The 246,834-nt window shown below is 43.5% G+C and overlaps 2 protein-coding genes across 2 annotated transcripts; one reads left to right on the top strand and one right to left on the bottom strand.

The window, feature by feature from the left end:
* The first annotated feature begins 81,425 nt into the window (after window positions 1-81,425).
* LOC126293214 (anionic trypsin-like) lies at window positions 81,426-103,314 on the top strand. The gene is made up of 3 exons (XM_049986337.1): window positions 81,426-81,452; window positions 89,560-89,676; window positions 103,123-103,314. The coding sequence occupies exons 1-3, from the start codon at window positions 81,426-81,428 to the stop codon at window positions 103,312-103,314; spliced, it is 336 nt and encodes a 111-aa protein (XP_049842294.1).
* A 21-nt stretch (window positions 103,315-103,335) lies between these two features.
* Window positions 103,336-224,009, bottom strand: LOC126293215 (uncharacterized). Its single transcript, XM_049986338.1, has 3 exons — window positions 223,994-224,009; window positions 190,488-190,862; window positions 103,336-103,349 (listed from the first exon to the last, which is right to left on the bottom strand). The coding sequence occupies exons 1-3, from the start codon at window positions 224,007-224,009 to the stop codon at window positions 103,336-103,338; spliced, it is 405 nt and encodes a 134-aa protein (XP_049842295.1).
* Window positions 224,010-246,834: the final 22,825 nt, after the last annotated feature.

Genomic DNA, 246,834 nt, shown 5'->3' on the forward strand with positions numbered 1-246,834 from the left:
AGACAATTTCAACGATATTCCAGGCCGAAGACTAAGACATACAACTCTGTCAACCAATGCCAAACCGAATTACTGCTTGGATAATGGACAGAAATTGACCAATACGTTATTAACTTGTTGAATTTGTCAAATTCTTCCCCTTGCACAAATAATGCACTTATTCTGAAGCTGTAATCATTTGTTTGCCGGTATATGTATATCGCAGCTACCGATTACCATCCAATTCAGGTAATTCATTGGTGGTGTGTCTCTTTTTTTTTCTCTCTTCAAATGTATTATAATGCTATGGTCGGTAGTAAAATCCGTAATTCGTTTTAGCAAACGAGGTAATTCTATTTATTTAAAGACATAATTTCTTCACTAACAGCGTCTTAAGAAATCTGTTTCATAAAATCTTCTTTCCTCTGTCGTGTCAGCAACCTATGTCCTTCCTGCCATTATCACGGAGCCCTACGTTCGATTCCCGGTCAGATCGGGGACATTCTGGTCTCGAAATGGTGTGTGTATGTAAAAAATGTTTCAAATGGCTCTGAGCACTATGGCGCTTTACATCTGAGGTCATCAGTCACCTAGAACATAGAACTAGTAAACCTAACTAACCTAAGGACACCACACACATCCATGCCCGAGTCAGGACTCGAACCTGCGACCGTAGCTGTCGCGCGGTTCCGGACTGAAGCGCCTAAAACCGCTCGGCCACACCGGCCGTATATATATGAGTTATCGTTGACACGCAGGCCACCAAAGTGACATCAAATGAAAAGAGATTGTGAAGAAAGCGATATCTAAAGGTGAAATGGAAGTTCATTACACAGATATTCAGTTAGTACAGATATACATGGATGCATATGCACACAAGAAAAAAAAATTAAGTAAGAAACTAAATTTAAACATTTAAAGGAAGGATGTGATGGATTTTGGTAAAAAAAATAGATTTTTCAAAAGTATTAATTTTCTGATGTACACAGTAGAATCTATATTGAATGTGAATTTTTTTGCAATAGCAAATTTAGAAATGGCTTTAAATTTCTAAACTGATTAACTCTGCACTCGCGGCCACTCTTTTCCGACATTTGGGAAACTGCTTGCTGCAGCGGAATTTTTGTCAGTGTGAAGGTCATTTTCTTTCGATATCTTTGGCTCACATCTATATACCTGAAAACTTTCTTCAATGTGATTTATTTACATTTTGACAGTACTAACACATGTTAGTAGGTGGAAGGTTGAGTTCGCAAACATTTACATGGACTACGGTAGCAGGTTAGAATCGTGCCTCGGGCATGGATGTATGTGACGTCCTTAGGTTAGTTAGGATTAAGTAGTTCTAAGTTCTAGGGGACTTATGACCTGAGAAGTTGGAGTCCCATAGTGCTCAGAGCCATTTGAGCCATTTACATGCAAGTCACAATTTATGCGTAATGGTTTGTGGAAAACTGTGATTAGGAAACGGAGGTTTCATGGAAGGTGCAAGCAGCTCGAAATGAAGAACATAAGATCTCAGCTTCAGCATCGAAACGTGGGGAAGGAGAATTATACGGGTACGTGAATGAAGTTGATATGGATTCCACTGGATTTAGACATTGATTTAGGGCTTCTCTGTCAGGTTATACATTTTTCCTGTTCATGTATTAGCTGTAAAAATACGGAATACATTATTGTTGTTGAAGAAAGGGTGGTGGGAATAACTTATGGTTTTAACTTAATTTGTAATTCGTGTGGCCATGAATTTTTATTCTCCTCCTAAAAAAAAAAATACTGACACTGCTACCTATGATGGCAATTTTAGGTTAGCATATGCTCTGAGGTGTCTTGGACAGGGCAGGGAAGTACGTAATTTAGTTTTTGGTTTTCTGAACATGCCTCCACCTTGCGCAATGTTTGAAAAAATGAATAAAGAAATGTCTGATGCTGTATGCGATACGGCCAAAGTTTCTATGAAGAAAGCAGTGGAGGAATTGGTGGGAATAAACCAAAAAGAAATAGATCCTGGGGTAGATATTCATGACAGTGAATCTCCTACAAATGTTATTGACCTGTGCATGTCTGTAGGTTGGACCTGGATGAAAAGGGTCACAGGTCTCTATGTGGAGTTGCATCTATTATTGGTATTGACACAGGTAAAGTTTTAGTTGTAGAAATTATGTCTAAATACTGCCACCAGTGTGCAAAAAGGAAAATGTCCAACAATGAAGACAGTGAGAAATTGTGGGAAGAAAAGCATGCAGTATCATGATCTAAAAATTATAGGGGCTTAAGTGGGGGCAGGGAAGCTGCTGCAGTTGTGAGGACGAGTATCTGACGACTCCTGTTCGTTCAAAGATCAAACAGATAAAAGTCAGTACAATACAGCAACAGAAAAGTTGGAATGTGTTGGTCACATCCAAACGAGGCTTGCTGAATGAGAAGAAAGGTAAACTACTTGAGGATGGAAAACCACTAGGAGAAAAAGGCAGATTTACTCTGAAAGAGATTGATTCTCTTCGGTTATTTTATGGGAGAGCTATCAGGAAAAAACACACATAATTCAGAGCGAATGGGGCGTGCTGTGGGGGCTATTTTTTTTTCCACTGACCAAACACCAACGCACAATCTGTGTCCGGAAGACGATTGGTGAAAGTTCAACAATAGAAATGAGACATATTGACACAAACACTTCATTACCAGAATCTGTTTTAAATGCAAGTAAACCCACATTCAGGTTTCATGCAAACCGTGATTTATTGAGGATGCGTCTTCACGGGAAAGACACAAAATAATTTAATTTGGGTTAGATGCTCAACAAGGACATTCTGTGGACTTGAAGTACACAAAATAGGTGTGTATGATGCAGTTTTGTGTTACAATGACGGAAATAATGGCAGAATTGAAGTACTGAAGAGAGTTGCTACAGATCCTGGTGTGTTTACAACAAAAGTATTTTCCACCATCGACGAGAGCAGGGCCAAGAAAGCTAACAGATCAGTGTCTTACCTGTAAATACAGGCCAGCCAGATTCGAGGAGAAATCTGGAGGATGTGGAGTATCAGTATAGGGGATTTTAAAACTGAGGTAAGAGTATTACATGTAGAAGTACGAGAAGAAAATCTTTAAACCTCATTTTCTTTCTTTTACATTTTTTACTTTGTCAGAAACCTTTTCTCAAAAGGTATATGCCCTAATGCTATGAAGTTATCAGGAACTGATCGCAACGGGTTGCTGTCTCCCTGTAACTAAAAAAAAAAATACGAGATCCTGCAATTACATTCTGATTTTTAGGTGATTGTATGTGGAAAAAAGTTAATTTTGGATGAGTAAAATTAAAAACTCAATTAATGATACAATTTGTAACATAAATTAATAATTGTAGTTCAGTGGTCTTAGAGCCTTTTCAGGACATACAATAAAATTTTTAGATTAATTTCATGACTAGAATGTGAGTTATGGCTATTTATAAATTAGACAATAAAAAAATTAAAAATTCAACTTTCTGTCGAAATATTAATCCGTAATTCCCGTTAAAATACAGCTCTTTTGCTGTCCACATGAAAAATTTTAGATTTGTACATGTATGAATATGGGAGTAATGATCTTTTTAAATAAATTTTTACATTTTCCGTTACATGTCCCCTTAACCTTAGCACGTGGATGGGTGACCGGTCTGCCGAGTGCTGTTGCGGGCCAACTGAGGAGCTAGTTGACTAAGAAGTAGCGGTTCCGGTCACAGTGACAACGGCGGGGTGAGCGGTGTGCTGACCACATGCCCCTCCGTACCCACATCCAGTGACGCTCCTGGGCTGAGAGGGTGGCACGGCGACCGGTCGGTACCGTTGGGCCTTCTATGGCCTGTTCGGGTGGAGAGAGAGAGAGAGAGAGAGAGAGAGAGAGTGAGAGAGTGAGAGAGTGAGAGAGTGAGAGAGTGAGAGAGTGAGAGAGTGAGAGAGTGAGAGAGAGAGAGAGAGAGAGAGAGAGAGAGAGAGAGAGTGAGTGAGAGAGAGAGAGTGAGTGAGAGAGAGAGAGTGAGAGAGAGAGAGTGAGAGAGAGAGAGTGAGAGAGAGAGAGTGAGAGAGAGAGAGAGAGAGAGAGAGAGTGAGAGAGAGAGAGTGAGAGTGAGAGAGAGTGAGAGAGAATAATAAAAGTAGCAGGGGTTTCCTCCATTATATATTACCGGAGAAACGACTTGGTTTGGTATCCACAGATATATGCCGGACATTACCTCGAGCGCGAGGAGGATGTAGATACACTTCTTGAATGTATTTAAAAATCATATGAAGTTATATCCAATGAAAACAGCAACGACTAAAACCATCTTATGGAAATTATTGCTGGAATATATACCGCAAGTAGGGAAACCATAAGCTATTATATCCGATAATCGCAGTAATTTTACCTTATGGAGGAACGCATTGGAGCAAAATGGAATTAAATCATTACTAAAATCAAGATGCAACCCACAAGCGAGCCAGATTGAGAGGATTTTTCGTGAGCTACATCGATTTATAAGGATATATTGTCCGAATAGTCAAACACGGTGGATAGGATATGTGCAAGAGTTCGAAGACATTGTAAATAATTTACCACATACCTCAGCGGGTTTCACTCGAAAGATTTGATGTTTCAGATGGAAGAAAGGAATGAGTGAGTGAACAGTCTACCAAAGGCGCCATATGATGAGCCCACTTGCCGCCCGCTGTGGCCGTGCGGTTCTAGGCGTTTCAGTCTGGAACCGCGCTGCTTCTATGGTCGCAGGTTAGAATCCAGCCTCGGGCATGGGTGTGTGTGATGCCCTTAGGTTAGTTAGGTTTAATTAGTTCTAAGTTCTAAGCGACTGATGACCACAGATGTTAAGTCCCATAGTGCTCAGAGCCATTTGAACCACTTTTCTTTTTTTTTTTTTTTTTTTTTGATAAGCCCACTTGGGAAGAAAAGATTAAGTTGGCTTTAGTGAACATGGCCGAATGCCCAGAAAAAGAAAGGTAAAATATGTCAATAAGTTAAAGAAAGTACAAGCTTTTGCTGTAGGGGACAGAGTGTTATTCCGCACTCATCCAAAGGCATCTTTATTGAAGAGGAACAAAAAGTAGCTATTGTTGTCTGTTGGACCGTTTGAAATAATGATTCCACATCCTGGGGCATCTATATTGGCCTACCCAGTGACAGGACTCCATCCTCACCATGATATTAAAAACTACTATGCGAAGCGAAAATTAGAATTAGTTCAGTCTCTAGTAAAGATTGTATATATTAAGGAGATTTTATTTAATTTAACTTTTATGTGCAGGTAGGTATGTTTAGTTAGATAAGTAAGTGTATTAATGCTTGTTTTCAGAAGAACAAAGGAAGTAGAGGTGATACTGGTTGTATACTTTTGTGTGTATATGAATAACTTTTGTGTTTATTTCCAGAATGAATTTTAATTTTGTATGTGTTCATATTATCGATTAAGTATAGACAGTAGAGTGATACTGTCGGTACTTACTGGAAGCAAATATTTTGACAGGAAATGAGTCCAAGTAGATTTGAACTTCACGCACTTTTCTGGGAAGTATGATAAAGCAGAATAGTTTTGCTGGGGATTCTAGACAACAAAAAGCAGGGGTGTGCATGTCATCCTGCGGTGGCTTTACTACAATTAGATAGACCGTTGCTATATAACCAAATTTACAGTGTCATGTATAAGGTACATTAACGGTGGCTGATCTGCGTTATGTTACATTCGGATGCTAGCGAGAAATGACCTGGTGGATGACATCGGAAGTTCACTGAGGCTTTTTGCAGATGATGCTGTGGTGTATCGAGAGGTTGCAACAATGCAAAATTGTACTGAAATGAAATGCAGGAGGATCTGCAGCGAATTGACGCATGGTGCACGGAATGGCAATTGAATCTCAATGTAGACAAGTTTAATGTGATGCGAATACATAGAAAGATAGGTCCCTTATCATTTAGCTACAAAATAGGTCAGCAACTGGAAGCAGTTAATTCCATAAATTATCTGGGAGTACACATTAGGAGTGATTTAAATGGAATGGTCATATAAAGTTGATCGTCGGTAAAGCCAGACTGAGATTCATTGGAAGAATCCTAAGGAAATGCAATCCGACAACAAAGGAAGTAGGTTACAGTACGCTTGTTCGCCGACTGCTTGAATACTGCTCAGCAGTGTGGGATCCGCACCAGATAGGGTTGATAGAAGAGATAGAGAAGATCCAACGGAGAGCAGCGCGCTTCGTTACAGGATCATTTAGTAATCGCGAAAGCGTTACGGAGATGACAGATAAACTCCAGCGGAAGACTCTGCAGGAGAGACGCTCAGTAGCTCGGTACGGGCTTTTGTTAAAGTTTCGAGAACATACCTTCACCGAAGAGTCAAGCAGTATATTGCTCCCTCCTACGTATATCTCGCGAAGAGACCATGAGGATAAAATCAGAGAGATTAGAGCCCACACAGAAACATACCGACAATCCTTCTTTCCACGTACAATACGAGACTGGAATAGAAGGGAGAACAGATAGAGGTACTCAGGGTACCCTCCGCCACACACCGTCAGGTGGCTTGCGGAGTATGCATGTAGATGTAGATATTAATGGTTGAATGTTTGTATTACTTGAGCAAAATGGACTTTCAGTGAAGCATGCCAAGTAATATGACATTGAAATGAAAAAAATGATATGAGCGTATGGCATTGTTGGCCGGGAGGCCCCATTCGGGGGAGTTCGCCCGCCGTATTGTAAGTCCTTGAAAGGTGACGCCACGTTGGCGACTTGCTAGTCAATGATGAGGAAAAAGAGGATGAAGGACACACAACACCCAGTTCCCTGCCTGGAATCGAACCCGGGCCCTCTGTGTCGTAGGCGGTAAAGCTACATCTACGCTACTTTTCTTTTTTTTTTAAGAAAAAAACTTTCTTGGTCATAACATTCCACAGTAGTTCATAATTTTCAACTGACATTCAAAAATAATTAAACAAACTAAAATTAATTACAGGTTCCTTGACATTTTAGAAGAAAACCAGACAGTGATGTTCATCACTTGATCGTATTTGTTTTTCAAAGATCAAAATTGTCTCTCGTTTCTTCATGTTCTGAATCGCATCATCGAAAATGGAGTTCACGTGACGGGTCTTCTAAGGAAGATGGCGTATCTATCATATTAATTATTCATGCGGAGTAGCTTGCGATGCTGGTCGGAGATGTACGTCCAACAATCTCCTTCGCTCCTCTCTTTACTGGACAGTAGGTAAATACCGCGTGTCCATTCAAACCAGTTGACGGCGTTTCTCTTCGAGGTGGGGTATAATTCTTCTTCCGGGTATAAAAGGCACGTTGGTGTTATCGAATACGGCGGTTTTCTCTGCATAGTTACTAATTTTTTTCTGATTGACAACCATATATTATTTGCATTTCCACAGACAAATTGATGTTCATCTGTGTCAATCAGGTTACAAGTGGTACACAAAGGGGAATCAGCCAGATGAATGGAATGTAGTCTGGAGTTTGTTGGAAATTTCCTATTCACAAAATAATATCACAACGGAGGCGGACAATATGGAATTGTAAATAAGGTAATATGAGATTAAATTACGTATGAAATTTCGATAAGTGCAGTGTAATTGTGCATGGCCACGGACAGCCTGCGACTGTTGATGGGGCACAACCAATGCACCATAATTAAGAATATTAAGAGAATTAATATCGTGTTGAGGCATCCGCTGTGTAATTCGATGAAAATGGAATGTAAAACCAGTGACTTTTAACAGAAGTGTTATAAATGTGAAAGGATGCTGAAAAATTAACAAATAAAAACTCGATCAGAATCTATCATGCCAGTGCAGAATCATGTTAGCATGCCAATCTACTAACAATTTCAGGGCCAAAACGATATTCAGAGTAAGGGGCCAGAAGGGTCAGACTTTTCATTCTGTTTCATGTCCACACCATCCCGATGCGAGCCCGTACCGCCTGGTCCACCACAAGCCAGAACCCGATCCATCGACTACACATCCCAGTAGTAGTTGAGCGGAAGAGAGGCATCATTGGAGGCCAGCCCACCCTTCAGCGCTCAGGTTCCATGTGAGATGGACCGACGTCACCCAGCTTCTCTGCGATAACTAACTGTGAAAAAACTGAACCAGAAGATTGTGTGACTTCTGAAATTTTCCCGGCGTATTTGCCCTTCTAATAATATACATTCACAGCGGAATAGGCAGCGTCATTCGATACTCAATGACTAGATGATCTTTTACTTTCACCACCGAGGGCAGCACGTGCAACTCGGCTATGCCGCGCATGTCAACACGTGACGCATGCGCTGTAGGATGCCAGTATATTTCGCAGGCGCGAGATTCGGCATAAATACCGCGTCTGGGCTCTTGAGTAGTTGTGTACTCACCTGATGATGGCCGGACGTCTCTGGGCTGAAATATCGTGGCAGAATGTCGACGGGATCCGGCTGCATACCAGCAAATTATTATCAGAAGAATGTGGTTTAAATTTATAGAGCTCAGTAAAAGGTACCAAAATGCAAAACGGGACGTCGAAATCAGGTTGGCTGACCTCAGTCCCGGTTTTCCATTGTTTGACATGCAGGCTTTGTCCAGATGGGGGGGGGGGGGGGGGGGGCTCCGAAATTTATAAAGGCCATGGTTCTACCAATCGCACATTGTATTTGGTGAGGGTAGTTTAACCTGGAGTAGCGTTAGTTGCATACAACTAGTGCAACGTAGGCTCGCAGTAAGTTGTAAATAAAATTTTGTTCCCACAAGTAGGTTTGTATATTATGTCTTTGCACGTGCTAACGGGTAGAAATCGCGGGTCGATCAGCTGCTCGGTTCAACAACATATCTATTGTTATCGATTTAAAGTTAGTATATAGGTTGGTCAATTGACAGTGACCGGGCTAAATATGTCACAAAATAAGCATCAAACGAAAAAACTACAAAGAACGAAACTCGTCTAGCTTGAAGGGGGAAACCAGGTGGCGCTATGGTTGGCCCGCTAGATGTCGCTTCCATAGGTCAAACGGATATCAACTGCCTTGTTTAAATAGGAACCCCCATTTTCTTATATATTCGTGTAGTACGTTAAGAAATATGAATGTTTTAGTTGGACCACATCTTTCGCTTTGTGATAGATGGCGCTGTAACAGTCATAGACGTATAAGTACGTGGTATCACGTAACATTCCGCCAGTGCGGACGGTATTTGCTTCGTGATACATTGCCCGTGTTGAAATGGGCCGTTTACCAATTGCGGAAAAGGTCGATATCGTGTTGATGTATGGCTATTGTGATCAAAATGCCCAACGGGCGTGTGCTATGTATGCTGCTCGGTATCCTGGACGACATCATCCAAGTGTCCGGACCGTTCGCCGGATAGTTAAGTTATTTAAGGAAACAGGAAGTGTTCAGCCACATGTGAAACGTCACCACGACCTGCAACAAATGATGATGTCCAAGTAGCTGCTGTGTTTTAGCTGCTGTCGCGGCTAATCCGCACATCAGTAGCAGACAAATTGCGCGAGAATCGGGAATCTCAGAAACGTCGGTGTTGAGAATGCTACATCAACATCGATTTCATCCGTGCCATATTTCTATGCGCCAGGAATTGCATGGCGACGACTTTGAACGTCGTGTACAGTTCTGCTACTGGGCACAACACAAATTACGGGACGATGACGGATTTTTTGCATGCGTTCTATTTAGAGACGAAGCGGTAACTTAAACCAGCATAATATGCATGCACTATTGGGCAACGGAAAATCCACGATGGCTGCGACAAGTGGAACATCAGCGACCTTGGCGGGTTACTGTATGGTGCGGCATTATGGGAGGAGGGATTTGCCCCCATTTTATCGATGGCAATCTAAATGGTACAGTGTATGCTGATTTCCTATGTAATGTTCTACCGAGGTTACTACAAGATGTTTCACTGCATGACAGAATGGCGATGTACTTCCAACATGATGGGTGCCGGGTACATAGCTCACGTGTGTTTGAAGCGGTATTGAATAGCATATTTCATGACAGGTGGATTGGTCGTCGAAGCACCATACCATGGCCCGCACGTTCACCGGATCTGACGTCCCCGGATTTCTTTCTGTGAGGAAGTCAATGAAGAAGCTTGCACAGGATAGAGTAGCATGGAGAGCTGCATCAAACCAGTCTCAGGACTGAAAACCACAACAACAACAACAACGAGGAAAGTTAAAGGATATTTGCTATCGTGATCCATCGACAATGTCTGACAACATCCGTCACCGCATTGTCAATGCATGTGGGAACATTTCGGAAGGCGAACTACTCGCTGTTGAGAGGAATGTCGTTACACGTATTGTCAAATGCACTGAGGTTGACGGACATCGTTTTGAGCATTTATTGCATTAATGTGGTATTTACAGGTAATCACGCTGTAACAGCATGCGCTCTCAGAAATGATAAGTTCAAAAGGTACATTTATCACATTGGAACAACCGAAAAAAAAAGTTCAAACGTACCTACGTTCTGTATTTTAATATAAAAAAACCTATCTGTTACCAACACTTCGTGTAGAATTGTGAGCCATATGTTTGTGACTATTACAGCGCCATCTATCAGAAAGCGAAAAAAGTGGTCCAACTAATACATTCATATTTCTTTACGTACTACACGAATATGTAATAAAAATGGGGGCACATACTTAAAAAAAAACCTAGTTGATATCCGTTTAAGCGGGCCAACAATAGCAAGAAGGTGTCACCCTTCAAGCTAGACCGGTTTCGTTCTTTGTAGTTTCTTAGTTTGATGCTTATTTCGTGAGATATTTGGCCCGGTTACCACTAATGTACAGTAAAACATTGTTACCCTCCGTATTGTATGAATTGTGTTTTTTGAGATTCACAAGCGATATGTAATACTAATTTGCTTAGCAACAGCCAGAATGCAGTCTGTTGCATTTCAAAGGTAATGGCTCGAATTTTAATTTGGATCAAAGGATTCTGTGATGAACAGTTAAGTACTACAAGCTTGTATAGGACTTCGAACATTTGGTGGTCAATGTTTGCTGTAGAACGTGCTTCAGTAACACGGTCAAAAGCATAGAGAAAGTTTTCTCTGCCAGAACGAACTCATTTCACTCGCAGACAATCATCGCATGACCAAATGCGAATGGCATTATCGCAGTTCGAGAAGATCCTATAGAAATTTTCTGTGTCTTACATTTCAAGAATTTTACAGGTAACCGTCGGACTCGGCAACTGCTTTTACACAACATGAGTGACTTGTCTACGGGTACGAAATTACGTACGTTGTGTGCGAGTAGTCGATGCCGTTCTGGAAATTGATATTGTCCTTCAGACATGTAAACAGACACTACACACACTACTCCAGTAACAACGAGTTTAATATTACCAGTTTAAAACATTAATTTCTTCTTTCAAGCAGTAAAATATTATAATCTGTATATCGGTGTTCCATGACTTTTTGCACATCAGTGTACAATGCATTCGAACTTACAATATTCTCAGGAACTCAGCACCAAAATTTGTGAGTTTGTTCTTTTTGTATACAGGAGTCATCCGCATTTTTTATTTTTTTTTATTTTTTAGCTATCGTTTATAGATTAGCGTGGGACAAGACGTTTGCTACCAAAGCAAGCAGTCATTTTGGAAAACTAAGTTGCTTTCTGTAAAGCTGAATTGGGATTCCACTGGATCTGCCAACTTATTTGTGTTCAAAACATGAGTGCTTCTCTGTTCCAGCGATTACTGTTTCTGTGCCCTCCATACGGCATTTACTGTGTGTGTGTGTGTGTGTGTGTGGGAGGGGGGGGGGGGGGGGGTCGAACGATTCTATGTTTATACTATCCTCCTGTGTGAATGGTATTTAAAACTTCAGTTTACCGTTTGCTGTTCTCTATAGCACACCAGACCCGTCGACAAGTGACTGAGAAGCAGCCTGCGACCTGATTTTTGATTTTGCATACGTTCGGAATTATCTAGGATTCTGGGCAAGATCTTTCCATTGTGAACGATGGTCAAATTTCTACATAATCTTCGTGCATCGATCGCTTTGTAGGCGGACGAATGTCTACCAACTTTTCTTTGAGGACAGTTCTCTGTTGTTGTCTTTGTTTTACGATCTCTTATTTTCTTCTGCAGCAGTAGCAGTATGGCATGCCCTATCTTTTGTGCCTGTCGTTAAATACAGTATAACCTACGTAACACGTAATTCCTGTGTTATTTTTTTAAGTGAGCGTGCAACAGTCCGCGTTATGTCAGCATTTTCCGATCGTATTTTGTTATTAAACGACGGTTGGCCCTTTCCGTATTTAATGCGCGTAACTCGGAACGTAGTTTGGCCATAATAAAAGCATTGAGGCTGATTACAAGATCGCAGAAGCAGACTGTTGCAACAAGGGCCACGAGATGGCAGCAGCTGCTGAACACAGCGCGAAGCCACGCTGCAGCAGGCACAGCAACTTGATTCGTAGTTTCGCTACGAGATGGTGCGCATAGCTCGAGCGGAAACAGCCGGCAGCATCTCAATGGCTCTGTGCCATCTGTGTTTGGTGAAGTGTCAACGCATAGGAAACGGCCGTGATGTTGTTGCATCGTCAACTTGCCAAAAAGCCTTATGACGTCACCTGTCATCTACATCTAAGTAGATACTCCGCAAGCCACCGTAAGCGCGTGGCGGAGGGTACCATGTACCACTAATTGTCATTTCCTTTCCCGTTACATTCGCAAATAAAACGAGGGAAAAACGACTATGTATACGCGTCCGTACAATTCCTCGCTTTTCTGTCCTTTCTTTTTGACATTGTTACTGCTGGGCAATTGTAAACCATGTAGTCAAATGTCATACATGCCGAAAAATGTTTCAATCTACTTTCTCTTGGTTTTTGAGTAGATTTGACCATATTTATAATAAATACACAAGTTTCTGCAGAATATCCTCGCTGTTTTCTGGCAGAACTATATGGTGAGCATAACAAATGATTTTTATTTCTTCGTTCCCCGTTCACTTTCCTCTGCCAGCCAATACCTTCTTTATCACCTCTTTTAAGACTATATTAAAAAGTTGCGGGCTCAAAAACTTACCTTGTCCAATACCACTAGTAACTCCTTTGCAGACAGTTACACTACAACCAATTTTCGCCTGGATCTAGCTGTTAGAATAAGTGTCTTGATTTGTTTGTATTAAGTTGGAAGAAATACTCGGATTATACGGCAGGTTTGAAACATATCAACTGAATCATATCGAAAGCCTTCTGTAAATTAAATCATCAAAGATATGCTGGTGTTTTGGGTTCCGCGGATTTCTGTACACTCTACCTAAGAATTAAAACTGCATCTTTCATGACCTACCCGATGTAAAACCACACTGTTCCTCTACAAAGCTTGTAATGTTTCTGATTTTATTTCCTATTATTTTTGTTGTCAGCTTAAGAACTGAACTCACTAAATTTGTCCCTCTGTAACTGGATGGGTCTCTATTATCTCCTTTCTTGTACATGAGAATCTCAGCAGTTGTTCTCCAATCATTTGGAATTTTATTAGCAGTTACAGCATCGCTTAACCTCATGACTGTTCTGTCAGCAATTCGCTTGAAATTCTATTCTTTCCTGAAGACTTCCTATTTTCAACCGACTTAGGCCTATATCCTCTACTACTTCTTCATATGGAACAGTTACACCGTTGGTTATATGCATTCTGATATCTATTAGTTTTCTGCTGATTTTATTTTATCTTTATACAACTATGTTAAATATTTAACCTGCGAGTCTCTATTTATGTGAGTTACCTTCAAAATTTCATTCAATTCTTTCCTCTAGGTTCACATCACTTTCCAAATTTATTTATGCAACGGATAGAAGTCGTGCATTAAATTTTTAGGAAAGGTTTCCCTGTTTTTGTGTATAAAAACAAACATTAGTGATTTTTTTGTCTCATTACAAGTTCTTTCCTAATCTTCATTAGATATTTTCGTTTTGAGTGTTTTACATTTCACGTAAGCACACATCTTAAAAAAAAGATTTCTTTAATCTTTTTGCGAAATCATGTCATTCTGTTTGTTCACTAGTTTGATTTTCTCCTAAGCCTGATCTACATTATCCTATGCATTAAGGGGTTTCTCTGCCAATAGTTTCTAATATATTATACCTGCAGATTCATTCCATAACGACTCTCTATTAAATTTCGTATTTAATATTAATTTTATGAATGTCTACAATCAGGGATTGAAAAGTTCTGTTAACTACATGGCATGTATCAGTGTTTGTTTAAAGGTGTGTGACAAATAGTCACGTGGTTTCAACATCATTCATTCACGCGATCAGACCCAGGGGATCGCGCGCAACCGCAGTTAGAGCTCTCCATCTGTGTCTCTCTGTCTTCAGCTCTCTGTTCCGTGACTGCAAGCTGCAACAAGTTTTCTCTCGCTCCGTTGATCCACCTCTTTCTAGGTCCTACACTGGTCTGCTGCATGACGAGATCCAGTCCACTGTATTTATTTTATGTAGTGTATGGCTCATAACATCAAAGTAAAAATTACAGAAACAACACGATTAAAAAGAAAGAATCACATATGTATAAACAGAGCAATAAATAAGTTTGTATATAAGGACACCACCAGTTGTAAATTTGCACTCACAGAAGAGCAATCACAAACAAACGTCCAGCTTGGATAATATATAGTCGATTGCCTCTTGGGTCGCCATTAGGAAATCCTGTGCGTCTCCCTCATATGCCCTTAGTGGGCATTCCTGCACGATGTGAAACTTCCTGGCAGATTAAAACTTTGTGCCCGACCGAGACTCGAACTCGGCACCTTTGCCTTTCGCGGGAAAGTGCTCTACAATCTGAACTACCCAAGCACAACTCAAGCCCCGTCCTCACAGCTTTACTTCTGCCAGTATCTCGTCTCCTACCTTCCAAACTTTACAGAAGCTCTCCTGCGAACTAGCACTCCTGAATAAAAGGAGAGCTTCTGTAAAGTTTGTAAGGTAGGAGACGAGATACTGGCAGAAGTAAAGCTGTGAGGACCGGGCGTGTGTTTTGCTTTGGTAGCTTAGATGGTAGAGCACTTGCCCGCGAAAGGCAAAGGTCCCGAGTTCGAGTCTCAGTCGGGCACACAGTTTTAATCTGCCAGGAAGTTTCATATCAGCGCACACTCCGCTGCAGAGTGAAAATGTCATTCTGGAAACATCCCCCAGGCTGTGGCTAAGCCATGTCTCCGCAATATCCTTTCTTTCAGGAGTGCTAGTTGTGCAAGGTTCGCAGGAGAGCTTCTGTAAAGTTTGGAAGGTAGGAGACGAGATACTGGCAGAAGTACAGCTGTGAAGACCGGCCGTGAGTCGTGCTTCGATAGCTCAGATGGTAGAGCACTTGCCCGCGAAAGGCAAAGGTCCCGAGTTCGAGTCTCGGTCGGACACACAGTTTTAATCTGCCAGGAAGTTTCATATCAGCGCACACTCCGCTGAAGAGTGAAAATCTCATCCTGCACGATGTGTTTGACTGTCTGTCTCTCAGCGCCATAGTCGCAAGCGGCCGAAGGAAGTTTACCCTGTCTGTGTAAGGAGTCGGCGCATCTCCCACAGTTGGTTCTGATGCGATTAAGAGTTGACCAAACTTTGCGAGGGCAATCAAATCCTTTTGGTTTACTTAAGATGCATGGCATACTGTGGCATTTTACTGCTGTTCTGCTCTCCCATTCCTCTTTCCATCGGTCATTTATTTTAGAGTTGGTTTGGTGCAGCGCCTGTGCGGTCTTTAGTGGAGGATGCCTAGACCGGACTCGGTTTCCTTGGATGTAGTGAGTATCTTCACGGATCACGGATTTGTAATTGAGGGTTGGTCAAGATTTTTTGAAATTCTCTAACCAGAGCGTGTTGTCGGCGCAGGTTAGGAGGCGCTATGTTACTGAGAACGGGCAGCCACACTGTAGGAGTTGGCCTGATTGTGCCTGATATAATACGCATTGATGTATTAAGTTGGCTGTGTGTGTTTGCTGTTGAGCCACACTGGGGCACAGTTTTCTGCCACTGGATACACCAAGCCAAGTGCGGATGTTCTTAAGGTAGATGCTGTGGAGTCCCCAAGTGGTGCCTCAGAGCTTCTGCAATATGTTGTTGCGTGTTTTAAGTTTCCCTGCAGTTTTCGTCAGGTGTTCTTTGAATGTTAGTCTCCTATCTAGGGCAACACCAAGGTACTTTGGGTGTTTGTTGTGATTTAGTATTTTCCCGTCAAGATATACATGTAGTTCTCTGTTGGCCATTTTGTTGTTCAAATGGAAGGCAGATACTTCCGTTTTTGTAGCACTAGGTTGTGGCCTCCATTTTCTAAAGTACTCGCAGAGAATTCCTAGGTCACTCGTAAGGATATCTTCGGCTGTTTCTATATTTCTGTGGGTTGTTGCCAGAGTCCAGTCGTCAACATAACGAAATTTGCGCGATCTGGTTGCGGGCATATCAGTTATGTAAAGGCTGAAAAGAAGGGGCGCAAGAACAGAGCCTTGTGGGAGTCCATTACTGAATTTCATCTGATTACGTCTCTCATTCCCCATTATTGCTTGGAAGGTTCTATTTGACAACATATCGTCAGTGAGGTTGGTTATCTTCTTGCAGGGGACAGCGCAGATTAATTTGTACATGAGTCCCTGTTTCCAAACTGTATCATAGGCTGCTGTTAGGTCTATGAATGCCGCACCTACTTTGTTTCTTCTGCAACCGCGCCTCTATACATGTTGTCAGATATGAGACTTGATCTGTATAGCAGCGATAGGGACGGAATCCTGCTTGTTCCATAGGGATTTTTTTGAGTATACTTTGGCCTGTTCTGTTGAGGAGCAGTCTTTCTAGTAATTTATAGACCATACTGAGAAGGGCAATGGGGCGGTAACTCTCTGGTCTATCGCCTGGTTTACCAGGTTTCAGGACTGCGATGATCTTTTCTCGTTTAAGTGAGGGAGGAATGTTACCCACTTGGAGAATGTCCGTAAAGAACTGAGCCAGCCATTGTTTTGTGTAGGCTCCAACATGTATGAGGAACTCAACGTGGATACCATCGAAACCCGGAGTCCATTGCAATTTTGGGCCAACTTGTTGCCTCCATTCTAACAACATGTCCAGCCCATTGCAGTCTTTTGCTTCTGATCACTCCCAAGATGTTAGGCTCCTTGTACAGCTCTTCTAATTCTGCGTTATGGCGTCTTATCTATTCTCCACCAGTGTCATCTCGGACTGGTCCAAATATTTTGCTGAAGACCTTCCTTTCAAATGTCAGCAGTCGGTTAAGGTATTGTTTTTGAGTGCTCCAGGTTTGAGAACCATAAAGTACTACTGGCATTATTAATGTCTTACAAACCATAGCTTTAGTTGTTGAGAGACACTTCTATATTTTAATGTAGGGTCCAGAGAGTGACAGCATCTATTTCCCCCCTTGCAGTCGTGCTGTTATCTCTGTCTCAGTTGATGTTACTTCAGTAAAAATTGATACAAGATATTTGAACTCTTTCACATGTTTATACCTGGTGTGGCTCACAATTAAATCGATAGTTTTGGATCTTTCTTCCTATGGTCATGTACTTAGTCTTTTCAGAGCTAATTTGTAGACTGAAGCTAGCTGCCAATAATTCCAAGGTCTGGATACTTCTTTAGATCTTCTTGTGCGCACCCTAATAGGACAATAAATACTAGGGTAATAATAGCAATATACAGTAGCTCTATAGTATAAGTGAGGAGATAATAGCTTTCTTTCTAATATCTGATTTACCTATCATAAATGTGAATAGAGCTGAGTTGTATAGTAGTAGCTGATCGTTAGTAAACCACGTTTCTACGATTTTCTTGATTTTCACACACACACACACACACACACACACACACACACACACACACACACACACACACACACACACACATACATACATACATACATACATACATACTTTGACTCCACATCCCTAAGAACACGACGAAAGAGTGAATTCCTCCAAGAGAAGTATGTCGTGTAATGCTGTGAGTTTCATTTAGAAGGTTCATCATGCCAGTACAAATCGATGCGAGAAAGATATCTAGGAAACCCACAAAAATACAGCAGATTTTTGAGCAGAATTACCCGAAATGTGCACACGTTTACATCGCATAGTAATGAAGTGTTTTGTGTTGTTGTTAAAGATTTTCTGTGTAGTAATGTGTGAACCCGCGTTGTTTTTCGCTGTGAAATGTGACATCGTAAACAAAGAAGGGGTGATCAAGAAGCATCAGCTGTGATTCTTAAGAGTGCGCCAGAAAATTAACCTGGGCAAACCGAGCTGCGACGAAGAGAGGCTTTATATGACGGAGTTAAAGACGAATGCGAATATTTCGACTGGATATCCGAATTACGAAACGATGATGGTCTAAATAGCACTTGTGAGGCAGAAACATACATGGTAGTAAAGTTGTATTACAACGCATTTAACAAAACTAGCTTCTATAGTTAAGTGCTACAGGCACTAATTATTTACAGAAAAGTAGAAAAACTTGTATAATCCGACCTCAGCGAAGATCAGCATGGGTTTTAAGGAAATGCAGGAATATGGGTGGCAATACTGACCACACGACTTTTCTAGAAGAAACGATGAAAAAAGGCAAACCTACTTCTATAGCAAGGATGTCTAATCCGCTGCACACGGGTCGAATGAGGCCGAAATCAACTATCAGTTCGGCCCAAGAAGTGAGCAACCATCGTACGGTCGAAAAAAAAATTCCACAAAATTCCGTTTACGTTATCATAAATTGAGTATTTTCAATCTGAAACTCTTGCCATGCGATGCTGTTCTCTTAATGATCCGTTCCATTCTTAATGTAGCCGCCCACGCTACACTTAAAGCCTCAGAATCTGGTTCTCATAATCGGCCAATCCGTCAGACGCGCTTGTCTGTTATCTGAAGGCTGCTTCTGTTGCAACTGCGAAACTGGACATCTAGAGATATAACCTTAAAGGTGGGATGAAATACGCAACCATACTTTTCCATTTGGTAATTGACTTCAGAATTTTCGAAAAAATAATGAGAAGTTTTGTACCTACTCGCGTTTACAAAGAATGCAGGGGAAGTTGTCAAAAGATTTGCAGATGGAATGCACATAGTTGCAGCCTGGCATCCAACTAAAGAAAAATTCGATGATGTATCTTTGCACAGAGGCTAAATCCTTTGCTGCACAGTAATGAGTTATGTATGTCTCATTTGTTTGAAGGCGCCCACGTTTGTGAACAGGTATTTTCAAGGCGTAAGGCATACGGAGAGTAAAATAGGACAAAAATATCAGACAATCACCCCGAGAGTAATTTGAGAATTGCAACCACTTCGATCATATCTGATAATGACATGCGGATGCTTTAGTAGCCGAAATAAAAATGTCATTAATTCTATGAATTGTAATGACTTACGTATATATTTTTTAATGGAATCCCTTCTTGCTCTCTCTCTCTCTCTCTCTCTCTCTCTCTCTCTCTCTCTCTCTCTCTCTCTCTCTCTCACTCACTTTTTTCTGGCGTGTATTGTTATTATTAACCATACAATGTGCAGCCCAAAAATACTCGTCTTCTACCAATGTGGTCCAGGTCAGCTAAAACGTTCGACACCGCATCTACATAGCATTTAAATATTTAGAGAAAATATTTAGTGACTGAAACACACTCTTTGAAATTCAGAAGGTGATTCAAAAATGGCTCTAAGCACTATTGGAGCTAACATCTGAGGTCTTCAGTCCCCTAGAATTAGAACTCCTTAAACCTAACTAACCTAAGCACATCACATACATCCATGCCCGAGGCATGATTCGAACCTGCGACCGTAGCAGCAGCGCGGTTCCGTACTGAAGCGGCTAGGACCGCTCCGTCACAGCGGCCAGCTCAGAAGGTGGCACTGATAAAATACAGAGAGCGCAAAGTTATTTACAACTTCTACAGGCTGAAGTTAATAAGAATCTAAGTATGAAAGCAACGGTTGACGAGGGAGTGAGAGAAGGTTGTAGGCCATACCTGAAACTATTCAATCTGTGAAGTAAACAAAGGTGGTAATTAAATTTCACGGAGAAAAAAAAATAAGCAGTGGGGTTTATGGACGTCGTCATAATTCCGTCAGGAATAGCATAGGACTCGGAAGAGCACTTGCCAAAAATGTACAGTGCAGCGGTCGTCACCAGCTGCCCGTGGTTCTCAGCCATGTTTTATAATAATATGCATCTAGTAACTAACAGCGGAATCAAAATAATCTCACTTAACACCTAGAGCTTTTAAAGAGAGTAGTCTTCCTGCTCAACAACAACAACAAAAAAATAAAATAAAAAAATATGAAGACAATATTTTAAGATGTGTTGAGGTTAAGTTTGGTGTCGAGTTAAGAAATTTGTTTCGACATGTTTGCACATTCTCAATGCGCTGACGCATGTTGTCAGGGATTGTCGGTGGAACACGATAGCAAATATCCTTCAACTTTCCCCACAGAAAGAAATCCGGCGACGTCAGATCCGGTGAACGTGTGGGCCATGGTGTGGTGCTTCGACGGCCGAGCCACCTGTCATGAAATATGCTATTCAATACCACTTCAATCGCACGCGAGCTATGTGCCGGACATTGGAAGTACATCGCCATTCTGTCATGCAGTGAAACCTTGTAGCAACATCGTTAGAACATCACGTAGGAAATCAGCATACATTGCACCATTTAGATTGCCATCGATAAAACGGAGGCCAATTATCCTTCCTCCCATAATGCCGCAACATACATTAACCCGCCAAGGTCGCTGGATTTTCCATTGCCCAATAGTTCATATTATGCCGGTTTATGTTACCGCTGTTGGTGAATGACACTTCGTTGCTAAATAGAACGCCTGCAAAAAATCTGTCATTGTCCCCTAATTTCTCTTGTGCCCAGTGGCAGAACTGTGCACGATGTTCAAAGTTGTCGTCGTGCAATACCTTATGCATAGAAATATAGTGCGGGTGGAATTGATGTTGATGTAGCATTGTCAACACCGACGTTTTGAGATTCCCGATTCTACATCTACATCTACATGACTACTCTGCAATTCACATTTAAGTGCTTGGCAGAGGGTTCATCGAACCACAATCATACTGTCTCTCTACCATTCCACTCCCGAACAGCGCGCGGGAAAAACGAACACCTAAACCTTTCTGTTCGAGCTCTGATTTCTCTTATTTTATTTTGATGCTCATTCCTACCTATGTAGGTTGCGCTCAACAAAATATTTTCGCATTCGGAAGAGAAAGTTGGTGACTGAAATTTCGTAAATAGATCTCGCCGCGACGAAAAACGTCTTTGCTGTAATGACTTCCATCCCAACTCGCGTATCATTGTAAGGTGTCAGGCAAATCCAACACCTTCCATGAAAACCCTGACATAATAAGCAAATCTACTAGTATGTCACATAGCTCCGAATAAATTGTGACATTAAATTAACCAATGTAATACGAGTAACGAGTGAGCAAATGGAATACCACAGACTAACACAAGAATGCCGAAATGCATGTCGTACCTTCCCACGGTGAGGCAGACGCAGTACCGAGGGGAAAAACGAGGACAGAAGCCGAGAGTAAAACCGTGTTAAGCTAGAAGGCCCTACGATAAGGGAGGGGCTGGGCACCCACGCCGCCAGACTACCTGTACGACTATACAACCCGCACGTTTTAGCGTGAGGCTTTTTCGCGTCTCAGGTACGTCAAGGACAACCCCCAGCCCATGTTAAAAGCTAGAGCCCTCCAGAAAAGCAGTATAGATCTTACGATAACACAAAAAGGGCCATTACCACCCGTAAGTTTTAGCGTGAGACTTTTTCGCGTGTCTGTTACATTAGGACAATCCTCCAGCCCATGTTAAAAGATAGAGCCCTCCAGAAGAACAGTATAGATCTCACGATAATGCTAAAAGGACCACACCAGCTGCAGGTTTTAGCGTGAGACTTTTTCGCGTCTCTGTTACGTTGCAAACTTTAAAAACATTGCCCCACCGCGAAAAGTATAACGTTTCTCATTGGATAGACAGAATTTTTGTAGGCGGAGCTTAAGGGTAACATTGAGACCCTGATTGGTCAGATTAAAACACAGCCAGATAGTTTTTTAAACCAACTTCGGTAAATTGTAGTAAGGAGAAGTTAGGCGAGAGTAGGTTCCGAGACGGCGAGCTGGATGGCTGCTGCGCCGGCCGCTGCCGCCCTGACGCTGCCTAAACACCGACAATGTAATGAACGCACGCGATGCCGCATTTTTGAGCGCATAAGGCTTCACTCAGAACTGCAGAAGACTCATCTGTTACACCCCTTCTTTTTGAGTAATACTAGTGTCGATCGTCAATTAAAACTCATTGTGTTCACGTTTGACACTTGAAGTAAAGATCTGAAACGCGATGATTTTTCTGTTTTATAGTTATTGAGAAGCTACATCAGTCAATGTAATTTACGACAAGTTAGATAAGTAATTAAAGATAACTGAGTGTCACTGTAGACCGTTTTGATAGTTTTCTCTTTTGTGAAACTTAATTTAAACCTAGATTATAGATGTGATACGGCATAGGTCATCCTTCGATCGATTGTAGAACTTGGAAACCCATTTAGGGAATATTCGTTCACTTTTTTGTTGAACGCAGTTGGTTTTTACTTTTATCAATAGTGCAATTTATAAACGATGTTTTGTGAGTAGAATAAAATTTCCAATGGTAAACTTAACTGCTTTTTCGACGTTATTTTACCAGCTAACTAAAAATAGGAAAGCCTTGAACCCTTTCCACTAAATTTAGTTAGTATTAAGATTCTTTTACAGGGAGTGCAGTGGAGCTGACGCTGAGATCATTTAGTATTTGGTTATATCATCGCTAGCCTCAATGAACTCTTCTGAATTCTACATGTCATGTGTGGTCTGGCGTCTCCTTACCAGCAACAGGTCCCAGGTTCAAACTAGTTAATTCCCTAAAAAACACGCTCAGAGCGTCGTTGCGCGAAAGTGGTAGGGAGACACGATATAGAACAAACAGACACCACCATGAATGTTTAGATCATATCTGCCACACTCTCTCCCCTATTACGTGATAATACAAAACGAGCCGCCCTTTTTCGCACCCTTTCGATGTCCTCCGTCAATCCCACCTGCGCAGCAATATTCTAACAGAGGACGAACGAGTGTAGTGTAAGCTGTCTATTTAGTGGACTTGTTGCATCTTGTAAGTGCCCTGCCAATGAAACGCCACCTTTGGCTCGCCTTCCCCACAATATCATCTATGTGGTCTTTCCAACTGTAGTTGTTCGTAATTTTAACACCCAGGTACTTAGTTGAATTGACAGCCTTGAGAATTGTACTATTTATCGAGTAATCGAATTCCAACGGATTTCTTTTGGAGCTCATGTGGATCATCTCACACTTTCCGTTATTTAGCGTCAACTGCCACCTGCCACACCATACAGCAATCTTTTCTAAATCCCTTTGAAACTGATGCTGGTGTTCGGATGACCTTACTGGACGCTAAATTACCGCATTATCTGCGAACAACCTAAGAGAACTGCTCAGATTGCCACCCAGGTCAGTTATATAGATCAGGAACGGCAGAGGTCCTAGGACGCTTGCTTGGGGAACACCTGATATCATTTCAGTTTTACTCGATGATTTGCCGTCTATTACTACGAACTGCGACCTTCCAGACAGGAAATCACGAATCCAGTCGCACAACTGAGACGATACCCCGTAGGCCCGCAGCTTGATTAGAAGTCGCTTGTGAGGAACGGTGTCAAAAGCTTTCCGGAAATCTAGAAATACGGAATCAACTTGAGATCCCCTGTCGATAGCGGGCATTACTTCGTGCGAATAAAGAGCTAGCTGCGTTGCACAAGAAAGATGTTTTCCGAAACCATGCTTATCACGTATCAATAGATCGTTTGCTTCGAGGTGATTCATAATGTTTGAATACAGTATATGCTCCAAAACCCTTGTGCAAACCGACGTCAATGATATAGGTCTGTAGTTCGATGGATTACTCCTACTACCCTTCATAAACACTGGTGCGACCAGCGCAATTTTCCAATCTGTAGGTACAGATCTATCGGTGAGCGAGCGGTTGTATATTATTGCTAAGTAGGGAGCTATTGTATCAGCGTAATCTGAAAGGAATCTAATCGGTATACAATCTTGACCTGAAGACTTGCCCGTATCAAGCGATTTGAGTTGCTTCGAAACCCCTAAGGTATCTACTTCTAAGAAAGTCATGCTAGCAGATGTTCGTGTTTCAAATTCTGGAATATTCCATTCGTCTTCGCTGATGAAGGAATTTCGGAAAACTGCGTTCAATAACTCCGCTTTAGCGGCACAGTCGTCGGTAACAGTACCATCGGCATTGCGCAGCGACGGTATTGACTGCGTCTTGCCGCTTGTCTACATACGACCAGAATTTCTTCGGGTTTTCTACCAAATTTCGAGACAATGTTTCGTTGTGGAACCTATTAAAGGCATCTCGCATTGAAGTCCGTGCCAAATATCGCGCGTCTGTAAATTTTAGCCAATCTTCGGGACTTCGCGTTCTTCTGAACTTCGCATGCTTTTTCCGTTGCCTCTGCAACAGCATTCGGACCTTTTTTGTGTACCACGGGGGATCCGTTCCATCTCTTACCAATTTATGAGGTATGAATCTCTCAATTGCTGTTGCTACTATATTTTTGAATTTGACCCACATCTCGTCTACATTTGCATAGTTAGTTCGGAAGGAATGGAGATTGTCTCTTAGGGAGGCTTCTAGTGACACATTATCTGCTTTTTTAAATAAAATTATTTTGCGTTTGTTTCTGGTGGATGTGGAAGAAACGGCATTGAGCCTAGCTACAACGACCTTGTGATCACTAATCCCTGTATCAGTCATGATGCTCTCTATTAGCTCTGGATTGTTTGTGGCTAAGAGGTCAAGTGTGTTTTCGCAACCATTTACAATTCGCGTGGGTTCGTGGACTAACGGCTGGAAATAATTTTCGGAGAAAGCATTTAGGACAATCTCGGAAGATGTTTTCTGCCTATCACCGGTTTAGAACAAGTATTTTTGCCAACATACCGTGGGAAGGTTGAAGTCCCCACCGTATGAGAGGGGTATTTATTTGTTACGAGACTCAAATTTTCTTTGAACTGTTCAGCAACTATATCATCGGAATCTGGGGGTCGGTAGAAGGAGCCAATTATTAACTTAGTTCTGCTGTTAACTATAACCTCCACCCATACCAATTCGCACGGAGTGTCTACTTCGACTTCACTACAAGATAAACCACTACTGACAGACACAAACACTCCACCACCAATTCTGCCTAATCTATCTTTCCTGAACACCGTCTGAGACTTCGTAAAAATTTCTGCAGAACGCATTTCAGGCTTTAGCCAGCTTTCTGTACCTATAACGATTTCAGCTTCTGTGCTTTTTATTAGCGCTTGAAGCTCAGGGACTTTCCCAGCACAACTACAACAATTTACAACTACAATTCCGACTGTTCCTTGATCCAGGCACGTCCTGTATTTACCATGCACCCTTTGAGATTGGAGCCCACCACGTACTTTCAAATGGTTCAAATGGCTCTGAGCACTATGGGACTCAACATCTTAGGTCATAAGTCCCCTAGAATTTAGAACTACTTAAACCTAACTAACCTAAGGACATCACACACACCCATTCCCGAGGAAGGATTCGAACCTGCGACCGTAGCAGCCCTGCGGTTCCGGCCACCCCGTATTTAGCGAGGCCTTCTTACCTAGAAAACCGCCCAGTCCACGCCACACGGCCTCCGCTACCCTGCAGCCGCCAGCTGAGTGTAGTGAACTCCTGACATATTCAGCGGAACCCGAAACACCACCACCCTATGGCGCAAGTCAAGGAATCTGCAGTCAATACGGTCGCAAAACCGTCTGAGCCTCTGATTCAGACCCTCCACCCAGCTCTGCACCAAAGGTCCGCAGTCGGTTCTGTCAACGATGCTGCAGATGGTGAGCTCTGCCTTCATCTCGTAATCAAGACCGGCAGCCTTCACCAAATCAGATAGCCGCTGGAATCCAGAGAGAATTTCCTCAGATCCAAAGCGACACACGTCATTAGTGCCGACATGTGCCACCACCTGCAGCTGGCTGCACCCTGTGCTCTTCATGGCATCCGGAAGGACCCTTTCCACATCAGGAATGACTCCTCCCGGAATGCACACGGAGTGCACACTGGATTTCTTCCCCCCTGTAGCCGCCATATCCCTAAGGGGCCCCATTACGCGCCTAAAGTTGGAACTCCCAACTACCAATAAGCCCACTCTCTGCAATTCCCCGGACCTTGAAGGCTGAGAATCATCCTCTGAAACAGGGCAGGCAGCTGCATCTGGCTGAGCCAGAGACAGTGCCTGAAACCTGTTTGTCAGACGCACCGGGGAGGCTTTCTGATCAGCCTCCGGGGACGCCTTTCGCTGCCTGCCACGCCTTGGAACGACCTCCCAATCAACCACAGGCGAGGGCTCAGCCCCACTGCGGGCAGCAACCGGGGCAACCACAGCGGCAGGCCGATCTGGGGACAGACGGGACGAGGTTGACATCCCCGTGATACCCGAGTCCGGCTCCCCACAGTGGTGCCCATTGGCAACAGCCTCAAGCTGCGCGACCGAAGTCAGCGCCGATTGCAGCTGTGAGCGAAGGGATGCCAAGTCAGCCCTCATCCGAACACAGCAATCGCGGTCCCTGTCCATTCTAATCGATGTTGAACAACAGTTACTGAAACACGTGTCCGTGCCTAGATAACGCAAGCGAAACACGCAAAGAATGTATCAACTAACCTGTACAAATACCTAACGACTGCGCTACAATCTGCTGAATTTACGATTACAGTAACTAAAACTCGAATTTACACCTCCTATACGAAACTCACACGCAATTTAAGTAAGAATCTACGAAGTAAACACTAAAGCGCGATGCTACAACTCTCAAATACTATAATACGCCCGAAATTTATGAATTAAACAATGGAAGTACCCAAAAACACACAAAGAAATTAAGAATTTAACTATGTGACAAATAAGTGAGCTAGAGGTACACGACTTGGTGCTTCATCCCTTATCCAACGGCGGCAGGGAGCACACTCAATTTGTCTGCTACTGATGGGCGGATTAGCCCAGACAGCAGCTAAAACACCTACTTGAGCATCATCGTTTGTTGCAGGTCGTGGTCGACGTTTCACATGTGGCTGAACACTTCCTGTTTCCTTCAGTTACGTAACTATCCGGCGAACGGTCCGGCCAATTTGACGATGTCCAGGATACCGAGCAGCGTACATAGAACACGCCCGTTGATCGTTTTGATCACAATAGCCATACATCAACAAGATATCGACCTTTCCCGCAATTGGTAAACGGTCCATTTTAACACGGGTAAGGTATCACGAAGCAAACACCGTCCGCACTGGCGGTATGTTACGTGATACCATGTACTTATACAATTGTGACTATTACAGCGCCATCTATCACAAAGCTATTTCTTTATGTAATACACGAACATGTAATAAAAAATGGGTGTTCCTGTTTTAAAAAACGCAGTTGATATCCGTTTGACCTATGGCAGCGACATCTAGCGGGCCAACCATAGCGCCATCTGCTTTCCCCCTTCAAGATAGACTAGTTTCGTTGTTTGTAGTTTTTCAGTTTGATGCTTGTTTCGTGAGATATTTGGCCCGGTCACTATGAATGGACCAATATATATATATATATATATATATATATATATATATATATATATATATATATTTTGTGTGTGTGTGTGTGTGTGTGTGAGTGTACAGAAGCTTGTTACATCGGAAGAAGACAATACACATAGCACATTTGTTTATATAAAATGGACATATTCTAAACATTCAAAATCCACTTTAAACGGCGTATAAGGTACACCATGGCTGAAGTCTGTAAGCTCATTATTTTGACCCAACGCTAACTTTCCACATACATGAACAGACGGTTTTACATCCGTGTAGTCCAACAGAGCAGATCGGATCACCTGTCGATAGTTGTTTTATCTTGTAACAGTTGGTGGGGGAGTGAAGTCTTGCAAGAAAGTAGAATGCCTTTTAACTTCCATAATTTACGCGTAAGTTGGCTTGAAAGTGTGTAAGTAGGATCCTTCGACATTAAGTTGACTTACGGGAGCTGTGATAGGTGTAGCGCGCTGCACATGTGCGAAATTCATGTCTGTCGAAATGTCGCTTTAGATTTTGACAGTGTAACTGGACTGTGTAATACAGGCGTAAAAATTGCACAATACTGGCCCACAAATTGATCCTTGCGGAGCGCCCTGGACTGCAGCGGTCAGCGAGCGCGCTATCTTATCTCCACAGCGAGTGACAGCGAGTGCTGAGGTGCGTTTGTTCCAGCGCCAGCGCTGTCCAGTGTCAGCCATGGTTTCGCACAGCTGCCTCCTCCAGCACTCTCCCAGGGCGGCCTCAGTGTGCATCTCTGCGCTGCTGCTGACGGTATCTGCTGGCGGTGAGTACTGCGCTGGCTGCTGACATCAGCTCTCCTCTCACAACAGGCGCTCCTCAGACTACCTCCAGAAAACGTCCGTAGCTCGTAGGCTACTGCCTAGCGTTGCCCTCTCTGGATCACCGGGTTTGATTCTCACAAGGGAACCTCCCCATCGCACCCCCCTCAGATTTAGTTATAAGATGGCACAGTGGATACGCCTTGAAAAACTGAACACCGGTCAATCGAGAAAACAGGAAGAAGCTGTGTGGAACTATGAAAAAAAATAAGCAAAATCTAGAAACTGAGTAGTCCATGCGCAAGATAGGCAACATCAAGGATATCTTGAACTCAGGAGCGCCGTAGTCCCATGGTTAGCGTGAGCAGCTTCCGAACAAGAGATCCTTGGTTCAAGTCTGCCCTCGAGTGAAAACTTTACTTTCTTTATTTTCGCAAAGTTACGATGTGTCCGTTCGTTAATTGACGTCTCTGTTCACTGTAATAAGTTTAGTGTCTGTGTTTTGCGACCGCATCGCAAAACCGTGCGATTAGTAGACGGAAGGACGTGCCTCTCCAATGGGAACGCCGGCCGGTGTGGCCGTGCGGTTCTAGGCGCTTCAGTCTGGAACCGCGCGACCGCTACGGTCCCATGTTCGAATCCTGCCTCGGGCATGGTTGTGTGTGATGTCCTTAGGTTAGTTAGGTTTAAGTAGTTCTACGTTCTAAGGGACTGATGACCACAGTCCCATAGTGCTCAGAGCCATTTGAACCATTTTTTCCAATGGGAACCGTAAACATTTCATAGCAAAGACATACTTCAATCGTTTCCTCCACAGTGAAACACGTCTGATATATTCTATACGACACTTGTGACGGCATGTGCGTCACATGACAGGAATGTGTTGTCGACGCATCTAACTTGTACACTTGGCTAATGGGTAAATTGATTCTTCTACCTTGCCCGATTTAGGTTTTTTTGTAGATGTCATAATCACCCCCAAAAAAAGTGATGAAAAAGTAATAGTTTCTGACATAAACTGCAACAAATGAATGCACAGTTTCACAGTCGAACAGTTTTCCCTGTGCTCTGTCGAAACATATGTTTTTACCTCGCATCGGACGGACGGTCGGACAGATAATAATTGTCTGAAAATGAAAAATTAAAATTTTCAATCGAGGGACGACTTTAACCAAGGACCTCTCGTTCGGCAGCTGCTCACGTTAACCAAAGGACCACGGCGCTCCTGAGCTCAAGATATCCTTGATGTTGACTATCTTGCGCATGGACTACTCAGTTTGTATATTTTGCTTATTTTTTTCATAGTTCCACACAACTTCTTCCTGTTTTCTCGATTGACCTTGTAACATTACAGGACATACTGGGACGTGTTGAAGTATTCGATACTGTAGACTTTTGGGAGATGTCGATACAGATATGTGGGGTGTAAGGGGAGACTTTGGTGATGGTTGGATGTTGTACTGTGTCAGTATTGGGACGTTTTGCACGGAAGGAGCAAAAGTAGAATTGATGTAGATACGTATTGGTGTTGGTAGCCTGTTTTCATTCAATTTTGTAGTTGTGTTTCATTTTGTAAAGGAGGGACTCGCTGTTTGCTGTGGCTCTGATTAATTGTGTAGATTATCAGTTTTGAGCTGGGTTGTTTCGTATAATATGGACAAGATACTTTTAAAAACTCACCAGCTAAAGAGAAAGTCTGAAAATGAACGTTTAATGCACACTTCTGGAACTTTCTATGGAGAAATTCTATATTATGATCGCAAAAATACGAAAACTTGTGAAAACTGTTTCATAACCTAATTTCGAAAGACGATTTGTATCAAGAAATATTGCTAAAAAAGATTTATTTACGTTTTGAAACACGATTTAAATCATTTTACATATAAATAGTTGTTCTAAATCACTCAAGAAATATCCAGAGTCAAATGTCAAGATATTTCTAGAAACATCGGTACAAATCTGGTGAAGGTTATCCAGAAGCTGGTAGAAAAATGTTATAAAATCTATTTGGAAATTATGCTTGTAAGAATTTATATGTACTGATCCTTTTAGTTAATTTAATCTGTACTAAAATTCTGTAATGTCTGATTTGGTTTCAAGTCGTGAATTGCTATCGTATTGTGAACAAAGCATTGTCAAAGACTCTCATTGTTTGGAAAGATATTAATACACCTAGGAGTTGTCAGTTGCCAGTTCAGTTCAGTTCGGATATGCAGTGCGGTTAGCTCGGAGAGTCAGTTGTTGAGTCTGTGAAGTCTGTCAGTTCTGTTTGTAAATAAACGTCTGTAATGAAGAATTACTTGTTGTCGTCAATATGAACTCAAGACCTTTTGCACGAAGCAGACACCTCCTCATGCAACGTTTTAATTTTGTGTTGAGGAGCTGAAATGTTATAATTTGGTGCAGAAAGTCCTGGGACGTTATAATTTGGTTGAGGAAGCTGGGATGTTATAACCTGTGTTCAGTTTTTCAAGGCCTATCCACTGTGCCAACTTATAACTAAATGTGAGGGGGGTGTGATAGGGAGGTTCTGTTGTCAGCCGGATCGGGGATTTTCTCTGCCCAGGTACTGTGTGATCGTGTTGTCCTCAGCGTCATATCGGTAGTAGCGATACTGGAAACTGGAACACTAGAACTCGAACACGCGCTGATGACCACGACATTGAGAGCCATACAAGCCAACATCAACATCATCATCATCATCACCTCCAAGAAAAAAGGGCTGTTTCTACGTCAGAAGTTACAGCCACATTTCCACAGGCACTCATTTCTTACTCGATCACCCCCCTCTGCCCACTAATACTCCCGTAAGTCGACTTTGCATGTGGAGACGCGCTGCGTGTGAATTATGATAGCTGAAAGGCATTCCACCTTCTTGCACGATGTCGCGTCCTCCAGCAACTGCTATAAGATAAAACAACTATCGACAGATGAATCCGATCTGCCTTGTTCGACTGCGGCTGCACCGATCTAGAAACGTCTATTTAACTATCTGGAAAGCTAACGTCTTGCCAAAATAGTGACCTTAGAGACTTCAACAATGTTATCTCTTACGCCCGATTCAAAGTGGATTTTGAATGATTAGAATGTGTCCAACCTAAAGAGATGTGCTACTGTATACTGTCTTTACTTGATGTGAGAAGCTTCTGCGAATGATTTACGTATATGGACAGGCCATTTTTACAAGGCGCTTTATGCTTTTATGTATATTAGTTATAAAAACCCTTCACAATGTAGTGTCTTTAGCAAGTAAAAAGGGTCGCTTCTTCGGTTTTCTCAAAATAAGAAAATTTTATCGAATCTGCTGCCATTTGCGGTCTGGTTCGTCAAACAGACTTATCGTATTGCCCAAATAATGAGCTTAGTCTACAACAAAGTAAATAACTACTTTCCAAACTGGCGAAATATTCTACACTACTGGTCATTAAAACTGCTACACCAAGGAGAAATGCAGATGATAAACGGGTATTCATTGTTCAAATATATTATACTAGAACTGACATTTGATTACATTTTCACGCAGTTTTGGTGCATAGATCCTCAGAAAACAGTACCTAGAACAACCACCTTCGGCCATAACAACGCCTTTGATTCCCCTGGCCATTGATTCAAACAGACCTTAGATGGCGTGTACAGGTACAGCGGCCCATGCAGCTTCAACATGATACCACAGTTCAACAAGAGTAGCGACTGACGTATTGTGACGAGCCAGTTGCTCTGCCTCCATTGACCAGACATTTTTAATTCGTGAGAGATATGGAGAATGTGCTGGCCAGAGAAGCAGTCGAACATATTGCTGTAACCAGAAAAGCCCGTACAGGACCTGCAACATGCGGTCATACATTATCCTGCTTAAATGTAGGGTTTCGCAGGGATCGATAGAAGGGTAGAGCCACGAGCCGTAACACATCTGAAATGTAACGTTCGCTGTTCAGAGTGCCGTCAATTCGAACAAGAGGTGACCGAGACTTGTAACCAGTGGCACCCCATACCATCACGCCGGGTGATACGCCAGTATAGCGATGACGAATACACGCTTCCAATGTGCGTTCACCGCGATGTCGCCAAACACGGGTGCGACATAATGGTGCTGTAAACAGAACCTAGAGGCATCCGTATAAATGACGTTTTGCTATTCGTGCACCCATGTTCGTCGTAGAGTACACCATCGCAAGCGCTCCTGTCTGTGATGCAGCATCAAGGGTAACCGCAGCCATGGTCTCCGAGCTGATAGTCCATGCTGCTGCAAACGTCGTCGAACTGTTCGTGCAGATGGTTGTTGCCTTGCAAACGACCCCATCTGTTGACTCAGGGATCGAGACGTGGCTGCACGATCCGTTACAGCCATGCGGATAAGATGCCTGTCATCTCGACTGATAGTGATACGAGGCCGTTTGGATCCAGCACGGCGTTACGTATTACCCTCCTGAACCCACCGATTCCATATTCTGCTAACAGTCATTGGATCTAGACCAACGCGAGCAGCAATGTCGCGATACGATAAACCGCAATCGCGATAGGCTACAATCCTACCTTTATCAATGTCGAATACGCATTTCTCCTCCTTACACGAGGCATGACAACAACGTTTCACCAGGCAACGCCGGTCAACTGCTATTTGTGTGTGAGAAATCGGTTGGAAACTTTCCACATGTCAGCCCGTCGTAGGTGACGCACCGGCGCCAACCTGGTGTGAATGCTCTGAATCATTTGCATATCACAGCATCTTCTTCCTGGCGGTTAAATTTCACATCTGTAGCACGTCATCTTCGTGGTGTAGCAATTTTAATGGCCAGTGGTGTATTTGCCGCATGTCAGGTGCTTCCATTCACCATGTGTTCGGGTATTCCGACTGCCCCTGATTTACTATCGTACAATTTTGTGCTCCAAACGTATATGATCATAAATTTCTTCCTCAAATTATGGCTGTTCATTACATTCAAAACATGTAGTACTTCTGCTTCACTTCCACTGGAGCCAGCAATGTCATCAGACAATCGCGTCATCGATATTTTTTCCAGCTTGAAGTTTAACTCCATTCTTGAAACTTTCATTTTCACCATTGCGTCTTCGATGTATGGATTTGACAGTAGGAGTGAAAGACGCCATACCTGTCTTAAACCTTTTTTAATCCGAGCACTTCGTTCTTAGTCTTCCAGTGTTAATGTTCGTTCTTGGTTCCTGTACATGTGCCCCTCCTTTTTCATACTTAAGTGATATTTTGCTCACAATTTTTTTACATTGTCAGGCGCTTTTTCTATGTCGATATCCAATGAACGTGTCTTGATTTTTCTTTAGTCCTCCTTCCATTAACAACTGTAACGTCAGAACTGCCTCTCTGGTGCCTTTATCTTTCCTAAAGCCCAACTGATTGTCTTTAACATATCCTCTGTTTTCTTTTTAGGTCTTCGGTGTACTATCCTTGTCAGCAGCTTGGATGCACGAGATGTTACGCCGATTTTGCGATAGTTCTCGCACCTATCTGCCTTTGCTATCTTGTGTCCCCTATACAGAACAAAATATGATACGCTGCAAGATAATAGGCCAATTAGCGTTATCGTCTCTACAGAAACCAGTAACTCTCAATTCTTTAAACAGACGAAGTGCCAGATTCTACAGCTTTCATTATTTTGAAGGGCTGAAAGTGAGAAAAAGTTTCCGAGATTAAAATTATTTCTACTGTACAAGTGCCCTCACTAAGTGGCCTCATTGTCAAATACTGCATGAATGTATTCTGTGTAATTTTCGCGAGGTGAGTTACGCTCTCTCAACACAGTTACTTACTTTCTAACTTCAATAGTTGACACATTGTGTTAATCGTACTTTAAAGGTTTATCTCTCTCTCAATGATCAGATTATGACACCAAATAAAATTTTTAAATGTGATCAGTAATTATACAGAGTGTAGCACGAAATGTATCCTCACTTTCTTTTTGAATAAACAGTATACCCTAAAGAGAATCTTAAAGGAACTATATAATCATGGAAATCACTCTGGGGAAAATTGTTCTAACTAATCACATGCTCAATACGTCAACCATTTTGACTCCTAACTTCCTTCAGACAATCACTGGTGTTAGAGATAAGCTGCGGCACATGTCTACTGTACTCAAAATGAGGTGAGACGCAACACTAGGAGGTATTTCATGACTTTTTCCACCTCACTGTAAATTATGTAAGAAACAAATAGTGACTCGTTTCGTGCGCCACCCCTCATGAGAGATACTATCGAATTTTTGTAGTCTCTGGACGCTTTTAGACAGGCAATTTGGAACTGGAAATGGGTGTTTGAAGCAGTTAAGTAATAAAGCAAAAGAGCTTCCGGAGGTAACGACAGTTTCGTTCACAGTCCGTGCAGCCACTAATGAAGCGTTCTAGAAAACCACCTACAGAGTTATTAGCCTCTTGTGGGTGCGATATATCAGGCCGGTATGGCCCTAGATGCAACAGGCAGGACACTTGAGGTTTATGGGCCCCGACGAGCGCCGTTCGACGGGTTTATTGCGGGGCTCGCCGTTATCAGAGGCGCTGAACGTATGTCCCTGTTTGTAGCTGGTGGGGCGCGCATGTTGCAGACGACTCCACCCAAGTCCATCCCCTTTTCCCCAACGAAGTACTGTATGGGTATATTAATTACTGCTAAACATTAAAATGGTGATTCGTTTAAAATTCCCCACAGTTTACAATATACACTACTAGCCATTAATATTGCTACACCAAGAAGAAATGCAGATGATAAACGGGTACTCATTGGACAAATATACTATACTAGAACTGACATGTTATTACATTTTCACGAAATTTGGGTGCATAGATCCTGAGAAAGCAGTACCCAGAACAACCCCCTCTGGCCGTAATAACGGTCCTGATACGCCTGGGCATTGAGTCAAACAGAGCTTGGGCGGTGAATACAAGTACAGCTGCCCATGCAGCTTCAACACGATGCCACAGTTCATCAAGAGTAGTGACCGGCGTATTGTGACGAGCTAGTTCTTCGGGCACCATTGATCAGACGTTTTCACCTTGGTGAGTGATCTGGAGAATGTGCTGGCCAATGCAGCAGTCGAACATTTTCTGTTTCCAGAAAGGCCCGTAGAGGAACCGCAATATGGGGTCGTGCATTATCCTGCTGAAATGTAGGGTTTCGCAGGGATCGAATGAAGGGTAGAGGGACTGGTCGTTACACATCTGAAATGTAACATCCATTGTTCAAAGTACCGTCAATGCGAACAAGAGGTGACCATCACGCCGAGTGATACGCCAGTATGACGATGACGAATACACGCTTCCAATGTGCACTCACTCCCATGTCGCCAAACACGGATGCGACCATCACGATGCTGTAAACAGAACCTGGATTCATCCGAATAAATGACGTTTTGGTATTCGTGCACCCAGGATCGTCGAAGAGTACACCATCGCAGGCGCTCATGTCTGTGATGCAGCGTCTAGGGTGACCGCAGCCATGGTCTCCGAGCTGATACTCCATGCTGCTGCTAACGTCATCGAACTATTCGTGCAATGGTTGTTGTCTTGTAAACGTCCCCATCTGATGACTCAGGAATCGAGACGTGGCTGCACGATCCGTTACAGCAATGCGGATAAGATGCCTGTCATCTCGACTGCTAGTGATATGAGGCCGTTGGGATCCAGCACGGTGTTCCATATTACCCTCCTGAACCCACCGATTCCATATTCTGCTAACAGTCATTGGATCGCGACCAACGTGAGCAGCAATGTCGCGATATGATAAACCGCAATCGCGATAGGCTGCAATCTGACCTTTATCAAAGTCGGAAACGTGATGGAACGCTTTTCTCCTCCTTACACGAGGCATCACAACAACGTTTCACCAGTAAACGCCGGTCAGCTGCTGTTTGTGTATGAGAAATCGGTTGCAAACTTTCCTCATGTGAGCACGTTGTAGGTGTCGCCATCGGCGCCAACCTTGTGTGAATGCTCTGAAAAGCTAATCATTTGCATATCACAGCATCTTCTTCCCGTCAGTTAAATTTCGCGTCATCTTCGTGGTTCAGCAATTTTAATGTCCAGTAGTGTATTTTATAAGGTTTAGAGCTTGTTTTTGGTACTCAATGAAAGTGAGGTGAGCTCTTTTTAATCGATGTGTCATGCTTCCCATTTATTTTTCAAACGTAAGTCCTTAATAGTCGATTCTTTACGCCACAGTGGTTTTGAGTACAAAGAAAGTGATATACAACGTTATGACAAATGCCTCAATATTGACGGAAATTATGTAGAAACGTAGATTAACGTACAGGCGTTCATGAAAAAATAAAATTATTGAGATATCTTAGCACGGTTTTTTTAAATACCAAAACGCTAATTACTTAAAAACACGCCTCGTAGTTCCAAAGAGGGCAGACTTCTTTGACCCGTTTAGCTGGATCATCAGCAACCAAGACAGCCAGCTTATTGAATGTTTCAAGAGCAGCTCTTTCAACAGTCATGACAGCCTCCCAAAAGCATGGAAAGACTTCATCTTGTAAACGTAATAGTCGGGACAAATCAAAACTAAATGATGGAGATCGTAGAAAGGTAAGACGAATTGTGCCAAAACAACCCAAAAGTACGGCGGCTAAAGTGGCTGCAGAGCTCAATATCCATCTTCTAGACCCCGTATATATCGACACTGTCCCTCGAGTACTTCATACAGCAAATATTAATGGACTAGCTGGTACACCGAAACCATCAGTGACGACAACCATCGCGAAGAAGCGTAAAACATGGTGTCACGAACATAAATCCTGGATCGCTGATCTTCGGAAACACGTCATATTGTCCCACGAGTCAACGGTTTCGTTATTTCCAACATCGGGCCCGGTTAACATCTGGAGAAGGCCAAAAGAAGCCTGCAATCGTGATTGCTTGATTCCAACGGTTAAGCATGGAGGTGGAAATGTGATGGTGTGGGCAGCCATATCGTGGTATTCTGCCGGTCCCATCATTATTTCCAAAGGCCGTGTTAAAGGCAACAGTAATGTGAACATTTTAGGTGATCAGGTGCACTCCATGGTTCAAATGTTGTTCCCCGACAGTGATGCCATATTTCAGGATGATAATGCACTCATTGACACAGCCAGGACAGTACAATCGTGGTATGAGGAGCGCGCAGCTGAACTGCAGCGTCTTTCTTGGCCAGCACATTCCCCGAACTTGAACATTAGCGAACAGTTGTGGGCGGTATTGGAGGTCAGACTCCGGAACAGATTCTCGTCTCCCTCGTCTCTTCAGGAACGTAATTCTCGAAAACTACATGTTCTGGTACCGACATATCCCTTGTCCACTATCCTTGCCATCTGTGCGGTGAAATTGCGCTGCAGCGTCACACATTCGACCACTGCCCGCCAAAGTTCACAATTTAGCATTTCCCTTCGATACCTGAATGTCAATTTGTGATCAATTTGTTTACGTAACTCTTTTTTGTCGTAGAGTATGTACGTCGTGTTAACCAAGGACTACTACTGGAAACTACTTCTGCGAAACCTGCAATACCGTGAAGCAACGAAGCAGCCTTCGAACTGAAGATCACAACAACATTAAATTATTGAAGGCTTGACCAGTGGCTACACGTATGTTCTTACTCTGTAGTGGGCTCCAGTTGGCAGTGTTAATTAACTTCGTTTGGCGATGGCGATAACTTTTGAGTGGTCCTAGACTCATTCTCTGAGTGCACCTGAACTTCAAACCTTTACCGTGTTCCGCCGATGGGTACGCTAATGCGGTCACCTCTGTGCTGAGTAGCCTTTAGACCTTTCCCGTTTCCACTCGTGTGGGATAACGAGGCGGAACGTTCTGCAACGCTGAATGACACGTGCGTACAGTCAGTCAGCGAAAGGTCAGGGTGCACATGTGTCGTGGTAACACACACACACACACACACACACACACACACACAAACCTATAGTACCCGCTTTTCACACACACACACACACACACACACACACACACACACACACACACACAAACCTATAGTACCCGCTTTTGGCGTTCAGCGATCAGTAGTAAACAGTGAAGCAATATGCAGCCATTTAGATTACATTGGATATAATTTTTTTTTTGCATAGATCCACAGTGACGACATTCGCAAGGATGTTCAAAATATGGTAAAACATGAATACATAAAACATATTGAAACGTTGGACTTAGCGAAAGCAGGAAAAGTTGTGGACGTGGCCTTACCGTTGGTTGCACAGTAAACACATACACTTTATTTAAGGATATAACTTTTTTCAAATACAATCATTTTTTTTAAAAAAATGACTGTAACACAAACTACACTGACGACTGAAGGCCTTACTAAGAAATAATTCAAAATTATTTGGCAACTGAAGGCCACAAGCAATACTTCAAAGCAATTAACGGCCGAAGGCCTGAATTAGAAATAAAGAATACAATTACACGTTAAAAAATACCAAAATAATTTTTAAAACAATCATTAAATATTGACTGTAACACAAGCTACACAGGCGGCTGAAGGACTTATTAAGAAGAATTCAAAGGGCGTTGGAATTTTGCCGAAACGTCGGTTTTATTTATTATTGTTGTTAGTTTTTAGCAATGACGTGGCATAATACTCAGAAGAATTTTAATCACTAAGAATTCAAATCATTTGTCAGCTGAAGGCCACAAGCAATAGGAATAATTTAAACAAAATGTTATATTTAAGCAATTGACACAATGAGACCAAATAAGAAGGGACTCATCCACAGACAGTGTTTCAAGGGTCGACCTGAGGAATGTCCCCTACAGCTGCGTGAGCGGTGAGACAGACAGCCAAGAGTAATGCTGGCGTAACAGGATGGCAACTCAAACTAAGGACAGTTTAAACGCCGATCAATCCTTTTACCAAATCCACTGAACGTGTAATAACCAGTGCAACGATGGATTAATTTAAGTGAGACCGAAGTGACAGACAGCACTGCGTCTTCAGAATCCGGTGTTCGAAACATAGAAAGGCAGAAGGAACGACTACAACCAAGGCAGACAAAAGAAATCATAAAAGACACCACAATCAAGGAGGCTGCCGAACTACACATCATGCCGGGCAGCTTCGGCAAGATGAGGAAAAGTACAGTGCCGCAAAGATACGTTAACCCCCAGGGCAGGTAACTGGGGCGTTGGGAGCCACTTGGCAATAAAATACTGCTAGTTGCATTTAACCAATAGAATCTGCCAACCCGACACGCTCCAGTTGTTGCTGTTTGGCTCACAGCGACCCTACGGGCAGCAATGCACAAACAAACGGCGTGGTCACCAAATAGTGGAGGTTTCGCTACTGGATTAATGTTCACTCAGCTCAACGTCCTGGGTCCGGTGAACAATGAGGCTGTGGTCCTCGGAATTACAGGCCGTCGATCCAGCGGTTCCGGCATGTCCTCGCTCTGCCGGACCTCTCTGCTGCTCCGTCCCGAACTACACCCCGCCTGGAAAAACATCTCACGTCATTCTGAAGATAGTACCGGTAGTAGATATCGATAAACGCTGCTGCTGCCACTCGCGGACAGACAACGCTAGCAAATGTGGCGCCAGTAAACAGAAGAAGAAAACGAGACGCAACTATCCCCATTACACAGTGCCAACCTACCAACGGCACCAACGCGAGCAGCCCACGACTCGCATTTGTACAACAGTTCTGTGGAGTGCTCCATCCAACTGACATCATTATCAATCTGCGATCCAAAGAATTTGCACTCTAGGTAGACAAAAGAGCCTATCATCCACACCACAATGAAGGAGGCTGGCGAACAACACATCATGCTAGACAGCATCAGAAAGATGAGGAAAAGTACGCTGCTGCAAAGATATGTTAACGTCCAGGGCAGGTAACTGGAGTGTTAGGAGCCACTTGGCAGTAAAATACTGCTGGTTGCATTTCACCAATTGTTGTTTTTGTTGTTGTTGTTGTTGTCGTCCTCAGTCCTGAGACTGGTTTGATGCAGCTCTCCATGCTACTCTATCCTGTGCAAGCTTCTTCATCTCCCAGTACCTACTGCATCTTACATCCTTAGTGTACTCATCTCTCGGTCTCCCTCTACGATTTTTACCCTCCACGCTGCCCTCCAATGCTAAATTTGTGATCCCTTGATGCCTCAGAACACGTCCTACCAACCAATCCCTTCTTCTAGTCAAGTTTTGCCACAAACTCCTCTTCTCCCCAATCCTATTCAATACCTCCTCATTAGTTAGGTAATCTATCCACCTTATCTTCAGTATTCTTCTGCAGCACCACATTTCGAAAGCTTCTATTCTCTTCTTGTCCAAACTAGTTATCGTCCATGTTTCACTTCCATACATGGCTACACCCCATACAAATACTTTCAGAAACGACTTCCTGATACATAAATCTATATTTGATGTTAACAAATTTCTCTTCTTCAGAAACGCTTTCCATGCCATTGCCAGTCTACATTTTATATCCTATCTACTTCGACCATCATCAGTTACTTTACTTCCTAAATAGCAAAACTCCTTTACTACTTTAAGTGTCTCATTTCCTAATCTAATTCCCTCAGCATCACCCGATTTAATTTGACTACATTCCATTATCCTCGTTTTGCTTTTGTTGATGTTCATCTTATATCCTTCTTTCAAGACACTGTCCATTCCGTTCAACTGCTCTTCCAAGTCCTTTGCCGTCTCTGACAGAATTACAATGTCATCGGCGAACCTCAAAGTTTTTATTTCTTCTCCATGAATTTTAATACCTACTCCAAATTTTTCTTTTGTTTCCTTTACTGCTTGCTCAATATACAGATTGAATAACATCGGGGAGAGGCTACAACCCTGTCTCACTCCTTTCCCAACCACTGCTTCCCTTTCATGCCCCTCGACTCTTATTACTGCCATCTGGTTTCTGTACAAATTATAAATAGCCTTTCGCTCCCTGTATTTTACCCCTGCCACCTTTAGAATTTGAAAAAGAGTATTCCAGTCAACATTGTCAAAAGCTTTCTGTAAGTCTACAAATGCTAGAAACCTAGGTTTGCCTTTTCTTAATCTTTCTTCTAAGATAAGTCGTAAGGTCAGTATTGCCTCACGTGTTCCAACATTTCTACGGAATCCAAACTGATCCTCCCCGAGGTCCGCATCTACCAGTTTTTCCATTCGTCCGTAAAGAATTTGCGTTATTATTTTGCAGCTGTGACTTATTAAACTGATATTTCGGTAATTTTCACATCTGTCAGCACCTGCTTTCTTTGGGATTGGAAATATTATATTCTTCTTGAAGTCTGAGGGTATTTCGCCTGTCTCATACATCTTGCTCACCAGCTGGTAGAGTTTTGTCATGACTGGCTCTCCCAAGTCCGTCAGTAGTTCCAATGGAATGTTGTCTACTCCGGGGGCCTTGTTTCGACTCAGGTCTTTCAGTGCTCTGTCAAACTCTTCACACAGTATCTTATCTCCCATTTCCCATTTCGTCCTCATCTACATCCTCTTCCATTTCCATAATATTGTCCTCAAGTACATCACCCCTGTATAGACCTTCTATATACTCCTTCCACCTTTCTGCTTTCCCTTCTTTGGTTAGAACTGGGTTTCCATCTGAGCTCTTGATATTCATACACGTGGTTCCCTTCTCTCCAAAGGTCTCTTTAATTTTCCTGTAGGCAGTATCTATCTTACCCCTAGTGAGATAAGCCTCTACATCCTTACATTTGTCTTCTAACCATCCCTGCTTTGCACTTCCTGTCGATCTCATTTTTGAGACGTTTGTATTCCTTTTTGCCTGCTTCATTTACTGCATTTTTATATTTTCTCCTTTCATCAATTAAATTCAATATTTCTTCTGTTACCCAAGGATTTATAGCAGCCCTCGTCTTTTTCACCAATAACAACACAAAATTCAAAAACTAATAACAGGCAATAGACGACAGCTGATAGATTCTGCCAAACCGACACGCTCCAATTGTTGCTGTTTGGCTCACGGCAACACTACGGGCAGCAACGCACAGACAAATGGCGTGATCACGAAATAGTGGAGGTTTCACTACTGGATTAATGTTCACTCAATTCAACGTGCTGGGTCTGGTGGAGAACGAGGTTGTGGTCCTCGCAACTACAGCCCCTCGATCCTGGAATGCCTGCGTGCTACCAGGGGTCCCGGCATGTCCTCGCTCTGCCGGACCTCTCTGCTGCTCCGTACCAACCGAACTACCGACACACCCCGCCTGGAAAAACATCTCACGTCATTCTGAAGATAGTACCGGTAGTAGATATCGATAAACGCTGCTGCTGCCACTCGCGGACAGACAACGTTAGCAAATGTGGCGCCAGTAAACAGAAGAAGAAAACGAGACGCAACTATCCCTATTACACAGTGCCAACCCACCAACGGCACCTACACGAGCTGCACACAGCTCACATATGTACTACAGTTCTGTGGAGTGCTCCTCCAAATTGACATCATCATCGTCACCATCACACTGTGATCCCAAGACTTTGACATTCCTGAACGCTACTTACTGCAGTCATAAATTTTACACAAATAGGATGTAGTGGATATAAGTAGCGAGTGTGTTATTTGCAGACTGTTAATTACAGCTCTAACAAGTCGTATATTTTTAGGTTGGTTAGTACACCCAAGTACATGTAGCAAGAGCAAGCCATTAACCATTACTGGGTAGCAGGTCATGTGTTAAAGTGTGGATGCGTGACCGTGAAAGGTTTAGTCTATACTGAAAGGTGCAGTCTATTTAGTGGTGCAGTTATGACTGTGTAGAAAACATAAGGTAGCAAATTATGTGAAGTGTCCGTGGTAAGACTGTTCTGTGCAGAGTTAAAAAAAAAACCAACACATACTTTTGTGCACATATAAAGATATGGTGTATAAAAATATCCGCACTTATACTCTTTACAACGTGTATATCACGAGAAAATATCATACAGCTACTGAACTGCATATGGCCTGTCTTCTAATATTTTAGTGACAAACAAAGTTTCATTAACTGCTCTTACTAAAAGTACACTACATTTGTAATGTATTGCAACGCTGTATCATTTGCAAACAAAACAATCTGCGCATTTGGTTGTCGGTGTCATTGTTGTGACGCTATTTCCCTCTGAAGAACTACTGCAACCAAAGTGCTTCTGAATCTGCTTAATGTATTCATCTCTTGGTCTCCTTTCACGATTTCTAGCCCCCAACACTTCGCTTCAGTAGCAAATTGGTGATCTCGTGATGTCTCAGAATGTTTCCCATCAACTGGTCCCTTCTTTTAGTCAAGTTGTCCAAAAATTTCTTGTCTCTCCCATTCTGTTCAGTACCTCCTCATTAGATACGGAATCTACTTGTCTAATCTTCAGCATTATTCTGTAGCACCACATTTAAGAGCCTATATTCTCTCCTTGTGTGAACTGTTTATAATCTGTGTTTCACTACTAAACATTCCTACACTCCAGACAAACACCTTCAGAAAAAAGTATGTTTGATGTTAACAAATTTCTCTGCTTCGGAAATGTATTTATTACCGTTGGCAGTCTACATTTCATATCCTCCATCATCAGTTATTTTGCTACGGAAACAGTGAAACTCGTCTACTACTTTAAGTCTGTAGTTTTCTAACCTATTTCCCCCAGCATCACCTGATCTACTTCGACTGCATTCCATTATCCTCACTTTGAATTTGTTAATGTTCATGACCTCCTTTCAAGAAGCTGTCCATTACATTCAACTGCTCTTCCAAGTCCTCTGCTGTCTCTGATAGACTGTCGATGGCATCGGCAGACCTCAATATTTTTATTTCTTCTCCCTAAGCAGTTACACGAACGTGGAGGATAGACGGAACTCATCTAGCAGGGTCCATCCACCGCTCTGGAGTCTGAAGATGACTCTTTCATAGAGTCGAAACCGGTGACTCACTCCAATAAAAAAATATTTTAACAAGATCGCGATCAAGACTGTTTTAAATTTTAATTTTAACTGATTTTAACATCGCTGACTATGTTTCCAAAAAAATTCAAAAATTTGAAGTGATGGTTTTGAGGAATGTGATACAGAAGTCACATTCATGTCTTATCTGAAAGATACACCCGATCTGATTGCAATAGAACACGTCCGGGACGGTACTGTGTCCTAGCACCACACCTACGAACCACTGGCCCATGTTTTACAGGAATTATGTTGCCTGAGCGTAGACATCTGTTTCCTCGTGACACTGGAAATCTAGCAAGGACTTGTCGAATACTTGCCCAAAGGTGGAACAAAGCGCTGTTCAGCAGGTGATACTGGCTCATCAGTGTATTCATTGTAGCAGTCGCCCACTCCTGGACTGGAAACGTATACCATTTGTCACGATAAATGTCGAGGAACCTGTGTAGCATCACCGAACGCAATACAGCAGGATTATGTATTACTTTCTTTATTTCTCTGAATACATTCCCTCATTGTATTTTCGGCGGCGGCTGGAGGCTTGGTGAGCCGGAGAGTGCTCTAAGCCTGCTGGACTTCGCTGCATCGGTCCAGAGAGTTCAAGCCGGTGACTCCTAGCACGCAGAAGGCTCACCCCATCGGAAGCTCTCCTCGGAGATGGAGGCGACCATGGCACGTGTGCGCTATGCCTCGCACGCCATTCTGCGAGTTTCCCTTCCAGGTCACTGGCCGTGTTGTCTCATGAGATTGATTCCGATGCCGGATGCTGTGAGGTCAGGTCGAATGCCGATTCTTGCCCGCCAGTTTGGAAGGTCGACAGACCCGAGCAGTGCTGGAGTGTAGAGCAGTTTGTGCCCCAGGATGGAACGGTGTTGGAAGGCCTCTGGTTTACCCATTTTCGTGGCTGGAACTGGAGGTTGGCTTGCATCGACCGTTGCTATGGATCAGTGGCCATCCCACGAAAGGCGAGAGTATGACCAGTACTGGAACAATCTCGTACACAACATGCTACAGTACAGTACAGTAATCAGAGAATCTAGTGCGAACGATATGAATGCCAACAGCCTAGTGATGGACTGACTAGTCTAGCGAGGTGGGATAAGTACGGCATCGAGGAGGGGCTTAACTTTTTGAAGTCAGTCATTGTGGACAGTTCTGCTCTTTACCAGTTGTCAGTGGTTTTCTGTTCTGCTATATTTGCTAATCGAATTGCTTCAGCCTCTTAGCTCCTTTTTCAAACTCCTGATGGGTGTTGTCGCGTCTTACGTGGATTATGATGATGTTTAGGTTGCGGGGCACTCAACTGCGCGGCCATCAGCGCCTATACGAAGTTCCACTTTTCGCACAGTCAAATTTTTCACTCAGTCCAATCTAGCAACTGTGACCAGGTGGTCAAGGAAGGCAGGACTCGGTTACGTTTGTGGACGGGGCCGTAATCAGTTACTATTGGGTGGCTTTTCCTTTAATCACACACGATTTATTTAAAATCAACAGCAAATTAAAATAGTGGCAATAATTTAAGAAGTGTTTTACGGCTGACGGCCTTAATGGCAATAAATTAAGAATTGATTAAACTTGCAGCAACTGACAATTACAGTTATTAAAATATAAAAGACAAGTGACCGAGGTCTTAAAGCTCGGTGCAAATATACAATTTCCAAAGTAACGACATTCATGGCTAAAGGCGTTAATGGCAATAAATTAAAAATAGTTTTACGGCTGAAGGCCTTAATGGCAATAAATTAAGAGTTTTTTTAACTTGTTGCAATTTACAAACCACAGTTATTAAAATATTGGAAACAAATCACCAAGTTCTTAAAGATTAACTGCTAAAATACAATTTTAAGACAAGTAGGGCTGAACGCCTTTAACGCCAAGAGTGGCAATTATTAAAAAAAATTAATAAACATAACTGTCAGACAGCAAGGCAATAGAAATAGTTAATTTCAAATGGTTCAAATGGCTCTGAGCACTATGGGACAACTGCTGTGGTCATTAGTCCCCTAGAACTTAGAACTACTTAAACCTAACTAACCTAAGGACATCACACACATCCATGCCCGAGGCAGGATTCGAACCTGCGACCGTAGCAGTCGCACGGTTCCGGACTGCGCGCCTAGAACCGCGAGACCACCGCGGCCGGCAGTTAATTTAAAAGACAGGCAATTGGTCACCAAACAGGTGAGACAAAATGATAGTAAACTTGGTAGCACACTCTTTTAAATTTGCTGTAACGCCAAGAATGGAAATTGTACACTCCTGGAAATGGAAAAAAATAACACATTGACACCGGTGTGTCAGACCCACCATGCTTGCTCCGGACACTGCGAGAAGGCTGTACAAGCAGTGATCACACGCACGGCACAGCGCACACACCAGGAACCGCGGTGTTGGCCGTCGAATGGCGCTAGCTGCGCAGCATTTGTGCACCGCCGCCGTCAGTGTCAGCCAGTTTGCCGTGGCATAGGGAGCTCCATCGCAGTCTTTAACACTGGTAGTATGCCGCGAAAGCGTGGACGTGAACCGTATGTGCAGTTGACGGACTTTGAGCGAGGGCGTATAGTGGGCATGCGGGAGGCCGGGTGGACATACCGCCGAATTGCTCAACACGTGGGGCGTGAGGTCTCCACAGTACATCGATGTTGTCGCCAGTGGTCGGCGGAAGGTGCACGTGCCCGTCGACCTGGGACCGGACCGCAGCGTCGCGCGGATGCACGCCAAGACCGTAGGATCCTACGCAGTGCCGTAGGGGACCGCACCGCCACTTCCCAGCAAATTAGGGACGCTGTTGCTCCTGGGGTATCGGCGAGGACCATTCGCAACCGTCTCCATGAAGCTGGGCTACGGTCCCGCACACCGTTAGGCCGTCTTCCGCTCACGCCCCAACATCGTGCAGCCCGCCTCCAGTGGTGTCGCGACAGGCGTGAATGGAGGGACGAATGGAGACGTGTCGTCTTCAGCGATGAGAGTCGCTTCTGCCTTGGTGCCAATGATGGTCGTATGCGTGTTTGGCGCCGTGCAGGTGAGCGCCACAATCAGGACTGCATACGACCGAGGCACACAAGGCCAACACCCGGCATCATGGTGTGGGGAGCGATCTAATACACTGGCCGTACACCTCTGGTGATCGTCGAGGGGACACTGAATAGTGCACGGTACATCCAAACCTTCATGGAAGCCATCGTTCTACCATTCCTAGACCGGCAAGGGAAATTGCTGTTCCAACAGGACAATGCACGTCCGCATGTATCCCGTGCCAGCCAACGTGCTCTAGAAGGTGTAAGTCAACTACCCTGGCCAGCAAGATCTCCGGATCTGTCCCCCATTGAGCACGTTTGGGACTGGATGAAGCGTCGTCTCACGCGGTCTGCACGTCCAGCACAAACGCTGGTCCAACTGAGGCGCCAGGTGGAAATGGCATGGCAAGCCGTTCCACAGGACTACATCCAGCATCTCTACGATCGTCTCCATGGGAGAATAGCAGCCTGCATTGCTGCGAGAGGTGGATATACACTGTACTAGTGCCGACATTGTGCATGCTCTGTTGCCTGTGGTTCTGTCAGTGTGATCATGTGATGTATCTGGCCCCAGGAATGTGTGAATAAAGTTTCCCCTTCCTGGGACAATGAATTCACGGTGTTCTTATTTCAATTTCCAGGAGTGTATTAAAACATTTAGGAACATACAATAAAACAGGAAATATAATAACAAGGTTAATTCAAAAGGACAAGCAACTGATCACCAAACAGGTGTGACAAATGATACTAACTTGGTAATACAATAATAAAATTATAACACAATAATAATACTAAAGGCCTAGTCAGTGACGGTGGTCCAGGAATTGACCTCTGAGAAGGTCAGGCCAAAAACACTTTCGCGAGCGATGAGAAAGGCAGCCAAGAGCTGCATTCACTTCGTAAGATGGTAACTCAGGCTAGTGGCAGTCTAACGAATGACTAATGATAATCTGAAGCTACCTGACGTCCTACCACGCCACAGCCGGAACTGACCGTCAGCACTATGTCCTCAGAATGCTATATTTAGAGCCGAAATGAGAAAGTAACCACTACCAGAGTAGAAAAAACACCAACCGCCCTAAAAGTCAAGGAAATTGTCAGAACTACACGCCGTACCGTACATCAGCGGCAAGGCGAAGAAACGTACACTGCCGTTACTTACACTAACATCCAGGGCAGCTCACTGGGGCGTTAGCGGCCACCAGGCATGGAAAATACCGCTGCTTGTGCTTAACACATAGTAACAGATAGAACGCAGCAATTAGTAAGAAGAAGTCGAGGAAAGCTGGTTAGATCGGCCTCCCCCAAGCACTACATTCGGTGCTCTTCGTGTCGGCGACACTGTGTGCAGCGACACGAAACCAAGTCACTGGAGAATCGCCAGATCTCACAATGGTGGAGGTTTCACTGCTAGGATTAAAATCCACTCAACTTAAAGTTTGTTGCATCCGGTTCACGACTAGCTCGTGTACGCTCACGACCACAGCCCTTCCATCCAGCAGTGTATGCGTGCCGCCAGCGGTCCCGGCACGTTTTCGCACTGCCTTTTGGCTCCTCCAAACGACTGAATTGCCCACTCGCACGACCCGGAAGAACAACGAAGTCACCCCAAAGATAGGGCCACAGTTACTACATATCGATAAAGTCGCTGCTGCCACTAGCGGACAGGCAACACTTGCGAAACCGAGTGACGCCAGTCAACACAACAGGAATACAAACAACCGCAACCATGTAAAATAAACGATACAGTTTGGCAGCCAATAGAGGACGGAAACCTACAACAGCCCCAACTCGAGTCGCAGTGTGGCTCAGCAACTGTCTCGAATGATGCTGATGAAATGATGAGGACAACACAAACACCCAGTCCCTAGGCAGAGAAAATCCCCAACCTGGCTGCGAATCTAACCGTGAACTACAGCAAGCAACGCTGGCCACTAGATCTGCAGTGGATACGCAGTTGGTGCAGGGAATGGCAACTGACCCTTAACATAGACAAATGTAGCCTATTGCGAATACATAGAAAGTAGGATCCTTTATTGTATGATTATATGATAGCGAAACAAACACTGGTAGCAGTTACTTCTGTAAAATATCTGGGTGTATGATTACGGAATGATTTGAAGTGGAATGATCATGTAAAATTAATTGTTGGTAAGGCGGGTGCCAGGTTGAGGTTCATCGGGAGAGTCCTTAGAAAATGTAGCCCATCAACAAAGGAGGTGGCTTACAAAACACTCGTTCGACCTATATTTGAGTATTGCTCATCAGTGTGGGATCCGTACCAGATCGGGTTGACAGAGGATATAGAGAAGATCCAAAGAAGAGCGGCGCGTTTCGTCACAGGGTTAATTGGTAAGCGTGATAGCGTTACGGAGATGTTTAGCAAACTCAAGTGGCAGGCGCTCTGCATAGCGGTGTAGCTTGCTGTCATGGTTTCGAGAGGGTGCGTTTCTCGATGAGGTATCTAATATATTACTTCCCCCTACTTACACCTCCAGAGGACATCACGAACGTAAAATTACAGAGATTCGAGCTCGCGCGGAGGCTTTCCGGCAGTCTTTTTTCCCGCGAACCGTACGCGACTGGAACTGGAAAGGGAGGTAATGACAGTGGCACGTAAAGTATCCTCCGCCACACACCGTTGGGTGGCTTGCGGAGTATAAATGTAGATGTAGACCACGAGCTGCGGACGTCAACTTTGGAGCTTCTTGTATAACATTATGGAAATAGCGATGACAGGGTGGTCTAAAGTCACGCGCATTTGCGTACAGAACTGTTGATGTCACACTCTTGGTGATCAACTAACTAACGAACTGTATTATAAAGTTTACACCTAGCAGCTGGCTCTTCTGATACTTCCGTGTGCTTGTGTAATGCCATTCTGTTCAGATTTAGAAAATTTTACTCTCCTGTTTCCTCACTTTCTTGATATCTAACAGCGAGTTTACATATGTATGCACATCTCAGTGCTAGAAGTGAAACACTCTGGTGTGAACGGAAATACCGTGCTCACATTGAAAACACACTGTATCGAATCTTTCTTAATCAAGTGCCTGGTGTAATATGTACCCATCGTATCTAAACTGCAAGTCGGAAGTTTGCTTTCAGAATTACCACGTGCATCGTGTCTGCCGTTTCTTCGCAGGTGCTGCCTTGGCCTCGCAGGAATTCCGCACGCTAGAAAACGACAGCTACTCGAATTCCTCGACAAATATTTTTGGACCAGCTCCGCGAATCGTAGGTGGTGTCAAGGCTCAGAGTGGAGAGTTTTTATACCAGGTAATCTAATCCGATTTTACGTTTCTTAAGTAACGATAACAGTATAGTAGTAATAATAATATTTTAACAAATTAGATGACATGTAAAAAATTTGAAATGAAGAATTTAGTGAATATAAAATATCAAGTTTTACCAGTAAAGCTGGGAAAAAAGAAATACTGTACTGAAGTAAAGAGCTTAGCATTTGCAGACAGTTTTGCTGTAGTAGCAAATGCTCTAATGCAAGTCGTTCTCTTGGAACAAGTAACCAGTAGAACAGGTTTCGTTTGTCACTAACATAGAAAATACTCCAAACTGTTTATAGGTACACGTTGGTAAAACAGCAACGTAAAAATGCTCTAAGAATCTCGTTGATAATCTGAAGAAAAAGAGTACGAAAAATCTTTCATCAGTGAAAGAATACGCTAAATGGAACGGGCATGGGCATAAGGCCGACAATTGTAGACGTGCGGTTCTAGGCGCTTGAGTCCGGAACCGAGCGATTGCTACGGTCGCAGGTTCGAGTCCTGTCTAGGGCATGGATGTGTGTGCTGTCCTTAGGTTAGTTAGGTTTAAGTAGTTCTAAGTTCTAGCGGACTGATGACCTCAGATAGACCATAGTGTTCAGAGCCATTTGAACCAAAGGCATAACAAAAAAGATTCATCATAAAAATGGAGGGCAGAAATTCTAAATACGAAAGCGCAGTCACTATGTATATTTAAATGATATATAAACATTCCAGTTATGGATTCTGAACATAACGAATGCTTCATTATGTTCCGAATGTATAACTGTAATTGTTACGTATCATGACGAAGCTGTTAATGGATTAGTTACTCTGAAGAAGGGAATCAGCTGCCAAAACTGGTAATGTGAACATTATAATTATTAAGCGACCATGACTTAATAAACCATTGCAAACTAATATGGCGCCTCTCCCTCGTCAAAACATACACTGATTTTTAAATACATTATCAAATTTTATAAATGAATATGCAGTAAGTGAATGTGGCTCTGTCTCGAACAAACCCAGGTTTTCTTGTTTCAGTACCCAGACACGTTTCAGACAAGTTTCTTTACCTTCAATGGGTTTGTTTATTACCTGTCAGAAGACATATAAAGAATTTATGTCTTATAATACGTAGCACTTTTTGAGGTTTTAGTAGTTACCTTAGTAAAAGTACTGACAGAAATAATAACACCCGCGCGGGGTAGCCGAGCGGTCTCAGGCACCTTGTCACGGTCCGCTCGGCTTCCCCCGTCGGAGGTTGGAGTCCTCCCTCAGGCATGGTGTGTGTGTTGTCCTTAGCTTAAGTTAGTTTAAGCTATATTAAGTAGTGCGATGACCTCAGCAGTTCGGTCCTATGAGACCGAAAATAATAATAATAATAATAATAATAATGTTAATAATAATAATAATAAGAGAAAATAAAAATAGACCTTAGTATTACAACATATCAGTACTCATATGGCTATTCTGTATTTGCAGCACAGCTGTAATTATTGCCTTCCAGTTCGTGATTTGCAATTAAATAAGCGTTCATCAATTTTTACGCTATATTTTATATAAATTTTATAACTAAATACTGTGACGTCACACGGAAACCCTAAAACACTGTGATGTGGCTGTACAGGGATAATCATAAACTTTAAGTTATAGCCTCGGAAAAAGTCAATCTGGGACCATGAAACTTTGTTACTCCTTCTCTGTGTATTCATCCTACTGCGCGACACATTTTTACAAACTATGGGTGACTTGGGCGGAGACCTTGTTTGTAAAAGTGTGCATGCTCTCCATTCCAGGAAGCCCTCTTCCACAAAACGCACCTCTTTGTCAGTCTAGATGTGCTTGCGCACAGTCTGTGCTTCATCCGAGGTCTGAGGAAGAAACCATTGCGTGTCATGTCACGAGATTATTGGAGAGCAGAAGCATGTATGACTGCACATTGTGCTGAATGAGCTGGAACACAGTCGTGGGGTGAAAACAACCCCTCTGACATCTTCGGATGACACTTGCTTGTAGACAGCCGCCCGTAGCCTCATCAGGAGATTTCCGCAGTAAACTCCTGTGACGCTTTGTCTTTTACGAGCGTAATCTTTCACCACCATACCACGACAGACACCCCCCCCCCCAATCTATTAATAAAAAAGGTCCTTCTCCCTACAAAAACAAAAAACAAAGAACCGCCATCACCTTGGCTAATGATGGGTGCGTAATCGCCGCATTCTGTGGTGACCAGCCACATGTTTACGTGTTTTCACTTTTTGATATGTTCCTTCATTTTATAAGTTGCGTGTGTGTTAGTAAACAGTGAACCACTCTCATAAATAGAAAGCCATGAAGTTTCAAGCTATGCTTTCAGTGTTATACCCCAGACAACAATTTAGAAACGCCGTTTGACCTGTATGTTGAATGAACTACACACACACACACACACACACACACACACACACTCAGTCACTTAACATAGGACGACTGGCAATGGGCTTAGCATAGTTATCCTTTGATTACTAAGCGGTAAGTAATGATAGATCGGGACAGCGATACAAAATAGAACAAGTGTTACCTAGAATGAGATTTTCACTCTGTAGCGGATTGTGCGCTGATATGAAACATCCTGGCTGATTAAAACTGTGTGGGCAAGTGCTCTACCAACTGAACTACCCTAGCACGACTCACGCCCCGTCCTCACAGCTTTAATTCCGCCAGTACCTCGTCTCCTACTTTCCAAACTACGCAGATGATCTTCTGCAAACCTCGCAGAACACTCCGCTGCAGAGTGAAAATCTTATTCTTGATACATTCCCCAGGCTGTGTTTAAGCCATGTCTCCGCAATATCTTTTCTTCGAGGAGTGATAGTTCTGCAAGGTTCGCAGAAGAGCTTCTGTGGAGTTTGGAAAGTAGGAAAGGAGGTACGGGCGGAATCAAAGCTGTGAGGACGGGGCGTGTGTCGTGCTTGGGTAGCTCAGTTGGTAGAGCACTTGCCCGCGAAAGCCAAAGGTCACCGAGTTCGAGTCTCGGTACGCCACACAGTTTTAATCTGCCAGGAAGTTTCAAGCGTTACCTTTCTGCATATAGATTCTAGCTGTGTCAATGAGGATATATCGTCAGTTTTATAACCATTGACCTTAAATACAGTGAGCAAATAATCTGTGATAATCAACACGCAATCCACGTATGTTATTTGCACGTAATCCCAGTAATGTGCGATATCATTTCGTATTGTATTTAATAAGCAGCAGTTGTCAGCCTGCCTTGTCTGTATCTGTAACAGGTAGAAGCCGCTTTCTGCTAATTTTTCGTGACTGCAAGTCCAGCAACTCAGCATGTCGTTTTCGATCCAGAACATTTATGCAGTGAGATTCTGTGATTACTTTGCAGACTTTTAGGGCTGATGGAGAAGGGTGAAGTATCAATCTGAGGTAAGGGTCCCTGTACCGGGAACGAACAAGTCGAAAGTTATAAGCGAGAGTGTTTCTGATATCTGTGGAAATGGAAATACATGTACCAGTACTGTTGTTGTTACGATTGTAGGGCAGGCAGCTTCTAGACGTGTCAGTATGGACCAAAACAAGAAAAAAACTCAAGTAAACATGAGATCATAGGTACATTCCTTACACTCTATCAGCACTCGATCATCTTCTGTGAAACACATATCTTCTATTGAGGCCGTGTTTACTAGACATTTTCATTTTTTTCGTCCACACTATCACCTCTAAAGGTCGCCTACCCTACAATCTTACCAACAACAGTACTGGTACACGTGTTCAACTGTCAGAGGTATCTGATTCTCGCTTATAATTTCGACTTGTTTGTTTCCGGATCTGGAACCCTTACCTCATGTTGATGTATTTATCCTCCTCCACCATCCCAGAAAATTTGTACCATCATCACGGAATCACCCTGTATATTGTCACCAAATTGATTTACAAGCCCAAACGGGTCCTCGGACCAGCAGATATCAAACACAATTCCACAACGTCTGGTCAGAATACTACGTTCCCACATTCAGGTATGATGGAGGTGGATAAATGTATAAATTTGAGGTAAGCTTCCCTGTTTGGGGAAGAGGCGAAAGTTAGAAGCGAAAATGATTCTGATACCTGTGACAGTGGAATATATGAACCGGTAGTGTTGTTACTAAGACTATAGGGTAGGCAACTTTCACAGGTGGTAGTACGGAAAAAAAAGCCTAGAAAACATGAGTTCTAAAATGAGGAACTATGGGCACTTGTTGATCATCACTAGTTTAAACACATCCTCCCTATTGAACAAGTGCCCATAGCTCCTTACGTATGCATTTTAGAGCCCAAGTTCACCAGACTTGTTTCTTGTTTTTGTCCATACTACCACCTCTGAGAATTGCCCACCCTACAGTCTTAGCAACAACAATAGTGGTGCATGTACCCCACTGACAGAGGTAACAGAAGGGTCTTCGCTTATAACTTTCGACTCCTTTGTTTCCATTACAGGGACTCTCAACTCAAGTTGAGGCATTGTATCATCACCACGGAACCACACTGTCTATACATACATTTACAGGCGCCGGCGCCTATAGCTTCAACGCTCTGTAGCGTCATTGGATGATGTTTTCGGACATGGTTTCCTATTCCAAATACACTCCTGGAAATTGAAATAAGAACATTGTGAATTCATTGTCCCAGGAAGGGGAAACTTTATTGACACATTCCTGGGGTCAGATACATCACATGATCACACTGACAGAACCACAGGCACATAGACACAGGCAACAGAGCATGCACAACGTCGGCACTAGTACAGTGTATATCCACCATTCGCAGCAATGCAGGCTGCTATTGTCCCATGGAGACGTTCGTAGAGATGCTGGATGTGGTCCTGTGGAACGGCTTACCATGCCATTTCCACCTGGCGCCTCAGTTGGACCAGCGTTCGTGCTGGACGTGCAGACCGCGTGAGACGACGCTTCATCCAGTCCCAAACATGCTCAATGGGGGACAGATCCGGAGATCTTGCTGGCCAGGCTAGTTGACTTACACCTTCTAGAGCACGTTGGGTGGAACGGGATACATGCGGACGTGCATTGTCCTGTTGGAACAGCAAGTTCCCTTGCCGGTCTAGGAATGGTAGAACGATGGGTTCGATGACGGTTTGGATGTACCCTGCACTATTGAGTGTCCCCTCGACGATCACCAGAGGTGTACGGCCAGTGTAGGACATCGCTCCCCACACCATGATGCCGGGTGTTGGCCATGTGTGCCTCGGTCGTATGCAGTCCTGATTGTGGCGCTCACCTGCACGGCGCCAAACACGCATACGACCATCATTGGCACCAAGGCAGAAGCGACTCTCATCGCTGAAGACGACACGTCTCCATTCGTCCCTCCATTCACGCCTGTCGCGACACCACTGGAGGCGGGCTGCACGATGTTGGGGCGTGAGCGGAAGACGGCCTAACGGTGTGCGGGACCGTAGCCCAGCTTCGTGGAGACGGTTGCGAATGGTCCTCGCCGATACCCCAGGAGCAACAGTGTCCCTAATTTGCTGGCAAGTGGCGATGCGGTCCCCTACGGCACTGCGTAGGATCCTACGGTCTTGGCGTGCATCCGTGCGTCGCTGCGGTCCGGTCCCAGGTCGACGGGCACGTGCACCTTCCGCCGACCACTGGCGACAACATCGATGTACTGTGGAGACCTCACGCCCCACGTGTTGAGCAATTCGGCGGTACGTCCACCCGGCCTCCCGCATGCCCACTATACGCCCTCGCTCAAAGTCCGTCAACTGCACGTACGGTTCACGTCCACGCTGTCGCGGCATGCTACCAGTGTTAAAGACTGCGATGGAGCTCCGTATGCCACGGCAAACTGGCTGACACTGACGGCGGCGGTGCACAAATGCTGCGCAGCTAGCGCCATTCGACGGCCAACACCGCGGTTCCTGGTGTGTCCGCTGTGCCGTCCGTGTGATCATTGCTTGTACAGCCCTCTCGCAGTGTCCGAAGCAAGTATGGTGGGTCTGACACACCGGTGTCAGTGTGTTCTTTTTTCCATTTCCAGGAGTGTATTATGTACTCACACCCCTCTACAAGTCCTAGAAGTTTGTAATGAGAATTTCTGAAGGCCCTGTATAATTAATGAATGACACTTACTGTGAAACCTACTTACGATTTCACAATTATAACGCCTCGTATCCCCTAACTTGATAAGAAACATTCGTGCAATAACTTTCTATGGACATGGGTAGAGAAATGAAAAAGAAAAAATAATAAAATCAAATAAAAAGCAAAAACAGGGTTTCGAACACGAGATACAAAACGAAGTCCACGACGCTAGCAACTGAGCTACCAATTAGGCTGGGTTTATTGCACTCTAGAAGGCATCTACGTTGCGCAAAATGATGTGCAAACTTTGATAGTCGTTTCCTCAGAAACAGTCGAGTGTTTACGGATAAGCTGAGAAGCGTATTTTGTCTCCTCTTACATAGAGCGAAATTTCTGGGAAGTCAAAGTTATGATACTATACGTGTTCTCCTCATTAGTAAATTTGTTGCACCTTATAAGTGTTCTGCCAATAAAATACAGTCTCCGCTTCGAAGTGTAAGCTTTGTACATAAAAAAAGCTGTATGTGAGAAAACTGAACACACTTATTTCAAATACTTTCTCGTCATCTAAGGTGAGCTTTAGGAATCGTATTCAACTGCTTAGCAAAACTGACAGTTGGTTGTCCCTGCGTGTAGTGAAATGAAGCTTTAAGCCACACGAAAAGGAATCTAATTAATTACCAAAAGAAACTAATTTAAAGCTCAGTGTAAACTAACTAAAACTCAGTACCGAGGCACATAATGAACGTTGCGCGAAATGAAATGCAATGTTTGACTTGGAATATCCACTAAAGTAAATTACTGGTCTACTCGGAAGAAATTAGCTGTTTGAAATTCGCGAAATTGTTCACTGAAAATTAATCTGCTTGCTAGCACCACATCTCTCAATTCTGACTACAAAGTGCTTGCTCAAGTACGCAGGGCGAGGTCTGCCCTGGAATAAAAGTGGCTTCCCTCTCACTCAGCATGCTGTGTTTGTGACTGGTGTACTGTAGTTCTCGAAACAAAAATGGTTCAAATGGCACTGAGGTCATCAGTCCCCTAGAACTTAGGACTACTTAAACCTAACTAACCTAAGGACATCACATACATCCATGCCCGAGGCAGAATTCGGTTCGTCCACCGTAGCGGTCGCGCGGTTCCAGACTGAAGCGCCTAGAACCGCTAGGCCACATCGGCTGGCAGTTCTCTAAATCAAATAGAAATCACCACATCCACCAGCTAAAGGAAAACAAAACTAATTACTACTAATTTGTTTCCTTTTGCTTCACAGAAAGAACCTGTTACTGCCTATGGCGTAAGGTACAACACACACACACGACAAAATAGTCAATACTTTATTATAAATCGTGGAGGTGGGTTCCGCTTTTAAGAAATAGTTCTTGAAAAATTAATGTATGATTACTGATGAAAAGGACTACAACATAAGTAGACTCTCACTGCGAAATTCTCTAAATACAGGCATCTCAACAAACTTCACAATTTGTGAGATAATGAAAACAAACAGATGAAAGAAAAGCGTGTGAAACCTTATGGGACTTCTAAGGTCATCAGTCCCTAAGCTTACACACTACTTAACCTAAACTATCCTAAGGACGAACACACACACAACAATTCCCGAGGGAGGACTCGAACCTCCGCCGGGACCAGCCGCACAGGCTATGACTGCAGTGCCTTAGACCGCTCGTCTAATCCCACTCGGCAAAGTGATGAAATTAACACTGATTATAAAAGTTGTTGCCGGCCGCTGTGTCAGAGAGGTTCTAGGCGCTTCAGTCCGGGACCGCGCTGCAGCTACGGTCGCAGGTTCGAATCCTGCCTCGGGCTTGGATGTGTGTGATGTCGTTAGGTTAGTTAGGTTTAAGTAGTTCTAAGTTAGGGGCTGATGACGTCCGATGATAAGTCCCATAGAGCTTAGAGCCATTTGAGCCAAAAAAGTTATCAATTACCTGAGAGACATAGCTTGCCTTCAATAAATAGTCCAGACAAACACACATTTCGTACTTGCGCATGCTTTCTTTACCTTTAAAATTCCTTAAAAATCTCCAACAACATAAAGCGCGAGAAAGTATTATAAATGAGTTTTCATTCCCATAACAAAGCATCCGAGATAGATTCTCCCAGACTTACACAGAAACATATCTCAGAACTGCAGGTTACAGTTTTCTCAAATAAGAATGCTCCAGCGGTGCACAACCGACTGACTCGCAGGTCAGCCGCAGATAAAACCAAACGCAGAGTTAAGGATCTTTTTCACTACTCATGCAGTGCGCTCAGTCATCTTCGTCCCAGTATAGTTAAGGTCAATTATTTGCAATAGCAAAAAAGTACTGAATGGGGGATTCCATATGGTTCCCAAGCTGTGCAGAAACCGTAAACCATAAAATTACCAAATAAGTAGCAACCAGTCGCAAGATCATGTTGTCTTTATTTAATTTTGCAAATCGATTAACAGCCATCATCGGTGCTTTCAACGTGTATGTTCCCTGAGTAATAACACTATCTTAAACAGACGTCTGTTTAATACAGTGTTATTACTCAGGGAACATACACGTTGAAAGCACCGATGATGGCTGTTAAATCAGTTAAAACCGATAAGCAAAATTAAATAAACAAAACATGATCTTCCGACTGGTTGCTGCTTATACAGTCATTTGAAGCAAAAAAATAGTTCAAATGGCTCTAAGCACTTTGGGAGTTAAGATCTGAGGTCATCAGTCCCCTAGAACTTACAACTACCGAAAACTAACTAACCTAAGGACGTCATACATATCCATGTCCGAGGCAGGATTCGAACCTGCGTCCGTAGCAGCCGCGTGGTTTCAGACTGAAGCGCCTAGAACCGCTCGGCCACAGGTGCCGGCTTTACAATATCAGAAATCTCGTGAGAAACTTACAGGAAACATAAAAATTCCAAAGAAATTGCGCTACTGAGCGTCACACTTTCGGCTGTTCTAGTTCGCAGGTACAGCAGTACACCGCTGTAGGAGACTGGTGACGGGATGTTTCGCAAGCGACAGCCGCGGATAACATCGAGCCGGCGTTCTTACGTGGGGCCGCGCGCCACGCGAAATACCTCAGAGCGAGCGGAAGTGCCTGCTGTTACACAATGAAGGACCTCGTGGAGGGGCGGGAGGCTGATACGGCCGTGTCAGGCACAACCGGCGCTGTTCCAGAGCGTATGGGACACATGTTACGCCACGTAGCGTAGTGAGCTCCACTAGCACCCGGAAGATAATTGCATCAGATGACAATTTCATGCTACGGGCGCAGGTTCGATTCCTGCCTCGGGCATGGATGTGTGTGATGTCCTTAGGCTAGTTAGATGTTGCGTACATAGTTCCGCGTAGTCAGCGCGTACACAACTTTCCCAATAGAGCGCGGCCCGCTAAGCACAACAGCGCAGGCGCAGCGCTCGTCCGTCTCCGCACTACGAGATGGCGCTGCCATAGAGACGGACCAAATTCTGCTTCCGCCGATCCGCGTATTAATATGTAACGCAGCCAATGAGATTGCTGCTAACGTAGAACCTTTTCTCGTCGCGGATTGCACTCGCGCAGTGATACCTGAACGCGCGAGGTATTATAACAAGTGTACAGACTTCTATTAGTCAGTCTGCATTGCTCTGCACCAGTCTGCATTAGTGTGTACCAGTCTGTAGTAATAAAATTATCATATACCTGTACATAGCGATGAAGATAAATATATAGACACTTTGTCACGTATCAGAGATATGTGAGAATAATATTAACGTGCCAAGACCAAAGGAACTTCAGATGGTCAATTGTAAATGGCATCCATAATCACGTTAAGTAAGGTTTATAATTGTTATTATTTTAATAAGTGTGTGTGAAAATTAATCACATTCTATTTACAGTTGGTCACCCTCAATCTGCTACTCTAAGCGTGCAAGTGGCGTTTCTATCGTCTGACTTAACGGCAGAAGATAAACACGCCACGATAAAACCACGAGACATATTGCTGACACTCGCCTACTTCGCTACAGCGACAAGTCAAATAATATGATGGTGTGTGTATCGAAGGTCTTACAGTACGCACACCACATTAGGTTTAAGTAGTCCTAAGTTCTAGGGGACTGATGACCTCAGATGTTGAGTCCCATAGTGCTCAGAGCCATTTTTGACAATTTCAAAAACCCCACCCACCTAGGGCCATTGTATGGAAAATCAGACTGCCCTTGTCACAAGTTATAACAAAGGTGTTTGATAGAGGAGTAACACCTCTAATATATATAGAGTCTCTGTCTCACTGATTGTACCTTGTGAGGACACGTAGTAAGGGCGACAGCGAAAAACCCAACGGTAGTCAGGGCGAAAGTGGAGACCTATGGAACGATTCAACTGGTGGAAGAGTCAGCTCCCAAGCAATCTCGAAACACTGCTGCCTTACAGAAACAGGCGTTGACTCGTAAATGGCTAGAGGAAGGAAAGATCTGCCTCTGCTGGATGGTAGTTTTGCTATCTGTTTGTTATCTGTACGTGTAGAAAGATACACAATCTTAAGTCTCACACCAAACCTCGGAACAAGGCCAGATATGGAAAGGGCCCAGCTGTGAGTAAGGACATGAAAAAACGATTAACAGACGCATTAAATGTAGGCAGATGCAACGTACAGGGACGAACATTAAAGAAACCGAACTGAACAGAATTCTCAAGGAATGCATAAGAGCTATTGCCATGATCACTGAAACGAAGAAAATGCTTAAAGGCACGAAAGTGCTGGAGGAGTAGGTCACGTTTTATAGACGAGTGACAAAAATACCAACATCACGTTGTGGTGTAGGGAAATTTAATATGCAGGGTGGTCGGAAATTCCCATTACAGACTTCTAGGGCTTGTAGAGTGGAGTGAGTACATCGCATTTTGAGTAGGAACCCATGTCCGGAAACGTTATTCAACGAGCGTACAGAGAGTGAAAGTTTTAGGCGCGTGTGTCTGTAAATGTACGTATACACAGGGTGATTCCGTGATGATGTTACAGACTTTCTAAGATGATGGAAAACGATAAATGTATTAATTTGAAGTAAGGATCCGTCTACCGGAAACGAACGAGTCCAACATTATAAGTAAAAACCTTTCTGATACCTCTGACAGTTGAATACGTGTACCGGTTCTTGCGTTGTGAAGAGTTGGTAACTTTCAGTGGTAGTGTGGACAAAAACCAGAAAAATGTCCAATAAACCTGGGCTCTGAAGTGCGTACCTCTACAGCTATGAACACGAAGATGTGTTTCACATTAGCGAAGATGAACGAATGGTCGTTGCTCCTCAGGTACGCAATTTAGAGCCCACGTTTATTGGGCATTTTTCTCGTTTTTGTCCACACTACCACCACTGAAAGTTACCAACCCTACACTCTACGCAACACAAGAACCGGTGCACGTATTCAACTGTCAGAGGTATCAGAACGGTTTTTGCTTATAACTTTCGACTCGTTCGTTTCCGGTACAGGGATCCTTACTTCAAATTAATACACTTATCGTTCTGCATCAGCCCAGGAAGTCTGTAACATCATCTCGGAATCACCCAGTGTATACGTACATTTACAGACACCCGCGCCTATAACTTTGACGCTCTGTACTCTCGTTGGATGACGTTTCCGGACATGGGTTCCTATTGAAAATACGATGTACTCACCCGCCTGTACAAGTCCTAGAAGTCTGTAACGTGAATTTCCGACCACCCTGTACATCCACTACGTGTAACCCTGGACTGTCAACAGGAAAAGGATGATGATGGTGATGAGGAGGAGGAGGAGGACGAGGACGAGGAGGAGAATAAAGCAATTCAGAGCAGACTTTTACGAAGTAGAAGCTTTCCTGAACTTCAAATAAGCAGACTTTTATAACTATGGTGACTGTCAAGTGATTTATAGCTGGGAATAATATGTCTCAATGAAGGATCAATATGCAGAGAAAGACCATTGTAGTGGAGGAAAACAGTGAGATGAACGTTCACATGTGATTTAACTTGTCCATTTTGATCAGTCTTGGATCTTCAAGCAGTTTCCATTGGGCAGTTTTGCTTTCAGAAAGAAATTTTCACTCTGTAGCGGAGTATGCGCTGATATCAAACTTCCTGGCAGATTAAAACTGCGTGCCGGAGCAAGACTCGAACTCTGGACCTTTGCCTTTCGCGGGCAAGTGCTCTACCAGCTGAGCCACCCAAGCACGACTCACGCCGCGTCCTCAAAGCTTTACCTCTGCCAGTACCTCGTCTCCTACCTTCCAAACTTCACAAAACCTCTCCTGCGAACCTTGCAGAACTGGCACTCCTGGAAGAAATGATATTGCAGAGAAATGGCTTTGCAACAGCCTGGCAGATGTTTGCCCGCGAAAGGCAAAGGTCCCATGTTCGAGTCTCTGCCCGGCGCACAGTTTTAGTCTGCCAGGAAGTTTCAGTTTCGGCGTGAGTTTTAGACGTCATAATCCTCATACACATATTTCAAATGGTTCAAATGGTTCTGAGCACAATGGGACTTAACTTGTGAGGTCATCAGTCCCCTAGAACTTAGAACTACTTAAACCTAACTAACCTAAGGACATCACTCACATCCATGCCCGAGGCAGGATTCGAACTTGCGACCGTAGTGGCCGCGCGGTTCCACACTATAGCGTCTAGAACCGCTCGACTACTCCGGCCGGCAAACATGTTTATCACCTGTTATAACCTTAAGAAAAAAGACATTACATACATTGGCTGCGAACAGACATTGACCTGAATGAAGGGGGAAGTTGAACAATTGTGTAGGACCGGGATTCGAATCTGGATCACCTGCTTGCTAGGCAGATGGTCTGACGACTTAGTCATCCGGACACAGGATCATCGCAACTGTATAGACTACCATAGCACGGATCTCGTCGGACCCAATTTCTGAAGCTATTCGCACACTGAAAATGTAATGCCCCCTGTCCATTACCCTCATTACTCGAGGCATTTCGCCGATTACCGTAAGAGTTCCAACCTGGTGCACATCCTCACTGAGGAGATCGTTGGTCCTCTTAATCGCCTTAATTACCTTAATTTACCTATATACGAGGGCTATTCAGAAAGTAGGGAATGTTTCCGTCTGACGCCGCTAGGCGCGCGGCGATCGCGTATATTTCGGTATGTGCGTGCTCGGCAGCTCAGTCGGCATCCATCCATGACAGCGGGAACGTTTCTACGCGTCTGGTTTTTTCGATATTCGAATTTGAAATGTGCGCTGCGATCGATAATTGCGCCAGTTGTGGGATGCGGTCTGTGATACGGGTTTTGTTGGCAAAAAAAAAAAAAAAAAAAAAAAAAAAAACTAAAACCTATAGAAATTTATCGTGAACTCTGCGAAGTGTACGGAAACAACGTAAGGAGTGAATGTTCCGTCCGAAAATAGTGCATTCGGTTTCAAATTGGCCGAACTAGCGTTCATGATGAAGAGTGGACATCCGATCATTGTGACTGACGATCTTGTTGCTAAAGTTGATGAAACAATCCGTGAAAACCGTCGCCTCACTCTAACGGAGCTTTCGCTTTCTTATCCCCTAAGTTTCACGGACTTTGTTGTTGGAACTTGTCACTCAAAAGCTAGGCTACCACAAATTTTGTGCACGATGGATGCGCAAAATGCTTACAGAGCACCATAAAGAACAGCAAATTGGGGCAAAATTGACATTTCTAGAGGCCTACCACGAACATGGTGATTCATTACTGGATAGAATCGTAGCCGGTGACGAGACTTGGGTGAACAGGTCAACTGCGAGACCAAAATTCAGACGATGGAGTGGGGGCTCACAAGGTCCTCCCCAAAAATCGCGCCAAAGAACTTAATTCATTCAATTGGTAAATTTTCCCTCATTCGCCCTACAGCCCCGATCTTGCACCAAGCGACTTCCACTTGTTTCCCAAGATGAGGAACTGGCTTGCAACGCAGCGCTTCGATGACGACGCGGAACTCCAGGCGGGCGTGACTCACTGGCTGAAGTCTCAGGCGGCAGAATTTTACGACGAAGGTACTTCAAATCTTGTCCACCGCTATGATAAGTGCCTCAATGAGTTTGGTGACTATGTGGGAAAGTAGTATGTGAGTCGCTCTTTCAGATGTATATAATAAAATGTATTTCTTGTACTTAGTTATTTAATGATAAAACGTTCCTTACTTCCTGAATAGCCCTCGTATGTTGTGTCTCTTCTTTTGGGATCTTACGATAATCAGCGAATTGCCACGAGCATAATAGGCAACTGGCACTACATTCGTGTGAGGATGAAATGAGAATTTAATTCATAGTGGCTGCTGGATACAAATTTACATGAACTGTAATTGTTGAGGCTTTCGAGGCGACTAATTCGTGTATTTCAGTCTTTTGTGTCTCGGGATCTGCGGCCGACATTTGTTTAATGTTCTTCGTAACGTGGCTGTCATTGTCAGAGGTTTGCTCTTCATTAGTGTGAACGTAGTGTGCGGTGGGGGTACGTTCAAAGGACCGGCGCAGCGACATCCTAAGATATGTGAACGGTCGCCATCATAAAATTTACGATGAATTTAGAAATGGACTATTAGCTATACTTCCTAAATTCGCTGGATCCCAAAAATGGTGTGGACATGAGCCACAGCGCGTATCGGAAAACGACAGACGGGAACCGATAACTGCACAGTGTTTAAATGGTTCAAATGGCTCCAAGCGTCGAAAAATCAAACATCCAGCGAAGAAACACGTGGGAAGAAGAAATGTCGGGTGCGGTCTTATCTGCCGTATATCCCTACGGTGACCGACAGAATCGGACTTTTATTGTGCAAATGCGGCGTAAAGACTAACTACGAACCGATCAAGAATCAAGAGTGTTTCTACCATCGGCAAAGGGCACACAAAGTCGGGAATATACCGCACCCCGTAGGCATGACAAAAAAATCTGTTTTTGTAATAAAATACAGGCCTTCACGGCCGGTACTGATGTCACTTAAGACTTCCGGGCTGATAGGTCGCGGTCAGTGCATAAAACTTTGCCCTAACGTTTCATCTCCGACTGCAGGAGACTTCTTCAGATGTAAAGCGGAGAATTGCAACCAGATCTCGAGGGAGCGCTGGCTATATAGGTAGTGTAGAGGGAACCAGGGACACGAGATTATCTCTGGTAATGCCAACATTCTCGATTGAAGATAATCGATCGTCGTTTTACGTTGACATCTAAAGTTTATCTAATTTATCACTTTCGTAAAGATATGTTGAACAACCGGGCAATCTATCAATACCAAAATAGTCGAACGCATAAGCTACACTCATCCTCATAACTTAAGGGTAATTGGAGAATGTGGTGCCACACAACGTGGCACTACACAAAACTGGCGCTAATAGCATAGGCACATAGGGAACACACACGACACAGATCTGTAAGTCCACAGTATTGGTGATAAATTGAGAAAACCGTCCCAAAACACATGTGCTACAAAACGCCACTGTTTCCTGCTCATGTACCCCGACATAAATATGGGATATAATCACTACGCACACGTACACAGGCCGCGAAACGGGTTGACATACTCTGGATCAGGTGGTCGAGCAGCTGCTGGGGTATAGCCTCCCATTCTTGCACCAGTGCCTGCCCGAGATCCTGAAGTGTCGTAGGGGTTTGAAGACGAGCAGCGATACGTCGGCAGAGAGCATCCCAGACGTGCTCGATGAGGTTTAGGTCTGGAGTACAGGCAGGCCACTCCATTCACCTGATATCTTCCGTTTAAATGTACTCCTTCACGGTAACAGCTGGGTGGGGCCGTGCTTTATTATCCATCAGGAGGAAGGTGGGACCCACTGCACCCCTGAAAAGGTGGACATACTGGTGCAAAATGACGTCCCGATACACCTGACCTATTTCAGTTCCTCTGTCGAAGACATGCAGGGGTGTAAGTGCACCAATCATAATCCCATCCCACATCACCAAACCACAACCTCCATACAGGTCCTTTTCAAGGACATTAAGTTGTTGGTATCTGGTTCCTGGTTCAAGCCAGCTGAAAACCCGGTGAGAATCACTGTTCAGACTATACGTGGACTTGTCCGTGAACATAAGCTGGGACCGCTGTTCCAATGACCATGTACTGTGTTCTTCACACCAGGCTTTACGGGTTCTCCTGTGACCAGGGTTCAGTGGAATGCACCTTGCAGGTCTCTTGGTGAATAAACTGTGTTCAGTCGTCTGTAGACTGTGTGTCTGGAGACAACTGTTCCAGTGGTTGCGATATGGTCTCGAGCAAGGCTACCAGCAGTATCCCGTCGCCGTCTGTGGGGACTAATGGTGAAAGATGTTCAAATGCGACTTAATTGCTAAGGTCATCAGTCCGTAAGCTTACACACTAGTTAACGTAAATTATCCTAAGGGCTAATACACACACCCATGACGAGGGAGGACACGGACCTCTACCGGGACCAGCCGCACAGTCCATGACTGCAGCGCCCTAGACCGCTCGGCTAATCCCGCGCGGACACTGATGGTGAGGTATCGGTCTTCTTGTGGTGCTGTACACTGTGGACGTCCCGTACCGTAGCACCGGGACACGTTTCCTGTCAGCTGGAATCGTTGCCATAATCTTGAGTTCACACTTTGGGGCACACGGACGGCCCGTGCTACGACCTGCTGTGTTTGACCAGCCTCCAGTCACCCTAGCACTGTAACCCTCATAACGTCGTCAATATGTGTTCTTTGAGTCGTTTTCAACACACACTGACCATTAGCACGTCTGAAAACGTCTGCACACTTACTCGCTGCACCGCACTCTGACATGCACCAACACATCTCTGCGTATGTGAACTGCTGCCAGCGCCACCGTGCGACGACCGCAGGTCAAATGCACCGCACGGTCCTACCCCGAGGTGATTTAAGCCCGCAAACCGCCCACCAGGGAGTTGTTTCACCATTTATCTGCATTATCCTTCATTTATGAGTATGTGTGTATTTCCGATCGGGATTGGTAGAGCCCTATTTGAAACCGAACACGTAATGAAATTAGCCGACGCGGGGGTTCTCGCTGCAGAAAAGAGCTACCACAACCAGTTGTTTTGCGAAGATGTTGAAATGCACAAACATGAGAACAGGGGGAGACCACTGTTAATGAACATCGAAAAAAAATGGTTCAAATGGCCCTAAGCACTAGGTGACTTAACATCGGGGGTCATCAGCCGCCTAGACTTAGAACTACTTAAACCTAACTAACTTAAGGACAGCACACACTTCCAATCCTGGGTCAGGAATCGAACCTGCGACCTTAGTAGCAGCGTGGTTCGGGACTGAAGCGCCTAGAACCGCAAGGCCACCACGGCCGGCGAATGAACATCGAAAAGGCCTCAGAAACTGGGTAGACAGGTACATGTAACACCCGGCCGCAAGCACGATTACAGTGCACCACCACCAGTGAACGATGAAGCTTTGACAACGCCAGCCGCTCGCACTGACGAAATGAATGGAAAATCGCCAAACAGACGTCGGCAGAAGAACGCGAGGCAGAAGTCAACAGGAAATATGTCGCTACAAGTAACAGCAAGTTTCATAGTCGAAGTATTGTATGTTCCTAGTGATAAGTTGAACCTGATGACTAGCGGTCATTTGTGATCCACTGCTGTGACCTGCCCGCAGGCTGGCCTCTGGAGGAGCGGCTACCCGCACCCCTACTGCGGGGCGACCGTGGTCGGACCCCGGCACGTCGTAACGGCCGCCCATTGCGTCTGCGTCGCCGACAGACCTCCGTCCCTGTGAGTCTGACAACGCAACTACTTTCACTGGGCTTTTTTGGTTTTTATTTTGTCTTCAGTCTTCTGTATGGTTTCATGCGACCCACCACGATTTACTCTCCTGTGCTAACCCTTCCGTCTCACAATTGCAATTACAGCCTACGTCCTCACTTACACTACTGGCCATTAAAATTGTTGCAGCACGAAGATGACGTGCTACAGACACGAAATTTAACCGACAGGAAGGAGAGGCTGTGATTTGCAAATGATTAGCTTTTCAGAGCATTCACACAAGGTTGTCGCCGGTTGCAACACCAAGAACGTGCTGACGTGAGGAAAGTTTCCAACAGATTTCTCATACACAAACAGCAGTTGACCGGCGTTGCCTGGTGAAACGTTGTTGTGATGCCTTGTGTAAGGAGGAGAAATGCGTAACATCACCTTTCCGACTTTGATACAGGTCGGATTGTAGCCTATCGCGATTGCGGTTTATCGTATCGCGACATTGCTGCTCGCGTTGGTCGAGATCCAATGACTGTTAACAGAATATGGAATCGGTGGGTTCAGGAGGGTAATACGGAACGCCGAGCTGCATCCTAACGGCCTCGTATCACTAGCAGTCGAGATGACAGGCATCTTATCCGCATGGCTATAACGGATCGTGCAGCCACGTCTCGATCCCCGAGTCAACAGATGGGGACGTTTGCAAGACAACAACCATCTGCATGGGCAGTTCGACGACCTTTGCAGCAGGATGGACTATCAGCTCGGAGACCTTGCCTGCGGCTACCCTTGACGCTGCATCACAGACAGGAGCGCCTGCGATGGTGTACTCAACGACGAACCTGGGTGCACCAATGGCAAAACGTCATACTTTCGGATTAACCCAGGTTCTGTTTACTGCATCATGATGGTCGCATCCGTGTTTGGCGACATCGCGGTGAACGCACGTTGGATGCGTGTATTCGTCATCGCTATACTGGCGTATCACTCACCGTGATGGTATGGGGCGCCATTGGTTACTTGTCTCGGTCACCTCTTGTTCGCATTGACGGCACTTTGATCAGTGGACGTTACGTTTCAGATGTGTTACGACCCGTGGCTCTACTCATGGCTCGAACACTACGAAACACTACATTTCAGCAGGATAATGCACGACCGCATCTTACAGGTCCTGAACGGGCCTTTCTGGAAACAGAAAATGTTCGACTGCTGCCTTGGCCACCACATTCTCCAGATCTCTAACCAACTGAAAATGTCTGGTCAATGGTGGCCGAGAAACTGGCTCGTCACAATACGCCAGTCACTACTCTTGATGAACTGTGGTATCGTGTTGAAGCTGCATGGGCAGCTGTACCTGTACACGCGATTCAAGCTCTGTTTGTCTGAATGCCCAGGCGTATCAAGGCCGTTATTACTGCCGGAGGTGGTTGTTCTGGGTACTAACTTCTCAGGATCTATGCACCCAAATTGCGTGATAATGTTATCAAATGTCAGTTCTAGTATAATATATTTGTCCAGTGAATACTCGTCTATCATCTGCATTTCTTTTTGGTGTAGCAATTTTAATGGCCAGTAGTGTAGTTACTGGATGTATTCCAATGTCCACCTTCCTCTACTGCTATTAACCTACATAGCTACCTTTAGTACCATGGAAGTTATTCCGTCATGTCCTAAAATTCAGTCCCTTTTTCTTGTCAGTGTTTCCATATATTCGTTTACTCGCCGATTCCGCAGAAAACCTCATCCCTTCCCTTAACAGTCCACCTCCTTCTTAATATTTTTCTGTAACACCACATCTCAAATTCTTCGATTCTCCTCTGTTCCGGTTTTCCCATGGTCCTTGTTTTATTACCAAAAGTACATGACCGGAAATGTGTTCCTCTAATAGTAACAGATTTCTCTTGACAAGGGATGCGTTTTTTTGTCAGTGCCAGTCTCCTTTTGAGCCGGCCGCTGTGGCAGAGTGGTTCTAGGCACTACAGTCTGGAACCGGGCGACCGCTACGGTCGCAGGTTCGAATCCTGCCTCGGGCACGGATGTGTGTGATGTCCTTAGGTTAGTTAGGTTTAAGTAGTTCTAAGTTCTAGGGGAGTGATGACCTCATATGTTAAGTCACATAGTGCTCAGAGGCATTTGAACCATTTTCTCCTTTTGATGCCCTCCTTGCTCCGTCACCCATGGATTGTTTTGTTGCCTGAGTAGCAGAATTCCATAACTACCCGTTCGTTATTATCAACCCCGATGATAAATTTCTCATTCATCTCATTTCTGCTACTACACACTACTTTCATCTTTTGATTTATTCTGGATCCACATTCCGTTCCCAGTACACTGTTCATTCCATCCCACAGATCCTGTAATACTTCCTCACTTTCAATGAGGACAGCAATGTTATCAACGAATATTATCGTTGATATCCTTTCACTATGAATTTTAACTCCACTCTTGAAACTTCCTCTTATTTCCATCATCGCTTCTTTTATGTACAGATTGAACAGTAGCGACGAAAGACTACATCTGTGCATGAAAACCCTTTTGATTCGAAGACTTCGTTCTTTGTCATTCGTATTGTTCCCTCTGCGCCCTTCTACATATTATACATTACCAATGTTCCCCTCTAGCATACCCCTGTTTTTGTCAGGATTTTTAAGATCTTGCACCAATTGACATTGTCGAACGCTTTTTCCAGGTCGACACATCCTATGAACGTGTCTTGATTATTCCTTAGTCTTGCTTCTATTGTCAACAGCAACCCGAGAACTGCATGTCTGGCCCCTTTACCTTTTGCTTATTTTCAATTTTTACGTTACTTACACTGCAGGTAAACAGTATATTGTATTAAAATTATTTTTGTAAAAGACGCTAGGACGAAAGGAAAAGGATAATTTGGGATTGCAAAATAATTCCCAGCAAAGGATTGTAAGGCGTATACAAGAACTTTGTATATGAAAGTGTTGTTTTATTAATTTGCTTGATGTTTTTCCCATGCTGCGGCGATATTCACCATGAAAAGGAAGGGACAGTATTTGTCTCGACGTCTTACACACATTATAAACGCCATATTCTTATAATTACGTGACTGTCTTTAAATTTTATATAAACAATTTTAACCGACAGCTGCCGGCCGCGGTGGTCTCGCGGTTCTAGGCGCGCAGTCCGGAACCGTGCGACTGCTACGGTCGCAGGTTCGAATCCTGCCTCGGGCATGGATGTGTGTGATGTCCTTAGGTTAGTTAGGTTTAAGTAGTTCTAAGTTCTAGGGGACTAATGACCACAGCAGTTGAGTCCCATAGTGCTCAGAGCCATATGAACCATTTGAACCGACAGTCAGTTGGAAACCGACTTACTAATTGCAAAATTTAGTAAGGGGGGGGGGGGGGGGGTGCTTTGATCTTATTAGTTGAAAGTTCCGTGGTAATCCAAGGTGTAGCCGCTCTGTCTCGATTTCGGATTCTAGCCAGTGACAACTTTGACATGATCTGTGCGTATGTACAATGGCAAGTGCCACAAACATCGCTGGCTGTAGACGTGACGTGTATTGGTGTCCTGTCAAGAAAAAGCTTCGCAGGAACTACACTCATGCTCATAAATTAAGGATAATGCTGATACATGGTGAAACAACGCTCTGGTGGGCGGTTGGAGGGTTTAAATAACCTCGGTGTATGACCATGCGGTGCATTTGACCTGCGGTCTTCGCACAGTGGCGCTGGCAGCAGTCTACATACGCAGAGGTGTGCTGGTGCATTTTAGAGTACGGTGCAGCGAGTAAGTGTGCAGAAGTTTTCAGACTTCCTAATGGTGACTGTCTGTTGAAAATGGTTCACATAACGCATATTGATGACGTTATGAGGGGTAGAATACTAGGGCGACTGGAGGCTGGTCAAACACAGCAGGTCGTAGAATGGGCCCTCCGTGTGCCACAAAGTGTGATATCAAGATTATGACAACGATTCCAGCAAACAGGACACGTGTCCAGGCGCTACAGTACGGAACGTCCACAGTGTACGACACCACAAGAAGACCGATATCTCACCATCAGTTCCGGCAGACGGCCACGGAGTACTGCAGGCAGCCTTGCTAGGGGCCTTACCGCAGCCACAGGTGCAGTTGTCTCCAGACATACAGTCTACAGATGACTGAACAGACACGGTTTATTCACCAGGAGACCTGCAAGGTGCATCCCAATGACCCCTGGTCACAGGAGAGCCCGTAAAGCCTGGTGTCAAGAACACAGTACATGGTCATTGGAACAGTGGTCCCAAGCTATGTTCACGGACGAGTCCAGGTATAGTCTGAACAGAGATTCTCGCCGGGTTTTCAGCTGGCGTGAACCAGGAACCAGATACCAACACCTTTAATGTCCTTGAAAGGGACCTGTATGGAGGTCTTCGTTTGATGGAGTGGGGTGGGATTATGATTGGTGCACGTACACCCCTGCATGTCTTCGACAGAGGAACTGAAACAGGTCAGGTGTATCGGGACTTCATTTTGCACCGGTATGTCCGCCTTTTCAGGGGTGCACTGAGTCCCACCTTCCTCCTAATGGATGGTAACGCACGGCCCCGCCAAGCTGCCATCGTGGAGGAGTACCTTGAAACAGGAGATATCAGGCGAATGGAGTGGCCTGCCTGTTCTCCAGACCTAAACCTCATCGAGTACAACTGGAATGCTCTCGGTCGACGTATCGCTGCACGTCTTCAAACCCCTACGACACTTCGGGAGCTCCGACAGGCACTGGTGCTAAATGAGAGGCTATACCCTAGCAGCTGCTCGACCGGTGGCGCAGTGGTTAGCACACTGGACTCGCATTCGGCAGGACGACGGTTCAATCCCGCGCCCGGCCATCCTGATTTAGGTTTTCCGTCATTTCCCTAAATCACTCCAGGCAAGTGCCGGGATGGTTTCTTTGAAAGGGCACGGCCGACCTCCTTCCCCGTCCTTCCCTAATCCGATGAGACCGATGGCCTCGCTGTCTGGTCTCCAAAAACAACAAAGAACAAGAAGTTGCTCGACCACCTCATCCAGAGTATGCCAACCCGTTGTGCGACCTGCATACGTGTGCATGGTGATCATATCCCACACTGATGTCGGGGTACACGCGCAGGAAACAGTGGTGTTTTGTAGCACATGCGTTTAGGGACGGTTTTCTCAACATATCAGCAATAGCGTGGACTTACAGATCTGTGTCGTGTGTGTTCCCTATATGCCTATGCTATTAGCGCCAGTTTTGTGTAGTGCCACGTTGTGTGGCACCACATTCTGCAATTATCCTTAATTTATCAGCACGGGTGTGGATGTACGAATCGAGATATCATGCGGATACGTATGACTCCGATAAAGTCCCTGCCTATATTCCTGAATGGAAATGCACATCAAAAGGTGTTGCCAATAAGGCGAAGTTGCATGTTTCGTTAAGCGAGAAGACAGTGTTAAGTCGCATAGCTTACGACTGTACGTCAATTTATGTGATAATGCGATGTCGGTCATGTTAGGTGCCGTCCCTAACATTGTTGCTGTGTTGTTCGCTTCTAACTAATCATTATCTTTTCTGTTGTTTTGGTTCACGCTACCACCCCTGTAAGTTGCCTACCCTTAAAACTTAACAACAGTACCAGTGCATGTATTGCACATCCTCAGGTATCAGAACGATTTTCGTTTACATATTTCGACTGGTACGGCTGCGGTACATAGATCCTTACCTCTAATTGATACATTTATCAATCATCCGTGAAATTTTGTATCATCAACACGAATCAGCCTCTATATGCGTACATTTACAGGCACCGGCGTCTATAACTTTAGCGCTCTGTAGCGTCTTCAAGTGATGTTTTCAGGCACGGGTTCCTGTGTAAAACTTGATCTACTAAGTTCCCTCTGCAACATCTACAAGTGAACTGTGAACCTCTCTGCAAATTCTGTTAAGCGTGTCTTGCCCATATATTTAAATTTGGCGCATGCAGGGTGTAAATCTTAAGCTGACAAACCAGAATAACTCGAAAAATAAGCTTCACACGAAAAAGTGTGTAGAATGCAAGTTGATTATTTTCTAGGGGGACATCTACTGGTGCAAAAATTAGCCAGCCTCCCCAGCCCCTGGGGGTGGGTTGGGAGGTAACTTTAAAATTGCAAATGGGAACCCCCATTTTTTATTGCAGGATCAGATTCTACATACGCTTTAATTACAATCCGTTGTTCGAAAGTTGTTTTCTGAGTCCTCATGGACGTCGTAGGTAGAATCCGTACTTGAAAATTTAGTTGCAATCCGAATTTTTCCACTGTCTTTTCTTGTCATACATTATATGAAAATACTAGCCAGAAATGCTAGGGTACTGATTCTGCCTATTATCTATTGGAAACAAAAGGAGCTATTTTTCTAGTGAAGTATGAAAAAAAAAACATATCAGTTCAATCTATTCGCGAAAACAACGTTGAAATTATGAAATTAGGTAACTTTTGCACAAAGAAATAAGCATAATGTAGAAATGTGTAAGTACAGTATCCAGATTAACAAATCTATTCCCAGATTATTTCTGCACGCTGGGGGCAGCTGTTTTGAGTGTCTGCCACGCGATTTTATGAACGTCTCCATGGTAACGCCTCTTCAAAGCTCTATAGACGGCAATCGTTTTCGCCTAAAGCCGTTGGCGCATCGCAGTTGAAAAAAAATGGTTCAAATGGCTCTGAGCACTATGGGACAACTTCTGAAGTCTTCAGTGCCCTAGAAGTTAGAACTACTTAAACTTAACTAACCTAAGGACACCACACACATCCATGCCCGAGGCAGAATTCGAACCTGCGACCGTAGTGGTCGCGCGGTTCCAGACTGAAGCGCCTAGAACCACTCGGCCACAGAGGCCGGCCGATTCGCCTGTTCCAAGTGTGTCCATAGTAAAGAGCAAATGTATAAACGATGCGGCATTTTTTCACACATCTCAGTGATTATGACGTCATACCTCCTGAGCTAAGAGTGGTACCATGACATAATTTTATCGGTGCATTTAGCGTCAAATACGGATCCTGTCTGAGAAATTTGTTACGAATACAATTAGTAGCACAGAAATGATACATTTGAACGTCATGCCTGATGTGGCAGTTTTCCACTCATCTCATTGCTATCTTATGTTCTGAACTATAATAGGTAGGTGGTACTTACCCTCACAGCGACCGTTGGCGGACAGTAAGTGACCTGTGTAGCAAGTGTGGATGGAATCGATCAATTGGTTTAGGACCAGGTGGGGAACATACGTACACACACACACACACACACACACACACACACACACACACACACACACACACGCACGCACGCACGCACACACACACACACACACATACACACACACACACACACACCATTATAACATCTGTGGGTTAGTATATTACTGGCCATTAAAATTGCTACACAACGAAGATGACGTGCTAAAGACGCGAAATTTAACCGACAGGAAGAAGATGCTGTGATATGCAAAAGCTTAGCTTTTCAGAGCATTCACACAAGATTGCACCGGTGGCGACACCTACAACATGCTGACATGAAGAAAGTTTCCAGCCGATGTCTCATACAAAAACAGCAGTTGATCGGCGTTGCCTGGTGAAACTTTGTTGTGATGCCTTGTGTAAGGAGGAGAAATGCGTACCATCACATTTCCGACTTTGATAAAGGTCGGATTGGAGCCTATCGCGATTGCGGTTTATCGTATCGCGACATTGCTGCTCGCCTTGGTCGAGATCAAATGACTGTTAGCAGGATATGGAATGATGGGTTAAGGAGGGTAATACGGAACGCCGTGCTGGATCCCAACGGCCTCGTATCACTATCAGTCGAGATGACAGGCATCTTATCCGCGTGGCTGTAACGGATCGTGCAGCCACGGTTCGATCCCCGAGTCAACAGATGGGGTCGTTTGCAAGACGACAACCATCTGCACGAACAATTCGACGACGTTTGCAGCAGCAGCACGGACTATCAGCTCGGAGACCAAGGCTGCGGTTACCCTTGACGCTGCATCACAGACAGGAGCGCCTGCGATGGTGTACTGAACGACGAACCTTGGTGCACGAATGGCAAAACGTCATGTTGTCGGATGAATCCAGGTTCTGTTTACAGCATCACGATGGTCGCATCCGTGTTAGGTGACATCGCAGCGAACGCACATTGGAAGCTTGTATTTGTCACCGCCATACTGGCGTATCACCCTGTGTGTTGGTATGGAGCGCCATTGGTTACACATCTCGGTCACCTCTTGGTCGCATTGACGGCACTTTGAACTGTGGACCTTACATTTCATATGTGTTACTACCCGTGACCCTACCATTCATTAGATCCCAGCGAAACCCTACATTTCAGCAGGATAATGCACGACCGCATGTTGCCCGTCCTGTACGGGTCTTTCTGGATACAGAAAATGTTCGACTGCTGCCCTGGCCAGCACATTCTCCAGGTCTCTCACAAACTGAAAGCGTCAGGTGAATGGTGGCTGAGCAACTGGCTCTTCACAATAGGCCAGTCACTACTCTCGATGAACTGTGGTATCGTGTTGAAGCTGCATGGGCAGCTTTACCTGTACACACCACTCAAACTCTGTTTGACTCTATGCCCAGGCGTATCAAGGCCGTTATTACGGACAGAGGTAGTTGTTTTGGGTACTGATTTCTCAGGATCTATGCACCCAAACTGCGTGAAAATGTTATCACATGTCAGTTGTAGTATAATATATTTGTCCAATGAATACCCGTTTATCATCTGGATTTTTTCTTTGTGTAGCAATTTTAGTGGCCAGTAGTGTATATGCATTATATTGATAATTAAATGTGCCCTGACAAATTTAAGTCTCTTTATTATCTACGATAATGATCTAAGCAGAAGTAGGAATTGAAAGTTGTGCTGCGGCCGGGACTCGAACCAGGGTCTTCTTGCTTACTAGGCAGAAATGCTAAACATTACACTACCACAACACGATGGTCAACATTGCTAAACTCAGCTTAGGTAGTTCGTGCAACAATATTGACCATCGTGCCCTGGTAGTGTAGTGGTTAGCATTTCTACCAAGCAAGTAAGAAGACCCGGGTTCGAGTCCCGGCCGCAGCCCAACTTTTAATTCATTTCGTCTCCTTCGTTCATTATCGTAGGCAATATACTGAGTAACCCCTCTTATAGAACGCTGGGTCCATCTGGCTCCGGGTGGTAGCACCCTGTGAGGGCCGATGCCTGGGGTTACAGGTGAAGCTCTAAAATCTAGGCACTTCTGTGTGGTAGCCACCGATACTTTGGTTAGCGTCTGTTGACTCTGTGAGATCGGCTGTTTTTGAATCTTTTGGAACTCAAAACTCCAGTCGAAATTATCTGAGATCCTTTGTGGTTTCATCACCAAAACGTCAACACAAACCGGTAATCATGGCAGAACAATGGGAAAGAATCCACTGCCTGGGCCCCAGTCAGTAAGACTGGGTAATAGACCTGATCATCGGATTCCAGGGGATCATGCATGTTATGAAGTGAAGAATCGGAGCTTCTCAAAAACCCTCAAGACAAAGAGTATAATTTACATGGGAATACTCAACACAAATACACTACTGAAGCCAGGTGAATTGAAACAATTAACAAACGCCATGGATAAATTCTACATCAAAATTATGGCAATACAGGAAACGCAATTCGCAGATGAGAACCACTTTTATCTGGAAAATTACAGAATATATTAGACGAAACCAGCCATAAACATTCCAGAAAGTAGCCTCAAACTCTTCTGAACTGGGTTTGTAGTACGTAAATCGGTACTGGACTCTGTAACAGATTTCACCTCAAAATCAGAAACAATTGCAACAGGCACGGTACGATCAGGAAACAAAGCCTATACACTAATTAGTGCACATGCCCCCACAAATTATTATAAGAAGAAGAACTCAGAGATGATAGTGCAATTCTGGGAATATCTGGAAGAAACTACCAGCAAAATTCCGAAGAATCACGTAAAAGTGTTACTAGGGGATTTCAATGCCCAGTTAGCCAAGTAAAGGAAATTCCGAGGCACGGCAGGGAAATACACGGCCCACAAGAGAACAAACAAAAATGGAGAGAACTTGATAAATTTATGCAGGAATTTTGAGCTGAAAATCATGTCAACGCAATTCCAGAAACCACACAGAAAACTAGTAACTTAGAATTGCCCCACCAATGCTCTAGGAGCATTCCGGATAGACCACGTAGCAATATCCATGAAAAACGCTGGTGAAACAGTGAACGTAAGAACTGAAAAAGGAGTTTTTCAGTCTGATCATCATCGTCTCCAAATCAAAGCAAAATGTATACCCAACAGACAAATCAAGAAAATTACTCAGGCTGTCCCATTTTTGGCGTTTCTCGAAGACATTTCGACCTACCATCTCTTTTCCACTATTCGTTGCGTTTTGACTTCGGTGTTTACTGTATGTAATGTTGCCAACGGTCAATCTGTGTTTTCCATTCTACTTTTGTTTGTTTCTTTCTTCGTTGTGTGTGTGGTATTTAATTAATACACTCCTGGAAATGGAAAAAAGAACACATTGACACCGGTGTGTCAGACCCACCATACTTGCTCCGGACACTGCGAGAGGGCTGTACAAGCAATGATCACACGCACGGCACAGCGGACACACCAGGAACCGCGGTGTTGGCCGTCGAATGGCGCTAGCTGCGCAGCATTTGTGCACCACCGCCGTCAGTGTCAGCCAGTTTGCCGTGGCATACGGAGCTCTTTAACACTGGTAGCATGCCGCGACAGCGTGGACGTGAACCGTATGTGCAGTTGACGGACTTTGAGCGAGGGCGTATAGTGGGCTTGCGGGAGGCCGGGTGGACGTACCGCCGAATTGCTCAACACGTGGGGTGTGAGGTCTCCACAGTACATCGATGTTGTCGCCAGTGGTCGGCGGAAGGTGCACGTGCCCATCGACCTGGGAGCGGACCGCAGCGACGCACGGATGCACGCCAAGACCGTAGGATCGTACGCAGTGCCGTAGGGGACCGCACCGCCACTTCCCAGCAAATTAGGGACACTGTTGCTCCTGGGGTATCGGCGAGGACCATTCGCAACCGTCTCCATGAAGCTGGGCTACGGTCCCGCACACCGTTAGGCCGTCTTCCGCTCACGCCCCAACATCGTGCAGCCCGCCTCCAGTGGTGTCACGACAGGCGTGAATGGAGGGACGAATGGAGACGTGTCGTCTTCAGCGATGAGAGTCGCTTCTGCCTTGGTGCCAATGATGGTCGTATGCGTGTTTGGCACCGTGCAGGTGAGCGCCACAATCAGGACTGCATACGACCGAGGCACACAGGGCCAACACCCGGCATCATGCTGTGGGGAGCAATCTCCTACACTGGCCGTACACCTCTGGTGATAGTCGAGGGGACACTGAATAGTGCACGGTACATCCAAACCGTCATCGAACCCATCGTTCTACCATTCCTAGACCGGCAAGGGAACTTTCTGTTCCAACAGGACAATGCACGTCGGCGTGTATCCCATGCCACCCAACGTGCTCTAGAAGGTGTAAGTCAACTAACCTGGCCAACAAGATCTCCGGATCTGTCCCCCATTGAGCATGTTTGGGACTGGATGAAGCGTCGTCTCACGCGGTCTGCACGTCCAGCACGAACGCTGGTCCAAATGAGGCGCCAGGTGGAAATGGCATGGCAAGCCGTTCCACAGGACTACATCCAGCATCTCTACCATCGTCTCCATGGGACAATAGCAGCATGCATTGCTGCGAAAGGTGGATATACACTGTACTAGTACCGACATTGTGCATGCTCTGTTGCCTGTGTCTATGTGCCTGTGGTTATGTCAGTGTGATCATGTGATGTATCTGACCCCAGGAATGTGTCAATAAAGTTTCCCCTTCCTGGGACAATGAATTCACGGTGTTCTTATTTCAATTTCCAGGAGTGTATTTCATTATTTACTGGTTATGTGCAATATATTCACCAGTTACATAGAAAATGCAGTCTTTGATAAAGTAATCACAAATATATGATGCAAAATCCTTTATTGGTAAAGATTTCTGGATGATATAATCTGTATGGTAGGTGAACCAATAGAGGCAATAAATGAACTTCGTCCAGACATAAATAGACATAAATATTATACATAAAAATATCCAACTCAACGCAGAAAAAGAAATGCAAATACGAACAGACTTCTTGGACATAACAATACAGAGAGATGACTATAACCACAGACTTGTTATTTACCGAAAGCAAACAGCAATAGACACGTTATACATGCCACATCAAATAACCCAGGAAACTATGAACTAGGAGAGAGTGCTGGAAGGAAACGCCTCCGAATTTTCTGTGTGCAAAGACTTAAGGCTTTGTAAATACTGCCAAACGTTGTTAGCATTCTATATCTTTATCCTCCATGTCTACTTATTTCTTTCTCGACATTGTCATCTTGGCGCCTAACTCATTCCTCCGAATGACAGACCAGTTTGTTGATATCGTCACTGTAGAATGTTAGACTTTGTTGACGGAACCACTGCCTCAAATCTGGTTGCACCGCTTCATCACTATCGTGAAGTCTTCGTAGGTGTTCTGCCATTTTAATTGTATACTGTACAATTTTCTACTGGAGAGAACGGTTTCTCTAATAAGTTACATTCAAACCATCTCTATTCGTACAGGTAATGTAGTGTGCTCTCTTTTATACAAACAAAATCACTTGAAAATGCCTTAAAAAGGAGAAACTAGTCATGTGATGATAAAATAAATACGAAAAAATGGAAAATGTCGCCTTATGCTAATTTTGTCTGGTGCAATGAGATTGCTGAAGAATTTGGGAATTATGATACTGAACTCTATCTAGTAGTGGTGTAGTGTTTGCAACAGAGACGTTATATATTTTAGACTATCGCCGAAGTTGCTGAAGGTGTCCGTTGGGAGTGTCAAGTACACAGACGCTAAGAAGATCCAAGCGGCGGCCATTTCCGTGCACCCTCTGTTCAACGCGGCCACGATGGAAAACGACATAGCAGTCATCAAGGTGAGTCACACTTTCTGTAGGCGGAATGTTATCAGGCTGTGACGTACTTCACGAAAAACGAGACGGGTAAAATATTGTTCTCGTTAGTCATGATTTCACTGCATAAACTTTCCAATTTTTGACACTTTTATTGAGATTTGTGTCATTTTATTTGGGATGATACCGATAGCAAATACATATGAGACACGGTATCGTAAGACCACTATCTGGTTTGAGTACAATCTCAAGAATACCATGTGTATAAAAATTTCCTCGTTGTTCAGACAGCGTGAAATCGGCGTTAGGACTCAAGCTTTGTAAAGTTATGACCACCTTATTCGTCAGGAGATGATTGTCCGCTGGGAGTGAAGTTTGCTTCAATTGTAGTGACTGATTGGTTGGATGAAGTGTTGGAAGCGACGTCACCGACCCGTTCACAAGCTTGAAGGCCACTATAAAGGGAACACAGGCTTCATTCACGGCAGAGTGTCATCTCCTGACGTAGGAGATGGAGGTAATCTTCTAAAGTTCGAGTGTTAATGCCGGTATGACGTTGTCTAAATACCGATGACATTTTGTATAAGAATGGCACATTTATATCAGCACTTCACTTGCACTTGCCACTGTGGTAGTTCCACCTAGCGGTTCCATCCTGTACACCAGAGCAGAAACTGCGGTCGCATTGCACTCCAAAGGGGTCCGATCGTTTTCACTGAGGTTAGTGGCCCACAATGTCTTTAGAGTAGGGTTGAAGAGTACAGGAGGTGTCAACAGTGTGAAGATTGTCATGAACGTTGTCCTGTCGCTTACCGCATAGTGAAATGTTGTTTTCGATTGTCAAATTTGTGGACATCAACCCCCCAAGGAAAAGAGTAGTAAGCCGTAGTCGGCTCGCGCCATTGCAATTTTCCCATTTGGACATTTTGTCACCATCGAATGGCATATTGTTCAGTTACTATTTGAAGGAGTTGCCCACTTGCCTCCGTCAGTGGCTGCAGCAGCAGCTTTTTTCGATACTAGTGCTGCCGTAACTTCTTTGGTGTGGCAGTTATACACTCCTGGAAATGGAAAAAAGAACACATTGACACCGGTGTGTCAGACCCACCATACTTGCTCCGGACACTGCGAGAGGGCTGTACAAGCAATGATCACACGCACGGCACAGCGGACACACCAGGAACCGCGGTGTTGGCCGTCGAATGGCGCTAGCTGCGCAGCATTTGTGCACCGCCGCCGTCAGTGTCAGCCAGTTTGCCGTGGCATACGGAGCTACATCGCAGTCTTTAACACTGGTAGCATGCCGCGACAGCGTGGACGTGAACCGTATGTGCAGTTGACGGACTTTGAGCAAGGGCGTATAGTGGGCATGCGGGAGGCCGGGTGGACGTTCCGCCGAATTGCTCAACACGTGGGGCGTGAGGTCTCCACAGTACATCCATGTTGTCGCCAGTGGTCGGCGGAAGGCGCACGTGCCCGTCGACCTGGGACCGGACCGCAGCGACGCACGGATGCACGCCAAGACCGTAGGATCGTACGCAGTGCCGTAGGGGACCGCACCGCCACTTCCCAGCAAATTAGGGACACTGTTGCTCCTGGGGTATCGGCGAGGACCATTCGCAACCGTCTCCATGAAGCTGGGCTACGGTCCCGCACACCGTTAGGCCGTCTTCCGCTCACGCCCCAACATCGTGCAGCCCGCCTCCAGTGGTGTCGCGACAGGCGTGAATGGAGGGACGAATGGAGACGTGTCGTCTTCAGCGATGAGAGTCGCTTCTGCCTTGGTGCCAATGATGGTCGTATGCGTGTTTGGCGCCGTGCAGGTGAGCGCCACAATCAGGACTGCATACGACCGAGGCACACAGGGCCAACACGCGGCATCATGGTGTGGGGAGCGATCTCCTACACTGGCCGTACACCTCTGGTGATCGTCGAGGGGACACTGAATAGTGCACGGTACATCCAAACCGTCATCGAACCCATCGTTCTACCATTCCTAGACCGGCAAGGGAACTTGCTGTTCCAACAGGATAATGCACGTCGGCATGTATCCCGTGCCACCCAAAGTGCTCTAGAAGGTGTAAGTCAACTAACCTGGCCAACAAGATCTCCGGATCTGTCCCCCATTGAGCATGTTTGGGACTGGATGAAGCGTCGTCTCACGCGGTCTGCACGTCCAGCACGAACGCTGGTCTAACTGAGGCGCCAGGTGGAAGTGGCATGGCAAGCCGTTCCACAGGACTACATCCAGCATCTCTAAGATCGTCTCCATGGGAGAATAGTAGCCTGCATTGCTGCGAAAGGTGGATATACACTGTACTAGTGCCGACATTGTGCATGCTCTGTTGCCTGTGTCTATGTGCCTGTGGTTCTGTCAGTGTGATCGTGTGATGTATCTGACCCCAGGAATGTGTCAATAAAGTTACCCCTTCCTGGGACAATGAATTCACGGTGTTCTTATTTCAATTTCCAGGAGTGTATTTCCGTGTGATGGTGTGAGTGATGTGTGGGCGGAGCAGCGAGGAAGTCTCTGCAGTATGTAATCAGGCCGGGACCGCTGGCGGCGTGCACTCGCGGTAGTAGCTATGTGGCACTAGCTGCAAGAACTGCTAAGTTCGTCGCCCACCGCACATGCATACTGGAGTTGAGTAATCAATGGACCTGTCATGAAAGCTCAACCGTTGTGACATTTCGCCGTTGATTGCCAGTTGTTGCATCGTGGGCTGTGCCTACAAGCAGCAACGTGATAGTTTGTTGGAGTCGGCAAAATTTTGCAGCCATTTCCTTTTATAGTGTTTAACTTCTGAAATGATTGTCATTTGTTAGTGAAGTGCACCAGCGGTATCTTCTGCCTTGTGGCCGTTAACGTTCCGGTTACCTGCCCTGGTCGCTAGCGTAATTTTTCGGCAGTGTGTTTTCCTCATTGCTGTCTGGCACGGCGTGTACAGGGTGGTCCAAAAGTCCGCAAACACCCTCATAAAATTCAAATGGAGTGGGAAGCAAGGAAACAGAGTCCATACACAAGAGGAACGGGAAGGGGGAAACTTTTGGGCTATGCCACCAACATGGCGGCCATCTTGAAAGCCGCCATCTTGGATTCAACTCCAAAATTTCAAATGGGAATGTGGTCATGTGACACATCAAACAGATAGAGAATTTCACCAGAAAAACAATGCCGTTGTTCTTTTAAACATAGCTTTATGCATTCTCGGGCTATAGCAGCAGTCGGACGCTCGGCAGCGTGAGTATTACGTAATGAGAAGTCATAAAATGGAGTCTGAAACGGTGCAAAGTGACTATCCTATGCCTGATATGTTACATGTGTTTAAATGTTAGGTATCATTTACTCATGCTAACGTTTTAATCATTGTTTCCTTATTTATAGGTTACAAAATGTCCTTAACACATGAGGAACGCATTGAAATGATCTTGACATCAGGAGAAAATATCACACGGGTCGTTGCTTTCAACAGTCGTCACCCAACCAGACAGCCCATCACTCGAAGGGCAGTTGCCAAGCTTTTGGCCAAATTCCGTGAAACAGGTTCCGTCGCAGATAAGCCTAAGGCTGGAAGACCAAAATCCACCACTGATGAAGCAACAACAGTGAGCGTGTTGGCATCACTTAGCAAGAGTCCGCAACGGAGTACTCGTCGCCTGTCAGAAGAATGTGGGGTTAGCCGTACCTCCATACTGCGAATTTTATCGCAGCACAAATGGCACTCGTACGAAATTCAGCTGCTCCAACACCTGTACGAGAATGACCCAGACCGTCGGGTACAGTTCGCAGAATGGGTGACACAACTGCTGCAGATAAACCCACGTTTCCCCTATCAGGTGCTGTTCAGTGATGAAGCCAATTACTTTATCAATGGTGAGGTGAACAAGCAGAATCACAGATACTGGTCCGACACAAATCCGCACTAGATTGATGCTTCCAAAAACTGTCGACTCACAAAAAGTGATGGTCTGGTGTGGTGTGTGGGGTGCCAAAGTCGTTGGACTTCTTTTTATTGATGGTACGTTAACAGCCAACGGTTATCTGAGGTTATTGGATGAAGAAGTGTTTCCCTGGTTGTTAACGGAGGACGAGACATTTCCGGAATTCTTCCAACATGATTGAGCCGCACCACATTACGGGCACAATATGCGAGCATACTTAGATGTGCATTTCCCTCAAAAGTGGATTGGTCGTAGGGGTGCTGTGGTGTGGCCACCACGTTCCCCAGATTTGACTCCTTTGGATTTTTATCTTTGGGGTCATGTGAAAGCACTGGTTTATTCTGTGAAAATACGGGATTTGCATCATCTAAAGCAGCGCATTGTTGATGCGTGGGGTCAAATCAGCCAGATGTGTTGGTCAAAGTTCATCAGAACTGGGTTCTGAGGATAGCATTAACAATCCAACATAATGGACAACACATCGAGCCATTCCTATGACTGTTGGTGGTCTCTCGGGACTGTGTAACATCGGCGTAATGTCTCTTCGGCACATAACACACATGTTGCCGAGCGTCCCACCGCTGCCACATGTAACTGGTTATAACCCGAGAATGAATAAAGCTATGCTTAAAATAACAACGGAATTGTTTTTCTGGTGAAATTCTCTATCTGTTTGATATGTTACATGACCACATTCCCATTTGAATTTTTGGTGTTGAATCCAAGATGGCGGCTTTCAAGATGGCCGTCATGTTGGTGGCATAGCCCATAAAGTTTCCCCCTTCCCGTTCCTCGTGTGTAGGGACTCTGTTTCCTTATTTGCTACTCCATTTGAAGTTTATGAGGGTGTTTCCGGACTTTTGGACCACCCTGTAGTTCGACAGCTTGGTATTCTCTTTTTCTCTTTTGTATGTTTATTCTGCCTTGACTGTGTTTGTACGCCAATTATTAAGACATAGTGCTGCTGCGATACTCGTCTTCACTAACACTTTTGGTTGTCGTGCTGTTGGTCAGGTGGAAGGAAACTGATTAGGCAGTTGGTTTGTTCATCAGCCGTCCATACATCGTGTTGTAACCCACTTGTTTACTTTGGCTGCCTGCCTTACCTAAACTGTGGTTAGAGTTTCCTACCCAGGCTGACTCTTGGAGCCCTTCTGAGCGCCACCGTTTGTTGTTCGTCATTGTAATTTTATTTGGTCGCAGGTAGTGTGTTAGGCCTTTAGCTGTGTATCAATATTGTCTGTTTTATGTTTAGTATATGGCCTTCAGCCGGACTTCATAACAACTTTAAGATTAGTCCTTTAGCTGTGTTTCATTTAAAATTCTTGTTGCTCTGTATTTAGGCCTTCAGCCGTGTTTGTTTGAGAATCTGTGGCTTTAATATGTAAATCCTTAATCTCTTTAATTATCTTGAATGCCTGAAATGTCTTCAGCTGTGCTCTGTAAATGTTTATCTTGAGGTTGTCTTTAATTATTCTTGATTAATTGCTTGGGCCTTCAGCCGACAAGATACTTCAAGTTTTCTTAAGGTCTTTTTCTGTTGTACTGTGTAAAGGCTTATCTGTAAAGTCTGTCTGTCATTATGTAAAGAAAATTTTGCAAATTGGCCTTTCAGCCTAAGAATTAACCTGAATTTTCCTTAAGATGGCCTTTAGCCGGAATTTGTAAATGCTTGGCTTTTAACGAATTTTCTTAGTAGATTTGAAATATTGTTTCGTCCTTTAGCCCAGAAGATAATGTAAGTTCACTTATGTAAGGCCTTCAACCTATACTCTAAATCCTGGTGATTTACAAGCAATCACTTGAACTTAATCCTGGGAAGTTACTTGGGCCGTCACCCGTGAATTGATCTTTGTTGTTTTAAAAAGTAAACTGAGCATTGGTTTGAGGAATAAAGTTGTGTGTGTTCTCGTATAACTAACAGTAATTGACCTTGGCCGGTTTCCACAACCTGATCCACTCTGTCCTGCGAAATCAGCTTTCAGGTAGTTGCACTGATTCACCTTATCGCACCCTCTAACGCCTTTTGCTGTAGATTCTTAGTAGTGGTGCACCTGAATTTTCCTCGGCCATTTATAAGGAAACCGCGTGATTTAACCGCTGGGTGTGATGGTCCATCACAGAGAAGGGGAGAAATGCGGATAAGAGAGTGGTGTGGGGGGGGGGGGGGGGGGGAGGGGGTTATGGGAGTCCAACGACCTTCCCATTGTATGACAAGTCTCAGAGCACCACGCTTTTGTACCATTACAGAGGACGTTTGTAGGGAACTTTGCGTCAAATTTCAAATTTATGCATCGCAATGGAAGATAGTTATGGTGTTTCGAAAAAGTGTCCCATTAATTCATCACAAAATAGAGACAAAATCCTTATTGCAGAATCAGGATAGACGAACTGACCTAGTCCCACTAGGTTGTCACATGCGAAGGTGATCTTCACAAATCGCGTAACCTACACTCAATAGCACAGATGTACAACAGGGAGATGTCCCTCAATAGAACGAGAATTACGGCTTTAATCGGGAACGATCACAACGGAACCTAAATCTTAATAGATAACACAGTCCTCGATAAAGTACCAATATTAAAATGTCTTGAGTTCTGTGCAACACAGAATCACAAACTTCTTCACGAAGTTCGTAGGACTAAGAAGTAGGATCTTCAAACCATCTCTTATTCAGCGGCACAACAAAATGAAACCATACAACATACCTTTTGAATTGCAGCAGAACTTGGACACTACTGAGAGATGACGAGCGGAGATTAATTAGCAGCGAGATGCAGTTTTTGGTAAGTACAGCTGGCTACACACTATGGGACAGGGAAAGGCCAGGTGACATACTTAAGGATCTGAAGGCAAAATCAGTACTGGAGCCCACAATGCAGACGTAAAAGAACACAGTACAAAGTTACTGAACATCTTGGAAAGACCATGTACTGGGTGGTTCTAATTAAAGGTTGAGTGTGGACTGCAATTATCGTATGACAGCGAAACTTGGTAGATATCCCAATGCGTTAATGCAGAACCGGTCAAAGCTAGAAAACTTTAGTTCATGTTTTGGCCACCAACGGCAAATTTGGCACTGTACAGCTTCTCGTCGACTCTCCACTGCTCATAACGAACAAATTGTGTAAGGGGAAGTTAACAATAAACTCAACATAATAACCGTCTCATTTGTTTGACCTTTCCTGCCCACGTCCCAGAAATGGTTCAAATGGTTCTGAGCACTATGGGACTTAACTTCTAAGGTCATCCGTCCCCTATAACTTAGAACTACTTAAACCTAACTAACCTAAGGACATCACACACATTCATGCCTGGGATCCATGCGGGATTCGAACCTGCGACCGTAGCGGTCGCGTGGTTCCAGACTGTAGCGCCTAGAACCGCTAGGCCAACGCGGAAGCGGGTCCACGTCCCGTTCCAAATCCATTAATACGGAAAAATTTCTATACATCTTTCTTACATTCACTGCGCCAGATTTGCACCTGGTAGCCTAACCTCGAACTAATTTTTTTTTTCCAGTGTAAATTAGTTACACATTGACGCCTTTGAATATCTATCAACTTTCGCTGCTATACGATAGTTTCAGCGCACAGTGGACCTCTTTGAGTAGCAGCACTTTAATTGAAACCACCCAGTACTTGGATGGAGACTGGCCAATTCCCCAGTAACACTTGAAACACCAACCCTGAGCCCGAAGAAACTAGGGAGACAGTCTGAGGTCTAACAGCAGATACGATCAAGGAACAGTTTCTGTGGGTGGTCAAGATGAGTTTCCTCCAACTGCCTTGCCCCAGTGGTAACAGCGGGCCCTGTCAGATGGCCGAAGTTAAGCGCCGTCGAGCTTGGCTAGCACTTGGGTCGGTGACCGTCCGGTCTGCCGAGCGCTGTTGGCAAGCACGGTGGAGTCAGCCCTTGTGTGGCTAATTGAGGAGCTACTTGACTGAGAAGTATCGGCTCCGGTCTCGATAAGGTACAACGTCCGAGAGAGCGCAGTATCCGCATACGGCGATGCCTAAGGGCTGAGGATGACACGGCGGTCGGTCGGTACCTTTGTGTCTTCAAGGCCCATTCGCACGGCGTTCGCTTTTCTTTTTTATCTAAAATCATCAACAGTAGTTGAGAAATAAAAAGAGAAACTGGGTGAGGGATTTGATGTTTTATCCCCCTGCAAATTCCCTTGTTGCAGTTGAAGCAGCTCATCCCAGTGGGGGAGGAGGTGATGGTGCATCCGCTGCCGCTGGCACACAGGAGTCCCGCCCCCGGCACGTCGTGCAACGTCAGCGGCTGGGGCGTCACCACCTTCGTAAGTGACCACTGCTGACACTTGTCAGCCTAACGTCTAGAACAGCCCCAGGGAAGTGTGGTAGGTCCGCTGTTGTTTTCTATCTACATAAATGACCTTTTGGATGGGGTGGATAGCAATGTGCGGCTGTTTGCTGATGATGCTGTGGTGTACGGGAAGGTGTCGTCGTTGAGTCACTGTAGGAGGATACAAGATGACTTGGACAGGATTTGTGATTGGTGTACATCTAGGAGGATACAAGATGACTTGCACAGGATTTGTGATTGGTGTACATCTACATCTACTTGACTACTCTGCAATTCACACTGAAGTGCTTGGCAGATGGTTCATCGAACCACAATCATACTATCTCTCTACCATTCCACTCCTGAACAGCGCGCGAGAAAAACGAACACCTAAACCTTTCTGTTCGAGCTCTTATTTCTCTTATTTTATTTTGATAATCATTCCTACCTATGTAGGTTGGGCTCAACAAAAAATTTTCGCATTCGGAAGAGAAAGTTGGTGAATGAAATTTCGTAAATAGATCTTTGCTTTAATGACTTCCATCCCAACTCGCGTATCATATCTGCCACACTCTCTCCCCTATTGCGTGATAATAAAAAACGAGCTGCCCTTTTTTTGCTCCCTTTCGATGTCCTCGTCAATCCCACCTGGTAAGGATCCCACACCGCGCAGCAATATTCTAACAGAGGACGAACGAGTGTAGCGTAAGCTGTCTCTTTAGTGGACTTGTTGCATCTTCTAAGTGTCCTGCCAATGAAACGCAACCTTTGGCTCGCCTTCCCCACAATAGTATCTATGTGGTCTTTCCAGCTGAAGTTGTTCGTAATTTTAACACCCAGGTACTTAGTTGAATTGACAGCCTTGAGAATTGTACTATTTATCGAGTAATCGAATTCCAACAGATTTCTTTTGGAACTCATGTGAATCACCTCACACTTTTCGTTATTTAGAGTCAACTGCCACCTGCCACACCACACAGCAATCTTTTCTAAATCGCTTTGCAACTGATACTGGTCTTTGGATGACTTTACTAGACGGTAAATTACAGCATCATGTGCGAACAACCTAAGAGAACTGCTCAGATTGCCACCCAGGTCATTTATATAGATCAGGAACAGCACAGGTCCCAGGACGCTTCCCTGGGGAACACCTGATATCACTTCAGTTTTACTCGATGATTTGCCGTCTATTACTAAAGAATGGCAGCTAACTCTAAATACAGATAAATGTAAATTAATGCAGATGAATAGGAAAAAGAATCCTGTTATGTTTGAATACTCCATTGGTAGTGTAGCGCTTGACACAGTCACGTCGATTAAATATTTGGGCGTAACATTGCAGAGCGATATGAAGTGGGACAAGCATGTAATGGCAGTTGTGGGGTAGGTGGATAGTCGTCTTCGGTTCATTGGTCGAATTTTGGGAAGATGTGGTTCATCTGTAAAGGAGATCGCTTATAAAACACTAATACGACCTATTCTTGAGTACTGTTCGAGCGTTTGAGATCGCTATCAGGTCGGATTGAGGGAGGACACAGAAGTAATTCAGAGGCGGGCTGCTAGATTTGTTACTGGTAGGTTTGATCACCACGCGATCGTTACGGAAATGCTTCAGGAACACGGGTGGGAGTCTCTAGAGGAAAGGAGGCTTTCTTTTCGTGAATCGCTACTGAGGAAATTTAGAGAACCAGCATTTGAGGCTGACTGCAGTACAATTTTACTGCTGTTTCTCGCTGAAAGACCACAAAGATAAGATAACAGAGATTAGGGCTGGTACAGAGGCATATAGGCAGTCATTTTTCCCTCGTTCTGTTTCGGAGTGGACTAGTTTTGGTACGAGGTACCCTCCGCCACGCACCGTATGGTGGATTGCGGAGTATGTATGTAGATGCAGATGTAGATTTAGACCTGTGAGCTACCCTTTCTGCAGTAAAGGAACTCAATTGGCTAAAAATGGTTCAAATGGCTCTGAGGACTATCGGACTTAACATATGTGGTCATCAGTCCCCTAGAACGTAGAACTACTTAAACCTAACTAACCTAAGGACATCCCACACATCAATGCCCGAGGCGAGATTCGAACCTGCGACCTTAGCGGTCGCGCGGTTCCAGACTGAAGTGCCTATAACCACACGGCCACACCGGCCGGTGGAGCCACAGTCATTGTAAACTTTTTGAATGATGCTGTCGCCCTTGTAGGTGGGGGTACACATGTTTTATTAGAACTTCAATAAGTTTTATAACATGCGCTCTACAAAGGTTGTATGTAGGAGGGTTGTTTCAAAAGTAAGGTTCCCAACTCTGTACCATTGCCGCGCATGGTGCAATGCGAAACTCGGCAACACCATCGTGTTCGCCGGATCCCCCACCACAACCAGCGTGGCTCTGCAACGGTGAGAATTGCCCTGACAGCCATAAGCGATGGAGCTCGTCGTCGCTGTCACCACCAGGTGTGAAATTGGTGCGATCATCCGATTTTTGCACGCAAGGAAGTTACCACTTGTAGAAATTCATGGGCAATTGAGTGAAGTGTATGGTGAAACGTGTGTAAGAATTCAACACGTCCGTGTAGGGAGTTTGCCAACGGCTGTACGGACGTCCACGACGAACAACAAAGCGGGAGGACGTCGATCTCCGACGAAGTTGTGCCGAAAGTTGAGCAAATCTTGCTCTAAGAATCACCATCCGGCAAGTGGCTGGTCAAATTCCTGCGGCTTCTGAAGCTTCAATTGACAGGATATTGAATGAAGCCCTAGGCTACTGTACTTTTCCGTGACTGGCAGTACCCAAGGTCGATTGACAACAAGGGATCGTACTGTACCAACGTCTCTATGCCGGTACTGCAGAGTATCCTGTTGCGCAAAGTACTTTGGCCATCAGTCGACCACCACACCTTTAATTAGATAGCAGAACGCTATCTAATTGCAGAAGATTCCAGTTGGAGAGGAACCTCTGATGACCGCAAAAATCTAGCCCGCGCCGCAATCACACTGGCAATGAACTAATCAGACCCGAAATCAGCCTTAGTGCAATTAATATTGCAGCCAACTCAAATTCTGACCATGCAAACACCCTGCCTACACACGACGCCGAAATCGTACCAAGCCACGATAGATCTACGGATAATCACTTAACAATATCCACACACCAATGACTACTGAAGCTAAGCAGTAGCGATTACATGAGCCTATTTAATGAACCACTCTCGGTGTCTAAGATACTGATCTCGTCAAAGCAACAAATTACTTAATTTCAGTACCTGATCATCTTGCGTGATGATAAATGCGACATCCAACTAGCAATTGTTATCTTCCACAACGCAGTAAGTACTCTCTGACATAAACTCGGATCTATTTTATTACCTGTATCTTGAACTGACTATTCTACACTCCTGGAAATTGAAATACGAACACCGTGAATTCATTGTCCCAGGAAGGGGAAACTTTATTGACACATTCCTGGGGTCAGATACATCACATGATCACACTGACAGAACCACAGGCACATAGACACAGGCAACACAGCATGCACAATGTCGGCACTAGTACAGTGTATATCCACCTTTCGCAGCAATGCAGGCTGCTATTCTCCCATGGAGACGATCGTAGAGATGCTAGATGTAGTCCTGTGGAACGGCTTTCCATGCCATTTCCACCTGGCGCCTCAGTTGGACCAGCGTTCGTGCTGGACGTGCAGACCGCGTGAGACGACGCTTCATCCAGTCCCAAACATGCTCAATGGGGGACAGATCCGGAGATCTTGCTGGCCAGGGTAGTTGACTTACACCTTCTAGAGCACGTTGGGTGGCACGGGAAACATGCGGACGTGCATTGTCCTGTTGGAACAGCAAGTTCCCTTGCCGGTCTAGGAATGGTAGAACGATGGCTTCGATGAAGGTTTGGATGTACCGTGCACTATTCAGTGTCCCCTCGACGATCACCAGAGGTGTACGGCCAGTGTAGGAGATCGCTCCCCACACCATGATGCCGGGTGTTGGCCCTGTGTGCCTCGGTCGTATGCAGTCCTGATTGTGGCGCTCACGTGCACGGCGCCAAACACGCATACGACCATCATTGGCACCAAGGCAGAAGCGACTCTCATCGCTGAAGACGACACGTCTCCATTCGTCCCTCCATTCACGCCTGTCGCGACACCACTGGAGGCGGACTGCACGATGTTGGGGCGTGAGCGGAAGACGGCCTAACGGTGTGCGGAACCGTAGCCCAGCTTCATGGAGACGGTTGCGAATGGTCCTCGCCGATACCCCAGGAGCAACAGTGTCCCTAATTTGCTGGGAAGCGGCGGTGCGGTCCCCTACGGCACTGCTTAGGATCCTACGGTCTTGGCGTGCATCCGTGCGTCGCTGCGGTCCGGTCCCAGGTCGACGGGCACGTGCACCTTCCGCCGACCACTGGCGACAACATGGATGTACTGTGGAGACCTCACGCCCCACGTGTTGAGAAATTCGGCGGTACGTCCACCCGGCCTCCCGCATGCCCACTATACGCCCTCGCTCAAAGTCCGTCAACTGCACATACGGTTCACGTCCACGCTGTCGCGGCATGCTACCAGTGTTAAAGACTGCCATGGATCTCCGTATGCCACGGCAAACTCGCTGACACTGACGGCGGCGGTGCACAAATGCTGCACAGCTAGCGCCATTCGATGGCCAACACCGCGGTTCCTGGTGTGTCCGCTGTGCCGTGCGTGTGATCATTGCCTGTACAGCCCTCTCGCAGTGTCTGGAGCAAGTATGGTGGGTCTGACACACCGGTGTCAATGTGTTCCTTTTTCCATTTCCAGGAGTGTATTTTTCCAACTCGACGCTGCGATAATATATGTGATGAGGCTTCGCAAGCGTCACAGAATAACCAACCTTTGTAGGAAGCAAAATCTTTGTCCTTTCCGTAAATAATTCAGTTATTTCAATTATTCATTATTTAGGAAGCTTTTTCCCTTAATTGAAATCTTTTCTTTAATATTGAGAAGATCTACTTTCAGTAGATTATTTATAACTTCATTCTTTCAAGAACCTTTTACCAAGCATATTTAAAAACACCACATTATACGTGATATCGACTCCACTGTATCACTATCTCTGAATTACACTCTTTAATACTTCCGAAAATGTTATAGATATATTCACACTAGATACCAATTAAATAGACTAGAAGGTTTCCTTTAACCCCAATAAAATTGGATTTTTTCCCTTCTAGATATCTCAATACTCGTTGGTTAGCACCAGTGAACGAGTGCCAGCAAATATATTCATTCCCCACAATAAGGAAACAAGTAATAAAAAAATCAAACAAAAATCCTAAATGTCACCGCCACTTTTCAACTAACCTTTTGTTACAATTTAAAAGCAAATTTTGACCTCTTCGTCCGAAGCTCGTGGTCGTGCGGTAGCGTTCTCGCTTCCCGCGCCCGGGTTCCCGGGTTCGATTCTCGGAGGTGTCAGGGATTTTCTCTGCCTCGTGATGACTGGGTGTTGTGTGATGTCCTTAGGTTTGTTAAGTTTAAGTAGTTCTACGTTCTAGGTGACTGATGACCATAGATGTTATGTCCCATAGTGCTGAGAGCCATTTGAACCATTTTTTTTACCTTTTCAGGCGTTGACCACACGCGATCCGCTAAGTTCCCTAACATTTAAATCGGCCACTTGTCACATTGATCAATCAAGTTTTGGTTTAGCTACGAGTAGCTCGTTAAATGGTTCCTTCAATTTACTATCACTTGTCTACTCAGTGATACCTGCACACCATCACCGTAAAGTGAAACAGTTCGTCGTTCTATGGGTCAATTCGCTGTCTGCCTCAAGGTAGTGTTCTTGAAAATACAACTACCAACACGTGTTCGAGGCTTTCCCTTCTCGATACACACACGCACAATACCCAAACCACCTCAATAAAAACGACAAGCAACCCAATTACCTCTGGGCGCGTCGCGACCACTCAACATACAATGCAGACGAGATGTCGGTCACACCGATTCCACAAAACTCAGCACCTAATAAATCAATTTCTCAATTAAATCAGGCTCGCGCGGGAGGCACCCCAGCAAATATTACGAACGAAACTGTTCCCACAACTATAATCGACAAAATTCCGTGCACTCTCCCAAGACTTAGGTGTCAACTGAGTAGCCTCACTACACAACGCAGTGAAACGCTGTAAGACCAGACCTGATATACACCACTACCATCACTCGGTCGGTGAGAGGTCTATCCGGGAACTAACTGGCCCTTTTCGTTGTACAATAGGAACCATTTGAAACGAACAAACACGCAACGCCACGCCTACTTTTAACAATTAATGTAATAATGATCGATGCTGTCGATTCTTCGCAATACATCTACATCTACATTTATACTCCGCAAGCCACCCAACGGTGTGTGGCGGAGGGCACTTTAGGTGCCACTGTCATTACCTCTCTTTCCTGTTCCAGTCTCCTTCGCGGGAAGAACGACTGTCTGAAAGCCTCCGTGCGCGCTCTAATCTCTCTAATTTTACATTCGTTAGCGACCGGTTGCTGCGCGTTTCTCAGGCGGCATCTCTGGACGCAGCGGGGGCGATACGGTGTATTGCTGCAGTCGCGCATGCTCACCATCTGCTATTCCGCAGACGCTCTCGTATCATCTAGAACACAATTTGATTTTGGTTTTACCACATCATACACGTATATTATGGTGACCACCGGGTGTTATCATTGATTTATCACGCAGGACGCTCAGCAGCAGTAAGGGCGAACGCACCCCGTGCGTTTTGACACAGCACAATATACCACAAGGTGTGCGAGCGCTGGGTGCCCACGTGCTTTCAGAAGTCCAGAAACAGCAGCGCGTCAACTGTGCTCGGAAGTTCTGAAGTGAATGCGACGAGAATAAGGGACTCTTCCGTGATTCCATTGTTAAGGGGGTTGAATCGTGGTGCCGTTACGTTACTCATCAAACAAAACAACAATCGCGCCAATGGAAACGCACCGCGTCGCCACTACCAAAGAAGTTTAAGCGTGGCATCGGTGTTTTGGGACCGGCGTGGTGTACTGCTTGAGCTGTGGCGCTAATTACTGGCGCGTCCGTATCTTGGATGTCCATTATCGATCCTTCGATGTTTCTTATCTTTGCTTGCCTTGTTCTCCGCAGTCGCGCGGCGAGTGGCAGCAGACGTTTGCTCGGGCTACCTGCTGAGACGCTGCGAGGTACGAAGTGGGAAGCAACCACGTATACAGGGTGCTACAAAGAGGTACGGTCAAACTTTCAGGAAACATTCCTCACACACAAATAAAGTAAATGTGTTATGTGAACATGTGTCCGGAAACGCTTACATTCCATGTTAGAGCTCATTTTGTTACTTCTCTTCAAATCACATTAATCATGGAATGGAAACAAACAGCAACAGGACGTACCAGCGTGACTTCAGACACTTTGTTACAGGAAATGTTCACAATGTGCTCCGTTAGAGAGGATACATGCATCCACCCTCCGTCGCAAGGAATCCCTGATGCGCTAATGCTGCCCTGGAGAATGGCGTATTGTATCACAGCCGTCCACAATACGAGCACGAACAGTCTCTACATTTGGCACCGGCGTTGCGTAGACAAGAGCTTTCAAATGCCCCCATAAATGAAAGTCAAGAGGGTTGAGATCAGGAGAGCGTGGAGGCCATGGAATTGGTCCGCCTCTACCAATCCAGCGGTCACCGAATCTGTAGTTGAGAAGCGTACGAACACTTCGACTGAAATGTACAGGAGCCCCATCTTGCATGAACCACATGTTGTGTCGTAGTTGTAAAGGCATATGTTCTAGCAGCACAGGTAGAGTATCCCCTATGAAATTATGATAACGTGCTCCATTGAGCGTGGGTGAAAGAAACTAAAATGAGCTCTAACATGGAAATTAAGCGTTTCCGGACACATGTCCACATAACATCTTTTCTTTATTTGTGTGTGAGGAATGTTTCCTGAAAGTTTGGCCGTACCGTTTTGTAACACCCTGTATGTGGAGTTGGTTGTACGCGGTCTGCCGGTCAGGATGGAGGATATGTGTTGGCTGCCTGCCTGCCTGTCTGTTCTCAGCTTGGGTTGCTGCCTGCTGTATCGTACACGAGCCATACCGGACGTCCAGCCGAAGCAGCCTTGTGTTTCTTTTAAAGAGAAGGTGCAAATCTATAAGCCTTTTGGTAATCAATTTTGGAGGCCTCTTAAATGTGGCCTTAGCGTTTACACTGCCTTTGGAGAGAGCTAATTCTTTTAAACTTAAATAGTTGGGGTTCCCTGTCCTTTATAATCTTTTGGGGGTTTCATTTGAATTTTCTCTTTGGGGTGCCTTCCTTGTGCTTGGTTAAATGTTTGCTTGTATAGCGGGAAGTGACTCCTGGTTAAAACTCGGAGAAGGCTTTTGATGTTACTTCCGCCTCGAGCATTCGTCTTTTCAATTAAGTGTTGTCATCCCTTCGAGCGACCGGGTGTCACTCCTCGTTAATTAATGCTGGTTTATGTGTACTTAATTTTGAATTGGCCATTTGAATTAACATTTTGGAGCGCAGTATAGCACTAAGTCAACCTCATTGTATACCACCTTGTGCCCCTGTCTAGTACCTTAACTTTCAGTGGTACGAGTTAGCTCCACTACCGGTTTTACTGATGTGCTCCTTTCAAGATCATGTCTTTTATAAGTTTTCCCCATGTGTGTCTGGGAACACAGATATGAGCTTTGGCGTGACTTCAGTGCTAGTCAAAATCTTCATTTTGGCTTGGCTTCCACTGAAGAGTTTGAGTGGAGCGTAGTGTGTTCGATTTGTTATTCATTTAATTACTGTAAGTTTGTTAATTTGATGGGGAGCAAGACATTTAAAGATTGCTGGTATTAACTCCCCTAGTTGCTGGGTGTTGCTAATTCGTTCCAAATGGCCTACTACTTATTTAATGGCAAGGCTGTTGATTAGTTGGTTACTGTGAGTACAAACTCACGCTCTTTATTTGTTGCCGAACTCGTTAAAGTGTCTGTGTCGTGATTCAATCACTACCTACGTGTTTGAGCTAAATTGATATAGACCTTACACTGCTTCCTCAAAATTTGTTGCCACCAGAAACCCTCAAGAGAACTAAGTTTTGTCACTGCTTATGTTAACCTTTACTGGGAGCAATGTTTCATGTAGTTAAATTTTGTCTTAAAATGTGTATTTCTCTGATGTAATCAGAGTGATAAAAGAAAAAAAGCAAAGGGGCCTGGTCTTTCCTATTGTGCCCGGTTTGTAACACGTATCACTACTCGTTGATTTTACGCATAGAGGGACCAGTATAAACCCGACAGTTTATTGCGAGACCTTGAAAAAGCTCAGACGGGCAATCCAAAACCGTCGTAGGGGAAAACTCAGCAAAGGCGAAAGGCTGCACCACGACAGTGGCCGCCCACATGTGTCGCAACAAACGAAGGAGTTAATCGACAAATTTGGCTGGGATGTCATTGACCACCCCCCTTAAAGGCCCGATTTGGCACCCAGCGATTTCCATCTGTTCCCGAAATTGAAGGAGCACCTAGGTGGTCTATGGTGCCTGACGGACGAGAAGTTGCATGAAGTAGTTTCCAAATTTCTCAACGGGTTGGCAGTGGACGTCTTTGAGGTGGGAATGCATGAGAATGCAAAAGTGGATTACTCGACAGAAAAAATGCATAGAAAAAAATGAAGACTATGTGTAAAAAATAGCTTAAAGATCAATGTTTCCAATGGTGTACTCATTTTTCGAATCAAAAATTCCTTGTGTCTAAAAAAATATGTGAACATTATTTTTGAAACAACCCTCGTATATTCGTCATATAGTATTCATCTCAGTACAATAACCATATGATTTTTAGTTTACACCAAGCCACCTTTCGGTACCCAATTTTTCAGACCACCCCCACCCCCTGAATCCCCTCTTCTTCTTTGCCACCCGTCCTACTGCCACCCCAATCCAGACTGAATAATGCCTCATGTTCTGTTAGCTCCACATCTCCATCCATGTTCCTCCCCCATTCCACCATTTCGTTGGGTTGTGCTTCTCTTGATTGACTGTACTGGTGTGAGGGACTTCTGGGATCATTTGCGTACTGTTGTTGCAACTTTTAAAGATACATATTACCACTCGCCTGTATAGTGCACCCTGGTTTACGTAATTAACTGTATTACAAGGTAGAAAGTCCATGGTTTGTTTGTTTTTTTGTTTATCACATGCTCTGTTATACAAATTCCATGTTTGTTAGCCGGCCGCTGTGGCCGAGCGATTCTGGGCGACTCAGTCTGGAACGGCGCTGCTGCTACGGTCACAGGTTCGAATCCTGCCTCGGACATGGATATGTGTGATGTCCTTAGGCTTGTTAGATTTACGTCGTTCTAAGTCTAGGGTACTGATGACCTCAGATGTTAAGACCCATAGAGCTTAGAGCCATTTGAACCATCTTGTACGTATTGTATATTACTTGTATCTCCCTATAGCTTACCCCTAATTTTTCTCAGAATTCCGGGGAAATGTTGCGCCACTTTACATTGTCGAAAGCTTTCCGGGTCGACAAATCATATGAACGTGTCTTGATTTTTCTTTACTCTTGCGTACATTATCACACGCAACGTCGGAATTGTCTCGCTCGTGCCTTTACTTTTTCTACAGCCAAACTGATCCTCATCTAGCATCTTTGAATATGCATCTCAATTATACCTCTTAATCAGTAGATTACAGAAGCGATTTGAACCAGTAATAACATGAAAAACAGAAAATGAAATTTTTGTTGCCTCTGGAAATTATTAGACAGTGTGCTACTGGGACCGGGTGTATAAATAGTGTGTACGTACAATAAGTCGTAGTTTGCTATCGTTGCTGATGATGCAATTTTTAATGGCGTCCAGTGCAATCTGGCGCTCAAATTGGCGCTACAAAAGGAGGCAGTAACTCGCTCATTGTCTAGCACCAGAGAAGGTGAAAAGCGAAATTGGAAATTTGTAGTCGTATGGGACCAACCTAGCACGCCCGATTGGCCGTGCGGTCCAATGCAACGGCGGATTTATGTTGAGGTCCGGTGAACCGGCCAGTCTGTGGATGGCTTTTAGGCGGTTTCCCATCTGCCTCGGCGAATGCAGGCTGGTTCCCCTTATTCCGCCTCAGCTAGACCATTATGGCGATTGCTGCGCAAATAAGTTCTCCACGTACGGGTACAGCACCATTACTCTCTCACGCAAACATAGTGGTTACACTCGTCTGGTGGGAGACGTTCCCTGGGGGGTCTACCGGGGGCCGAACCGCACAATATACCTGGGTTCGGTGTGGGGCGGCGGAGGGGTGAAGTGGACTGCGGTAGTCGTCGTGGGGTTGTGGACCACTGCGGCTGCGGCGGGGACGGAGCCTCTCCGTCGTTTCTAGGTCCCCGGTTAACATAACATAACATAACATAACATGGCACCAAACTGCTGAGGTCATCGGTCCCTAACCTTACGCACTACTTTTTTTAAATCTCATTTTGTTCGCTTTTGTTCGTTGCATCTGTTCGAGGCGGACGTCGTAAAACAACCGTTTTTTTTAAGTTCGTTAGTGATCGATTAACTCAGTTTTTTTTATTACCGAGAGCACGTAGCCCTCTGACCGAACACGCTGAGCTACCGTGCCGGCAACTTAAGGAGGGGGGGGGGGGGGGGGGGGTAGGACTTCAAACGGGCCGACATGGAGCACTAGAGGCACCACAGGACATTTTATTTTCCACTGTCTATACTTTTACAAATAAATTCATAAAACTTTGTCAGGATGACCAGGAAGGATTCAGGATTCACACTCGTTGCAGCGGAAGTTAAGAAACATAACCAAATAATGTGAAATTTCATCATTCTTTCACTTACTATTGGCTATATTTGTTGCTATAGGTACACTTTTCTCCAGAAATAAGAGAGACTGTTCGATGAATTTTGCACAGCATACAAACCATACTTACTATTTAATTTATGAAAAAAATGAATGAGCTGTTGCGTTTGAATGGGGAAGACAGAATGACTGAGCTGAACATCTTGAAACAACTAGCCAGAGCTAACGGATATCACCAAAACGTTGTCAATAAACTAATACGACAGGAACAGCGCGCGAGTCCAAGGGAGAATACCGAAAATAATATTACGAGAGTCACAATACCATATTTCGGTGATATTTCGCAAAAAGTGGCTAACATTTCCAAACCTTTTAAAGTTGATACCGCTTTTCAGACCAATAATACGCTGCGGTTTAAACTAAGAAATAATTTACAGCAGGAAACCGATAAATATGAGAGAGCTGGGGTCTATAAACTTCAGTGTAACACGTGCAAGGCAAGCTATGTAGGCCAAACTGGTAGGTCCTTTAAAGTACGTTACAAAAAACATAATGATGCTTTCCGGCTTAATAATTTCGAAAAGTCAGCTGTAGCCACGCATATTTGGGAAACGGGACACCCCATGTTGGGAATAGATCAGGATCTCGTTATTCTACATGGACAGAATAAAGGCAAAAAGCTGGATCTACTAGAACAGCTGGAAATTACGACACATGGCGTGGATAATCAGAACACACTGAATGAACAGCTAACTGGTGATACAAATAACTTTTTCAAACATTTCACTGGTTTCTTTTAGTACCTAACATTTTTAGCAATTGGCATGATACTATCATTTCATGAGGTCCTTGGAACATGTATACGTTATATGTTTGTATAGAGTCCGCAGCTCGTGGTCGTGCGGTCGCGTTATCGCTTCCCGCGCCCGCGTTCCCGGGTTCGATTCCCGGCGGGGTCAGGGATTTTCTCTGCCTCGTGATGACTGGGCGTTGTGTGATGTCCTTAGGTTAGTTAGGTTTGAGTAGTGCTAAGTTCTAGGGGACTGATGACCATAGATGGTAAGTCCCATAGTGCTCAAAGCCATTTGAACGATTTGATTTTGTTTGTATAGACATCTCTGTTACTTCCTTGTTTACTTGCGCGTGAGCTCACTCGCGTTTCAGTGTCCTGTTTTGACTACGTGGTGTGTGGTATCAACGAAGACGCACGGCGCGGTTCACAGCGATAGAATAGAGAGAGCCATGTGGTTAGATGTTGAACACCATACGCGACACCACTTTAGAGTTTTTTTGTATTTTGACGACTTTGCGGAGATGCACCTTGGAAGACACGGCCGCAATAAGGGAAGTAGCCACGATGTTTTAATTTTATCATCAATTGCCTGGTCCATGTTCCATTTTAGCGAGTATTAACAACTTAATTTACTTTTCATTATTCTGATGATGGAAGCTTGACTTCCGAAACGCGCCAATCTTAGTGTTTTACACAAGTGGTTGAGCCGATATATTTTTTAGCACTGACATTCACAACTACGACCTCTCATCCAGTAGGAATAACTTCGAGGCGACCAGAGCGGCGTCGTTTATAAGGTTTTTTTTTCTCTCTTGTTGACAGAAGGGTGTGAAGCCAAAGGAGACGCTGCGCTACGTGGAGGTGCCCGTGGTGGGGGCGGTAGACTGCCGGCGCCAGCTGCCGGGACTGCTGGGAGAAGGCATGCTGTGTGCCGGAGGCCAGGGCGGCCGGGACGCGTGCAGCGTGAGTACAGCCCTCTCAACTCCAGACACAGCCTGCGGCCTGCCGCCGTAATTAGCCCTCTACGAGCGCCAGTCATGAACTTGTAACTATAATCAAGAAAAAAATGCGTCATTAACTTTTCATGTTTATTCGATATACAAGCTGAACCCCTGTTGCTTCCCCGGAAGATATTCATCCTACACTACTGGCCATTAAAATTGCTACACCACGAAGATGACGTACTACAGACGCGAAATTTAACGTACAGGAAGAAGATGCTGTGATATGCAAATGATTATCTTTTTAGAGCATTCACACAAGGCTGGCGCCGGTGACGGCATCTACAACGTGCTGACATGAAGAAAGTTTCCAATCGATTTCTCATACGCAAACAGCAGTTGACCGGCGTGGCCTGGTGAAACGTTGTTGTGATGCCTCGTGTAAGGAGAAGAAATGCGTACCATCACGTTTCCGACTGATAAACGTCGGATTGTAGCCTATCGCGACTGCGGTTTATCGTATCGCTACACTGCTACTTGCGTAGGTCGAGGTCCAATGACTGTTAGCACAATATGGAATCGGTGGGTTCAGGAGGCTAATAAGGAACGGTAATACGGAACGCCGTGCTGGTTCCCAACGGCCTCGTATCACTATCACTCGAGATGACAGGCGTCTTATCTGACTGGCTGTAGCGGATCGTGCAACCACGTCTCGATCCCCGAGTCAACAGTTCTACGACGTTTGCAGCAACATGGACTATCAGTTCGGAGACCGTGGCTGCGGTTACCCTCGACGCTGCATCACAGACAGGGGCGCCTGCGATGGCCTACTCGACGACGAACCTGGGTGCACGAATGGCAGAACGTCAATTTTTCGGATGAATCCAGGTTCTGTTTACAGCAACATGGTGGTCGCATCCGTATTTGGTGACATCGCGGTGAACGCACATTGGTAGCGTGCATTCGTCATCGCCATACTGGCGTATCACCCGGTGTGATAGTATGGGGTGCCACTGGTTACACGTCTCTGTCACCTCTTGTTCGCACTGACGGCACTTTGAACAGTGGACGTTAGATTTGAGATGTTTTACGACCCGTGGCTCTACCCTTCATTCGATCCCTGCTAAACCCTACATTTCATAAGGATAGTGCACAACCGCATGTTGCAGGTCCTGTACGGGCCTTTGTGGAAACAGAAAATGTTCGACTGCTGCCCTGGCCAGCACATTCTCCAGATCTCTCACTAATTGAAAACGTCTGGTCAATTGTGGCCGAGCAATTGGCTCGTCACAATACGCCAGTCACTACTCTTGATGAACTGCGGTTTCGTGTTGGAGCTGCATGGGCAGCTGTACCTGATCACGACATCCAATCTCTGTTTGACTCAATGCCCAGGCGTATCAAGACCGTTATTACGGCCAGAGGTGGTTGTTCTGGGTACTGATTTCTCAGGATCTATGCACCCAAATTGCCTGAAAATGTGATCACATGTCAGTTCTAGTATAATATATTTGCCCAATGAATACCCGTACATCATCTGCAATTCTTCTTGGTGTAGCAATTTTAATGGCCAGTAGTGTATATATCTTCGCTGTACTGGAACATTAATACAGGATTGTCTCTCACTCTGAGTCGTATTCATGATAACTGATCTTGGGACTGTGCTGTAAGTAGTTAAACTTTTTTTCCAGCGTACTGTTTTGTGTGATACTAGTTAGTAACATTTTAGAACAGTACCCGCTTTCGTTGGAGATGCATTCTGCTTTCGATCGTATTCGTGTTAATTCTATTTGATCACAGGTCTTCAGCCACCGTCACCATTTCGTGATTAACTTCCGTTTAGAACTGTTCGTCTGCTTACAATTATTAGTCACTTTCCCTCAAGTACTGTTTTCCATTCGAATCAAAAGGATTTACTTCATTTCTGACTTTATCAAGACTTGCGCCCTCTTATGTCAAATAAACTTAATACTCACTGAGCCATGGCTGGCTCATACTATGAGTTGGATTAAACCTCCATTGCTATAGTGTGTTTAGTCTCCCTCGGTTATCGCGATTACGCTGTTACCCTCTCCTTCTGTGGCTGGCAGCAGCGGCGTATATCGATATTGGCACCTTGGACTATCCTTGACCTGGCGCTTATAGTTTCCGGGTTGGCGGTGTGCGAGGAGTCGTTCGGTTGGAGTGGAACAGTGAGGAATTCTCGGCGGGGTGTGGTTTGGCCGGGCCCGCTGGCTGTCTCTACGCGGTGTCGGAGTGTGTGGCGCTGTTCCCATTGCTGCGAGGTACGTGGTTCAAAAATGGCTCTGAGCACTATGGGACTCAACATCTTAGCTCATAAGTCCCCTAGAACTTAGAACGACGTAAACCTAACTAACCTAACGACATCACACACACCCATGCCTGAGGCAGGATTCGAACCTGGGACCGTAGCAGCCTCGTGGTTCCGGACTGCAGCGCCAGAACCGCACGGCTTCCGCGGCCGGCTGAGGTCCGTGGCTCACCGATCCTGGAAAAGAAAGTTGAGTTTTGATTCAACCTACCAGCAAGTCAAGACTATTCGGATTGTGTCATTTGGAGTTCGTTGTCGGCTGTTGAGATATTCCGTCAAGCAACAACGTGGTTTTCAAGTTGGAAAATTCTAGCCACATTCCGGTGGAGTTCCACTGTATTTGGTTATTTGAATTGAAGTGCACCAGCGGGATCTTCTGCCTTGCGGACGTTATCGTTCCGGTTACCTGCCCTGGCCATTTATGTGAATTTCAGGCAGTGTAGTTTCCCCATCGTGTTGTTGCTGTCCAGCGCGGTGTGTGTTTTGACATCGCAATATATGTTTGACTGTGGGCGCCAATATCGCCTACGTTGTTCCGTTGAACTCCCTGTTGTGCCCTGGTCGCGTGAAGTGGAAGTTACCTTGTCAGAGGGTCCGTTGACTGTCTGTCGGTTGGGTTGTCGTCGGATCATGAATACTTGTACCGACTACCTGTCTCACCTAAGCGATCGTTAGTGTTTGAATTCCAGGCTCACCCTCGAAGATCTGAGCGCCCTTGTGTGTACTGCCTTTTTTAAATTTGTTCTTGTTGTTTGTACTTGTATGGCTTCTAGCCGATTTTTTTAAACATTAAGGTTGTTTTCCCCTTAAGGCCTAAGATTCTTTAGGCCTTCAGCCTAATTTAAAGAACTGTTTCTTGTAAGACCTTTGGCATTTTAAAGGTTTTAATGTTGAATTGTAGGTGTTGGGCCTTCAGTCAATTTTGAGTTTGAGTTGTTTTGCTCTTACCGCCTGCAGCCTAAGTTAAAGAACTGTTTCACATAAGGCCTTTGGTATTTAAAAAATTAATGCTATGGAGTTTAAATGTTAGACCTTCAGCTGATTTGAATTTAACTTGTTTGCTCCTGAAGTGTCTGATTCTTTGGGCCTTCAGCCTAACTGTTTTAATATAAGGCTTTGCCTTTTAAACTTCTGTTTTGGTTGAGTTTTCCCTAATTAAGAATAGTTTTACGTTGACCATGTTTTTTTTTTAAATCAATGTTGTTTATCCTTGAGTGTTTGGCTTTCAGCCGATTTTGAATTCAAAATATTTGTTCTGAAAATTTCAGATTCTCTGGGCCGTCAGCCTAAATAAAGAACTGTTTCAGGATAAGGCTTGCATTTTAAATTTCTGATTCTGCTTGCATTTCAAGTTATTAGCCTTTAGCCGTTTTGAAATTAAAGTGGCTTTCAGCGGATAATTAAGTCCCAAAGATTAAAGCTTTGTGTTTAATTTTTTTTTTTTTTTGCTGTTGTAATGTTTTACCAAATAATCTACATGTACAGCTACATCTACATCCATACTCCGCAAGCCACCTGACGGTGTGTGGCAGAGGGTACCTTGAGTACCTCTATCGGTTCTCCCTTCTATAATAATAAAATTGTATCTTCGAGTGTAACTGACAGCCCCTTATTTTGGCCCCTTTCCACATTTTAAACTACCTGTCCGGCCCTGCAGGTTAAGTTGGGCGTCTCACTCACTGTATACCTGGGCCTTCACTTTGTAACCACCAACGGCGGGTACTTCATTTGCATCCTTAATGTTGTCACCCTTGCTTGTCATTTCACGGAAGGTTGCTTTTACTTTTCTACACTCGGACTCAGTCATTCCTACGATCATTCGTTTTCCGAATTATTCACGGTTTTCCTGGAGCCTTTTCGCCTTGGCTTCACTGAATTTCCTATCTATTTCATTTCTGAGTGATTTATATTGCTGAATTTGTCTCTTTCCTTGAATATTTTTGTATTTGCTTCTTTCGTCGACCGTGTCCTGATTTTGCTATTGCCGCTATTCAATCGTACTGCCTGCTGGGTTTCTGTTATCACAGTATTTATAGCCTTAGATAACTTAAAACACGACTTATCATTCCCCAGTACTTCAGTGTCCCACTTCTTTCAACACTAATTGTACCGGCATTCTTTTAAATTTCTATATACTTTTCGTTAATACTGAATTGTGATCTGACTCTTGCATATCTGCTTCTGAGTTCGCTTTGCAATCCAGTATCTGATACCGAAATATCTGTATGACCGCGATGCAATACAGCAGAAATCCTCAAGTGTATCCAGTTCTTTTAAAAGTATGCCTCTCCTCTTGTAGTTTTTGAAAAGAATATTTTCTATTACTAGCTGAAATTTAATGCAGAGCTGAATATTCTCTCTCACTCTTATTACATCTTCTATTCGTTCCCCTTCTGCCTTTTTCAACGCGAATTATGTGCCTGATTGGAATTTATTAACGTCGACTGCAGACGAAGTATTTTCAAATTTATTCAAGAATTATTCCGACCTTTCCTTCTACAGCTCCTCTTTTGCTCACAACTACTTTTGTGAATTATTTCATATTTGTGGTACACAAAATGCAAAAAAATAAATCAACAAAAACCCATAATGAGATTTTCATTCATCAGCGGAGTGTGCACAGATATGAAACTTCCTGGAAGATTAAAACTGTGTGTCGGACCGAGACTCGAACTCGGGACTTTTGCCTTTCGCGGGGAAGTGCTCTACCAACTGAGCTACCCAAGCACGACTCACGACTAATTAATGAAAAGTGCCAGGTCAGCCACGTGAGTGGTAAAAGGAGTCTGTTAAACTTCGGTTACACGATAAATCAGTGAAATGTAAAGGTCGTATGTTAAATTAAATACCTAAAAATTAGAATTACGAACAAGTTAAATTGGAAAGAACACGCAGAAGATGAGGGGAAGCTCAATCAAAGACTGCGTTTTATTGGCAAAACGCTTAGAAGGTGCAACAGATCTACTAAAGAGACTGTTACCAGATAGGATTAACGGAGTACTCGAGAAACTTCAAGGCAGAGCAGCACGTTTTGTATTATCGAGAATTAAGAGTGTCACCGACATGACACAGGAATTGGGGGTGGATATAATTAAAACGAAGGCGTTTTTCCTTGCGGCAGAATCTTCTCTTGAAATTTAAATTACTAACTTTCCCGAATACGAAAATATTTTGTTGACGCCGACCTACCGAGTGAGAAACGATCATCACAATAAAATAAAGAAAATTAGAGCTTGCACGGAAACATATAGGTGTTTGTTTTTTCGCGCGCGCTGTTGGGGACTTTAATAATAGAGGTTGAACCATCTGCCAGGCACTTAACTGTGATTTGCAGAGTATCCGTGTAGATGTAGATACACGACGAATGGTCACAATGTTTCTCGAAGGGGTCGCCCGCAAACCTTCGCGCACATGCGGCTCTGGCTGCGCGATAAAAAGATGCTGAATGTTGCGGCTGTACAAAATCATCACAAACCATAAGTGGACTGTGACTAACGGTAAATAATTTGTAAGCACCGTCGTTTTAAGTGAGTGTATAAAAAGGGCTTCGTGAGACGGCTTTGGGAGGACTCTGCAGAATTGTCGGTTACTCGCAGTTGAATAACTAATCAACGGGATTAAGAGGAATGCCTTGTGAATCGATTACGTTGCTTACAATAATATATAATGGAAACACATAGGTGATTGTTTTTTCGCGCGCGCTGTTGGGGACTTACATAATTGAGGTTGAACCATCTGCCAGTCACTTAACTGCGATTTGCAGAGTATCCGTGTAGATGTAGATACACGAGGAATGGTCACAATGTTTCTCGAAGGGGTCGCCCGCAAACCTTCGCGCACATGCGGCTCTGGCTGCACGATAAAAAGATGCTGAATGTTGCGGCTGTACAAAATCATCACAAACCATAAGTGGACTGTGACTAACGGTAAATAATTTGTAAGCACCGTCGTTTTAAGTTAGTGTATAAAAAGGGCTTCGTGAGACGGCTTTGGGAGGACTCTGCAGAATTGTCGGTTACTCGCAGTTGAATAACTAATCAACGGGATTAAGACGAATGCCTTGTGAATCGATTGCTTGCTCATAATAATGTTAAAATAATTCGCAATTCACTAAACACGATCAGCGTATAAGGGTGAATTTGTTATGTTAAATTGTCGATAATAAAACGAAGAGGTGAGGGTCGAAAAGGGATCTTACACAGCTGGACCTAATGTCCAGAGAAGCTCTCGGACGTCGTAGTCGAGAGATAAAGCTCATATGTGCAAAGCGGAATGGAAACCTCGACTTGGTCTCTGACTTTTAGGCCTGCCTTTTAATGTAATGTTCACGTCTCAGTGATGTCGAGGTTCGTCAGAAGAGACGCCTCTTTGTCATTCCACGTTAAAACTTGACGTCCCTTTCGTCCGGTTGGATAAATGTTCAAATGTGTGTGAATTCCTAAGGGAGAAAAGCTGCTTAGGCCATCGGTCCCTTTACTTACACACTACTGAAACTAGCCTATAGTAAGAAAAACACACACACACCCATGTCCGAGGTAGGACTCGGACCTTCGGTGGGAGAGGCCACGTAGTCCGTGACAGGGCGCCTCAAATCGCGCGTCCCGGTCGGATAACGTGTGATAGGCACAGGCAAGCCGCAAAAGTGGCGTCCAACTGAAAGCCGTAGAACCACACGAAAAAAAGAAAAGAAATCTTAAAATTTGAGATAAACGGATGCCAACATTAGGAAGTTTTTTCCTGAAGGTATTTCTCTCAGTGTGAAACGTCGACGCCAAAAATGTCAGACGGTAGAGGTTCAAAATGGCTCTGAGCACGATGGGACTTAACATCTGAGGTCGTCAGTTCCCTAGAACTTCGAACTACTTAAACCTAACTAACTTAAGGACATCACACACATGCAAGCCCGAGGCAGGATTCGACCGTAGCTGTCGCGCGGTTCCAGACTGAAGCGCATAGAACCGCTCGGCCAATCCGGCCGGCTTTCGTTAACACATTCCCAGTTTCGGTCTATAATGACCATCATCAGATCTGTTTTATAAAACCAAAGTCCTAATGTACTGCAGCCATAGTGGCTTTTCGTCCCAAAAAAGAGTCAGCATAACCGTCCCTGCTGACTATTCTGTTCGAAACTTCTTTGGTTTTGGTGATGAGGAATGGCGCCATTCCTTGCTCTCTCTTAGTTTCTGGTTGGTGGAAGGGAACCCCGTTCCCAGTAACGATTCTTGCAAGGAAGCCATCACCTCCTCGTTCAAAGGGCCGAAGAAGTTCTTCACAAGCATCAACACGTCGTTCTCTCATTTCAGGAGTCAGCTGCCGTGGCACCCATCTTGCAGACACTTATTGAAACTGGAGCACATCATGCATAACGTGGTGTGCTGACCCATGACTAATCTGTAAACAAGCTGCAATGCCATCAGTCACTCGGCACACACATCCATGCCCGAGGTTCCAGACTGAAGTGCCTACAACCGCACGGCCACATCGGCCGGCGACGGTAGAGAAATATAATCTTTTGACACATTTTACACTGAAAGATTGAACATTAGATCGGTAAACAGCATAACTAATGAGGTGCTGAATCGAATTTACGGGAACATGTGGCACAAGTTGACAGAAAGAAGGGGTCGTTTGATACGACACTTACGGAGGCATCAAGCAATAGTCAATTTCATAACGAAGTGAGGGGAAGACGGAAATCAAGGTTTGGACACAGTAGGAAACTTCTAGTGGGTGTCCGTTGCAGTAAACTTATGCCAAAACGAAGAGCCTCGCACAGGTTAGACTGGTTTGAACCAGTCTTCGAACTGCAAGACGACAATGACACAGGAATATATTTTTCATATCTTGCGGTCTTCACCTATACGCGTTAGGATCCCTGTTACATAGGTGATATTTTTCAGATTTTGACATTTTCTCTTAACACTTTACCGTCCACACGTCTCGTATAAATAGATTCGCTTTGCGCCGGCAGCGCTAATTCGGATTACTTGGCTTGTCGCCGGCCGTTCTTGACGTTATAATCTCCCGATAAACTGTTGTTACTAATCTCTTCGATAGTTCTCGTAAGTGCTCAACCTTGTTCCCCTACTTTCATGAAATTTCGTACATATAAATACGTAAATAAGTGCAAAATTTCCAGAATGCCAATAAAACGCAGTCTTTGATTGAGCTTCCCCTCATCTTCTGCGTGTTCTTTCCAATTTAACTTGTTCGTAATTCAAATTTTTTAGGTATTTAATTTAACATACGACCTTTACATTTCACTGATTTATCGTGTAACCGAAGTTTAACAGACTCCTTTTACCACTCACGTGGCTGACCTGGCACTTTCCATTAATTAGGCTCAATTGTCAATTTTCGCACAAATCTCTTTTCTAAATCCTTTTGCAATTCTTTTGATCTTATAATGGCCTTACTAGACGATAAACGACAGCTTCATCTGCAAGCAACCTAAGACGGCTGCTCAGATCGTTTATATAGATAAGGAACAGCAGAGGGCCTACAACACTACCTTGGGGAACGCCAGAAGTCACTTCTGCTTCACTCGATGAATTTCCGTCAATTCTGATCTACGAGCTATGACCTCTGTGATACGAAATCACGAATCAAGTGGCAAAACTGAGACGATATTTAATAAGCGCGCAATTTTGTTACAAGCCGCTTGTGTGGTACAGTATCAGAAGTCTCATGGAAATCTAGAAGGTACAATGTTTTCTAAATCCGTGTGACAACAGACCGTTCTCTTCGAGGAAATTTATAGAGTTCCAACACAATATATGCTCCAAAATCCTTATGCATATCGACCTTAACGACATGGGCCTGTAATTCAGTAGATTACTCCTACTGCTGTGACCTGTGCAACTTTCCAGTCTTCAGGTACGGATCTTTCGCCGAGCGAACGGTTGTTTATGATTAATGATGGAGGTATTGTATCAGCATATTCTGAAAGAAACCTAACCGGTATAGAGTCTGGACCGTAAGACTTGCTTTTGTTAAGTGATTTAAATTGCTTCGCAACTCCGAGGGTATCTACATTTAAGTTTTGTTGGCAGCTGAGGTCGAATTCTGGAATATTTACTTCGTCTTCTTTGATTAAAGATTTACGGAAGGATGTGTTTAATAACTTTGCTTTGGGAGCACTGCCTTCGATAGTAATTTCTATTGCTATCGCTCAGAGAATGCATCGATTTTGTCTTGGCGCTCTATACATTACATACGACCACAATCTCTTTGGAGTTTCTGCCGGGTTTCGAGACAAAGTTTGATTGTGCAAAGTATTATAAGCATCTCGAATTGACGTCCCTGCTAAATTTCGAGAGTCTGTAAAAGATCGCCGATCTTGGATATTTTGCATACGTTTAAATTTCACGTGCTGTTTAGTTGTTCTGACCCGTTTTGTGTACCAAGGGGGAACAGCTCGGTTGTTTGTTAATTAATATGGTACAAATCTCTCAATTGCTGCCGATACTATTTCTTTGATTTCGACCCACATCTGGCCTATACTTACGTTGTTAATTTTGACGGAGTGGAGATTGTCTCTCAGGAAGGCGCCCAGCGAAGTTTTATCTGCTTTTTTGAATAGTTATATTTTTCGCTTATATTTGGAGTATTTAGGGGTTACAATATTCAGTCTCGCCACGACAACCTGTTTTCAGTAATCCCTGTATCCATTTTAGTTCAGGATTATTTGTTGCTAAGAGGAAATGTGTTTTCACAACCCTGAAAGCAAATCTTTCTAACTGCCTTACCAGTTATGTCTTTTTCAGTTACTTTACTAGTTTAATAGAATAGAAACATGCAATAGAAGACAAGAAGCACAGTGCACGAATTTCGCAACTCCTGCGACATCGGAAACAGACACACAGCGACACACCTCAGAACCTTGAGTACATCCGTGATTTGAATACGAAGTAATTAGATTAAATAAAACTGATATAGTGATCAAAGACTGGAATAAAAAAACATTTGACAGTGTTGGATCACTGTTCATATACGCGACTACGTCGCAGCCGGTGAGAATGTCGTGTGACGAGGGCCTCCCGTCTGGTAGACAGTTCGCCGGGTGCAAGTCTTTCGATTTGACGCCACTTCGGCGACTTGTTCGCTGATGAGGATGAAATGATGCTGATTAGAACAACACAACACCCAGTTCCTAAGCGGAGAAAATCTCCGACCCAGCCGGGAATCGAACCCCGGCCCATAGGATTGGCATTGTGTCACGCTGACCACTCAGCTACCGGGAGCGGACATCTTAAATAAAATATATCCTCAACATATATATGAAATACCCAAACGCGCAATTAATATTTTTTATTTGGCAGTATGATAACTTCACGTTACTGCCAAACGAATTAAAATTCTGATATAACGTATTGTCTTATTGCTAAGGAAACACGCTATCGCAGTTGAATTTTAACGTTGTGTTGAATAACGTATAAAGAAACAGGTTCAAATCTCCTTTGAAAATAGCTTTCTATCTCCTAGTACGATCTTGTATTTAAAACTATGACTAATTCGAAGCCAAATCCTAAATTCTTCACAAATGAAAGCATCCCAAGTCTTCAATTCAGTCTAAAATTTTATTAGAGTGTATTTTATTTCATTAAGATTCTTGCATTTTCTAAAGCGATCAAGGACCTTTTAAAATTTTTTCACTTATTCTAGAGCATAATTACTTTAGCTTCAACAACAAACTGTACCAACAACATGATGGTTTGGCAATGGGAAGTAGCTTACCCGGATATTGGCTGACATTTACATCAACCATATAGAACAAAAATTATTCTCAACCAACCAGCACATCTCAAACCAAATAATCTACTACAGAAGATATGTTGATTATACAATCTTGCTTTTTGATGGTACAAGCAATGAAATAGGTACACTAGCAGCAGATCTAAGCAAAATGCACAAAAATATTAAATTCACAGTTGAACATGAAGCTAATAAAAGCATTAACTTTCTTGACCTGAAAATTTGCAATAGTCAAAATAAACATCAGTATAGTATTTACATAAAACATACCGCACAGATGTCAGTATTGAAAACTCATCTTACCACCACCGTCAACAAAAAATGGCATATTTCAGAACGATGCTACACCGAACTTAAAAAAGTACCAATGAGTGACACAGACCAACAAAATGAAATCAATATAATTAAAACAGTTGCTCATAATAATAGACATAAACCCACAATAATAGAAAAACTCCACAACAAAATGCAGACAAAAACCACAGATACACTTCACAGCAGTCACTTCAAGCCAAATCAGTGTGCCACTGAAGCCAAAACTAAATGTGGTGCTCTCCCATACAAAGGCCCACTATCATACCAAATAGCAAACATATTTAAAAAGAAAAATATCGCAATCAGCTTTTCCACAAATAATAAATTACAACAAAAAGTAATGCATGATGTAAATACCTCCAAGAGCCCCTACCCTAAAACAGGAGTATACAAACTCAAATGCGATACATGCCCAAAATTCTACATTGGACAGACAGGCAGAAGTTTTGAAATTAGATACAAAGAACACATTGATGCTTTAAGACTTGGTAACTTGAATAAATCTGCATATACAGCTCATATTGCTGAAGAAAACCATTCAGTGGTAAACATTGAGGACAACATAAAAATTTTACATCTAGCAGAAAAAGGAGCCATTATGAATATATTAGAAGAAATATAAATACACACACCCAAAAACAGCACCTCAGACTATATCCTTAATGAACAAACAGAGTTAGCTAACACCCTTTAACTGAAAAATTTCCAAGAATTATTTTCCAGTCTCCAAAGCAAATAATATTAGTACACGTATCTGCAGATCAAATAGCAAATTTATTTGTTACTATAATTCTCATGATGCTAAATGTAATTAAATAATGTACTATCAACTCAAAAAAATCAATGTCTTTGTATTAGTGTAAAAGGCTTTATAGTTGCGTAAATGAATATTTGATCCTTTCCAAACCTAGGACGTCATCGTCAAATGTTACGATATATCATAGCATCTTTGATATATGTTTGTAAGCTCTTTGTATGTATCAAAACATGTGCGTGGCTGAAATCTTCTCAGTGACAAATCTTAAGTGTTCAGTGAAAAAAAAAAATGCGTGTGCTACAATAAGAATGCAGTGGAAATGTATTCACATCTGTTGGACGAATGTTATGAAAACAAACACTCCAAACGGACATTTCACGTAAGTCACATGCAACAAAGATCTGTAACGCAACCATCTATGTGTGGCGTGTTTATAATTATGTATTATTTATATTTTAGGACAATTGATCTGTAAAAAACATGCCACATGTCATAAAGAAAGCGTGTAAACCGTCAGAGGATGAATCACAACGATTCGAAAAAGGTAACGGTAGCCTTTGAATAAAGGAACTGAAAGTAAATTTGTGGCTGGTTGCTGTCCTAAAATCATCAACATTTGTCTTCAAACAACAGCCACGGTCTCCATCATGTCATCATACAACAAAATTGCATAAATAAAATTATCCTAGCAGCTCACCTAATTCTCGGCATTATCCCACAGCGAAACATTTGAGATACTTTTCATTTCTAGTCTGAACAGTTCATCGTACACATTTCCCAAGTATGGCTACATCCGTAAAAACACTTTCAGAAGATACTTACAACATCCAAATTTGTATTACATGTTAACAAATTTATGTTTTTCAGAAACGCTTTTCTAGCTATCGTCAGTCTTTATTTTATCTCCCCTCTACTTACTTTGCTACCCGAACAGCAAATCTACTTTACTGTCTCATTTCCTAACATAAATTACCTTTGTTAACCGTCTTACAACTTGTTTGTAATACACACTCTATTCCGAGCCATTACTATCCAAAGTCCTTTGCATTTCTTCAAAGAATTACAGTGTCATGGACAAATCACAAAGCCATTACCTCTTCTACGTGATCTTCAGTTTCCTTACTACCGCTTGCCTTTCATAGCCTCCTACCCTTAAAATGCAGTCTGGTTTCTGGTGTAGAAGGAGCTCTGTTGCCTGTATTTTATTCGTTGTATCTTCAGAATTTCAAAGAGTGCAGTCTAGTCAATGAAGCTCTCTCTTAATCTACAAATGAATCGGTGAGTTGGAAAAGAGGTCATATCCACTTTTTTAACAAAAAAGGAAAAACTACGTTAACTAGAGATAACTGATCTTTGTATCTGCAAGCATCTTTTCGTATAACAAGGAGTCGTATCGCATCAACAGGAGCGCTCGTCTGTTGGGTACTGAATTAGGAAATGGCATGTCCATTTAGTCAAGGGGATAGTGGACTTCTTACAATAAAAAGAAGAAGGTAGACGAGGTGAAGAAAATTTTACAATACATACCCGACGAGCAGGAACCATTTTATAACGGTATGTCTCAGTAGCCAGCGAAGGATGGACAAAATGAACTGTACCGACCGTTGTCTGCGCGCTTTCTTTCTTTCTCTCTCTCTCTCTCTCTAGTTTTTTCTTGGCTCTATTTGTAGTTTGGGTAAATTCTAAATAAGTATGCTCCTGCAACACTGTTCTCTTGCTATAAAGAATATGAATAATATAAACTTGAGTAAGACAATCCTTTGGCTGCAAAGAGACCACCTCACTCGCATCATCAGGTTCGAGAAGAGCCATCTCCAGTACGCGCAAATTCTTCAATCTCTATTACTGACCACAGTCGACGGCAAAAGTATGCTGTAATAGAGTACACTGTTCAGCCCTAGGGCCAGTTGCTACAAGGTAACTCCACAACACCACGCTTAAAAGCCGGCCTCTGTGGCCGCGCAGTTCTAGGCGCTTCAGTCCGGATCCGCGCTGCTGCTACGGTCGGAGGTTCAAATCCTGCCTCGGGCATGCTAGGGGACTGATGACCTCAGATGTTAAGTCCCATAGTGCTTAGAGCCATTTGAACATTTGAACCACAATTAAATCCGTTGTGTACTAAAGCAGGCTTTTGTGTTTCCAGAAAAATTTACTTTCTGTGACATAACTTAGATTCCAACCAGCCGATTCACATACTATAAATGAAGCTTTGCCCTTTTTTTCTCAATGTATCTTCCTAGCCGCATTCTCAATATTTCCTCTCGTGTTCCTGCCTTTTTCTGGAAACCAGAAATGATATGTGGCTATGTCATCTTCTTCCAGTCTACAGCATGAAAAATGTCTAATCAACATGATGATAATGATCAGATGAGTTTTTATTTGGATAATACAAAGCACACAGAAGAAACATTGCGTTGACGGCTGATTGCGATAGTTTCGCCCACAATATTCATTTTTTAGAGACCATCACAACGAGGAAGTCGGTCTTCCAATGGAGGATCCCTCAGCTTGATTTTCTATCCAGCAAATACTCTCGGGCTCAAACATATGAATCTGGCCGGAAGAGAATCCCCTACCACCAAAACACGACTGTTCTTCGGAAAGTAAGGAACGATCGGTCGCCAAATAAAAACCACAGGTCGGCTGGGCAGTGTCTCTAGTATGCCCGTCGATCGAGTTACGTCGTTCGTTTTTGTTCTGAACACACAGGGAGCACATAAAAATACCTAGAACCATAGTGTCTCCCGCCAAGTACGAGGGCCTGGTGAGAAATTTCGCCTGAAGCTATGCAGCCAACATTACATAACTGTCGTGCGTTTTCTTCTTAAAGACAATCCTCAGTCGCATTCTGCAGGGGCAATGAAGATGCTCCTGAATCGTTTTCAATTGGAAATGTTTGGTTACCCACAATACAGGCCGTAATTGTCTCCCTCTGAGTTTCATCTGTGCTCACATGAACAAGTGACTATGAAGACAACATTTTGGCACAGACAATGAGCTGTAGGCCAGCGTAGAGAATTGGCCGAAAGCACTGGCAGTTATCTTCTATCACGAGGAAGTTGGAAAGTTGGTACAACGCCATGACAAACGTCTAAGTCGGATCGGCGGCTATGAAGATAAGGAACTGGAAGTTGTAGCTAATTGTTGTAAATAAAACTTCTGATTTTCACTGCGGTTTCCATTTCGCGACCTATCGTTCCTTACTTTCTGAATAGCCCTTGTAATTGCTGTATGGGGCGTCTTGTTTGCAGACACTAATTTTAGAGGCTTGTCACAGGGCCAGAAAGAGTTGGGCAACATTATAGCAAAAATTTTGCCAACAATGTTTAGCATATATTTACAATAACTTATTATTTGGAACTCTACATTAGTTGCCTTTGAAGATGATTTGTGACAACAGTTCAGTTTGAACAGGATAAACAATAACTACTAGCAACTGAAGACTATCTAGTTTGGCTCTAATTGCTGATGACTGTAGGCATGGTGCGGATGGTGTCTTGAAGTGTTATTGGTATTGTCAAATAGTGTATTGATGCAAACTGCTGAGTAGAGTTGTGTGTCAGGTTGTATCCACATATGCTGGATGGGTATTCACTTGGGAACTGCTCGAGTGATTTAATGTGGACGCATGAAACATACCACGCTTCGCCTCCTTGCTCCCTCTGTTGGAGGCCGCCCATAACTCACATGCTCCTGAGAACTAGGCAACTCGGCGCCTCGGCAGAGAATACCTAAGGCGTGCGACGTCGCACAGAGACAGAACACACACTGGCAATACCAAATGGTGACGGATGTTCTCTGTTTCTCTCTGTGCTGAACGGATCACTAAGCTGCCCTCTAGTTTGCAGACCAATCTAACACAGCACAAGTTTCCCTAAACAACACATAACTGTTATCAGAAAACATATGCAATATTACGTAAAAACTACACTGAACTGCACAGTAGTGGGTGCCTCATATTAGAGTTTATTTCCATTCCATTCGCTCTGCACTCTAAAACAGAAAAAAAAACGACGCACCAGTGAGGAATTATCGGAATGGGACTGAAATCTGTAGATGTGATGTACATGTAAAGACAAACCACATGTTGTATGATTTATTTAATAGAGCGAGCTTCACAAATTGACCATGTCAGTAACGCATTCGTGTACTTCTGACCCCAATACAGCAGTTATTCGCCTTGCCACTCACTGATAACGTTATTAAATGTCCTCCTGGGGGATATCGTGCCAAATTCTATCCAACTGATGGGTTAGACTGTCAAAATACTAAGCTGATTATAGGGCCCTGCCGATAATGCTCAAAAAGTTCTCAACTGGGGAGAGATCCGCCGACCTTTCTGGCTAAGGTAGGGTTTGGCATGCACGAAGACAAGCAGTAGAAACTGTCTGCCGATCGGGATTAGCCGAGCGCTCTCAGGCGCTGCAGCCATGGACTGTGTGGCTGGTCCCGGCGGAGGTTCGAGTCCTCCCTCGGGCATGGGTGTGTGTGTTTGTCCTTAGGATAATTTAGGTTAAGTAGTATGTAAGATTAGGGACTGATGACCATAGCAGTTAAGTCCCATAAGATTTCACACACATTTGAACGTTTTTGAAGAAACTGTCACCTTATGTGAGCGGGCAGTATCTTGCTGAAATGTAAGCCCAGGATAGCTTGCCATGAAGGAAAACAGAACGAGACGTAGAATATCGTTGATGTATATCTGCGCTGTAATGTCTTCGGCGTCGAATCTCATTGACTGGAGTGGTATTGTGTTAACTGAAGAGATGCCCTTCGATCTGTGTCCTAATGACCAACGGTGTGTCTGAAGACGTCCCAGATTGCAGTAAGATGTCAGCTTGACTGCCACCTGTCATACGGCCGGACAGCCAAGAGTGATGGTCTGGAGTGTCGTTTCATTTCATAGCAGCACACCTCTGGCTGTCATCCGCGGCAGCCTTACAGAACGGTGGTGCGTCAGCTATGTTATATGCCCCGTTTTGCTGCCCTTCATGGCGAGCCATCCTGTGCTTATATTTCAGCAAGATAATGCCCGCCCGCAAGCGCCGAGACTTTCTACTGCTTGTCCACGTATTTGCGACGTCCTCCCTTGGCCAGCAAGGTCGCCAGAACTCTCCTCAATTGAGAACGTACGGAGCATCGGGAGAAGGCTCGGGATTTTGACACTAACAAAACAGGTGGACAGAATTCTGAAGGTTTCAAGGGGTAAAATATAGGGAGCGAAAGGATATTTACAATTTGTACAGAAACCAGATGGCAGTTGTAAGAATCGAGGGACATGAAAGGGAAGCAGTGGTTGGGAAGGGAGTGAGACAGGGTTGTAGCCTATTCCCGATGTTATTCAATCTGTATGTTGAGCAAGCAGTAGAGGAAAGAAAAAAAAGTTCGGAGTAGGTATTAAAATCCATGGAGAAGAAATAAATGGGATAGACAGTGTATTAAAAGGAGGATATAACATGAACAACGACAAAAGCAAAACGAGGATAATGGAATTTAGTCGAATTAAGTCGGCTGATGCTGCAGGAATTAGATTACAAAATGAGACACTTGAAGTAGTAAAGCAGTTTTGCTATTTGGGAAGCAAAATAACTGATGATGGTCGAAGTAGAGGGGATATAAAATGTAGACTGCCAATGGCAAGGAAAACGTTTCTGAAGAAAGGAAATTTGTTAACATCGAGTATAGATTTAAGTGTCAGGAAGTCGTTTGTGAAACTATTTGTATGGAGTGTAGCCATGTATGGAAGTGAAACATGGTCGATTAATAGTTTGGACAAGAAGAGAATAGAAGCTTTCGAAATGTGGTGCTACAGAAGAATGCTGAAGATTGGATGAGTAGATCACATAACTAATGAGGAAGTATTGAATAGGGTTGGGGAGAAGAGAAGCTTGTGGCACAACATGACTAGAAGAAGGGATCAGTTGGTAGGATATGTTCTGAGGCATCAAGGGATCACCGGTTTATTATTGGAGGGCAGCGTGGAGGGTAAAAATCATAGAGAGAGACCAAGAAATGAATACACTAAGCAGATTCAGAAGGATGTAGGTTGCAGTGGGTACTGGGAGATAAAGAAGCTTCCACAAGATAGAGTAGCATGGAGAGCTGCATCAAACCAGTCGCTGCACTGAAGACCACAACAGAAACATTCCGCAGGAGGACATTCAACTACTCTATCAACCAATTCCAAACGGAGTAATAAGTTGCATAAGGGCCAGAGATGGACCAACGCGGTTATTGATGTGCACAATATGTTAAGCTTATAAAATATATATGTAGAACTGTAAACATATCCTGGCGAAGGTTCGACATACGATATGTACCAAGAATAATGCAGATGTAACCCTTGTGTTCAATTTCTGGGTAACCCACCTCACACGGACAATTATAAACAATAGAATTACAAGGCCGCCACCAGCCCAAGCCCTTCCGAACAGTTAAGAAAAGACCGAACTGGAAATAACCAGTTTAATTAAGTTAAGAATTTAAATATAAGACTGCAATTTTTTCAAAGAAACTAACAAGATGAACCGCACTGTATGTCTTACATAAATGACCTTGTTTAATTAAATGTGAATTCCTTAAATTTGTGACAGTACAGCATTTACTTTGATTTCTCCTCCCATTTTTGTTCATCACAAGCAAGCAGATTAACTTAAAAAAGATCAGGGAGTAGAATATTAATTTGAAAAGTGGCATCAATGAGAAAGGCAAGGGACGCTGAATGTATCTTTTACGTAGCACATTTATTTCATGGCTGAATTTGATGCACATATGAGTTTAACTAAATAATTCGCAAAAATGGTAGAACAGCGCAATGAAAAAAGGAAAAACACAAGAGGAACACAATAATTCAATCATTCCATCTACGTACCCACGACAGAAATACCTATCGCAGTTCTGCTCATGCTCTAACTTGGAAAGCGGTTTATGTGATTCGCAAGATTTTGTAGAGTACATATACGACATAGAAACCGCCCCTGCTGCTTAGGAACGGCCGAACTTCAGCACGGGGTAAACTTGATTACGAAGTAACTGTTCAGAAATTAGACATAAAACCAGGCACAAATGTAAAGGAATTTTAATGGCGCAATACCAGAATGATTTTGCCACCTTAACTCGTCAAGGCAGAACCACCACCTCCCCCCCCCCCCCCCCCCCCCCCCCCACCGAGTCAAGTTACACTTGGTCCGCTCAGAAACAAATGGTTACAAACATTTTCTCTATGCGCACCAAAAACAGATATTTTACTGAAATTATAACACACGAAACAATTAAACCTATTGCAGTTCAGTAGTAGACCAGAAGGGTAATCGGTTACCAAACACGAGGTACGAGACGAACACAGAGAAACAATAGTATCTTCCACGAAAACATAGAAAATAAGAACAATAAATATCACACTCTCTCGAAAACACTATCATTCTGACGTTCACCCTAAGTTATACTGACCAGCTTTTCCTAAACATATCCACTGCTATAAATTCCACACCATTATGTCCGTAACGAACAAAGTACCTTTCGCATGTTCAATTTCAAAAACCATCTTCGCCGATTTTTTTAACAAAATAATTATGCCAGATTCGGAAAATACATAAATACACATGCTTCAGTTAAGCTGAAATACTTAAATATTCCAGGAGTTTAACGTACTGAAGTTCTAATTCGACCACTTCGTGTCAGCAGAAACCTTCCCTAGGAACTACGAACTGTACTCACCAACCGCTAGCTGCAGAGTGTCCTTTCCTCACCGAGCTTTGCCTAACTACCGGTGCAACGGAAGCTACCGGAGGGGCAGGCTTCCGCCACCAACCCGACAGTCAAACCAACCTCAGACTAAAAGGGGTTAACATCTCTGTCCAGGTACTGGGATCCTAATTTGGTCATCCTGTGCTACCCTCCAAACGAGAAGCAAACATCACCTGCTCCTAGCAGACGACAACGATCTCAGCGTCCCCCACAAAAGAAACCCGAAACTACAAGTAAAAAACATTCATTCAGTCACATTTACGCACACTTACCGTAAGATGAAGGGAAAATGCAACAAATACTGGTCATAAAAAAACAAACTAAAAAGTGGGATACGGAAGTTCTAAAGAATGACGAGATACGTTTGAAGTTCAGCTATAGATACAGCAATAAGGAATAGCGCAGTAGGCAACACAGTTGAAGAGGAATGGACGTCTCTAAAAAGGGCCATCACAGAATTTCGGAAGGAAAACATAGGTACAAAGAAGGTAGCTGCGAAGAAACCATGGGTAACAAAAGAAATACTTCAGTTGATTGACGAAAGGAGGAAGTACAAACATGTTCCGGGAAAATCAGGAATACAGAAATACAAGTCGCTGAGGAATGAAATAAATAGGAAGTGCAGGGAAGCTAAGACGAAATGGCTGCAGTAAAAATGTGAAGACATCGAAAAAGATATAATTGTCGGAAGGACAGACTCTGCATACAGGAAAGTCAAAACAACCTTTGGTGACATTAAAAGCAATGGTGGCAACATTAAGAGTGCAACGGGAATTCCACTGTTAAATGCAGAGGAGAGAGCAGAGAGGTGGAAAGAATACATTGAAAGCCTCTATGAGGGTGAAGATTTGTCTGATGTGATAGAAGAAGAAACAGGAGTCGATTTAGAAGAGATAGGGGATCCAGTATTAGAATCGGAATTTAAAAGAGCTTTGGAGGACTTACGGTCAAATAAGGCAGAAGGGATAGATAACATTCCATCAGAATTTCTAAAATCATTAGGGGAAGTGGCAACAAAACGACTATTCACGTTGGTGTGTAGAATATAGGAGTCTGGTGACATACCATCTGACTTTCGGAAAAGCATCATCCACCCAATTCCGAAGACGGCAAGAGATGACAAGTGCGAGAATTATCGCACAGTCAGCTTAACAGCTCATGCATCGAAGCTGCTTACAAGAATAATATACAGAAGAATGGAAAAGAAAATTGAGAATGCGCTAGGTGACGATCAGTTTGGCTTTAGGAAAAGTAAAGGCACGAGAGAGGCAGTTCTGACGTTACGGCTAATAATGGAAGCAAGGCTAAAGAAAAATCAAGACGCATTCATAGGATTTGTCGACCTGGAAAAAGCGTTCGGCAATATAAAATGGTGCAAGCTGTTCGAGATTCTGAAAAAATTTGGGGTAAGCTTTAGGGAGAGACGGGTCATATACAATATGTACAACAACGAAGAGGGAGTAATAAGAGTGGACGATCAAGAACGAAGTGCTCGTATTAAGAAGGGAGTAAGACAAGGCTGTAGCCTTTCGCCCCTACTCTCAATCTGTACATCGAGGAAGCAATGATGGAAATAAAAGAAAGGTTCAGGAGTGGAATTAAAATACAAGGTGAAAGGATATCAGTGATACGATTCGCTGATGACATCGCTATCCTGAGTGAAAGTGAAGAAGAATTAAATGATCTGCTGAACGGAATGAACAGTCTAATGAGTACACAGTATGGTTTGAGAGTAAAACGGAGAAAGACGAAGGTCATGATCATGAGAAGTAGTAGAAATGAGAACAGCGAGAAACTTAACATCAGGATTGATGGTCACGAAGTCAATGAAGTTAAGGAATTCTGCTACCTAGGCAGTAAAATAACCAATGACGGAGCAAAGAGGACATCAAAAGCAGACTCACTATGGCAAGGCAAAAAAGGCATTTCTGGCCAAGAGAAGTCTACTAATATCAAATACCGGCCTTAATTTGAGGAAGAAATTTCTGAGGATGTACGTCTGGAGTACAGCATTGTATGGTAGTGAAACATGGACTGTGGGAAAACCGGAACAGAAGAGAAGCGAAGCAATTGAGATGTGGTGCTATAGACGAATGTTGAAAATTAGGTGGACTGATAAGGTAAGGAATGAGGAGGTTCTACGCAGAATCGGAGAGGAAAGGAATATGTGGAAAACACTGATAAGGAGAAGGGACAAGATGATAGGACATCTGCTAAGACATGAGGGAATGACTTCCATGGTACTAGAGGGAGCTGTAGAGGGCAAAAACTGTAGAGGAAGACAGAGATTGGAATACGTGAAACAAATAATTGAGGACGTAGGTTGCAAGTGCTACTCTGAGATGAAGAGGTTAGCACAGGAGAGGAATTCGTGGCGGGCCGCATCAAACCGGTCGGTAGACTGATGACAAAAAAAAATTATATCATTTAATAAGCTTTAGTTTGACTGCTCAGTCTTTCTGGGAGAGTTAATACATCAAACCGCAATCAGGCGGTGGACAGAATACGATGCACAGAATCCAGGGTTGACAAACGTCTTATAAAGCCACTCCCCAGAGACGTTTCAAGTTTTTAAAAAAATAAATTATTCAATTTTTTCAAATTTACTTATTTGTTTGTCTGTACATGTACATCACGTTTACCCATTTCCGTCCCGTCGTGGTGCCTCGATTCTATCTTGAAGTGCAGATTCTTGCTCTGCACGACGAAGTGTACCTTTTAACACTGCTAGTCATTTCGTTTCCTGTTCCACTTGCAAGTGCAGCGAGGGAAAAAGACTATATACACAGCTCCTGATTTCTCTAATCTTGGCTTCACGGTCCATACGTCAGTATGTGATGATATATGTAGGTGGAGCAGCAAAATCTCTCTTTAGTCAGTCGCAAAATAACGGTAGTTTAAATATTCTAAATAGTGTTTAGCGTAATGAACTTCGGATTTCCCATTTCAGTTGATGATGCGTTTCTATGACGGATGCGTGTTGATCTGACCTACTGGTAAGAAATGGAGCAGCAAAGTTCTAAACTGCCTCGATGCCTTCTCCTAATCCGAGCTGGTGTGTATACCAAACAATCGAGCATTTCTCAAAAATATGTCACACTAGTATTCCGAACGCGGTCTGATTTATAGATTAATTACATGTCCACTATCTCCAAATAAATTTAAATTCGCCTTTCCTACAACCGGCCATATGCTTTACTCCGCCGTCGCTTTGCAACGTTACTCCTGAATATTTAGACCGACGAGACTGTGCCCACGATCAAAGACTAATACCGCATTCAAACGTTCGAGATTACTTCTCGTACAGATATGTGTACAAGCCGCCAAAAATAAGCTCAATGAGTTCCTTCCAGTCGGAATTACATTCACTTCAGTGTCAATACGAACATGTCATCGTAATGGGTGACTTGAACATAGACCTGCTAAGAGACACTCCCTCCGCAATAAACCTAAGAAGATTGTTTAGTTGCAATAGCATGAACATTCTTCCATTACAACCTACACACCATACGGCGCACAGTCATACTCTTATAGACGTGATCGCAACGAAACAGACTGACAAAGTAAGAGATGTTGGTCAATCATCGGCCCCTGGCCTCTCAGCACATGATGTAATATTCCTGGCCTACTCTGTGCAGCCCCCAAGGATCAAATCGCGTTACATAACTTGTAGGAACATGAAACGTATTGACCTTGACGCTCTAACAGCCGATTGCTCAGAAATCTCATGGCATCAAATAATCAGAGAACCTACAATCGACGGCAAAATTAATGAACTTGGTGATAAACTCACTGCCCTCTATGACAAACATGCACCTGTGCGCACAGTCCGTGTAAGAAAATCTCCTGCTCCATGGCTGACAGCTGAATTACGTCAAATGATGACTAATAGGGATGCTGCCCACAGGCGTTTCAAGGCAGATCCGAAACCCGAACGTTTTGAAGAATATAGAAAGCTACGGAACAGAGTGAAACAATGCATTCGCAATGCCAAAATCAGGCACGCTCGCTCCCTCGTATGCAGCGATCTGACACCCACGACTCTATGGAAGAATCTCCGTAGCTTGGGGGTCGGAAAGGCAAAATCGGAAACTACTTTTCATGTGTCAGCTAACGAATTAAATGAATTCTTCTCTGCACCTCTGAATACCAGCACGGCTGATGATTTCCGTCCACAAGAATCCCCAAACAGGATAACTAACAACGATACCTTTCATCTAAAACATGTAACAACAAATACGGCAAGAAAAGCAATAATGAGAATCTCTTCTGATGCAATAGGCAACGACAGTATCGGTATAACCATGATTAAGAATGTTGCCGATATCTTAGTACCTGTCTTAACTGACATATTTAATTTTTCCCTCGTGAACGGAATATACCCCACTGCATGGAAAAGAAGCATAATTCGACCCATCCCTAAGGTCGAAAACCCGCAACTGCCTAGTGATTACCGACCAATTAGCATACTGCCTGCTGTTTCCAAAGCACTGGAATATATTGTTCATGACCAAATCACTGAACACTTGCATGAATTCAGTCTATATGACAAATTTCAATCCGGTTTCCGTAAACATCACAGCACAAACACTGCTCTAATTAAAGTAACTGATGACCTGAAATATGCCATCGACAATCGAAAGGCAACAATATTGACGCTACTGGACTTCAGCAAAGCTTTTGACACTGTTAACTTTGACATATTACTCAGAAAAATGCAACAGCTTAATTTCTCTGATAGTGCAATGAGATGGTTTGAAAGCTACTTAAAAGACAGACAGCAATGTGTTGTCTGCGCAAATGAAAAATCTTCCTGGAAACATGTTTCTTCGGGAGTGCCACAAGGATCAGTCTTAGGACCACTTTTGTTTTCTTTATATGTCAACGATATTTCGTCGGTTTTGTCCTCCTGTAAACATCATTTCTATGCCGACGACCTCCAGCTCTATCTCAGCGCCAGACCTGAAGACGTAAACACTGCAATCGCTCTGATGAATGATGATCTGTCTTCAGTAGTGACATGGGCGAAAAACCTGGGGCTTAAATTAAATGCAAAAAAGACGCAAGTAATCTTAATAGCCCATCAGAAATTAATAAGTTCAGATTTCCGCGAACGGCTACCTCCTATTCTGCTCGAAGGTACTCCAATACCATATCAGAAAACAGTGAAGAACTTGGGTGTAACTTTGGACGAGCATCTCAACTGGGCGGAGAATACAGTCGCAGTGTGCCGAAAAACGTCTGCTTGTCTCTATGCTCTCAAAAAGTTTCGGAACATATTCCCACAGGACTTGAAACGCCAGCTCGTGCAAGCACTCGTTCTACCGAACCTCCACTATTGTGATGTGATTCAACAAGGCATGAGTAGTGAAAACAAAAGACGGCTAGAGCTAACCATGAATGCCTGTGTGCGTTACACCTGCCACATTCGCCGATATGATCATGTTAGTGCTTCATACTCCGAGCTAGGGTGGCTGCGGCCGGACAAACTGCGTGACTACCACACTCTGTCTACTTCACCGACTCCTCATCGCGCAAGCACCCCAGTACCTAGCTTCAGAGATTAAAATCCTGTCATACCATCATAATCGAAACACGAGGTCACTCTTATCTGGTATCCTAACTGTGCCCACTCACAAAACAAAAACTTTTGCAAACTCCTTCTCAGTTGCCGCTGTCCGCCTCTGGAACAAACTGCCCCTTACCTTGAGGAAAATTCAATCTCCTGTTGCTTTTAAGAAGAAGTTGAAGCATTTCCTACTATCATCCGCATAAAATTCTCCACAAAATTAATGTGCAAGGCAAATCCTCTCATCTGTCAAATAGCAAAGCTAGTGTCTCCTATCTTGCTCCTGAGATGCCTTCCTCTTCATCTATCTCTATTAGACACGCAGTCTCCTTTTCCTTTATATTTTCCTTAATTATGTTTCATCATGTCTCTCTATTCTTCTCCTCGCTTCACCATGAGTCTCCCTCATACTCCCTGCTGCCAGCACTCCTATCTTAAATCTTTCTCTTCAATAATGTATTTTTCGAGGTGTACCTTTCTAATTGTTTATCTCACTTTTTGTATTAGATGTAGTTTAACATGCCTACTGAAACATATGACTGTAAAATAAGTAGAATGCCTGGTTAGATGTAAGAGAGGGCCTGATGGCCCTAATCTTGCCAGGTTAAATAAATAAATAAATAAATAAATAAATAAATAAATAAACGTGCATTTTAACGCATTTAGGGCTACCTGCTATTGATCGCACCCAACAGAAATTCTAAGTCACCCAGAATCCTCCAGTAGTCACACAATTGCGACACATTCCCGTTTACTGAAGAGTCATCAGTAAACAGTCTCTGATCACTCCGTCAGATTATTTACGTATATAGAGAAGGAGGGCGGAACTATCAGTCTTAGGGAAAATCAACCAATATAAAAGGCTACGACCAAAAACAGCAACAAATAATAAACCAATTATACCAAATGAAATATAGTAATCCTTATCATCCACCCATATTTTACTTTCAAGGATTCTATCACATTTGTGTTAATAACATCATTATTAATTATAATTTATCTTTATCTCAATTTTCATTACAATATTATTCAATAATTTCATAGGACTATTCCCTTACATTTGCTGGGGCACTCCCGACGATGCTCTAGTATCTCAAGGTCAGTCGCTGTCCAGTACTGTATGCTCGACTCTTTTACTTAAAATGTCTTGAAGTCTCATTTATCAGGACCAATTAGGCATGCTCGTTAGGAGCCTGCAGCACGGCACTGCATCAAACGATTTCCGGGAATCTAGGAATACGGAACCTGGTTAAGTGCCTCTGTAATTGGTGTATCATCGTCTTAAGAGTCCCTACGGGATCAATATGTAAGGAACTGAAGCATATTCCTAGACTCTTTAATTAACGCTGGTGCTTGAAATTTTGTAAGTAGACTTCCACGGACATTGTTGGCGTCTATACCCAGGCGCGTGCCAGTTTAGGATTTTTACCCACCCGTTGTGGGCGTGGACCGGACTAACCTGTGACAACATGTGCCGTCTTTTCTTATGGAATTTAAAAGTCGTCACTTGATCCTATTTGGTATGGGTGCCAAAAACCACCTCCCATCCCCCCTCCCCCCCCCCCCCCAGTTATTATACATACGTATTTGTGAAATTTGTAGCCGCAGGATACTACTTTAATAAACAAGTGCGGAATTGTTGCACTTAGAGTGTATTACTTGACACTTCCTCTTCGTTCCCCCCCCCCCCCCCCCCCCTCTCTCTCTCTCTCTCTCTCTCTCTCTCTCTCTCTCTCTCTCTCTCTCTCTCTCTCTCGCCCACTCCCTCCTTCGTTATCTTAATAACAGTTCTGTAATTCAAAATGGTTCAAATGACTCTGAGCACTATGGCACTATGGGACTTAAATTAGGAGGTCGTCAGTCCCCTAGAACTTAGAACTATTTAAACCTAACTAACCTAAAGACATCACACACATCCATGCCCGAGGCAGGATTCGAATCTTCGACCGTAGCGGTCGCGCGGTTCCAGACTGTAGCGCCTAGAACCGCTCGGCCACCCCGGCCGGCACAGTTCTGGAATTCCGAATAATAATTTGCCCAAGAGAACGCAAGCGAGTTTACTACTGAACATTAAACCACAAATAATTATCCTGCCCAACAACGACCGACACTAAACTGTGGAATCAAGATAATTAATTTAGCGCACTTAGTTAAGTTTGTAACTAACTATGCAAATGAAATTCACTTAGATATTTATCACTGAATGTTACTGTATGGTCACCAGCTCATGTCTGAATAACAGTTATGAATCTAAGTGTAGGCTTCCGTGCTCGTTGTTACTGTCAATAAAATTGTTCTGGGTAGTGACAGCATTTCTCTATGTGTAGCATTCTCCGACGTTTCGGCCACTACTGCAAATGGCATTGCGCAGGATGCTTTTGCTTCGTCCGAAGGAAGTCTATTTGAAACAGTGGCCGAGACATCGGAGAACTGTATACATAGAGAAATGTGATCACATACCCAAGCGATTTTATTGAAGAGTTATGAAATTAAATATGTTTGTTGGTAAATGATTTTACGAAACACTTACTGAGATGCGGTTTGGCAGCAGCAGGAAATGCACACGTCAAATCTCAAGTGAAACGCGACATGTAACTTGTGGCTACCTGTCCAGGGCATCTGTCTTTGCTATACTAAAGTCACGTACAATGACGTGAATAAAAGTTGACTATTACTGTATTAAAACCTTGAAAATAATGGAAAACCACTACTACTTAGTTACTAGCAACACACAGTGCGATACACAATGAGCAACGTCTTCATGTGCCAGTTTTTATAACAGTTAAGCTCAACATTATTTCATAAAACAACAGCAATTAATTCAGACAGCACTGAAATTACGAAAGGCTAGACCACATAAAATATTTGTAAAGACATATGAAAGATAATGACTTTGGGCTGAATGTAATAACTCAGTTCTCATTGCCACTATTTGGAAGTTGCCTTTAATATGCACTAAATTACCAGACTTGTTTATCCAGTAGCTGTAGAATGCAGTAAATATGATACGATGTAATCATGATTTCAGTTACTTGTCACTATTCCTCTTTCTTTCAAGTCAAAACAGAAGTATTTAGGTCAAAACATAGGTCTTTTAATAATGCGTCAATCGGTAATAATGATGTTAGTAAAAAATCCTACTGCTGACTGATGAGTAGCATCCTTTACTGTCATTATTACTGATGACTAGATGATTAACACTGAATGTTATTTACGTTTTACCAGAAATTTGTATTATGTTGGCAGATCTTGAATCTATGACACTGGCAACTATTTGACAATACTACACTGCTAAATGGTATGGTCTTATTTTGGGACGAGTTCTAGATAATGTGGCGTATCGTATTGTGAGACAATAATAACTAGCTGCAGGCTGTCCCTTCAGAAACGAGAAATTTGTATTAAGTAGCAAAGAGTACAGCAACCATCGTAAATGATGTTTATTGCATGTCTAGATGTCGGTCACTATGTAACCATCTCCAGCGATAAAAGCCATGTGAAGAGCAAGTTACAATAAGGTGACATGCATCCCTCACTCAATGTACAATTGCATAAATTTTAAATGTACGTCATCCATAAAATACACACCAGTAAATGTAAGCCGAAACATTAAAATGACTTTTATATACACACGGTCCCACCTGGCCTACTGATGTCAGCGGCTGAGTTAACACTGAGGCGACTGTTTATAGTTGCACAACAGCTGGTTTCAGAGTGCATCATACCAATTTACATGTATGATTCACTGGCAACATATAAGTTACCTTCACAATTCGTTTGTATCATTTTTTTTGCAGATAGGCACAGAGCACCAGTTTTATTCTCACACATGAGACTGCTCCATCCATGCGAGAAGGGAGAAAGTATGGAGCTGTTATAGAAACTTGAAATCTTCTGTGATCAGGCGCCATCTCATGAACACAGCTTAAGGAGCAAGTACCCAAGGTTGGGCACTGTTTAAAATCATGTAACACTTCTTAAGGAGCATGTGCCCAATGTTTGAAAATGTTTAAAAATCACTGGGATGTACTGATCCCAGCAGTCGCACAGACATGACAATAATGATCTTGTTATGATTGCAGTACTCTTAGCTCGCATATGAGTACAAAGTTTCTGGAAACAAAACTAATAAACCGTCTACTGCATCATTTAATATTGTTGGGAACAAATTAGATTTAACACCAAACTATGTAAATTATAATGGATTTCTATACAAAATTCATAAGAGAGGACCTTTTAGAGCATGAAATTTTCTAGCATATCTACACACTGCCTGACGGTTCGACGACTTACAGCACCATTCTTGTAAGTTACAATTCCTATGTACGTACGTTTTTAAAAATATAAAAAATGAATGCAATGTTAAAATATAATACTTGTGAAAATAAAATAAATACATGTAAGGAGGGCGCAAACCCGCCAGGATAGCTGAGAACGCGCTGCTTCCTGGACTCGGGTAGGCGCGCCAGCCCCCTGATCGAATCCCCTCGACGAGGGCCAGTGTGTCGACCAGCCTGGATGTGGTTTTTAGGCGGTTTTCCACATCCCACTAAATGAATACCGGGCTGGTCCCCACGTTCCGCCTTAGTTACACTGCTCACAGACATTTGAACACATTCGCGTTATTCCATGGATTACACTCAACGCAGACAGCTGGGGTACACTACTTCCGTCCCAGGGGGTACGAGGTGGCGGCAGGAAGAACAGCTGGCCACCCCTTAAACATTAACATCCCGAATCCGATTAACGATGGCCTACCGTGCATTACTGTGGGACAAGGCCCAAGCAACAGATAGATGTAAGGAGGGCTCTATAAATTGGTACTACGTGCAGTGAAGCAAGCTGTGGTGTAACTTTAAACGCAGACCTCACTGTGAACTCAGCTTCTGACATCAATAATCTATTTTAGACTACAAGTGGTTTTAATGTTTTACTTATATTTACTGCTATGTATAATATGGCTGACTTACATTTAAGGCTTATGTAACTGTACATTTAATAACACACGCATGTTACATTTTTGTAACTTGCTCTCCGAACTTTTTATTTTTATTTTTTAGTGCTGAAGATTGTCACACACCGACAGAAACCTTGACATGCAATAACGATCATCTCCGAATGGTGTCTGTACCCTTCACTGCTTGAAATGAATACAGTCGCTGGGCACAAATCTTTCCCTATGGAACCAAATCTGATAATTTTTATGTACTATTATCGCCACATTGGATTCCACATCGACAACGCACTTCATTGTGCACACTAAGCACACCCGCTCTGCTTGTGTTCTAGACCACTGAAACTTGCACCATCCTTTTTTACCTGGGTAAGTTAGCGTGTCAGCGATGTTAGTACATGCTTTTAACAGTGTCTTTGGATTTGACACACTGCAATGTCTCTGCCTATCTCCTATATTCCTTTACGATGATGGATGTGAATAGTATGTCATAAACACACACATACAGTGTTTCACAATAGTTCATATCACTTGAAATATGTATTTTACACCACATGTTTACTAGACTTTTTTCTCGTTTTCTTCAATACTTACTCCTCCCAAAATACGGAAAGCAAAGAGCTTGTGGTAGAAGAGATCCGTTTCATAGTATCAAAGATAAACAAGTACTCATACCTCTTAAGGTTTGCATTTTAGAGCCCATGTTTACTACACACATTTTAGTCTTTCCTCTACAAGGAACCTGCCGCTAAAGTACGTTTGTGTTTTTTTTTTTTCGTTCAGTAACAAGCACGAACAGTAAAATAAAAAAAATCTATATCAAGAAAAAATATAGAGATTGCAAAATTATATGAAATGGTGATTACGAGGTGTTGTGTTGTAGTATTTAGATAGAACAATGTGCTCCAGAGGTTGCTGTGTGCTGTCTTGGAGGGTGGTGGGTTGAGGTGAGTCAAATGCCACTTAAAGATAACCAAATTCCTTTATTACTTTTACACACTGTAATTATAAAATATAATAAATTGTATTATTGATATAATTACATTCATCATCAGCAAAAAGCATAACGAACGAACTTTACTGCATACAAACATGAAATGGAATTTGTAGTCATGTTTAACTAAGTAAATCAAAGATGATTTTAATAAATCTTCTCTATCTACATTTACAGACTGATGTCCCCTGCTCGCTTCTTTTACAATGTCCGGCCTACTCTGACGAAGCGCTGTAGAGATGTTGACACGGTCTTGGAATTCCTAGGACCAATATCTTCCTATTATCCATAAATGGCAAAAATCGTTGAGATCCTCGATTCCATATGTACTCATAATTAAATTTGTACGGGACCCTCAGTGCTCGAGTCCATCTCGCTCTTGGACAATTTTTATTTAGGATACCAGTCCCACACACTTTTCTACTAAATCTATTCGCAACACATTTTGCAGGAAGTATCCAGCCATACCACCGGATGCACCTGTAAAATTACATCAATGTACTACAAATAGTTAGGAAACATGGCGTCATAAACAATGAGGTGCTTGAAAGTCTAGCTTTCCTTAAAATGGAGAGCAAATTACGCGCACTACACTTATCCAGAGCTAGATTCCTTGAATAATCGACAGTAGGGTTACTGATGTTCATACATTCTATGGTAATCAAATTTAATTTGATCTAGAAAAAAAGAAAGAAAACAAGGAAATTTCGTCCTAAGACAGCACAGCACATTCCGTCACTTTCTATAGTCTTATTCTTTGGTGTCTTTCCTTCTCTGAAAACAAAGATTCTGCTTTTCGGGAACGAGATAGCTGCTATGTCCACCAAGTGTGAAATGTGCTACTTTTTTTCAATCATGTGAGATCTTACCACAGCAGGCCACATGAAGATTTGTTGGAGGCCAAGTAGAACCTCATAACACGCAAAGGCACAATCTGAATATGGTCGCTATAGAACGAAATCGACAGACTGACGGCAATTTGTATTCACTGACTGGAATTACACATTAGAATTTTATACGTGCTGTATCCACTTGCTTTATTCTCGTCTACGTTGCAACTTGTAAATCTAAATGGGGATAATGAACGTATCCAGAGTAGGACAGCACGGATGGTCAAATATTTGTTTGTCTCTCGGAGAGACACATGGAGACGATGGAAAACCTGAACTCACAGACTCCAAGTCCGCTGACATCTCCAGTACCGATTCTTTATAAAAGCGAACTCCCATGCAGTATTTTATTTACGGGCGACTAGACACTTCAACAAGAATAACAACAGGATTAGCGTTGCCACAACTTAACAAATGCTCTAGTCCTCTAATGTTACAGCAATGCCAGATCCAAATGACCATGGTTGGTTGGCTAATGGAGATGGGGTGCCTTTAATAACTACTTTCACAACATTACTGGTTTACGTTGTTTATTAATAACAGTTCACTGAAAAAAAACAAGTCTTAAAACGCTTCATAGATAAGGCTGGTTAAATAACTGTTCGTTTGATTAATTGGGTAATAAATCCTCAATCAATAGAAGTACCAAACAACATCACTTGCAAATAAAAACTTACAGCCTCGTAAAGGTAGAAAAGTATCTTACAAACTTCAAATTGGCTCTGAGCCTAGAAGAACTAATGAAACCTAACTAACCTAAGGACATCACACACATCCATGCCCGGGGCAGGATTCGAATCTGCGACCGTAGCGGTCGCTCGGTTCCAGCCTGTAGCGCCTAGAAGAGGACGGCCACACCGGCTGGCAAACTTCAAATTCACATTCATTTAACACTCATATATAAAAACAAAACTTCAAATTCACATTCATTTAACACTCATATATAAACACAAATACAAAACTCACAGTTAGCATATCTATCAAATTCTATTATTTATAGCACACTGCACTACAGTGCAGTACTGACAATTTCAAAACTGTCCAATGAGTAATTCTGATAACAGAAAATTGTTGGGTTGGGTTTTTTGGGGGAAGAGACCAAACAGAGAGATCATCGGTCTCATCGGATTAGGGAAGGATGGGGAAGGAAGTCGGCAGTGCCCTTTCAAAGGAACCATCCCAGCATTTGCCTGGAGCGATTTAGGGAAATCACGGAAAACCTAAATCAGGATGGCCGGACGCGGGATTGAACCGTCGTGCTCCCGAATGCGAGTCCAGTACAGAGAATTGCGTCCACAAATAAGAAACATAGTAAATTTATGTCAACACCCATCCATCATTGGCCACACTTTTACACAATATTAAATCTCGTTGAAGAGTGACAGTTACTGCTCAATCTCCACACAGTTAAGCAAACGAATACCGCAGAAGTCACTGAAGGCTAATGCACATACCGCATTCCACTGCTTTCATCTCCAGTACCATACTCCAGCACAGTGTGTTGAGGTTGGGCCCGCGCAGTCTTGTATATCTGCCGTGGCGAAACACCCATAAACGACATCGGCCACAGTTCGCCGTAAACTGCGTCCATACAATTGCAGAGCCCGCGGCTTATCGTTCTACAGCAGCGTTGAATTCCCTAGCGTCTCGGTTTCACCACCAGTTCATTTCGACAGTATGCCAAAATTACACGACTGGCCATTAAAATTGCTACACCACGAAGATGAAGTGCTACAGACGCGAAATGTAACCGACAAGAACAAGATGCTGTGATATGCAAACGATTAGCTGTACAGAGCATTCACACGAGGTTGGCGCCAGTGGCGACACCTACAACGTGCTGACATGAGGAAAGTTTCCAACCGATTTCTCATACACAAACAGCAGTTGACCAGTGTTGCCTGCTGAAATGTTGTTGTGAGGCCTCGTGTAAGGAGGAAAAATGCGTACCATCACGTTTCCGACTTTGGAATAGGTCGGATTGGAGCCTGTGGCTATTGCGGTTTACTGTATCACGACATTGTTGCTCGCGTTGGTCGAGATCCAATGACTGTTAGCAGAATATGGAATCAGGGGGTTCAGGAGGGTAATACGGAACGCCGTGCTGGATCCGAACGACCTTGTATCACTAGCAGTCGAGATGGCGGACATCTTATCCGCATGGCTGTAACGGATCGTGCATCCACGTGTTTATCCCTGAGTCAACCGATGGGTACGTTTGCAAGGCAACAACCATCTGCAAGAACAGTTCGACGGCGTTTGCATCAGCATGGACTATCAGCTCCAGACCACGGCTGCTGTTACCCTTGACGCTGCATCACAGACAGGGGCGCCTTCGATGGTGTGATCGATGACGAATGGCAAAACGTCATTCATTCGGATGAATCCAGGTTCTGTTTACAGCAACACGATGGTCGCATGCGCTGAACGCAGATTGGAAGCGTGTATTCGTCATCGCCATACTGGCGTATCACCCGGCGTGACGGTATGGGGTGCCATTGGTTACACGTCTCGGTCACCTCTTGTTCGCATTGACGGGACTTTGAACAGTGGACGTTACGTTTCAGATGTGTTACGACCCGTGGCTCTACCCTTCATCCGATCCTTGCGAAACCCTATATTTCAGCAGGATAATGCATGACTGCATGTTCTGTAGGGGCCTTTCTGGATACAGACTATGTTCGACTGCTGCACTGGCCAGTACATTCTCCAGATCTATCACCAATTGAAAACGTCTGGTCAATGGTGGCCGAGTAACTGGCTCGTCACAATACGCCAGTCACTACTCTTGATGAACTGTGGTATCGTGTTGAAGCTGCATGGGCAGCTGTACGTGTACACGCCATCCAAGCTCTGTTTCACTCAATGCCCAGGCGTATCAAGGCCGTTATTATGGCCAGAGGTGGTTGTTCGGGGTCCTGATTTCTCAGGATCTATGCACCCAAACTGCGTGAAAATTTAATGACATGTCAGTTCTAGTGTAATATATATGTCCAGTGAATATGCGTTTATCATCAGCATTTCTTGTTGGTGTAGCAATTTTAATGGCCAGTAGTGTAATTTGTTAAATATACGCCATTAAGCATGTAAAACCTAATACTGTTGGTTTTCTTAGTTTCTGATAATTCACCCACAGACTTATGAAAAAGCAAAAAATCAGTGTTTGTTATGTCACATATCTGGAACTACCTGCCACACAAACATATACAAGGGGTGTTCAATAAGTAATGTCACATTATTTTCCCAAAGCAGGTTGATTTCTCCAGCATTCCAGTACACCATATTATTCCCAACTCCTTTAGCTACAAAGGACAACAGCCTTGCCACAGTGGATACAGCGGCTCCCGTCAGAAGACCGAAGTCAAGCGCTGTCGGGCGTGGCCGGCACTTGAATAGGTGACCATCCGGGCCGCCATGCGCTGTTGCCGTTTTTCGGGGTGCGCTCAGTCTCATGATGCTAACTGAGGAGCTACTCGAGTGAACAATAGCGGCTCAGGTCCATGAAAACCATCATAAAGACCGGGAGATCCGTGTGCTGACCACACGCCCCTCTGCATCATCAGCTGAGGATGACCCGGCAGTCGGGTGGTACCGATGGGCCACTTGTGGCCTGAATACTGAGTGCTTTTTAGCTACAAATCCCATTCAGTGTGACATCCCTAAGGCACCTTACTGGAGGGCCCATATGCCCATACGGGACCACTCTACTGGTTGACATCAGAGCCAACATCTTGCTGCATCAGGCTGATCCCCCAAATCCACATACTACTACCTGCGGGGTACATCCTTCAATGGGCCAAAGAGCTGAAAATTGGAAGGTGTAATATCAGGGGTGTAGGATGGACGAAGAAGGGAAGTCCAATGAAGTTTTGTCAGCTCCTCTCAGGCACACAGGCTTGTGTCAGGCCTTGTGTTGTCATGAAAAAGAACAAGTCTGTTTGCTTTTTCCCGAGGGTATCAGACTACACTTCAGAGCCAAGAGGGAGTACATCAGACAGAACAAGCCCGTCAGACTCGCAGAGGACCGTCGTCATATCTTGACTTACTGAGGGCGCGGCTTTGAACTTTTGCTCCAAACGCAGATTGGTGTGGGGTCAATCTATGGACTGCCGCTTTGTTTTCGCTTGGATGTGATGAACCCACGTTTCATTGCCTGCGATGATGCTCGTCAAATATTTGCCACGATCAGCCTTGTAATGGGTAAGCAACTCCGCAGAAGATCTTTCGTTGCTCTTTATGGTCCTATTTTAGGTGGCCAGGTACCCAACGGGCAGACATCTTTGAGTACCGCGAGTAGTGGACGAGTGTGTCAACACCACAAACAGAGTCCGCCCCCGCTAGCTGAGTGGGCAGCGCGACAGAATGTCAATCGTAAGGACCCGGGTTCGGTTTCCGGCTGGGTCGGAGATAATCTCCGCTCAGGGATGGGTGTTGTGTTGTCCTCATAATCATCATTTCATCCCCATCGACACACAAGTCGCCGAAGTGGCGTCAGATCGAAAGACTTTCTAACGGTCTACCCAACGGGAGCCGATAGTAACACGACATTTATATTTACTAAAAACAGAGGTGTATAGATGAGCAGTGAGGTCTTGGTTGGTTGGTTTGTGGGGGTTGAAGAGTCCAGACTACAAAGGCCATCGGTCGCTTTTTCCACGATCATGAAACACCCACATGGAACAAAAACAAGCAGCAGAGATGACAAGGGATGACACAGAACAAGAAAGACATAGACAAAGACCAGAAAAGAGGAATTAAAAAGGCCATTTTAAAGGCTACGTACAGCGCCACCCGCTACCGGAACTTCACGTAACACGATATCTTACAACAAAATCCGCATTTTTTCAACTGAAACTGGCCGAAAAAAATCTGTGGCATTATTTATTGGATCTCCTCGTAATTTGGAAGTACGAGGGAGTAAAGAAACTAAAGCCGCAATAACATTGCCGTGGGCGCAACTTACGTGGTATGCATTTCTACCGCTGGGCGTGTACAGCTGAACTATTTGCCAGTTCCATGTCGCCTGTGTTGGCGACCTGGCTTGTTCTGTTCATCTGCAGAGATTTTTTTTTTTTTTTTGCTAGCGATATTTTTTTTGTTTCTTTTTATAATGGCAAGCTTAGTGCTGCTGAGAAATTTTGTTTTCTACTCGGTAAAAATGCTGCTAAAGCTGTTTTAATGTTGAAAACAGCTCACCAAGATGACAGTCCACCCCCGGTAGCTGAGTGGTCAGCGCGACGGAATGTCAGTCCTAAGGGCCCGGGTTCGATTCCCGCCTGGGTCGGAGATTTTCTCCGCTCAGGGACTGGGTGTTGTGTTGTGCTTATCATTACGATTCCATCCCCATCAACGTGCCAAAGTGGCGTCAAATCGAAAGGCGAACGGTCTACCCGACGGGAGGCCCTCGTCACACGTCATTATCATTAATAGGAAGATGACACTATAGTAAAAAAAAAACAAAAAAAAACAAGTGAACGATTGTTTTGCTCGATTTAAAAATGGTGATATGTCAACTGATGAGGAAGCTCGTTATGGACGTCCATCAACTGCCCGAATCATCCAGTTTGTTTACACAGGCCATTTCAAGGTATTAAGAAGACGGCGCGAAGGTGTTCGCCAAAAAAGACCCCATTTGTAGCAGCCAGCAGACTGTTTCTTTCACCACAAAAACAATAACAACAACAACAACAACAACAACAACACACACACACACACACACACACACACACACACACACACACACACACACACACACACACAGCCATCTTTCTTAGACAGTTTTTGCTAAAAACGGCAAGGTTCCGCTGTCCCACACACCTTCTTCGTCTGATCTGGCTCTGTGCAACTTTTTCTTAGTTCCACGTATGAAAAGGGCATGAAAGAACACCTATTTGACTACACTGAAGAAGTCAAGAAAATAAAAAAAAAAACAGGGAGGATCTATCAGCCATTTAATAAATATGACTACAAAAAAATGTTTCCAACACTGGAAGCGCCGGTGGGACAAAAATGGTTCAAATGGCTCTGAGCACTATGGGACTCAACTGCTGTGGTCATTAGTCCCCTAGAACTTAGAACTACTTAAACCTAACTAACCTAAGGACATCATACACATCCATGCCCGAGGCAGGATTCGAACCTGCGACCGTAGCAGCAGCGCTCCTCCGGACTGCAGCGCCTAGAACCGCACAGCCACCGCGGCCGGCGCACTAAACATCTGAGGTCATAAGTCCCCTAGAACTTAGAACTACTTAAACCTAGCTAACCTAAGGACTTCACACAGGTCCATGCCCGAGGCAGGATTCGAACGTGCGACCGCAGCGGTCACGCGCTTCCAGACTGAAGCGCCTAGAACCGCTCGGTCACACCGCCCGGCGTGGGACAAATGTATTAGTTTGCTATGGAGAGTATTTTGAAGAGGATGAGGTTGTTTTGTAAACAATACATATATATCTTTAAAAAAATAATTCCTTTATTTTTGGGTACCCCCTCGTACATCCAGTGATTCTTATGAGTGCTAGCTACAAATCTGTTGGGAACAGGACCGCTAGCAAATAAGTAATGTATCAAAACTTCAGTGATGTTTAAGTGTTGTTGCATGAGCAGCGAAAATGTAGTACTTTGTAAGGAGAGTGCAGTAACGAAAAAAATCGAAAAGTTTTTAAATTTTGTTCTTAGTTTGTAGGAAGTTGCCAAGAGGTCTCATTCTCAAATACAAGATGAATATAGTTAGGGTAATTCGAGCGTCTTCAGTTAGACCGTCTTATGACTGATTTTCTAACGTTAACTCTTGACTTATTGTGTTTAACGTATGATTATACCCCTTAATAAGCCCATTATGTGAGCATTTAAAATTTTTAAAGTAGGTCAAAAATTGTGTGAAATACTCAAAATAAGTTTTTTGGTCCCTGGGAGACGTTATATAGGCTCCCTTCAAGTGGAATAAGTGTGCGGGTAACAGTTTTAGCCATTTACTATTACAGTCGCTCTGGTGGTGTAAGATATGATTCAGTGGGAAGACTGGGCTTAACTACGCCATGCCGATGTGAAAAGGTATCTCTCGCTTTGGTGTCGCAGTTCTGACGGGAAGACACACGCAATCCGTCCGGGAGAAGAGCAATCACTTTCATAGCGTTACAAAAAATCTGAAATAATTCTGCCGCATAATATTTGTTATAGGTTTAATAACAGCACGAAGATGTTTCCACGTTTTTCGAAATTATTACGGCGCATTTTTGTTGCTAGTAATTACTGAGTAGAAATTTTGCACGATCGTACTTGTACAAGCAGATAAAATGTGTTTAACTGATACTGTCGGTTCCTGCCATATTGTTTGATGTTGCAGAAAAACGCCACGATTAATTCTCTGCCGGTTGTTGGTACTGGCAGACAGCAAACAGAAGCCGCGCACGCCTAATTAGTTGCCGTCAATGGACGAGGCGGCTGTTGCCGACAGCGATACATTTTCAATATCGATGTTGGCGCCTAATAGGGTATTGAACGAAATTCGTGTGTAAATTAAAAAAATTAAACTTCGTTTTACCTTACTGTTGGTTAATAATGTATTTAAATACATCTGCGTTTAATAATAATACAGAGAGTTAGTGAACAGTTAGGAGTAGAAGATTTAGCAGTTAATAATTTTAATTGGTTTCGATTGTTTGAACCATTTGGTCACACCTTGTTTGTCTCCATTCTGAGTTATATTAATTTTGTTCATCCCCTCGTGTGATTTCCGTAGTAACACAGTGCTCTATAGGGACATTTAATTAATGACTCAGTTATTGTTCGTATCTCCCGAGAACATACAGAGTTGCATGAAAATGTCGTCAGACATCTTGCACTCTTGTTCCATCTCTAGTTATGTATATCTCTTACAGTAAGTGTAGTCAGGTATTTCATTGCGTATGTTGGTGCTGTGATCTACATCCATCTCAATATGCTTACAATACTCAAACATTTCTCTCCTCCTACAAATCGTATTCCTAACACTCCCTTCCACTGCCAAAGTGACTGTGCTTTGATCCCTGAGGAGGAGTGTTTTCACCATTTCTTCCTTTACACTAGTTATGCCGAATTCGATTCAGCATTTTCAGCATTCTTTTGCAGCACTAGATTTCAAAAGCTTTCATTTTCTTCTCTCGACTGCTTCTCGTCCATTTCGCAATCCCATGCATGGCTAAACTGGAGACACACACGGAGGGGTTCTGTAGTTGTTGCAACATTTTTTTTTTCTCGGCCCTCTTGGGTCACAAAAAAAAGGGAAACTTGTGCGATGTCGTGAAATATTTTCGTATCAGCCCCTATATACTAGGAAATTGACAGGCAACAACTGGGGACCACACCCACAGGTACTCCGCACATCTGCTCTCGCTTTGCGCTTCTCTGCTGCTGAAGATGCAACACCTGTATGGCAGGAGTCCAGCCATGCCGAAAAGGTAAGTATTGCCCTAAATGTAACAGGACAAATTGTAACCGGCTGCTTGCGGGCAACCCCTGTTGACAAAATCTACCCCCTCATGTGCCTAGCACCCCCAGACAGGTCGGCCGGGGTGGCCGAGCGGTTCTAGACACTACAGTCAGGAACCGCGCGACCGCTAGGGTCGCAGGGGCGAATCCTGCCTCGGGCATGGATGTGTCTGATGTCCTTAGGTTAGTTAGGTTTAACTAGTTCTAAGTTCTAGGGGACTGATGACCTCAGATGTCAAGTCCCATAGTGCTCCGAGCCATTTTGAACCTCCAGACGTCTGAAGGAGAACAGCAGCTGAAGTGGAAAGAAGCAGGAGACGGATCAGAGATACCCCCTGTTTGGATGCGAACTCAAGTCGAGGAAAAGATTTCTCCGGACAATGCAACCAATCCAGACGTCATCTGCAGACCGTAGGATACAACTCTGGCGTAGCTCATCATCAGAGAAATACTGGGACAAGCCCATGGAAGAACTTGCTACAGGTCACCATCTCCCATACACGACATTGAAGATACTCAATAGCCTGAGAACTGGAGTATCTCGGTGTAAGGACAACATGAAGAAATGGGGATACATTTCAGGGGAAGAACTATGTGAGTGTGGTGAACCCCAAGACCATCAGCACCTACTCAACTGTAGGAAACTGTCGGACCCTGTGTCCATGGACGATCTGATTATCGCCAATCATAAGGCAGTCTGTGGAGCGGAATTCTGGGCATCACATGGAATATAAATATGCACATATTCTCTGTAATACTGGTAATACATATGTTTGATATGCTATGTATGATATACATTCCCTCGAAGATATGAAGAATTCTACAAAGATATCATATCAAAAGTATTTTTCGTCCGCCAGCCAAGATTAGAGCGCTTCTTGGCTCTGCTAAGGATGACCTGGGTTTGAGGAAGCCCAGTGTGTACAAGATCCCTTGCCACTGTGGGAAGGCTTATATTGGTCAGACAGTCCGGACCATTCAGGAACGATATGTTGAGCACCAGCGCCATACACGGTTGCTTCAGCCTGAGAAATCTGCAGTGGCGGAGTACTGTCTCACCGATGGACCTAAAATGCTGTATGACGAGACACAAATCTCGCATCTCGCTATTGGGACTGTGTTTTAAAAGAATGCATAGAGATTCGTCTATCTGATAATCTTATTAATAGAGACAAGGGTTATCTTTCAAGTAATAATTGGAACCCGGTGTTATCAGATATTAAAAAAAAAAACAACAGTCTGTGTTTCGATCGTCGGAATAATTTTTGATAGCGATATCTCGATTTCGCCTGTTTCCACCACTGGAGGCGCGGTATGTACTTGCGCTAGAGGGCAGTTACGGCACCTTCTCGCTCACGTGTTGTGGGCCTTCTGCGGCCTATATATGGGCCGCCGATAGCGCTGAGAAGTCAGTTCCGGCGAGATCGTGTACCAGCACTCTCACCTGAAGATGGATGCCAGTTGGACCGCTGAAATATTGTGTCAAGATGATGTTATGATCCGGCTGCACACCCGAGAAGAATATTTTCAATTATTACGCCGGGAAAGCCTCCGTAATCACATATTTTATATGTAATGTTCTGGACACGTATAAATAAGTAAAGCCCCTATAGTTTCCAAAAGTTTGGGTATGTGGCGACGCTGTACGTAGCCTTCAAAATGGCGTCTGTAATGGAGGTATGTTCCAAGCAGAGTGCTGTCATTGAGTTTCATTTGCCGGAAAATCAGAGCATCGCAGGTATTTATAGGAGCTGGCTGGAAGTCTACAGAGACCTGGCAGTCAACAAAAGCACGGTGACTCGTATGGGTCAGGCATCTATCATCATCCAACAAGATCGTGCAAACCTGTCCGATCTCCGACATACCGGTCAGCCGCACACAGCTGGGACTCGTGCGTCGTTGGAACGTGCGGACACACTCACTCGAGGAGATCGACGAATCAAAATCCAGCGCCTCGGTGATCAACTCTTCATCTCTGTTACCAGTGCTGTGCCACTCGTTCACCAGTTTCCGTTCTCGGAAGTATATGACCACTGGATTTGTCGCCACCTGACAGAAGACCATAAATAATAACGAAGGACCCTCTCTGCAGTACTCTTTGCATATTACGAGGCTGCCCGTGACAATTTTTTTATCGAACGTCGTCAAAGGCACTGAAGCGTAGGTTCATAACTGCGAACCGGAGACAAAAGTCAGTCCATGCAACGTGCCAGACCACCTCTCCTCTAAAGAAACAGTTCAAAGCCGCTCCCAGTAAATTCTTCTGGGACTCTGAAGGAGTTGTTCTGTTTGATGTCCTACGTCGTGGTGCAACGGTTCACTCTGAAGTGTATTCCGCTACCCTCACGGAATTAAAGAAACGACTTTAGCATGTTCCTCGCCGGAAAAGTGCAAACGAACTTCTCCTTCACCATGATAGCGCAAGGACTCATACAAGTCTGTGCACTCGAGAGTAGCTAGCAGAACTGTTGTTCCTTATTCAACCTACAGCCCAGATCTCCCTTCTTGCGACTTCCATCTGTTTGGCTAAATGAAGAATGCACACAGTGGGAAACAGTAAGTGACGGGGAGGTTAGTCATACAGCAAGACGTCGACCAATAGAGTGGTGGTACCATGAGGCCATTCTAGCCCTCCCAATAAGGTGGCGAAGACCGGTCCAATGAACGCAGATCATTGAGCCGTGCAGGGTTGGCGTTTATCCCATTCATTGTTTGTCACCTTCTATTACGGTACTGCGGCCTCTTTTTCTTATTTCATTTACTGGCGTCATTAAGTTCCTGCCTTACTTGCCCGTGAGCGGCAGCAGCAGCGAGTATCGATAAGTCCACAGTCGTACCATCTCTGGAGCGACCGATAGTATTTCCGGATCGTCGTGTGTCTGGCAGACAGTTCCGGACGGACCAGCAGTGCAGTCGGGACGCAGCAGCAGGGAAGTCGGGGACGGAGCGCCGGGAAGGCGCCAACAGCCAGTGCTCGCCGACCGCTGGTGACACACATGGACTGTCCGACGGAAAGAGACTGGAGCGGGACGACCGTTGGTTGGTCTTTCGGTTGTTCATGTCATCGGCCGACGGATAATTGCTCCTTTAACCGTTTCCTGGCCTGTGCAGTCGGTCGGTTGGCGTGGAGCAGCGAGAAATTCTCCACAGGACGTGATTTGGCAGGGGCCACTCGCGGTCTCTACGTGGTGTCGGAGTGTGTGGGGCTGTTCCCATTGCTACCGACCCATGGACACGAAGTTGAGTTTTGACTTAATCTGCCAGCAAGTCACGACTGTTTACATTGTGACATTTGGAGTTCGTTGTCAGCTGTTGGGATATTTCCGAGAGCAACATCGTCGTTTGCAAGTTGGAAAATTTAAGCCACCCTCCGGTGGAGTTTCACTGTATTTGTTTATTTGAATTGAAGTGCACCAGCGGAATCTTCTACCTTGTGTGTAGTTTGATGGCTCTACGGATGATTGGTTGTGGGCGCCATTATCTTCTACGTTGTTCGGTTGAACTCCCAGTTGTGCCCTGGTTGGGTGAAGTGGAAGTTATCTTGTCGGTGGGTCCGTTGACTGTCAGTCGGTTGGGTTTTCATCTCACCTAAGCGAGCGTTAGTGTTTGAATTGAAGGCTGACCCTCGAACATCTGAGCGCGCTTGGGTGCACTGGCTTTTCTTTTTATTTGTTCTTGTTATTTGTACTTGTATGGTCCGGCCCCGGTAGCTGAGTGATCAGCGTGACAACTGACAATCCTAAGGGCCCGGGTTCGTTTCCCGGCTGGGTCGGAGGTTTTCTCCGCTCAGGGACTGGGTGGTGTGTTGTCCTAATAACTCGAAAGACCTGCACCAGGCGAACGGTGTACCCAACGGGAGGCCCTAGCCATACGATATTTCATTTTCATTTGTACTTGTATGGCTTCTAGCCGATTTTTTAAATTTAAGTTGTTTTGCCCTTAAGATTCTTGCCTGTGAGATTCTTTAGGCCTTCAGCCTACTTTAAAGAACTGTTTCACGTAGGACCTTTGGCATTTTAATGGTTTTAATGTTGTTGAATTTCAAGTGTTAGGCCTTCAGCCGATTTGAATTTCACTTTTTTCCTCTTGAAGTGTCTGATTCTTTCGGCCTTCAGCCTAATTAAAGGTTTTAAGATAAGGCTTTATCTTTTAAATTTCTGGTTAGGGTGATTTTTGCCTAATTAAGACTGTTTTACGTAAGGCGTTTTTTTAAATGTTTAATGTTGTTTAGCCTTAAGTGTTGGACTTTCAGCCGATTTTGAATTCAAATTGTTTGCTCTGAAAATCTCAGATTCTTTGGGCCTTCAGCCTAAATAGAGAATTGTTGCAAGATAAGGCTTGCCTTTTAAATTTCTTCTGATTATGCCTGCGTCTTAAGTTATTGGCCTTCGGCCGTTTTTAAGTTAAAGTGGCTTTCAGCTGGTATTTAAGTCCCAAAGATTAAAGCTGTGTGTTCAAAAACGATTGTTTTGGGCTCTTTATAATGTTTGATCAAATAAAAAATTTGCATGTTCGAGTGTAACTGACGGCCCCCTTATTTTGGCCCCTTTCCACAATTTAAGCTACCTGTCTTATCCTGGTGGTTTAGCTGGGCGTCTCAATCATGATGGAAAATAGGGTTTTGTAGCCGAAGTGGGGATTAATACGGTGTATTGGATTCCTGAAATGAAACGAACCCGATTTCAGAAAAAAAATAGCATTACTTATTAAATGCCCCTCGTAGGTCTTCCATAAATGACTGAACTCAAGTCTAGTAAAACAACCTCGATATCGAGAGAATATTCAAGTTTACGCTGTCTTTCCCTTCAGTGATATAGCACGAGGATGAACCTACGCGAAAGTAATCAAGGTGAAATTGACCGGAAACGGGAAGTGGGTTTGCCTAGGATCAGACATTTTTCTCGCGTGGTGCAGTAAGTGAATTACCAGTAGATGTACGACACCAGGAAAAGGGGGGAAAACGGAGAGAGAGCTGAAGTTGCGGTAACACGGTGCGTAAGCGCCTTCCATTCACGGCGTGACTCGCGCACCGCACTGCCATTACTCACGACCTAAGCAGACCGTCGCAGAGTCTGCTGGCTCGCACTCAGAGGGAGGGGGAAAAAAATGTCCACTCCTGTAAATTGCCGTGCTGCAGGGGTGGGGGAACGCCGCTGGCGACGTTTCAGAACACTTTGTAACACCTATCGCCCTCGCCCGTCCCTCTTTCAGACTGCATTTATCTTTCCCGCAAAGTGCTGAGCGCTGCTTTGTGTTCAAACGCACTGCACTGCAGCGTGGCTCCGAATTCTACTAAAGTGCGCGTCATTTATGACGGCGGCCGAGTTTAGGTTCGTTCTGCGCATCTGACGTCACAAAACACAGTCAGCCAATGAACAGAGAGCGACGTTGCCAGAGCTCGACTGCAGTGCACAGCACGGACGAGTGTCTTCAGTTTTAGAAACGTTCAGTCGTAAATAAAGTAACTGAACAAAAGCAATGTTTTGATAGGAGACTTACTTTTATAGAAAGTTTCGAAAAAGCGTTCTTTATACGAATTGCTTCATATTCTATTAATTAATTAAACCAAACAAGCAATAAGCCTCCTAATTCAGGCGATAGCAAGGAAAGGTGTTTGTATCATTCTCACTAACCGCTTTTTCGCAATAAAGAACAGTGGTAATTTTTTATTTCCTATTGTAATTTGACAAAACGTGAGTAATTCATACTCATACCAACAGGGTTTGTCGGTATTTGCGTGATATTTTAAAGTCCTTCGGGAGAAACATTGAATGATGAGCTGCGATAGTGTGATGGTTAAAGTGTATGGCTGCTAAGCGAAAGGTTCAGAGTTCTAATCTTGCTCGGTGCTTAATATTTTCTTTATTTAAAAATAATATCGAAGTGCCTTACTTCATGAATTTTATTTGTTTGAATGTAATTTTTTGAAATTTCTAGTGGCAACTAAAATCGACCATATGGAAAGTATACGCTTTGGACCGTAACCTCTGCAAACTCTTTAAAATTTCGTGCAGTGGTTTACTACACCTAATACTGCACAATAACTGCGTTGAACATCGAAACAAAATTAAGCCATTTATGGCGGGAAGGTACCAGTCACGAAGATGCGTAAAAATCAAGTTTTTGGGCCAAATAGTTTTTATGAAATCGAATGATAAAGTATGTCAAAGCAGTCGAAACACCATGTATCTGCACAGGTGAGCTATGCAATGATGACAAAATCGCGCACAGCGCGGAATGCCGGGAGCACGTCTCTGTAGTAGCGAAAAGGTTAATGCGGCCGTGGTGGCTTTACTTCATTGACTTCGCGCTCACCCCTAAACGCAAGTTTGCGAACTATACTATGGTGCCTGCAACTGGCAACGCAGCAGTCTCCAACGTCTCGGCGGGCGTGCGCCAGCCGCCAAGATAAAAGAATTGAACTAGAGCAACTAATTCACTGATGTTACCAGCATCTGCAGTTACGTACGTAGATACCTACGCATGTCGTTCCACTCTAAGGTTATTTCCCAACAAGAGTGTTGCGTTGTCAGAAGGCAGTAGACGTTCCGAACTTTCCTGCAAGAGACTTCTGCTGCGGTACAGATAACTGGTGTGTCGCAGAAGGTAGTGGAATGTTGCAGCGACTGGAAACTTAGTCCGTAGCAGAAATACGCGGGACAGTGTACGTCTTGTGGGTGAAAGCTTCTAAACTGCACACAGACTGGCCGTAAAATTCTGTCAGTATGTGGACCAAACACAGTGCCGCGTGCAGCTACAGTGAAACCGTGCCAAATAGTGTTGTAAAACTACCGTAGGCTACCGTACAGTATGGTAAGCAAGTATAGACTGAAAGCTTTCCGTCGAATAAATGAAAGACACAATGATTGAACATAATGCGTTTAGACGATAACCTTCCCGTCTAGAATAACATAATTTAACTTACCTTCCGTATAATAAAAGAAAGAAAGAGAATTGAACTATTTGTGCCTCGCAGCTTTCCTGTCTGACCTTGCCTTTGACTGCGTGTCGGATTTGGTTGTCTTTACCGTACACAATGTTGTACGCCTTGTGCCTTTATTGGTAACAATATTAATGTGACTGATCAAAAGAAGATTATATCGACGTGAACACATAAGCTTACGCCGTGGCCCTTAATACTGTTTGTCTATGCAGTGAACCTGAAAATATACATGTATATTTTCCATACCTTTTATTTTACTGGGCCGCCTCTGGATAACGTCATCTGACTGCATGTCTGAATATACTCACTCTGGTCTATTGTTGATATTTATTTGGGCTGGCATTCATTTACTAGGATTGAAAATAGGTGAGCTAAAACTGTACTTATTATTCATTAACCTTTTTGATTGAAGTTACTGGTGCAAAATTCAATATCATTATTAATTTAAGAAAATGAGAAAACTCAACAAAAGTTAAATCTGGTGGTAACTGGGTTCAATAAAAAATAATACGATACTGACTGAGATACACTGATCTATTCTGAAAATGACTGAATATAAATTTTAAACTCTTTATAATGATTGAATTTATAAAACTTAGTTTGGGGATCGTTTACATAAAAAAGATTAAAAATGTAACGAACGAACTTACAATATGCAGTTAGCGCTTAAATACCTTTGATGTCTTCATGATGTCGATTTGTAATAATTCATAAATGATCACCAATTATATAACTATAGTATTCTTCAAGTAATATATAGCTGGTAGCGAACAGGCTCACTGCTCTGTCTCTACACACAATTTCACTGCACAAAGGTTGACTTAGGAGTGTTCTATCGACAATGTTGTACGCTTCTCGCCGCTCTCCCTATGTATCTATGCGCAGGTGCTACCGCCAACAAAGAGCTTGGTGCGGATACTTCACTATGACCATCGATATGCAAAGAACTTAAAGTAATTTTACAAAACATTTTTATTACACACTATAATTGTTATTTACATATTTCTTAACTTACAAACATTTTTCATCACTTTATTAGTTTGATTTATTTATCTTTTGGCCTCGTTGATTTTCTGTTCATTTATTTCAAGACTACAATAGCTTTCCAACTAGCTTTTGTCGCTTAAGATCCTAACCGCCTTACCTATACGTTAAGTGTGTTGCATACTTCATTTCGATGGCTTTGTTTGCGTACGCCATCAGTGTCTTACTGTTGTTGTTGTTGTTGTCTTCAGTCCTGGGACTGGTTTGATGCAGCTCTCCATGCTACTCTATCCTGTATAAGCTTCTTCATCTCCCATTACTTACTGCAATCTACATCCTTCTGAATGTGCTTAGTGTATTCATCTCTTGGTGGCCCTCTACAATTTTTACCCTCCACGCTGCCGTCCAGTGCTAAATCTGTGATCCCTTCATGCCTCAGGACATGTCCTACCAACTGATCCCTTCTTCTAGTCAAGTTTTGCCACAAACTCCTCTTCTCCCCAATTCTATTCAATACCTCCTCATTAGTTATGTGATCTAGCTATCTAATCTTCAGCATTCTTCTGTAGCACCACATTTCGAAAGCTTCTATTCTCTTCTTGTCCAAACTGTTTATCGTCCACGTTTCACTTCCATACATGGCTACACTCCATACAAATACTTTCAGAAACGACTTCCTGACACTTAAATCTATACTCGATGTTAACAAATTTCTGTTCTTCAGAAACGATTTCCTTGCCATTGCCAGTCTACATTTTATATCCTCTCTACTTCGACCATCATCAGTTATTTTGCTTTAGACCGCTAGAAATCGGAAGCAGTGAACCGTCTAGAAACTGAGGGAGGATATATAAACGGGCAGGTAGCCTACAGAACATATTTGTTCTACATAGCTATCCTCCGGGCCATTACTTAAACATGAACAGTATTTACAGTAACATTGAGACTGTCAATATTTAATAGTGGTTTCATTCCGAAATTGGTGGACTGTAACATGAAACAGCTGAATATTACAAAAAAAAAGAAAATTAAAAAAAAGTTTTGTCATATGGCGCTAGAAAACGCACTCCCGAAAATGGCTCCAATGGCTCTAAGCACTATGGGACTTAACATCAGAGGTCATCAGTCACCTATACTTAGGACTACTTAAACCTAACTAACCTAAGGACATCACACACAACCATGCCCGAGGCAGGATTCGAACCTGCGACCGTAGCGGTCGCGCGTTTCCAGATTGAAGCGCCTAGAACCGCTCGGCCACATCGGCCGGCCCAGTCCCGAACGTTGTTTACACAGACTTGCTGAAAATTTTGAAAAACATGTGTCAGTTGTACCGCCTTGCCTTGCAGTGCAACATTCATTGATAGTTACTTGGCAAGCAGTAGTAAAGTTTTTGATATTATTTCGAATTTTAGGTGACGGTGAAACGAATGTCGTTAGAGTTTTAATGTGAGACATTCTACACTGGTCATCAGATACAAGTTCCATCGTAATAAAGAAGTCTACTCACATTGAAATTGGCGGGATAAATACGTAATGCAATTGCAATGGAAATCAAAGTTTAGGGAGACGGACTTAAAAGTTTGAGGTTTAGCGTGACGTATTTTTTCAGAGACGGCGAAGGACTTGAAAGAACAGTTGAACGGAATGGACAGTGTCAACAAAAGAAGTTGTCAGATGAATATCAACGAAATTAAAAGGAGCTTAATGAATTGTAATGGTATTGAAGTTGTTATGTTGACAGAGTTAGATCAGAGAAAGGGACAGTTAATGTGGACATCGAAATACACGACAATGGCTAAAGTAGAGGCTATATAAAGTGTAGATTAGTAATAGCAACGAATGCGTTCCTGAAAAAGAGAAACTTATTGACGTCGAATACAAATTTAAACGTTAGAGACTCTTTTCTGAAGGTACTACGGGCATTCAGTAAGTAATGCAGCACACTTTTCTTTTTGAAATCAGGTCGGTTTTAAGCATAGTTCCAATACACCATATTATTTAATATTTCCCACTCTTTAGGCTACAAAAACCAATTTTTCACCATAATCTTCGTTCAGTGTGATGACCTTACGCTACCTTACTGGCAGAGCCTGTACGCCTCAACTGGTCTACATCTGCGGCAACGGCGTGCTGCATCAATCACCACCCCATCATCCTCGCACTGCTTCCCGAGAAGTCCATCAATCATTGGGCGAAATGGATGGAAGTGGGAAGGTGCGAGATATGTGCTGTGGGGGTGGTTGAGGAAGAGCAGTCGAATCAAGTTTTACGATCTCCTCTCAGGTGTCCAGACTCGTATAACGTCTTACGTTGTCATGGAGGAGAAGAAATCAATGAAATCTTTTCTTCAAGTTCTTGAGGGTGCCACAATACACATCAAGTTCACGGTTGCACCGCGAGAGAGGACATCTAGTAGAATAACTGCAGTAGAGTCCCAGCTGACCGGCTGAAGGTGCGGCTCAAATGGCTCTGAGCACTATGGGACTTAACATCTGAGGCCATCAGTCCTCTAGACTTGGAACTACCTAAACATAACTAACCTGTCACGTAGCAGCGAGTGTACAGCTTTGCAATAGCAGTTAAGATACTATCAAAGTCAACAGTGCGAAAGCAGAGCTACTAAAAACAGCGTTCCGACATGCCTTCACAAAATAAGACGAAGTAAATATTCCAGAATTTGAATCGAGAACAGCTGCCAGCATGAGTAACGTAGAAGTAAATATCCTAGCAACTTAAATCACTTAATAAAAGCAAGATTTCTGGTCCAGACTATATACCAATTAGGTTCCTTTCGGAGTATGCTGATCTGTTATATCCATACTTAACAATCAAATACAACCGTTCGCTCGACGATAGATCCGTACCCAATGACTGGAAACTTGCACAGGTCCACTAAATTGCAGGCCCATATCGTTAACGTCGGTATGCAGCAGGATCTAGGAACGTATATTGTGTTCCAACATTATGAATTACGTCGAAGAAAACTGTCTATTGACACACATTCAACATGGGTTTAGAAAACATCGTACCTGTGAAACACAACTAGCTTTTTATTCTCATGAAGTGTTGAGCACCATTGACAACGGATTTCAGATCGATCCCGTATTTCTGGATTTCCAGGAGGCTTCTGACACTGTACCACACAAGCGGCTCGTAGTGAAATTGCGTGCTTATGGAATATCGTCTCGGTTATGTGTCTGGATTTGTGATTTCCTGTCAGAGAGGTCAGAGTTAGTAGTAATTGAAGGGAAGTCATAGAGTAAAAGAGAAGTGATCTCTGGCGTTAAAGGTCCTCTGCTGTTCCTTATCTATATAAACGATTTGGGGGAAAATCTGAGCACCAGCCTTAGGTTGTTTGCAGATGATGCTGCCGTTTATCGACTAATAAAGTCATCAGAATATCAAAACAAATTACAAAACGATGTAGAAAAAATATCTGAATGGTGCGAAAAGTGGCAGTTGACCCTAAATAATGAAATGTGTGAGGTCATCCACATGACTGCTAACAGGAACTCGTTAAACTTCGGGTACACGATAAATCAGTCTAATCTAAAAGCCGTAAATTCAACTAAATACCTATGCATTACAATTACGAACAACTTAAATTGGAAGGAACAGATAGAAAATGTTGTGGGGAAGGCTAACCAAAGACTGCGTTTTATTGGCAGGACACTTAGAAAATGTAACAGACCTACTAAGGAGACTGCCTACACTACGCTTGTCCGCCCTCTTTTAGAATATTGTTGTGCGGTGTGGTGTCCTTACCAGATAGGACTGACGGAGTTCATCGAAAAAGTTCAAAGAAGGGCAGCACGTTTTGTATTATCGCGATATATGGGAGAGCGTGTCGCAGAAATGATACAGGGTTTGGGTTGGACATCATCAAAAGAAAGGCGTTCTACGTTGCGACGGAATCTTCTCACGAAATTCCGATCACCAACTTTCTCCCCCGAATGCGAAAATATTTTTTGACACCGAATTACATAGGGAGGAACGATCACCAAGATAAAATAAGGGAAATCAGAGATCGTACGGAAAGATATAAGTATTCGTTCTTAAAGGGCGCTATACGAAATTGGAATAATAGAGAATTGTGAAGGTGGTTCGATGAACCCTCTGTCCAGAACTTAAATGTGACTTGCAGAGTATCTATATAGATGTAGATGTAGATGTATATGAATTCTTTTCCACCAACAAATTGCGCAAATTTTCAATCGAAATTATTTCAGCAAAAAATTTGTTTAATTAGATATTCAAAATGGTTCAAATGGCTCTAAGCACTATGGGACTTAACATCTGAAATCAACGGTCCCCTAGACTAACTAGACTAACCTAAGGACATCACACACATCCATGCTTGAGGCAGGATTCGAACCTGCGAACGTAGCAGCAGCGCGGTTCCGGACTGACTCGTCTATAACCGCTCGGCTACAGCGGCCGGCGCATTAGTTATTGAGCGCCTCTCGAATACGAACTGCATTATTATTATTACTATTATTATTATTATTATTATTATTATTAGAGGTATTAACATCTGTTATAGCAAATGTTAACAGAAACTCAATAATATTCCTATATTGTGTACGAACAGTATAGCAAAGACGTGCAAGCATCCCAGTTTCGCTACGTATGTCTAACCTGTCTAATGGCTTCCAAGGGCAAGAAAACATCCATTTTTCATTATTTCATGTAACCACTGACGGAGTTTAAAAACATAAAATGTCATAATTTTCTCATTAAGTGGTATAACCTGATGTTAAAGGTTTAACGCAATGAGGTAAGTATTAGTCAGAAGCCGCGCGCGCCTGCTCGTGTGTGTGTGTGTGTGTGTGTGTGTGTGTGTGTGTGTGTGTGTGTGTGTGTTTTGAAGCATTAACTCAAGCCGCGGAAAGTTCGCGGAATATTTTCATCCAGGATTTGAGAATGAGAACATTTAGCGATTTCCAGCAAACGTTACACACAATTTCAGACCGTACAGAAACATTTTCTCGCTGACACCACCCGATAAAAAGAGAAAAAAAAATTATCGCTTAGTACGTTTTCGCTTCTTAAGCAGTAAAATATTCATCATCTGGATTTGCATCTCCTTGTGTTAACCGTGTTTGCAGTTGAAATTGTAGGATGTGAGGTCCGCCAGTTAAGCAAAAAAACTGTTTTTTTCTCAGTACCCAAACATGTTTCAACACCACTGTGCCATCATCAGTGCTTTCCCGTTTTATTTATTCTGTAATGTGAACATTTTTGTTAAATGATTACAAAATTATGTGGCTGTTTAGTTCAAACAATAGTTCGTTTCTTTTCGTTATTACCTTTACACTTGGTCTGCACGAATTTTGCGGATCACTTGTACATTATTTACTGCAGGTAGCTTGTCAACTGAAACCAAACGATGTTGATGAGAAATATTTGCTGGGAGTTAACCTGTCATCTAGAATGTAATTTGGTTTGTCGCGATGCATGATGTGGAGAATAAAAGGGCTTGCCACACGAAAGCGTAAGTAGAAACGAATATAGGTGCGGAAACATCGCGACAAACGAAATTACGTTCTAGATGATAGGTTAACTTATAGCAAAATTTTCTCATCAACATCGTTTGGTTGCAGATGACAAGCTACGTGAAGTAAATAATACACAAGTGATCCGGAAAATTCATGCACACCAAGTGTAGAAGTATTAACAAAAAGAAACGAGCTATTGTTCGGACTAAACATCGATGTAATTTTACGTGTGTTCTTAGATAGGAATCCAAACATATTTCACTGCAGTTACAGCATGTTCAGTGGGCCTTTATTTTTCATCCACATAATTTTGTAATCATTTAACAAAAACGTTCACATTACAGAATAAAAAGAAAAACAAAAACGGAAACCCACTGATGATGGCACAGTGGTGCTGAAACACATTTGGGTACTGAGCAAAATCGGTGTTTTGCATAACTGGCGGACCTCACATCCTACAATTTTATGCAGTCAAACTTCATAGTCCGCAGCTCGTGGTCATGCAGTAGCGTCCGGGATCCCGGGTTCGATTCCCGGCGGGGTCAGAGACTTTCTCTGTCTCGTGATGACTGGGTGTTGTGCGATGTCCTTAGGTTAGTTAGGTTTAAGTAGTTCTACGTTTTAGGGGACTGATGACCATAGATGTAAAGTTCCATAGTGCTCAGAGCCATTTTTAAAACTTCATATTCACAGAAAACGCTGTAATTGGTACTTCTTTACTACTATTTGCGCAACAAATTTTGTAGACAGCATCCACGTATATCAATGAACGTATCATTATGCGATTCAAAACACGGGAGGTACGACGTCAGTTATTTTGGTCAAATTACTCATCCTGTGTTTGATAATGAGATCTAATGTGTACATGAGAGTTCGATTCTTTAACAAAATCGTGGATATGGGGTTACTAGTTGTACCTATGCGTCTCGTAGTCGCAATACAAATGCAGATTGTAGTTCGTTATGTTTCTTCAAATACTACTGTTAACTATGGTCTTTTTATAATATTGGCTGTTACCGATCTGAAGACGATTAACGCTGAAACCAGCCATCATAGCAAAATGCATATGCCATCAATGCTGAAAACAATTATAGTACAAGTTCCACATGAGCATCAGCTGTCAATGTGAAATTTGATTGTTTCTGACAGCAGTTATACAAAGATAACGAAGGAGAAATTTCGAAAGAGACCTAAAGATCAGGGAGAAGAAATAAAAATTTTAAACATTGCTGCTGACACTGTAACTGCACCAGGGACGGCAAATTACTTGGATGAGCAGTTGAACGGACTCGATAGTGTGTTGAAACGAGGTTCTAAGGTGAATATCAACGAAAGTAGAATGAAGTCTAAATTACATAAATTGACGCTGAGGGAACTGTATTACGAAGGGAAATACTAAGCTGATATTTGGCTCGAAGGTAAGACTCTAAATGCAGACTGCTTGTAGGAAGAAAATCGTTTTTGAAAAAGAGAATTCGTTAATACTGAATACAAATTTATTGTGAAGGCTTTTCTCTGGTGTAATAGTTGAGGTACAGTAAAGACACAATAACTTTTAAAATGCCGACGAAGGTAAGAATATTAATGCAGACTGCTTGTAGGAAGAAAATCGTTTTTGAAAAAGAGAAATCGTTAATACTGAATACAAATTTATTGTGAAGGCTTTTCTCTGGAGTAGTAGTTGAGGTACAGTAAAGACACAATGACTTTTGAAATGCAGTGATACAGAACGATGTGCAACATTAGATGGGTAGATAGAATATTTAATGAGGAGGCACTGAATAGAATTGGAGAGAAACGAATTTGTGACACAAATAAAAACGGGGCTCGGCTCATACGACACGTTCCGAGGCATAAAGGAACTGTCTGTTTGGTAACAGTGAGAAGTGTGTGCGGAAAATTTTGTGGAGGGAGACCGAGAGACGAATACAGTAAATATATTAAAATGAATGAAACTTGCAGTGGTTATGCAGTGATGATGATGTTTGCACTAACTGTTATAAACAGTCAACAAATTATTTGTCCGCAGATACTCCAAAAAATAAAAATAAAAAAATAAAGCGTGATGTAAAGACCAGACAAAAAAATGACTATAATTTCAGAAAAACTAGATAATCTAGTCAAGAGAAAGAACGTCACAAATTGAAGAAGTCAACAATGCGTTGGTCCACCTGTGAAAAGCAGTAACTCGATCTGGATTAATTGCTGGATGTCCTTCTGAGCGATACCGAGCCAAATTACGTCCAGGTCACACGTTACATCCTCAAGTCCCGATCTACACTCACGCTCATAAATTAAGGATAATGCTGATGCATGGTGATACAACGCTCTAGTGGGACGATTGCGGAGTTAAATCACCTCCGGATGTGCCCAAGCGGCGCATTTGACCTGCGGTCGTCGCACTGTAGCGCTGGCAGCAGTCCACATACGCAGAGCTGTATCGGTGCATGTCAGGGTACGGTGTAGCGAGTAAGTGTGCAGCGGTTTCAGACGAGCTACTGGAGACTGTGTCTTGAAAATGGCTCAAAGATCACATATTGTGAGGGGTAGAAAACTAGGGTGACTGGAGGTCGTAGGACGGGCCCACGGTGCGCCACAAAGTGTGATCTCTAGACTATGGCAACGATTCCAGCAGACAGGAAACGTGTCCAGATGCTACAGTACGGGACGTACACAGTGTACAACACCAGAAGAAGACCGATATCTCACCATCAGTGCCCGCAGACGGCCACAGAGTACTGCAGACAGCCTTGCTCCGGACCTTACCGCAGCCACTGGAACAGTTGTCTCCATACACACTGTCTACAGACGACTGAACAGACACGATGTATTCACCCAGAGACCTGCAAGGTATATTCCACCGACCCCTGGTCACAGGAGAGCCCGTAGAGCCTGGTGTCGAGAACACAGTACATGGTCATTGGAACAGTGGTCCCATGTTATGTTTACGGAGGAGTCCAGGTATAGTGTGAACAGTGATTCTCGCAGGGTTTTAATATGGCGTGAACCGGGAACCAGATACCAACTCCATAATGTCGTTGAAAGGGACCTGTATGGAGGTTGTGGTCTGATGGTGTGGGGTGGGGTTATGATTGGTGCACGGATACCCCTGCATGTCTTTGAAACAGGAGCTGTAACAGGTGAGGTGTATCGGGGCGTCATTTTGCACAAGTATGTCCGCCTTTTCGGGGGTGCATTGGGCCCCACCTTCTTCCTCATGGATGATAAAGCACGGCACCATCGAGCTGCCATCGTGGAAGAGTACCTCGAAACAGAAGATATCAGGCGAATGGAGTGGCCTGCCTGTTCTCCAGACCTAAACCCCATCGAGCACGTCTGGGATGCTCTCGGTCGACGTATCGCTGCACGTCTTCAAACCCCTGCGACACTTCAGCAGCTCCGACAGGCACTGGTGCAAGAATGGGAGGCGATACCCCAGCAGCTGCTCGACCACCTGATCCAGAGTATGCCAACACGTTGTGCGGCCTGTGTACGTGTGCATGGTGATCATATCCCATACTGATGTAGGGGTACATGCGCAGGAAACAGTGGCGTTTTGTAGCACATGTGTTTCGGGAATGTTTTCTCAACTTATCACCAATACTGTGGACTTACAGATCTGTGTCGTGTGTGCTCCCTATATGCCTATGCTATTAGCGCCAGTTTTGTGTAGTGCCACTTTGTGCGGCACCACATTCTACAATTATCCTTAATTTATGAGTGTGAGTGTAGTTGCAGAGCCCTGCCCTTAATGCTCCAAACATTCTCAAGTGGCCGGCCGCGGTGGTCTCGCGGTTCTAGGCGCGCAGTCCGGAACCGTGCGACTGCTACGGTCGCAGGTTCGAATCCTGCCCCGGGCATGGATGTGTGTAATGTCCTTAGGTTAGTTAGGTTTAAGTAGTTCTAAGTTCTAGGGGACTGATGACCACAGCAGTTGAGTCCCATAGTGCTCAGAGCCATTTGAACCATTTGAACCATTCTCAAGTGGGAAGATACGGCAACCGATTGCCTGAGTAGGGTCTGGCAAACATGAAAACAATAGAAACTCTCTCCGTGAACGGGCGGAAATTATCTTTCTGGAACATTAGAGCCCAGGACTGCTTGCCATGAATGGCTACTGCATTGTTATCATCCGTTTTGCTGCACGTAGATCATATTTAGCGACTTTCGTTTCATTTGGATAATTCCTTGTTGGGTTTCGCCCTTTTTTGTTTTAGAGAGTATCTGAAAATGCAGTTAATAGGATCTTACATAATTAATATTGCAGTGTCACGAAATAGTGCTAACATTAATATTCTTTCAATAATAATTTAGGATCGTGACCGAAATACAATCATCGCAATGAATGTGATAACGTACAAGGAACTTGCACATCGGCACGCACACCCTGCTGCAGAGTGAAATACATCATTCTGGAATATGTCTTAATTTCAAACCTAAACCTGATATCATGGAATCAATATTGGAAGTAACTATTTTCTACATAAACATTAAAGCCATTCATTTTGATCTAGAGGGGGTCAATTATTCAGAAACAAACATTTTTCAATAACTAGCTAGGAGCCATAAAAGGTGTAGCTACTAATAAAGTCTAGAGTGGTGACCAGTTACTTCGAGGCAAAGACTAGTTTCTTAGCAGCCCCTGTTGATGAATACATCATTCATCATCATCATTTAAGACTGATTATGCCTTTCAGCGTTCCGTCTGGACCATAGCACCCCCCTTACAAAATTCCTTAATGATCCCCTATTCATTGGTGCCTCTTCTGATATTAAACCTATTACTTCAAAATCATTCTTAACCGAATCCAGGTACCTTCTCCTTGGTCTGCCCCGACTCCTCCTACCCTCTACTGCTGAACCCATGAGTCTTTTGGGTAACCCTGCTCCTCTCATGCGTGTAACATGACCCCACCATCTAAGCCTGATCGCCCTGACTGCTACATCTACAGAGTTCCTTCCCAGTTTTTCTTTGATTTCCTCATTGTGGACTCCCTCCTGCCATTGTTCCCATCTACTAGTACCTGCATTCATCCTAGCTTCTTTCATATCCGTAACCTCAACCTTGTTGATAAGGTAACCTGAAGCCACCCAGCTTTCGCTCCCATACAACAAAGTTGGTCGAAAGATTGAGCGGTAACTTAGTCTTGGTACTGACTTCCTTCTTGCAAAAGAGAGTAGATCGTAGCTGAGTGCTCACTGCATTAGCTTTGCTACACCTCGCTTCCAGTTCTTTCACTATGTTGCCATCCTGTGAGAATATGCATCCTAAGTACTTGAAACTGTCCACCTGTTCTAACTTTGTTCTTCCTATTTGGCACTCAATCAGTTTATATTTCTTTCCCACTGACATTAATTTCGTTTTGGAGATGCTAATCTTCATACCATATTCCTTACATTTCTGATCTAGCTCTGAAATATTACTTTGCAAACTTTCAATCGAATCTGCCATCACAACTAAGTCATCCACATATGCAGAACTGCTAATTTTGTGTTCACATACCTTACTCTCACCCAGCCAGTCTATTGTTTTCAACATATGATCCATAATAATATGAACAACAGTGGAGACAGGTTGCAGCCTTGTCTTACCCCTGAAATTACTCTGAACCATGAACTCAATTTACCCTCAACTCTAACTGCTGCCTGACTATCCATGTAAAGACCTTTGATTGCTTGCAAAAGTTTGCCTCCTATTCCATACTGTCGTAGAACAGACAATAACTTCCTCCTAGTAACCCGGTCATATGCCTTTTCTAGATCTATAAAGCACAGATACAATTCCCTGTTCCACTCATAACACTTCTCCATTATTTGCGTAAGCTAAGGATCTGTTCCTGACAACCTCTAAGAGGCCTAAACCCACACTTATTTTCATCCAATTGGTCCTCAACTAATACTCGCACATTCCTTCCAACAATACCTGAGAAGATACAGGGTGTTTCAAAAATGACCGGTATATTTGAAACGGCAATACAAACTAAACGAGCAGCGATAGAAATACACCGTTTGTTGCAATATGCTTGGGACAACAGTACATTTTCATGCAGACAAACTTTCGAAATTACAGTAGTTACAATTGTCAACAACAGATGGCGCTGCGGTCTGGGAAACTCTATAGTACGATATTTTCCACATATCCACCATGCATAGCAATAATATGGCGCAGTCTCTGAATGAAATTACCCGAAACCTTTGACAACGTGTCTGGCGGAATGGCTTCACGTGCAGATGAGATGTACTGCTTCAGCTGTTCAATTGTTTCTGGATTCTGGCGGTACACCTGGTCTTTCAAGTGTCCCCACAGAAAGAAGTCACAGGGGTTCATGTCTGGCGAATAGGGAGGCCAATCCATGCCGCCTCCTGTATGTTTCGGATAGCCCAAAGCAATCACACGATCATCGAAATATTCATTCAGGAAATTAAAGACGTTGGCCGTGCGATGTGGCCGGGCACCATCTTGCATAAACCACGAGGTGTTCGCAGTGTCGTCTAAGGCAGTTTGTACCGCCACAAATTCACGAAGAATGTCCAGATAGCGTGATGCAGTAATCGTTTCGGATCTGAAAAATGGGCCAATGATTCCTTTGGAAGAAATGGCGGCCCAGACCAGTACTTTTTGAGGATTGAGGGACGATGGGACTGCAACATGGGGATTTTCGGTTCCCCTAAGCGCCAGTTCTGTTTATTGACGAAGCTGTCCAGGTAAAAATAAGCTTCGTCAGTAAACCAAATGCTGCCCACATGCATATCGCCGTCATCAATCCTGTGCACTATATCGTTAGCGAATGTCTCTCACGCAGCAATGGTAGCGGCGCTGAGGGGTTGCCGCGTTTGAATTTTGTATGGATAGAGGTGTAAACTCTGGCGCATGAGACGATACGTGGACGTTGGCGTCATTTGGACCGCAGCTGCAACACGGCGAACGGAAACCCGAGGCCGCTGTTGGATCACCTGCTGCACTAGCTGCGCGTTGCCCTCTGTGGTTGCCATACGCGGTCGCCCTACCTTTCCAGCACGTTCATCCATCACGTTCCCAGTCCGTTGAAATTTTTCAAACAGATCCTTTATCGTATCGCTTTTCGGTCCTTTGGTTACATTAAACCTCCGTTGAAAACTTCGTCTTGTTGCGACAACACTGTGTTCTAGGCGGTGGAATTCCAACACCAGAAAAATCCTCTGTTCTAAGGAATAAACCATATTGTCCACAGCACACTTGCACGTTGTGAACAGCACACGCTTACAACAGAAAGACGACGTACAGAATGGCGCACCCACAGACGGCGTTGTCTTCTATATCTTTCACATCACTTGCAGCGCCATCTGTTGTTGAAAATTGTAACTACTGTAATTTCGAAAGTTTGTCTGCCTGAAAATGTACTGTTGTTCCAAGCATATTACAACAAACGGTGTATTTCTATCGCTGCTTGTTTAGTTTTTATTGCCGTTTCAAATATACCGGTCATTTTTTAAACACCCTGTATTATCCTCAATGCCGATTAAAGAGATACCTCTATCATTAATAATATCAAATAATGCGCGTGTTACGTACCGTCGGTCAGCTGCACATATTCAGTGCAGTGATTTAGTCAGTGTAAACAAATGTGTAAACCGATTATCTGTTTGGTGACGCAGGACTACAATAACCTAAAACCTATTACACACACCTCAGTCTGATGTATACGTACATGTTTTGTAATAAGTTCGTTAAAACCTCTTTTGACTTATTCCAAATGCATGAGGACCATTTAATTTAGGATCTGACGCTGAGAAGTAAACATAATTTAGATTTTTGTATTTCCTATTTACATCCTTGGTGATATTGACTTACCGGTATTTAATGGTGCTCTAAGCCACAGCTGTGTGCCGAAAGTTTCATCCACTACTGCAGAAAATCATGTAAGAGACTAAAATCACGGTTAATTTTGAGATGTAAACTTGTTTAGCAAACACAAACTGCTGAACTGTTTATTAGGAGCAATGTTTAACGACTGAAGTTTTAATAGTCTCCGACGACCCCCTTTCGTAACGACCTCATTTCGGTGAGGAAGAAAGCCGTGAAGCTCCTTCAGGTACGTAAATGGGCTGTCGACGACACTCATTGACGATTAGGCACCATAGAGATTCCAAATTTTCGGGGCGTTTGCCACTTTAGAAAGAGACAGGAGAAATTTTCAGTGGGATGAACATGAGTGACTCTACTGGCCAATCTACGTATGACACAGTCTTCTTCAAATGAGCAACGCACGCTTGCAGTTCTGTGAACACACTTCGTCTCATTATAAGATACGGATTGTGGGGCGGCGAAGAAGTTGTCGAATGAGTTGTTTGAATGTTCATTTCACGTAACAGACTATTGCCGATGCAACATATGTGGGACGGCGAAGAAGTCGTTTAATGTTGAATGAAAGTTGAACATTGCCACCTTAAATCACGCGAGCCTGGCAACTAATTTGGTGGCCAGTCAGAAAGCGAAGGGAAACTTACTGACCTTAGTTCCCAGTCTGCACGGCCACATTCCTGTACAGCCCAGCTAAACGAAAAATATCCATAGTTCTTCACGGGATTAGGGCTGCTTCAATAAAATTTAAAGTTCCAAACAAGATTTTATTATCTTAAAGGCTCACACAAATTACTCGAAACTTCTGAAAATGCTAAAGACATTAAATATTGTTAATTCAGTCAATCGTTTAATAGTTCAGAGGCGACTTCTACAGCAAGTTCCTCCCGAATAGTTCATTACTCTAACTAACGGTACTCTATTAATAGTTCGCAATAATGTTAAAAAAAAAATTAATGCTCGCCTTAAAAGTGGACTTAGTCACCACTTGCCACGCGGAATTATACTTCACACGGACGGCACAATAACAGTTTGTTACCGAAGTCTAAACGATCCAGGACGGTGTACAGTCCTCGCGATTTTCAATGTCCGTTTACATTGCTAAGTACGCGCATGTCACAGCCCGCTATGACGTCACCCGAGGCGAGGCGCGATCGGATGTTAAGCTCGCGTGGACTAGGCGTTGGTCTAATGCGGAGTGAGCTTACTACTGCCTCTGCCGCTCTTTTTATATAGCTCCGGCGCGTACCGCCAAGAGAGCATCTGTTCTTTCCGTTCATATGCAGATGCCTGCGGCCTCCAAATGACCGCTATCTCAGGCACATAATCTTAAATATCACATTTAATAATAGCTTTACAAACTTCTCAATTTTTGTATACATACATCTGAGCAGTACAGAAGCACGTAGAAAATCTCAGCCCGCTAAAATTAAAACTTTACTCTCTAGAATTTTTACAATGGAACCAACGGTAGATTGTTACCTCTGAACCATAGCTTTATCAAGACTTGTATCAGCTGTTAATTATGCTACAAGACTAAAACTTGGTGTAGCTTTGTTAATTGTCCTATCTGATCATTGGTCTTAAAGAATTTGTTTTATCATTAAAATTTAAAGTACTTAATCTATAATGCTTATGTACATTTTACTCACAAAAGTAGTTTTTACTAAATTACTAAAAAACTAGAAGAGGTAACTGATTGTGGTATTTCCATTATTATTATTAGGGTGAACTGAAGCATCCTACCAATTTTCAATATTGTAGCTCTATTATTTCGCGCCTCTGATTTTTCCGAAAAACGCGGATTCTGGAGTCAATTTTAGTTTTATGGTTTTGGAAACCAGCACCACTCATTAATGACTTCTTACTGCACCTTCTCACCAAATTTTGGCTTCCTAGCGTCATTATTTAGCGCCTCCTATTTTTCTTTCAAAACGTGAATTTTACGTAAACTACTAATTTTATAACATTAAGATTTGTTACCTGAAACATTATTACATAGAACTATACTTTAACAAAGTTTTACACACAAATCTTAATTTTTACTTTTATGTTAAATGTGGTGCATTACTATATGCAGGCGCGTTACGATGACGTGACGCTACTAGCAGTGAAATAGGGTAAGTCCCGTGCACTCGCTCGCCTCTGTATCTTATACATGATACAGCGCTTGCTTTGCTTCATCACCCCCTTTTTAATTTTCGTGAAAATCTATTTTTGAACAAAATTAAATTTCTAAAAGAACAAACAAGCGATGGATTACTTTAGTATACCTCTTTCAACTTAAGTTGCTTCTTCTTAGGAAATTCCTTATTACTACATACACAAAATAACCATACTCATATACACATAGAAAACCTAGTACAGAAGACGTTCACAAATTATTTACATACATTTACATGGAAATATAAATTTTTCAATGGTTACAAAATAGTTATTTTTTTTTTCTTTAAAATCAGTCTCTTCCTGAAAAAGAAAATACACACGACTTTTATCACTGCAACGCACTCACATTTTTCTTTTACTATAATATTCGGCACTGTGGTGGGTGTCCTATTGTAACACTCATTTAATTTCACTGATTGACAAAATTGTGGGAGGAAATTGTATTCACTGTGGTTTGCGTCTCTACTTCCAATCTCCCTACCGCTTGTTGTCAGTCATTCATGCAGCCTGCATGTCCCTGAGAAACAGACAATACAGTCTAAGTTTCTGTTTTCAACTTATATCTAAGGTAGGACAAAGTACATTTTATAGTTTATATTCTGGCACTATTTTACTAATTGTGAAGTTGTCAGAAAGACATTTAGCACTAAGTCGTATCTGATACAATAGCTCCTACTTTCTTCTTTCATAAATAATCTTTTAGGTTCCTAAATAGTGAAAATTCTTTTAGCAAATTAATATATTAAGATCTTGCTTCAACTTAGAAAATTGAGTAACCTTTTAGTTTTAATGTACTCTGGCTTAATTATCGTATGGATTAGTTCATCAAAGAAGTCATTTGCTGACCAGCACTTCGCTTTATTGTATGAATTACTAAAGAAATTAGTTATTTTCAGTATACCGATTCCAAATTTCTGCATTTTCCAATATTTGTGTGTTTCTGTTGTCTGTTTAACTATTTATTTGCCTCAAGCAAGATTTAGCGTTTTTCACCATTTCACGAGACGTGAGGGAATTATTTTTTAATCCTACATCATTTACTTCAATTTACTTACTTCACTTCTTCACCTTATTCATTTTCTCCCTTTTCTTCCAGATTCAAAATACTTCATTTCTCCACTTCTTTCTCCCTTTTCCTTTTGTCAGCCTATTGACGTCCTGTTTCTATATATTTGGTGCGATCCTCACACCACTTCCACACATCTCCATTTATTTAATTCTAAAACGCCACTGCTTGCCTCTATGAGCATTACCTTCTTACGCTGTTTTCCTTCAGACAACCTTATTTCTAGCAACATACTACCTTCTGCATAATCTCATGGATTATTCATATTCATACCGTACTTCGTATACTGCAAAGTGTCTCTCTTAGTTGTAGTTTCTAACCCTTTACAATTACATGAAATATTTTAATTTATTTATTTTAGCCATGTTTGCCTCTTATTGGTACTCAGACTTTTGTTTTGCCATTCACTAGGTAGATCCTTACTAAGAATACTTAAAACCTAATAGCATATATACAACATGAAGACATATGTGATTCTTACCTGTTATGATAGACCAGAAGAAGGGAATGAAACTTGAAAAGGAAATAAAGTTTCACCCAGCTGGGACTGCACGGTACGCCAAACCGTGTATCCGCCAAAGAGTGGCAGACTCCCTACAGTAATTAATTACTGTTAATTTTAAATTCCTTTAGATCCACAATATTTCTTATTGGATAAGGCTTCTTAAAAAATACCTTCCCAGGCTTGATATTCAAATGGCATTCATAACCTTTAACTTCACCAGGTGCGTTTGAGAATACATTACTATGCTTAGTTAACACACTCTTTAACTCTGATCTTTGTTCGTCAGCAATTTGCTTTGTTGATTGTACCTTTTCCTCTATTTCCTTTAGGATGTGTCTCTCTTCAACCTTAGCACTTTCCTCATTCTCACTGAAAACCAAATTTTCCTGCAAGTATCCTTTATTCTTTATTACTCTAATAGGCAGTTCCCAAGTTTCATTACTACCGCCTATATGACTTCCTATAAAAGACTCTCTTATCACTTTAGAGTCAGGTAAAGTTAAAATTAAGTTGTTCTGATCAAAATTGATCTTTCCCTGGTACTTTGATAAGAAATCAGTACCAATCAACATATCAACACTTAAGCCTAGCACAATCAAACAAGGATGATCTATTACTACGTCATTTATACCAATGGGTATCAAAGCTTCGTGTTGAACTGGTCTAGAGACTTTTCCAGTAGCACCTATAATCTTTAAGCCACTTACTTTCATAACTGTTAACTTCTCTTTATTGGGTATGGTGTCAAAAAATGTTTGTGATAAAGCACTTGCTTCACTGCCACTGTCAAGCAGACAACGCACAGTGACTCCTGATATGTTTACTTTGATAACAGGGTGAGTTATTTTACATTGAACAGGTTGCTCACACACCTCGTCTAATAAATCTCGTTCTATGTTCTTCCAGCTAAAGTAATTCTGATCAGTTGCAATTACATTTACATTTACATCCTGGGGCTCATCATGCTCTATAATCTTAGCTGCTTTCTCTAATCTGTCCACTAACTTTAAATCGAAGCTTCTGACGACTTTTTCTACTTTTGTTTGCTGCACATCAGCCAAACTATCCTCTACCTCTGAGCAACTGCGTCCCTGCGCAATATTGCTGTTCATAAGAATGTCGTCACCTTCAACCATTTGTGGCACGTTTACACAGCTACTAGATTCTTTCACCTCGTTACTATTTCTACCCCCTTCATTCATCATTTCCTCCTCTCTAAAGTTTTGCAGTACTGATTCTACTTCTGCTACTTCTACTTCAGCTTTTAGATTGCCATTTTCATCGAAGATGTAAGCTTTTACTTCATCATTATTCTCATCAGACTCAAACCCATTATCTATTTCTTCCCCATTATCTACCTTGAGTTCCTGTTCTTCCTTGACCCATTTTTCTAGTGTATCCAAAATACTATCCACTATTTTGTGAGAGTGGCTTAACACATCACTGGTATTATCTGTATTTATTTCGTCATCCATGTTGTCTGTCTGTGTATGTTGGCTGATTGTCTGTGTTTCCGTTACTGGCTGTGTTACTGTTACCGCCTGGTGAGCGCCAGTTTCCTCATAGACGGGATTTAGTTTCCCACACGCGGCCTGTTGTGTTCATCTGTGACACCACTAGATATAGTAGCATCATGACTCCCTTCTTGTCTTAATGGCATAGGATTTACTTCTCCACTTTCGTCATAGTAGTTGTTACGAAAGCGTGGTGAGTATCTACCCCCTCTTCCTCTGCCACGGCTTTGGTTTCGATAGTTTGTTTTGGTGTGCCTAACTTCCATATTTCTAACGTTCACGTTTCCATTATTTTGTACGTGATTGTTAGAAGATTTGTTATTCTGCTGCACCTGCTCCTCAGCAGCAGCTACTCTTTCCACTCTTTCCAGATATTCAATAAATTTGTCTATATTATCTCTAGGGGCGGAAATGATCCTCTTCTGCCAGTACCACGGCAGCTTACCTTCTAAACCCATAATGATCATATCTGGCTTCATCTTTTCTGTCAAATGTGACAGTCTTGAAACCCACTTCCTAGCGAAATCCTTTACTGATTCACGCCCTGGGAAAAACTTCTTACCACTCCAGAATTCCCTTAACACATCATTTTGTTTGTTATGTGACCAGTATTCGTTGAGAAATGCAGACTTAAATTCAGATAAAGTTTTACATTTGATCATTACATCCGCTGACCATCGCAAAGCATCACCTGACAAATGACTTCTTATAAATGAAATTTTTTCTCTTTCTGACCAAGTGTTGGGGAGAACATCCTCAAAGTCATTCCAAAATTCAAGAGGGTGAATGTACTTATCAGGATCAAAGCGCAAAAACTGTCGACACCCTATAAAAGCCGCGTCAACTGAAGTCACATGCTGTACAGTAGAATGACTAGAATTAACAGAGGTTACTCTATTTTCTAGGTTAGCAATGTTAGTATTTAATTCCTCTACTTGTGACTCTACTGCTTCTATCCTGGCAGAACATCTTTGTTCCACTGCACCACGAATTTCGGTACAGGTTTCTTTTACTTTCTCAATGTTTTTCTGACAAGTATCTACTTTAATTTGTACCTCTTTAACTTTGTCAGAGCAAAGTTTGGACTCGTTGCTCAATCTTTCGGACAACCTCACTTCCAAAAGTTCATCTGCCTCTTGATAATTTTTTTGAATTTGATCTATTTCACATTTGAAAGTACTATGCATTTTAGTTAACTGTTGCCCTACTTTTACTTGAATGTCATGATGAATAGCATCTATCTTATAATTCAAACTATTCCATTTTGATTGCAGTTCTTCTTTTAGTTCTTTATTACTATCCTCAATTTTATTTTCCAACCCTTTATTACTAACCTCAATTTTATTCTCCAACTCTTTATTACTATTTTCAATTTTATTTTCCAACCCTTTATTACTAACCTCAATTTTATTCTCCAACTCTTTATTACTATTTTCAATTTTAGCCTCAATTTTATTTTGGTTTGATTCGAGTTTGGCAAACAGTATTTGCATCCAATCCGGAGCTTCTACCTTGATACTTTGTATCTCTTGACTTGACTGAGCTGGAGATATATTGAGCTCAGTTTCACTACCTGACAAAGTTAGCAACTCTACTGGCTCCCTTTTGACTTCTATTTCACTTATTGATTGCATCCCTGCACTCTCATTTAAATTAAAGTCATAATTTACTGGTGACAAATTACGTTCTAGTTCAATATTTGAGGGATTAATGGAACCATCCTCATTAAACTCAATTCCTGATCGTGAGGATTCTTGGTCAGAGACCGGTTCCCTTCTGAAATGTACACTACTTTCCATATCTTTTAGTTTGTTAGCAGCAGTTAATAAATATTTTAAAAGTCTTTGACTTAACTTAAATGCTTGATTTCGACGAATGATGTCGTCGCGGTGTACCAGCAATCGTGATGCGACGCGTCGCGACGTATTGAAGGCAGCAGCAGCAGCTGTAGCGTCGAGTACCGCCACAGGAATCGCCTACTGCAATAGCTCCAGGGGGGGGGGGGGGGGGGGGCAGCAAGGCACCGTTGACCGCTCGGCGCAGCCGGCAGCTGTCTCGCAGATCAGCGCAGCTCCGCGATGACGCACCGTCTTCCTTTAGTCTCAGCGCCGTCGGCAGCCGCGATCCAGCATCGTCGCCTTCCTCACCATCGTCACTAACCAACGTACAGCGGTAGACACTTATTGTTATACACTACACCCGCCTTTACTGGTAACACTGTTCCCACACTAGTTCAATTCAGTGTCCTGTTATTGCCTACCGAGTTCGTTAATTTATACCAATCGCTTTCACACATCGAGCACTTTTATTTGCTTTTAATTCAGTTTTCCCGGCCGATAAGCACCATATGTGGGGCGGCGAAGAAGTTTGTCGAATGAGTTGTTTGAATGTTCATTTCACGTAACAGACTATTGCCGATGCAACATATGTGGGACGGCGAAGAAGTCGTTTAATGTTGAATGAAAGTTGAACATTGCCACCTTAAATCACGCGAGCCTGGCAACTAATTTGGTGGCCAGTCAGAAAGCGAAGGGAAACTTACTGACCTTAGTTCCCAGTCTGCACGGCCACATTCCTGTACAGCCCAGCTAAACGAAAAATATCCATAGTTCTTCACGGGATTAGGGCTGCTTCAATAAAATTTAAAGTTCCAAACAAGATTTTATTATCTTAAAGGCTCACACAAATTACTCGAAACTTCTGAAAATGCTAAAGACATTAAATATTGTTAATTCAGTCAATCGTTTAATAGTTCAGAGGCGACTTCTACAGCAAGTTCCTCCCGAATAGTTCATTACTCTAACTAACGGTACTCTATTAATAGTTCGCAATAATGTTAAAAAAAAAATTAATGCTCGCCTTAAAAGTGGACTTAGTCACCACTTGCCACGCGGAATTATACTTCACACGGACGGCACAATAACAGTTTGTTACCGAAGTCTAAACGATCCAGGACGGTGTACAGTCCTCGCGATTTTCAATGTCCGTTTACATTGCTAAGTACGCGCATGTCACAGCCCGCTATGACGTCACCCGAGGCGAGGCGCGATCGGATGTTAAGCTCGCGTGGACTAGGCGTTGGTCTAATGCGGAGTGAGCTTACTACTGCCTCTGCCGCTCTTTTTATATAGCTCCGGCGCGTACCGCCAAGAGAGCATCTGTTCTTTCCGTTCATATGCAGATGCCTGCGGCCTCCAAATGACCGCTATCTCAGGCACATAATCTTAAATATCACATTTAATAATAGCTTTACAAACTTCTCAATTTTTGTATACATACATCTGAGCAGTACAGAAGCACGTAGAAAATCTCAGCCCGCTAAAATTAAAACTTTACTCTCTAGAATTTTTACAATGGAACCAACGGTAGATTGTTACCTCTGAACCATAGCTTTATCAAGACTTGTATCAGCTGTTAATTATGCTACAAGACTAAAACTTGGTGTAGCTTTGTTAATTGTCCTATCTGATCATTGGTCTTAAAGAATTTGTTTTATCATTAAAATTTAAAGTACTTAATCTATAATGCTTATGTACATTTTACTCACAAAAGTAGTTTTTACTAAATTACTAAAAAACTAGAAGAGGTAACTGATTGTGGTATTTCCATTATTATTATTAGGGTGAACTGAAGCATCCTACCAATTTTCAATATTGTAGCTCTATTATTTCGCGCCTCTGATTTTTCCGAAAAACGCGGATTCTGGAGTCAATTTTAGTTTTATGGTTTTGGAAACCAGCACCACTCATTAATGACTTCTTACTGCACCTTCTCACCAAATTTTGGCTTCCTAGCGTCATTATTTAGCGCCTCCTATTTTTCTTTCAAAACGTGAATTTTACGTAAACTACTAATTTTATAACATTAAGATTTGTTACCTGAAACATTATTACATAGAACTATACTTTAACAAAGTTTTACACACAAATCTTAATTTTTACTTTTATGTTAAATGTGGTGCAATACTATATGCAGGCGCGTTACGATGACGTGACGCTACTAGCAGTGAACTAGGGTAAGTCCCGTGCACTCGCTCGCCTCTGTATCTTATACATGATACAGCGCTTGCTTTGCTTCAGGATCCCGCATTTTTGAAAACAGTTTTTTCTTTTTCCCAGACATGTTTCAGCACCACTGTGCCATCAACTGTGGATTTTTGTTTACTGAAAACTGTAGAAAGTATTTCAGGTTATAACTGATTTAACAAAGTAAGGTCTAAAGAAAGTTTTTGTTCGTTTTCCTTCTTAGCGTGATTTTACATCGTATGGTTTTGCAGGACGAAACTGTATGGTGTTCTGCACCTGATAGCTTGTCATATGAAAACCAAACGATGTAAATGTAAATTTAAATGGCCAGTTGACACCTCTCTTGCTTCTTAAAAAACGTGATTTTGCCGTGTCAGTATGTTTTGCATATATAATTGTTACTCCTCACGTTTTGTTGGGTCTGATGCCACTCCTTTTAGGTTCCAAGTACACTGCACGCGCATATTAAAGTACTTTATACACGCCCTTTCACTTCGTAAAACGCGGTGAGCAGTACGTTGTTTATTTCCTAACCCAGTCGGCGTTCTTTTGTACGTGGAACTTCCATTGTCAATTTAGGGTATAGGCTGTGGCTGGATTTTAGTAATATTAAATCTGTTGCTAATGTAGTTGGGTGGTAGTTACGGACTATTAAAAAAAAATGGCGCAAATGGCTCTGAGCACTATGGGACTTAACAGCTGTGGTCATCAGTCCCCTAGAACTTAGAACTACTTAAACCTAACTAACCTAAGGACATCACACACACCCATGCCCGAGGCAGGATTCGAACCTGCGACCGTAGCAGTCGCGCGGTTCTGGACTGCACGCCTAGAACCGCGAGACCACCGCGGCCGGCTACGGACTATTAGGTGGCACGTTATTTAACACATTAAAGGAACTTTACGGAAAAGGCAACAGAAACAGCTAAGAGTTTACACACACACCTTCAGTTAAAATGTACCACAGCTGTGGATATGAAAGGATACGTATATTTCTTCTGTTTGCTTGCTAAACATTAAAAACTTTTTCTTTATAAAACTTCCGTGCAGTTTACTTACGACGTTTCTGCCTCTTTTTCACATATCCTGCAAACCACTGCTGCCTGCCGGAGTGGCCGAGCGGTTCTAGGCGCTACAGTCTGGAGCCGAGCGACCGCTACGTTCGCTGGTTCGAATCCTGCCTCGGGCATGGCTGTGTGTGATGTCCTTAGGTCAGTTAGGTTCAAGTAGTTCTAAGTTCTAGGGGACTGATACCTCAAAGTTAAGTCCCATAGTGCTCAGAGCCATTTGAAACATTTTGAAACCACCGCTTTTTCCTTCTTTGTTAGCCGAAATTGAAGTCGAAAGGAACGTCATTCTACTTCATAATTAGGCTTTTTTTTGCCTTTTTGCGCTTTCTGTTATGCCTGTTTGGCGTTCTTTGTACTTCACTCCACTCTCGCAATAGAACTGCAGTTGTACGTGTTCGCTCACAGCACAGTATTACAGTGTTTCGGTTTGTTCGCAAATGCAGTCAGAGTAAGGGGCCAAACCGAAATGTGATTCCGTCCGAACCTGGCGACTTATTTGCTTTCAACTCCGTCAGTTGTTTCTCAATACCACGGATGCTTGTTGTTATGTACTCCATATCGAAGTCTGTGCAATGTTCAAACGACGGTATGTTTATACGACCTTCTGCGTGAACCGTTTCTTAAATGCGGAATTTAAAACTTCGGCTTTCCTTTTGCTATCTTGTATTACCACACCAGATTGATCAACAAATCACTGTATATAACCTTTAGACACGCTTAGCATTTTTTACATGGAACCAGAATTTTCTCTGGTTCTTTGCGAGATCTTGTGCTATTGCATGACGGTAACAGTTGTATGCTTCGCGAGTAGATCTTTTTACAGACGCATGGTTCTCAACTAACCGTTGCATGTCGCCATTTGCGGTTTCTGTTACGAACCGAGACTGCAACAATCTTTGTCTACTCAGTATTTCGTTGTTAAATCATGGTGGTCTTTTCCGCCCATAGGCACATAGTTATCGAGACCACGATTTACAGTTTGTTTAAACTTATCCTATAATTCCACTACGGCCATCATACTGGCATTAAGTGATGACAATTCATCGTCTAGGCTAGATTCTAACCACTGCGTATCTGATCTTCCTGGCAAAAACACTCTCCTAGCCTTCTTTGCTGACTTACTGACTTTCGTAAGTGTAGTCGCTATAATGACTTCATGATCACTAGTTCCTTTCTCTGTACTGACGTCATCGACAAGGTCTGTTCGTAGCAACAGAGTCCAAGATATATGGATATGGTTTCGGACGTGTCCGAAAGATCAGACACTGTATCCATATAAGTATGTAGTTCTGGCAATACCGGACATGACTTACTTCTTCTGTGCGGATTCACACATATCCCCCGAACTCTTACGGGACTTGGTAAGAATGCCTTCCACAAGTAATGAGTGTGTTGGGGTGGGACACTACGGATGTAGTGTGTGGACATGCAAGGTGAGAATGTGGCTCTCGCGGGAGGCATGCGCGAGATAGTGGCTGCAGTCGCGCTATCCACTGTGTCCTCGGTGGCTCAGATGGACAGCCGACACGGTAACTCAGCGTGTTCGGTCAGAGGGTTCGCTGCCCTCTGTAAAAAAAAAAAAAACTGAATTAATGGATCAACGACGAACTGAAACAGGTGTCCGCCCCGAGCAGATACAACGAACGAAAACGAACAAAATTAGACTAAAAAAAATATGGATAGAGCATCTGCCATCAAAGCAGGAGATCCCGGGTTAGAGTCCCGGATGGGGCACTCATTTTCACCTGTCCTCGATGGTATATATCAACGCCCGTTAGCAGTTGAAGGTACTAATATTAATTTTAAATTCGAGTCTAAGATATTTCCATTGGGTGTGAGCAGCCAAACTAGCTACTCAAGACAGTTTTCAGAGAACGTGTTGATAAATACTACGCAAGACCGTCTGTCTCTATCCTCCCCAATATAGTAGTGTACGTACATATATTATAGTGGAGTTTGTCACAAAAGGGAAAAATATGACCTGCTCCCTGCTATCAGGGAGGCGCATTGCGACTGGATTTAACAGCTTCTAGCAAACAGAATACAGTATGTCATTCTCTACTGAAATGAATTTCCAACCATGGAAGGGACTACGGACGCAGCCTAAGGCAGGGTTACAGGACAATCTCTTTTCAGAATATTGCGTCGGAAGTATCGTGAAAGATTTCGCGTATGCAACAGCTGTAGTGAAGAGACTGCCTACACTACGCTTGTCAGTCCTCTTTAGGAGGAAGGAAGGGCAGTTCGTTTTATATTATCCTGAAAAAGGAGAGGGCGAGAGGGCGAGAGGGCGAGAGGGCGAGAGGGCGAGAGGGCGAGAGGGCGAGAGGGCGAGAGGGCGAGAGGGCGAGAGGGCGAGAGGGCGAGAGGGCGAGAGGGCGAGAGGGCGAGAGGGCGAGAGGCAGATATGATATGCGAGTTAGGATGGTCGTCATTAAAACACAGAACCTAAAGGGAATATTTTAGATAACCTTGAAGATCTGGAGATCTATGCGCGTATACGGCACACTGCCCATACAGTATTTAATCAACAGGCTTCTGGTGGGAACAACTGGTTTTTTGGCTTGTTTGAACGGATACAACGAGGCGGTTTTTTTTTTAAGTAAGTACCGTTTTGATATTACAAAAAGGACGTACTAAGATATATCAATTATATTTTTACATGAAAGCCTGTACCTTAATCTACTTTTCTACATAATTTCCGTCAATATTGAGGCACTCGTCATAACGTTGTACCAGTTTTTGAATACCCTCCTCATAGAAGTCTGCCGCCTGACTTGTTAACCACTGCATCACCACTGTTTTGACTTCATCATCGTCTTGAAGACGCTCACCGCCCAGGCGTTTCTTCAAGTGCAGGAACAGATGGTAGTCACTGGGCGCAAGATCGGGGCTGTACGGAGGATGAGCTAGAGTTTCCCTCCGAAAACATGTGATGAGATCTTTGGTCTGATTCGCCACATGCGGACGGGCTTTGTCTTGCAGCAAAGCGATGCCCTTCCTCAACTACCAAGGACTGTTGCTTTGATTCTGGTGTGACGTAGGCCACCCTTGTTCCACCATCCGTAACAATTTGGCTTACGAAATCATCATCGTCGTTGTGGTACCACTCAAGGAAAGTCAAACGTTTGGTTTTATGCGCATCCGTCAACATTTTAGGTACCAAGATGCCCATAATTTTCGGTAATTCAAGTGCTCGGTCACAATGCCATAAAAACACTACCACAAACACTAGGAAAGTCATCCCGCAAGGCAGAAATAGTAAAGCGTCTGTTTTCTCTCACCTTACTGTCCACTTCCTGCATCAAACTTTCATTAACGAGCGGAGGACGCCCACTCCGTTGTTCATCATGCACATTTGTGCGGCCATCTTTAAATGCTCTCACCCACTTTCTTACCATTCCACCACTCATAAAGTTTTCTCCGTAAACTGCACAGATCTCACGATGAATATCGATCGCTTTTAGGCTTTTAGCACTAAGAAATCTTATAACAGCCTGTACTTCACAGTCGGCGGGACTCACGATTATCGGAGACGTCTTAAACACTCAGCACACAACGTAAACAAGGAAGAATCAGACTGTAATGGCGTCAGTGCGTAGATTAAGCTACAGGCTTTAATGTAAAAATAAAATTTATACTTTCACGGCCGAAAATACACTCCTGGAAATGGAAAAAAGAACACATTGACACCGGTGTGTCAGACCCACCATACTTGCTCCGGACACTGCGAGAGGGCTGTACAAGCAATGATCACACGCACGGCACAGCGGACACACCAGGAACCGCGGTGTTGGCCGTCGAATGGCGCTAGCTGCACAGCATTTGTGCACCGCCGCCGTCCGTGTCAGCCAGTTTGCCGTGGCATACGGAGCTCCATCGCAGTCTTCAACACTGGTAGCATGCCGCGACAGCGTGGACGTGAACCGTATGTGCAGTTGACGGACTTTGAGCGAGGGCGTATAGTGGACATGCGGGAGGCCGGGTGGACGTACCGCAGAATTGCTCAACACGTGGGGCGTGAGGTCTCCACAGTACATCGATGATGTCGCCAGTGGTCGGCGGAAGGTGCACGTGCCCGTCGACCTGGGACCGGACCGCAGCGACGCACGGATGCACGCCAAGACCGTAGGATCCTACGCAGTGCCGTAGGGGACCGCACCGCCACTTTCCAGCAAATTAGGGACACTGTTGCTCCTGGAGTATCGGCGAGGACCATTCGCAACCGTCTCCATGAAGCTGGGCTACGGTCCCGCACACCGTTAGGCTGTCTTCCGCTCACGCCCCAACATCGTGCAGCCCGCCTTCAGTGGTGTCCGACAGGCGTGAATGGAGGGACGAATGGAGACGTACCGTCTTCAGCGATGAGAGTCGCTTCTGCCTTGGTGCCAATGATGGTCGTATGCGTGTTTGGCGCCGTGCAGGTGAGCGCCACAATCAGGACTGCATACGACCGAGGCACACAGGGCCAACACCCGGCATCATGGTGTGGGGAGCAATCTCCTACACTGGCCGTACACCTCTGGTGATCGTCGAGGGGACACTGAATAGTGCACGGTACATTCTAACCGTCATCGAACCCATCGTTCTACCATTCCTAGACCGGCAAGGGAACTTGCTGTTCCAACAGGACAATGCACGTTCGCATGTATCCCGTGCCACCCAACGTGCTCTAGAAGCTGTAAGTCAACTACTCTGGCGAGCAAGATCTCCGGATCTGTCCCCCATTGAGCATGTTTGGGACTGGATGAAGCGTCGTCTCACGCGGTCTGCACGTCCAGCACGAACGCTGGTCCAACTGAGGCGCCAGGTGGAAATGGCATGGCAAGCCGTTCCACAGGACTACATCCAGCATCTCTACGATCGTCTCCATGGGAGAATAGCAGCCTGCATTGCTGCGAAAGGTGGATATAGACTGTACTAGTGCCGACATTGTGCATGCTCTGTTGCCTGTGTCTATGTGCCTGTGGTTCTGTCAGTGTGATCATGTGATGTATGTGACCCCCAGGAATGTGTCAATAAAGTTTCCCCTTCCTGGGACAATGAATTCACGGTGTTCTTATTTCAATTTCCAGGAGTGTATCATGCTGATTATAATTATCCGGGCTCTTATGGCGTGTGATGAATTCTGTGTCGATTCCCAACGTTTCGTCTCTGACTGCGGAAGACATCTTCAAGGGAGACCTCGATGGAAGGTCCAACACACGCACTGGCTCGCTACTGACTGACTGAGGAGCAGAGTGTGTGAAGTCAGTAGCGAGCCAGTGGGTGTGTTGGACCTTCCATCGCGCTACGGACCACCTTGAAGATGTCTCCCGCAGTCGGAGACGAAACTTTGGGAATCGACACAGAATTCATCAACCGACCACTGCATAATAGCCCGGATAATTATAATGGACAAAAATAAAATTATTGAGGTATCTTTGTACGCCTCTTTTAATTTCGAAGTTACTTAAAAAACACGCCTCCTGTTTTGAGTTGGTGTCTGTTAGCCCCTCATAAGAAGTTATGATAGTGTATTTTTTTAGGAGCTGGCGGTGTTCTGTGCACGTAACGTTATGATAGGCTAGGTTTTTTCCTGAGTGTTTTGCTAGTTCAACGTCGTATGGGGAAAGTTAGGTGGGTAGACAGGTTGGCATATACGCATTGCTTCACCACCGTACCCTTTGGTTGGTCCCTTTATTTTATTGATTTTAGGCTTTAAAGTTTTAACTTTTTTAATGTTATGTTTTTTGTTTATTAAAGATCTAGATCTCTCCAGTATCCGGATAGCATAGGTAGGTCTCGGGCAACTGTCGTTCCGCTAGTTTATATAAGGAATGTATGAGGCATAATCCAAGTGTGTTTTTTGGTATTTTATGAAAATGGAAAATGTTCTTCCTCTCACCATTATTTTTCCATGTGGTAGAGTGGTGTAAGTTGTTGTTTGAAGGCTCCTATTTGGACATGCATGGCCCATGAGTATCACTTCGATAGACGGATGGCTGCCACCGACGTAGTTTAACAAATGGCGTCTGAGGCGTCTGCGGACGAGAGCTGATCACAGAGTTTTAATTTATGACGGATAATGCTGGTTACATTAAATTTGGTGGTATTCTTTTAGAGATTTGGGAAGTTAAAAGGTTTATTCATGAAGGAACCACCTCCCCGCATATTATTTATTTTATATGGTTTGTGTTGCGCGTAGTGCCACTATTGGCTATAGGTATAGTATCACAATGTAAAAAAATTTGGAGTTTTTAAAATTTCTTTTAATAAATCCTTTGTGTTAACCTATACGGAAGTACCATTCCGGTTGCTAGTCGTAATTCTACCCTGTTAGATATTTCTTGCCGAGCATATTATTATTAAATAACATGTGAATGCATGGAGCACATGAGCATGCTGCGCCCCCTACCGAGGGCTCTTCGCTGCTAGTTGACTTGTTTAGCGTCGGTATACTCTGCTTCAAGACTACTTGCGTCGCAGTTATAGTCATATGTTATTCGACACTTTCTTTGAGTAGTCAAGGCTGTGTACGCGTGGTTGGTTAGGTAGGAGTTGGAGTTTGTGGTATGTAACTCATATGACCTGATCTCATTGTGGAGTGTGCTGTTCACTTACGTTTTGCACTTTTCTGTAACATATTTCTGAAGATGGGTGTAATCTCGAAACGCTTAACATGTTCTAATAAAAGAGTCAATTGAACATCTCATGACTTCATTGTGATTGTACAGCATCGGTGGCCAATTATTAAAACAGAGAGGTTTTTCGCTGCAGCGACATCTTTTCGCGAAATTTAAATCAGCTTTTTTCGTCTGAATGAGAAAATATTTTGTTGATGTCAGCCTCCGTAGAGAGAAATGATCATCAAAATAAAACAAAAGAAATCAGAGCTCTAGCGGAGATATGTAAGTGTTCGTTTTTTTTTTTTTCTGCGCGCTATTCGAGAGTGGTTCGCAGAGAGAGAGAGAGAGAGAGAGAGAGAGAGAGAGAGAGAGAGAGAGAGAGAGAGAGACTGTTGGGTCGATGAACCCTCTGACAGGCTCTTATGTGTGAACGCCTGAGCAGTGATGTCGATGTAGGTACACGGAAGTCGTAACGTTAGAAAATTGTAGGGAAAAGAAGGAATCCTGCAAGGGATCGACGCTTGATGCAGGGCTTGACAACTGTCCGTCGACATAAGCAAAAATATAACGTATCGCGTAGCCAAGGCAGTCAATGGAAAGTCACGTCCATTTCCAGTCAGCATTGTCAAAAGCTTTCTCCAGGTCTACAAATGCCATAAGCGTAAGTTTGGCTTCCCCTAACGTATCTTCTAAAAGAGGTCGTAGGGTCAAGTATTGCCTTGCATCTGCCTCTATGTTTCCGGAATCCAAACTAATCTTCCTCGAGGTCCGCTTCTATCAGTTTTTCCTTTTTTCTGTAAAGAAATCGTCTTCGTATTTTGTAACCTTGACTCACTGAACTTGTAGCTCCGTAATTTTTACCCCCGTCTGCACCTCTTTTCTTCGGAGTTGGAATTACTACATTCTTCTTGAACTCTGATGAATATTTCACCTGCCTTACACATCTTATACACAAGATGGAAAAGTTTTGTCATGGCTGGCTCTCCCAAGGATATTAGTAGTTCTGACGGAATGTCATCTACTTCCAGAGCCTTGTTTCGACTTAGGTCTTTCAGTGCTCTCCCATGTCATCTTCATTTTCGTTCTCTTCCATTTATACAATGTCTTGGTATTACTTGTATACACCATCTACATACTCCTTCCACCATTCAGGTTTCGCTTCAGGACTGGTATTCCATCTCAGTTGTAGGTATTCATACTGCTGCTTTTCTTTTCACCAAAGGCCTCTATAATTTTCCTATAGGCAGTATCTATCTCTTCCCCAGTGAATTATGCTTCCAAGTCCTTACATTTACTCTCTAGTCATCCCTGCTTAGACTGTGCGGCTGATCCCGGCGGCCCGGGTTCCCGGGTTCGATTCCCGGCGGGGTCAGGGATTTTCGCTGCCTCGTGATGGCTGGGTGTTGTATGCTGTCCTTAGGTTGGTTAGGTTTAAATAGTTCTAAGTTCAAGGGGACTGATGACCATAGCTGTTAAGTCCCATAGTGCTCAGAGCCATTTGAACCATTTGATCCCGGCGGAGTTTTGAGTCCTCCCTCGGGCATGGGTGTGTGTGTTTTTGTCCTTAGGGGAATTTAGGTTAAGTCGTGTGTAAGCTTAGGGACTCATGACCTTAGCACTTAAGTCCCATAAGATTTCACACACATTTTTGAACACCCTTGATTAGCCATTTTGCACTTCTTGTCAATCTTATTTTTTAAACGTTTCTATTCCCTTTCGACTGTTTCACTCCCTGCATTTTTATATTTTCTCCTTTCACCAATTAAATCCAATATCTCTTGTGTTCCCAACAATCTCTACTAGGCCTTGTGTTTATACGTATTTGATACTCTGATGCTTTCACTATTTGACCTCTCGAAGCTACACATTCTTCTTCTACTTTATTCATTTGCCTTGTTCTCGTCGGTCGTCCCCTTTACTTCATCCCAAAATGTCAACAATCTCTGGCCCTTTCAGTTTATCCAACTCGTTATCTCCTGTAATATTATTATATTTCAGATGCTTTTCATACGAGGTATTTGTCATAAAAGAAAAGGACAGCCAACGAGCTGTAGTTCGTAATGATGTTAAGCATCACAGTGCAAGACGAAATAGTTTTATAACGTGCTCCTATACCAAGACGCGCGTCCAGCGTTCAAATACTCTAAATAAACACCATGACCCATTGGGCGCAGATATTTAAAATCATTGCCGCAGCGCTTGATAACAAGAAGGTGCGAAACAGAAGAAGGAACTATCTATCTTTTGCTAAGAAATATTCTAGAGACTTCATTATCCTTTGTACTTTTGATCATCGACATGTTAAGACGTACTACATAGCATTGCTACAAGTTGCATTTTTATTTTTGTGTAAAAATTATGTGAAACGACGTACAAACATTTCGGTAACTCGGGTGAGGATACAATGTACTTACGCACACGTAAGGATAGTTAATTGTAAGTAGGAACGGACTGACAAAGCAGCGATTATTGGACTACCCCATGCACAAAAGGAATAGTTTGGCTTACAAAACACTCGTTCGACCTACACTTGAGTATTGCTCATCAGTATGGGATCCGTACCAGATCGGGTTGACGGAGGAGATAGAGAAGATCCAAAGAAGAGCGGCGCGTTTCGTCACAGGGTTATTTGGTAACCGTGATAGCGTTACGCAGATGTTTAACAAACTCAAGTGGCAAACTCTGCAAGAGAGGCACTCTGCATCGCGGTGTAGCTTGCTTGCCAGGTTTCGAGAGGGTGCGTTTCTGGATGAGGTATCGAATATATTGCTTCCCCCTACTTATACCTCCCGAGGAGATCACGAATGTAAAATTAGAGAGATTAGAGCGCGCACGGAGCCCTTCAGACAGTCTTTCTTCCTGCGAACCATACGAGACTGGAACAGGAAAGAGAGATAACGACAGTGGCACGTAAAGTGCCCTCCGCCACACACCGTTGGGTGGTTTGCGGAGTATAAATGTAGATGAGTAGATGTAGATCATGTGTTTATTGTGTATTTGTCAATGTCTAGAAGTTTAAAGCCTTTTTTGTTCAAAATATATTAATATTTTACGATGCAGTAATTTTCTTATTATTCTTTTCTTCCGCTAACCAAAAATGATGTTCAAATTGTATATGAGCTTTGTTACAGGTTCGCTCTTTTTCGCGGGGTCTCGATTGTATTTAGGAGACCACTAATGTGTTCAGCTTCCGATCTGTTAATCTTTTTCTTGCGAAATTCCACTAATTTGCTTTCATTTTCATATTCAAATAGGTCCCTTAGGTATTTTCATCGAAGATTCTGGCTGCGTGAAGGTAATCCAGGTCAAAAGGTCAGTTGAGAAAACCCCTTCGAGTAATCAATCCGTACGTCTCCTGAACACAATCGAGAAGCGACGCATCGGTGATCAATTAATAATCTCTCTCTCTCTCTCTCTCTCTCTCTCTCTCTCTCTCTCTCTCTCTCTCTCTCTCTCTCTTTTCAAGTAGTATTGAAAAACGGCCACACAGGATAGCCGTAAGTACGCATTCTAGTGTTAGGTTGCATTTTGCCAGTAAATATTACCAACCAACAATGACAGCATCACTATTATTACTTACTACTACTTCTTATACAGAATATGCAAACCCTAACGCCAGACTCCTCAAATTCCTACGATTTTGCGAGATCTTAAGTTTTAATTCTACAGTTCATAATCAATAAATTGTGGTCAGAGCCCACAACTGTCTCTGAAAATGTCTTACAGTTTGTAATCTGATTCCGAAATCTCTTACATTTTAATCAGTCTGAAACCTCCCACTTTCTCCAGATCCCTTCCATGTATGCTGTCTTATTTCATGACACTCAAGTGTTCTACATCTACATCTACATGACTAGTCTGCAATTCACATTTAAGTGCTTGGCAGAGGGTTCATCGAACCACAATCATACTATCTCTCTACTATTCCACTCCCCAACAGCGAGCGGGAAAAACGAACACCTAAACCTTTCTGTTCGAGCTCTGATTTCTCTTATTTTATTTTGATGATCATTCCTACCTATGTAGGTTGGGCTCAACAAAGTATTTTCGCATTCGGAAGAGAAAGTTGGTGACTGAAATTTCGTAAAAAGGTCTCGCCGCGACGAAAAACGTCTATGCTGTAATGACTTCCATCCCAACTCGTGTATCATATCTGCCACGGCGATGGTTAGATTATGCTGTGTGCAAAATTCTACCAGGCAGCTTCCTCTTTCATTATTTTCCTCCAGTCTACATTCACTTAAGATTTTATCTTCCCTGCCTGTCCTTGTGGACGAGCGGTTCTAGGCGCTTCGGTCCGGAACCGCGCGACTGCTACAGTGGCAGGTTCGAATCCTGCCTTAGGCATGGATATGTGTGATGTCCTTAGGTTGGTTAGCTTTCACTAGTTCTAAGTTCTAGGGGACGACCTCACATGTCTCATAGTGCTCAGAGCCATTTGAAGGATTTTTACCTTCCCTTCCTTTTCCTGCTATCGAATTCCACCCCCCCCCCCCTATCATAATTAAATTTTCGTTTTATTTAACAGCCACAATAATTTCTTTTTTGTGGTATCTTCATTATCTGAGAAGCTAGTTGGCATACAAACTTGTGGCAGATATGGTATCTTTGTCTATCTTGGCTACGGTAATGCATTCGCTAAGTTGTTGATAGTAGCTTACTCGCATTCCTATTTTGTTCTTCATTATTAAACAGTTTGCATTACCGGTATTTGATTTTGTATCCTACTACTTACATTTCGAGAAAATGAGAATGGAGGAAAAATTAGAGAGCTTGGAGTTCACGTGAAGGCTTGCCAACAATTATTCTTCAGACAAAGCATTTGGCACTGGAACAGGGAAATGGGAAGGGACAATGGTACGCGAACCATCCTCTGCCAAACACTGTAAAGTGTGGAGTATAGACACAGACACAGATGTAGGTGCTTATAGGGAAGAGAGAAGTATTTTGTCAGCTTATATGTTATTATGCATTCATGCTCGTACGACATGTTCTACAGCTTTGGGGCTCTATGGACGGGATAGTATCCACATGTCATAGGATACCGTCTAAGGTGCTGTCGGACATAATTTTGCACAGTGTAGTGGAGCAGTTCTAAGTGGAATAGCTCACCAAGTCGTTGGAATTTTCCAACACAAATATTGGACCATGCTGCCAATATAGCCGTCCATACTTGCAAAAGTGTTGCTGATTCAGGATTTTGTGCACTAACTGACTACTCGACTGTGTCCCATAAATGACCGAGAGGTTTCATGTCGCGCGATCTGAGTTGACAGATCATGCACTGAATTATCTTCAAACCTATCGTGAAAAACTGTGGTCTGCTGACACAGCGTGTCGTTGTTTGGGAAAAGGAAGTCCACAAACGGCTGCAAGTAGTCTCCCAGTAGCCGAACCTAACCATTTCCAGTCAATGATCGGTTCAGTTCGACGAGAGGACCCAGTCAGCCCAATGCAAACACAGATGACACCATTTTGGAGCCACCAACAGCTGGCTTTTTTTTGTTGTTGTTATCAGTCTACTGACTGGTTTGATGCGGCCCGCCACGAATTCCTTTCCTGTGCTAACCTCTTCATCTCAGTGTAGCACTTGCAACCTATGTCCTCAATTATATGCTGGACGTATTCCAATCTCTGTCTTCCTCTACAGTTTTTGCCCTCTACAGATCCCTCTAGTACCATGGAAGTCATTCCCTCATGTCTTAGCAGATGTCCTATCAACCTGTCCCTTCTCCTTATCAGTGTTTTCCACATATTCCTTTCCTCACCGATTCTGCGTAGAATCTCCTTATTCCTTACCTTATCAGTCCACCTAATTTTCAACATTCGTCTATAGCACCACATCTCAAATGCTTCGATTCTCTTCTCTTCCGGTTTTCCCACGGTTCATGTTACACTACCATACCATGCTGTACTCCAGACGTACATCCTCAGAAATTTCTTCCTCAAATTAAGGCCCGTATTTGATATTAGTAGACTTCTCTTGGCCAGAAATGCCTTTTTTGGCATAGCGAGTCTGCTTTTGATGTCCTCCTTGCTCCGTCCGTCATTGGTTATTTTACTGCCCAGGTAGCAGAATTCCTTAACTTCATTGACTTCGTGACCATCAATCCTGATCTTAAGTTTCTCGGTGTTCTCATTTCTACTACTTCTCATTACCTTCGTCTTTCTCCGATTTACTCTCAAACCATACTGTGTACTCATTAGACTGTTCATTCCGTTCAGCAGATCATTTAATTCTTCTTCACTTTCACTCAGGATAGTAATGTCATCTGCGAATCCTATCATTTATATCCTTTCACCTTGTATTTTAATTCCACTCCTGAACCTTTCTTTTATTTCCATCATTGCTTTCTCGATGTACAGATTGAAGAGTAGGGCGAAAGGCTACAACCTTGTCTTACTCCCTTCTTAATACGAGCACTTTGTTCTTGATGGTCCACTCTTATTATTCCCTCTTGGTTGTTGTACATATTGTATATGACCCGTCTCTCCCTATAGCTTACCCCTACTTTTTTCAGTATCTCGAACAACTTGCACCATTTTATATTGTCGAACGCTTTTTCCAGGTCAACAAATCCTATGAACGTGTCTTGATTTTTCTTTAGCCTTGCTTCCACTTTATGCCGTAACGTAAGAATTGCCTCTCTCGTGCCTTTACTTTTCTTAAAGCCAAACTGATCGTCACCTAGCGCATTCTCAATTTTCTTTTCCATTCTTGTGTATATTATTCTTGTAAGCAGCTTCGATGCATGAGCTGTTAAGCGATAATTCTCGCACTTGTCAGCTCTTGCCGTCTTCGGGATTGTGTGGATGATGCTTTTCCGAAAGTCAGATGGTATGTCGCCAGACTCATATATTCTACACACCAACGTGAATAGTCGCTTTGTTGCCACTTCTTCCAAAAATTTTAGAAATTCTGATGGAATGTTATCTATCCCTTCTGCCTTATTTGACCGTAATTCCTCCAATGCTCTTTTAAATTCCGATTCTAATACTGGATCCCGTATCTCTTCTAAATCGACTACTGTTCCTTCTTCTATCACATCAGACAAATCTTTACTCTCGTAGAGGCTTTCAATGTACTCTTTCCGCCTATCTGCTCTCTCCTCTGAATTTAACAGTGGAATTCCCGTTGCGCTCTTAATGTTACCACCGTTGCTTTTAATGTCAGCAAATGTTGTCTTGACTTTCCTGTATGCTGAGTCTGTCCTTCCAACAATCATGTCTTTTTCGAGGTCTTCATATTTTTCCTGCAGCCATTTCGTCTTAGCTTCCCTGCACTTCCTATTTATTTCATTCCTCAGCGACTTGTATTTCTGTACTCCTGATTTTCCCGGAACATGTTTGTACTTCCTCCTTTCATCAATAAAGTGAAGTATTTTTTCTGTTACTCATGGTTTCTTCGCAGATACCTTCTTTGTACCTATGTTTTCCTTCCCAACTTCTGTAATGGCCCTTTTTAGAGATGTCCATTCCTCTTCAACTGTACTGCCTACAGCCTACTGCGCTATTCGTTAGTGCTTTCTTGAAAATAGTGTCCAAGCCTTCGTGGGGTCTGGGCCACACCCGAACCGTACCGTAAACTCTTATCAACTGAGATCGGAACTCATCTGGCCAGGCCACGGTTTCCTGGTTGCTTGGGTCCAAGTGATATGGTCAGGAGAAGTGCTGCAGGACATGTCTTGCTGTTAGCAGAGGCACTCGCGTTGATTGTCCAATGCCATAACCAATTAACACCAAATTTCGCCTCACTCGCCTAATGGATACGTTGGCCATACCTCCCACATTGCTTTCCGCTGTTACGCGATGTTATTTGTCTCTTAGAAAGACAACACCATGCAAATGTCGCTGGTCTCAGTCATTAAGTAAACTCCATCGGTCATTCTGTTGTCCTTAGTGAGAGGTAATGCCTGAAATTGAGCATGCTCGGCCCACTATTCACGCTGGTGATCTCGGAATATTGAATTCCCCAACGGTTTCCGAAATGGAATGACCCATGCGTCTAGCTCCTACTATCACTTCGCGTTCAAAGTCTGTTGATTCCCAACGTGTGACCATAATCATATCGGAAACCTTTTAACAAGAAACATCTCAGTACAAAGTACAGCTCTGCCAATTCACTGCTCTTTTGTACCTTGCATAAGCGGTACTACCGCCATCTCTATATGTGCATATGACTATGCCAAGGCTCTCTGCCACCGTGGCGAGGCTCTCTGCCACCGTGGCGAGGCTCTCTGCCACCGTGGCGAGGCTCTGCCACCGTGTCGAGGCTCTCTGCCACCGTGGCTAGGCTCTCTGCCACCGTGGCTAGGCTCTCTGCCACCGTGGCTAGGCTCTCTGCCACCGTGGCTAGGCTCTCTGCCACCGTGGCGAGGCTCTCTGCCACCGTGGCGAGGCTCTCTGCCACCGTGGCGAGGCTCTCTGCCACCGTGGCGAGGCTCTCTGCCACCGTGTCGAGGCTCTCTGCCACCGTGTCGAGGCTCTCTGCCACCGTGGCGAGGCTCTCTGCCACCGTGTCGAGGCTCTCTGCCACCGGGGCGAGGCTGTCTGCCACAGTGGCGAGGCTCTCTGCCACCGTGGCGAGGCTCTCTGCCACCGTGGCGAGTCTGTTGTAATCTGGTGTGGTGTGATCGTGTACAGGGTGACAGCGGAGGCCCCCTGGTGTGTGACGGCGTGCTGGCCGGGGTGGTGAGCTGGGGCGTCGAGTGCGGTGTTGCCGGCTACCCTGGCGTCTACACCGACGTCGCCGCCTTCGCCGCCTTCCTCGCCGACGCCACTGGAAGCGATGGCCCCGACGTCGCCGCCGCTGGCGCTTCCCAGGCGTCCAGCGTAGCGATACTCGCGACCTCCAGTGTGATCGCCACTTTGATTGGCAGGCTCTGAACCCACACCGACATCCTGATGATTGTCTCATCAGGGTTCTGAGGCAGTGCCACCTATTCTGAATTACATCCGTTTGCGCTCTTATGGATACCAAAATAATATAGTGCACCTATATGTCAGCCATAACCATCAGATTAAAGAACTGTAATAACTGTAAGATTGTCCTTTACAGGAACTTTAATTACCACTAATATCTTGAACAGTTATGAGGGTCCGTTTTTCAAACTTCACAGTATTCTGGAAGACCAAATTTTATTTTAGTACAAATCATTTTTTTCTTAATGCTGAACAAGCATGTAAGAACTTAAATTACCTACTTTTCTTTCTTTGACACTTCTAATTTCTCCTGTACTCTTTCATCCACATTGCCTTCTCCTTTTTTTCTGTCCATGTTGTTCTTACAACTAATTTCTTCTATGTCGACAGGCTTCTAACTTTAGTACTTTAACCAGAGAGACAGTTTCTTTGTTATTTCCGATTCTTTCTAATAGCATTTTCTTATTTCTGTAATACATGCTATTGTTGATCACTTTTTTCCACAAGTCCAGCAATATCACATCATTTATGTGGCCTTATTGTACGTAGCTGCTTTACAAGTCCTGAGGGTATTTTTATTTCGTTGTTACAAATACAAGAAAAAGAGTTTTTTTCTCAATATATGTGTTCCAGTTTATTGAAGTAAAGCATATACAGTGCTCTCTAATTAAACATATTTACAATTTGATTTAGTTTTTAGGTCGAAAAGCAGATCGTTAACAAATTTTTTGTTTTTAGTTATGGTAATTTCTGCTTTGTTTTTCGCCTGCATCAGGAAATGCAATCTGCTAGCACGTCTGTGTTTTCTTTCTTACTTAGGCACTGATAAATCAGGTCTGATTTTACACTGTTTGGCAAAACTGCAAAATGCAACGGCAAAACAAATAGTTTCGCAATTATCGGTAGCTAGCGGACAAAGAAACCAAAGACGTGCTAGAAGACTCCATTTCCAGACTTAGGCGAAAAAATCAAACAGAAATTACCGTAACCACAAAATTTTTTGAAAGGGACGCAGGCGATTTCTTGTCGTTTCTTTGTTGATCTACGCCCCGAATTGGAGTCGTCGCGGGAAATTTTGTAAACACCTTTACTAGAAAAGATAGGGATGTCTATTTTTCTTTATCTCAACTTTATTAAGTTACTGGTAGTGCGAAATGCTACTTGTGTTTTCGTATTCCTTATCAGTTCGTTTATTTTCTTTGATGTGTTGCCCTTATCTGTTGTTAGTACATGTATTGGCTTGGCTTTGTCATTTCTTTTCGATGTTAAGTCTTTATGTATGTTTTTACATCACACAAAGAGGAGGGCATGTTAGTATCAGATTTAGAGAAAGCAACCAGTCCAGTTGTTATATATACTTGAAAGTAAAAATCATAAAACGAACAGAATCAAAAACGCTTTGAAAATTCTATATGGGATACCAAAACGGTAAACCATGAACATTAAGGAAGAAATAGAAATTTATGCATCCGAATGACATCCTGAACAATCAGACGGTCCTCAAACCAAAAAATTTTCTGGTAAACTTAATTGATATAACAGAAAAAGGAAAGGGGTTAAGAGGTCACGATAAACAATAAATAATAGACAACATTAAGATCGCACGTCTACACAATGCACGATAACTCTTACAAAAAATATCTCTGAATATCCCTATAATTTAACTGTAAACATTAAGTATCGTTAGAAGGGTTACAACTGTCAAAAAATGACACGAAATAACTATAAGGCGTAAATATGTGAACTATGTTGACAATATAATGCACGCATTACATTTTAAGATAATTTATAGATTTCACTCCATCTACGTATAACATAAAGTCTCATAGTGCTGTAACACAGACGTCGAATAAAATGATACATAAATATCATTTCAAGAAGATCACTTGATAATGGCTCCTATGCCGAGACAAACCTGTCGTGATCTTCCGTAAACAACAAGAAATAAACAATTTGCAGCTAATTTTGCCCGAAGTATAAAGAAGATTTTCTATGATGACAATAAGCAAGCTGTGTGCGCAACAGGGAAGTAGTTAAATGCTGCCGTGTTACACTTTACGGCACATAATATCCCTGCTTCTGTACTGTGTTTCGTTTACATCATCTGTCTTAGTTATTTACATGCCCCAGATGGTGTATTAACTGTTTTATTTAGCGAACAGTTCGACTTGCTGTCTGGCCTATGTCTGAAATGTAGGGATCTGTTTACATTTAGCGTACAAAAGGTGTTCCTTTCTGTGGCAATTCAAAATGTATCCTATTAGTAGAGTATCTTCTACTATAAAAGAAACTGGAGTAATTCACAACTGCTTATTATAATAATTTTTACCAGGTACTGAAAGTTTCATAAAGATTCATCAGATTTGCCAAGTCTACATCTTACACACGAAGGCAGAAATGAGGTTGGTTTGGACGTCTACTCAGGTCCAGGACTACAAATCGTTGTACTTTGTGGCTCACCTGTAAAGGAAACAGCATATAGGAGGCTTGAGCGACGCGTACCGCTCGAGTGTTATGGATCCGTACCAATCGGCATTAAACGGAGACATCGAAGTAATTCAGAGACGGGCTGATAGCCAGCTTGCTGGTAGATTCGGCCAACACGCGAGAGTTACAGAGATGACCACGAAATCAAATATCAATCCCTGGCGGGAAGCCGAAGTTCTTTTCGTGGGATACTACTGAGAAAATTAGAAAACCGTCATTTGAAGCTTACTACAGAACGTTTCTACGGGCACCAACATACACTAATGGCCATTAAAATTGCTACAACAAGAGGCAATGCAGATGATAAACGGGTATTCATTGGACAAATATATAATACTAGAACTGACATGTGATTACATTTTCACGCAATGTGGGTGCATACATCCTGAGAAATCAGTACCCAGAACAACCACCTCTAGCCGTAATAACGGCCCTGATACGCCTGGGAATTGAGTCAAAGAGACCTTGGATGGCGTGTACAGGTACAGCTGTCCATGCAGCTTCAACACGATACCACAGTTCATCAAGAGTAGTGACTGGCGTATTGTGACGAGCCAGTTGCTCGGCCACCATTAACCAGACGTTTTCAATTGGTGAGAGGTCTGGAGAATGTGCTGGCCAGGGCAGCAGTCTAACATTTTCGATATTTAGAAAGGCCCGTACAGGACCTGCAACATGCAGTCTGTCATTATCCTGCTGAAATGTAGAATTTCGCAAGAATCGAATGAAGGGTAGACCCACGGGTCGTAACACATCTGAAATGTGACGTCCACTGTTCAAAGTGGCGTCGATGCGAACAATAGGTGACCGAGACGTGTGACCACTGGCACCCCATACCAACACGCCGGGTGATACGCCAGTATGGCGATGAGTAATACACGCTTCCAATGTGCGTTCGCCGCGATGTCGCCAAACACGGATGCGACCATCATGATACTGTAAACAGAACCTGGATTCATCCGAAAAAATGACGTTTAGGCATTCGTGCATCCAGGTTTGTCATTGAGTAGACCATCGCAGGCGCTCCTGTCTGTGATACAGCGTCAGGGGTAATCGCAACTGTGGTCTCCGAGCTGATCGTCCATGCTGCTGCAAACGTCTTCGAACTGTTCGTGCTGATGGTTGTCGTCTTGCAAACGTCCCCATCTGTTGGCTCAGGGATCGAGACGTGGCTGCACGATCTGTTACAGCCATGCGGATAAGATTCCTGTCATCTAGAATGCTAGTGATACGAGGCCGTTGGGATCCTGCACGGCGTTCCGTATTACCCTCCTGAACTCACCGATTCGATATTCTGCTAACAGTCACTGGATCTCGACCAACGCGAGCAGCAATGTCGCAATACGATAAACCGCAATCGCGATAGGCTACAATGCGTCCTTTATCAAAGTCGGAAACGTGATGGTACGCATTTCTCCTCCTTACACGAGCCATCACAACACCGTTTCACCAGGCAACGCCGGTCAACTGCTGTTTGTGTATGAGAAATCGGTTGGAAACTGTCCTCATGTCAGCACGTTGTAGGTGTCGCCACCGCCGCCAACGTTGTGTGAATGGTCTGAAAAGCTAATCATTTTCATATCACAGCATCTTGTTCCTGTCGGTTAAATTTCGCGTCAATAGCACGTCACCTTCGTGGTGCAGCAATTCTAATGGCCAGTAGTGTAAATTGCGCGTAAGGACCGAGAAGATAAGATACGGGAAATTAGAACACACGCGGAACATCAAACGAATGAGTGGCAGTAGTAATGATTACCCTAGACGACGTAGCGTACGGTGGCTTGCGAAGTTTGTAGGAAGGTGTAGATTATTTGTTCCATAATACCAAAGAAATCCCGCAACCCGAGGTTACTCGAACTTCGACTTGGCCGCGCGGTTGTAGGCGCCATGTAACGGATTGCGTGGCCCCTCCCGCCGGAGGTTCGAGTCCTCCCTCGGGCATGGGTGTGAGAGTTCTTCATAGCTTAAGTTAGTCTAACCCTCCGTCACTCGCGCCGATGACTGGTGTCACCCACAAAGCAAGCGGTCTATTTCTACACTTTGACCGATCTTTGTGACTGGTGTTTTGTTTTTTTGTTACATCTAAATACAATACAATACATTTAAAATTTGTACACGCTATAATATATTCTAACGTTTGAAACAGTTTGACCATTCGAAGAACAATATCGTCGGCTGAATTACTGACATTACATGGTACCTCTTATTGGTTACCGACTTTATCTTCTAAATTCAGAGTGTAAGCTGTTTCCACATCAACCAAAGTAAACACTTTTAACCCATACTTTGCTGGTTGCTAGGAATATATTGCCTGAACGGTCAGTTTCCTCTGTATGCCAATAACTAACCATCAACAGTAAGATATTCACTAGATGAAATGTTTGGAAAGTGTTCGCGAATAGTACAAGTATCTGTTTGATAGCTATGCTAACAGCCAACTTGACAATCTCTCTGCGAACACCTCTATCACGGATATTATCAAACCTCCGACATCTCAACTAACACTTGAATCGATTTTCACTTACGCATAAATAACATGATTCAAGTCCGTTTCCCTTTGAGTTATCCCACAATTTCGATATACTCTTCCTAGAACATCTCAAAGATCCACATATATATAACAAACCAATGAAAGCTTTGATCTCTATCGAATGTGTTTTTTTCCCCAGAGACGTTACCACACAATTGATGTACCGGGTGATCAAAAAGTCAATATAAATTTTAAAACTGAATAAATCTCTATCGAATGTGTTTTTTTCCCCAGAGACGTTACCACAAAATTGATGTACCGGGTGATCAAAAAGTCAATATAAATTTTAAAACTGAATAAATCACGGAATAATGTAGATAGAGAGGTACAAATTAACACACATGCTTGGAATGACATGGGGTTTTATTAACACCAATAAAAAAAACAAAAGTTCAAAAAATTTCCGACAGATGGCGCTTCATCTGATCAGATTAGCAATAATTAGCATAACAAAGTAGGACAAAGCAAAGATGATGTTCTTTACAGGAAATCCTCAGTATGTCCACCATCATTCCTCAACAGTAGCTGCAGCCAAGGAGTAATGTTGTGGTTCAAATGGTTCAAATGGCTCTGAGCTCTATGGGACTTAACATCTGAGGCCATCAGTCCCCTAGAACTTAGAACTACTTAAACCTAACTAACCTAAGGACATCACACACATCCATGCCCGAGGCAGGATTCGAACCTGCGACCGTAGCGATCACACGGTTCCAGACTGAAGCGCCTAGAAGCGCTCGGCCACTCCGGCCGGCTTAATAATGTTCTGAACAGTAAAGCATGTCCGGAGGTATGGTGAGGCATTGGCGTCGGGTGTTATCTCTCAGCATCCCTAGAGATGTCGGTCGATTACTATACACTTGCGACTCCAGGTAACCCCAAAGCCAATAATCGCACGGACTGAGGTCTTGGGACCTGGGAGGCCAAGCATGACGAAAGTGGGGGCTGAGCACACGATCATCATCAAACGACGCGCGCAAGAGATCTTTCACGCGTCTAGCAACATCGTACGTTCCAGCAGGCTGGGGATGATGTTGCGACTGCTGGCGCATCTGATTCTCTCTCTCATTACAGCTCCTTTTATACACGATTGTCAGGCACCGTCACTGACGTTTTGCTGTCCAGCGCCGTCTGTAGGACAATTTGTGAAATTTTTTGTTTTGTTTTGGTGCTAATAAAAGCACATGTCATACCAAGCATGTGTGTCAATTTTTACCTCTCTATCTACATTATTCCGTGGATTAGTAAGTTTTCAAATTTATACTGACTTTTTGATCACCCGGTATATATTAGCGCATGTTACGAAAGTGCTTATTATGTTTGAGAACAAATTCAGAATTTCTATTTCTCTCTTTTTTATACGAGCTTGTTTTTTGGTCCAGGCAAGTATGTAATAATATTACAAGGTCTGCTTCTATCAATGGTAGGATGTTTATTTTTCCTCCGTTTAGTTATTCCATCTTTTCCTAAAAAGAAATGCGTCCTCTTGAGTTCCTTCTTCCTGTGATTCATATTCATCATTTTCTGACACTTCTTGTTCTGTTCCTGAATCATGACCGCTTTCACGAGACAGAATCTTCAGTCTCAGAGTCAGCGCTATCACTGTGAGCATCTTCACCACTGAGCTCGTTGAAGCATTCCAGCCATACATCATGATCTCTACTAAACTCTGTCCGAGGTTTATTGCCTTTGGCATTTCTTCCACAATTAAGAAATAAAGATAATACTAGGTACCACGGAAGGTAACTGCAATAAAGTTTCAATACGTCTAAATTTATCAACATGGAAGATCGACTGAATCTAGGAAAGCAATAGTAATAATACAGACTTACTTTGTTTCAGATTGTGGCAGCAGAGCTCGCGCGGAAAGCAAGCGTCCTCCAGACTATGCTAATGTTTCGTAAACAATGTATCTTTCGTAACTGAAATGCAACAATGATTGGAGCTAACAGCCGGAGATTTAACAGAAAGGTACTGAAAATGGCGCGAACTCAATACAGCCCTGTCGGACAAATTTGAGCGGGAGAGTCATGTGGGGGCGAGTTTCATCCGCGTGAGCAAAGGAGGGTTAAGTACTTCAAGTAGTGTATAAGTCTAGGGACCGATGACGTCAGCAGTTTGGTCTTTTAGAAGTACACACGCATTTGAACTTTGAATTAGAGTGGACTTTTTAAGAATAAAAGAAAGTAACATTCTTAATACTACGCACTCGTATAAAAATACAATGTAAAATCATTTATTAGTATTCAGACTTGAAAAATATTTTTCGCTCCATTGAATAGGAGGCAAACTTTTGCAAGCAATCAAAGGTCTTTACATGGATAGTCAGGCAGCAGTTAGAGTTGACGGTAAATTGAGTTCATGGTTCAGAGTAGTTTCAGGGGTAAGACAAGGTTGCAACCTGTCTCCACTGTTGTTCATATTATTTATGGATCATATGTTGAAAACAATAGACTGGCTGGGTGAGATGAAGATATGTGAACACAAAATAAGCAGTCTTGCATATGTGGATGACTTAGTTGTGATGGCAGATTCGATTGAAAGTTTGCATATTAATATTCCAGAGCTAGAACAGAAATGTAAGGACTATCGTATGAAGATTAGCATCTCCAAAATGAAAGTAATGTCGGTGGGAAAGAAATCTAAACGGATTGAGTGCCGAATAGCAAGAACAAAGTTAGGACAGGTGGATGGTTTCAAGTACTTAGGATGCATATTCTCACAGGATGGCAATATAGTGAAAGAACTGGAAGCGAGGTGTAGCAAAGCTAATGCAGTGAGTGCTCAGCTACGATCTACCCTCTTCTGCAACAAGGAAGTCAGTACCAAGACTAAGTTATCTGTGCACCGTTCAGTATTTCGACCAACTTTGTTCTATGGGAGCGAAAGCTAGGTGGATTCAGGTTACCTTATCAACAAGGTTGAGGTAACGGATATGAAAGAAGCTAGGATGATTGCACGTACTAGTAGATGGGAACAATGGCAGGAGGGTGTCCACAATGAGGAACTCAAAGAAAAACTGGGAATGAACTCTATAGATGTAGCAGTCAGGGCGAACAGCCTTAGATGGTGGGATCATGTTACACGCATGGGGGAAGCAAGGTTACCCAAGAGGCTCATGGGTTCGGCAGTAGAGGGTAGGAGGAGTCGGGGTAGACCAAGGAGAAGGTACTTGGATTCGGTTAAGAATGATTTTGAAGTAATAGGTTTAACATCAGAAGAGGCACTTATGTTAGCACTGAATAGGGAATCGTGGAGGAATTTTATAAGGAGGGCTATGCTCCAGACTGAACGCTGAAAGGCATAATCAGTCTTAAATGATGATGATGATGATGATTGAATTTTAAGATATTCAGAGATCATATTTATCCGCAAAACAATTTTGTGCTTCACACAGGAAATTGATCTAAACAATAAAATACCTACAGTATCCCACCACGTAAAACATTGAAGAAGTTATATAGTAGAATATTTTATTAAAATTGTATTTAGTTGCACAGGGCGGGAAAAGTGAGGATGCAATTTTTTGCCCTGAGCAATGCTACCGCTTGCCGAGAAAAAGTCATACCAGATCTAATGTTCACCATGATTGTTGTCAATGAATAGGGAGAAAACTTGTAACGTGTTCTTTATTGTAAGCACTTCAATGATTTTCCGTTGTATAATGTCACATTAACTTTTTACCCAGAACATTTTTTTTTCGTATTATGTGTCGTTGTCGAGATATTTAGTAGTTTCAAGTTAAAAGAAATACATATGCGTATAATAACGTTTTCTGTTGGCCGGGAATGCCTCGTATTGCCATTGTTAGTCTGATTTTGATGTCCTCCTTGCCTCGTCCGTCATTGGTTATTTTACTGTCTGGGTAGCAGAATTCCTTCGCCTACCTGGTAAGCGCCAGTTTCAGTGGTAAGCTACTCGCTACTCTCATTTCTGCCAGTTCTCGTAAATGATACAGTAGCAACATTTTGATCTAGGCCGCACAGGTATGGTTAATTTTGTTCTGGATGGAAGACAGACGAAGATGTTTGGCGTTCGAGGACCTGCTTCGCTGTAGTCGCAGATTTTTCGACGACGCGGACGATGACATGAGAGTTCTTCAATGGCTGCGTGACCAAGAAGCGGATTTTATTGTCGGGGAGTTGAACGGCTCGTTGAACACTGCGACTCTAACATATTGAGACATGGGGACTGCTTGGAAGAATATTGTCACGTATCTGTGTAATGGATGCAAGACTGAAGAAAAAAATGAAGACAAGTTCAAAGGACTTATCGACCTGGAAAAAGCGCTTGACAGGGTCAAATGGTGCAAGATGTTCGAAATTCTGAGAGAAATCGGGATAAACTGTAGTGAAAGACGGGTAGTATACAATATGTACTAGAACTATAAGGCAACAATAAGACCCGAAAACGGAGAACGGAGTGCTCGGATTATGAAGGGTGTAAGACAGAGATGTAGTCGTTGACCTAGTGTTTAATCTATACATTGAAGAATCGATGACGCAAATAAAAGAATCAAGATTGGAACTAAAATTCAAGGTGAAAGGATATCAATGATAAGACCTGTTGATGACATTGCTATCCTCAGTGAAAGTGAAGCACAATTACGTGATCTGCTGAATGCAATGAGCAGTCTAACGAGTACAAAGTATGAATTGGGAGTAAATCGAAGAAAGACGAAAGTAATGAGAAGTAGCAGAAAGCAGAACAGCGAAAAGATTATATATATATATATATATATATATATATATATATATATATATATATATATCGACAAGTTTTATATATAGTTCGCGACCGGGACAAATATCTCACGAACTAAGCGTCAAACGAAAAAATTACAAACAACGAAACTTGTCTAGCTTGAAGGGGGAAACCAGATGGCGCTATGTTTGGCCCGCTGGGTGACACTACCATAGGTCAAACGGATATCAACTATGTGTTTTTTTAATAGGAGCCCCCATTTTTTATTACATATTCGTGTAGTACGTAAAGAAATATGAATGTTTCAGTTCGACCACTTCTTTGATTTGTGATAGATGGCTCTGTAATAGTCACAAATATATGGCTTACAATTTTAGACGGACAGTTGGCAACTGGTTTTTTTTTTAAATTAAAATAAAGACGTGGGTACGTTTTAACATTTTATTTCGGTTGTTACAATGTGATACATGTACCTTTGTCAACTTATCATTTCTGAGAACGCATGCTGTTACAGCGTGATTACCTGTAAATACCACATTAATGCAATAAATGCTCAAAATGATGTTCGCCACCCTCAATGCATTTCGCAATACGTGTAACGACATTCGTCTCAACAGCGAGTAGCTGGTCTTCCGTAATATTCGCACATGCATTGACAATGCTCATTTTGTCAGACGTTAGCAAATGATAGCAAATATCCTTCAACTTTCCCCACAGAAAGAAATCCGGGGACGTCAGATCCGATGAACATGCGGGCCACGTTCTGGTCCTTCGACCAATCCACCTGTCATGAAATATGCTATTCAATACCGCTTCAACCGCACGCGAGTTATGTGCCGGACATCCATCATGTTGGAAGTACATCGCCATTCTGTCATGCAGTGAAACATCTTGTAGTAACATCGGTAGAACACGACGTAGGAAATCAGCATACACTGCACCATTTAGATTGCCATCGATAAAATGGGGACCAATTATCCTTCCTCTCTTAATGCCGCACCATACATTAAAAAAGGTCACTGATGTTCCACTTGTCCCAGCCATCGTGGATTTTCCGTTGCGCAATACTGCATATTATGCCGGTTTACGTTACCGCTGTTGGTAAATGACGCTTCGTCGCTAAATAGAACGCGTGCAAAAAATCTGTCACCGTCCCGTAATTTCTCTTGTGTCCAGCGGCAGAACTGTACACGACGTTCAGAGTCGTCGCCATGCAATTCCTGGTGCATAGAAATATGGTACGGGTGCAATCGATGTCGATGTAGCATTCTCAACACCGACGTTTTTGAGATTCCCGATTCTCGCGCAATTTGTCTGTTACTCATGTGCGGATTAGCCGCGACAGCAGCTAAAACACCTACTTGGGCATCATTTGCTGCAGGTCGTGGTTGACGTTTCACATGTGGCTGAACACTTCCCGTTTCGTTAAATAACGTAACTATCCGGCGAACGGCCCGGACACTTGGATGATGTCGTCCAGGATACCGAGCAGCATACATAGCACACGCCCGTTGGGCATTTTGATCTCAATAGTCATACATCAACACGATATCGACCTATTCCGCAATTGGTAAACGGTCCATTTTAACACGGGTAATGTATCAAGAAGCTAATACCGTCCGCACTGGCGGAATGTTACGTGATACCACGTTTGTGACTATTACAGCGCCACTTATCACAAAGCGAAAGATGTGGTCCAACTAAAACATTCATATTTCTTTACGTACTACACGAATATATAAGAAAAAATGGGGGTTCCTATTTAAACAAGGCAGTTAATATCCGTTTGACCTATGGAAGCGCCATCTAGCGGGCCAACCATAGCGCAATCTGGTTTCCCCCTTCAAGCTAGACGATTTTCGTTCTCTGTAGTTTTTTTCATTTGATGCTTATTTCGTGAGATATTTGGCGCAGTCACTGTCAATGGACCACCCTGTGTATATACACTCCTGGAAATGGAAAAAAGAACACACTGACACCGGTGTGTCAGACCCACCATACTTGCTCCGGACACTGCGAGAGGGCTGTACAAGCAATGATCACACGCACGGCACAGCGGACACACCAGGAACCGCGGTGTTGGCCGTCGAATGGCGCTAGCTGCGCAGCATTTGTGCACCGCCGCCGTCAGTGTCAGCCAGTTTGCCGTGGCATACGGAGCTCCATCGCAGTCTTTAACACTGGTAGCATGCCGCGACAGCGTGGACGTGAACCGTATGTGCAGTTGACGGACTTTGAGCGAGGACGTATAGTGGGCATGCTGGAGGCCGGGTGGACGTACCGCCGAATTGCTCAACACGTGGGGAGTGAGGTCTCCACAGTACGTCGACGTTGTCGCCAGTGGTCGGCGGAAGGTGCACGTGCCCGTCGACCTGGGACCGGACCGCAGCGACGCACGGATGCACGCCAAGACCGTAGGATCCTACGCAGTGCTGTAGGGGACCGCACCGCCACTTCCCAGCAAATTAGTGACACTGTTGCTCCTCGAGTATCGGCGAGGACCATTCGCAACCGTCTCCATGAAGCTGGGCTACGGTCCCGCACACCGTTAGGCCGTCTTCCGCTCACGCCCCAACATCGTGCAGCCCGCCTCCAGTGGTGTCGCGACAGGCGTGAATGGAGGGACGAATGGAGACGTGTCGTCTTCAGCGATGAGAGTCGCTTCTGCCTTGGTGCCAATGATGGTCGTATGCGTGTTTGGCGCCGTGCAGGTGAGCGCCACAATCAGGACTGCATACGACCGAGGCACACAGGGCCAACACTCGGCATCATGGTGTGGGGAGCGATCTCCTACACTGGCCGTACACCTCTGGTGATCGTCGAGGGGACACTGAATAGTGCACGGTACATCCAAACCGTCATCGAACCCATCGTTCTACCATTCCTAGAACGGCAAGGGAATTTGCTGTTCCAACAGGACAATGCATGTGCCCAACGTGCTCTAGAAGGTGTAAGTCAACTACCCTGGCCAGCAAGATCTCCGGATCTGTCCCCCATTGAGCATGTTTGGGACTGGATGAAGAGTCGTCTCACGCGGTCTGCACGTCCAGCACGAACGCTGGTCCAACTGAGGCGCCAGGTGGAAATGGCATGGTAAGCCGTTCCACAGGACTACATCCAGCATCTCTACGATCGTCTCCATGGGAGAATAGCAGCCTGCATTGCTGCGAAAGGTGGACATACACTGTACTAGTGCCGACATTGTGCATGCTCTGTTGCCTGTGTCTATGTGCCTGTGGTTCTGTCAGTGTGATCATGTGATGTATCTGACCCCAGGAATGTGTCAATAAAGTTTCCCCTTCCTGGGACAATGAATTCACGGTGTTCCTATTTCAATTTCCAGGAGTGTATATTAGTTAAGGCTCACCGACCAATTTGACCATATTCTTCTGTGCGGATGCATAAACAGTGCCCGAACTCTTACAGAAATCGGCAGAAAGCCGCGAGTAATTAGTATGATGTGCATCGGCACTATGAACATAGTGCGGGGCAGTAAGTTGGGAATGTGGGTCTCACGGGAGGCGTGCCAGAGGGAAGTCCCTGCGGTTGCACTATGCTCTGTGTCGTCAGTGGTTCACATGGATAGAGCGTCTGCCTTGTAAGCAGGAGATCCTGGGTTCGAGTCCCAAATGGGGCGCACATTTTTAACTGTCTCCGTTGATTTATACCAACGCCTGTAGGCAGCTAGGGGTATTCACTTCATTGCAGCGACCAACTTCATGTCAGAATTGGAGATCACAAAGCAGAAAAGTGGGGCGTTATGGTCAGATTAAGGAGGGGAAAAAAAGCGGACTAGCGCTGGCAAGAACGACATTCTTGGTCTACTAGGATGAAACACAGGTCTTAATTTTAGGGAGAAATTTCTGAGTCTATTTGGAGCACAGAATTGTGTGGTAGTGAAACATGAACTGTGGATAAACCGGCCAAGAAGAAGCATTTGAGACATGATGCTACAGACGGATGCTGAAAATTGACTTGACTGATAAGGTAAGGAATGAAGTGGTTCTCTGCAAAGTCGGAGAGGAACGTGTGGAAAACAGTGAGACAAGGAGAAGGGACAGGATGATACGACATCTGGGAAGACATCAGGGAATGTCTTCCACAGTACTAGAGAGGGCTATGGAGGGGAAAAGTTGTAGAGAAAACAGAGATTGGGATACATTCTGCAAATACACTCCTGGAAATTGAAATAAGAACACCGTGAATTCATTGTCACAGGAAGGGGAAACTTTATTGACACATTCCTGGGGTCAGATACATCACACGATCACACTGACAGAACCACAGGCACATAGACACAGGCAACAGAGCATGCACAATGTCGGCACTAGTACAGTGTATATCCACCTTTCGCAGCAATGCAGGCTGCTATTCTCCCATGGAGACGTTCGTAGAGATGCTGGATGTAGTCCTGTGGAACGGCTTGCCATGCCATTTCCACCTGGCGCCTCAGTTGGACCAGCGTTCGTGCTGGACGTGCAGACCGCGTGAGACGACGCTTCATCCAGTCCCAAACATGCTCAATGGGGGACAGATCCGGAGACCTTGCTGGCCAGGATAGTTGACTTACACCTTCTAGAGCACGTTGCGTGGCACGGGATACATGCGGACGTGCATTGTCCTGTTGGAACAGCAAGTTCCCTTGCCGGCCTAGGAATGGTAGAACGATGGGTTCGATGACGGTTTGGATGTACCGTGCACTATTCAGTGTCCCCTCGACGATCACCAGAGGTGTACGGCCAGTGTAGGAGATCGCTCCCCACACCATGATGCCGGGTGTTGGCCCTGTATGCCTCGGTCGTATGCAGTCCTGATTGTGGCGCCCACCTGCACGGCGCCAAACACGCATACGACCATCATTGGCACCAAGGCAGAAGCGGCTCTCATCGCTGAAGACGACACGTCTCCATTCGTCCCTCCATTCACGCCTGTCGCGACACCACTGGAGGCGGGCTGCACGATGTTGGGGCGTGAGCGGAAGACGGCCTAACGGTGTGCGGGACCGTAGCCCAGCTTCATGGAGACGGTTGCGAATGGTCCTCGCCGATACCCCAGGAGCAACAGTGTCCCTAATTTGCTGGGAAGTGGCGGTGCGGTCCCCTACGGCACTGCGTAGGATCCTACGGTCTTGGCGTGCATCCGTGCGTCGCTGCGGCCCGGTCCCAGGTCGACGGGCACGTGCACCTTCTGCCGACCACTGGCGACAACATCGATGTACTGTGGAGACCTCACGCCCCACGTGTTGAGCAATTCGGTGGTACTTCCACCCGGCCTCCCGCATGCCCACTATACGCCCTCGCTCAAAGTCCGCCAACTGCACATATGGTTCACGTTCACGCTGTCGCGGCATGCTACCAGTGTTAAAGACTGCGATGGAGCTCCGTATGCCACGGCAAACTGGCTGACACTGACGGCGGCGGTGCACAAATGCTGCGCAGCTAGCGCCATTCGACGGCCAATACCGCGGTTCCTGGTGTGTCCGCTGTGCCGTGCGTGTGATCATTGCTTGTACAGCCCTCTCGCAGTGTCCGGAGCAAGTATGGTGGGTCTGACACACCGGTGTCAATGTGTTCTTTTTTCCATTTCCAGGAGTGTAATAAAGAAAATAGGTTTGCTAGTAATAATGTGAGATGAAGAGGTTGGCACAGGAGTGGAATTTATGGCGGGTCGCATCAAATCAGGTGAAAAAACTGGGCGCAGTGTTAAGTAAAAGTCCTTGACCTGCCATAATAATGTGTCACTTACTTTCACGTTTCCTCGTATTCTTATTGAGGGTCTACTGCCAGAGACTGCTCCACGTGTCAGTCCTGAGCAAATCGTCTTCCATTTCAGTACAATGTTGTGGTGTTGGAGGCTCTGGTACACAACATTCTTCTTCTTCTTCTTCTTTCGCTTTCTCCATAGTCCCGCAGCGATCGCAGTGTCGGCGTAGTTACAGCGGATTTGGCAATTTTAGTTGTAGAGAAGGCTGGATGCCCTTCCTGCCACCACCCCGTACCCTCCAGGACGGAATCATCGTACCCCAACTGTCTGCGTCCAGTGTAAATCGTGAAATAGTGCGTACGTGTTTAAAATGTCTGCGACGCGTGTAACTGAGGCGGAACTGGGGGACCAGCCCGGTATTCACGTAGCGGGATGTGGAAAACCGCCTAAAAACGACATCCAGTCTGGCCGGAACACTGGCCCTCGTCGTTAATCCGCCGGACGGGTTCGACCTGGGGCCGGCGCGCCTACTCGAGTCCAGGAAGCAGCGCGTCAGCGCTCTCGGCGACCCTGGCGGGTCTCCGGTACACGACAGTATCTAAGGCAAACTAGCTCACGGTATCTCTCTCTCTCAGTGACCCTTACAGAGGCCAGCACTGGCAGAGCGCTTACGACGAGAGGTGGAAAGTGTGAGCGTGGCCGCAGCGCTGTAAGGCTCGCCTGCGGAGTTTCCCTGGCCCCGAACGGCGGCCGGCCGAGAGAAACGCAGTGTGTTCCGGCCGGCGCTCCCAGCGTCTGCAGGAAGCGTTGCGTGCCGCAGGCGCCGCGCCGGAACCTCGTTACACGTCTCGCTGGTCAGAGGCGCTGCTGCATTCCTACTGGTGGCGCTTTTCATCTTCTCCTGAGAAGTTCCCAATGGCGACGATCACGGGAAAGACCAACACGCCACTTAACATCGGTTCATGAGCGAGTACCGTATTTTACGGACTGAAAGACGCACATATTTCTTCGATAAATTGTCTCCAAAATTGTCCACTGTTTGATTTAGAATTCCCGCCAGTATTAAAAATGGCCAAATATTCGACACCACTGGAAACCTATCTATATCTGGAATAAATGATAATAGAAACCCTCAGCTGCGCGACAGGTGTTGTTAATATGCCTCAATGGGGACAGCTGAAATGTGTGCCCCGACCTGGACTCGAACCAGAGATCTCCTTCTCACATGGCAGTCGCTCTATCCATTTGAGCCACCGAGGAGACAGATGAATAGCGCGACTGCACGGACTTACCCCTTGCACGCTTCCCGAGAGACCCACATTCCCAACTGTCCACAATTCTACATATGCATTGTACCTAATACACTACTGGCGATTAAAATTGCTACACCCCGAAGGTGACGTGCAACAGACGCGAAATTTAACCGACAGGAAGAAAGTGCTGTGTTATGCAACTGATTAGCTTTGCAGAGCATTCATACAAGGTTGGTGGCGACACCTACGACGTGCTGACATGAGGAAAGTTTCCAACCGATTTTTCACACACAAACAGCAGTTGACATGCGTTGCCTGGTGAAGCGTTGTAGTGATGCCTCGTGTAAGGAGCAGAAATGCGTACCATCACGATTCCAACTTTGATACAGGTCGGGTTGTAGCCTCTTGCGATTGCGTTTTATCGTATCGCGACATTTCTGCTCTCGTTGGTCGAGATCCAATGCCTGTTAGCAGAAGATGGAATCGGTGGGTTCAGGAAGGTAATACGGAACGCCGTGCAGGATCCCAACGGCCTCGTATCACTAGCAGTCGAGATGACAGGCATCTTATCCGCATGGCTATAACGGATCGTGCAGCCACGTCTCGATCCCTGAGTCAACCAATGGGGACGTTTGCAAGACAACAACCATCTGCACGAACAGTTCGACGACGTTTTGCAGCAGCATGGACTATTAGCTAGGAGACCATGGCTGCGGTTACCCTTGACGCTGCGTCATAGACAGGAGCGCCAGCGATGGTGTTCTCAGCGACGAACCTGGGAACACGAATGGCAAAACAATTTTTCGGATGAATCAAGGTTATGTTTACAGCATCATGATGGTCTCATCCGTGTTTGGCGATATCGCGGCGAACGCACATTGGAAGCGTGTACTCGTCATCGCCATACTGGCGTATCACCCGTTTTCATGGTATGGGTTGACACTGGTACACATCTCGGTCACCTCTTGTTCGCATTGACGGCACTTTGAACAGTGCAGCCGTGGATCTGCCCTTCAATCGATCTCTGAGAAACCCTACATTTCAGCAGGATAACGCACGACCGCATGTTGCAGGTCCCGTACGGGCCTTTCCGGATACAGAAAATGTTCGGCTGTTGCCCTGGCGAGCACATTCTCCAGATCTCTCACCCAATTGAAATGTCTGGTCAATGGTGGCCGAGCAACTGGCTCGTCACGATACGCCAGTCACTACTCCTGATGAACCGTGATATGGTGTTGAACCGGCATAGGCAGCTGTACCTGTACACGCTGTTTGACTCAATGCCCAGGCATATCAAGGCCGTTATTACGGCTACAGGTGGTTGTTCTGGGTACTCATTTCTGTTGATCTATGCACCCAAATTACGTGAAAATGTAATCACATGTCAGTTCTAGTATAATATATTTCTCCAATGAATACCCGTTTATCATCTGCATATCGTCTTGGTGTAGCAATTTTAATGGCCAGTAATGTAGATATTTGCCCATTCACTCATTACTCGCGCCAACTAAGGTGACGATTCCCGTAAGAGTTCGGGCAACCTGTACGTATTCGCACAGACGAAGGTTCTATGTACTGACTCGGCAGAAAATCCTAAGAAATTTTGGTCTTATGTCAAAGCGGTAGGTGTTTCAAAACAAAATGTCCAAACAAACAGTGACCAAAATGGTATTGAAACAGAGGATGACAGACTAAAGGCCGAAATACTAAATGTGTTTTTCCAAAGCTGTTTCACAGAGGAAGACTGCACTGTAGTTCCTTCTCTAGATTGTCGCACAGATGACAAAATGGTAGATATCGAAATAGACGACAGAGGGATAGAGAAACAATTAAAATCGCTCAAAAGAGGAAAGGCCGCTGGTCCTGATGGAATACCAGTTCGATTTTACACAGAGTACGCGAAGGAACTTGCTCCCCTTCTTGCAGCGGTGTACCGTAGGTCTCTAGAAGAGCGTAGCATTCCAAAGGATTGGAAAAGGGCACAGGTCATCCCCGTTCTCAAGAAGGGACGTCGAACAGATGTGCAGAACTATAGACCTATATCTCTAACGTCGATCAGTTGTAGAATTTTGGAACACGTATTATGTTCGAGTATAATGACTTTTCTGGAGACTTGATAGCTACTCTGTAGAAATCAGCATGGGTTTCAAAAAAGACGATCGTGTGAAACCCAGCTCGCGCTATTCGTCCACGAGACTCAGAGAGCCATAGACACGGGTTCACAGGTAGATGCCGTGTTTCTTGACTTCCACAAGGCGTTCGATACAGTTCCCTACAGTCGTTTAATGAACAAAGTAATAGCGTATGGATGATGCTGTGGTGTATCGAGAGGTTGTAACAATGGAAAATTGGACTGAAATGCAGGGGAATTTAAAGCGAATTGACGCATGGTGCAGGGAATGGCATATGAATCTCAATGTAGACAAGTGTAAAGTGCTGCGAATACACAGAAAGATAGATCCCTTATCATTTAGCTACAAAATAGCAGGTCAGCAATTGGAAGCAGTTAATTCCATAAATTATCTGGGAGTACGCATTAGGAGTGATTTAAAATGGAATGATCATATAAAGTTGATCGTCGGTAAAGCAGATGCCTGACTGAGATTCATTGGAAGAATCCTAAGGAAATGCAATCCGAAAACAAAGGAAGTAGGTTACAGTACGCTTATTCGTCCACTGCTTGAATACTGCTCAGCAGTGTGGGATCCGTACCAGATAGGGTGGATAGAAGACAGAGAGAAGATCCAACAGAGAGCAGAGCGCTTCCTTACAGGATCATTTAGTAATCGTGAAAGCGTTACGGAGATGATAGATAAACTCCAGTGGAAAACTCGGCAGGAGAGACGCTCAGTAGCTCGGTACGGACTTTTGTTAAAGTTTCGGGAACATACCTTCACCGAAGAGTCAAGCAGTATATTGCTCCCTCCTACGTATATCTCAGGAAGAGACCATGAGGATAAAATCAGAGAGATTAGAGCCCACACAGAAGCATACCGACAATCCTTCTTTCCACGTACAGTACGAGACTGGAATAGAAGGGAGAAGCGATAGAGGTACTCAGGGCACCCTCCGCCACACACCGTCAGGTGGTTTGCGGAGTATGGATGTAGATGTAGATCAGTTTAGTAGTCACTTGAAAAATCATGCGAAAGAGAAACTATCAGAGGGAAATACAGAGCTTGCAGTTATTCCGGAAGGACTCGCTTCACAATTGCAACCTCTTGACGTCACGATAAATAAAACATTGAAAGTGTGTATGAGGGAGAATAGAACAAATGGATCACGGATGAAACCAAACATGAGTTCACGCCGAAGGAACCTTTAAAACGACCTACAACCAAACAATTGTGTTAGTGAATAGAACAGTAGTGGTATTCAGTGAGAGGAATCATTCTTGTTAAATCTTTCGAGATGTGTGGGTAAGTAACGCTCTCGATGGCAGTGATGACCATCTTGTATATGAAGAGGACAATGGAGTACGAAGAAGTAGAACAGGAAGAAGAAAGTTCATACAACGAGTTTCGGGGATTTTAAAGGTCAGTTGGCTTTTATAAACTAAGAATTGTTTTAAGTTGGCTTCGCAATCTAGTAATAAAAATGGCAAAAATGTTATTTTTTAATAAAATTGTTTAAGAATTATGGTGCGTCTTGTAGTCCATAACGCCTAATAGTCGCAAAATACGGTATAGGGAAACTAAAGTTATATCTTATGGGGCTCAAAAATGTCGAATTTTTCTGCCACTAGATAGTTCTGTTGCGTGATCCAAATATTGTCTTTAGTTTTATGTGTTTAATTCGTGCTAAAAATGCTGTAAAAGATATCAAGTTTCAATCAATACGCAGTGCAATGCCCCTTTTCCTGCACGACTCTACCCCTGTTTTTGTGAAATTTTATTATTTCCTGTCATCAGAGAAGATATCTCAGGATATAGAAGTCTGTGAGCCCATTTACGATGCGATTAACTACGATTTGTTAAAGAAATGCATACACAGTGGGACACAAAACCCGAAGTAAGTCTTCAACAACCGCGTTTAGAGTAGACGCCCAAAGACAACATTTTATTCATCTAGGGCAAGGTCGCGCTAAATGAATCATTTCAAATTTTTGGGCCCCCAAAGGTGTGCTAGGTATATTATTACACATGATAAATTGTATTGGAGAGTAGGTCACAGCTATAAGTTTTGTATGATACAGACGTATTGCTTCAATAACTAGTCTTCTCCATCGTAGAGAACAAAATATAGAATGTTGAAACATCGGGAAAATAAAAAATTTGTGGCGACTTTTGTATCGAAAATTGGGCTATGTGAACCTTGCCATCTGTCATACAATTCATCAAAATATAGAAGATTACACCTCAGTTGCACTTAATGTTTTAGTAGTGGTTACACGAATTTCACAACGGCATTGTTTACGGGGCACACAAATTTCGTGAAACGACACCCTGTACTTATCACTCTTTACCCATTTCCCTTTCTTTACAGATCTATGGTCTTAATACCTTGATGCTGCAGAGACTACAAAGTACGGTTTCTTTCTCAGACTCAGCTTCCGGTGATGATGAAGATTAATCGTCTTTCTCATTTGAAGGTTTCCCTTGAACATTCAGGGAATTTCTACAATACTTGATCATCTTGCTTTGGTAGTTTTCAAAATGCAATTTTATCTTCCCTCTCGTAAGACTTAGATGAACAGATGAAGTCAGATGTCAAGTTAAATTTTTCTCTCTTCTCGTGCATGTGATACCGGTAGTTTTCTTTGGAGTTGGGGAAACAGAGAAAAATGATGATTTCTGACTTGCTGGATGTCTCGGAGGATTTGGAGTTTCAAGGACTGGGCTTCCTTCGGATTCTGTGGTAACAGATCAGGGTACATCGTTCACGAATGTATACAAAGGAAGGAATTTGTGCGATGGTATTTTGTTGGAATTGAAGGGGAAAATTCCTGTACGCTCAACGCTTCATAACATTTCCTACAGTAGCTCCAAGCCTCTAAGCGACTTCGAAAATTTTACCAGAAACGAATCTTATTTACGTATGTATGTTTGCAAGACGGAATATTCAGCCGCCAAATAATTGTTAAAACTCATGGACATTTCACTGAAACTAGCAGCGAAGCGCAGTATACAAAATAAACGACAGCTGAAGGTTCACGATGAATTTTAACGAATTTTGTAATGGAGGTTGACGGATTAACGTGTATAAATGAATCTGCTTCTTGTTGGTAATACGACTTAAATGGCTTAAAAACCGGTATGTCCAGCGGCTGCAGAATGTACGTAGTACGAGGTGGTAGACATGTCAATTCAATGTGATACTTAACACGGTATTGCAGGCACTGGAGAGAAAGGTGTGAACCGTGACCGTCTACAAGTAAAAAACATCTGCCTTGTGAACGGCGCTTGTAGAAGTGTTGGAGCCGACTCACAGAGAAATCTTCGTTTATGTAGCCCGAATCTGACACAGACGCCTTAGTACATGGAGTCGTTTCCAGGTTGTATTCTTCTCGGATTCTTTTGCCTTTCGAGATGAACCATGTAACATATGTCACAATGATATTACAGGCAACAGCGAGTCTCCAAACTTGTCAATGCAACAACTTCCCTTTTTTTCTATTTCCCCCACAACTTTTTCAGGCCTATTGTTAATGGGAAACGCACTTCCGTCCACATTATATGTGCTTTGAGGTTTATTTTTCAAATCAGATCCGTGCAAGACAGATTTCAAAATATTGTAAAATGTTTTAAATGCTTCCTCGTTTAATTCGATGGCTCGTACTTTAGAAAGCGCCTCATGCTTTCTTAATGAAATATCTTCCCTATGTTTCTTTCATGAAAGAACGGTACCAATCCTTACCAGCCACTTTCGTATCTTCTCCCCATGCAACCACAATGACATTTACTTTGGCATACACTTCTTTTTGAGGTATGTCCAAAAGCACGGTTGGATACTCTTCATTTTTCCGCTCAATTTTTTTTCTTGTTCTGCTGATAACAGAGTTCGATAGACGGTTCAAATGGCTCTGAGCACTATGGGATTTAACATCTGAGGTTATCAGTCCCCCCGAACGTAGAACTACTTAAAACTAACTAAGGACATCACACACATCATTGCCCGAGACAGGATTCGAACCTGCGACCGTAGCAGTCGCGCAGTTCCGGACTGAAGCGCCAAGAACCGCGTGCCACCGCGATTTCGATAGCGCATTTTTCTTCTTCGCTGAGGGATCATTTTGTGTGTGATTCTGTTCCATTCCTCTAAGGCAACGAGTTTATTAAACCCCTCTGTTAAGGGCACATTGTAAGGCCCAGCTGCAGCGCGCATGCTTTCATGCCATGATGAATTATTGGTTTTAGTGCCCGCGATCGACTCCTCTGACCACTGTGAACATGAATGGCTTTGCTTTATGTTCTTACCATCTGGAAAAAGTGAAAAATCAAAACTTCTTTTTGTAATTGCTAAATTAGTATCTCTTGCTAATTACTGTAGCATAAATTAGAACATGACTGAATTGTCGTTGTAAGGTGTAATAATTAGGCTACACGAATACTTCAATAAACAAGAAGTAATACATGTCAAAAAATTTTCTACATGGCTGGACGTTCAGAGACCGTGAATAGTTAACAACTGAAAGAAAAACAGCCCTCGGTCACTATTTTTAACAAATTAACCGGGATTCGACACTGCTAGGAGTGTCTTCTTCACAATTTAAAACATAGAATGGTGTATATTCTATAACATAGTCACAGAATAATGACTAAAAACGTATGATAGGGTATAAGTACGGAATCATCGTAAAAGACTGACAGTACTTAGATGTCATTTATAAAATAATAAATATGCCAAAAGGGCATTAGTCACAAAGATCTTTAAGATAGAGGAAACTGTGATGGCGAGCCATGGTGACCCGCCGATGTTCACGCATGGTTTGCTCAACCTTCAACACTGTCTCCTCAGAAATTGATGGTCTCCCGCTCCTTTGTTCGTCATGAATTTCGTTCAGACCAGCTACAAACTCTCGACACCACTTACGAACATTTTTGACATACATGCACGACTCACAATACAGCTTTGTTAACTGGCGATGGATTTCAATCGGCGCAGTGGTTTTTGCGTTCATAAACCGAGTAACCGAGCGCAGTTCGCACTTGGCGGTAACATCGAACGGGAGCTCCATTCTCAACAGCTGCCAAGCCAAGACTGAGCGCGGCGAGCGTATGTTAACACATAACGGGTGAAGCACGTTTCTTAACAGTGTGACCACCTGCCACACAATCTAAGTTTTGTACTTATATATAAAAAAATAGGAGACCTTACTTTTGGGATTATCCTCCTATTATAAGATGCTGTTAACTCTTGAAAAGTGTCTTCTTTAACCAGCCGTCTTTCTTGTGCTCCATTTATTTGTATGTCTATTACAGGCACTTTTTGCTTTTGTTTTGGTAACACATTGATCGATTTCTGCACTTTCTCTGCTGCATCGGCTAGACTTGGGTCTTTGCATGTGATCTTTGGAGGGGGTGTGGCTCAACCAACGAACAGCGAGGGTATGGTTGCCGTACTGGTTTTGAAACGAGGAAGAGTGAGTTAAAATGTGTGTGGAATCTTATGGGAGTTAACTGCTAAGGTCATCAGTCCCTAAGCTTACACAATACTTAACCTAAATTATCCTAAGAACAAACACACACACATACACCCGAGGGAAGACTCGAACTCGCGCCGGGACCGCTCGGCTAATCCAGCGCGGCGGAAGAGTGAGTTAGAGTGTGGTTGTTGTTGTTGTTGTTGTTGTGATCAGGCAGTGTTGATCGAGGAAGTGGTCGTCAGGAAGTTGTATCTAGTTGTCTCATTTATATTCCTTTTTGCACTGCAATGGGTACCTGAAACTAGCATGAAGTACTGACCGTCACTACAGTAACATGCGTTGAAAGCGAGGGAGAGAGCGATCTACATGGATATGGTAATGAACCCACAATGATTAAGTCAGGGTAACAAGCGTATACCGCTATTCTCTCTGTTTGCCGAGCAATGCAATTTAATTTGTTTCTCTTCCTTCCGACATGGCGTGATGTACCAACCCGCCAGGTCAGCCGGGAGCGCTCACGCGCTGGTTCCTGGTCTCGGATAGGCGCGCCGGCCCCAGATCGAATCCGCCCGGCGGTTTAACGACGAGGGCCGGTGTGCCGGCCAGCCTGGATGTGGTTTTTAAGCGGTTTTCCACATCCCACTAGCTGAATACCGGGCTGATCCCCGCAGTCCGCCTCAGTTACACGCGTTGCAGACATCTGAAACAATTCTGCACTATTTCACGATTTACACTAGACGCAGGCAGTTGGGGTCGTTGCAGGACTGTGGCGTAAGCAAAAGAAAGAAAAGAATGGCGTGTTGCACCGCAGTGGTGGGTCTGTTTACATCTTGTCGAATGCGTAATAAAGCAGCACCAGTGGCTAACATCGATGTGTGGCAAAACTTGCTCTGTTTACGTGATTGAGTGTAGCAAGTGGATAGCTGCCTCATTCACCAAACGAATCCCTGACTTTTCATATCTTTTTCAAACCTGTGTTAGTGAAACGATCCTTGTACATCTACACTGAGAGCAACAGGTGTTTGAGTAACATGAATTACTTGATTCTTGTAAGAATATCGCAATTTTTAATTGCAATAATCATAATAAAATTAGTGTAAATCTCTTATTTTCATGTACACTTCACACCTTTCCTTAATTTACTGAAGTAATGATTTTATCAGATGGCATAAGCAAACACCTAAGACGCGTAGTGCAAAATGTTCAAATGTGTGTGAAATCTTATGGGACTTAACTGCTATGGTCATCAGTCCCTAAGCTTACACACAACCTAAATTATCCTAAGGACACACACACACACACACACACACACACACACACACACACACACACACACACACACACACACACACACCCGAGGGAGGACTCGAACCTCCGCCGGGACCAGCCGCGCACTCCATGACTGCAGCGCCTGAGACCGCTCGGCTAGCGAGTAGTGCAACGTCTACGTGGAAGCAGTTAAAAAAAAAAAATGAAGACAGTAACTGTTTCCGAAAGAACAGATACCATTGATGACCGTTCAGCTTCTCTAAAATATATGATAGTTAATAGAAACCCTCAGATGCCGACAGGAGTTTTTGACATATATCGATGGGGACACATGAAAATGTGTGCCCCGACCCGGCCATTGACCTTCGTCTGTGCGAATGTCCTCAGGTGCCCGAACTCTTACTGGATTCGTCACCTTAGTGGACGCGATTAATTAGTGTATGGTCAAAGTATCTAAGAGGAACATTACGTATGTAGATTGTTGACAATTGGGAATGTGGGTCTCACGGAAAGCATGCAAGGGATAGGTCCCTGCAGCGGCGCTCGGTGACTCAGATGGATAGAGCGCTACCATGTAAGCAGGAGATCCCGGGTTCGAGTCCTGTTCGGAGCACATATTTTCAGCTGTCCTCATGGAGGTATATCAACAACACCTGTCGGCAGCTGAGGGTTCGGTTCAAATGGCTCTGAGCACTATGGGACTCAACATCTGACTAACTAACCTAAGGACATCGCACACATCCATGCCCGAGGCAGGATTCGAACCTGCGACCGTAGCGGTCGCGCGGTTCCAGACTGAAGCGCCTAGAGCCGCTCGGCCACACCGGCCGGCTAGCTGAGGGTTTCAATTAATTATCACTTAGAAATAAATATTCTTCTGACTTGTCTAAATCAGCTCAGTCAAAACTATTTCTATTCGTAGTAAATATCTGTAAAGAACCTGCACTAAGACATTACTTTCACATCACAGACTGTAAGTTATCTTGAAAACTTCGAGACGGCAAATGATAACGGAAACACAATATTTGATTCCCAGAATGAGATTTTCACTTTGCGACTGAGTGTGCGCTCATATGAACTTCCTGGCAGATTAAAACCCTGTGCACGAACGAGACTCGAACACGGGACCTTTGCCTTTCGCGGGCAAGTGCTCTACCCATTGCCCGCGAAAGGCAAAGGTCCCGAGTTCGTCTCGGTCGGGTACACAGTTTTAATCTGCCAGGATGTTTCGATATTTGATTTACAGTTATGGTAATTAGTTATCTGGCGACCAACATCTATTTCCCTAGTCTATTACTCTTCTGAAGATTATTAAACTACAGTTCATTAATGCATGTTGAACAGGCTATTGAAGTTCCTGTAGTGAACTGAGGAAGAAGGAATTAAAGAAATAATAGTTTGTGTTTGTTGGACACGTTGCTCGCTATCTCTTAAGCAGAAAATAGCCGGACAATCGCCGTAGAATTCTGTACGCTGCGCACGGCTGCAGCTGCTATTTTTTGTGATGCTGGAACTTGAAAGCACTTCAGATACGAGACTACCATGCAATGTAGAGCTCTCCGCGCAGCAACGATCATTGGTCCCCATAAACAGAAATTTTTTATTTGATATAACGATTTTTACGGGAGAAAATTCTTCAACATGTATCGCCAGAATGCAAGAAACCTGGAAACCACGATCATTCCTCACGGATTCCAACTGTCTGAATGACGTCTATCTATAGCGGTTTCTTACCTCTGTTGGTTTTGTCGAAGAGAACTATTTCACCTTGTTAAACCGTTTGCTAGCTAAATGACTACCTTTATACCTATAGAACTCCTTAGCCAAATCAGAACGAAAGTAAACTCATTAGTAATTCTTCTAGTTAGGTACAGAGTAACAACAATTCTCGGAAACGTGACGTCATTTCGACATCGCGTGCAATATCGACGACAGCACGATGGCTATCGACTTCGTTACTATGAAGAATATGAATATTGTTGTTCCACAACTCACTCGCAGAAATTTAAGCTGTCGTCTTAGGTTCCCGCCTAACCAAACACTATGGTCGCTGCATATTCGGAAATAGAGAGATAAATTTTTGTGTGAAGAAAAAATACAGATTTTACTGCAGCTCATTTTACACGTAGCATTTAAAGCTGTTCTCTTAGGTTCCAGCCTAGCCACACACTAGGAAAGAGCTACATATTCGGAAATAAAGAGCCAAATATTAGTGAAAAGACAGAATACGAAGTTTATTGCATCTCGTTTCAGATGCAGCAATTTAAGCTGTCCTCTTAGGTTCCCGCCTAACTACATATCCGGAAATCACTAAACATTTACTTCATCCTTCGTTCTCACACCAGACTGAATGTAAATAACACCGAATATTGCAGAACGTATTTGTATTGCATTCTTAAGAAAGTAACAGGACGTGTTAACAACGCTAACATGAAAAAAATCGCATGCAACGGGATGCGAACCAACAACTTAAGACTCCAGAAACCATGACGTTTTTCATCACAGTAGCACTTAACCATATGATGTTTACCTCCGGTTTTGGTTATCATATCCTATCTTGATAGCTTGTATCGCTGATCCACTGTAAGTGACATTTAATGATAATAGTCATCTTTTTGTGATAAATTTTCAATGCTCCGTTACACTGAAACTGTATACTGCAAATCATAACACAAGTGTGTCTCATACTTAATTTGTAAATTATTTACGATATAACAACTCACTCCAAGAGAGCACTGTTATACGAAGGCATTAACCAGCTGGCCGCTGTGGCCGAGCGGTTCTGGGCGCTTCAGTCTGGAACCGCGCTGCTGATACGGTCCCAGGCTCGAATCCTGCCTCGGGCATGGATGTGTGTGATGTCCTTAGGTTAGTTAGGTTTGAGTAGTTCTAAGTTCTAGGGGACTGACGGTGACTCCCATAGTGCTGAGAGCCATTTGAACCAATTTTTTTTAAGGCATTAACTGCCGATAAATCAATTCGTGACATTTTACTAGCAATAATTCTAAGAATGACATGTTTTTGTAAATCTCATGTACTCGTGCATGAAGTCTTACAAGACTCATCGAATGCTAAGAAAAGTCGATAGCCGGTCGTGCGGTCGTCCATATTGCGTAGGCGTCAAAATGGCACCATGTTTGTGGAATTACTCTGAAGCGAGCGTTACCCTTACATACAACCACGGAGGTAGAAAAGAGGTGAGGTGGCATGACGTCACAAAGTTGAAGGCAAAGTCGGCCATCTTAACTAGCCCGAAACATTAGGTCCACCGCATTCATCCCCCATAGTTTGCCGCGGTGACACTTCCCCGTGACGTCACTATGACTGTCATATTACCAGACCAAATACGCTTCAAGAAGAGAAAACGTTCGAAATTGCCTTCCTGAAACTATGCTATTCAAGTAAGCTCTATAGTTTTTAGTATTTTGAAACAGTTATTGCACCAACACGACAGGAATAATGAACAAGAAGCATTCGTAAACAGTAGTCTGCTGTTTTGGGCTAATTAAAATGGCACCCACTCTGGATTCAAAACAACATACAGCGTAAGTTTGCAGTGCCACCTCCCCCTTTTTTTACCTGCATGCATACAACGAATCGGACATAACCTAGCATCCTGGACTCATGCAGCGCTCACAAGACATTATAATTAATATATTGTCGCTGCATGCATTTAAGTCATCGTTGGAAAAAACGATCATTTATAATTGTTACGCGAAAGTCGACATACATCACATTTAAATAACTTGTCTCTTAGGTCTGTAACCCATATTAATACTATTTCATGTCAATACGTTTTAACTTATGACAAATTAATACTCGCACATCGCGTTATTATATCTGGTCCATTACAAGCGACCGTTCATCTTTTATTCATTTGTTTGGTGATACCATGGCATCGGGAGGGTGCTTCAACGGGATGTAACTGTTACATACATAAATGCATCATTCTGAGTTTCAGTGTTGCTAATTAGACAAAATTGCCTTTTGAAATGAAGCTGGATTCTGTATTGGGAATTTTAAAAGTTAAACAGTATCAGTATATCACCAATATAGCAAAAGGTAATATCACCAATATAACAAAAGGTCCTTTTCCTATGAACCATGGACCTTGTCGTTGGTAGAGAGGCTTGAGTGCCTCAGTGATACAGGTAGCCGTACCGCAACGGAGGGGTATCTGTTGAGTGGCCGAACAAACGTGTGGTTCCTGAAGAGGGGCAGCAGCCTGGATGATTGATTGATCTGGCATTGTAACATCACCCAAACCGGCCTTGCTGTGCTGGTACTGAGAACGTCTGAAAGCAAGGGGAAGCTACAGCCGCAATTTTCCTCGAGGGCATGCAGCTTTACTGTTTGCTGAAACGATGACGGCGTATTCCGGAGATAAAATATTCCCCCATTCGAATCTCCGGTCGGGGACTACTCAGAAGCACGTCGTTATCAGGAGAAACAAAACTGGAATTCTACGGATCGAAGCGTGGAATGGTCAAATGGTTCAAATGTCTCTAAGCACTATGGAACTTAACATCTGAGGCCATCAGTCCCCTAGACTTAGAACTACATAAACCTAACTAACCTAAGGACATCACACACATCCATGCCCGAGGCAGGATTCGAACCAGCGACCGTAGCAGCAGCGCGGTTCCGGACATCCCTCAATCGGGCAGGTAGGTTAGAAAATTTTAAATGTTGAATGGATAGGTTAAAGATATAGTGGGAATTAGAGAAGTTCGGTGGCAGGAGGTACAAGAATTCTGGCCAGGTGAATACAGGATTATAAATACAAAATCAAAGAACGGTAATTCAGGAGTTGGTTTAACAATGACTAAAAAAATACAAGAACAAAACAGGAGCGCGGTAAGCTACTACGAACAGCATAGTGAACGGATTACTGTAAAATGGTTCAAATGGCTCTGAGCACTATGGTACTTAACATCTGTGATCATCAGTCCCCTAGAACTTAGAACTACTTAAACCTAACTAACCTAAGGACATCACATACATCCATGCCCGAGGCAGGATTCAAACCTGCGACCGTAGCAGTCCCGCGGTTCCGGACTGAGCGCCTAGAACCGCTCGGCCACCGCGGCCGGCGGATTATTGTAATCAAGATAGACGCCACGCCTACGCCTACCACAGTAGTACTAGAACTCTGCAGATAATGAAGAGATTGAAGAAATGTATGATGCGATAAAAGAAATTATTCAGATATTTAAGGGGGACGGAAATTTAGTGGTCATGGGGGATAGGAATGCGATTGTAGGAAAAGGAAGAAAAGAAAAAGTAGGAAGTGGATATGGACTGGGGTAAGAAATGAAAGGGAAAGCTGCCTGGTAGAGTTTTGCACAAAGCATAATTTAATCATACCTAACACTTGCTTCAAGAATCATGAAAGAAAGCTGTACACATGGAAGAGGCCTGGAGACACTGGAAGGTTTCAGGTAGATTATATAATGATAATACATTTTCAAGGGCAGATGTGGACTCTGACCACAATTTATTGGTTATGAACTGTAGATTAAAACTGAAGAAACTACCAAAAAAATGTAGGAATTTAAGGAGATGGGACGTGGATGAACTGAAAGAGCCAGAGGTTTTTGAACGTTTCAGAGGGTGCATTAGGCGACGATTGACAAAAACAAGGGAAGGGAATAAGATAGACGGTTGAGAGCAGAAATAGTGAGGGCAACAGAAGTTCAAATGGCCAAAAAGACAGAGCCTAGTACGAATCCTTGGGTAACACAGGAGATGATGAATTTAATTATTGAACGGAGAAAATATAAATCTGCTGGAAATAAAGCAGGTGAAAGGGAACACAAGCGCCAAAAAATGAAATTGACTTTTTTAAAGTGCAAATTAGCTAAGCAGGGATGGCTGGAGGATAAATGTAAGGATGTAAAGCACGTATCACTAGAGTTTAATTAGAAACTGCCTTCAGGAAAATTAAAGACATTTGGAGAGAAGAGAACCATCTGTATGAATATCAAGTGTTCAGATGGAAAACCTATCCTCAGCAAAGAAGGGAAAGCAGAAAAATGGAAGGAGTATACACAGGGTCTATACAAGGGCGATGTACTAAAGGGCAATATTATGGGAATGGAAGAAAACGTAGTTGAAGATGAAATGGGAGTTACAACAGTACGTTAAGAATTTGACAGAGCACTGAAAGACTTAAGTCGAAACAAGGCCACGGGAGTAGGCAACATTCCATTAGAACTACTGACGACCTTGGGAGAGACATTCATGACAAAACTCTTCCATCTGGTCAGCAAAATGTATGAGACCGGCAAAATACCCTCAGACTTCAGGAAGAATATAATAATTCCAATTCCAAAGAAAGCGGGTCTTAACAGGTGTGAAAATTACCAAACTATCAGTTTAATAAGTCACGGCTGCAGAGGAATGGAAAAACTGGTAGAAGCCGACCTAGGGTTCCAATGGCTCTGAGCACTATGGGACTTAACACACAACACCCACCCATCACGAGGCAGAGAAAATCCCTGACCCCGCCGGGAATCGAACCCGGGAACCCGGGCGCGGGAAGCGAGAACGCTACCGCACGAGCACGAGATGCGGGCCCGACCTAGGGGAAGATCAGTTTGGATTCCGTATAAATGTTGGAACACGTAAGGCAATACTGAGCCTGCGAATTATCATATACAGTAGGTTAAGGAAACGGACACCTACGTTTCTAGTATTTGTAGACTTAGAGAAATCTTTTGACAATGTTGACTGGAATACACTTTTCCAAATTGTGAAGGTAGCAGGGGTTAAATACAGGAAGCGAAAGGCTTTTTACAATTTGAACAGCAGGTACATTGCATGTTTTAGACATTATCTTCATCGATAAAGCTGAGACACTGTATATTATTCTTTAGCATATAAGGTGTACTTGAAGGGTGAAGGGTAGAAGTCGTAGAGGGAAACCAAGGCATAAGTACAGTAAGCATATTCAGAAGGATGTAGGTTGCAGTAATTATTCGGAGATCAAGATGCTTGAACAGAATAGAGAAGGTAGGATGGACAGCTGCATCGAACCAGTCTCTGGACTGACTGATGACCTCAGATGTTAAAGTCCCACAGTGCTTAGAGCCAGTCTCTGGACTAAAGACCACAACAACAAAAGGTACGTTTGCCCAACAGAAGTACATGTTTCTGTAGTAGAGAATAGTCAGATTGCTCATAGTTATGTCAATTGATTGACGTACACCGTACACAATTATATGCGGACGATGAGCTACTGGACAGGTAAGGTTCTAAGCCATGCGTGAAGTGTCCATCCGGTGCTGAAGGGACTTACCTGCAGGTTCCTGCATAACGCCACTCACAAATTTAAGATTCACTGATTACGACATTCATGATGTCTCCTATTTCTGCCGGTAAGTGTGCTTTTCGGACAGGGATGGGGGTGGAGTGAGGGAGGGGGTGGGACTAAGGGAGCTAACACAAACGAAAAGGACCAACAGGTTGCAATCATTTTTATAACTGCATACCTGTTGAGTGGATTTGTATGGCTGCACTGATCACAGAAATACGAAAAAGGAATCGCAGCTCGAACACATTCATCGTCCCAAACTCCCACGCAAGCTTTCACTTTCTGCTCCCTTTTCCACCCACACACTGTTTCCCTCTCTACAGTCACATCTCGCAAAGATACTCACTAAGACAGAAGAACGAGCCGCCACGAAGGAAGTAGCCGATTCGGACTGAAATCGGTAGATGTGATGTACAGACAAACAAATGATTACAATCGCAGAAAAAATTCAATGGTTAATTGAAGAGCTTTACAAATTGAGCAAGTCAAAAACGCAATGGTCCATCTGCGGCACTTATATAAGCATTTATTCAGCTTCAAATTGATATAGTTGTTGGGTGACCTCCTGGGGTATCTTGCCAAATTATGTCCAGTTGACGCGTTAGGGAGGTCAGACTCACGAGCTGGTTGGAGGCCCTGCACGTAATGCTGCCAGCATCCTCTATTGAGGAGTGATCCGGCGACATTGCTGGGCAAGTTAGGGTTTGCCAGGCACGCAGACAAGCAGTAGATACTCTAGAAGTGTGTGGGCGGGCATTATTTTGCTGGAATGTAAGCCCTGGATGCCTCGCCATGGAGGGAAACAAAACGGGGAGTTGAAGGTCGACGACGTTCCTCTTTGCTGATCGGATCCTGCTACGAAAAGAAATGGTATCCCAGACCATCGGTCCCTGTCGTCGGGCCATAATGGGTGGTGGCAGGTTCGCTGCTATCCCATTACTGTCGGGGGCTTCTCCAGACTCGTCTTCCCTGATCATCGAGACGCAATTCGATGCAGGAGAACAATTTTGCTCTCTTTCAGAGTTTGCCACTCGAGTTTGCTAGACATCTCCGTAACGCTATCACGCTTACCAAATAACCCTGTGACGAAACGCGCCGCTCTTCTTTGGATCTTGTCTATCTCCACTGTCAACCCGACCTGGTACGTACCACACACTGATGAGCAACACTCAGGTATAGGCCGAACGAGTGTTTTGTAAGCCATCCCCTTTTCAAAAAATGGTTCAAATGGCTCGGAGCACTATTGGACTTAACATCTGAGGTCACCAGTGCTCTAGAACAGATCGATGTCAGAGATATAGGCCTATAGTTTTGCTCATCTGCTAGACGACCCTTCTTGAAAACTGGGACTACCTGTGCCTTTTTCCAATCATTTGGAACCTTCCGTTCCTCTAGAGACTTGCGGTACACGTCTGTTAGAAGGGGGGCAAGTTATTTCGCGTAATCTGTGTAGTTTCGAATTGATATCCCGTCTAGTGGACTTTCCTCTGTTGAGTGATTTCAGATGCAGTGAGGTTCCATGCCGAAGATCTGTCTGCATATGCGCCGGACAGTGGTGGGATCGCAACTTGACTGTCACCCGCCGTCCCGACCGACAATCAGGCTGCCATTTCTTACCCTAGCAGATCCCTTTGGTTGCCATCCACAGCAGCGGTAGGTCGACGGCATTCTAGACCCCGTTTCGCTGACCTTCACGGCAAGCCATCGTGTGCTTACATTTCAGCAAGATAATGACCACCTGCACATGGCAAGAGTTCCTGCTCACTGTCTTTGTGGTTGCCAAACCCTTCCTTGGTCAGCAATGTCGCTGGATCTCACCCCAACTGAGAATGTTTGGAGCATTATGGGCAGCCCCACCAACCATCTCGGGATTTCGACGATCTAACGCGCCAGTTGGACGGAATTTGGTACGATATCCTTCAGCAGGACTACTCTGTCAATCAGTGCCCAATAACTGCCTATATAAGGATCAGAGATGGACCAAAGATTTATTGACTTGCTCAATTTGTGAAGTTCCTTCTCTTGAATAAATCATCTAACTTTTCTGAATCATTTGCTTGTCTGTACATATTGAAAGGTATGTGCTAAGGTCTGATCAGGGTAGCTCTAGAAAATAGGTGGTAGTTGCCAACGGCAAGGTGGAACGGGTATAATATCTTTGAGTAGGAGGATCTTTGATGGTTAAGAGAGCCGGGTGCGAGCAGTAAAAAAAAAAAAAAAAAAAAAAAAAAAAAAAAAAAAAAAAAAAAAAAAAAGAGAGAGAGAGAGAGAGAGAGAGAGAGAGAGAGAGAGATGATGATGAGTCGCAGGTAGGTGCGCGGAGGAAGCAGACGTGTGGTGATAGCGTTAAGGTAGGTCGCAGCCCCTGACCAAAGTTTAGCATGTAAATGAGAGAAGATACATAATCATTTCAAATTGGGTTTTCTTAGATAATGTTCAGAGTTAGGATCTGTATGTCCAAGGTTTGACGCAGTAAGCGTTTTGTAAAAATTTTTTGTAAGAGTGATTCGTGCTACGAAAATGTTTGAAATAGTAGGTTTTGTGTATGACTTAAAATTTTGACAATATATATATTGAGAACAACATTCCGTTTAAATCTAATAGCCTGAATCATAGTCCACATCCTTTGCTTGTATTGAATATGAAAAGGAGTAGTAAACTGAAGTTACCTACCAATGAAAGAACCAAGTAAACATCAGGGCCAAAATTTTCCAGTACCATCTTAATGCCATTGCACAAACGGAATTATTCTTTTAAACTTGATTGCTGAGTCAAATACATGTTGCATTTCCGGCAAAATGGAAGAGTGCAAGAAACAAGTTCATAGACGCAGTCAGATGCAGGTTTGCTGAATAATTAACTTAGAACAATCTTATCAACGATACTTTGACAGAATAAAAGGATACAATTTTGGTCACGTACGATTCCTAACTCTGAACATTATCTAACAAAACCCAATTTGAAATGATTATATATCTTCTCTCATTTACATGCTAAAGTTTGGACAGGGGCAGCGACGTACCTTAATGCTATCACCACACGTCTGCTTCCTCCACGCACCTACCTGCGACTCACCATTTTTTTTTTTTTTTTTTTTTTTTTTTTTTACTGCGCGCACCCTGCTCTCTTAACCATCAAAGATCCTCCTACTCAAAGATATTATACCCGTTCCACCTTGCGGTTAGCAACTACCAACAATTTTCTAGAGCTACCCTGATCAGACCTTAGATCATAACGTTCAATATGTATCGCCTCTACCGATTTCTCTCCAAATTCGGAGAGTTCCGTTCTATTATTGAGGGCTGCCGGCTCACTGGTGGTTGGTAGCTATTGACGTAAGACGGTTATAGACTGCTAGCGGCTCACAGCTGTTACACACGTCTCCACCGTGGAACTACCGCACTCTCCACGAATCTGCGGCCTTCTCGCTGAGCTGCACAGCGGGGAGGGGAAGGGAGACAGCGGCAGGTGGGTGCTTTATGCCGGCGCCTGTAGCGTGTCCGCCAGTCCAATTAAGAGAGCGCGTCCACTACTTGCCCATCACGTAATTGGGAGCTGTCGGTGCTCAGGAACCATTTGCACGAACCAACCAAGGTTCGAGGTTAACGTCCGGTCGACGTTGACGCCATTAGATACGCTTCGCGGTCTCAGATGGAGTCGAGGTAAGACGAGGAGTAATGTACGGGCTCGTCGATCTAACTTCGCAGTACAAAATTCTCTCAGAACTGCAGCTTGAGTTCAAGAAGTGAAATAAGAAATTAGTATGAGACACAGAGGGTAGGTGCAGTCCATACCAGGAGTTTGGTTCAAGCCGGCCGGGGTGTCCGAGCGGTTCTAGGCGCTACCGTCTGGAACCGTGTGACCGCTACGGTCGCAGATTCGAATCCTGCCTCAGCATGGATGTGTGTGATATCCTTAGGTTGGTTAGGTTCAAGTAGTTATAAGTTCTAGGGGACTGATGACCACAGATGTTATGTTCCATAGTGCTCAGAGCTATTTTTAGTTTGGTCCAACAGTTCACGTGTAAATTAATAAATCGTAAACATTTAGTATTGCTAAAAACAGTCTTGGTTGCAATTTTATTTTTTTTTATTTTTCAACTACGTGTTTCGCCTTATTTGGGCATCTCCAGGTGGTCTTAATTTGGTATTTCATAGAAGGATCCCTTAGTCAGTGTAGCCAAAGGACGTCGTCGGATATATCAGGCCAGGTCAACATCGCCTTCGTTACACTCAGTAAAAACTATTCTTGGTGTCACTCGCGTCCATCTAGAAAAGCTTTTACCGACTTTAAAGAAGGCGATGTTGGCCTGATATATTCGACGTTGCCCTTTGGCTACACTGACTAAAGGATCCTTCTATGAAATACCAAATTAAGATAACCTGAATATGACTAAATAATGCGAAACGCGTAGTTGAAAAATAAAAAAACTAAAATTGCAACGAAGACTGTTTTTAACCAATACTGTTAAGCATTGGTTTGCTGTGTGTCACATATGGATTGGAAAAATACTTCAGTCATACACGAAACCTACTATTTCAAACATTTTCGTAGCACGAATCACTATTACATTTATCCATAGCACCACGTTTACTACGTAAACACAGTTCACAAAAATACTTCAAAAAATGGTTCAAATGGCACTGAGCACTATGGGACTTAACAGCCATGGTCATCAGTCCCCTAGAACTTAGAACTACTTAAACCTAACTGACCTAAGGACATCACACAACACCCAGTTACCACGAGGTAAAAATACTTCAGAATATCGGCAAGCTTCAGCCATAATTTCCCAATGATATTAACTCAGCTTTGGAAGACAATCACAAAAATAGATCTAATGTCGGCCACAGCGACCTACATCAGCATTATCTCACAGTGAACCTGCAGACACTAACACGGAGGGGGACAATTATTGAACTATAAGAAATAAAATCGTCATAACGCCTGAACGGTTTGCGTTAACACGTTAAAAGTGCGCGGTTGACAGCGGGGAATGATGGGAATTAGTATGCCTATGGTATGGTTTGATTTAGCGAAAAATTCCAGCTTAATTTGGATGGATTCGTCAATTAGGAAAATTGGTGCATTTAGGGGCTGAGTATCCGCATTTCGCGACTGAGAAGTCTCTTCACCCTCAACGGGCGACTGTGTGGTGTGGAATGACCGGTCGCGGAATAATCGGTGCACTATTCCTTGACGGCACGGTGACTACCGAACGGTGTGTGAAGGTTTTGGAAGATGATTTCATCATCGTTATCCAAAGTGACCCTGATTTCGACAAGACGGAGCTTGATCCCATCGAAGCAGGAGAGCGTGTGATGTCCTGGAGGGGCAGTGTGGGGACCGCATCCTTGCACCCAGAGACCATTGGCATGGTCCTAGATTGCCCACCATATTCTCCGAATCTGAACACATGCGACTCCTTTCTGTTGGGCTATATTAAAAACGAGATGTACAGCAATAACCTCAAAAACATTGCCTAGCTCAAATTACCCTTTCAGGAGGTCATCGTCAGCATCCATGTTCCGACAATTCAGCTGGTCATGCAGAATTTCCCTATCAGTCTACTCCACATCATCACCAGTGGTGGCAGGGATATCGAACATGTCGTAACCAGAATTCTAATATCTGTAGTGACGTTTACACGTACAATAAAGTGTGTGGACGTCTTAGTTTGTAACTATTTTACTGTTTTTCACATGTTTCAATAATTGACACTATGTATATAAACAAGCTTCTCGCAGACGGTTTGAGGAATGCGAGGTCACAAAAACGAAGTATAAATATGTATTTCAATGTGCGATATAAAAGTCTGTTAACATTTGAATGGCATCTTATTTCTACGATGAAGTACATATTTATACCTCGTTACTGTGACCTTAATTTCCTCAGACCTTCTGAGAGAAGCGTGCGTTCATATATAGATGGTGACAATTATTGAATCATGTGAAAAATAGGTAAGTTAGTAACAAACTAAGAAGAATGTAGAGGCAAAGGTAAAAATTGAATCAAATGCTTGAAATGACACCGGGTTTTATTGAAACACTAAAGTACACAAAACGATGAACAAATGTCGCCTCATGTGATACAAAAGCCATAATTAGAATATCAACTAATTTTTAGTAAAGACGATGCTCTTTACAACAAGTAGGCAATGTCGGACCGCCAGGGTAGCCGAGAGCGCTGACGCGCTGCTTACTGGATCGCCGGCTCCGGATCGAATCCGCCCGGTGGATTAACGACGAGGGCCGGTGTGCCGGCCAGCCTGGATGTGGTTTTTAGGCGGTTTTCCACATCCCGCTCGATAAATACCGGGCACGTCGCCACTTTCCGCCTCACTTACACGCGTCACAGACATTTGAAAACACGTTGGCACTATTTCACGATATACTCTGATTTGGGGTACACTGACTCCGTCCTGGGGGTACCAGGGTGGCGGCAGGAAAAGCGTCCGGCCACCCCTTACAATTAACCATGCCAAAGCCGGTTAACCATGGCCGATCCTGCGTAACCGCGGAACAAGGCGCAAGCGATAGAATAGAAAATAGGCAATGTCGAAGGACAATGCTGTGAACGGCAATGTACAGGGTATCAGTAGGTAAGGTGGGAAACTGCCGTCGGATGTTGCCGTTTAGCATCCGTAACGGGGTCGGACGATCGCGGTTGACTTGCGACTCGAACCCCACAACCCCAGTAATCACACGGACCAAGGTCTTGAGACTGGGAGGCCAAACGCGGTGAAGCCGCGGTTCAGCATGCGAACCTCACCAAACGATGTGCGTGTAGCAATATGGGTTGGAGGTCGAACTTCGTGAAAGTCGTATCTTCCAGCCAGACTCTCTCTCTCAGGCCTGCTGATTTTATACACGATTCTCGTGCAGCGTCACTGAAAGGTTGCTTTTCGGATCAGTCTGTTGACCATTCATTACACTCCATTTTGGTTTCAATAAAACCACATGTCGTTTGAGGCATGTGTGTCAATTTTTACCCCTCTACTTTCCCAGTACCGTGAATTAGTGTATTTTCAAATGTTATAGGGGTTTTGGGACACAATACATATTAAAGTGGTAGCAAAAACATTTTAGTCAAATATTTCTTCCATAACTTGTTCTGCCGTCTTGGCACAATGAAATAAATGTCTTCTTACGACATTTCAAACCAATGAGAAACGACGAATTTTTTCTGCTGATTACGAAAGTGATCTGTAATGCTTTAGAAGTATGGAGAATTTAATATTACGATTGATTTTTATCAATTAACATTTATCTAATTATTATCATTATTATTATTATTATTATTATTATTATTATTATTATTATCGTATGCATCAATTACAGTAATACACATTTAGCAAAACAAAGAAATAAGTATGAAAATGAATATGTGAAATTATATACAGTACACAAGTTTTAAAACGGCTCAGGCTACACTCGGATGTTGATGGAGCTTCTGAATGCCACCAGGAAAGCGTCTGATTGGACAGTCATTCACAATGTGGATCATTGTTTGGGTGTCACCACAGTCACACACTCTGTCACTTGAAAAGCCCCACTTGTGCATGTTGTATTTGCGCCTACCCTCTTCAGTCCGATATCTGTTTAAGTGCACCCACACCTCCCTTGGTTGGTGGAAGCCTGGAACTGGAACTGTTGGGTTGTCTGCAAGTTCGTGGCTTCGGGTTCTTGTAGCTTGCCACTGACGTTTCCACTGTGCGTCCTGGTCGAATCCTGTGGATAGCATTTGGACTCCCATTTCATATGCTGGTCTTCTCGATTTGAGGCGTTTCTTGGGCAGTGATAGCTAATCGTCCGGAAGATGGATCGAGTTGTTTTCAGAAACTTCCTGACAGAGGTTGTAAAGAGCAACCTTTCGATGGAGGTCTGGTGCACAGATATTTGAAAGCACTGGTAGCCAGCAAGTAGGTGTAGACCAGACTGTAGCACTAATTACTCTCATAACTGAGTTCAGTTGGACGTCTACTTTCACTACTTGGGCGCTTCGCAGCCAAACTGGTGCACAGTAATCTGCTGCAGAGTATACCAGTGGAAGGGATGCTCCTCGGAGGACTGATGTGGTTGCTCCCCATGTACAGCTTGCCAGCTTTCTCACAAGGTTCACTCGTGTTTGTATCTTCTTGGCCAAGTTCATATTCATCTGACCGGTTTGGATAACAATTGTTTGCGTAAGCCATAACCTTTTGTTTCTACCAGCTGTCGAACGAAAGTCACTTCCGAAAACAGTCGTTTAACTGAATTTCAGTACTGCGTCGTATTGCGTCATAACTTCGCTAGTCGATATTGATACAATTTTCGAATTTGTCAAATGAATAGGTCCATCATGAAACATATCAAACAAATATAATCGTTAGTCGTTACAGATCCTCAATAAATGGCTTCAAAACATGGAGCTATCAACTGAACTGGTTTCAACATTCGAAATATGGACGTCTTTCTTGAATCATAAAATACAGTTCCAGAACGATTGTACGCTATCAATAAACAATCAGTAAAGTTGTGCTGTTCTTGTAAACATGTCATATCTTCTTCTTCGTCTTCTGCATTTTCCTCTTCTACTCCCAGAACCTCTTCATTATTTCTCCTCTTCTCTCCCGCTCTTATTCCGAGATCTTCAGTGTCGGCGCATATTTCTTCCTCCCATTTTCCTTTCCTTCGACCTTGATCCCCAATTTCAATCAGTCCTTCCGAAGTTCAACAACCCACTTGGTTCCTGTCTTTCCCCTTGTCCTCCCTGTTGTTTCCCACACTCTCTTCGTCATTCTGTCCATACTCATCCTAACTACATGTCCACCAAACCTTGCCCTTTTGAGTCTGATATTGTTCTCATGTTACGGTACAACTCTTCCCTTGAACTTCACATCCACCTCTCTCCACCTTTATTGGGACCTAGTATTTTCTCTCTTCTTTCTCTAGTTGTTCTGTCCCATTTCTTCCTAGCGCCATCGTTTCAGTAGCATATAATACTGCATTCCTCACTGTTGCCTTGTAGTGGCTTATCTTTGCCCGTGTGGATATATTCTTTTTATGGTATATGTCTCTCGTCATGCAGAAAGTTGACCTCAACTTCTTTATCCTCTCTGTTATTCCCTCCTTGCTCCTGTTCCTCCCTGTTACAAATTCTCCCAGGTATTTAAATTTGTCCACCATTTGCTCAGTGCCTTCCGGTGTTTCCCAGTCTGCAATGGTATTTGATGTCTTTGTCTTGTTATAGGCGATCCTCAGTACCACCTTTCTGGTTACCTTACTTAAGTTGTCGAGCTGCGTCTTTGCGTATTCTTCCGCCTCACTTACTATTGCTATGTCCTCTGCAAAAGCTAGGCAGTCCACTTGAGCCCTGTTGTCCTTTTTGTCCCCCACATGGGTCTTTGGTATTCCCATTTCTTCGTTTATTGGTCTTCGCTGCCTGATGACTTCGTCCAATGCTATATTGAACAACAACGGTGACAATCAATCTCCCTGTTTAACACCAGTCGCATGGCTGAGGTGGGGGGGGGGGGGGGAAGGAGGGGGGGATGGAGCTTCGGCCCCAAGAGCCTGCTCCTAGTTGTTGCAAAACGACTTTGCTTTAATAATCGATAATAGACTACAAAATTGTATCACAACTCACATCAAAATGGCGATGTCAATTAATCCTCTTCTCTTCTATTTCAATCACACGTTTCCCTTTCCTAAACGTCCTTCATCTTCATACATAGCCTGCAAACCACTTGCAATTAAATGGAAGAGTGCCTGCCATTGACCATATGCGAGGGCTGTGTGCTCTCTGTGTGTGCTGTAAACTGTACAATCTTTTCTTCCCAGATCCTGCGGAAGCTTATCTCTGAACTGTATAGGGGTCGGACAAAACCATGGAAACAGCCAGAGAAATGCGTGCTTGAACATAAATGCGGGTGCGAGCCAAGGCTGCAGGCTGTGGTGTTGACCACGAACAATGCCCGTATAATGTCCTCAGTACGGGGTCAGAACGCTGTCCTCTGCACATGTGAGTGTATTATATCAGAGTTAAGCGAGTTCGAAAGCAGGCAGATTGTTGGTGTTCGGGTAGTGACTGTTTCCATAATCGAGGAAGCCAAAGTGTTTGGTGCTCCAGAAGGCACCGTATCGAGTTTTTCTACGGTTTACAGGGAAAGAAGAAAGACATCATCCACTGGATCCCAATAAGGACGAAACTTTGTGCTGAGTGATCGTGACGAATGGTCATCAAAGAGGACTCTAACCAAAAATGAGACGACCGCAGCTGCACACCTGAATGTCGCCCTCGCGCATCCTGTCAGCATCAAAACAACACGATGGAGCTCCTTAAGCTGAGGATTCCAGGGCCTGCTGGAATTTTAAAACCAGTCATCACTGATGCAAATTAATTTGTGCTAAGGTCTTATGGGACCAAACTACTGAGGTCATCGGTCCCTAAACTTACGCACTACTTACTCTAACATAAGCTAAGGACAACACACACACACCAATGCCCGAGGGAGGAATCTAACCTCCGACGGGGAGGAGGGGAGGGGGGCGGGAGGGGTTGGGCCCGAACCATGATAAGGCGCCTCGCACCGCGCGGCTACTCCACGAAAACGTGGTGCCGAAGCCATAATATCTGCAGTATGGAACAATGGAAGAAAGTATTTTGGTCGGATGACTCTTGTTTCACACTGTTTCCAATTTATGGCTTAGTTTACATCCCAAGTGTGAAACAGGGGTTCGGTGATTGTTCCATGGGACCCATACGTACTCTGCAAAATCGCTTTACTGCTAATGTTTATGTGATCCTTTTCGCTGATCAGGTATAATGTTTGTTCGTCAATTTTGATGCCAAGTTACAAGACGACAGAGCCAATTATGACACACACACATAATCGAGGACTGATTTTTATACCACTACGATGAATTGTGGCATCTCCCCTGGGCACCACACTCACGAGATGTCAATATTATTGAAACTTGCTGATCTAATTTGGAGAGAATGGGACCTGACTTCTATCCACCTACATCATCTTTTCCTGAACTTCGTATGGAATGCTATGAAATTCCCCTGAACACCGCACAGAATCTTTATTTCTCCATTATTCCAAGACGACTGAACATTGTTTTGAGTGCAAACAGTTTCCTGTACCCCGTTAGGCATGATAATTTGTTGCTTTTGGTGCTTGCATACTTTTGTCCACTCCTGTACATGCCATAGTCTTTGAAAGTACGTTTCGTGGAATAACTGGCACTTACCTTGAGTTATCTGCCAGTTCACGTTATTCAGCGCGTCTTTGTTTTCCTGTGACCATGTGTGCTGCCCTTGTTTGTGTAGCATCAGTGTTCCCTGTTTTCCGAATCTAATTTCGTAACTGAGCAATATTCTAGGATGGAACGACCAAGTATTTCGTTAGCAGTCTCTTTTGTAGACAATAATTTCCCAATTTTCCGCCACTGAACGGAAGTCGTCCTACAGCTTTACCCCCGAGCCTTTCGTCATTGTATTTCCTATCCCTACAGATCGCTACATTCGGTTATTTGTTGTGTAAAAATTGTATCAGTTTTGTGAGAACAGTGATACAATTTGTACAAGATCGGTCGATGATGAGCATAATGAAGGCTGTATGTAGAACAGTTAATTACTGGCAACCAACTTGTTCTTTATTGCTTCGTTTTTTACACCAGTAATCGAAGATGCAGAATGTCTCAAAAATGCCTCCATGCTACGAGCTGGAAGAAAGGTGGTTAAGGTGACTCTTCGCATTAAGCGGGAGACCCTGCATACATTTTTAACTTCCACCATCGAATTATTTCGAAGGCCGATTCCAGAAAGCGTCGATCTTCCCTTCAAAATTTAACCTCTATCAGAAGCAATATTGATTCTGACGGTGCACCGTGACGCCGACATATATGTTTCCGCCCTCCTGAACGCTAGTTACTAACGATAGCTTCTTTAAATTTCACGCACAGAGCGAAAATATGATAACTTACAACAAGCTGTCGGAGGCAAAGATTATCCATATCCGCTGGCCACAGATTAACCACCAGTTTCTGGATGATTTGGTATATTACACGTCGACTTGGTGTCGCAAGAACGAATAAACTTAATAAAAAAAATCCAAAAAATAATAAGCAATAAATTCCGACCGCAGCGTTTCTTAACTATCCTGTTTGACTAGCAGTAATGAGCTTATTGGACCCGTCCACATCGTGCATGAATAGTAGGATTCCTCTACTTTCGTGGCACGATTTTGAAATCGAATGTAAGGGAAATAATAATTTTGTTTATACGAAAAATGGAAGGTGGACGAAGTTATGGTGAATAATTTGGTATCCTTCAGCACTGAATTCGCGTAGCAACAAATGTACATATCTGTAGAAAAGCTCTCTCACACTTTACGTAATGTTAAATATATTTTGTGCAACTAATTATATTCTGTGAAGTGACAGTAATGGCTTTCAGTAATATATAGTAAGGAAGAATTTGTGAAGTAAAAGAAAATAAACTGTTGGTGGAAAATCATGTTACTGAAGCAAGTCTGTTTTTACAGTTCGATGAAACAACTAATGTTTCGATGATGGGTAAATGATGTTATTTTTTAAAAAAAAAAAGCTTCATTCTTGAGATCAGTGACAATCGAAATAGCAAACAGAAATGCTTGAGAGCTGCACTTTACAACTTCCGTTTATTGACTTGTCTTTGTAGATGAATTGTTGATATGGGTATCATGAGTTTATTCGCAGTCTGGCATTTTCCCTCTGTTAGTGTCTCGGTGGCCATTTTGTAACCGCACCTTTATCAAGACACCTGCTTAGCTCCATACACCACAAGTATTCACTGCTTTATCATGAACACACTTACTCGTTTACTGCCGGCAACAGAAAACTGGTTGACTCTCTTTTACAACAAATAATATCATTGGTGTACCCAGTGCAGCTGCAATGAAAAATTTAACAAAACCATCTACATACTTATTTTATGCTGCGTACTGAATTTTTTTAAGTATTATTTAAGGCTTTACGATGAGTACCACGAAAAAAATAAGAAATAAAATAGCGACTATGTACGAGGGTAAGTCAATTATCAATCGCAATTAAGTTACATTTTCGTTTATTTTGGTAGTACTGTCATTTTACGGTGAATACGCGTGTTTTGTTTATTTGTTGTTATATCTTTGCAACTTTCAAGCTGAAAGGTTAGTTTCGGTATCGCTGCCGTGCTGTTAATCGTGGCTGCTTCGCTGTCTATTTGCACCAAAGAAGAGCAACGTTCAGTGATCCGTTTTCTGCGGTAGGAAGGCGTATCAGGGTTAGAAATTCATCGAAGACTTTCCGTGTACTACGGAAACAGTGTTCTGCCACAACGGAGTGTCTGCGAATCGATTGAAAAATTCCGAAATGGTCGCACAAGTGTTTCGCACGATGAAGGAACCAGACGACCGTTTACCGCCACAAATGATGAAACCATTAAGCGTTCATGTGAAATGATTCTCTCAGACAGACGATTAACTATTGACGAAGTGGAAAATCGTCTGCAAATTAGTCACGTTTCTGCCTACGAAATCATCCACAGCATAGGTTTCATAAAGTTTGTGCAAGATGGGTCTCAAAACAACTCATACAGTGGCATAAACAAACGCGCTTGGACATCTGCAAAAAACGTTCGGATCGCTATGATAACGAAGGGGAGAACTTCTTAGACAGGATAATTACTGGTGACGAAACATGGACCCATCATTACGAGCCGGAGAGTAAACGGCAGAGTATGGAATGGAAATATCGAAATTCGTCGTGGAAGAAAAGGTTCAAGACCCAACCTTCCGCAGGGAAACAGATGCTTACGGTATTTTGGAACGCACAAGCTGTTAAAGATTCTGAAAAAAAGTAGGGGTAAGCTATAGGGAGAGACGGGTCATATACAATATGTACAACAACCAAGAGGGAATAATAAGAGTGGACGATCAAGAACGAAGTGCTCGTATTAAGAAGGGAGTAAGACAAGGCTGTAGCCTTTCGCCCCTACTCTTCAATCTGTACATCGAGGAAGCAATGATGGAAATAAAAGAAAGGTTCAGGAGTGGAATTAAAATACATGGTGAAAGGATATCAATGATACGATTCGCTGATGACATTGCTATCCTGAGTGAAAGTGAAGAAGAATTAAATGATCTGCTGAACGGAATGAACAGTCTAATGAGTACACAGTATGGTTTGAGAGTAAATCGGAGAAAGACGAAGGTAATGAGAAGTAGTAGAAATGAGAACAGCGAGAAACTTAACATCAGGATAGATGGTCACGAAGTCAATGAAGTTAAGGAATTCTGCTACCTAGGCACTAAAATAACCAATGACGGACGGAGCAAGGAGGACATCAAAAACAGACTCGCTATGGCAAAAAAGGCATTTCTGGCCAAGAGCAGTCTACTAATATCAAATACCGGCCTTAATTTGAGGAAGAAATATCTGAGGATGTGCGTCTGGAGTACAGCATTGTATGGTAGTGAAACATGGACTGTGGGAAAACCAGAACAGAAGAGAATCGAAGCATCTGAGATGTGGTGCTATAGACGAATGTTGAAAATTAGGTGGACTGATAAGGTAAGGAATGAGGAGGTTCTACGCAGAATCGGAGAGGAAAGGAATATGTGGAAAACACTGATAAGGAGAAGGGACAGGATGATAGGACATCTGCTAAGACATGAGGGAATGACTTCCATGGTACTAGAGGGAGCTGTAGAGGGCAAAAACTGTAGAGGAAGACAGAGATTGGAATACTTAAAGCAAATAATTGAGGACGTAGGTTGCAGGTGCTACTCTGAGATGAAGAGGTTAGCACAGGAAAGGAATTCGTGGCGGGCCGCATCAGACCAGTCAGTAGACTGATGACAAAAAAAAAGGTCCAGTACTGGAACATTATGGGGAAAGGGGCACAACAATAAACAGTGTACGTTACAGTGTTATGTATTGTTGCACGACAATGCCCATCCGCATAATGCTACCCACACCGGTGAACTGCTCCATGAACTCCATATGGTCCCGATCTTGCCCTTCTGACTATCTATCACTTGTTTGGTCCACTCGAACAGGCATTAAAGGCCGTTGATTTGCTTCGGACGAAGCAGGGAAAGAAGCAGCGCAATCCTGTGTCGCAGCACAACCGAGAACCTTCATTTATGAGGTCATCAGGAAGCTTGTACAGCGATGGAACAAGTGCGTTTAAACCCAAGGAGTCTATGTAGAAAAGTGATGATCTTGTAAGTTTCCTATTTGATTACAATAAAATTTCGTAACTACTGTACGGATAATTAATTGACTTACCCTCGTACAGAGAAAAATTTGTTTATCGGTGCGGACAAAGTTCCTCGAGTCACAAACAGGCTGGCACCACATGTTATGTTTACAGAACGTTGTCGTATATATTCTAATACTTCAAAATGAATTACTTCAGAACATAATGAACAAGAGACAATTGTGTATCAGTGTCTTGAGTTTGCGTTTATCTGGAATTAGTGTCACTGTCTTGAATTTACTGTGCCGCTAAAATCTGTTACCTGTGAGAATATAGTATTTTCAACTAGAGTTACAAAAGTGTTTGAAAACCTTCTGCATCCAGTGATAAGGAAATATGTTCACGGATAGATGATTGACTCAGTTGCGCTAATCGATTGGTGATTTCATGTCAGAGTGGGCCGGACATTGTGGCCGAGCGGCTCTAAGCGCATCAGTCCGGAACTGCACTGCTGCTAGGGTCGCAGGTTCGAATCCTGCCTCGGGCATGGATGTGTGTGTTGTCCTCAGGTTAGTTAGTTTATGTAGTTCTAAGGGACTGATGGCCTCAGATGTTAACTCTCTTAGTGCTTAGAGCCGTTTGAACCATTTTTGTCAGAGAGATCACATGTCGTAGTAAATGACGGGATGAGACCATGTGAACACTCCCTCTTACATTTTCTTTAGATGATGCTGCCGTTTAGGTCTAGTAAAGTCACGAGAAGATCAAAACGTATTGCAAAATGACGTGCGCAATATTTGTGATTTAACGGTAAACAAAACAGTGAGATCCCTTAAATGTGTACTAACAAAATCGATAAAAATTTAGTTACATCACGCAGATTTAAAGGATGCGGATTTAATTAAATTCTTAGTGATTACAATTACGAACAAATATTAGAACCATTACATAGGAAATATAGTGGGAACGCAAACCTAAGACTCCTTTTTATTGACAAAGGGCTTAGGAGATACAAAAGGCGTCCTGAAAAGACTGCCTACGCTACACTTGCTCGTGTTCTTCTGGAGTATTTCCGCACGTTGTGGCATCATTACCATCTGGGACTGACGGAGGACATCGAGAAAGCTCTCAGTATGTCAGTTGGTTTTCTGTAGTAACTGACTAGAAGAGAGAGTGTTGCGGATATGTCAAAACGAGTCGAGGTGGCACTCATTAGAGCAAAAGCTGTTTTCGTTGCGAAAAATCTTTTCATGAAATTTCAGTCAACAACTATTTCCTCTAAAACCAAATTATTTTAACTCCGATCTACCCAGGGAGAAACGACTGTCGTAATAAAATAGGTCACAAATGGAACGAGAAGATTTGCGTGTTTATTTTTCCCACGTACTGTTCGAATATGGAACGATTGAGTGAGTCTGAAAGTCAAGCCTCTGCCACGCACGTAAGTGTCATCAGATTACCTTCCATTAGGAAAGTGGGTGCACTCAGCGACTGATATGTGACGTATGAATTATAGAGCGCAGCAATCAGCCGTCTTTTTTAAGGTTGTATTACGCAAATCCAGATTTCGGCTACTGCCTAGCCATTATCATTCAGTAGTATTCAAAGAACTGTTACTTACGCCCGAACAACAGGGGCAAGGACATGCATCGAGATTAGAAAATGTTGCGTAGCCGAAATCGGGGTTTGCGTAATAAGACCTACAAAAAAGACGACTGATTGCTGCGCTCTATAATTTATAAAACTTAAGTGTCAGTTGTACAGCGATCATGTAGGTGGTGATATAGATCATAAGGTTGTAATTTATGTAGGTATTCGAAAAAAATCATCTTATTAAATCACTGTTTTTATTAAGTCTGAATTTTTATGATAATTCATTTCCATTAGGAAAGTGGGTGCACTTAGCGATTGATATGTGATGTATGAATTATAGAGCGCAGCAATCAGCCGTCTTTTTTTAGGTTGTATTACGCAAATCCAGATTTCGGCTACTGCCTAGCCATTATCATTCAGTAGTATTCAAAGAACTGTTACTTACGCCCGAACAACAGGGGCAAGGACATGCATCGAGATTAGAAAATGTTGCCTAGCCGAAATCGGGATTTGCGTAATAAGACCTACAAAAAAGACGACTGATTGCTGCGCTCTATAATTTATAAAACTTAAGTGTCAGTTGTACAGCGATCATGTAGGTGGTGATATAGATCATAAGGTTGTAATTTAAGAAGGTATTCGAAAAAAATCATCTAATTAAATCACTGTTTTTATTAAGTCTGAATTTTTATGATAATTCATTTCATAATAACGTACCACAAGTGTTTTCAAATAATTCAGGGCAATCTGCAAGCTGTCATCTGCTGTTCTACACTCACCTGCACAACGAAGTTGTGGCAAAGGCCTGCACTGGAACAGACGTGCACCACTCTGCTATACACTGAGGTTTTTGAGTTATTCTTCTTCATTGGGTAATATGCAGTTTGGATAATACCTGTTAACTGCCCAGCCGTAATTAAAGAGTTGAACTCCATATTAAAAACGTCATATATCCCGTAATGTGACAATTTTACTGATATATTCAGTGGTATATGGCGATACTGTCTGCAAAACCTTTTGCGAGTAGAGTAAAGAAGAATTTTAAACTCCATGCCCTTCTGAAGTTTTAGCGCATGGCAAATGACAATGTAGGAAGCGATACCTATTTTTCCCTTTCATTATGAGGTCTGCTCAGATACACACATCAAAAAACCTTTTGCATCACCCCGATTCCCAGAACTCCTGAAGATATTACAGACACAGTCCCTTTGACTGTTCAGAGATGTCACTAAATCCTCCCAAAGATGTAAACAACCATGCATGAGCAGCCCCTATTAGACAGTGGGGTTCCGGCAGCCGATCAGTTCCAGGTATTCCACCAGGAACGAGGTACACGGCTCGTGTTGTCTGTAGTTCAACCATGCCTACACGGTCAATACCGCGGTTCGATCGCGTCCGCATTGTTACTTTGTGCCAGGAAGGGCTCTCAACAAGGGAAGTATCTAAGCGTCTCGGAGTGAATCAAAGCGATGTTGTTTGGATATGGAGGAGATACAGAGGGAGACAGGAATTGTCGATGACATGCCTCGCTCAGGCTGCCCAAGGGCTCCTACTGCAGTGGATGACCGCTACCTACGGATTATGGCTCGGAGGAACACTGACAGCAACGCCGCCAAGTTGAATATTGCTTTTCGTGCAGCCACAGGACGTCGTGTTACGGCTCAAACTGTGCGCAACAGGCTTCATGATGCGCAACTTCACTCCCGACGTCCATGGCGACGTCCATCTTTGCAACCACGACACTATGCAGCGTGGTACAGATAGGCCCAACAACATGCCGAATGGACCGCTCAGGATTGGCATCACGTTGTCTTCACCGATAAGTGTCACATACGCCTTCAAAAAGACAACCGTCGGAGACGTGTTTGGAGGCAATGCAGTCAGGCTGAACGCCTTAGGCACACTGTCCAGCGAGTGCAGCAAGGTGGAGGCTCCCTGCTGTCTTGGGGTGGCATTATGTGTGGCCGACGTACGCCGCTGGTGGTCAGGGAATCCACCGTAACGGCTGTACGAAACGTGGATGCCATCCTCCGACCGATAGTGCAACCATATCGGCAGCATATTGGCGAGGCATTCGCCTTCATGGACAACAATTCGCGCACCCATTGTGCACATATTGTGAATGACTTCCTTCAGGATAACAACATCGCTCGACTAGAGTGGCCAGCATGTTCTTCAGACATGAAACATATCGAACAGGCCTGGGATGGATTGGAAAGGGTTGTTTATGGACGACGTTACCCACCAACCACTCTGAGGGATCTACGCCGAATCGCCATTGAAGAGTGGGACAATCTGGACTAATAGTGCCTTGATGAGCTTGTGGATAGTATGTAAAGACGAATACAGGCATGCATCAATGCAAGAGGACGTGCTGCTGGGTATTAGAGGTACCGGTGTGTACAGAAATTTGGACCACCACCTCTGCAGGTCTTTCTGTACGGTGGTACAACATGTAGTGTATGGTTTTCATGAGGAATGAAAAGGGCGAAAATGATGTTTATGTTTATCTCTTTTCTTGTTTTCTGTACAGGTGCGGAACTCTCGGAACCGAGGGACGCAAACCTTTTTTTGATGAGTGTAATTCCGGAACATCCGTAGTTTCGCACGAATGGTGAGTTTCTGCGAAATGCGATTGGTATTCTTGCATACGCCTGTATTAAATGTGTAACTGACGGAAGTTTCATTATCGTGTATATGTTAGTTATTTTTCAATGTTAAATCGAGTAGAACGTTCTGCCGTACAGTTTGCGAATTTTGAGATGGCAGTTAGCGGAGCAAAGCGTCTGCATTAAATTTTGCGTGAGACTCATGAAAATCTTGACATGACACACCAGATGATGCAGGAATTCTACGGTGATGAGTGCTTAAGCCGTAATCTGTGTTACGAATGCGGTTTAAAAAGGGCGTGACGGAAGTTAAAAATAGTTCAAATGGCTGCGAGCACTGTGGAACTAAACATCTGAGGTCATCAGTCCCCTAGAACTCAGAACTACTTAAACCTAACTAACCTAAGGACATCACACACGTCAATGCCCGAAGCAGGATTCGAGCCTGCGACTGTAGCGGTTGCGCGGTTCCAGACTAAAGCGCCTAGAACCGCTCGGCCACAACCGCCGGCTCATTATTTTAAAAATCACATTATGAACATAAGTAAATTAATTAAAGTGTATTACTTAACAAAGTACATTTTTAAAAATCACAAGTACGTGATTTTAAAAAATCACTTTGTGAATGTAAGTAAATTAATTAAAATGTATTGGTTAACAAAAAGTACATTATTTTAAAAATTTTACATTGTGAAGGAAAGTAAATAAATAAAATGTATTAATTAACAAAAGTAAGTTATTTTAAAAATTTTAGATTGTGAAATGTATATCATGATATTCATTATTTTTATTTTTAAGTTTCTTCATTCCTTTATATTTCAGTTTCTTTCATCCATTTTAATTATTTCAAAATCAAAATCATCAATTATTTAGAAAATATATTTGGTAAAATAACTTTAAAAATCAGTGTAGAGACACTTAACAGCTATCAAGATTTTTTTCAGGGTGTTCGGAATAAAGTTCCTGAATTTACTGCCCTCCAGGAAGCGTGTGGCGCGCTAATTATTCTCGGGACAGAGACCTGGCTGAAACCAGAGATAGGAAGTTTTGAAATATTTAGTGAGGATTGGAACGTGTATCGGAAAGACAGATTAGACACCGTAGGAGGTGGTGTCTTCAGTGCAGTTGACAAAAATATTGTGTCTACAGAGGTTTAAGTAGAGTGTGATTTGTCAAGTTATCTAGGCACGTTTAACCGTGCTAGGAGAAATAAAGTTAATTGTTGGGTGTTATTACCGACCACCAGGTTCCACCGTGACAGTTCTAGAGTCATTCAAAGGGAGTCTACACTCTGTATCGCAGAAGTACCTGGGTCATGCTATATTAGTCGCAGGCGACTTCAACCTACCTAGTATAGACTGGGATGTCTAAGGACTCATTACAGGTAGTACAGATAAGCCGTCTTGTGAATTACTTTTGAACACATTATCTTGAGCAGCTAAATTGACAGCCAGCGCGTAATGGAAATATTGTAGATCTGGTAGCCACAACAGACCAGACCTCATCGACGGTGTCAGTGTTGAGACATGGATTAGTGATCATAATGTTGTCATTACGTCTATGATTAAGAAAATTAAAAAGTCGGTCAAGAAGGCTAGCAGAGTATTCTTACTATAAAGAGCAGATAAGCAGTTGTTAGCATCTCACTTAGTAAATGAATCGACTTCATTTACTTCGGTACGATGGACGTGGAAGAATTATGGGCAAATTGTAAACACATTGTAAATCACGCTTTGGAGAAGTATGTGCCGAAAAAGTGGGTTACGGACGGAAAAGACCCACCGTGGTTTAACAGCGCAATTCGGAGAATGCTCAGGAAGCAAAGATGGTTGCACTCGCGGTACAAGAAAGATCGGGAGAATGAGGACAGGCAAAAGTTAGTAGAGATTCGTGCTGCTGTAAAAAGAGCGATGCGCGAAGCATACAACCACTACCACCGTCATGTCTTAGCAAAACCCAAAGAAATTCTGGTCTTACGTAAAATCGGTAAGCGGGTCGAAGGCTTCCATCCAGTCACTCACCGATCAGTGTGGCCTGGCAACGGAAGACAGCAAAACGAAAGCTGAAATTTTAAATTTAGCATTTGAGAAATCTTTCACGCAGGAGGATCGTACGAACATACCGCCGTTTGAGTCTCGTACAGATTTCCGTATGGAGGACATACTGATAGACGTCCCTGGGGTTGTGATGCAGCTGAATGTGTTGAAAATGAATAAATCGCCAGGTCCTGATGGGATTCCAATTCGGTTTTACAGAGAGTATTCTACTGCATTGGCTCCTTATTTAGCTTGCATTTATCGCGAATCTCTTGCCGAAAGTAAAGTCCCGAGCGACTGGAAAAAAGCGCGGGTGACGGCTGTATATAAGGAGGGTAGAAGAATGGATCCTCCAAATTACAGACCAATATCCTCAACATCGGTTTGTTACAGGATTCTCGAACATATTCTCAGCTCGAATATAATGAATTTCCTTGAGACAGAGAAGTTGCTGTCCATGCATCAGCACGGCTTTAGAAAGCATCGCTCCTGCGAAACGCAACTCGCCCTTTTTTTCACATGATATCTTGCGAACCATGGATGAAGTGTATCAGACGGATGCCATATTCCTTGACTTCCGGAAAGCGTTTGACTCGGTGCCCCGCTGCAGACTCCTAACTAAGGTACGAGCATATGGGATTGGTTCCCAAATACGTGAGTGGCTGGAAGACTTCCTAAGTAATAGAACCCAGTACGTTGCCCTCGATGGTGAGTGTTCATCGGAGGTGAGGATATCTCTGGAGTGCCCCAGGGAAGTGTGGTAGGTCCGCTGTTGTTTTCTATCTACATAAATGATCTTTTGGATAGGGTGGATAGCTGTTTGCTGATGCTGCTGTGGTGTACGGGAAGCTGTCGTCATTGAGCGACTGTAGGACGGTACAAGATGACCTGGACAGGATTGGTGACTGGTGTAAAGAAGGCAGCTAACTCTAAATATAGATAAATGTAAATAAGTGCAGATAAATAGGAAAAAGAATGCCATAATGTTTGAATACTCCATTAGTTGTGTAGCGCTTGACACAGTCACGTCGATTAAATATTTGGGCATAACATTGCAGAGCGATATGAAGTGGGACAAGCATGTAATGCCAGTTGTGGGGAAGGCGGATAGTCGTCTTCGGATATCTAGTATTTAAATATTCACAGTTCGTAATATTATATGAGACATTTATCTCTAGCTCACTTACTTTTTTATTTCATTAGAAATACTTACATTGTTGATCTTCTTGATTAAAGTAGTTTCCATTGATATAGAAATTTTTTTTATTATATTCACAAAAATAAATTTGTACTTTGTATTCAACATTTTTTAAAGAAATTGTAATTTTGAATTTATAACTAAATGATTCATTGAAAATGGTTCTTAATTTTTTTAATC

The sequence above is a fragment of the Schistocerca gregaria genome, chromosome 10, assembly GCF_023897955.1.
Source record: "Schistocerca gregaria isolate iqSchGreg1 chromosome 10, iqSchGreg1.2, whole genome shotgun sequence".
Taxonomy (NCBI): Eukaryota; Metazoa; Arthropoda; class Insecta; order Orthoptera; family Acrididae; genus Schistocerca; species Schistocerca gregaria.

Excerpts from the sequence above, each read along its gene's own strand:
- LOC126293214 (XM_049986337.1), top strand. The coding sequence starts at position 81,426 with ATGGAAAACGACATAGCAGTCATCAAG. Across the intron at positions 81,453-89,559 it reads ACGACATAGCAGTCATCAAG|TTGAAGCAGCTCATCCCAGT; the intron begins GTGAGTCACACT and ends CCCTTGTTGCAG. Across the intron at positions 89,677-103,122 it reads GCTGGGGCGTCACCACCTTC|AAGGGTGTGAAGCCAAAGGA; the intron begins GTAAGTGACCAC and ends TCTTGTTGACAG.